The following is a 243,793-nucleotide window of genomic DNA, read 5'->3' on the forward strand; positions in this document are numbered from 1 at the left end:
TGGGTTGTGGTTTTTGTGTTGAGTTTTTCTGGGTATTATTCCAGAGTTGCAGAAGATGATGTGAGGTGTTTACAGGGGATCAGGCAATCGTTGGTAGACCCTCAGGGGAAGCTATCTTCATGGGATTTTAAGAACACATCTGTGGGAGTTATGTGCAAGTTCATCGGAGTTACATGCTGGAATGATCGGGAGAATCGTGTGTTGAATCTTGAACTTAGGGATATGAAGCTTTCTGGTAAGATACCTCAAGCGTTGGAGTACTGTGGTAGCCTTCAGAAGCTGGATCTAGGTGGAAATGAATTCTCTGGTACGATTCCTTCACAGATCTGTGATTGGGTTCCTTTCATTACTACTTTAGATCTGTCTGGTAATGCTTTTTCGGGGTCTATCCCACCTGAGTTGGGAAAGTGTTCTTACCTTAATGAGCTTGTTCTTTCGGATAATCGACTTTCTGGTACTATACCTTATGAAATTGCTACTTTGGGTAGGCTTAAGAAGTTTTCTGTGGCCAATAATCAACTCACGGGTACTATTCCTACGTCTCTTAATCATTTTTTTGAGGAGGATTTTAGTGGGAATAGTGGGCTTTGTGGTGAGCCTTTAGGGAAGTGTGGTGGGTTGAGTAAGAAGAGTCTTGCTATAATCATAGCTGCTGGGGTTTTTGGTGCTGCAGCTTCTTTGTTGTTGGCTTTTGGGGTTTGGTGGTGGTATCATTTGAGATTGAGTAAGAGGAGGAAACATGGTCATGGTATTGGAAGAGATGATGATTGGGCTGAGAGGTTAAGGGCTCATAGGCTTACTCAAGTTTCTTTGTTTCAAAAACCACTTGTTAAGGTTAAGTTGGCTGATTTAATGGCTGCTACAAACAATTTCAGTCAAGATAATGTGATTATTTCGACTAGAACAGGTACAACTTTTAAGGCTGTACTTCCTGATGGGTCAGCTTTGGCTGTCAAGAGGCTTAATACTTGTAAACTTGGTGAGAAGCAGTTTAGGTTGGAGATGAATCGATTAGGACAGATAAGGCATCCAAACTTGACACCCCTTTTGGGGTTTTGTGTGGTTGAGGAAGAAAAGCTTCTGGTTTATAAGCACTTGTCAAATGGTACACTTCATTCTTTGTTGCATGGATATGGGAGTTCATTGGATTGGCCAACTAGATTTAGGATTGCCTTGGGAGCTGCTAGGGGTCTTGCTTGGCTTCACCATGGTTGCCACCCTCCAATCATCCACCAGAACATATGCTCTAATGTGATTTTAATTGATGAGGATTTTGATTCTAGGATAATGGATTTTGGATTGGCAAGGCTAATGACTTCTGATGCTCATGAAAGTAGTTTTGTTAATGGAGACTTGGGTGAGCTTGGTTATGTGGCTCCAGAATACCCAAGTACTATGGTTGCTTCATTGAAAGGAGATGCTTATGGTTTTGGGGTTGTACTTCTACAACTGGTTACAGGGCAAAAACCTCTTGAGGTTAACACTGGTGATGAAAGTTTTAAGGGTAAACTAGTGGATTGGGTAAACCAGCTGACTAGTTCTGGTAGATCAAAGGATGTCATTGATAAGACTCTCCTTGGAAAAGGGTATGAAGAGGAAATCATGCAGTTTTTGAAGATTGCTTGTAATTCTGTTGTTGCCCGGCCCAAAGAAAGGTGGTCTATGTACCAGGTTTACCAATCATTGAAGAATATGAATAAAGAACGCTGTCTCTCCGAACATGATGATGAATTTCCACTTATTTTTGGGAAGCAAGAGAATGATTAATAGGGGGTGAGAGAGAATATGGGAGAAGCATGCAAATGGTTAGAGACTTTTCATCTTGAGGTAAGTTCTCAAGGCCCTGTGTATGTAAATGGTCTGGTCTCCATTTTAGCTGATTTTCATTTAGTCTTAGCTGTAAAATACAATAAACAATCTGAAGGGTGGGGTCCTGAGGTAAAGCAATTAATCTTGTTTGCTATTATTATAAATACAGTGCCTAATGAGGCTTTGGTAATGTTTGTAACTTTGTAATGTGCATTCCTTTTTTGTTTAGCTTTAGAAATTCAACATTAGAGATTGCAAATGTGAATTTAGTGAAGAAATACAATGTTGGTAGGTGACTATCTAAAACAATGTGTTTTGTATCACATCACCTCTGGACCTCTATAACTGAAATGATTTCAAGTTTTTTTTTTTAGTTTTCTTATACATCATTGTTGAATTTTGAATAACTCATCTCATCCTACTAAAGGGGTGATGAATTTTGAGCCTGACTAGCAAGTGTTGAAATAGAGTAGTGCTCATGCTATTTAATTTATCAGTATAGAATTGGACAGGACGATTCACATGGCACTATGCAAAGTGGTTGGAAGGTTGCAAAAGGCTGTTGAGCAGCAACCTTTTTTGTAAGTCTTCAAACACTCATGTGGTAGTGCCACGTGGCTCAGGCTGCCCAATTCTACGGGTACCTAAGTCAATTTTGGTTTAAATAATCTGGTTTCTTACTAAGCTGGTCACCTGAATAAACCAACTTGTCAATGATTCTCGTTAGTCCATCATTACTATGTAATCAAGAAACAGATCAGTGACTTCAACGAGTATTACAATTAAGAAAAAGTAAATCTTGATATATTATCTTTCGGTCTTCAACCATGGTTGCTGCTCTTTCATCATTTTTTTTTAGTATATGCACTCTCTTAAATCTGATTATTCTACTACTTTTTGTTCAATGTAGTCTACACTCAATTCTCCCAATCGAGATATTTATTTATTTAAATCTCTATTTCTATTGGTTCTTTTGTTAATATTGTTATTTTATGAGTAATGAAATCACGACGTAACCCGCTTCTAGCTTCTATTGGATATTCACCTACGACCCATCATAGACTACTTTAAGTTAAGCATATTTAACTTTGGAGTTCTTAAGTGATAGACTACCGAAAAGAACATGTATCTTGTTGACTTAGGTAGTGTTATACTTGCACGGTTTTAAAATCGTTACACTTGACCTTTTCCAAGTAATGTGCACTTTACTCGATCTTTTTCCTACAAACACCCAAATCATACATTGTAGTTACATATATTGGCATTGTGATAATTAAATTCAATAATATAATTGAAAAATGATGTAATTTCCTCTCAAAAATATTTTATATTCTGTCAAGGGGTGGTATTGGATGGCTAATTTTATGTTAAGATATTTATGATGCCTGTAGTGGTTTTCATGCTTTTTATTCTCTAGCTAAATATACTTTTGAAAGCTTTTGCAAGTAGTGTTTGGTGATTTGATTTTCTTGATTGAATTTGATCACAACATTTTGAGAAATGCTAATTATGAATGAATTTTTCAGGCCTTGCCTCCTGAGCAATTCACTCTGAAGGTGGTTTTCCCAGTACATTGATGTAATTATGTTATTTAAGAATGAAGATTAAGTTGTCTGAGGATTTGGGAAAAACAATATCTAATGTATGAAAAAATTTTAAGAAGCTAGGTGGCGATTTGCACACACTATATGGGATCTACTATTGGAATTTGCAAGTAAAATTATGATGAAAGAAATTATTTTTTTGCAACACCAATTAGAATAATTTGGATCATGTTCTTCTGATTGTTGTGATTGCGATGAATATTATGTATTGGATCCTCTTGTATTTTAATATCTTGGAAGAGAGTCTTCATTTTCTAGTGTCATTTGCTAAAGACATTTGTCCAACAGTTGAAAAATGTTGAATGATAAAATAAATATTATAAAGTAATATTAAAATAACTTAAATCACTTTAAACAAATATTTACCTATTAACTTGTTTAGGAATAATGCAGCAAATGTTGAGCAAGAAAGGATTGTCCCATAATATCCATCTAGTGTTGTAATATGACTATGAAATAATATTAAATATTTAAATTCTAATAATTATAATTTTTTATATATGACTATGACTTGTGTATAACTGTTGAAAAATTATATTAAAGTAATTAAAATTAAAATAAATATAATTTAATAATTAACTTATTGTATAAAAATGTGAAAATATAGAGAATGAATTCAAGCACCAAAATGGTTCATCTCAAGTAAAGTACCATACGAAAATATCTCGCTGTGAGTCATGTTAGGTTTACCTTATAAAAATTTTTTACAAGACAGTTTTTTTTTTCATGATTTGGCATGACATTAACTGTATTTGTACAAAATTTTCAAAATATGGATCAAATTAAACGAGTGACACATAAATACAGGTAGAAGTCTTATAGCAAACTAAACCCATAAAAAAAATAATAATCTTTTTTGTTTTTTGAACAAATTATGAAATTTTATTAATAGCAATTAGATAAAATAATAGCTTGCAATCTAATCGTGACATCTCTTTCGTTGGAGACACGATTAGGATTATAATTAGAAAAATAAACTAAATAATCAAGCTGCCTAATTTTCAAATCGTTTGAAAAAAAATTAAAATAAAATCAGATGAAAAAAATTGCAGCATCACAGTTAATCCTAAGAACATCTATATTCTATTTTATTTACCATTTAGAAAACACAACAATATAAATTGTTGCAGCAGGTTCAACTTCATAGCTTGAACACTTAATTATAATCTTACTAAAAGAAACTAAAAACTTTCTTAGTTATTTTTTTAATTAAGAATGAGAAAAAAAAATAGTTTTGATTTCTTTTTGATTAATCTTTTTTAAGAAGGTATAGGATTGTTAACTTAATTACTTTAATTCATTTTTTTAAAAAAAAAAAAAATTTTAAATGATTTTAGAAAAAATTCTTGGATTTTAAATTAATTCTTTTCAAGTAGAAATTATTCATCCTTGGTGACTAAGCAAAACCAGGCCCAAGCCCAAGCTGTTAAATTTCTTGAGGTGCCGTCTGCACCGTCTTCTTCACCCAAAACCCTCCAAGTTCCACCATTGACGATCACAGATAAAGCCATTGAATTGAAGAACCTCATCCCCCAAAACAAGAGTTCAGATATTAAGGAAGGACAAGCTTTCTTCTCTGGTATGTTCTTAAAGTCCCATGCTTTCTCAGATTCCTTTTTATTTTGCTTTAGTTAATTTCACCTTGTTGGGTTCTTTCTCTGTACTAATTCTCTGCTCACAATTAACTCATTCACTATATACTGCTTATGATTAATCCACTGTTCCCTCTCAAATGCTTATGAACATAGTTGTCACAACATTCATTAGGTCAAAAGAAACTCAAAACCCAAAATCAACCTTGTGATTTTCTATATGCAGTTGCTTGAAAATTGTAATATTTGTGGATCATCTTGTTCTATTCTAATATTCTTTGAAGTGGGTTTTTCATAGTTTATTCTGAAGCCTATTTTACCAAGGGAAAGACTTAGTTATGAGCTCAAACCCAAGTTTTCCTGTCACCAACAAGAACATCTCTTTGGAAATTAAGGTGCTTTATTGATAACTTATTGCCTCAATTATGTATAATTGCCTAAATTATACTATTGTCTTGGTGTGAAATTCTCAATGGATACATTGTTCTTGACAGGGTAACAAAACAGATGTAGTCATTTGCAGCTATGATGATCATTTCTTTGTAAGTATCAGATCCCAATTGTTTTTTCACTAAGGCCTTGAATGTGTTAGATATCAATATTGATCTTATTTATCGTTTGGGTTGCTCTCTCAGGTTATTGCAACTCAAATAGGAACTATGGGAACAATACTTAAAGCTAGGTATGTAACATTACTCTCCTTTTGTAATAACAACAACAGCTCTTTCACTAAGTTCCCTTATGTTATTGGATTTTACATTTAAGGTGAATATTTTTCTCTTTCAGAAAAGATGAAGGGATGTTGACCCAACCAACTTTCGATGTGTCTGTTATTGTTGGCAAAAGAGATGAGGTAAGCTAGTTTCCCTTGCTGTGTTTTATATGTATAGTTTTGATGGCTCTCTTGATGTTTTTCTTAACCTGTTGCCTTTTGGTGCCAGCCAATGCTAGTAGTATGCGCTCGTCAGCTAATAGAACAGATCAGGTAAATATAACTGAAGTTTTATGTTAACATGATTGAATCAGAGATTCTCTTCTTCATAATATGCATCATTGAATGGTATTTGTATTTAATCTTTTGCAGTCTTTCCGGTTCCACCAAGTCGTTGATCCTCGCTCTTGGCCTGAAAGATCATTCCGTGGTATTCAAGATCAACTATTTGGGAATTAATTAGACTAGTTAGATAATTTTGATAACTCATTGTTCGTGATCTTTATCAATGTTATGCAGGAGACAGTGAAGGGTATTGTTGCTGCCGTGGTTGAAAATCGTCTCTGGTGACTTAGTGTTGAGAATTGTAGGTTTTCTTAATCTAGTATCTAATCGTCTATGGTGGTTATTGTTGGTTAGATTCATTCAAGCACTAACTATTGCTGATTTTAGAATTAAAAACCAGAAGGCCTTTTTAGTGATGAGAACAAAAACAACAGTATCTCAATGAAGAAAGAAGAAAATGATACATGCTCTTTTGCCATGAAAATGTTATATCTCATTTCTCTTTTTATAAACAAAAAACAAAGAAAAGGTGTCAAAAGCCATACATGTTATAATTAGAGTAAGCCACTGAGCTCTTACCGTTAATATCGGTTCATTACTAAGTATTTTTGATCATTTGTTCTAATCGAGTTGATGGGGTTTTAGCATATGGATATACTGTGATCTTTTTATTTATTGTATGAATATTTGTAATAGTTAGAAGAATATCAAAATTGTCCATAAAAGGTTAGAATTTTGTTGCTGTTTTTGAGGGTAACTTCATTGTCAAAAAAAAAAAAATCTCAAAAACTAAAATACCTGACAATGAAAGGCCCAAGAGAGCATGAGCTAAAACAACAATTAAGAGTTATATTCAAAACAAAATTTACATACTATGATATGATTAACAGAATAACATCATTTTACTTGTGTTGTATGTTTTTCTTTTTCTTCCTTTTTGGGATGAGTAAGATAAGTTATTGTACTTGTTTTGAATCACGAAACTGCACGTTTGGGAATCTGTCACTCCCATGGAACCAAAAGGAGTATAGTTTTGAATCTCTCATTACTTTGGTTTGGACCAAGTATGAGTCTTTCCTTCTCGAACTATTCAAAATCAAACCAAGAAAAAAAGAGAAAAAGAAAAATCTTTAAATGAAAAATAAAAGAAAAAGAAAAAGCAACGGTCAGGGAATAGAGAGGAGCCTCCTTTACTTTGTTTTTTTGCTTCGATTTGGACTCATCTTACCTTCAATTGATATGTTTATAACTCCAAATTTATAAGAGAAATTGTAAAAGGTATTATTGGTGCTGAGTACCTTTTACGTGTTAATATTGCTATTAATTTAAGTATCGAGTTGCATATAATTTAATGAAAGAGTTTTTAAAGAGTATTATTAGTTAATTGCAAGGCAACATATTTAGAATGTAATAGATAATATTGGTGTCTAATAACAATACTCAATTAATAAATATGAGAAATTTATGTAGCTCACTCCTCTTATAGAATGAAATATTTTGGTAGATTTTTTATTTGTGGTTGACGCCCTGGAAATTTTTTTAATTTATTTTTTATTTTTTTTGGTTATTATTTAAAATCATAATTAAATTTTTAGAAAATTCTAACTAATAATAATAAAAAAAAAGCCTGCAACTAAAAATATTTAAACATTATTTATTCTAACCAACTCCAAAAGTTAATATTTAAAGGTATAGTTGTTTGGTGTTATATTCTCAAATAGATAATGAGAACTGTTAAATAATACTTGTGATATTTGGTAATAAATGCCATATTATTATTGTTGGAATTCAATATTAAATCTTATGTATATTAAAAAAATACTAACTACTTGTAAAATATTGGTGAATTTTTTTAGAAAAAACCTGTTTTTATATTTTATTTACAATTTCGCAGCTTAAAATTTTTAATTACAAAAATATACTTGAAAAATTTTAAAATTACAAAAATATACTTTGCTTAGTTAAAAATAAAAAAAAAACAAGAAATCAACTTCACGACAACTATAAATCAACCATAAAAATAATTTCACGACAACTATAATTTAACTATAAAACAATAAAAAAACGGTTTATTATTTTTCATTGAAGATGTATATTTGTAAATAAAAAAATTCAAAGAGTAATAAAAATGAAAAAGAATTCGTGTTGATGTAATTTTATAATTTTTTTCAAATTTTTTGTCAATTATATAACTTTTTCTAGAATTATTACATTTCTCATGATATAGAGCACACCTAGTACCTACCAAATACCAATACTTATTAGTTATTTACAAAAGCCAAGATTCATGCAAAATGAGAGAAAAACACCTTAATTGTTCTCTATTTATGTTTTGTTTTGGTTTGTTTAATTATTTATTGCTTAACTTAAACTAGAAAGTGAAGTAAATTGGGTAAGCTTTGGTATTAATATTAAACAAGGGGGCAAACACCAATCAAGGCAATCTGGTTTCAGTAAAAGAGTAACTTTAATTGATGGTAAGTTACTTTAGTTGGGAGCACGATCCATTATTCCACACAATAAAAAAAGCCAATTCAATTTAAAGAAATAAAAAAGGATACCCAAAATTTGAAAGCTCAACAAAATGATTCATATACATACACACCACCATTACCTTAATCCATTTATGGAAAATTCAGTCAAATGGCCTTTTCTTTGGTAGTGATTCAATTCAATGTATTTAATTCCCTTTTTTTTTTACTTTCCCCATACAAAAGTAAAAAAAAAAAAAATCCAAATAATTATCTTTTTTTCATATCTTAAGGTTCTTTAAATGTGTGTGTTTTATTATTTTGTCTCAGAGAATCAAAGACACTTGGCCCCTTTACAATAAGCTTTAATAATTTTCATTTAAGTAATCACTCCACAAATCCTAAAACTAACACAATAAGATTATACTTAATTACTATAACTATAATTGCATATAAGTAATGAAATATATTTTCACTCAGAACCCAAATGAGAACTCAAAAAGTAGAGACTAAAGACTAGAGAAGATCTCAGCTTCAATTCTTCTTGATTGTTTGTCACACAAATTTTGATGCTTCAAGATGTAATTAAATACCTGATAATATATATTTTAGGCTCGACCTGGTGGTTGTCTAGTCGTTACTACTCTCCTGGAATAACAATATATATAATTATATTATTATCACAGATTAAGTTATGCATAATTTATCAATACACAAATGATTTGAATTAACCAATGAAAGTATGAACTATAACATAAACGTTCCTTTGTTAAAGTTGTACAATTCTCTCTCCCAAGATCTTTTGTGTGTGTGTGTTTTTATCAAAATAAGAGAAAGTTAGATAATATAAAGACACTTTTATAAAGAGTTCATTATGTTTTCTCACTTATTATGAAACACCACTCCAAGCTAAATAGTTTTTCACCTTTTTTTTTTCTTTTGTTTTTCTTTCTAATTAATCTATTTAATTTATTATATTAGTTGAATTATGAACGTAGGAAGAATACATGAGTAATTGTCTTTGACCCCCAAAAAAACTGTAGAGCTAATTAATTGGAATTAGAAGAATGAAATTCAGTGTCACAAACTGATTAACCATTGATAATGAGTAAACTAATAACAGAAACTAACAAAATTACTTTTTGTCCCCTATTAATAAAATATAGAAAACCCTATTAATAAAATATAGAAAAATTCTATCATGCACTTCTTTAAAAAAGGTCTACGGATATATTTCTATGTGTTTTGGCATTTAAGAAAAAAAATTTAATCTAATTTTTTGGGATATTTAGTAACATTTAAAAAAATTTAACATTTCGAAAATAGAGTTCAAACAATCTATTTCACACACTTATAAAATAAAATAATCTCACATGCAACAAAAAATTTGAACCATATTTTCGGCGCGTCAAATTTTATAAAATATCTTAAATAATTACAATGTAGATAACCATAAAAAAAAATTAGAGTAAACTTTTTTCTTAAATACTAAAACAGACAAGGAGTGTATTGTAGAAATATTCTAAAATATGCCTAGAACAAAACATATTTGACTATAACAGGCAATATTAATAATATTGTAATTGGAGAGAAAGTAAATAGAAATGATAAGTGAAGTGTACCTGTTGTGAATGGGATCAGGACCATTTGGTACTCTTCTCTTGCTGACGTAAATGAGATTAGAGTCCCAACGAAGTGATGAGCCTCTTCCATTCCATTTCCAATGCTTTAACATTTCATCAGTTGATGATGATGATGATGTAACACTTCCAATACTCACCGTTTTGATGGCATGAACATGAACATGATGATGATGATTTGATATAATTCCAACTAACAAAAACCAAAACGTAACAAGTAGAAAAATAGCACCAACAAAAACCCTCAAAACAACCTTGCCTTTTCCACCACCACTCCCCATTGCAAACAGCTCTTTCCTCTCCTTATTTTGAGGCCATTCAGAAACAGATCTAGATGAGTAGAAAGAAGGAAGGCAGAGATTTTGTTTTGTTTTGTTTTGTTTTTAATAAGTTGGCGGGTAAAGTGAGATTGATTGATTCTATGTTATATATATAAAGGGCTGTTGCTACAAGACAGAATTAGAACAGAGGATATCCTTATAGAGATATAGAGAGCCAAGGAATGAATGAAGGAAGGAAGACTAAATAAATAAATAGAGAAAGAAAGTTGGGTGTTCTACTTCTACTACTAATTATGTAGCTTTTTAACACTAGAATTGGGTCCACATGCTTCTCTTTCTTGTCTTGTGTTGCTTTTGATTAATGTTTTTTTTGTGGATTTTCATGCATCTATTGTTACAATAGGGACCTCACCTCTCTATTATTTGTCACTATTCACAACTCTATAAGTATTAACACTTGAAATTCAATAACCCAATAATGTGTTTTGGATTACACATAGAGCCCGGAGCCCATTTATACGTATAGTATAAAATTTGTATTCTTCTTAATCTTCTCCACTCCTCCCCTGTTTTCATGCCCACTTTCTTGCCCCTTTTTTCTTAAATGACCATTAACCATAACATTGTTGTTGGTTCAATTTAATATTAGATCCTACTTATATTATTTTAATAAATATCATAAAAAATTACTAATAAATTATAAGACATAATTTATTGTGATATTAAACACCATAAATACCTTATAGCTATTCTCTAGTGCTTAGCATCATTAGGAAGTTAGTTATTAAATAAGTGTATGCAATATATACTTAATTACACTACTAACAATATAACAAATTTTGTGTGATAATACCTATCAATATAAATAAAAAATATATTTTTTTTTTCACTTATTTACTTTTGTTAAAAAAAAAACAATTAATTGAAATGATTGAATATATTTTGATGATAATTTTAGTAGAGCATAAAGCTTTAAAAAATATCTGAAATTAACGAAGAAGAAAAAGTGAAAACAAAAATAATGTTACTTTGCTTTGGTGTTAAAATAAAGAGAAAAAAAAAAAAAAAAGCAGAAGAGACTAAGATTTGGCACATGTATGAATATAACTATGATGAGAACAACATTTTAATTTGTTCAACTCGAACTGGTCCTAGCAATTTAATTATTGTTCAAAACAAAAGAATATATTACAATACTATATATTGAATATTCCAACCAAAAAAGAAAAGATAAAGCTTGAAGATAAATCTACCTACTAACAGTAACTTATCATTTTCATATAATAATCATTTCTTTATTAAAGAATAATAGTCTGTGTTGTCCCCATTCACTTGTACAAGTACAACACACTAATAACGCATGGAGTATATAGACAATTGATAAAAAGCATTGTTGATTTTCTTAATATTCTTTTCGTTGTCATATTATTATGAGTATAATTAAGTATTAAGTCTTATTTAATTTTAAAAAATAATTTTTAAAAAATATTGTTAACTTACTCGACACTAATGATTATAACAATAACATTTATTATTTATATAAAAGAAAAGACAAAAGTAATCAAAATTTGAATTTGTTCCTTCCAACCAGAAATGAATATGCAAAGATGTTAAAAAGGGAATGCAGAGAGAATTTTCAAACAAGCAAATCAATATTATAAAGTTTAGAAATAAAATTCTTTAATAATCATAGTGCAGAAAAAAAAAATTATATGTATATATATTCTTTAGCTTATCCTGTAAATCATATGTATTTTTATATATACAAATTGGTACTTAAATATATATGTAAAAACTAAAAAGTGAGTAGATGAATGAATAATGAATATCTTGGGAAAACAATATTTATAGCAAAAAATATATTATATTAAGAAAAAAAAAAGTGTTAGAAGTGAGAGTTTTCCCGACAAATTCAGTCATTAAAAGAAAACAAAACACACTGAGATTGAGAGTGACAGTTACTTAGAGAAAGATGCCTTTGAGGGCCTACTTATTAGTTTTCACTATCTTAATTAATTAATTACTACAATTTTATTAATGTAATTGAAAAATATAATACATATACGTAAGCTTAACTTAAATTTGAAGTCAGTAACTCAGTAACTGAACAAAAGCTCTGCTTATTGCAGTGAATAATAATATATATATATATATTTAAGAGATGCTAATCTTATTTTGGATTAATTTTTATATCATTAATATCAATCAGTCTTGTAGTAAGTACCATCATTATCAGATAATGTTACCTGCTGTCACAAACAGTCAGTTTCTGTTTAAGATTTGCTAGACCAAATTTCCACATATCAGAGAGTCTCACTGTAAAAGAAACCCCTTCAATAAATAAATCATGTTTTTTTAACTAACTTTTATCTTATCTTATATATTATGGAATTTTACAAAATTTATTAATTAGACTTTCTATTTTGTTAAATGAAAATGAATCTCGTATTTTTGAAAATTATATAAATAAAATTCTGAACTGATTTTTTTATCAAAATAAAACTTAATAATAATATAATCTAAAGATGTTATGACAAAAATGATTATATTTACTGTATCAATTCGTGTTAAAAATTATCTTAAAGTTTGTTATGTTAAAAAATAAAATTATTGAAAATTGAGCTCAAAGTCTTATTTTAACAATTTTAAAAAATATAGAGTATTTTATTATTTAACAAAATAGAAAGTAACTTTTATTAAACACAAGTTATAAAATAGTATTTACCCATATATAAATATAAATGATGTGAAAGAAAAAGAAAAAATAATAATAAATATATTTAGTTAAGAGGTAAACCTTAGCTAAATGTGGAGATGTAGTATTTATTTATGAGCTAAAATTTTAAGATATTATAACTCATTTTTTGGAAGGGTGATTTTAAGAGTATTGAGGTATAATTTAGTTTTGTAGCTATTATACTTTATTTATTGGGAGTACTCACAATAACTAATGTAAAATAGCTAGAAAGGTTAAAAAATAGCTAAAAGTTTTTAAAAAATGTCAAAAATGTGCATCTAATAAATGAGCTAAAATAATTTAAAAATTTACCTTATGAATAGTGCTTAACTAAATATAACTAAAAGTTATCTTGGTTTTAGTACTTAGTTATAGTTTTTTTATTATTATAATGTATTTTTTTTAATTATAAGTGTAAAAATAAATAAATATTATGTGATATACAATACTTTATTATTTGTGTGTATTATAAATATAGTATTTAAATGATTTATAGAAAATTATATAGAAGTTCTATAATATAAATGTGTGAAGTAAAATAAAATAAAAATTAAATAATAGAATAAAAAAGCTGTTAGGAGTTTTGAGCAAAAAAAAAAAAAAATTTAATAAAATAGCATTTTTTTTATTTATACACTAATATCTCCTTCAAATCGTCTTTGTCATAATAAAAGTTATTTGTGACCACTTAAAATTCTTCTTCTTTATTTTTTTTTTTTTGCTATATTGTTCATTAAAATATAAAGTAAAATTTATTTGAAAAAGTAAGATTATTCAATGCCACTTTGCTTGAATTGCTTCATGTCTCATTCTTTTATTCAATGGAAAGAAAAAGAAATTGTATTTATATATTTCTTAAAGTGGAAAGATATAATATAATATGGTGAGAATCTATAGAATATTTATTAACAAACTAAAAGATATAGTATTCTTCTAGCTATTTCAATCTTTCTCTCTTGTGAATTAAGAAAGCCCAAGTTTAAAATAGTTAGCCCAACAAAGTAGTACAATGCCCAAAAGCTTCAATATTCTTTTCTCCCTTTACTTGTTTTTATTTTTCCCTAAAAAATTTGTACTAAGAAAAGTTGGAGATATATGAGAGAATAAAATATGTATATAAGTGTAGTAAGATATGGAGTGAAGCAGACTTAAGTGCAGCCTATTCGAATGTGTATCTAAAAAAAAAAAAAGATCCAACTTTAGAGCATATACATGTGGATAATAAGAAAAAGGAAAATATTTCAAAACACTTTAGGGTTTGAGAAATTTAATGGCAATGTAACATTGTTTTGTGGTGGTACAAAATTTTACAAGGCCTGTAATTCAAAAAAAAAAAAAAACGAACATTTTGTGAATTATATATTAAAATTTAATAAACACATAAATATAAATATAGTGTTTATACATAAGGCCAGATTTAGTTACAGTTTCATTTTTTAAAAATGGATAAATACTATTTTGGACCCTGTATTTTGCAAAAATTATCAATTAGACTCTCTGTTTTGTTAAATGATAAAATGAACCCTGTATTTTCCAAAATGGTATAAATAGGACCTTGAACAAATTTTTTTATCAAAATAAAATTTAATAATAATCTGATCTAAATGTGTTATGACAAAACTGTTTACATTTTTTATATCTGTTCGTATTAAGAATTATCTTCAAGTTGGTTATATTAAAAAAAATTGTTGAAAATTAAGCTCAGTGTCCTATTTTTACCATTTTGGAATATACAGTATTCATTTTTTCATTTAACAAAATAGAATGTCTAATTTATAACTTTTACAAAACATAGGATCCAAAATAGTATTTACCTTTTAAAAATACATTTCTGAATAACTTATAAACATAGGTGTTTCTTAATAAAAATAAACGTAAATATTTTATTTTTAAACTTATTTATAAATTTTATTGAAATATTGTGATAAAAAAAAGTTATATTAGATTAATAATAGTAATGTAAACATTAATAATAATTAAATATTTAATAAATATTTATATATTTATAAAACATAAATAAAATTAATGAATATGTTTATATGTATATAAATTATTAATTTTATATTAAATTTTAATAAATATATTATTTTAGTAATATATCAAAATATAAATATTAAAAAAATCAATTAAAAATAATTATGAGTTTTTCTTAAGGAAATTAATTAAAAATAATTAACATGTTAAAGTTATAAATATTTATATTTATTTATATTATATAATTGTGACAGTCAGTAGTCCCGTGATCCGTAAGGGGAAATACCGGGTAAGCTGTGCAATCTCACATCGCCTGGGGAATGTCAAGTGGGATGATTCTAAGACTGTGTAGGTATGGAACTGCACAGTTAAAGATAGCTTAAATAGATTGATTGGTACTACCTATGTCAACAAGGTGCATCTTGTTTTTCGGTAGCCCATCACGAAAGAACTCCACAGTTAAGCGTGCTTGACCTAGAGCAATTTTAGGATGGGTGACCTCCTGGAAAGTTTTCCTAGGAAGTGTGCGAGTGAGGACAAAGCACGCTGGAAACACTCGTGTTGGTCTGTAGGGTCAGTCATCAATCCAGGAAGGAGTCAGAGTGGCGTATTCGTGTATAAGAGTCATTCATTCCGTGGGTGTAAGGACCCAATGGAAGCTTGAAGCGAGGACGTTACAATAATGTAAATATGATAAATTATTTATAAAATTGTATAGAATTGTGTAATTATTATTTATTTATTTATTTTACATTTTTTGTAACATCCTTAATTTATTAAAAGTTAAATAATTTCATTAAAAAAAAGTTAAATAATTAACAAAGCCCCGCATAGGGAAGAAAAGAAAACTCAGTGCATAATCATAATATAGCTGTAAATTAATTTGCAAAGAAGATCATGCACTCACTCACCTCAATAACAATGCTTTTGGGGCCAAGCATGAGAAAGAGTGAGAGAGAGAAGAGATCACTATTTTTGTGATGTCATGACAATAAACTGTTTATTATTATTTTCTTCTAATATTATGAAGAAAATAATCATGCAATTGTAGTTATTATAACCCCAAAATTACATGCATTTCTTGCCTTGATATTCATATCCCTTTTCTCTTTCTTTCTAAAGATTCATTCTCTCATTTTTTTTATAATGTACATGCAAGAGCATTGGAGTTTGCATCACCCAATACCATAATCAATCTTTTATAATTTAATTTTTATACCAACTTTCTCTTCTGATCTTCACTACTTACACAAAATGGGTAGACCTCCTTGTTGTGATAAATCAAATGTGAAGAGGGGTCTCTGGACTGCTGAAGAAGATGCTAAACTACTTGCACATGTTTCTAAACTTGGCATTGGAAATTGGACTTTGGTTCCCAAAAAAGCAGGTCTTATTACATATTATATATACTTTACCATATTAATATTTTGATGAATTCTACATTTTTTAATTTTGTATGAATTTTCATACACAACTACAGGTCTTAATAGATGTGGGAAAAGTTGTAGATTGAGATGGACTAATTACCTCAGGCCTGATCTAAAACATGACACTTTCACTCCTCAAGAAGAAGATCTTATTATTAATCTTCACCAAGCTATAGGAAGCAGGTAATTATAATTTTATTTTATTCATTTTATGGATTTTTTTTTTTTTTTTATAAAAGATTAGAATTAAATTGATTTATATTTATATATGTAAAGGTGGTCTCTTATAGCAAAACAGCTTCCTGGAAGAACAGATAATGATGTGAAAAACTATTGGAATACAAAGCTTAGAAAGAAGCTGTACACAATGGGAATTGACCCTGTAACTCACAAACCAATTTCTCAAATTCTTTCTGAATTTGGAAACATCAGTGGTCTTCCTAATAATCATCATATCCCATCCACAAATATGATCAGTAATACTACTACTACTACAACTCCTGCTAGAATTTTCTACAATAATAACACTAACAATATTGGAACAAGCCATCAATTTCAAGTAATGACTAACCAAAACCTCTTTAACAATAATAATAATAATAATGTTCAACCACACTTTTTCAATGAAGTAACTTCCCCTTGTTCTTCATCATCTTCTTCTCATGTCACTGACTTAAGCTCACCACAAGTAGTTCTTTTCGCCCCGCCTCTGCCTCCGCCTCTGCCTCTGCCTCCTTGTAATTCCAATAATTGGAGTGAGTTTTTTCTTGGTGACAACACTGAAGATCAAGCAAAGGAGAATGATTTGGAGGGTTTTTTATTGTCATCATCATCATCATCACATACTAACTCTTCAAAGTTAAGTAATGGAAATGGTAGTGATCAAAATGGTTCAAACATTCAAGAGGGTCAATTTGCTCAGATGATCAACAATGATCATCATCATCATCATCTTCAACCCGAAAATTCGTCATTTGTGGATGCAATTTTGGATCGAGACAGCGAATTGCGAGCCGCCTTCCCCGAGTTCTTGGATGGATCTTTTGAATATTAGTTTCCATACTCGTTGGAATTGACAACAAAATGTTTACAATAATACTTTCTTCTCTTCTTCTACTTTGTGTTTTTTTTTTCCTACAATTTGGTGAGGGAAATATTAATAGGACTTATATCTTGTATTGCATGTCATAAAAAAATTATTGTGGTTGTTTTATGTTTTACAAAACTTTTTATGGCTTTGATAAAAGCTTGTAATTTTAGTTTATTAATAATGCTATTTGTGAGGTACTTTAGCTATTATATAATTGTTTCTTTTTTCTAATGAAACATATTTTTGTGGACAATTAAATAACAAGAAATATGGTTAGCTGTGGGAGGCAGTACATATATGGTTTAACAAAATATGTTTTTTTTTTATTAAACTATGAGTTATCTTGCAAGTTCAAGGAGGTTTTTGCATAGATTGTGAATATTTGTGTCATAAATTCACCAGTAATTTTAATTATGTTAAAAAAATGCAAAAAATATATGGTAATTAAGCTGCTAGTATGGACTAAATTAATAAAGAAAAAAAAAATATGTAACTTACTTCCAACAAATTAATACAGATAATCTAATATTCTAATATATAAGAAGTCCTAATAATAGAAATGAAATCACAAAATGATGAGAAAGAGTAGTTAAGTATTATCTAATGGTTACGTAATTAATTGACGTTAACAATAAAGTTTATATAGTCGAGAGAGAGAATGAATTAATTATGTATCATATATAAAAACTAAATCTACACAATTCTCATCCACTAATAATATATATTGGTTTACAAATTATATATGTGTATATAGTACTATATATACTCTCTCTCTCCTCTTCATCATCATCATATCATCATCATCAACAAACAAACTCTCACAAACTGTGAAAAGAGAGAAAATAATCAAAACAATAAAAACCGTACGTTAGTACGTTCTTGTTAATTTGTTGAAAATAAAGAAGAAAAAAAAAATATTATATATATGAGATTGATATATATATAATTGTTATTGAATAATAATAATAATAATTAATTAATTATAATGACTTCGTTACAAAGATCTGTGGTGTCTTTCAGAAGACAAGGGTCATCGGGTCGTATATGGGATAATCATCTTCAAATTCATGATCAAGGGGCTAATCACCATCATCATCATCATAATATTAATAATAAGGTATCTTGTTCTACCTTGAATCCCAAGAAAACAGAAGGTCCAAATAATAATAATAATAATGTAGAACAGAGATCAAATATTATTAATAATAATAATACATCTCCTCAGAATAATATTGATCAGAGGGAACAAAGATCATGTGCTTTATGTGCCTTGTTGGGACGATGTATGGGATCATGATCATCATCATCAATTAATTAATAATCTTCTACCAGTACTTAATATTAATTCAAAACCTCCTTCCTATGTATATTAATGTCCTTCATCATCTATCTTAATATTACATTTGTATATAGTTTATAGTTTCATCATATTTTTTCAGATTATGTTGTAATTAATTAACATCATTATTATTGTCACCCTTTATTGGTATTTTCACGAATATCATAATTCCCATCCTCTTTCATTGTGTTCATTATTGTTTTTTTTTGCTAGATTACACGAAATTAATTGAGGTTACGTTTTCGTACGAATTCAAGATGTAGATTAAGTAGTTCTTACCTTTTTTGTTATTAATTAATTAATTAATTCCTTTAATTTGCTTAATTTTGAATATGCACTCAAATTAACTTATTAACAGTTTGAATCTTAACGATCCAATAAAAGAATGAAAATAAGTGCAGCTAGAAAACAATAATAATAATTATAGTAATTAATTAAGGTTAATTTGATCAACCATTACTTAATGACCGCATGCAATCATAAAAGTACTCTCTCATGAGGCCCTCTCTTTGAACTTGTGTGTTGTGCTATCGAAAACTCAAAAATCTTCTTCACAATCACAAGTGCTTGTTATATATATATTTGTAAAACTCTTAATCAGATTGGTTAAATATATGTATAGCGTGTATGTATTTCTATACGTTGATGTAAACAAAATTACATTTTCACATAGTGGAAGAGTACTGAAATTTGAGTTTTCATTGTACGCATCTTTTTTCTTTTTTTGAACAAGTCTTAATTAAAGTGATACATTGATAAGTCCAAACATCCAAAAAATAAAATGGAAACTTTTGGAGTTGATTTTGAATAAGTTGACTAGGTGTGGTACCACATGTTGTCCCATTTAGTCCTGTTGAAAATGTAAGAGATGACATGTTGCATGTTTCTTGTTGCTAAACATGTAGAGGATAATAATGTCATCTTTATATAAAATATAGGAATATATTTTGATATTTTGTTAAATTCCCCTCATAACTCATTTTACAATTCAAAACAGAATATTGCGGAATTAGAATGAAATATCAAACACAGAAGTTTTTAGTAAGGTTCATCACTCTAATTTTTGGGAGCTATCCTCTGAAAGTTTAGCTCTTTCCACTATATCCAAACTTGAATAATTACAAAGGTGTTGAGATTTCATATCATATTCTTTGACAAATAATCTCTATAAACTCTCTCTATTCAAATTGTTTTTCCTCATTCTCTTGCAGAGAACACAAAAAATAACTCTCTTTCTTTCTCTATCTCTCTAACACTCTTGAGCTTCTCTCTCTAACTTGAGCAGAATTCTTGCTCTACTGAAGAGTACTTTTTCTCTTCTTTATGTATTGTTCTTCGTGTTCATGAGGTATATCTAGGTGCTGAAGATGAGATTCTTAAGTCGATAGTTTGTAATTGATTTCAGTTAAGTTTGTTATGCCTTAACAAACTCCTACAATTAAGATCTCCACGTTAGCACTTACAAAGTTACTCTCCGAATGTGGAACACATTCCTGAACTAAGCGAGTCGTGTTATTAATTAGAAGGATGAGAAAATGCTTTCGCGAAGCTTCTATCCGGGGAACAGCTAGCCTTCCAAGACTCTTTCTTGGAGGATGACTAGCTTTCCAAGACTCTCTTTCCTAGAAGATGACTAGCTTCTGTGAAGCTACTATTCGAGAAATAGCTAGCCTTCTAGGATTCCTTTTTCTGGAGAACGACTAGCTTTCCTGAAACATCTATCCAGCTATAGTTAAAAGAAGCTTCCAAGAACTTTAAGTTAAAAAGATTCTAAGTATAATGACTTTATAATGGAGTTCAAACTAACAAAAAATATATATAAAAAATTTGTGTGTTTACTAAAATCAAAGAAAAGATTAATTAAGTTGGAAATATATTACTTAGAGTAGCATGTATTATATGTACATTCAATTGTTGAATAATAAGTCAGTGTTGTTTGGATAACATTGCATTTTCAATAGCTTAATGCCAATATTTCAAAGAAATGTATTATATAATATTCAGGTTTTGTTTCTCAGTTGGTCTCTTCCTCAATGGCTCCATCAATTAATATCCTATACTCATGATTAGCACTGTCTTTGTTAAAAAAAAAGACCATATACTAAATTGTATCATTTAGGTCCATAAATGTTACTTTTATTTTTTTTATTTATTTTTTTTATTTATTTATACTTTGACAGAGTCATGAACTAATTAAGTTTACATAACAGTAGAACAGCATAAAAATTCCCAAGTCTTGGTTGTTTTTTTCCATTTGTTTTTGAACGAAAAGTATTACTATAATAAACTTATTAACATTCCTAAAGATGATGAAAGTCAATAGTCAATAATAATAATACATCGTCATAATGTTGTGAAGTTGAATTTTTAATACAAGTGTAAACACAAGAATATTATTTCATCTTTCTACTTCTAGTGCATTGCTGCCTAAACCATAAGAAGAAATAGTGTTAGTTGTGATAAAGACAAACACAGGTAAGAATATTGATCTAATTATAAGTCTATCCTTTCTCATCTACTTTGGGTTGTTCGACCAGTTAAAAGAAGATTTGATAAGCACAACATAACAAAATAGTCAGTCAACACGGCACCAAATTTGTCAAACATTGCATATTTTTGTATGACATTTTCGTGTATTTTGTACACACTATTAATTAATTCAATATGAAGATCATGTTGTATATCAATGGCCATGAAAAAAGAAAACAAGTGGAGGAATCACATGAATCATCTTATTAAATTTGATGAGAAACACTTTCATGGTTTCTTATTTCACTTCATTTTGTGAAATATAACTATACATTCGGATATTATGTACAAATGAATGTAATATACCTCAAAAAATTGAAGCGAAAGAGGAAGAAAAAATCGCTGCCAAACCACAAGCCTAGGCATAAAATAAGTTAAACTTGGCCTTTTGTTGTTGTTGTTTTTTTTTTTTGTTTATGAAAAATAGTAAAGGAAGAAAAGGCAGGCAAATTTTGAGGCTGATATGCTGATCAATTCAGAAAATGACTGAAAAACCTTTCACATAATTGCACCTACTAGACTATATAGAGCCTCTTGATTCAAAAACCCAGTTGATGATAGTGAGTAGAGTCAATTTCATTCAGTCGAACGCAACACAAGATATGCTCGGGCAAATCTTCGGGCTTAGTTCCCTGTTTCCAAACACAAGCCAGTATCATCAGTTATGGAACTCAAGATGTCATGAAAAAGCTTTAATATACCTTATTTGACAATTAAGTTACCTGAATTGTAAGCCCAATATCCAATATACATAGCTTCAGTCTGTCTTGGAATGCTTCGATACCTTTCCTCGAAATGTAGCTGAATCTATGCATATCTAGATCGATCTCCAAGTAGTTTTCTCCCTGTAAAGAGAGTCAGTCAACAAGTGTTTTGAGTAAGATTATACTTACATCTACCATTCATGGTAATCAACAAATTTCTATATGTAATTATGAAAACTATACCAAATAAAATTCGTGTTGAGGACGCGAAAGAACAGGTTTTTCATTGTAAGCATTCATAAGCTTCTTCTCAGCTGTGCTCAAATGAAGATCCTCTACATTTGCAACTCTTCCCAAAATTTTCAATCTTTCCCTAAAGGGTGCAATTGTATCAACAGGAAAACCTCTTACTCTTTCAACTTCATCATTGATCATTTTCTAAAAAAGGAAGACAAAACATGGCTAGTCAATAAATGTGAGCAGAAGCCTAAAACAGAAAACTAGCAAAATTAGGAAACAAAATGCTATCTTACAGTGATATTATCTCGAAAGTGAGATGGGAGCTCCTTCGAATAACCTTCGGAAAGCTTAAAGTACATAACAAAGGACATTCCTTCTCCATCATTCTCGCCTTGAAATATCGAAACTGGATATAATGGCACCTGCAAAATGTCAAATAATGTACTTTTAACATAAATAAACTTGTTAACAGTTCGAATATACTATACTAATAGATAAAGTTAACAATGTACCTGAACATTTACAATAAGAGTTGAAGGAACATCACCAGAGGCATTCTGAGCAGGAAGTTCCACAAACCGAGCAATGTGATCGATCTTCCTCGGACATAAGAAAACATCAACAGCGAAAGGCTCAAACGCAGCGCAATTTGGAGCAAATTCCTTCTTTTTATCCCTGCAACCAAATCAGGATTTAATATGCAACAAAAAAAGCAATCGAACTGCATCATTCCAACAAGTTTTTCTCTAATTTGTACTCACCTTAAATAGTTTTTCCCTCTAACTTTAAAAGTGCTTGGATCAATCCGCGACCAACAATCGGGCATTCTCTTCTCAATCGGGCAATTAGGAACTGTTGAACCTGCTATTGGCCTTTGTCGAAGAACCTTTGGCGAAACTAAACAAGAAAACACAAAATATCAACATTACAATCACTAACTTATTATCAAACTAAGCTCAATTATTTCCCATTTTGAATGAAATACTCACTTAATGAGAGATCAGAATGCTGCCCTTCTCTCCATTTAAAGGAAAGTTTTGAAGGCATTTTTTTCTTTAAAGTTGAAGGACCAGCCATCTTTTTGTTGTCAAGACAAGGCAAACAATTATTTGGAAGAAGACCACAATTATCCAATGGTGGTGTTGTCCCTTCTTCTTCATCACTTTCAACGGTAGAAACCCCATCAATATTTTCACTGTGCTCCTTTCGATTCAAAAACCCTCTAGGCGATGAAACACTCAATCTCGACCCATTTTCGGACACAAAATCTGCACATAAATCAAGATCAGATTTTGCATAATTATCTTTCTTTATAAGAACACCGCAAAATCACATACCTTCACGGACGCTATAGAAATCTTCATCCAATTCAGATTCATTAACCGAAGTACAATCAACCCATGAAAGATCTGTACTTGCTCTGGCTGTTCCTTCATTCATTCAAAAAAAAAAAAATCAAAATCCACATTCATTCATTCAATTCCCGAAATCAATACAAAACCAAAACCCTCTCTTTCTTCAGCTCAAACCCAAATAACAGAACTAATCAAACAACCCAGAAATCACAATTTCATTTAATATAAAAATCAAACCTTGAAATGCAGGATTAGAGCAAGATCGATCCGAAGACGAAACCCGTCTCTGAACAGTTCTTCTTCGCCGGAATTTTTTCTTTTTTGACAAATCTAAACTCTTTCCAACACACCCTTTTGGTCTAGAAACACAAGTACCCATCTTCCCTGTGAAATTCTCTCCTTAATTTCTCTGTGAAATCTTTATATGCTTATATATATTATATATATAATAATAAATATAAGATTCCACTTTAGTCCACAAAAAACTGCCTCCTTTTCTTCTTCTTCTTCTTCGTCACACTTCTTTGAATAAGTACTCAATAAGTATAAGAGAAAAAGAAGAAGAAAATGTATATATATTGATATTTTCAATAATGAATATTAATTTTATACATTTTCATATAATTATTGGGAGACATGATATGATGAGATTGAGAAAAAAAGGTGAGTTGGAGTAATTAGATGCGTTTATGGGCTTCGAAACTCGCCAATGTCTACGTTTTTTTTTTTATTATTAAAGTCAAAAATATGATAACGCAGTTAAAGCGGATATTTTTTTTTTTTACAGAACCACTCGTACGTGGGCCCACGCGCTGTCCAATTAAAATAGGGAAATTTGATTTTCTATACTTAAAAGTTTTCAAAATTTTTTTTTTGAACCAATACATTTTATACTATGAAAAATATGCCTACTTTATCTAAATCCCAAAATTACCCCTCTCAAAATCCCACACCCATCAGCCCTCTCTCTCTTTCGCCTCTCTTTCTTTCTTTCTCTCTTTCTCTCGGTGCCGCACCCACAGACCCACGGCAGACCAGACACCCACACACCCACGGCAGATCAGCCCTCTCTCTTTCGCCTCTCTTTCTCTCTTTACGAGTTGAGTATACGCCCCTCTCACTCTCTTCGTCTCTCTCTCTCGAACGGGAAAAAAAAAAAAAAAAAAAAAAAAAAAAACATATGGTCGATGGTCGGACCACATGGTCCGATGGGGTCCGACCAATCGGACCCATCGGACCATGTGGTCCGACCATCGGACCATATATATATATATATTTTTTTTTTTTTAAGGAAAACGAAGAGAGATGGACATGGTGGTCGGACCACATGGTCCGATGGGTCCGATTGGTCGGACCCCATCGGACCATGTGGTCCGACCATCGAACCATATGTTTTTTTTTTTTTTTTTTCCCTGTTCGAGAGAGAGAGAGACGAAGAGAGTGAGAGGGGGCGGTACAGTCAACTCAGAAAGAGAGAAAGAGAGGCGAAAGAGAGAGGGCTGATCTGCCGTGGGTGTGTGGGTGTCTGGTCTGCCGTGGGTCTGTGGGTGCGGCACCGAGAGAAAGAGAGAAAGAAAGAAAGAGAGGCGAAAGAGAGAGAGGGCTGATGGGTGTGGGATTTTGAGAGGGGTAATTTTGGGATTTAGGTAAAGTAGGCATATTTTTCATAGTATAAAATGTATTGGTTCAAAAAAAAAATTTTGAAAACTTTTAAGTATAGAAAATCAAATTTCCCTTAAAATAAATTAGATTTGGCCACTTTTTCTAGAAGCCAAGGAGTGATATTCTCATCCTTCTTATTAGAATTTTTTTTAGTTAGTTTTTGTGCTTAAAAATACTTACTAAAATATTTTTGTTAAGTTGTTTTCATTATAGTTACAATATTATTTCTGTAAATTTTTTAAATAATTTATTGTGTCAAAAATAAATTTAAAGTTTTTTAAACATAATAAATTGAAATATTAAGAATTATATTTTCAGTATGATAAACTAATTGGAATATTTTAAAATTTTATATTGTAACTGTTAATTTCATTTTTGGTATATTTAATTGACAAAAATATTTTATTATTTATTATTATTTTCGGCTGGTATACTTTAATATAGTTTCTTATTTTGTGTATTCAAACTTGGAAGGAAAGTTGTCTAACTTTGCTATTTTTGGAAAAAAGGTAAAAATAGTAAGTTTGGTTACCCATTTCTTTTTTATCTAACCAGCTGTATAATCTGATCCTTTGTTGAGTTTCCCATTTTCTCAGATCAGATTTCTTGAAGAGAAAATCGGAGCTAAACTTTCATTTTCTATAAAAGGAAAGTTGTGGTTACTGCCCACGATTCTGTAGGTACAGAAACGGAAATTCCTGGACTGATTGAAGAATTATTTTAGGGAAGTTTCTAGTGGGTTGAGGTCTTTGTTCAGACCGAATGTAAGCTGTCTATGAGATGTATATTCATTATAATTACATCTTATAACAGCTAGGTTTTGTATATCTTTTCATACACTTAGAATTGTATTCATATCTTAAGAAAAGAGTGTCTTTGTTAATCTCTTTCAATCACTTTCAAATCTTAAGGAAAGAGTGTCTTTGTTATGTAGAGAAGATTGTTCTACTCTTACTCTGTTTATTTGTTGTTTGTATTGTATTGAGTCTGTATTCAAGTCTACAACGAAGAAGAACATCAGTGCACCTTCGGGAGAAGGGTATTTACAAGCTTTCGGGAGATTGCTTTTGAATTCTTACATCGGGAGGATACAAGCACACCTTCGGGAGAAGGGTTTTACAAGCTTTCGGGAGATTGCTTTTGAAGTCTTGCATCGGGATGATACAAGCACACAACCTTCGGGAGATGGTTGTATAGGCTTTCGGGAGATAGCCTTTAAGCCTTGAATCGGGAGGATTCAAGCACTCTTCAAGGTGATCGAAGGGAGTTTGAGCTCTTGGAGTTTTATCAAGATTCGGTTAGTAGGTGGAATACATCAAGCTTGCGGCATACAATAAGAGGGAGTCTATTTATGCATAAGTCAATTACTTTGTATTTTTGATACCGATCTAATGAATCTTATCTCTGGGCGTGGCCCCGTGGACTAGTAACAATCTGAAAGGATTGTTGAAACCACGTACAAAAATCTTGTGTGTTTTTACTTTTATGCACTGTTTGTTTTTCTGGGTTTCTCTAGAGTTACAGAGTTGTATTCTGTAACTACGGAAAAACTGTTTTCAGTACCAGTTTCATTATTCCGTATTTAATTAATCACTTAATTAAATAATTAAACTGGGAATATTAAAATACGAAATTTCAGTAACTATAACAAGTATTTAGAGATGCACATTTCTCCATGAAGATGGGCCTTGCAAGAACCTGCCCTAATGAGTCAGGAATTTTCAATTTAAATAAGGAACGAAGGGGGGACGGGGTCATTTTTTATCTTCGAATGTTAAACGAGGCTAGGACGGGATCATTTTTTATCCCTAAAATCCCAAATGTTAAACGGGGCAGGAATGGGGATGACACTCCCCGCTGTAACCCGGTTAATTTATTAATTTTTTTTATTATATTTTATATTTTATCATATGTGTTTGTATATGTTTAGTATATTAATGTTCTTTTTATAATTTTTTTAGTTATATAATAATTAGTATATTGTGTAATAAATAATATGTAATATTTTAATTTTAAGTAATTTAATAATTATATATTTAAAATTTTAAAATAAACTTCGTTTTTATATTTAGGAATTTCCACCCATCTCTAAGTATGAAAGTTAAGTAAAAGGTTATTATAATAGGAGGTTGAAATTCCATATTAATAAAATTTTGCTTTCTTTTTTTATAAAAAAGGAAAAAGAAACGAAAAAACTTTACTGGTAAAAATTTTTCTTTTAAATTTTCTTTTATTTCAAAAATTCTTCTTCAATTATAGAAAATAGTTCAGTTTATTTATTTTTTAAATAATTTATTGATCTATAATTTTTATATAAATATGGTTATTTAATAGTTAGTTTATACTTTTTTTTTAAATTAAAATTAACAGCAAGAGTTAACTCTCACATTAACTTTCAAAAATATAAATCAAACAAAACAAAACCATGAATAAATAACTCTTATACACGAGTACGCTACTCTGAAAAAACTTCCCAGGAGGTCACCCATCCTGAAATTGCTCCAGGCCAAGCACGCTTAACTGTGAATTTCTTTCGAGAAGGGCTACCGAAAAACAAGATGCACCTTTTTGATATAGGTAGTACCAATCAATCTATTTAAGCCCTCTTTAACTGTGTAGTCCAATACCTACACAGTCTCAGAATCATCCCACTTGACCTTCCCCAGGCGATGTGGGATTGCACAACTTACCCGATATTTCTCCTTACGGACACGGGACTATTGACTGTCACAAATTTTAGAGTATAAACACTCAATTTTAATTTTAGTTACAAATAAATATCTAAATTTAATAAGTTATATTTTTATAATTCCGTGACTATTAAATATCAAGTCATTATCTACCATGTCATTTTTTATTAGTATATTTAAACTATTTTTTTAAAAGAAAAATAAAAATTTAATGATTTAGGCCAATGTGAAAATTTACTTAGTCCTTAACAGTCAGGTACAAGCTTTAAAATTATAATTTAAATATTATTACTACAAAAAATTTAAATATTTATGACGCAAATTATTAAATCATTTAATGTTATAATGCTATTAGTATAATTAAGTATTGAATCCTATATAACTTAATATAATAAAGATAAATGCTAAAGGGCACTAGTGGTGCCTAGCACCTTCTTATGTGTTATTATCGCTATTGGTCCAGGTCTCATATAATTTAATATAATAACTTTTAGAAAGTATTGTTAATTAATCACAACGCGACATATCGCAAAAGTACTAAGTACGACTGATACTTAATAGCAATGCTTGATAATAAAATATGACGGAGATGCATGGTGCCAATATCAATGCTTTGAAAAAATGACAGCTTGAAAAAACTTGCCACGTGGAGAAGAAGTTAAAAAAAGGAGCGCGTGGGGTTGAATAGTTAAAAAGTTTTTGTATTTGTGATTGTGAGGATAGATTTGCGTCGACGACGTTGTTTTTATAAATTTAAGTGTGTCAGTACTGAGTACGTGTCCGAGATCTTAGCCGGTGGAACCACGTGTTTCATTTAATATCCTCACTATTTTCAATATTGATTATTATATTTTCTCACTTAAAATCATTATACACCATCACATTTATTTTTTTATTTTTATTTTTATGAAAGAGATTGGGCATTCTTTTCTTTTCTTTCTTTCTTCTACTCTCTTCTTATATCTTCTTTTTATTTTTTATTATGTTTTGTGTGATTAAAAGTAAGTGGGATTTTTGTTTGATTAGACTATAGACTATAGAGTATAGAGGATGAGGCCTAGTATAGTATATGCTAAGCTTTATAATTGGATTGGAAGATAAATATCTTGATATCTTCGATTGGAATGGATATTGACAACATAACATCCATTTTTTTTCTTTTTCTTTCCCTTTTAGGGGTTAAGGCCATTTTTTGCCTTATTCGTTTACTATTTTCAATTTTTTAGGATATTAATGGTTTTTTTTTTAATATTTACAATTTTAATTAAAAAATAATAATTTTTTATAAAATTTTTATATTAGAAGTTTTTTTACCGCTTTTTATAAAAAAAATTCAAAAATAACAAAAAAAAAAAATAACCTAAAAGTAACAAAAAAAAATATCATCTAAATAACAATAAAAAAAATCAAAAATAAATTAATAAGTGTACAACATAAAAATACATCAAACAACTATATTTTTAGTAAATAAAATAATTTAAAAAATAAAAATATTTAAAATTCTATGTAATTATATTTTTTTTTAATTTTTTTTTTGTTGTTTTTATGTATTTGTGAAATAACTCCATAAAAAACATAATAAAAATATTTTATTTTATAATTTTATTTCTGTACCTCTAATGCCAACTAAAGTGTTAAATGACAAGATAAAAATAATAATAAGTAACATATTATTGAATACTATTATTTATCTTATTTTTAATTAAAAAAAAATATACAAATTTAAATACAAAAAATAATATAATTTTTAATTAAATAAATAAAAAATATTTTTTTAAAATATAATTTTTTTATTTAATGAGCAATTTAATAATATATTATCATTTCTTTTTGAATTAGTAATTAATAATTGCCATACAATTATAAGATAAAATTTTACTGTTATTTTATTTATTAGAGAAATATGTGCAACAATTATCAATATTACTTTCACAAATATTTATTTAGTAATTTTATGTGTTTGTTATTAATTTGTAAGTAATAATTTTTCCAATTTTGTTTTTTGGGAATCATGATTTTGTGAAAGGGTGAAAGCTTTTAGTTGCTCCACCAACCATATTGGTAGTTGTCTTGTCACCTTTTTCTGATAGCATATAATGAACGGACCCAACAACCATAGAAAATAAATCAAAATATTTTCTTTATTTTTCCAACTTGACAAAATATTTTTTTTTTAATGAATGAATACTACTATAGTCTAGTACTGTACGTACGATTTTTTTAGCACTTACGTGATTAATGTTAAAATATATTTATACAGAAAACAATAATGGAATTTTCATCAACTATTTTAGCACTATGTCATTAAAAAAAATCTTTATATTACCACTATTAAATTATACCATAAATAAATGTGTAATTTATTTCACTTCTTAAAGTGTTATTTTGTAGTGGTATTCCTGAATTAATTATTATAAAATTTGTGCCTTCTAATTAATATTACAACTACTTTTTTTTTTTTGGCTTTGAAACTTATCACAACTACTTTAAACACATACATCTAAATATTTAGGTAGATAGAAGCCGTAATTAGAGTAGTTTGAGAGTATTTAACAACGCAAAACATAGAACACAATCTGAAAGTAGTATATTTTGGAAGAAAAAATTATATTTATTCTCTTTAAATATACATTTACACTTCCTTGTATATATTTCATTTATTGTTATACAATAATAATGACAATCCAATCTAGAGTTATTACCATTGTGTTATATTTGGTAAAAAAAATAATTTTGTGATATTTTAAAATTAATTTTTATTATTGTGTTCCATTCCATAATTATAAATTTTAATGTCAAATTTAATATGTCATTTAATAATTTATTAAAAAATATAAAATAATAATAATAATAATAATACAAAAGTAAATAGAAAAGTTAACAATAATAGTACAAGTAAAGCTGAACATCGAGTGAATTTATCGAGTTTGGGGTTTAAAAAATTATACCTAGACCCTGTGAAATGGTTGGGTTGGCCGGGTTCGTGGGTCGCAGGTTTAAAAGTGTTTCAAACTACAAGATCAAATTAATATTACTTCTTAAAACCAAAAAAAAAAAACAAGTAATGGTTGTGAGGTTGTTAAAGATTAAAAAAAAAAACAAAAAAAGTTTGGTGGAATCTAAGTAGCGAAAACCCTATTAATCAAGAAATAATGAAAACCCTATTAAATTGTCATTTTAAAAAGTTTGATTTACATAAGTAAGACCATTTCCTCTAAGTATTCAAGAGGACTAAACTTTATCTCTAATTTAATTTAAAACTATCATTATTATATCACCAAAATATTGTGGGGACTCTAAACTATTATCCAAAGTTGTCCTAATTGGAGTGCAAACATTGTTTTAGAGAAGGAAGATTTGTGGAGCTTGACCAAATTAACCTTAAGCAAGATTATAGACAAAGAAGCCGGTCATGATGAACAAAGTAAATTGGGGATATAGAAAGGACTTTCTTAGAAAATTTTGATGTCCTTCAAACAATGCTTGTTTTCCTTCACAAAAATGATCAAATAGCAAGAACAAAATAGGGGGATAAATGTTCACCATGTCTTATGCCTCTTAAAGGGGTCCCAAAACTAAAAAAAAAAAAAAAACACTTTATGTGCAAATCGAATTAGAAAACTTTAAAATTATTTTCTTAAAAAAAAAAAACAGATAATATTTATTGATATAGAAAAAGTTTCAATTGTAAATAAACGTCCACTTAATTACTTTATCAGCATCAAAATTACAAAATTTAAAAATATTAGCAAAACAAAATACAAAAGATAAATATAACTATCAAAACTCTATGAATAGCAACTCCCCTAGAATTAAGAATATCAATATTAGGATATTAAACATAAAATAAAGTGTCATTCAACTCTATCAAAAACTTTATCCTTATTGAACTTAATGGCCATCCAACCAACTTTCCCAACCCTACCATTTTTCTCAAATGTATATATCTAGGTTATAAAAATGTTGTTAGTGATTACCCTACTAGAAAGGCAGGAAGTACATCATTGATTTTGATTTGGAAAATAATACGGCTGAGGACCACTTCAGCTTATTAACTAGGTGCTTCAAAATGATCTAGTGAAAAGTGGAGCACAAGCTAATCAACTGATGAAATCTTTCATGGTTTTAAGATTTTGAATTTGGAAAATGAGATAAGAATTATATTTGAAATTGAAATCTACATCAATGAAAGTTCTTGATAAATATAATCTAAATTATAGATTATATCACATTTAACTTATTAACAAAAAACACTAAAATTGACCTTGTATTTGATAAGGAGAAGAGATAGGTGGAGGGAGAGAGTAGAAGGGGAGGTAGAATTCATTATTTCTTTAGATGAGAGAAAAGAGTAGAGAGGGGTTGGACCTCAAAATCCTAAATTTCAATTCCTCTATTTTTTGGAAGAATTTTTCAAAAAAAAAAAAAAAATTAATATATCAAATACTAAAATTATTCTTTGAAAAAAATTATAAATAATGTTAATAAAAAAATGATCCTATAATAATTTTAACAATAAAGTTATTTTCTATGTTATAATTTTATTCCAAATACCAAAAATATAAAAATGATAATTACATCCTCTCCATCTATAATAAACGTTTTTTTTAGTTGTTTTATAATTATTATGAATTTTTTTTAGTTGTTTTATAGTTTATTTATAATTATCGAAAATTTAATTTCTTGTTATTTTTTAGTTATTATTTTTACTTTTTGTTAAATAAAGTGTATTTTTATAATTTTAAAGTTTTATAAATGTATTTTTGTAAATAAAAATTTTAGCTGTAAATTCTAAATAAAACATTAAAGAGGAGTATTTTTAAAAATTCTAACTTTTTTTGGTTATTTTTGTGTATTTCTGAAATAATCTGAAATCTTTTTGGAATTATTTCAAAAATATACAAAAATAACAAAAAAATAAAATAAAATAAAATACAATTGTACAGAGTTTTAAATAAACACAAATAACAAAAAAATTACAAAGATTGGGCCAGTCAATGGGCTTACGAAGGAAACAAGTGGGCCTCATGAAGTCTGGTTCATCCATCCAGTTCCAGTAGAGGCTGTGACTAAACTCACTCTACTTCATTGCTTTGAGCTCCCAACTCTCTCCAATGGCAGTTTCATTGCTTCCATCTCTTTACTCCCTCAGATTACATACTGAAACAAACCTTGGCTCACACTCCTCTACTCTTCTTCTCTTCAATCTCCATGCCAGACCCAACAGGACTCGAACGCAATCAACCATTATCGTATTCTCTTCAAGTAAATTTTTGAAATTAATGGTTTTGACTTTTGTTCTTAAGAAAAGAAAAACACTTCATTATTTAATTCTGAAATTAATTTAATTTATTGGGTTAATGGTAGAAACATCTGGGAATGTATCAGTAAGTGAAGAGGCCAAGAAAGAATTACTTGAGAAATATGGTCTCAATCCTGATGAGTTCTTATCCGAACCTTCTCTTAAGGTTATTACTTTTCATTTTTGATGTTGTAATTCAATTAAATTTTGAAAATTTTCAATTGGGTATTTGAATTTTAATATAATTTTGGTGATTTTGAATGTGGAAATTTAGACTAGAAGGAGAAAGGGTCAAAAAAGTAGAGGAAAAGATAAGGAACTCCCACAAGAGGAACCAAAGCCAACTCGAACCACTCATAAACTTCTTCAGGTTTGCATTATTTTCTGATATTTATTGAGATATGTATGATATGTATGTGTGTAATTACTTGTTTGGTGGATGAAATTTTACAGCAGCCAATAAATCTGCCATTGTTTTTAGGTGCTTGGTGGAAAAGCTCGGAGAATGAAATTGTTATCACCAAAGGGTATGGATGTAAGGCCAATGATGGAGGTTGTGAAAGGTGCAGCCTTTGATATATTGCAGGTAATGATTGAGTCCCAATCTAAGTATGCTTAAATTTTAAAGTTTTTTGCTTGTTCATGATTTTATTTTGCTATCTCAATAGCTAGATGTTTTGTTTATTTTATTTCTTTAACCCTACAATATTTGGGCACCAGAAACTATAACAATTGCTATGTAGGTACTTAAGAGAGACTCAAATCTCAGACCTTGTGGGAGCACACTGATGAAATACTGTAATTTGAATTGAGTCCTAATTAATTCATGAGAACGAACAATAAAGCATACCAGAATCTATAGAATCGATTTTAGAATAATATGATCTTCTAAATTTGCAGTGAAACCCTTCTCAAGAACTTTAGTCTCTTGAAGACCATTATCTGTTATTAATAGCTGACAAAATAGTTACTAATCTTTATTTACTATTTTTAATTTTGCCGCTCATCAAGATGTTTTGTTAGTGCACTATTCGCCCGATTGAATAGTTAGTGTGAATTTTTTTTAGGCTGCTGGTGGTTGTCCTGCAGCTTTAAGGCCTGGCCGGTGGCTGGACTTGTACAGTGGAACTGGCTCTGTTGGGATTGAAGCTATTAGCCGCGGATGTTCTGAGGTATACCTATTGAAGTTCATGTGTCAAATCTATACCATTGTTCTCTTTATGTTCTATGATTTATCTACACTGCCCTTAAAATCTTACTTCTTTCTATTGCTTAACTTCTAGGTGCATTTTGTTGAGATGGACCCGTGGGTTGTTACGAATGTATTGCGTCCGAACTTGGAATGGACAGGGTTTCTGGATGCCTCAGTTATTCATACCGTTCGAGTTGAAAAGTTCTTAGAACGTTCAGACAAATTTGTTGGTATGTGCTTCTTTAATGTTTTAACTCTCTCATTTTAATGATTTGAACTCTTCTGCTGCCTACTTCAAGTAATGAAAAATACTTAGAACATAATTTCGAGTTGGGTCGTGTTAGGCTTTTCGAAAACTCTCACTAATATGACTTCTTGTTTAGGTGAAAATGCACCATTTGACTATATTAGTATTACCCCTCCTTATACACAAGTTGACTATGGGGTACTCATGGACCAAATTTCAAATTCAGCCTTAATTGGAGAAGATACATTTGTTGTAGTTGAATATGCACTAAGAACAGACATGTTGGATTCATGTGGCAACCTGGTTAAGGTAAGTTAAAGCACTGTGATTTCTTTTCTTCATTTTCTTAAGGCATTCAAGTTTTATTAAATTATCTCAACATGTAAGTGCAGATAACCGATAGACGATTCGGCCGAACTCACTTGGCTATTTATGGTCCTCAATGGGCACAAAAGAAGAAGAAGTCTGAAAAGTGAACACTAAACTTGGGAACATGGTTGTATAGCTTTCAATAGGAATCTCTACTAATATTGGAATGTTGGAAATTGTAATGGCACATTTTCTAGGGTGGAATTGGAATTGGGGTTTGAATGAGAGATGGAAATTCAGGATAGGTTTTGTTAATTGGAGAGCTCTTTAGAAGGAATCTTAGAAATAGAAATTCGTTATAATCACATTTGATCCTCCCTTGTATGTAATCAAACAATCCCACGTTCAATGATCATATTCCAAATTATAACCGATCATAGTTTCAGAACCGAATTCCTTTCTAGTTCCACATTATTTCTTTGAAGCAAGGTGTCATATCTGTAAATTAGAATTTTTGTTTCTTGAACTTTAACATGTACCAAATCATGTTCTTTAAATTTGTTTTTGTCGTGAAATTTTCTTTTTTTGAACTGTTGAGATTATAAGATTTAAGAACTTTTGTCCAATTTCATTTAATTTTACTAATTCCATAATTGTCCGTCTACTATGCTTTACAGACTTTGATATTTATCAAATTATGCTTCTCAAATTTAAACATGTACCAAATTATGTTTCCTGAACTTTTATAGGTATTAGACTTTTTTTATTAAAATTAAATAAAAGTTTTTAACTCTAACAATTTCAATAGTTCAAGAGAAATTTTTAACAGTCTTAAAAATTTAAGAAACATGACTTGATATATGTCAAAATTGGGGGATAAAAATTCTAATTAGCCTATTTAGAATAAAGTCCCAATTAGCTTAGTTTTACAAAATTGTTTTGAGTCTTAAGTTCCAAAAGCATATTTTTTTTCTCGTTGAGTTACCAGTAAATGTTAACTTTTGGCTCTAAAAAGAAAATACAACTTTAGTAGAATTTTTCAGGAAAATGCTTTATAAAAAACTAAAAATGTACTCAAACAGGGCCTAAGAGTGATCATTTTTGTTCATGTCTATTTTCTTATATTACAAAGAAATGTTTAACTCGAAGAGTCAAAATCAAAATTAAAATGAGTTGATCCCGTGTATGGTTATAACATGTTTATAACTGAAAAATGATTTCTTACCAAACAAGTTGACATATTAACTATAATAAATAAGTATAATATAAATAGGTTACTGTCATTTTCAGATTTAAGAAATCAATCTGAAAACAACACACAAACTTATGTAGGTTTAAAATGGTGTTGTCATGTTTAACCAATTTTACCCTCTTTCAATTATTGGCCAATCACCAATGACATTTGAGCCTAAAACAAATTTCGCAACAATAACACTTCTATGAAATAGATGATCCTTTATAAAAAAGAGAGTAATAACTTAACCATCCGAGACATAACTGTTCAAAAATAACACTAAACAGTTCAAAAATGTGGATGTAACCCAAGAGGGTAAGTTAGACAGCTACAACATCACAGGGCTCAATGGTACATTATATTATATACAATATCTTGGACTCTAAAGAACCAACACCTCCTCAGGGTAATTATGAGGTTATATGGAAAAGTAAATTAGACTCCCTAGGAAGAACAAACGTTGCAACTCTTCCTGCAAAAACCAGGAGCTTCCTCAGAACCCACCATATATATAGGGTTCTTTTCACATTCACCTGTCTTGGCCCATAGAGGGCAGCTAGCATTTTCATCCGTACAACCATCGCTACTTAATCGCTTCATTGGCTTGTCAAAGGACCTAACATGAATCCACTTGGTGGCTGACCACTTCTCACCCTCGATGACAGGGCAGCTTCCGTGCAAGCTACTTGCATCGGTGGTTGAATCTGGATGAAGGCTGAAGAACAGCAAGGCATCACCTTTGTATGGTTTCACTGCAAGAAGACGAAATTTTTTCTCAGATTCAATGCCAAGAAGAATATATGGTTTGTAATGACTGAACAAATATGAGTGAAACCCAACTAAAGGACGACAAAATGTTTAAACATATATCCACACCAAAATTAGGATTCAATGGGAATTTGCAAGACACTCAATCCAAATCTAATAGAATCTCCCAAGAAAAGGGGCAACAAAAATGGCAAATCTTACCCCACGAAGTGGCCCCCAAAAGAAAATCAAACAATGTGGACAAATGACAACTTGTATCGAAATCAATTGATACACAGCATACAATCTTTTCTCACTTCATGCTTAGATTCTAAACTCTTTAAAGGATTATAGAATTTGCTATAAGATAACATAATTGATATATTTCCGAAACAAACATAAGATTAATAGTAAATGAGCAATGAAGGAAATTAATTGTAAAGATCATAAAACTACCTGCATAGCCATTTTTAGCACAGTCAGACAAACTATCATCTTTATGTTGCGTTAATTTCGCCTGTTGGCACAACAAAATGAAACTGCCTTTTAAATATACAAGAATAAATCAGGAAGCATAAACAAGAATGCATTTTCAGTGTTGTAAGAAAATGATCACCTCTGAATTGGGAAATATAGTTTCCCCACCCTTTTCAATGTTAGACAAATACATCAACACAGTGGCAACCCGGTGACCACCCAATTCTTGATTCGCCTTATCATGAAAATAATCAAAATGTGGTTCATACTTCTCACCATTCTCATAATGCAATATCTGCATCGACTCCCCATTTTCTGATAATCATAATAAACCCATATTTAATCAAAGATCAAACATCTTAAAAGATTGGAAAAAGAAATTAATTTATGGGGTTACCTTGTGGAAGGAAAGTCCATGCTGCAATTCTGGCCTCAATGTTAGCAACTATTTTATCCTACAATTGAAAAATAGATAAATAAATAAATAAATAACCTAAGCTTATTCAAGATCAAACATCTTAAGATCATTCAATGCAATTTAAAATGGTGAAACTATATTTCATACCTGAGACTTTTGAAGAAACATTCCAGAGCTCGTTCTAACTTCACTCATAATACTCTTACCCGATTCATTATCAGCCACCATAGATTTTTCAAGCTTATCCTTAGCCTAATTAATCAAAACCCAGGTCAATACCCAATGGATTATCAAGTCAAACAATTAAAAAAACTAAACTTACCAAATGGATTAGGTGATCACACTCTTCCTCAGATAGAAATCCTTTGTACAAAAAAGCTCTGATTTTATACAGAAAAAGCAAATTGGTTATAATATAAAATGTAGAAAGCAACAAATAACATAAATTACAAAAATGCTAATTAAGATATAGAATTAAAAACCTAGGGTTCCAAGAGAGCTGAGTAACCCGAGTTGGATCAAACGAAACAGAAGAAGCCCCCGTTTTCATCCGTATCACTGATTCATCTCTATTAAAAAAAATGCAGACAATCAATTCAATCAAATACAAAAAGATTAGAAATAAAAAGAAAATGAAAAAGAAGAAGACAACAGTCCGTACCCTTTATTTTCAACAAGCCATTTTGGAACTCGAACAGCAGAAAGGGAGAGATGAGGAAAGAAGCATACAAGGGCGAGAAGAAGAAGAAGAAGAAATCGAAAATCCATCGTAAAAACTTGATCTTGGACAATGAATTTGGGTGAAGTTTGTTTCTTTAATTCTGGGAAAATATTTATGTAACAATATATTTACAGTGTTTGCTAAAAACAAAACAATGGATGAGAGAACAAGATTCACTCTTTTTTTTATTAATTTATTAATATTATTATTTTTTGAGAGGAAGGGAAAGAAAGAGCTATATTAGAATACAAATTATTGGATGGTTCTCTTCTCTTCAATTTTTTTTTTTAAATAATTAAAAAAGGAAAAAGGAAAAGGAAATTTCTATGGGCGCCTGTTGGCCCTATGCTACCAGTTTTGTTGGTTTGTTAAAGATGTTCTCGAAGGTTCTGACATATAACCAATCAATGTTTATAAAATGTTTAGGCATGAGTACTCAAAGTTTTAAATTTGTAAGCGGCATAAACTTAATGTTTATTTTTAGCGGCATAAGTACTTAATGTTTGTAAAACTGTAATTTTTCTTCAGTTTTATCAGTCTTCGTTTTATATTTATTAAAGGAACATTTAGAAGTAAATGATACTACATATTTCTATCTAGACCTAATGATTAAGAATTTAGACCTTATATGTGGCCTGTTTAAAAAAATAACAGGATTTGTACGGACGAAATTAGAGAATAATTACAGTTTTACAAACATTAGGTACTTATGTCGTTAAAAATAAACATTGGGATTATGCCACTTACAAACTTAAAATTTTGGGTATTTATACCGCTATTTACAAACCCAATGTTATAGAATTTGAGTTTTACATGTATTTTGTTTAACATAATAATTGAGTATATACGGACAAAATTGGAAAATAATTACGGTTATAAACATTAGATATTTATCTCGCTAAAAAAATCATTTAAATTTATGGCGCTTATAAATTCAAAACTTTAAATACTTATGTTATTATTTACCTCTCAATTATTATTTCACTTGCACTTAACTTTCTAAGTTTAAATTTAGTGTGATCCGATTAATGATCACTATGCTTATGTATACACTCTACACGTGACATGTTTATATTTGTAGACCTAATATTTTTTTCATAAATCATTTTAAAATTAAATAAAATTATAAAAGAATAAAAAATTAAATATTTAAAAAATAAAAAATATTATAAAATTTTTTATAATAATATTAAATTTACCAATATAATTTCACTTTTATCAAAAAAAAACCTTAGCTAAACTGCTATAATGGGCCAAATTTTAACTTCTATGTAGCTTTATTAACTTGACCTATACGGTATACATTCAGCAAGCAAAGGCGTCATTTCAATTAGAACTTTTGGCATGAAAAAACTAACCATTAATAAGGGCAAAAGGAAAGGCTAAAACCATTGCTTCAAGATCATCCATCAATCCTCAACAACATTGGAATTTCAACTTTATCATCCTAAAGAAAATTAAAACAAAGATCCTAACTTCATAATGCATGTAGTTACAATTTTGAAATAAGATACTAATCTAAAAGCGATCGAAAGACGATGGTCTTCCCCCCCTACTTGTGCGGTCATAAGGACCCGCCCTACTTCGATAACTTCTACCCTCATTACGTGCTGCTCCACCACTTCCATATTTGTCACTACCTCGTGGACCACCATCTCCGTCGAAGTTCCTATCTTTATCGTAACCATTTTGTGGGTACCTATCACCACCGGTGTACCTGTCATTTGGGAACCGGTCAGCTGGTTGGTACCTGCAATAAATGAAAACCCAAGTGAGACCGTAGCAGATGACAGCTCCGCCCTGAAAATAGAAATAATCACTATTACTCATACCTATCACTAGTATGTCGATCACGGCTTCCATATTTGTTGTCCCTGCTGTCAAAGCGATCCCTCTCTCCATAGCGGCCTGCATCATAACGGTCATCTACATATCGATCACGGTCTCCTCCAAAACGATCCCCACGCCCACCACCGCCTCCAAACCTAGAATGCGATGAGAATGAACCTCCACCTCGACCACCACCTGCAGAAGGGCAATCTCGGGCCCAATGTCCTGGGCGCCCACATTTAAAGCAATCATCTTGTCCTACAGACCTATCCCCTCCACCGTAGCTTCTCCTGCCACCAGCTGAGTAGCCTCCCCGAAAACCACTGTCCAAATCATCATCGCCACCCATTTTTGGTTGGGCCTTGTTCACAGAGATGACTCGATCACCAAGCTCCCGTCCATGCATTTCCCTAATTGCATCTTCCATTCCCCGGCGGTCTGAGAATGTTATAAACCCAAATCCACGTGGACGGCCAGTATCTCTTTCCAGCATGATCTACATAAATTCCACAGTACTGCAACTCATGCCAGCAATAATATAGAAGCTACCAACTTACTACGACCAATATACACGGAAAGAGATAACAAGCAAAAGAAAATGGATAAGACAGAAACAAATTCAAAATAAACCTTACAGGAAGAATGGAAACATGATTTCGATATTAAAAGAAACTTCATGCAAACTTATGTTTAAAGCTGTAATAGAAAACAATGTTCTAACAAACTGATCAACATTAAAAAAAACTAGACACAAATAGTCTAACTAAATGAAATTTATAAAAGCTTTCAAGGAGCAGCAAAATAAAGTTTTTCTTTTTAAAAAAAATAATTAAATAACATAAATTTAGTTGTGTTGGCACTCGCAGGTGAAGATTTAAAAGAAAAAAAAAACATAAGAACTAAATCATGCTTCTATATTCATACTCAATTACTAACAACACAAAACAACTTCAATAGACTAAACAACAGTGTAGAAAAGACCATGTTATGTAATATGTTCCTGTGTGCACATGACATAGGTAGCATCATCCAACTCGAAACTTAGAAAAGGATAAAACCAATGAGATCAATTCTGATCTCTTTCCATCGTATGATAAAACCAAAAAGTCACACAAAACCAATATGAATAGCTTATTTATTGTAACAATCCAATAAATTACATTTTATTTGTTCTAACTTCTAAGTTAAGACAGATCATGATAACAGGGAAAGATTACTAAAAGAAGCAATTTTGCTAGAGTATTACATCCCAGCTGCAACTTTGATCCCCACAGAAACTGATATCTATGGCGGCTTTTAACCTTGTACAATTTTCAAAACAGCAATTAATGCTAAATTTCTATGGACCAGTACAATAAAGACATTCATATGGAGTAATTGCTAAATTACAAAGACTATACATGACCCAAGGCATTACTTAAAACTTCTCTAGCTCGAAAAATTATGGGTCAAAGTCTTATGTTGATTCTGCCGCTTTCCCAGGAGAATCGATAGAACAAGCAAGCAAAGTGACTGAAAATTTTCATAAAGAACAGTCAAGAATTGACTATAACTTGTGAGTTCTTCAAAATTCTGCCTTGGTACAACTCTAACCTCTCGAGCGCATATCCTAAGCTCACAGAACTGAAGAGTCTACAACTCTGAAACTGTTAGCCCTTTTTAAAATCACTCTTTACGCTGTGCCTGTCAGTAAACTGTCAAACAACTGAAAAGAGGCGTGGTAAAACTGACTGACCCAAACCAACCCAAGAGCAGATATTTTAGCACTTGAAGCAAACGACCAATTCAATTCAGTGGAGCACGAAGGTAAGGCATGCTTCTGGTTCATTTGGTAAGTTCATGCTCAAATACAAAGCAAAGCAGAGAGGATTTAGGAAGCAAGTGAACGGAAATATTTTCCAGAGAATATAAAATCAAGAGAGTGAAACCAAACACTAATATCAAGCTGAATTTGCTTCAAAATACTAATCTTGTAAGGCAGCCCAAACACCAATACGCTGTTGTTAATAACCCTGACCCCTTTTAGCTGTTTGAGACTCAAGCAATTATACATCTAAGTCTTTCCATCAATTGAACATACTGCAGAACCACTTGTGTTGGCCAATGCTTGCTTGACTACAGAATGTCAAATATCTATCACGAATGGCACATGCACATCTATGATAGAAAGCATACCATATTATTTAGTATTGCAATAAAGTTGCACTCTCCCATGAGAAATAACAACTCGGGAATGAATCTTTCTAAAAGAACATAATGCTAACTCCTGACGAGAGGCATGTGATCTGAAGGAGCAGTATACTATAGCTCAATTACTAAGTTCCCAATAGTAAAAATGTAATTTGAGGGAAACGAAGGAAATGACTCTAGTCCCCTGACATTACATAAGATAACTGTAACCAGCTCAAAAATTGAGGCACACAAGTCATCGACAAAATCCTATCTACACTGAATCCGAACAAATTAGCCACTAAACAAGCAGGGCTGGGTCTTTGTTTGTTATAAGAGATCATTAAGTTTGTTCCAGCACTCCAAGAATAACTTCTTTTCTAAAAGGTAGGTCAAGCAAAATTCAAATAACATCGAGCCTCCACAAAAGCAAATGAGAAGCAGTTCATTGCTTTCTGGTAGCAGATAAGAACAATCCTCTTAGGCTAACTGAGTCATGAAAAACATATCTACCTTGATAAAGAACTGACTGACAATTATACATGCACCTTCCTCAAGCTTCATAAGCAAAACCACATCCAACTTGATCCAGAAACTATGAGAATGCATACAATGTGACCAATTTGAACCCAAGCCCCTATCCCTAAATTGCCAAGCATCAAGTATTTGACACGTCCGAAGATAATGTGCAAAATCAACTAAGCTTCAAACTGTAGCAGGCTCTAAATTACAATAACTAATGATGACAAGGCACTATATCAATAGTGAGGATGCTCCAAAAAGCATAACAAAATGACACCAAATAGACCATTAATGAACAAACAGCCTCAAGCTACTGAATCTTCACACCACAGCTCCTATCGTGAATTAAGTACTAATTCTGCCAAATCAATATGAAACAGAATAACAGATTAAGGTGATTAACTTTTATTGCCTTCCCAGAATCTTATTCCACGATTCCAAATACCATAACTGTATGTCAATAACTCTTGCCTTCACAACTTAAGAAAATCATCTGCTATATTCCTAACCATTTATGCTTCAACAACTTACTGCAGCCATTTCCATACAAGTTTATCTTAATAAAAAAGGCCATCTACAGCATCTCAGAAGATCATAACCAAGATTCCAGAAAATCAAGAAACAAATAAGAAGTATTAATATCAGAAATAGATGGAAAAAACAAAAAGGATATGAAACTTAAAATTTGACAAGAAAGGGACTAATGATAAAAAGGAAAGAAAAGAAAAGCTCATTTCTTTGAACACTCTTAGCAGGATACAAACTTTGCTTAGAGGAGTTTACATATGTTCAAATTCTTTAAAACTAGTGTTTTAGTTTGATAAATTATATGTTTTTCCTCAGGGTGGAGACCTCACCCTTATATCTTATATGTTCATTTGTTTAATTAAATAAAAGTTTTTTTTCTTATCAAAATTTTGTTAGAGATAAATGAGCTCCAAATTATTACAACCACACCAATATTTAAAATCAATTACACCCTTATTTCTGCAATAACAGGTTTGAGAAGGGAACTGACTTTTAAGACCTGATGTTTTCAAAAGAGAAACAACAATAGGAAGAAGAAGACAGAGCAGTGTAGACAAAAAAAGTGCAGCCAAGATAATAGAACCCTGCAAGGGAAACTAAAGCAAAAGCACAAGTATTCGAAATGAGAGGACAGACGGGGCATTACTTTCACCCAACACAGCACAATTGCATGAACTTATGCATAGATTTCAGACTGGAACACAATACCTTATAACCTTAAGCAGTGAACTAAAATTCATTTTAAGAAAAAAAAATTAAAAAGCCAGTACTTTATACCGATATTGCACACAAGTTTTAGCAGAGAAACGATCAATAATACACCATAATAGCTATGTAAACTACTAAAATCTCCCATTTACTATGAACAACGACTTACATTATACAAAAATTGGTTCTTTCTTTTGTAAAGGAAAGCAGTAATCGTTCCACTTCACATTTTCCTTCAAATCATCAAGAACAACTTATATATTTCATAAGAGAAGAAGAAGAAGAAGAAAGTACCTGAGCTTCCAGAACTTTGCCAAAACGATCGAAGGCATCCTCAAGCTGACGCTCTGTAACATTCCACGATAAACCTCCCACGAATATTCTGTAATCCTCCTTCGCAGCCATTATTAACACTTCCGCTCACTCTAAATTTCCTTGTGTAACAAAAACCCGCATTATGAATTAGTGAAAACCACCATAGAAAAAAACAGAAGAAATTTCAAGAAACGCAAAATAAATATAGATACGGCTAGCCCCAAAAGCTTGGTTCACAGTACCACTAAACAAAAAACAAACTCAATCCAAAAAAAAAAAAAATTACCAGTTTCTGTGGAAGGACAGGTTCTAGGGTTTTCAATACCAAACTGGTCAGGGATAAACCTGAGGTTCAATCTGAGGGTAAATTATATAATAATATATATATGTTTTTTTTAAAAAAATATTTTTAGTTTAGGTTTGTATTGCAACTGGATTTTTTTTTTTTTTTTGTTAAATGATAATTAACATCATATATTCTTTAAAATAGTATAAAATAAATTATGGATTTAATTTTTATTAAATGAAAATTTAATAATAACTTTACCCATAAATATTATTAGTAAACTGGTTATGTTTTTTATATTTGTTGATGTTGAACACTCCAATTGGTTATATTAAGAAAATAAATTACTTAAAATTGAGTGTAAGGACCATTCAAAATAAATCTAAATTGTCATATATCAATTAATAACTTTTGCAATATATTAAATTTAAAATGATATTTGACCTTTTTTATTTATTACAAGTGCTAATTTTTTTTTTCATTCTTTATTATTATTAGTATTACTATTAACATTAAAATAATTTGTGGCATAAAACTCTAAGGTTAAGTGTTAAGTAAATTATCATGTGTCAATCTCTAATTAGTCTGAGTCCTTAAATTTTTATTTTTATAAAAAAAATTATTTAAATATATCAATAAACAATGACACGTAAATAATGACTTGGGATTTAATGACTAAGTACTTACGGAGTTTTAAAAATATAACTTAGGTATTATTATTGCCAAAAATTAAACTTAAGTATTTATTTGTAACTAAAAGTTAAATTTAAATATTTATACCGCAAATTATATATTGAATTATTTATATATATAAAAAAAAAAAAACAATACCAACAGCGCCAAATTAATCCATTTAATTTAGATACTACATTTTAGATAATTACATTTTTTAGACGAACAAATAATTATATACCCATTATAATTTAGTTAAATTAAAGTATTCATATTACTTTTTTTTAACTTAGGATAAGAGTCCCTGCCTGAGTAGTAGTGAAGAGGTACGATGAATTAGCTTCCCGAACACAAAAGCTATGTTGTCTCTTGGACTTGGAGTGGTCCAAATGTGGAAGCCTACCCAATTGATACCCAGATGAGTACTCGAAGGGCCTATGCGGATACATACCGCCTGAGAGTATCATAGACATTTACTTTTTGTGCAATCCAGATCACCAAGTGTGTGACAGTCAGTAGTCCCGTGATCCGTAAGGGGAAATACCGGGTAAGCTGTGCAATCCCACATCGCCTGGGGAAGGTCAAGTGGGATGATTCTGAGACTGTGTAGGTATGGGACTACACAGTTGAATAGAGCTTAAATGGATTGATTGGTACTACCTATATCAACAAGGTGCATCTTGTTTTTCGGTAGCCCATCACGAAAGAACTCCACAGTTAAGCGTGCTTGACTTGGGAGCAATTTCAGGATGGGTGACCTCTGGGAAGTTTTCTCGGGAAGCGTGCGAGTGAGGACAAAGCACGGCGGAAACACTCGTGTTGGTACGTAGGGCCGATCATCGATCCGTAGACGGCCCAGGAGTGACGTACTCGTGTATAAGAGCCATTATTCTGTGGGTGTAAGGGCCCAATGGAGGCTTGAAGCGGGGATGTTACAAATGGTATCAGAGCCTTGACCCAGCCGGAAGTGTGGTCGACGAGGACGTCGAACCCTGTAAGGGGGGGGTGATTGTGACAGTCAGTAGTCCCGTGATCCGTAAGGGGAAATACCGGGTAAGCTGTGCAATCCCACATCGCCTGGGGAAGGTCAAGTGGGATGATTCTGAGACTGTGTAGGTATGGGACTACACAGTTGAATAGAGCTTAAATGGATTGATTGGTACTACCTATATCAACAAGGTGCATCTTGTTTTTCGGTAGCCCATCACGAAAGAACTCCACAGTTAAGCGTGCTTGACTTGGGAGCAATTTCAGGATGGGTGACCTCCTGGGAAGTTTTCTCAGGAAGCGTGCGAGTGAGGACAAAGCACGCTGGAAACACTCGTGTTGGTCTGTAGGGCCAGTCATCAGTCCATGAAGCAGCCAGAGTGACGTACTCGTGTATAAGAGCCATTATTCTGTGGGTGTAAGGGCCCAATGGAGGCTTGAAGCGGGGATGTTACAAAGTGACGGTTACGCTTTTTCAGACATAGGATCAGATCTTGTCCCCCGTGTCCAGGCAGGTAGTGCGCGCACCTTGTCCACCTTTTTACAAGACGGTTATATCAGACCTCTACTTTTAAAGGAGAAATCTTTGAGCGACACATGCCCTCTACTTTTAAAGGTTAAACCTATAGAGACACGTGTCCACAACATACAAATGGCCCCCAATTATCCAGCTGCAGCACGCACAGGCACAATTATTTCTAAGGGATACAATAGTTAGCTCTCATTTTGTATGTAATTTACCCTATTAGTGATCACCTTTGAGCAGAAATCCAAGGCGAGTCATGGGCATGTCCATACCCGCTCCTACTCTATAAATACCGTTCTATTTCCATAAGAAGGGAGGATTACAACCTAAGTAGTCGAAGCTCTGCCAATATCACTCTTTATCTTCTTCTTCAAGAGAAACTAAGAGTACAAAGTAAAGTTTCTTGCAAAACATTGTAAACACATCATATACGTCTTTAGAGGCTAATAGACTGACTCGTGGACTAAGGTTAATTAACACTCTAATCACGTAAAAAATCTTCATCTCTTTATTTTCTGCATTTTATTATTTTTTTAGTTCTCAAATATTTAGTTTCTGCAAATCTCGGTAAATGGAATTAAATTTAAAATTAATAAAAAAATGTTAATTTTTTTCATCTTACATTGGAATAGTCATTCCTTTCATTTTAAAATGGAATAATCATTCTACCAAAAAAGTAGATTAGACATTTTATTGGAACAACATTCTAATACTTTAATCTACAACCAAACAAAAAAAATGAAATAAAAAAAATGACATAAAGCACTTGCTCTATCAACTAGATAAATTATGGTCAATGATATAGAGCACTCTTATCAATTTCTTTACTTTACCTTAACTTTTTATATTACTCAATCAATTTTACTTTTTTATATTACGGTATAAGTTTGTAAATAATTTACTTTGAGAAATAGGAAATGTTGTCTTAGAATCTACTTATTTTACTTATATTTTTTGAGAAATAGGAAAATCACTTTTTTATTTGAAATTTTGTGGGCAATTGTGTAAAATTATTTTCCCACATTATGTATTTATTACATCATCAATGCATGAAAACGAAAACAGTAGTACATACTTCATTTAATAATAAGCAATAAAATTTGTAGGAGGGTCTTGACACTAACCTTAAACATCAAAATATTGACCCCAATTAATTATTCTTTTTGTTTTCAACAACACCATCGTTCCCAGCAAGCGCCATATACTTGTCTTTCCTAGTTAAATTTGTGCACTTGAACGACAATGTCGATGCAATCAACCTCTGTACATAATTAGCCACCTCAACACTCGTCTTCCCACCTCGCCGAGTCAACTCATAAGGCAACTTATCAAGAAAATTCAACTCGTAACACGGACTCGGATTCATCATGAAGTAAAATGGGTCCATCCATTTCGAACCTCTCGCAGTGGTACCATAAAACATGCCCATTTTAACAGATATAGCCACGGGAACCAACTCATTAGATAAATCCGCAAACAAAGCTGAAAACCTAAGCAAAAAAGGCTCACGACAAGTTGTACCTTCAGGGCAAATGATCAAGTCACCTTCCTCTAGAGTCTTTTTAATCAGAGCAGCATCTTTGACTCGGTCTCTGCTTAGTGGTGTGGTTTTTATTGGTGAAATGATCTCTGATAATCGTGAAATGGAATAAGAGACGGTTGTGATCCGACGGTGAAGAACCCCAGCAACGAAAGTTGCATCGAGGACCGTTCGATGAGAGCAAACGAAGAGAAGCCCAGATTGGCCTTTAGTAAAAGGAAATAAGTTTCCTTTTACTTTGATACGAACCCCCAAAATCCATATCACGTAAGTGAGAATGGACCAAGGAATTGTTATTGAAGCTAGGATTCGCAAACATGCTAAGATTAACCCAATTGGGGTCCAAATAATAACAAGTAAAGCCATGAAAGGTGTTAGTTTTTGAACAATTCTACCATCATGAAATATCACTACTTTAGGTAGCTTTTCGCAACTGAGTGGTTCAACTTTGGTTTTGGCATCAACCTTGTAACTTTCTTTACAAATCTTCATAAATAGGTAATCATTTTCACTATCACCCACACCTATATTAGGTGTTGGGTTAGGAAACTCGTGGCGAAGCGCTTCAGCTTTGTTCTTCCCACTAAGAACCCCGGGCTTCTTAACAAAGCCCGTGGCGAAACCTTTAATGGAAGATATTTCTGTACCAATAACTAAATTAGCTCCTAAATATTCTTTCAAGAAAGGTTCCACCATGATTCTTGGGGTTGTTGTCAAAACGCACCGTTTGTCACATGACGAGAAGACTCGCCATGTGTCGGGGTGCACATCGGCAGAGTAAAATTTGGGAAGAACAGCTTTGGCTACCCATTTAATATCAGAAATTTTCATACCTACAAAGGTGGAAAAAATAATGACTCGAATACCAGCTGATTCTGAGACGAAGTGATAGAAAAATTTGGCAAGTGGGTAAGTCAATAGCAAGAAGAGAAGCCTTAAAATTCCACCAATTTCATATGCCACTAGTGCAAAGTAGGGGAAAGGGCTTTGTTGGGTAAGCAAAGTACCGTTCATATCGACTGCGATAATGTTGTTTTCACGATCGGTTGATTGGCATTTGTCGATGGTTTTGAGAGAAGAGAAGCTATCTTCTTTGGCCATTATAACACAATGTTACGTACTAATTAAACTTTGTTATTACGTAAGTATAGCCAATTTGAGATTTAGAGGATTTAGATTGAAGTGGAAGTACTGGGTGGTCGTGTGTGTTCACATATTATAATGTAAGAAAGACTTTGGAAGTATCACCATTAGAATATAGATCGAATCGAGTACAGACTATATACGTACTGATTACTGATGATCATTATCATCTATGTCAACTATTATTTTAATTGGACGTAGTTAGTACTGATGAAAGTCTTATGTTAAAATTAAATGTTAAGATGTGAAACACGACAACATGTGGCATAACGTTAGGGGCAGAGTTAAATTTAGATAGATGATGCAATAGTAATTGTTCGTTAAATCAAGTAATAATATATAATAATAAAATAGGGAATCGTTCTTATGAAAATTAATTACTAATTACTAATTACCAATTAATTAATTAACTTTTTATTTTTATTTGATCAATTAAAATATTGAAGACAATTAGATAAAATAAAATAAACAATTAAAATTTAGTGAAATAACAATGAAAAAAATAAGAATTATTCTGATCCCTAATTAGTATTTTTTTTTTTACTTCTTAATGCAACACAATTTCTTTTTCTTTTTATATTCCTATGATAAAGTTTAATAAACTCATACAAATAATATTTAGATACTTTCGTCCTAAATCAATTTGTATCTGTAACAATTAAAGTATATTCAAATTTCGATTTTTAAAATTTTGATTTGAATTTATAAATAACAATTATAGATGCTCAATTAATAATTGTACAATTAAATCAGATTGCATGAAATTGAAATAAGAGAATAAGAAGGAATTGAATAACTATATATATCAATCCATAAAAAAATTTAAGTGGTTCACATAATAATACTAAAAAATAAATTAGCTCATAAAGGTTAAAGATAAATGAGAAAGCTTAATTGGATCCTCCAATGGTGTCTTCCACTTCCAGCCATCTTCCTATTTTCAAAATTAATTCCCAAAAATTGCAAATGATGCCCCATAGGGTGCAATGCCATGACCTTTTCTTTTGTTTCCCAAAATTAATTTTTCCCACTAAATAGTGAATGCTGGGACATTGACTTTAATGTTGCAACTTTCACTTTCCAAAACAATTGTAGTTTTAAAATTTTGTTGTGATAACTTATGGTATTTTGGTCATAATTCTCTAAATATATCTCGAAATTGAAAGATTCAAGATGTGATGGAAATCTGAAAGAAACATCTAGCACTTTTATTCACAACATTTTTCTTAGGAATGAACAAATTTTAGTTAAAAAATAGCTTGAAGCTTAAGACTTTATTTTCATTCACAAATAAAGCGTGTTGAACATCTAAAACTTAAAAAAATTCACCCAGTGTCTCTTATAACTCCAAAATTTATTCTAAATCCGTAAAATTCTTCTTATCTAGCATATTTTCTCACATTTCAACTTATATGATGTATTTGATTATTAAAACTTGAAAGCAGAATAAAACAAGCGTAAGCCTAAACAATAACAAATTAAAAATAACCTATAAAAATAGACTCTGGAACTCATAAAAGCAAACCTAACAACAACAAACACGTACGATGACAAGGCTTCATATGTAGTAATTTTGACAACTGACGTTCTTTTTTAAATGGTGTCGACTATTAATAGGTCATCTAATATGACTCTTAATTAATTTAAAATTTTATAAATATTTTTATGAGATAAAATAAAATATATATGAATCAAATAGTCCAATAATTAATAAGAGTAATTAATTCACAACCTCTATTCACTACAAAATATCTTATATTTTAATGTCTAATTAAATAAATAGTTCCAAACAATGCACATCAAAGATGATAAATTGATAGTAGTGAATATTCAAAGATAATCAATAGATCATTATTATAAAATTATTAATGTGTAATGACTGAAAAATGTAGGAAAAAAGTATATATATATATGTGTGTGTGAACTCACTAATAATGAGATACACCTAACTCATACATGTAACTTTGCATATATAAATATGCCCTCATTTATATTAATATTTACTTTGAATATATAGCATTTTTATTTTAAAAATTAATTATAGATATTAACATTGATTCATTTACTTTCTTTTTCTATTTTAGGGTTTCTATCTCTTTTTCTAGCGGCAAGTTTCTTCTTTGATTTTCTTACCAGGGCTTTGCTAACCCTCCTTAGACTTTGGTGTGGTTCTGGTCGGGTGTGAGTGTTTGTGTTTGTACGCACAAGAGCCTTTTGGTCACTTCTCAAGCTTCCTTGTATTCTCTCTCTCTCTCTCTCTCTCTCTCTCTCTCTCTCTCTCTCTCTCTCTCTCTCTCTCTCTCTCTCTCTCTCTCTCTCTCTCTCTCTCTCTCTCTCTCTCTCTCTCTCTCTCTCTCGTTTCAAATATTTGTGGGCTCTCTTCAACAAGTTGTGTGACTCCATCAAAAATTCGATGGTCACTCTGAGGTTATGTGGTTCCAATTGGGGGTGGCAGTGTCAGATTCTTGCAAGGTCAATGATAGTGTAGCTTTGTTTGGATCCAGAGTAGGCTCTTATATTAGGTCTTCTCGGGTTGGAGCTATGTTGTGGGGGTTCACAAAGAAGTTGCACATCAATACGATAGTGTTTCAAGAATGAAGAGGGTGACCACTATTTGAGATTTAGGTTATGGATCTGCTGTGTTTTTATTTTTTTATTTTTATTTTTATTTTGTTGTTTTTTAAAACGGTGTTCTTACATCAAATAATTTATTTCTTCAATAAAAAATATAATTGTAGCAACTTGTAGTAACATAATAGAAACATGTTACTGCAAAATATGAACTTGTAGTAACGAGAAACAAATATAAATAAGTTGTGCAGAATTTAAGTTAACACAAGATAATTATATAATATTCTTCTTATTAGGCTGAATCTTAGGTGGCGTTTGGTTGGAGATAATGAAATGGAATGGAATGGAAAGGAAACAATTTTTATTCCATTCATTTGTTTGGTTGCATTTTAAAGTATTAGAATGGCATTCCAATGGAATGTTCTTTCCACTATTTTGGTGGAATGACTATTCCATTTTAAAAAGGAAGGAATGACCATTCCAATGTAACAAGAAAAAAAAAATTATTTATTTTTTTATCAATTTTTTTATGCATTTTAAATTTTATTCTATTCCCATTCCCATTCCTATTCCTATATTTTCATTCCTCCCAACCAAACACCTCCTTAATCTCATTTGAGTGAAAATAGTGTGACTCTTTGGTTGGTAGACTTGGCTATTGGGCTCTTGTTGTTGGGCCTGTGTTTCAAATAACAATATTGTGAGTTTTAAAGAGGAAATTAGATTATATATCTTTTTTATATTGTCCTCTTCTATTTTTACCTTTTTTTTTAAAGCCTAACATTTTTATCTCTTTTTTTAAACACTTTACCGATTTTACTCCTGTCACCTCAATATACTCTCCATGTGACTCGCTTATGTCAGGGTATTTTGAGTACAATACATATAAAAAGAGGTATATGTCAATTAAATATAAAATTAGAGGTAAATTTAGTTAATTGATAAATAAAAGAGGTATTTTTCAATATACCCCAATTTTAAACATATATAACACCTTTCTATTGTGGATGCATAATAGAAAAAAAGTTTAGAAAATTACTATTTTTGCATTTGTATTAATTGTGTATTTAAGTTGTGTTTCAATTAAGAAAAAGAAGAAGAAAAGAAAAAGAAAAAGAAAAAGAAAAAGAAAGATTTTAATTTATTTTTTAAATATTTTAATTTTTATATTTTTAAATATATTTTTATATTAGGTGGCTCAATAAAATTTTGCTACGAGTACATATGTGTATACAGTGACATGTCTATTTGGCATTTAATAACAAAAAATTAACAGAAGGAGCGCTGACCAAAACGATTGTAAAAATTGGAAACTTAGCCATAATTTTTCTAATATGGGTTATTAGATCATACTAAACTTAAAAGTTTAAAGAGTTTTATTGTAAATTACCCTTGATAATATTATAAATAGTATTAATATGAAATTAATTAGACAGTTACCAATTATGGAAATTAACATGACTAATTAAGTTCGCATAGCAAAATTGAAAGCTGTTGACTTTAGGCTGTAGGTGTAGGTTAGTGTGGATCAATCAATTATTTGTAAGTAATTGTTAGGAATTATTATGGAAATTTATAGAGAAATGTTAGGTGTCAATTACTAAGACGTTGCATATTAGTATTAGTGTAATTTAATATTAGATTTTATACTGTTTATTTAATAATAAATAATATAAAAAACTAATAACCACTCACAATATATCATATCAGTATGGTTTTGAATACTTTAATATGCTTCATAGACATATACAAGCCTCTCAAAGATTAGATAGTGGGTTAATTTTAAGACAAACTATTTTTGATTTGTAAAGCCTTTAAGAATTTTGCTAGCTTTAAGTTTGAACAATATTAAATCGTGATTTTAATAGTGTAGATAGGTGTTTTTTAAAAAAGATTAGATAGTCTTTGGTGATACTGGTCTTGAGCGTCTTTGTATCAGGTTTTGATGTTTTATGCTTTACGTTGTATTTTTTTATTTTCTTTTAGTTTCGTCCTTAGTTTGGGTTTCGTTGTACTATGTTGAGTTTTTGTTTTTAGTTTTATTTAGCATACGAGTGTGTATACTTATATCTTGTTACTGTGGTATTTTATAGTTTTGTTTGTTTTCAGGTAGTATTTTAGTATTACAAGCTGAGACTTTAACACTTTTGGTTGGACTCAGTTAGGCTCTCTCGTGCGAAATCCTAATTAAAGGGATTTGTTCATATTCATTGTCTCTTGTTACAGCTATCAATAAAGGAAAATTGTTCTTTATAATGAGTTATATGTGTGTTATTTGAAGATGTTATAACTTTATTGTCTAAATTTTTGGGGATAGTTTTGTCTTATGTGGCTCAAAATAAGAATTTTGCAGCGCAAAGCATGCCTTTCGGTTAGACGATAAACTATTCTTGTTCGAGAACCGCCGCCAATTGTGAATTATTGTTTTTTTTATTAGACGATAAACTATCTTAGTTCGAGAAAGTACTACCACTGCTTGTAAATTGTTGTTTTGTTAATTTTGTGTGATTTTGATACGGCGTCAAAAAAAAAAATTTACAAGACGAAAGAAGCTTTAGGTAGATAATATAGGGCTAGGATATAATAATGATCCCCCACCCTCTAGAGCTCTAATTATTAAATAAGTATATTATATACACTCATTTAATTATTGTCAATTCCAAAGTGGGCTATTACGTCTAAGATAATGAGATAATTTATATAAATATCAAACATAAGATTTGTGTATATACACATGTATGTATGAATCAACCCTCGTCTATGGCCAAAGAAGAGTACAACTTCTACTCTCTTCCAACCATTGACAAATGCCAATTCACAAATCGCGAAAACGATACCATCGTGGCTGACATGGATGGTACTTTGTTTACCCAACAAAGCTCCTTCCCTTACTTTGCCCTAGTAGCCTACGAGGTTGGTGGAATTTTTAGGCTTCTCTTCTTGCTATTGGCTTCTCCACTTGCTGGAATTCTCTATCATTTCGTCTCTGAATCCGCAGGTATTCGGGTCCTTATTTTTTCCACATTTGTCGGTATGAAAGTTGCTGATATAAAATGGGTGGCCACTGCCGTTCTTCCCAAGTTCTACTCCTTAGACTTGCATCCTCACACGTGGCAAGTTTTTACGTCATGCAAAAAACGATGCATATTGACAGCAAGTCCAAAAATCATGGTGGAACCTTTCTTGAAAGGTTTTGCCACGGGCTTCGTTCGAAGCCCGGGGGTAATAGTTGGGGAAAACAAGGTCGACGCCCTTAGGCGCGAGTTTCCTGACCTAAAAACTTCGACTCCGAACATAGGTTTGGGTGACAAGGAAAGTGATTACCCATTTATGAAGCTTTGTAAAGAAAGCTACAGAGTTGATCCGAAGATCAAAGTTAAACCACTCAGTCGCGAAAAGCTGCCTAAAGCTGTGATTTTCCACGACGGTAGGCTTGTTCAAAAACCGACGCCTTTGATGGCTTTACTTATCATTCTTTGGACACCAATTGGGATACTCCTTTCATGTTTGCGAATCACAATTCTTTCATTAACTCCTTTGTCAAATCAACACAATATGCTTCGTGTTATGGGGGTTCAAATCAAAGTAAAAGGAAACCCACCTCCTAAGGGTAACACTGGTCGATCTGGGCTTCTCTTCGTTTGTTCTCATCGAACAGTCCTCGATGCAGTTTTCGTTGCAGGGGCTCTCCACCGTCAGATCACAACTGTCTCTTATTCCATTGCGCGATTATCGGAGATCATATCACCAATAAAGACCACACCACTAAGCAGAGACCGAATCAAAGATGCTGCTCTAATAAAGAAGACTCTAGAGGAAGGTGACTTGATCATCTGCCCTGAAGGTACAACTTGTCGTGAGCCTTTTTTGCTTAGGTTTTCAGCTTTGTTTGCGGATTTATCTGATGAGTTGGTCCCCGTGGCTATATCTGTTAAAATGGGCATGTTTCATGGTACCACTGCGAGAGGTTCGAAATGGATGGACCCATTTTACTTCATGATGAATCCGAGTCCGTGTTACGAGTTGAATTTTCTTGATAAGTTGCCTTATGAGTTGACTCGGCGAGGTGGGAAGACGAGTGTTGAGGTGGCTAATTATGTACAGAGGTTGATTGCATCGACATTGTCGTTCAAGTGCACAAACTTAACTAGGAAAGACAAGTATATGGCGCTTGCTGGGAATGACGGTAGTGTGGCTACCAAAACTAGTTGATGCCATCACTTTAAGGCTCCTATAAATGATTAAACTATTACTCTTTTGAAAAATAACACACTAGCTATTAATTTGCCTGCAAAACTCGAAATAAAAGGTGCTAATAATAATTTTTATGGAGTTTTATTTTATTATTTGCACCCAAAGAAATAATAAAAGTATCCCATTTTGTAAAGAAATTATTTAGTATCCCATTTTATTATAAAGTATATATAAATATTTTAATTTATACTATATGTCTATTCTTATTTATTTTTTCTTTTGTCTTAAAATTGAAAGAAATATTAAAATAAATTATGAAAAATATAAAAAAAAAAAACATGATAAAAACTATTGAAATTAATAAAAAAAAAATATTAAAAGTAACTTTTCAATATATATTTTTTTTAATATTGGAATGGATATATAAATTTTTGAGGTGTAATTAAATATAATACTTTTCTTTAATAGTACAGTACAAGCTATCAAGTATTGTTGCCCCTAATTTTGCTCAATATACGTGGACCAACCGGACAGTGACACATGGATGAAAAGGGTTTAGCGTTTGAATTAAATAGCTAAGTATTTATAAAGCAAAGCATTATTTTGGATATGCCTCCCGGAAAAGGCATGCAAGGTCTCGTATGCTCCCGGAGAGCAAGATGGCATCAAAGCATCTTCGGGTGGTGTAAGGCTTCCTCTGAGCAGTCATCTCGCATTTAATGCCGCGTGGGAGGAAGCGTATTGGAACTGCCACACGCAATAAAGCCTTACGGAACGACCCCCGATCTGTACCTACTAGGCTATGACCAATAAAGTCTAGTGACGGCTACTCTGTGAATAATCACATCAGTCAAGAGGGATTAGGGACTGCCCTCATAAAATCCCTACATCACCTAAGGATTAGACCATGCATAACCCATGATATATTTATTGGGAATGTACAACTTTACTGATAATTACAGAAATGCATGTACCTTAATTCTGGGGATCACCCCACAAAAACACTATAAATACCCCCCAAAGCTCATTAAAGAGAGGTCGAGAATTCTTGGTTGCACAAGTGCTAGAATAGTAAAAACTCACCAAGAACATTCTCTGTATTAAATACTATCATATTAACGCCTCAACCATGTAAAAAATCTCCTTCTTAATTTCTTACAGCTCTCTAAATTATTCTTATTTTATTGGTTGCCGAAAACCTCGGTCAACAAGCATATTTGCTCGTTTGGTACACCCCGGATCATATTTTATTATATTGTATTGTATTATGTTGGATTAAATTGTATTATATTAGTATTATTTAATATAATACTATGTTTGGTATGGACTTGTATTAATAGGTTGTGTAAAATTATAATATATTTTTAATAAACTCGACCCCAACACTGACTATGTGCCGAGTCCCGAGTTTAGGTCCGGGTCCAAGTTGGGGTTCTAGGACCCGGTTTAGATCCAGTTCCTGGATCCGAGATTAGGGTTCGGAGTCCGAGGCCCAAGTCCCAATCTGGGGTTTGGGGCCTAGATCATGTCCGGGTCCTGTTCTAGGTCAGGTTTTGAGTCCAAGTTTGGGTCCCGAGTTCGTATTCTGTCCAGGTCCCGGGTTTGGGTCTGGTTCTGGTCTCGGGTCCCGAGTTCGATCCCAAGTCCAGTTTCGGGTCCAGGTCTGGGTCCCAAGCTCAGTTTAGGTTTAGATCCCAGGTTTGGTTCGGGTTCGGGTCCTTAAATCCGGATTGGAGATTGGGGTTAACCTCAAATCTTTTGTAAATATTATAATATATGTTAATACGGACTAGTTGTTATTAAATAATACAACTTACATTGTATTAAAAATTTTGGTCGTAAAAATTAATATAATATATTGTTTTATCTAAACATAATATTGTTTATTATTTAATAGAATACGACTCTTATACAACCTACTAAACGAATCCAAAATGATTAAGGTATTATTTTAAAATTAAATATTTTTTTTAAATTTCAATCACAATACTATAAATTACACAAAAATATATATATTTTATTATCTTTATATAAAAATATAAATAATAAATACATAAAAAAATTTAACTATTACTTAATTATTAGAAACTAAAAAAAAAACAATTTTTGTGTTGTCATGTCTCACTAATAATAGTGAGAGATACTTATATAGGATAATTTTTAGTGTTTGGTTGGATTAATTTTAATGAAAAATAACACTAAATTTGAGTTTTTAGTGTTTCATTGGAGATAGTCTAATAATTTATTTATTTATTTATTTAATAAAAGATGGAATCATTCATTATCAACATAATTAGCTATTACAATGTTCTTTAAATCAGTTAGAGCATTCAGTTCATTGAACGTACAACTTGACATAAAACAAGACCCTCTAGCCACACCGTGAACAGTCTTATTAGCAGATCGTTTAACAAAAGAAATTAAAACATTCTTGAAAATTGATAAAATAAATTAATAATCCTCTACCAACAAACTAAATTGAGAGGGCATATGAACTGAACTATTAATTGTTTGAACCACAACTAAGGCGTCTGATTCAACAACCATATTATCCCAACCGTTACCTTTTATCCAGATCAAAGCCTTCTTAATTCTTTATTACTTCAGCTATTTTGGGGTGGACAATACCACATCTACTCTCTGAAATAGCTTCCAATAATCTCTCATTCGCATCACGAGCTATACACCCAAACTCAAACCTTTGATGAGCTTCAAAAATAGTGTCATCGACATTCACCTTGACTTTAAAATTTACTGGAAGGAGACTATTAAATCGAGTGGATTTTATTAAGTATACTTTGACCAAATGTTTTTGTTTTAATTAAGATACTAGTGACTCAAACCTCGAAATATATATTATGGAAAAACAAAAGTTCCCTTGAACTAAAAAGAATTTGGTAGACTTTATAGGCTAATAGTTTGATAATTAATGATTATTCACACTAAGCATGCAACTGAAAAAGGAGAGCTGCCATTTTACAATATTCGTTAAGGTGTCACGCACCACACTCCAGTCCAGTGTGTGGAGTGTCTTTAACTTTAAAGTTCTATTGGAGACTTAAGCAAAGGAAAAGAGTGTTATGATTAAAGTGTTTCATGTGTAAGAAAAGAAAAGAAAAGAAAAAGAAAAGACTTGTTCGTTGAAGAGAAGGAATATAAAGGACCACTTTTGGAATAAACCCGAGAATTACTTGCTTTGTAAATACTTAAATTTAGCTTTCGCTTACAGATAAATTCTTAAGTTTAAGCTTCGACATTAATAATATTTAAGTTATATTTCTAAAATTTTCGTAAATACTTATGCCTTAAGTCAATATCCACATGTAATTTTTTTATTAGTATTTTTAAATGTATTTTTTTTTAAAAAAAAATTAATTATCTAAACCAATCAAGAATTGACACTGTATAACTTATGTATTATTACTCTGTAACCGAGAATTGAACTTAAATATTTACACCACAAATTACTTTAAACCCAATAATATAACATATCATCTCTTCTCTCTCACCGTAGCTCTTGCTAAAAAACAACATTAGTCCCCATCAAAGTCACAACTTTACAGTGTCTTGTCTTGTTCTCATGCACACCTCTCATTTTCCAAAAGTTCATTTCTAGATAAAGTTATTAAAAACAAGTAACTCCAAATCCAAATTCAGCTAGCACCCTAAAGAAAGCTACTTTCTTTTTCTTTTAGTTTTTTGTAATTTTCCTTGTTCCTTCTTTTAACTATAAGAATATATAACTGCATCTCTTGGTTCAAATGTCTTATTCATGCTAGTAAAAGAGAAATTAATTCACCATAGCTAGAATTTTTTGATCAGGAAAAAGAAGAATAAGATTCACTTGAGAAGTGAATACATGGGAATAATGTTAACTAACAAACAAATATTACCATTCAATATTCATCAGAAGAATTCAAACTCCAAGTATAGACCTGATGATGACCTATCTAAGTAAGGTGTTTCCTTGTTATTTGGTGGCATTGGTGACTTGGATGTTGTGTTGTTGTTTAAGAACTCTAGATCAACTGGTTTAGGAATCTCTGGAGGTTGAGTGCCTCGAATGAGTGCCCAATTAACACTTTCAAAGAATGGATGTTGCTTGATTTCAGTAGCACCTCTCTTAGATCCTAATCTCTTTTGAGGGTCTTTTACTAGCAGACCACGGATGAGATCCTTAGCAGCAAAACTAACATTAGATCCGCTAGGAAACTTCAGGGGTTGACCAACAACATTGAATAGTGTCTCCCGATTTCCATTGCCTTTGAAGGGTGTCTTCCCATGAAGCAACTCATACAAGAAAATACCAAATGTCCACCAATCAACAGCACTTCCATGGCCATCTCCTCTTATGATCTCAGGAGCTAAGTATTCATGAGTACCGACAAAGGACATAGAGCGAGCATTAGTTGGTTCTGCAATAAGGACAGGGAGCGAATCTGAATTCAACATACTCGTTCTTGTTCTTTCGCTTCTTGTCTTGTTTGTTTTTGAACTTAAAAATCGAGGCTTGAAACAAGAAGGTTGTAAGCAAGAAGGTTGTACACAAACCGGTAATTTGCAGGTTGGATCGATGATGCAGGATGGCTCAATGCAGTAAGAAGAGATTCTACAAGATGGTTCTGTAGTACTAGACTGAACAAGAGTTGGGTTCACATTGCATCTTAATGATAAATCAAAATCAGACAGCATTATATGACCATCTTCCCTAACAAGTACATTTTCAGGTTTAAGATCTCTATACACCACTCCCAACATGTGAAGATACTCCATAGCAAGAAGAACTTCCGAAGCATAAAACCTGTAAATAAGAAATACACAGCATGGTTATACAATTTACTAATATAACAGCAAAACATCAAAAAGGGTAAATAGGGGCTTAAATATCAAGTTTTGATATTGTAAGTGACATAAATCTGAGTTTTTTTACAACGGAATTAGAGAAAAATTATAATTTTACAAACATTGAGTACTTGTGCCTCGCTGAAAAAATCATTGAGTTTATACCGCTTACAAACTCAAAACTTTTGTTAATTATGCCGCTATTTACCGAATTGCATTATTTAAGATTCACATCATAAAAATTGCATTTTTATTTTTGTTATATGCAATCTGAACTATTCCAACCCCAGAAAAGGTTCTTGTTTTAGACATTTCGATTTCAATTTAAGAAACTCATAGATAGGTGAATAAATTATAAGGAACAAACCTAGCAGCTTGTTCTGTAAAATGCTTGCCCGGTTGGCGTTGACGAAGTGTATGAAGATCACCACCACTGCAAAACTCCATTAACAAGCAAGAAAACTTCTCAGTCTTGAAATGTGAATAAAGAGTCGGAAGAAATGGATGATCCAACAGACCCAATATGTCTTTCTCAGTTTGAGCTCTCACCAACTTCTTCCTCCCAGCAAGCATGCCCTTATCCATAACCTTAATCGCAAAAAGGCAACCCATATTCCTCAACTCAGCCAAATACACACTCCCAATGTCTCCACAACCAAGCTTTTTCAAAAGCCTAAAATGTCCCAAACCCAAGTCACCATCTTTACTCTTCACGAACTGAATGGCGTCCCATCGAATATCATTTCCCTTGTGAGGCTTCGATGGGCAAAAGCTCCTAAAACTAATGTCATTCCCTTCAAAACTATTGGAAATACTAGCAAAACTCGAACTGCTCTTCTCACTTTCTTCTTCTTCTTCTTCTTTACAGAACAACTCAAGAGTTTCAACATTCACACTGTTATTATCAGACCCAGAAATAGTACCGCTACATAAGCCAATACTCACACTGCTACTAATAACTGAGGGGCTATCATCATTGCTTTCACTGCTCTGTGTCTGGTTTGGTTTGTCCATTGTTTTAGAGAGATTTGTTAGTGCATAGTAAGTGTTTGATAAAAGTAGTCAGAAAAATTAGTGGGAAAAAAGAAGGGAAATGCAATGGTGGTCAAGGTTGGGTTTTGGGGTTTTGGGTTTGGGGTTTGGGGAGTGACCGAGGTGGTCAAAGGGAGGGCGAGACAGACGGGGGTGGTAGTAAGGAGAGAGGTGAACATGGGAAGAAGAAGCCAAAAGGAGGGTAGTGGTGGAGAAAACGGTATTCAAATTTGAAATCTGATGAGTGTGATAATAACGGGGTGAGAGACCCAATGCCATTGCCCGGCTTGGGTAATTTGGACTCCATCTCTCTCTCTCTCTCTCTCTCTTCTTTCTCTCTCTCTCAGAACATATAACACATACAGATACAGCTTAGAGACAACAAAACGCAGAGAAGAGAGAGAGAGAGATTCCCTGTTTACGAGGACGACAAAAGCCATTTAGATTTTCTAAACAAATATATATTTATTCAAACCTTTGCACAAAAAAATATATATATGTTTGTTTAAACACTAATAACTGTTATTGTTCTACTTTGATTATTTTTTTCATGGCATATCCTACTTTGATTATATTAATATTATAATTATTATTATTATTAGATTCTTCTTCTTATTATTATTATTATTATTATTATTATTATTATTATTATTAGAGCATTGTTATTATTATGAGAGTATCTCTGATTGAATACAACATTAATTTTAAGTTAAGTGGTGTCTTATGATTAGTTAGTAATATTCTCTTAAATTATTTTTTTATATTACAAGATTCAATATTTAATTATCACAATAACATTATAACAATTCTCTATTAAATATTTCATAAAAATTATTACATAATTCAATATTTAATTATCTTGAAGGATGCTAACTTGCTAAGCACAATCTTAATCTAAAGATTTACATGTGATGATAAATAACTTTACGATTGTAAAAACAAAAAATGAAAAGTCCTCATATATGCTAAAACAGATAAATGTCTACCAATCCTTTTCGGGGTTGTACCATTAAATACTTAGGTGATGTTTGCTTTGATGTAATGTAATGTAATGTACTGAAAATAGTAATTGTAATATGAATGGTAATGTAATGGAATAAGAATTGTAATAAGAATGATATTATGATGTTTGGTTTAACTCTGTAATGAACATTGTAATCAAATAAGTAAGTTGTATAACAACAAAAATACCCTTAGTTTTATTATTTTTAATATTTAAAATTTAAAAAAAAATAATAAAAAATGGTAAAAGAGATATTTTCTAACAATGTAATCATCATTACATTGGTTATATGATGTAATGGGGATTACAATACATAGTGTAATAGCCATTACAATGTAAAGCCATTACAAAGGTTAAAAATGAAAGCAAACAATGTAATAGTAAAAATGATTCTATTACAATTCTCATTACACTAAACCAAACATGCCATTAGTTTTTTAGAGCTCTAAAATCACTTGGATAATTGATGAATTCAACTTTTAACTTTAAGAAATAATTATTTTAAAAAAATCAAATAAATAATAGACGAAGAATTTAAAAAGGATACAAGAAGCAAGAAGAATGGATAAAATAGTTATTCTCTTTTGTGTTATTTAGTATTAAGAATACACCTAAAAATGGATAGAGGAAAAAATAAATATTAAAATTATTAAATAAAGTTAAATCTCAAATAAAGTTATTAAAAAATATCTATTACATTTTTTTAACTTAAATCTCAAATAAAGTTTTTTTTTTGAATAATGATTAATTTTTATTAAATCAAATCATCCACAACTAAGGATGCAATTACACTAGGTAAAGAATCCATACTAAAATGGTAGTCAGCCTCAAAAAAAGAAGTTTGTGCTAAAGCATAAGCAACCTTATTAGCAGACCGCTTAACAAACTTAAAAGAAATATTATCAAAATCAGAAATCAAAGTCCTACAATCATAAAGAATATGGTCATAAGGAGAGACCATATATTTTGGCTTTTGTAAATCACTAATGATTTTTAAACAATCAGACTCAACTATAACACTTGTCCATCCATTCGCCTTACTCCAGGACAAAGCCTCTTTGATACCAATGGCTTTGACTATATGAGGTTACAAATCGCCCCCTTTGCACAAAGTTCTTGCCGCCATCACTATACCAACAGCAGTTCTAGCAACCAATCCCACTCCATACCTCCCATGATTAGAAAACAACGCTCCATCCACGTTCACTTTAACCAATGGAAAGTCTGGTGCCGTCCATTTTAGCATCTAAACAATAATATGGGATTTTTATAATTCTTGTATTTTGTTTTTTTGTTTTTTATGCGAGAATTTGTGTTAATTATAGATTAATTATAGGTCTATTAAGTAATGAATAAATATTTATATAAATTATGCTGTCTAACAATTATGTATTGTTTCTATCTCTAATTTTATATAATATGTTCTTAAATTTTAAAGTGGAATTAAGCCCTCCTTAGACTCTATGTAAGTCCGCCTCTACCAGGCCCGGCCTTGGGCATAGGCGGGCTAGGCCTGTGCCTAGGGCCCACCTATCCCAGGGGCCCAAAAAAAAATATTTACCTTTTAAAGTTATACCATTTTTTTTACTGATTTTGAAAAATACCATATTTTTTTTTAAATAAGGGCCCAAAATAATTTTTTTTTCTATGGCCCACTAAAAGTCAGGGCCGGCCCTGGCCTCTACGTACGTTTAAAGATTTTTTATATATATTTTTACGGTGTTCATAAAAATAGTACAAAAACAACAACAAAAAAAAAACTATATAAAAATAATATCCAAACAACATTAAAATAGTATAAAAAATAATACACAAATAATAAAAATTAACAATAAGATAACAAAAGTACAACATCAGAACATATTTTATATAAATAAAATTTTAAAAATAGTAAAATTATTTAAAATTTCGTACAATCTTATTTTTGTTGTTATTGTGTTTTTCTAAAATAATTACATTAAATAATGTAATTCAACTTATAGTAATGTAACTAAATATTTTAATGCATTATTAAACACAATTACAAATATTTTATGCTTAGTGTTACAATTATTCAAATTATTCTTAACTAATCATACCATTACCAAACAACTTATAATTAAGCAACCAACACTGCATAGTGATCATCTTTTTTTTTTTTTTCATTTACTATTATTATTTGTGGTAAAATTATGGACAATAATGTTTAATTTGGTGGTATATTTTTTCTACACTATTGGATATTCGCAGCACCTAAAATGTGAGCCATATAAAAAATAATAAAAATAACTTAAATTTGAAAGTCCACTACTCTTAACTTATGGCTATTATTTTATTTCTGACATTTTGTCACAACCTGGCTGATAAATGGAAATGTTGAACTTTGACCAGTTGCCTTGCCTATGCTATAATGCTACAACAAGTTATAAATTCTCATTTATTTACAGCAATGACTTTATTACAAAGAAGAAAACTTAATTAAATAAATAAACCCTATTGTGCTTAAATAATTGCACAAGAAAATAAAACTAGACTAGGCATAATGGGAATCCGAAGATTTAAGCATTGGTAGTTACATTACTACTAAGATTTGAATGAGAAAAGAAAACTATTTACTACAATTAATGCATTCCTATCCTAAGGGAGGACCAATATTTCAAATGGGAGTAGGGTTTTAATTTATTTGAAGAAAAATTATCCACACAATAATTGATAATATGATTGAAATTTACATTCAATAATGGAACAGTAATAACTATTTATTTTTTTAATAAATAAATAAATAAAAGAAGAAGACTTGGTTGTTTCGAACCAAATATATAAAATGAATATGTTTCAACCAAAATAGAAAACATTTTGTAATGAAATTTTATGTAGTTATACAAAATCAACACTATGACACACATGTATAGTTAGTGATAGGCCAACTTATATCTATTCATTCATGTCTTAATAACTTGTAATGGTCATTTTCCTCCAATGATGAAGTAATGTGAAAGTTTACAATCCTCTCATTACTCATATCCATTAGTAATTTTTGCTTATTGAAATAGTCACATATATTTATAAAATATAAGCAAGGCGTACCCACGTTTGTTTTCTTGTCTCCAAAGATCATTTAAATCCAAACTTCAAGTACAATCAAAGAATAAACTCACAACCACATTAATATATATTTTCACATGTTATCATTTCCCACAAAAAGTAAATTAATCTAATTCATACAAATGAAGTTACCAAATTTCTTTGTTGCTTTTCTCCTATGCTTCGGATCTCAATTCCTCCTATTTGGTATAGTATTTCTTCCATTTTTTCTTCCTTAACATTAAATTACAATTACGTATATACAAACTTATACAAATGATTTATTAATTAACGCAGGAAATACAAAAGCTCATACGGTGTCGTTTTACGTCCACAACAAATGCTCGTTTCCCATATGGCCAGCAATAGCACCCAACAATGGGTTTCCAGTCCTAGCAAACGGTGGCTTCTACCTCCCATCGGGCCTGGCCCATCGAGTCATTGCCCCATGGAAATGGACCGGTCGATTATGGGCCCGAACAGGTTGCAACTTCGCCACTAACTGGAGCCCAGCTTGTGAAACAGGAGACTGCGATGGAAGACTCGAGTGTAATGGGCTTATAGGTACTCCACCAGTGACGTTGGTCCAAATTTCGGTCCAATCAGACCAAACAAAGCCCAATTACTACGACGTGAGCTTAGTGGACGGGTACAATCTTCCCGTGTCGGTTTCGGCCCGGCCCATTTCGGCAAAATGCACAATTGGTGGGTGTGTGGAGAATCTGAATAGCTTGTGTCCAGATGAGTTGAAGGTGTTAAACGACGTCGGAGAAGTTGTGGCATGTAAGAGTGGTTGTTTGAGGTTTGATTTGGATTCGTTTTGTTGTCGAAAAGAGTACGGAAGCCCAAATAAATGTAAGCCCAATGTGTATTCGAAGATTTTTAAGGAGGCATGTCCTTCTTACTATAGTTACGCTTACGATTCGCCACCTCCCTTGGCCAGCTGTACTGCCAAGGATTACGTGGTCACATTTTGTCCATCCACGTGGGGGGCCAGCAATTCTTCTTCGGCCATAAGTAGTGACGTGGCACGTTAAGATGACAGTTTTTGTGTGTAGATAATAAAGAGGTATCATTAATTATCTTTGTAATTTCATATTAAATGTTGTTTTAATAAGCTGTCTTGTTTGTTACACACTACTAGTGGCATTTTATGATCTCGTGTTATTATATTCATATATGAAAATTGGTTTATGGAGAGTGGTGTGGATTGAAATTTTGGTAACTTAATTAAGAATTGGCAAGTTTTCCTTTTCTTTGTAGATTTTTAGGTAACAAGTAACAACAGCTCGTAACCTAAAAAAATAAGAAAAGTAACCTTTTTTCTTTGTCTATTTTCTACTCCATTGTTAAACGATTATACAATGAACATTGGGGACATACACTCCAGGGTCATCCTCCTCTTGCTCACCCAAGCATGACCTCTTGTCTCTTTGAGATTGAGTGAGCTTTAGGAAAGAAAAAGTTATGTACTTTTTATTTGAAATATATATAGTATTTTTGAAAATTATTAAAATATATATATTTTAAAATGGAAAATGTTTTTTTTAGGTCCCTGAAATTAGGTGGGCTATAAACTTTACGTTTTGTCAAACGGTTAGTTAATTAAATTGTTCATTTTATGACTAAAGCAACTTATTTACATACTTTACTAATATTATTGAGGCGGAATTGATTAAGTTGAATGAAGTTTAAAGTTAAAAAAAATAAATCAAATATAATGCTGTCTCTTGGCAAAACAAATCACATGTACAAATGAGTATAATATTGATCCCTAAAGTAAAGATCCACTATTAGATAAATGTGGCCTTTGAAAATTTTGAATTTGAAAATTCTTTTGACTCAATATATAGCTTACATTATGGATGATTGACACTTGGTTTAGAATTATTTTCACATTATGGATGCAAATTAAATTTTAATTAATTCTTCTTCGGTTTGGTGAATCTCAAGCTCGTTCTGGTGAAAGTGGTAGTAAGTTGGTTTACTTATTAGAGAAATTTATCTATTTCAAATTCATATGCATTATTCTACCAAAAAAAGAAAAAAATCATATGCATCGGCTGTTGTTGGGAAGCTCGGTTTTGTGTAATTTTTGCCTCAAAAATCTTCATTTGAGGTGAGTTTCTAAGATTAATTATGGGTTATTGTTAATAGTTATATTTAATGGTATTTTTGTTTAGTATTGTTTAAGATTAATGGGTTGTTAGTGAGTTTTAAGTGGGATTATGAGGAATTTTTGTTTAAAGTATTGTTTTACTATTTAATCCAAAAATTATGTAAATTTTTCTATTTTTATTTTTATTTTTTGAATGAATTGGGTGATATTTTTAAAGAGACTCACATTTGTTTGGAAAACATTGCATAGTTCACTGAAAAAATTAAAAAATATAATAAAAATATATAAAGTTGAAAAAAATGGGCATATTTTATAGAGTTTTCATTCATAAAAGAATTGGTCGGATATTTGGGCTAGGGTTCAGAAAATTATTGTTTACGTTGATAGAGGGTCATGCCTTTCATGGGCTTATTGAGGCCCATTTAAATCCCCATCGCCAATTTAGGGTTTCATCTCATTTGCTATAAAAAGGCGCTTTCATAAACAATGAGAGGCAAGCTCTCTCTATCTCACAGTATCATCACCAGATCTTAGGGTTTGGCTACTCGGTTCGTTCCTCCTATTTACTCTTTCTGGTTTTCCTTTACTTTTTTTAGTTGTGATTGGCAATCAACTGATGAGAATATAACTGCAACAATATGATGGATTCTTTCCATGATTCTTAGTACTTAAGTCTCTGATGATTCTTTTATTTCAGTTTTGAATTTTTCTTGAAAAATTATTTTTCATATATCAAAATTATCTTTGTAGATATGATGAGTAACCTTTGGTCCGTGTTTCTGATTTTAACGTGACCGACAACCCTTAACCATCTCTGATCGTTTTCTCCATTGTTTGTTTTGGTTCAATTTGTCATTTAGATTTGTTTTCAATTATTTTTGATGAAATTATTGTGTTGGATGTGATGATTAACAATTGGTCCGTGTTACTGATTTTACCGTGACCGACAACCTTTAACCACTTCTGATCTATCACTTTAATTGCTTATCCTCACATAATTTTTGTTTTGGTTATTGAATAAAATTCTTTGTTAAGTTTATGGCTCTGTGATTACGTGCCTAATCGGCAATATACGCTATTCTGATTCATTATGAGTAGAAAATTTATATTTCAATGAGAGCTACAAATATTAATTCTCTTTTGTTGCTCTTTCATTAAACAATCTGCAGTGAGGAATTTTGAATTAATTAACACATGTCAGACTTCGGAGATTTTCGAAAGAAAATCAATGAGATAGACAATTCATTTTCCCTGAGCAGAATTTTGTATTAATCATTCGACGTGAGATTTCTGCGAGGAAGTCTCCTGCTTTATATATGGGAGCGAACTATTTTAATGTTTGTATAATCCCCAGTAAGCGTCGTATAAAAAATCTCGATAACGTTGACGGTTCTCCCATTTTTGGGAGTTCCTCCGTTTCGGGTGGTCTCATATTCCATTGTCTTGGGTAGTGGCTTCGCTGCATTTACCTATTCGGCCGGCCATGAGACAAACACTTTGTTTTTTTTAATGATTTTTCTTTGTGAGTTTTTAATGGGGCTTGAGTTTGACTCTTTAGCTGTTGAATTACAGTGCTTTAGAGATGAATGAAGTTCCCTAGATTATATATTTCATCCTTTCACTAATGTTCGCTATTGTTTTTTTATTTTTAGTGGATGCATAATGAGGCTGATACATTTGGTTTTTCAATTTTCCAGTATTATAAATGTTTTTAGTTTTGAGTGGTTATTCAGGCAACACTTCTGTGATTTTTTATGACGGATGATGTGTTATACTGCTCATAAAAAAAATTCTATGGCTCTTCAGATTTGCTGAGGTAACGGTGAAGCTGGTCTAGTAAGCTTTAGTACATTTTTTATAATTTAAAGCATGTTTCGTTTAGTAATGCCATGTTATTATTCTTTTCTAGCAATGTGATCTTTTTGATGGTGATGTTGAGTGCTATTTTTTTTTTATGTCCCATGAGATACAGGGCTCTTATATCAAGATGGTTAGCTTGAGGGTTATTGATGTCCGAGTATCGTAACCATTTTCAAGCATATTTTCACCAAAATTAATGTTACGCAATTAAGATTTTTGCCTCTCAAAACTGTACATCGTTGTGCCTCTATACTTTTTAGCCCTTTTCTAATGTCTTTATTATTTAATATATTGTTAATTTATCAACGTCATCCAAGATTTGAGAGACCATTTAGGGGTCGTTTGGTACGCTGTATTGTAATGTATTGAGTTGTATTGTATTAGATTGGATTTTATAATTTTAATACAATATTGTGTTTGGCATTGAATTGTGTTAGTGTTGTGTTAAATTATACAATGTTTGGCTCACATTGTATTGTATTGTATTAATTAAAAATTTGCAAAAATTCAAAAAAAAATTAAAAAAATCAATTTACAGGAGTCTTTCTCTCGAGTGTAAAATTTTCGCTTCTTGATTGGACCTACAGTCACTCTAATTTTTCTCTTCTTCAATTTACAGTTTAACCGTATTTACTTCACTCTAGTTTCTTCAGTATTCATTCGAGTATGAATAATTCCTTCAGTTTTTGAGTTTTTTTTTTCTTTTACAGATGCAACTTGAATGAGACCCATATTTGGTCTAAGAACTAATTTGGTTCTTAATATTCACTGTTTTTCAAACTCAAAACTTCAACGGATATTTATTTCCTCAAGCTCTCCAAAACAACCCATAAATGATGTTACATTTCTCATTGCTTCTGATGAGTTGCAGAGATGTACTAGCCTAACCACTCTTAGGAAACTCCATGCCAAGATATTCTCCTATGGGCTTTACCACACCAGTTTATGGACTAAAATTGCTGCTTTGTATGTTTCGTTTGAAAGGGTTGATGCTGCAAAGTTTGCTTTTGAATTTTTGAGTAACCCAAGTAGTTACTTATGGAATATTTTGATAAGGGGTTATGCCACTCATGGTTTCTTTGGCCAAAGTTTGGGACTTTATAGGGAAATGATGCAAAAGGGTCTAAAGCCTAACAAGTTTACTTTCCCTTTTGCTCTTAAATGTTGTGCTGGATTGTCTGATTTGAATGTGGGTAGGTTGGTTCATCAGCATTTGGTGTGCTGTGGATGCAGCCATGATGTGTTCGTTACTGCTGCTTTGCTTGATATGTACGCTAAATGTGGCCACACTGAAGCTGCACGGTTGGTGTTTGATAAAATGTCTGTGAGAGATGTGGTCTGTTGGACATCAATGATTTCTGGGTATGCCCACAATGGTTGTAACAGCGAGACAATGGTGTTCTTCGATTTGATGCGAGCTTCAGGTGTTCAATCCAACCGGGTAAGTATTTTGAGTGTTCTTTTAGCTTGTGGCAATTTAGGAGCTTTGAGAAAAGGTGAATGGCTTCATAGTTATGTTATCCAAACTGGATTTGAGTATGATATTCTTGTTGCAACTGCTGTTATGGATATGTATACCAAGTGTGGGAGTTTAGAATTGGCTCGCAGGTTGTTTGATGACACACCAGGTAAAGATGTTGTTTGTTGGAGTGCTATGATTGCTAGTTATGGAATTCACGGGCAAGGAAGAAAGTCACTTGATGTTTTCAATGACATGTTAAGAGCAAAAGTGAAACCAAATCATGTGACCTTCACCTGTATTCTCTCATCTTGCAGCCACTCAGGATTACTAGAACAAGGCAAGAAATGTTTCGAGTCAATGGCAAAGGATTTCGGGATTTCACCACAGCTCAACAATTACGCGTGCATGGTTGATCTTCTCAGCCGTTCAGGGCAACTATCCGAAGGAGAGGAGCTGATACAGAACATGCCAGTAGAAGCTGATGCTAGCATTTGGGGTTCTTTGCTTGGTGCTTGCAGAATCTATGGTAATCTAGATTTAGCAGAACGAATAGCAGACCGCATATTTGAACTCGACCCCTTTCATGCCGGTTATCATGTTCTGCTGTCCAACATCTACGCAGCGAAATCAAGATGGAAAGAGGTTGAAAGAGTAAGAAGGATGATGGTTCGAAGAGGAACCAACAAAGTTCAAGGCTTGAGTTTAATTGAGTTTAACAATGTTGTTCATAAGTTTGGGGTGAGAGACAGGTCTCATCCTCAGTCAGATAAAATCTATGATCTTCTCGACGAACTAGTTGGTCCAATGAAACGGTTGGGGTATGTACCATTGACAGACTTTGTTCTTCATGACATTGAAGAGGAAGCAAAAGAGGAAGCTCTTCTTTACCATAGTGAAAAACTAGCCATTGCTTTTGGCCTCATCAACACTCCTCCAGGTACCCCAATTCGTGTGACTAAAAATTTGAGGATATGTGGGGATTGCCATAATGCCATTAAGATCATCTCAAGAATTGTTAATAGGATTATCATTGTAAGAGACATGCATAGGTTTCACCATTTTGAGGATGGTCATTGCTCTTGTGGTGATTACTGGTAAGAAACCAAATATTTGTTTAACATTGCATTATTATTATTATTATTATTATTATTATTATTATTATTATTATTATTATTATTATTATTATTATTATTATTTGCAAGAAAATTGTTGTGAATAATTAACTTCCAAGTGTATACAATCGTCAAATAAGTAATAAATGAGTATCATCTACATAGGGATTAATTATGTAAAAATCAATACTACATAATTTGGGCAAAACAAATAAAAAGTGATGATTTGAACTATATTAAAAACTAAACAAGAATGTAAATAAAATGAGAAATAAAAATGAGCAAAGTGATGAACAAGAATCATTAAATTTCTCTAAAATGCAAATTCAATATAATGTATAGAGGAATGTATAAGCAATTAGTTTGGATACAGAGAGAAAACAGAGGAAAGAAAATAGACAACAGTAATTTGAAAGAAAACAGACGACTCTTCTCAGCTGGAATTTGAAAGAAAATAGACAACAGTAATTTGAAAGAAAACAGACGACTCTTCTCAGCCAAACACAGTATTGTATTAAAATTATACAATCCAATCCAATACAATACAACCCAATACATTACAATACAATACAATACGGCATACCAAACGACCCCATGATGTTATTTTAACAATTAATTCCCACCCAACAAGGTATCAACCAAAACAAAATTACATTACTTAAATGGGAAAAAAGAAAAAAAAAACATCTGTTTCTTCAATCTTAAGTTTCTCTTCTATTTTTTTTTACGACAAAATGTGGCAGTAGTAGTAGTAAATGATATTAATAATCATGTGTGCTGTAAATAACTAGTCCTAAAGGTAAGATGAAAGGGAGAGATTAATTGTCATAAGAGATTAACTAAAGGGTGTTGAAGACAATCTCTCCCCTTTACAGGTAACAACAGCTCTTCTCTGTTTTTTCATTGTTATTTTATTTTAAGTTAGAAACAGTCACAATTGAATACATTTCAAAATGGGCAATTTACACTTAGCTCTGGGCTGATCTAATTATCACAATAATGGCATATGGTAATGGTAGGTACTTGAAATCATAATGTTGATTTTTATGCAGAAATTAGAGTGTTGTCAAATGAGGGATAGAGATGAGGCTCTTAGTCGTTTAGAAGAAAGTAGAATGGTTTTAATAGTCTTAGTGAATTGATATCAAGGAAAGACATCACCAGATGTGTTGAGAGAATTGAATACATGTTTCGGCAATGCTGTTATTCAAAACTTAATAAGAAATGGTGAAAAGGAGGAGGGGGAGCCTAACATTTTGCAAAACAAAAGGTGGATATGGCCAAAAGCTTTAGGAAATATTGTTCTCAAACTTCTAATCTTCTCAGCAACCGCAAGCATATCATATAAGGTCACTAGTTGTAATCGAAATCAAACCAAGCATTCCAAATATATTTTTATTATGTTGTAACCAAACTGAATCAAATAAAATAAAATAAAGATAAAAACCTAAACATTCAACTATACAAGGATTTGTGAACCAGATCGAATCCTTACTCAAGCCCAAAACATTTAAACACAATATAGAAATAGATAGATCTGATCCAAAAAATACTTAAACACAGGGAAATTAAACACAAAAATAAGAACAAAATCGATCAGATACCATTATATGATACTTATGTAGAGAGAGATACATACCAGACGAATACAAATAGGGATAGATCTGAAGCACTTGCGCCAAATCGGAGAAGATGACTGAAATTCCGGCCAAATCGGCCGGAGAAGATGACTGGAACCAGTGAGACTATGGCAGTGGTGAGAGAGAGAGAGAGAGTTTGGGTTAATAATACAATACAGCCTTATATATCACTTTTATTCCGTATATAATAATACAGAATAGGTTTTATTAAAAATTAAGGATGTAATATTTATTACAATTCAAGGTCCCACCCAAACATTGTAGTATTATAATTTAATACAATACATGGCCCTTATACAGGGCTCCAAACGAGGCCTTACAGAACTATAAAATGAAAGGCAATTAGAAAGAGCAAACCTTGAAATAATCAATTTCCCTTGGCATATTGAAATGATTGATTTTAAAGAATCAACTACTCTTGTGATATTCCCTTTTCAGATGGTCAGCCAAATCAAAAATTGAAGTAGGGTTTGGTGGAATGAAAATTAAAAAAAAAAATAGAATAAAATTTAAAATTCATAAGATCATTCAGAAGTTGTCTAGTATTTTTTTAAAAAAAAAAAGGCGTATTAAAATGACAACTATATCTCATGATATTTACAAAAGAAATTTTTCCATTCAATTACATTGGTTGTGGGTATAGGTACATATGGGTTATAAAAGGGAAATTTGAAATTCTATACATAATAAACCTTAATATTATTTTTCTAAACCTAAATGTTATACCATAAGCCATATATGACTATATTTTTTATATTTCCATAATACCCCTCACATTTGAACCAAACAATTCCAAAACTTCTCTCTTTCTCTCTCGCCCAAACGACCACCCACAACCTCCACGGCTCAACCAAAGAGCACGGCTCCGACACCTCCGACGACCTCCGGTAACCTCCACGACCTCCGAGGACCACCCAGCCCCTTCTCTCTTCCTCTCTCTCTCAACCCGTGCAACTTACTGAAAACCAAAAAAAAAAAAAAGAAAAAATAATGGGTCTGATGGTCGGACTGTCATGGGGTCCGATGGTCCTATGACAGTCCGACCATCGGACCCCATGACAGTCCGACCATCGGACCCATTGTTTTTTCTTCATTCCAGTCCGACCAGTGAAATATAGCCCCTGTCCAACTTCATTCCTTCAACCACCTCTAATTCATTTTCCAAAGTATTCCCATCCTACAAGAGATAAACACGGTAAGGTTTCAGAGAATCAAACACAATTTCTAGAACCCAAATATATATATAAACAGGGAAGAAGATAAAAAACTAAACTAAAAAACATGTACAACAAATAAGATCATAACCCTATGCACAAGAAGAAAAAAAATTTGGAATGTGTGTCTAGCAAAGGAGGGAACACCATAAAGGCCAAGCAAAAGTTTTATTACAGTAGTTTATAAATAGAAAATTAGAACTCCGTTTCAGTTATGGGGAAAGAATTTAGAATTGAGAGAGATCTAGCCATCTTCAAAGGTTAGAATACAAGAGAACCACCGAAAACCAAAAAAAAAGAAAAAACAATGGGTCCGATGGACCGATGGTCAGACTGTCATGGGGTCCGATGGTCGGACTGTCATAGGACCATCAGACCCCATGACAGTCCGACCATCGGACTCATTATTTTTCTTTTTTTTTTTTTGGTTTTCGGTAGGTTGCACGGGTTGAGAGAGAGAGGAAGAGAGAAGGGGCTGGGTGGTCCTCGGAGATCGTGGAGGTCGTCGGAGGTCGTGGAGGTGTCGGAGCCAGGCTCTTTGGTTGAGCCGTGGAGGTTGTGGGTGGTCGTTTGGGCGAGAGAGAAAGAGAGAAGCTTTGGAATTGTTTGGTTCAAATGTGAGGGGTATTATGGGAATATAGAAAATGTAGTCATATATGACCTATGGTATAACATTTAGGTTTAGAAAAATAATATTAGGGTTTATTATGTATAGAATTTCAAATTTCCTTTATAAAATTATAAGATCCTATAATATTAGAAAAATTATCCTAATAAAAGTGTAGAAAGGATTTTACAAAATTTAGAGTAGTTAACGATCTCCCGCCTAGATTCAATACTTTTAAGTGAGTTGATCACTCTTCTAGAATCACTTTTTACAATAACAAAATTCATCTTTTGTCTGCTTCATGGGCCAAACAACAAGCTGCTATTTGTCCACGAAGAGTGTTAGAAAATTGTAGGTTAGCTGTAGTCACACAAATCACACTAACAAGAAGATCTCGAGCAACATCTGCTAGGCAAGAGCTCTACAAACTAACTTTTACATTACAGTTTAGCTTAATCAGCTTAATAAAAAGTAGTAGAGTTAATTAATTTTACAACGTTGTGGACTTTTTTATTCTTTGCTTTTTAAATTGCAACTACAGCAGTTGATGGATAAAGGAAAACCTCATTTGAATTGATCCCTTTACGATTTAGGCTCCAGATAAACTTGACCCAATCCCACACTCGTGTACTTGAGTCAGAAACAGGAAAAATACCCCAAGGGGAGGAACTTCAAAGATGGAAAGCCAAATTGCACCTGAGAAAAATGGTGTTCCATCGATTCATCCTCAACCTCGCAAAAAGGACAGCTTTTATCCTCAACTGAGAATTTTTTATTTAGGATAGATTGAGTAAGGAGAGCATTCGAAACGATGCACCACCAAAAGATCTTGTGATGCTCCAACGTTTTACTATTTTAAATTTGTTCCATAGGGCAGGGGCAACATCACGTAATGGAGCACAAGCCAAAGCCTGGATTAGATAGGCAAATTTGGTGGAGAACTGGCCATTACTCTCCTTTGTCCAAATCTAATAGTCATTTCCTTGCTCTAAGGGCTTGCCTCCTTTTAAGACAGCAGAGATAGATTCTTTATCAAATAGGCATCTCAATTTTCGAGTATCCAGTCACTGTTTTTTAAAAGGAGGTCGGCCACTTTAGTAATATTAGGTGGCAGCCTACCAACAGCTTTAGATATGAAGTCTTTCCCTTGGGCAAATCAAGGCTCTTCCTAAATATTAGTATCCTTACCATTTGTAATCACTTTACAGGCCAAGAAAGTAGTTTTAGCTTTGACCACATTTGTACAAAACTAGAAATCTGACTCTTTATACTGGCAATTAAGAAAATTCTTCCCTTTGAGGTATTTGGCCTCCAAAATCTGGCAGTATAGTGATTGAATTTGATCAGTAAATTCCATCCCCATTTAGCCAGGTTGGCTTGATTCATTTCTCTTGTTTTTCTGAAGCCCAGCGCTCCTCGAGCTTTGATAAGGCACAATTTGACTTAGGACTTGAGGTGGATCCCGTGGTTACTTTTGTTGGATCCCCACCAGAAATCATAAATTATTGCATCAATTCTAGTCGCAAGCTGGTTCAAGAGTTTGGTAGTTTGCATGGAGTACACGGCATAGTCATCCCCACCGATTTGATAAGGCAGCTCGCCCAGCTTTAGAGAGAGTTGTCGCTTTCCACCCTTGCAACTTGTTGGAAAGCTTTTCCAGGGTGAAATTAAAATCAACATCTTTCTGTTTAGTATAGAATATAGGAAGACCGATGTACCTCACATTACTTTCTGGAACACTGATTCCAATGGCCTCTCTAATTCCCCTTTTTACCCCATAAGTCTATTGGAATTTTATGCTCTAAATAAAACTCATTACAATCTAATTTGATTTGTTATCAATAGAAGATTAGAAATCATTTTTGTTTACATGTAGTTTTCATGTTTATGGTTTAATGTGTACAAAATCTGTTAAGTCCAAAACATATAATTATTCACAATTACAGTAATGTCAAAACAGTGGATATGATTATATGCTTCAAAAGATAATGTCCCTGATTCATCAGTGCACTGGATTTACACTGATATGATAATCAGCGATAAAGTATACTTACACCTTATATAAGTGTTATGTTCTTTCCAGAACATTGGCAAAGTATGCTAGTTTCGGATGTATGGAGTATACATTGGACTGGAACCGATATTGATCTTGGTAAAGATATTATAATCTTACCGTTGTATCTTTCTAAGTCAATATCACTAGTTGATCTTAGATCAAAAGATCTTAATCTTGACATGCTTAGGTTCAATCTCAGGAGTGCTATTCATGCTCTTTGATTTGTTTGTTAAGCCTACTTATTGGTCAGGGTGATACGTGCATTTTGGGAACATGATAGTACAATTGAGTGGGAGCGCTAAACATAGATATGGAATCTATATCTTCTATCTGGACATAAAAGTGAAATGATGATTTCCTTCGAGCTTGGCTTAATAGAGATAAATGGAAGAGCTCTTGTGTTCAGTGGTTATATTAGCTCACTGAAATACCATTTATAGGAGGCTAAGTGTTTTAAGGATAAAATACATTGAGAGGTGAAACGATAAATTTGTCCCTACTCGGTGTAAATCATCTATGGAGGATCTTTGATTATTAGGATTAGAACGATGATTAAATGTTTATAACGTATCTATATCATGGAACATATAGAGCATTCTATATGACTGAGAGTGCAATTTCAAGTTCTATGGTGGAAGCAATAATGAATTAATGAGTTAGGGAATTTTCTTAGTAAATTCTAGTTCTGTTTATTGGAAGCTCGGTTGTATAGGCCCATGGTCCCCGTACTAGTTGAGACCATACCACTCGTAAGACTCAGTTAATTGATTTTAATTAATCAATTATATTTCTAAAATTAAACTATGTCTAGTTTATGAATTTTCACTAAGCTAGGGCTTAATGGTGAATAAAAGAGATTCTATGGCTTATTTGTTAATTAAGAGACTTTATTAAGTCTAATTAATAAATATATTAAATGGCAATTTTATTTGATGATTAATTTTAATTATCAAATAAATAGTTTTGACATTTAAGTGGTTGAATTGGAAAAATGACGTTTTGAGAAAATAAAGAAAAATTGAAAAAATAGTAAAATTGCAAAGTGGGGGCCCACATATCCATGGCCAGCCACTTAACCCTATTTTACCATTTATTTATTTTTTCAATATTTTAATGCTAAATAATTATAACCTAAACCTAGGTGGTTGCCTATAAATAAATAGTGATGGCCTCAAATCAAAAGATGATGAACACTTGCTTTCAGTCAAATTTTTGAGTCATCTCTTCTACCTATTTCGAATCACTTCTCTCTCTTCCTCTCTTCATATTTTCAAACCTTATAGTGATAGAGTAAATGCCCACACACATCAAGTGGTACTCAATCATAGTGTGTAAGGATGTGAAGAATCCAGATTCAATAGAAGGAGATTCGGGCTCAGATCTTGGTGATACTTTGCTACAAACAGGATACAAGAGTTAGAGTTCTGAGTGGAAGGAACCATTATAATTTCACTGCACCCACTGTAAGGTTTCTGAAACTTTATATGTGTTTATTTACATTGTTTTAGCGATTCATATTTAGGATGTTAAATAACATACATGGTAGTAAATCTAGATCCTGGTAAAACATATTCCAACACAGTCGTGTTCTTACTGGAAAAAATAGAGGTTTTGACCTTGTTAACTTGTTGACTTGACAAAGAACAGAACTTTTCCAAACAGAGTTAGAAGGCTTTGGCTTCCTCAATGTTGGCTCTCCCCACAAGAATGAGATCATCAGCGAAGAAAATGTGGGAAAGAACTGGTCCGCCCCGACTCAGATTTATCCCTTTTATCCTACCCTTCTTCAAGGCCTCCTCATAGAGTGTTGATAATATTTCCGTAGCTCAGATAAAGAGGTAAGGGGAAAACGGGTCTCCTTGACGAATACCACAAGACAAGACTATCTTACCAACTTGGCCACTGTTCAAGTAGACATTCAGAGTAGTGGTCATGCTGAAAATACTCGCATTGGTCTGTATGGTCAGTCATCATTCCATGAAGCAACCAAAGTGACGTACAACACATTAAAATAAATAAAATAACAAATAACAAATTCAAAGAAAGAAAAAAATTGTATGTATAAAAAAATGTTTAATTTTATTTTAAATTGTATGTAGAAAAAAAATTATATATGAAAATAGAATATACATTTGATCTATTAAGTTTTGTAATATGATTGAATTATATGTATTAAACTTTTAATTTTTTTTTATAAATATGTAGGGATTGGATTGGATCAGTTACTTTTACGTGTCAATTAACATCCAATCGACACAAGTGCGGATTTTAAATTTTCCAATCTAATCCGATCCAATCTGCACTTTGTGGATTGGATCGACTATTTTATGAACACCCCTAGTCTTGGTGGTTCTTGGACCGTTCTTGGTTGTTCTTGAATTTGAACTGCTTTTGTCTTCAAGTTTCTTTGGCATTGTATCTTCAGCTCGTCGCACCAAATTGGTAGACTTTTCTAATATATCCGACAATAATATATGTATACATATAAATACACAATAAATATAAAATATTTTTGTCAATTAAATATAGCAAAAATTAAATTAACAATTATTAAATGTTAGATTTTTATGTTGTATGTCCTGAAACAATTTTGAAGTTTAAAACTAAAGCCTAAATTTTGAAATTTAATGCCCCATGAGATTTTGTTTAGCAAGTTGGTGAGCTTGAGGGTTATTATGTTGATTGTCCCATGATTGTTTAACATTGCTGTGACATGTTGGGCTCTCTGGAAAACTAGAGATGAATTGGTTTGGTCTGATAAGCAATCAACAACAGTGAGTGTCTCTTTTCTAGCTCAAACAACCCTCGCAAATTGGTCTCAAGCTCAGGATATGATATTGGTTCCCACCCCAACTTTTTTAACAGAGGCTGATTGTAAAGCCCGCTTAGTTAATTTGGAAATTACCAGTTGATTGTGATTAATTATGAAATTATTTATAGCTATTTAAATAATTTATTACTGTTATTTATGTTATTCAGTAGCTTGCATATTTTGTATTTCCGGTGTCCGATATTTTGGAACTCGGCGTTTGGCTCAGTAGAAATCACAACTTAGTATGTTAGTAGTTTGGGGACGGGTTTTAGACATTGGGAATGTCGGGAATGGCCGGGAATTTAGAATTTCCCAAAAATACCCCTTTAGTATGATTTATGTGGTTTTAAGGTGGAGGGGCAAAATGGTCTTTTTGCCCCATTAGTATTTTGTCTTTTGTGAATTTATGAAATGGAAAATAAATGTTATTTGTTTATTTTAGTGGCTGAAATAAAATAGTTTAAGTGACTTTATTCTTTTATTTTCTCTCATTTCACACTTAGTAAAAATTTAGAAAAACTTTGAAAAAGAGAATTTTCTCTCATTCTCTCTCTATTTTCGGCTGGTGCATGGGATTCAAAGGGCTGGGTTTTTCCATCAATTTCTAGCTAAATTCATCATCACTTTGGAACTCTTGTTTGTGGTAGGTGTTTCTTAATTTTCCTCTTTTGTTTTCTTGAGAAAAATGGTGAAAAGATGAGTAAAATGCATGCTTTTGTGGCTGTTATTATTGCTGTGTTTGGTTATTGATTTCTGAGGCTTAAAGCATGTTTAATTGATGTTATTTAAGTTGTTTGAAGCATGCTAGTTGTGTTGTTCAAAGCTTTGAGTTTTCTATGCAAAAATGTGATTTTTGGTGAAATTATTGTGAATCTGTTCTGTGATGTTGCTGTTGTTCTTAATTGTTTTTCAGAGGCTTAGATAAGCTTGATTAAGTTGAATTAAGCTAGTGAAATGCATGTTTAGGTGTTTTTGCTCAAGTTTGAGTTTAGAACTCAAAGCTTGAGCTCCAATGGCATTTTTCATGTTTGAGGTTTCTGGGTGGTTTTGATGCCTTGGATATGTTCTAGGGATAGTTTAGAACAGGTCTGGAAAGTTTGGAACCAATTGGGGTTGAATTGGTCGAGTTATAAAAAATTTGGTTTGCTGCCTGCGAGGAACCGGAATTCCGGTTGTGCATCCGGAATTCCGGATGAGGGTTCTGAATTTTCCAGAACCGGAATTCCGGTTGGGCAACCGGTCTACCGGTTGGGGAAAATTCAGGGACCCTAGTTTTCCTCGTTTTTATGTTTTTAGGGGTATTGCCATGCTTTTTATCGATAGGGAAACTTTTAGTTCCAAGTTTTAGTCCCCGGGAAGTGATTTAGCGTGTCACTTATAGCCTGCTAGATTACATTAGTTATGTATATAGGCTTCGAACCATCCAACCCTGTCACGTCGGTACAGGCTGGAGTATGACCAGCAGCCGGAGTATGACCGGTTTGACCGATCAGGCTGACATTTGGTTGGTGGTTCAGTGCTATTGACCTATCCGTCGGCAGCCGGAGTATGACCAAGAATGAGTATGACCGGTTCGACCGATCAGGAGGATACTTGTCAATAGTACCGTCCCTATGAACGTTCAAAACTCAGTACCATGTTGGACATGGCAGTAGTGGCTCAGTACCATGTTGGACATGGCAGTAGCGGGACTCAGTATCGTGTTGGACACGGCAGTTAGAATTATGTATGATATTATTATGCTTTTCTTACTGAGTCTGTCGACTCACAGTTTATGTTCATGTGTAGGTAAAGGCAAGGCTATAGCTGATGGACCGTGAGCGAGCTTATGAGATTGTACATGTCGGGGCGGTTAGGCCTGGAGCGTACGATCTCGGGACGAAGGTCGAATTTTGTAACTGGTCGTTAGACGGCTTTTATTTTATGTAACAGTTAAATAGTTGAAACTTTTTGTAAATGATTTTATAATCGGGATCCCGAGTCTTTTGTAATATGGTTTATAAATTTAATTAAAAAGCAAAATTTTAATTAATTACGTTTTTCCATAAACCTCGTTGATTAGCAACGAGCTGCACAGTACGTTTGAAAATCACGTAATACGCCTAAGTTAGTTAGGGTGTTACACTGATGGCCTAGATAGGTGGCAAAAGCCGCTGCTACCAAGGTAAAAATAAACATAGATGCTGCAATTTTTGACAACAAAGGAACTTTTAGTGTGCGTGGCAAGAGATGCAACAGGGGAGTTGGTGGAGGCAATTACCTGCTGTCGAGCTGGGACTGTGCAACCCGAATTGGCTGAAGCTATGGGAGTTAGAGAGGCTCTTAGCTAGGTAAAAAAGAAAGCATGGCGTGGAACAATTATTGAAACTGATTGTCTTTCCGTTGTTCAAGCAATTCAGAGTAGTCTTCCTTTATTATCTTATTTTGGGAGCATTATTTCTGATTGTAAAATGTTATTAGAACAAATGTGTGATGTTTTTCTATTAATTTTATTAGACGGTCAGCTAATAGTGTTGCTCACTCGTTCACTCGAGCTTCTTATTTTTTTGTTGATCGTACTCTTAGGAGCAATGATGTTTCTACTGAGTTGCTTCATGTAATTATAAATGATTGCAATCAATAGAGTTGATGACTTTCCTTTAAAAAAAAAAAATAATATTTTGATGGTTAGATTTTTTAGATTTAGCTGAAAATAATAAAAATATAAAAATAAAAATGAGAATGTAAATATTTTGAATCGAATTTAAAATGAATAAACAAAATTAATTAATTAAATTATAAAGTTTTTTCTTATTAAAAATAGTTTCATTGTATATTATGTCACACACAACCAAACTAATAATCTATTGATATTTATTATTTATAATCCATTTTATTTTATTTAAATAAAAATCTAATAATACATTTATTTTTTATTTTGAATCCCAAAATAATATAGGCCTAAATACACCGATACGTAAAGCGACTCTGACAACCAAATAAAATAATAGAATAAAAATTAAATCTATTCAACTATGTTTTATTTTATTACCTCTAAGCAAACCATACCTTAAATTATTAGTTGTTAATTTTGTACGGCCAATGTGGTTAGTTTTGGTTTTGTAAGGCCAATATGGCTATTTTAGTTTTGTAAGACTAGTATGGCTAGTTTTTGGTTTTGTAAGGCCAGTATGGCTAGTTTTAATTTTGTAAGGTCAGTATGACTATTTTTAGCTTTGTAAGGCTAACATGACTAGTTTTGGTTTTGTAAAGTTATTATATGGCTAGTTTAATTTTGTAAGGTCAGTTTGGTCTAATAATAACACATCAAATGTAGTGTAATCACCGTCAGGAATGGAGATGAAAATAGATAAGTATCTACGTCAGAGAATTCTATGTGACTATTTATATAAAATTTCATATTTTATTTTATTTTATTTATAAGGGAAATTTCATTTTTTTATTAAATATTTATTATGTATTAATTAATTTCTCTTTATTTTGCAGGTGTTTTACTAGTGGTTCGGAAGTGACAACTCTCAGTTTTGAGGTTTTCTTTTCTGATATTATAGTTTTATTGTCTAGCTCTCCTAGGGTATCTCTGCATGCTCTTAGGATAGACAATGAACTATTATAGATGGAAGAAAATCCTCCTCTGGTTGCGTAACTTTGTTACCTTTGTTATTTTAACCTGTATCGGTTACCCTACAAAAAAAAAATGATTCCTAATATCATCTCCAACCATATATCAAAGAGATTTTATAAAAATACTCAATTTTGGATAAAAATTTATTATTTACTGTTACACAGAATTTTTTATAAAAATATTCTTTTTATAAAATAACCACAAAATAACAAAACAAAACAGTCAAAACAATTAAAATAACAGTGTAACCACTAAAAACTAACTGTGAAATGAAAACACAATATAAAATTTAAACAGTAAAAAAATTAAAAAAATTCAGTGTAAAAACTCCTAGTCTGAATCACAGGGACACCAAATTTGAGGCTCATTCTATTTCTAATCCAGATCGCTAATTTAGGGTTTCATCTCACGAGCAATATCTACAGCTTTAAAAAGAGGCTTCATCGACAATCATAGTCACGCTCTCAACTCTCAACTCTCAGCTCTCATCATCCACATCTTAGTATTTTCTCAACTCGGTTAGTCCCTCCTCCAGTTCATCCTCATTCTCCAATTTCTCTCTTTTGTTTTTCTTATTTTTTTTTCGTATTCTTTTGTGATTAGCAATCAACTGATGAGAATATAACTGCAACAATATGATGGATTTATTCCATGATTCTTAGTACTTAAGTCTCTGATGATTCTTCTATTCTGTTCACTTTTTTTTTGATGAAATTATTGTGTTAGATGTGATGATTAACAATTGGTCCGTGTTTCTGATTTTACCGTGACCGACAACCCTTAACCACTTCTGATCTATCACTTTAATTGTTCTATCATTATATAATTTTTGTTTTGGCTATGGAAAATAAATTCGTTGTTAAGTTTTTATGGCTCTATGATTACGTGCCTAGTGGGCCATATACGCTATTCTGATTCATTATATGAGTAGAAAATTTACATTTACAATGAGAGCTACAAAAATCAATTTGCTTTTGTTGCTCTTTCATTATCAATATGCAGTGAGGAATTTTGAATAAATTAACACATGTCAGACTTCGGAGATTTTCGAAAGAAAGTCAATGAGATAGACAATTCATTTTACCTGAGCAGAATTTTGTATAACATCAGTTTGATTTTCTTAACTTAATTTTGTTTTAATCATTCGACGTGAGATTTTTACGAGGAAGTCTCCTGCTTTATCTATGGGAGCAAGCTGTTTCAATGTTTGTAAACTCCCAAGTAAGCGTCGTATAAAAAATCTCGACAACGTTGACGGTCCTCCCATTTTTGGGAGTTCCTCCATTTCCGGTGGTCTCATATTCCATTGTCTTGGGTAGCGGCTTCGCTGCATTTACCTATTCGGCCGGCCATGAGACGAACATTTGTTATTTTTAATTATTTTTCTTTATAAATTTTATTATAGGGCTTGAGTTTGACTCTCTTAGCTATTGAATTACTGTGCTTTATAGATGAATGAAGCTCCCTAGATTAAACATTTCATCCTTTCACTAATGTTCGCTATTGTTTTTATTATTAGTGGATGCATAATGAGGCTGATACATTTGGTTTTTCGATTTTTCAATAGGATAAATGTTTTTGGTTTTGCCTGGTTATTCAAGCAACACTTCTGTAATTTTTTATGATGGATGATGTGTTATACTGCTCATAAATTTTTTTTTATTGCTCTTCAGATTTGTTGAGGTAACATTGAAGCTGGTCTAGTAAGCTTTAGTACCTTTCTTTTAATTTAAACTTGAGATGTTTTAGAAGGATCCTTAACTGATGCCTTAGTTATTATTTTATATCCCATGTGATTATTGCTTTTTTTAGCAAGGTGATCAGTCAAAAAGAATTTTTACTTAAGGAGAGAGTACAAAAAAAAAAAAAAGAAATTGATGACTAAACTATTATTTTATGTCCAGTATTGCTATTTAGCACTGGTTGTGCCTAGTATCACCTAGTGGTTGTCTATTGCGATTAGTTATCGATATTATATAAAAGTTGTTATATTAAATTTTATGGGACCTAATACTTAATTGCAGCAATAGTATTATGATCAATGTTTTGCTCTTTTAGAAAGACTTTTAGGTTGGGTCTCAACAATGATGCTTAAATTACTATTTTTTGTCCCTTGATATTTGTTTTTTTTTTTAATACAGTCAGCTTTAGGCTTATTTTGTTGAATGTGGGCCATTTTATGGTGTATGTGCTGTGATTGGAAACAATTTTGAGGTTACTAATTCCTTATGGGTTGTTTGGTTACTCAGGATTGGGAATGTGAAGCCCAACCCATGTTTGGTATTAGATTTTAATTTTTTTAGCTTAGCTGGGGATTCATTTTACTATGGGCTCAAATATCCACCTCTTCCTAACACAACACAACAGTTTCATTTCTCAGCAAAGAAAGCTCACCGGACAGCAAGAACAACCAAGCCTAGCCTAGCCTAGCCTAGCCGCCTCTGCTCTTCATCTCCTTCCTTCCATCAACCAATTCTTGCTAAATCAGGTATCTCTCTCTCTCTCTCTCTCTCTCTCTCTCTCTCTCTCTCTCTCTCTCTCTGGTTGGGGACGAGGGTTTTGGGAAGTGAAAGATTCTAGATGAGATGCGTTTGTTGATTGTTTCATTGAATTGTGATGGTATAATTGTTTATTAAATTGAATCTGAGATTTGTTTTGTGGAATATATTTGTGTGTGTGTGAATTTCATGAATTGAATTGTTATGCTTAGATTTAACGATCATTTTGTAGATGGTGATCTATAAACCCTTCAATCTCAGTTATTTAAAAATCTACTTTTATTTTATTTAAGTTTACAATTAAACATATAAAGCTCAGATTATGTTCATTCTGCTCTGTTTCTCTAAAATGAAAAAAAGCTTTTGCTCTCTTTTATGTTCTTTGTTTGTTTGGTTTGTATTTGGATTCAGTTCTTGCTCGAGTTGAAATTACAGCCTAACCTTCAAGCAGAGCAGGGGTTGGGGGCAATGATATGTTTCATTGACATTTATGGTGATTACACTTTGAGATTACGACCTTGCCTTCTTCTTCTTCTTCACCCCTCTGCCACCTGAAGTTGCTCAGACAGACCTCAACTCCTCCTTTGGCTGAAATGGCTTTGGTTGTAATATGTGGCCAACCCTATAGTGTAAAATCCACAGCTGCTCTTTCTCTCTCCGAGGCTCTCAAACAATCAGAGTCAGATTCCAATCTTACGGTAAAGGTAATCTCTGAGACTTCCTTTCATCTTGATCGAAATCAAAGTTATGCAAACATGCCTAATGAGAAGAATTTGAGGGGTGTTCTTAGGTCTGAAGTAGATAGGTCTTTGACCAAAGACAATATTGTTATAGTAGATTCATTGAATAGTATCAAGGGTTATAGGTATGAGCTCTGGTGCTTGGCCAGAGCCGCCGGGATTAGATATTGTGTTCTGTTCTGTGATGTTGAGAAAACCCTTTGTAGAAAATGGAACGAAGAGTGCAGAGAAAAGGGTCAACCTTCTTATGACGATAAGATATTCGATGATTTGTCTTCTAGGTTTGAAACACTTGATAGAAGGAACCGTTGGGACTCTCCTTTGTTTGAGCTATGTCCTCACAAAGATGGTGTTGACAAGTCTTCAACTGCCATAATTGAGGCTGTTTTGCACTTGACCAAAAAGATTGATTCCAAAACAAGGGATGTTAAGGTTCTGCAGCCCACCATTGCTACTCAGACTGGGAAGTTTTCCGAGGCCAATTCCCTGTATGAGTTGGATAGAGCAACGCAGGAGGTGACCAGTGCCTTGGTGGAGGCTCAATCTCAAGCTCTTGGAGGGCCTTTGAATGGAGTTTCTCTCGGTCAAGGTTTGCCTGTTGTCAACATATCAAGGCCTGTTGGCTTGCTTGAGTTTCGCAGGCTCAGGCGAACTTTTATTAAGTTGACGAGGCAAACGAGTTTGAGTGGGCCACCACCGCCTTCTGATGCAGACAGTGCCAAAAGAATGTTTGTAGATTACTTGAACAGGGAACTAGGAAGCAATCGAAGGGAGCAAGAGAAATATAAGCTGAAGAACGATGATGTGCTGTAGGCTTATTTCTTCATTTTCCCATTCAACTAGTTTGAGAATTTAATAGGAATTTTGTATTTTTACTCAAGTGATTCTATTTATATGAGTGATGCCTTTTGAAAGAGGCCAAAGAGCACCCTCAAGTTAGTAGGTAGAAACCATAGCCATAAGCTTTGAAATGCTAATGCCCTTTTTCTTCTCAATTTTGCTTTAATACTCATTCCTAAATGGGAAATTTGATTTTCTATACTTAAAAAATTCAATTTTTTTTTTTTAAACCAATACATTTTACACTACAAAAAAGGGTCTTCTCCTATACAAAAAAAAGCGGAGTGGTTGGGGAAGTTCTCGACCCGGTCGAAGTTCATAATCCTTTTTTTTTTTTTTAGAGAGAGTGGTTCGATGGTCGGACCATGGGGTCCGATTGGTCAGACCCCATGGTCCGACCATCGGACTGAGCTTTTTTTTTCATTCGTTTTCAGAGAGAGGAAGAGAGAGAGTGGTCCGATGGTCGGACCATGGGTCCGATGGTCCGACCATCGGACTGAGCCTTTTTTTTTTTTTTTTGTTTTCATTCATTCTCAAAGAGAGGAAGAGAGAGAGTGTTTGAGTTATGAGGGGGTATTTTTGGGGTTTTGAAAAAAGTGTCATATTTTTTGTAGTGTAAAATGTATTGGTTTAAAATTTTTTTTTTTGAGTTTTTTAAGTATAGAAAATCAAATTTCCCTTCTTAAATTTTGAACTTAAATGTCCCCTGAGATTATGCTACTTTGGCAAATTGGTCAGCATGAGGCTTATTATGTTGATTGTTCAGTGATTGTAAACAATTTTATTATTGCTTTAATTTCTTTATTTTGATGTGTGCTATGTTGTATATCCTGTTTTGGTCATCATTTTTTATGCTAAAATCCGATGCCTAAATTATAATCATATATTGTGATGCCTATATTTTCAACTTAAAATGTCCCATGCAATTGCTTCTCTAGCAACTTAGTCTGCTAAAGATTTTTTAACGCGATCATAAATTGAGTTCTATAGCTCGTCATATTTTCTTAATAATTTTTCTATAAAAAAGCATAAATATTTTACTATTATTTTAATTTTCTATAAAAAATATAAAATATTTTTAAAAAAGTTTGAAAATAAAAAATAAATTCAAAAAAAAATATTAAAACTTAAATCAAATATAATAAATCGTAAATTTTGTTTATATGCATACATAAAATATTGATCAATATATAAATCTATATCTATATATTTATATGTATAGTAGAGACATAAAACGGTGACATGACACTTTAAAATTTTTTAAAGCTATTTTTTTTTCTCATAATTCAAATATCATATTTTTTATATATATTTTTTTTAATTAAGATATTTAAAAAATAATAATCACTTTTTCAAAACATATTAATTAATAATAAAAGAATAAACTAAGTGAATTTTCTCTAATATCTTAAAAATGTTTAAAATTCGAGATAAAATCTAAGATGAAAATACAGATTTAGAAAATACAATAGTGACGACTACAAGTGAACTACGGTAATGACAACTTGACAAGGGATGCCATACAATGATAACAACATGTGAGATACGGTGATGAAAATAAGTGAGATACAATGAGACAATAAGTGAGACACAATAATAACAATAGTTTTAAATGATCGAGATATGAAAATAATGCATTATGGAAAATACAATAATTTTTTTCTATACTATGTTATTTATTTATTTATACAAAAATAATTTCTTTTAACAAAACAATTTAAAATACTACATATAATAAATTTTAAATTTCTTAATAAATAATTTTAAATAATAATTAATAAAATTGTGCATTTAGTTTTTAATAAATAAATTATTTACAATAATATGAAATAAAATAATATATTTATAATTTTACTATACATTAGAATTATATTTTTAAGTAACTATTTATTATAATACTAAAAAAAATTACATTAGCCGCACGAAGAGCGCCTATATTGCATAGTCTATATATATGTGTGAAGTTTTTATTTACTTTGCAGAATATAGAAATAGTATTTTTTTTATAGAAAAAATTTATTATAAATTAAAAAAAAAAACAAGTGTGAGATTATGCAGAAGAAGAAATAGGTGTGAGATTATGAATCAAATTTTTTCATAATCCATTATTTTTATATTTTAATCATATAACGTTGATATTATCATTGTAATTCCTATTGATATCCTCAAATTTCTAAACTTAACACTCAATTGATGAGGCTGATACATTTGGTTTTTCGATTTTTCAATAGGATAAATGTTTTTGGTTTTGAGTGGTTATTCAGGCAACACTTCTGTGATTTTTTATGACGGATGATGTGTTATATTGCTCATAAAAAAATTCGATGCTTAGAACTTTTGACAAAATGAATATTTTATGTCCCTTGATATTTGCTTTTTTTTTTTTATTTTTTTTTTTTTTTTTTATGAATACAGTCAGCTTTAGGCTTATTTTGTTGAATGTGGGCCATTTTATGGTGTATGTGCTGTGATTGGAAACAATTTTGAGGTTTAATACTAATTCCTTATGGGCTGTTTGGTATACATGTTTGCTTACTCAAAGCCCAACCCATGTTTGGTATTACATTTTAATTTTTTTAGCTTAGCTGGCGATTCATTTTACTATGGGCTCAACATTGAGGTAATATCCATCCACCTCTTCCTAACACAACATGATAACACAACAGTTTCATTTCTCAGAACAACCAAGCCTAGCCTAGCCTAGCCTAGCCGCCTCTGCTCTTCATCTCCTTCCTTCCATCAACCAATTCTTGTTAAATCAGGTCTCTCTCTCTCTCTCTCTCTCTCTCTCTCTCTCTCTCTCTCTCTCTCTCTCATTTTCTGGTTTATGTTTAATTTTTATGGGAAAACTAAGTCTAGCCTATGTTTGGTATGTATTTTTAATTTTTTTGAGTGGGGTTTTGAGTTTGCCTGGGTTACCCTTACCTTTACACAGCAGCAAAATTAACATCTCTGAAAATGACGTGTTTTATTTAGCTTGGAAAATCAACATCTCTCCAAAACTTAGCTTGGTAAAGCCCTAGCCTAATCAATCTAAGCCTAAGCAAGGCGCCGCCTGGGGCTGGGCACTTCTCTTCGCTCTGTCTACACTTTTGACACCGTCGAAGAATTTTGATGGTACTTACAATAGCTTAACCCTTTTTTTCAATTTCCTTTTCTTGATCTTCCCTGATTGTTAATGTAGGGTTTTGCATCTGATATGTTTGTCAGATTTGTGAATATTGTTGGGTTTTATCTTTTTTGTGTTTTGTTTTTGAATTTCTCATTGTTTCGATGCTCAGAAATTGAAAACTATCTGTACATAGTTAAAATTAGATCGTTAGGAAAACCCAGGTTTTGAGTTGTGCAGTTTGTATGACCAGATATTCAAGCCTAGCAAGTTGACATGTCATGCAGATTTCCATTTGTTCATGTTTAATCCAAAAATATAAATATTATATATACACACTATGCTTTGATTATGAATTCGTGTGGGTATTTGATTCTACTATCATTAATATTATATTAAATTCTACTTTCGAGCTAATTCAAGATCAAATTTTGTTTTGTTAATTTAGTGTTGTGATTTTTTTTTATCCATTTCAGGTGTGAAATAGGGTCTTTGAGAAATTGTTTCTTGTGGAATTGAAATGGGAACTGTGGAGACAAGATCAAATACCCTAGTTCCTTCGTCTGCTACTGTTACGCCTGAACCAGCTAAACCTCAAGCCCCAAAAGAGAAATCCCTCAAAGATGCTCTTGAGAGTTGTTCAACGCATAATCTCGCGGGTCCGAAGTCCATGGTAGAAGGTTGCGTTGAGGTCAGTAATGAAGATTTGAGTGTTGATTTGGGTCGAGGGGCTGTGGATACCGATATTTCGGGTCAAATGGGTTCTTCGGATGTTGAGAAAGGTGGTCTTGCTGATTCTACGCACGGTGTTCGGTGTGGGTCTGTTGAAAAGTTTGAAGATGGGGATAAAGCAAGTAATTACGTTTCTTTGGATGAAAATGGATGTGAAAATGGTGAGCTGAGGTCGATGGAGGTACCCATTGAGGATCTTAGTGAAGGCAACGATGGGGAAGTAGAAGGGCACAAGTTTTTGGTGGGTGATTTTGTTTGGGGTAAAGTTAGGAGCCATCCATGGTGGCCTGGGCAGATTTATGATCCGTCTTATGCGTCGGAGTTTGCTGCGAAGAAGAAAGTCAAGGATCGATATCTCGTGGCTTACTTTGGTGATGGAACATTCGCTTGGTGCCCTCCATCTCAATTGAAGCCTTTTGAGGAGAACTTTGATGAGATGTCGAAGCAAAGTAATATGAAGACTTTCGTCAGTGCTGTACAACAGGCTATCGATGAGATTGGTAGACTTTTGGAGTTGAAGATGATTTGCTCTTGTGTACCGAAAGAGAATAGAACTGGGCTTCGTCCAATGTTGGCAGAGAATGCTGGTGTTAAAGAGGGAGTTCTTGTTCCTCACAGTGAAACTAGGAAGCTTTCAGATGTCTTTGCTGAGCCGCCTGAGCTTCTTGCTGAACTTAAACGTGTTGCTCATGATGTTTATTTGACAAATGCTCTTGAGCTTAGAGTGTTAAGGAGTCGACTGTTTGCTCTTTATCGGACTAAAGGGGGTTATGATTTGCCTGAATACCATGATCCCAAGCCAGTTTTGGGTCTTGACGATGGCGTGAAATCTGTCGAAGCCCCAACCCAAGGGCCATTTGAGGAGTGGCTTCCCACGCCAATGATTGTTGATACCATCCAAGCTAATGAAGCTATGTTGCAAATCTCTCTTGTTGTTTCAGAAGGCAAGAAAACTCATAGAAGGAAGCAGAGAAGTATGGCTGATCTAATTGGCGGTAGCAAAGAAGCTCGGACTAAAACTACGGGAGGGAGGTTGGATACAGAGGAAAACAGCTCAGAGAAACCAGCAACTCACTTTGGGATGAAGAATGGGAAAGACACTAAGGACGAGGATAAAATGGCGACAGGCGGATCTAACTCGGAGAAACCATTACCAGTCCCTCGTTCAGGGGCAAAGAAGAGGAAAGATAAAGAGGAATCTGACAGTCAAGATGACAGTTTGATTTCCCTAAAAGGGAAGAGAAGAAATGCCGGGTTGTTGGGATCTCTTGTAAGCGCTAGTAGCAACATTGATAGCAGTGTTAACAAAGATAGAGATTTGGATAAAGAAAAAACTAAAGGAGGCCCTGTTTCGAAGGGAAGGGCGAAGAAAGAAGGCACCAACATCAAGCACGATGATAGTGATGCCAAAACTAGATCTGGGATTGGTTCGGGTTCCCGAAATTTGAACTTGGACATTGGTACTGTAAAAAGTGATGATAGTGCGGTCAAGGAACAATTGGAGATTGGTTCTTCACCTAGGGAAAGAAAAAAGAGCAAGTACTTGTCCCCTCCCTTCACAATGTTGGATAGTAGCAAAAGGAGAAGAGAAATGGAGGCAGAGTTATTAAGATACGCCACCGAGGTGAGTATGGAAGGGAAAAACAGAGTGGAAGTGATGCAGAACCATGTCTCTACAGAGCCTGGTCCTGGTAATGCAACTGGCAAGTCTCTTGACTCAAGTCCTATTCCCAAGACACCAACCGAAAATCCGAACAAGATTATGGATGGAACAAAAGCTAATGTACCAACAAATGAATTACTAGCTGAAGTTCTTTATGTGGCTGTTAATCCATTTACTCCAAGGGGAAAGAAGTCTCAGCAGATGGTTGGGGACTTTATATCTCTGTACAGAAGCTTGGTATACCGGAATGGTCCCAACTACAGACTATACAACAAGCTTCAATCTCGTAAAAAGAGAAAGAATTCAGATTCTGAATCTGGGTCCCAGAAGGAAGATCAAAAGCAGACAGCTCGAAAGATTACTGAACAAGAGTCTGGGCGAAAGAAAGTCAAAAACCAAAAGATGGGAGTGGACGAGCCTAAAGAGAAGGGGGCGATTCAAACTCCTGATGTGATGTCGGATAGGCGAAAACCAATGAAAGGTGCTGGATCTCCAGAGGCAAAGAAAGTAGATAACGAGAGTGTGGAAGGAAAGTCTGCTCTTTTCGTTACATTTGGCCCAGGATCCTCACTGCCCTCTAAAGCTAGTCTCATTGAAATGTATGGTAAATACGGGGAGTTGGATGAAACTGAGACAGAAATGTTCTACAACAATTTTTGTGCCCGTGTTTCTTTCAATAAAATCTCTAATGCTGAATCAGCCTTTAATGATTCACAAACTTCTAGCCCTTTTGGCTCTGCTAGTGTTAGTTTCCGGCTTCAGTATCACTCCGGCGCATTCAAGACTCGGGAGCTCAGTGAAATATCCAGGCGGCAGAGAAATGCTTCTCCACTTAAGAACAATGTCACCACCCCAAAGAAGCGGAGGTCACAGCCGAGAGGAAGTTCTGAGGCAGACCTCAATTTCGTAAAAGAGAAACTTGAGAAGATCTCTTCAATGCTGGAAGATAAAACTTCCAAAGTCTCGCCAAGGACGAAATCGAAACTACAGGCAGAGATAAATGAACTGTTGGAGAAGGTAGGCACAATGGTTGGAGGATCGTCATCTTAATTAAGTAGATTTAATCTTTAAATACCTGTTTACACAGTTTCTTTTAGTTTTATTAGCCAGTTGTCTATGCATCTCTGCTTTTTGTATAGGTTGTAGGAATTCACTTCATACAGATGAGTGTCTTGTGGTGGTCTTTTGTAACTAGTTGCTCAAGCTTTATAATGTAGAGGTCCATTTTCACAGACAATTTCACCCTATATGAATATAGATACACACACACATATTATCTATATATGATAGAGGGCTAAGCGATAATCGTTCTAGCTTTGTTTTTTTCTTTTCTTCTTTTGCTTTAAAGGAGATGACAACGGTCCAAATATGTCCTCTGGAATTTGTAAGTCTTTCCTTCTTGAACTGTTTTTAACTTTTCCTTGGTCATTATTTTCCCCTTGATTTACTTCCAAATTTTAAATTCAACGACAGAATTTAACAACGATTTTATTTTTCTTCCAGAGTCTATTATAATTCCCTTCCTGGACTTCACCGTACATTAAATCCTCGAACAAAATCTTTTCGAAATTTCTTCAATTGCTAATTCCAATAACAAAATCTTTTTCTTTATGCCCTTTTCTTGTGTTTCTTCCTTCATACAAGGATTACTGCTACATGTGCAATCTATTTCAGACAATGCTGTGTTAGGGGGCGTTTTCTTTTAGTGATATTGCTTTAACTTTTGAACTGGTTTTAATGTTTTTTCTTTTACCAAAAGCTGAGAAACAAAAGTAACCTAGCTGTAGGGGAGCAAAAATTTAGTGTAAGTGTTTGAATGTACATTGTTGAAAAGGTGAAACTATTCAAGCAGAAGATGATGTTCTGTTGGTGAATTAGTATGATCAGATGAGCCAGAGAACATCCTATCCCACTGAGGGAAGTAGATGAAAGTGATAGGAAGAGTAAAAACAATCATCATAGCTCCCATCAAAGAAATGCTTGTCTGCTTAGATAGTTTACAAGAGTCCGAGAACAGTAACAGCTGTACTATCACTGCCCCAACAGGTCCTCCACCCCCTGTCATACCTGATATCACTCCAAGTGCCCTGCAACGAAAAAACAAAAATTTATAAACCCAACACTATTAGATTCCTTAATATCCTTAACTATGATTCATTACTAGGATTTACTCAACATTTTCTCTTGTCATCAAGTTGTCTTCGATTTCTGAGCTTACTAAGTGAGCCATGCTGTTTGACGTGGCTTATCTGCAGTAAACGGTCCACTCCACTTTACAAGGTATTTTCTTAAAGTTTACAAACCATTTGAAACAAATAGGTTCCTGATAGAAAGAAGCCATCTCACATATCTTCTGTTGCCTTGGCAGATTTTCAGAGCAATGTACTTCATCGTTCAATGAATTTGGTTATTGGTGGAAGAAGATAAAGATAGAAGAATAGTAACTATTATCACTTTTCTTTTCAACTTTTTATTGTGTGAATTCCATTAAAAAATTATTAAGATTATCATGAATAAATGGATTAGTTGCCAAAACAAGTTTCGTTTATTATTATTATTTTTTTTTTAAAAAAATCACTATTAGTCTTTTTTTTTCCCTTTTCAAAAAACTAATTCTTTACTAAATATTTTGTGGAATGTGACTCATGAGGTAGTTTTTTTTTTCTTTCTTTCTGAAATTACCTCTTGGAAACGAAAGGCACCACGCCAAACGTGAGCGCTCCAGCTGCTTGAACTGACACAGAGAATCCACACAAGACAACAATGGAGCCCCATAGCGAGTTACCTAGGCCGAGTAACACGCAGAGCAACCCGGCCACTGTCTGCACTGCCCAGGAACCCCAAAGTCTCCCTCTCAATTTTTCTTTCTATAACTTCTTTGCATTTTTATTTGTTAATTTTATATTTTGATAGCAGAAGTTTATTTACATGTTCATATATATGTTCATATATGTATGTATGTATGAATATATTTCTCTCTCTATATATATACGCAGTGTATAATACCAAATGGGAACCTTTAAAGAGATTGATGAAGAGCTTTGAACCTGTACTGCGTAGCCGTATCTCGGGATTTCAGTATATATTGAATACCCAAAGAAAATATTTCCAGAATTTCTGTTTACCAGGTACATTTTTTGAATATTATTTGGTTATAATGATAATGGTGTTTAGTCAGTTGATTTTGTGAATTTGTCTTGGAAGGGAGAGTATTAGGGGAATGAATATTATTTGGATTACAATATGACTTTATTGATCAATCAATAGTTAAAGGATTAGAACTGCATTATAAGCTTGATAATGATATTATTAGGTTCTTAGGTTACTGATTTAAATGAAAATCCCTTTTAAGTTTGTTTATTGGATTTAATCATAACAAAGATTAGAACTACATTACAAGCTTGATCTCAGTTGCATTGCCCTGTGAATTTATTTTTTTATGGGGAAAAAGAAGCAGTTGTTTGATAATGTTCATCGCTGGTTTGCTGAGTAAAAAATATTGTTGTCCTGTGGGGCTGTTTGGTATACAGTTTTTCTTACTTGGGAATGGGAAAACTAAGTCTAGCCTATGTTTTGGTATGTATTTTTAATTTTTTTGAGTGGGGTTTTGAGTTTACCGTGGATTACCCTTACCTTTACACAGCAGGAAAATTAACATCTCATCTCTGAAAATGATGTGTTTTATTTAGCTTGGAAAATCAACATCTCTCCAAAACTTAGCTTGGTAAAGCCCTAGCCGTTCTCCACTTCAGTTGCTCCCTTCCTCTTCACTTCACTGAACCAGGTATCTCTCTCTCATTTTCTGGTTGTGTGAGTTAACTGGGGACGAAGATTTTGGGAAGGGATTGGAGGTTTGCGGCAGGTAGTGTTGGCTTTGAGGAGGTGTTTGTGGAATCAGAGATTGGAGTTTCAGACATTACCGGCGGTGGTAGTGCTGTGACCGGCGACAATTGGGGTTCAGATGAGGGGTCTTCTTTCTAATCGATTCTAGCTAATGTATTTGTGACCGGAGATTGGAGTTTATTTCCAATTTTATAAACTCTGCAACTGTTTTATAAACTCTTTTTTTTGTACATTCAACTTCATCAAGTTGTACATTCAAGAAAAGATCATCTCCCATGGCTTTTTTTTCTTCCCCTGATCTTTACCACTTCTTGTTTTTTGCTTTTAGGAACAGTAGTAGTAATTGCTAGAGAGTTTGAGAGATTTGAGCTGTAGAGGTTTTCGTACTATACTCGTATTAATATATATATAGTAGTTAATTAATCTCTTACTATAGTTTAATTAGTACTTATTAGTAAGTTTGTGCTAGAAAAATTATTGTATTATCAAGAGTTTCTCATGATGAAAGCCATCTTAATTTCTGTGTTTTTCTATGTTTTTTTTTCTCTTCCCCAGTAACATATTCACAAGAGTATGTATGTATATGCTATATATATAATATTTGAATTTATTTATGTATAAATATTTATGTAATGTGTTAAAATTAAAATCCATGCAGTAAGATCAATATTGACTTTATTTTGAATTTGTATGAACTATAGCTCATCAGTTGCAAATGGCATATCTTTTTAGTTCAAATTTTCTTTGATATAAACTCTTTTTTCTTCTTTTGAGTTTATTTCTAATTTTAGTGTTGAAATTGTTTTTACAGTGATATTATCTCAATTGGGTTGTCCAAGCTTATCAGGTACAATAGTCTTCCACTTCTAATTTTACTTGTTTGACTTTGAATTCAATGATAAGTTTATGTGTATGTACTGTTATTGTTTGCCTTCAGTTCCTCTTCTAATTTTTTTATGTCATGTTTTTACTTTATTGTTTGCTTTTAGTTCCTGAATAGTTTCTGCTTGTGTGAGTCCAGTCTAGCTTTTGATCACTGTCAGTCTTTATATGTCATAGATAGTTTGTTTTCACATGGTTGCTTTGCCAGACACTAACTGCAGCTTTATTTTTCTCTCATAAGACCTTGAGGATCATAATTATTAATTTTGTATTTCAACAATACTAATTAACATCACATACAGGGTATGTCAAGAAATATATCCTATTTACTTCTTCTCCCTTAGCTACCTTTTCTCTTCTCTTTAGAGCCAAATACACGTATAAAGGAATCAAACTAAGGTGACCCTTTGTCTTAATTATTATGAGAAGAACAAATCAAAACTAGTTTTCAGCTTCTATACAGTTAATTACAAGTTTCATGTAAGAGACTGGTAAATTTGTTAGTAGCAACTCAGTATCTGTTTTCATGTAGTTTGATTTCTTTAGTAAAATATTTTTTGTTTCAATCAGATTTTTTCTTCTTTTCATGTCATTCATTCTAGAACCTTTATCATAGGACTTTATCCTTGCACATGCAGAACACAGCAGTAATTCTATGGGAATCAAATACTTTGTTCTCTTTTCCAGTGATGCGTTAGATAAGCTAGTGATATAGATATTTTTAGTAACAGAATCAGTTGCATATATTTTTTCCTGAATAAGCTGCATGTATTTGTTTTCTTTATAAACAGGTGTTAAATAAACACTAGCTCTAGGTAAAAAAAAAAACATTGATCAGCAACAAGAAAATGACTTTGGCTTCACCTGAGAAAGTTGTTCTTGGCCCAATTGCTTTTGGGCACTTTTGGATTCTAGGAGTGTTTCCTGCAGTTCCATTTCTGCCAATTGGAAGAACAGCAGGCTCTCTGCTCGGCGACATGTTGATGATCATCTTCAGAGTCATAACACCATCACAAGCATATGCAGCCATTGATCTCTCAGTTATTGGCCTTCTTTTTGGGACTATGGTGGTGAGTATCTACGTAGAAAGAGCCAATGCTTTCAAGTACTTGGACATACTTTTTTCGTGGAAGTCGCGGGGCCAAAGACTTGTTATGCAGAATTTGCAATTTTCACTGCTGTAACAAGTGCACTCTTCACTAATGACACTTGTGTAATTTATCTTGAAAGTTGCAAGGGAAAACAACATACCAGCTCACCCTTTGTTGCTAGCACTGGCCTCAAGTGCTAATGTTGAATCCTCTGCCACTCCAATTGGCAACCCCCAAAATTTGATTACTGCTAGTCAGAGTGGCATATCTTTTGGGGACTTTATATTGGGACTTTAAACGTGTATTTGGCCGGTTAATATCATCTAAAAGATGAAACTTTTGGCAATATAATAATATGCCATATTCTGATTCATTATATGAGTAGAAAATTTATATTTCAATGAGAGCTACAAATATCAATTCTCTTTTGTTGCTCTTTCATTAAACAATCTGCAGTGAGGATTTTTGAATTAATTAACACATGTCAGACTTCGGAGATTTTTGAAAGAAAATCAATGAGATAGACAATTCACTTTCCCTGAGCAGAATTTTGTATTAATCATTCGACGTGAGATTTCTGCTTTATATATTGGAGCGAACTATTTCAATGTTTGTATAATTCCAAGTAAGCATTGTATAAAAAATCTCGATAACGTTGACGGTTCTCCCATTTTTGGGAGTTCCTCCGTTTCGGGTGGTCTCCGTTTCGGGTGGTCTCATATTCCATTGTCTTGGGTAGTGGCTTCGTTGCATTTACCTATTTGGCCAGCCATGAGACAAACATTTTGTTATTTTTTAATGATTTTTTTTTTGGAACAAAAAACTTGAACAGAGCTTTGAACACGATCGTAAGTACCCTTTGATTTATGGCAACATAATTCTTCCCGACCGACACAAAAGATTAAGCCGCACACGATTAATACTCCGACTTTGCTTTCACCGTCGACCGTGGAAAACACCTGACGGAGTAAAGCGTATCTGCTGAAAACTCTGACGAAGAAGAAAAAGGTAGACTCCATAAACAGAGACACCATTAATAAGGTTCTCGTCCTCCGATTCGGCCGAACTTTTGAGTTTGATAGTTTTAGATTTTTTGTGAAAGCCATATTTAGAGTGTTTGATACACGAAATTTTCTCTAAATTAACCAACTAACAGTAATCTAAATTACATCTAATATTCAGTTTTTTTTTTTTAAAGAGAAAATTTTCTTTTTTTTTTTTTTTTTACAAAAATACACCACAATTTGAGAGTTTATGAGTATGTGTGTCAAAAAGATTAAAGAGTAGCTTCAGTTAATCTTTTTACAAATGCATTTTATATATATACATATATAACATTTATATAAATATTTAATTTATTAAAGATGAAAAAGTAAAAATTATCACTTTGGTTATGAATACGTTTATTGCTTTTTTTTTTTTTTTTTTTTTTTAACAATTAAGTTTTCATTTTAATAGAAGGTTTATGTTTTGTAAAACTATATCTCATTTTGTTCTAAGTCTTCTCCACTCTTTATTAGTTGTAATTTTGCTTTTATAAGTAGAACCTGTAATTTTACCGCTCATAATGTGGCTAGATGGGCGTTTGCTCATCAGGTATTTGGGTCTATCTCGGTTTCGATTGTACCTAACAATATTTTGTGTAACGACCGAGAGGTCTAACTTATTTGAATCTATGATATAAACGCTTTTTTTCACAAAAAAAAAAAAAAAAAAAAACCTAATTTTCACAAAATACAATTTCATTTCACGCTTCTCTATCCCTGGCCATTTTGAAACCCTAGCAGAGCTCTCCCCTCCCATTTCGAAACCCAGCAGAGCCGCCCCAGCCACAATTTCGAAAGACTATCGACCGCCCACCGTCCACCGCCCCTCTTTCTCTTTTGTGTCGTCCACTACCGTTGGCGGCCCACCGTTCACCACCCTTCTCTTTCTCACGGTATGTAGCTCTTTCTTTCTCATCTGAAACTCTCTCTCTCTCTCTTTCGTCAAAAATTTCATCTCGTCTGAACAAGGCTCTCTCTCATTTTTTAGCATAAAGAATAGGTAAGAAATTTCATCTTGTTGTGTTGGTTGCCAACGACAAGTAGTTCAAATACACAAGTGTCATTTGGTTCCTCTTATGCTTTTTGACAAGTGTTGAAGCTGGTTTCTTTGTTTTATGTTGATTAGTGAGTGTAGTTAAACCTAATGTGAGTGATATTTTTGGTAGAGATTATAATTATCATTAAGTAAAGGGTCATCACTAGTTGAGGCCTTTGATGTACTTTAAGGATCAACCAGTGATAATATATACAAGTTTTTCTTCATTTATTTTTTACTGTTTAATTTATGGGTTGGTTTGGGTATAAATAAATACAGCATTCTCTATAATTGAAGTTTGAAAACAACTTTTATATTGTGTTATGCTAGTTTCACTTCTGTCATAATATATTCTCATATCTCCAACTTCATACTGTGTATTTATTTGTATTAAATCTTGTTGCAGCATTGCTCGCTTATGTGATCACCATGAAATCTTTTACCTATTTATAATATAGGGTCATCATTCACTTCACTAAATGTTTATAGAGTGGGTAACCTTTTGTGAGCTGAATCAGAATAATAGGCCTCATGAGCTACAATAGAGTTTGAAGTTTTGAATATGAGGACACGAATCTTTCATTTAATTGAATGAAATACTAACTAATAATGACTTTTTTTGTGTCATAGACTCATAATGTGCTATTGCTATTAAATATATTTTTTATTTTGTATTTCTCTGATCTTCAACTACTCAGCATTTTTCTACTTGTGCTAGTCTGATAGGCCTCTTTTTACATTTATTTCTCCCCTGTGGTAGTTTTCTGAAGCATTTGGTAAGCTCTATGGACAACCCAAGCACAATATAAATAATGGCGGAGTTGAACAGTCACGATCACGTGGTGGTAGCATTCACGAGAACTGCATAAAGTAAACTTTTATTTCTTACTATCTATTTTAAGCTTCCTTTGTTGTAATCTGATACCAGTTTGTTTGACATCTCTTTACATGTTCCTTAATGTGTGGTTCCTGTTCTGCAATACATTGTTTATTTATCATAATACGCTGAAGTTGTTGCTGCAATGTCCTCTTTTTGCGAATATCTAGCTCCGTAAGATTATGTTTTCTTTCATTTACTCTACTTTTTAACTTGCCTTTTAGAAATGCTTATTCTTTTTTTTAAGCAGTACACTTAATCTGAGTGTACCATTCTCATATGATTGACATGGTTTAGTTACACTTACACATTTGAACCAAACAGGAATGGTTCATTTCTTTCTGTATCTAGCAATTGCTAGCCCCTTATCCTAAGAATAAGGAAGGCATGATTGGCTGATCACAACTTTCAATGAGTGTCTGTTGTTAAAATAAATATGAGGGGATAATATGATTCAAACTAGAGATTGTTATAAGAATGTTTAAACAGCTAGCTTGTCTTGAACTCAGCAATTAGATAAGGCAAAAATTGATCAGGAGTAGCAGTATTGATACTTATCTTTTGGTTGAGTTTAACTTTTGAATGTAATCATTGACACTTCTGATATTGTCTTCTCAGGCTCCTGCATTTATCAAAGCCGGATATTGTATCGCAAAAAGAGAAGATTGATTTTATTTTAATGTTGGTTTGGTGATTTGATGCACATGCACTTATCATTTGATAGCCATCTTTATATATCAAGGAGTGCTCATAAGCTACAAAATTTACTTACAATATGAGCTTATATTTCCTATGCATATATGAACTTTAGATACCCTCAGTATAACCTTTATTATTTTCCATTCTTAGTTTTATTAATACACTTCATAGTTAGATCTGCATTTTTATTTTTTGGTGTTTAAATAAATGTTTATATTGTTTATCTGATATTGTATTATTTTTCATGAAAGGATTGATTTGATATTGTATTTATTTTTTGGTCGGAATTGTTTGGTTTCAGATTTTTTTTTTTTTTTTAAAAAATACTTTTGCTTCAGTTTATAACCGAAGCAAAAAACAATTAGCGTTACTGCATAGGTTTTTGCTTCGGTTATGAACTGAAGCAGAAACCTTTTTGTTTTAGCTTCTGTTATGAACCGAAGCAAAAAACCAATTAGCGTCAACTGAAGCAAAAAAATCAGTATTTGCGTTTATGGTTATAACGTCGGTTACACCAACTGAAGCAAATACTTTATATGTCACTTAAAAACTGAAGCAAAATGTCCTTTTTGTAGTAGTGTTAGCTGGGGATTCATTTTACTATGGGCTCAACAGTGAGGTAATATCCACCTCTTGCTAACACAACAGTTTCATTTCTCAGGAAAGCTCACCCGACAGGAAGAACAACCAAGCCTAGCCGCCTCTGCTCTTCATCTCCTTCCTTCCATCAACCAATTCTTGCTAAATCAGGTATTTCTCTCTCTCTCTCTCTCTCTCTCTCTCTCTCATTTTCTGGTTGGGGACGAGCCAAGACTATGTTTAATTTTTATGGGAAAACTAAGTCTAGCCTATGTTTGGTATGTATTTTTAATTTTTTTGAGTGGGGTTTTGAGTTTACCGTGAATTACCCTTACCTTTATACAGCAGGAAAATTAACATCTCTGAAAATGACGTGTTTTATTTAGCTTGGACAATCAACATCTCTCCAAAACTTAGCTTGGTAAAGCCCTAGCCTAAGCAATCTAAGCCTAAGCAAGGCGCCGCCTGGGGCACTTCTCTTCGCTCTGTCTACACTTTTGACATCGTCGAAGCATTTTGGTGGTACTTATCAATAGCTTAACCCTTTTTTTCAATTTCCTTTTCTTGATCTTCCCTGATTGTTAATATAGGGTTTTGCATCTGATATGTTTGTTAGATTTGTGAATATTGTTGGGTTTTATCTTTTTTGTGTTTTGTTTTTGAATTTCTCATTGTTTGGATGCTCAGAAATTGAAAACTATATGTACATAGTTAAAATTAGATCGTTTGGAAAACCCAGGTTTTGAGTTTTAGCCTTTTGGGATCTACTCTAGTTTGATTAGTTTGGAATTGTGGTCATAATTGCTTTCTTTAGACATGGTTATGTAAAATTCAACTTAAAAATGAAAGGTCCTTTTTCACAAGGAAAGTGCTTTTAAACTGTAAAAGTTGAATCTGCTTTAATGTCGAATTGTCAATGGACTGTGCAGTTTGTATGACCAGATATTCAAGCCTAGTAAGTTGACATCACATGTAGATTTCCATTTGTTCATGTTTAATCCAAAAATATAAATATTATATATACACACTTTATGCTTTGATTATGAATTCGTGTGGGTATTTGATTCTACTATCATCAATATTATATTAAATTCTATTTTCGAGCTAATTCAAGATCAAATTTTGTTTTGTTAATATTATATTAACATTTCATCCTTTCACTAATGTTCGCTATTGTTTTTATTATTAGTGGATGCATAATGAGGCTGATACATTTGGTTTTTTGATTTTTCAATAGGATAAATGTTTTTGGTTTTGAGTGGTTATTCAAGCAACACTTGTGTGATTTTTTATGACAGATGATGTGTTATACTGCTCATAAATTTTTTTATTGCTCTTTAGATTTGCTGAGGTAACATTGAAGCTGGTCTAGTAAGCTTTAGTACATTTCTTTGAATTTAAACTTGAGATGTTTTAGAAGGATCCTTAACTGATGCCTCAGTTATTATTTTATGTCCCATGTGATTATTGCTTTTTTTAGCAAGGTGATCAGTCAAAAAGAATTTTTACTTAAGGAAAGAAAGTACAGAAAAAGAAATTGATGACTAAACTATTATTTTATGTCGAGCATCGCTATTTGGCACTGGTTGTGCCTAGTATCACCTAGAGGTTGTCTATTGCGATTGGTTATCGATATTATATAAAAGTTGTTATATTAGATGTTGTGGGACCTAATACTTAATTGCACCAATAGTATTATGATCAATGTTTTGCTTTTTTAGAAAGACTTTTAGGTTGGGTCTCAAAAATGATGCTTAAATTACTATTTTTCGTCCCTTGATATTTGCTTTTTTTTTTTTTTTATCAATACAGTCAGCTTTAGGCTTATTTTGTTGAATGTGGGCCGTGTGCTGTGATTGGAAACACTTTTGAGGTTTAATACTAATTCCTCAAGGGCAAGATTGTAGAGTAGAGGGCCGCCTCTCGCACACAAAGTGAGTTAATTGCTTCTCTGAAGGTCTCACACTCTGAGATTACGGCCTTGCCTTCTTCTTCTTCTTCTTCGCCCCTCTACCACCTGAAGCTGCTCAGACAGACCTCAACTCCTCCTTTGGCTGAAATGGCTTTGGTTGTAATATGTGGCCAACCCTGTAGTGGAAAATCCACAGCTGCTCTTTCTCTCTCCGAGGCTCTCAAACAATCAGAATCAGATTCCAATCTTACGGTAAAGGTAATCTCTGAGACTTCCTTTCATCTCGATCGAAATCAAAGTTATGCAAACATGCCTAATGAGAAGAATTTGAGGGGTGTTCTTAGGTCTGAAGTAGATAGGTCTTTGACCAAAGACAATATTGTTATAGTAGATTCATTGAATAGTATCAAGGGTTATAGGTATGAGCTCTGGTGCTTGGCCAGAGCCGCCGGGATTAGATATTGTGTTCTGTTCTGTGATGTTGAGAAAACCCTTTGTAGAAAATGGAACGAAGAGCGCAGAGAAAAGGGTCAACCTTCTTATGACGATAAGATATTCGATGATTTGTCTTCTAGGTTTGAAACACCTGATAGAAGGAACCGTTGGGACTCTCCTTTGTTTGAGCTATGTCCTCACAAAGATGGTGTTGACAAGTCTTCAACTGCCATAATTGAGGCTGTTTTGCACTTGACCAAAAAGATTGATTCCAAAACAAGGGATGTTAAGGTTCTGCAGCCCACCATTGCTACTCAGACTGGGAAGTTTTCCGAGGCCAATTCTCTGTATGAGTTGGATAGAGCAACGCAGGAGGTGACCAGTGCCTTGGTGGAGGCTCAGTCTCAGGCTCTTGGAGGGCCTTTGAATGGAGTTTCTCTCGGTCAAGGTTTGCCTGTTGTCAACATATCAAGGCCTGTTGGCTTGCCTGAGCTTCGCAGGCTCAGGCGAACTTTTATTAAGTTGACGGGGCAAACGAGTTTGAGTGGGCCACCACCGCCTTCTGATGCAGACAGTGCCAAAAGAATGTTTGTAGATTACTTGAACAGGGAACTAGGAAGCAATTGAAGGGAGCAAGAGAAATAAATATAAGCTGAAGAACGATGATGTGCTGTAGGCTTATTTCTTCATTTTCCCATTCAACTAGTTTGAGAATTTAATAGGAATTTTGTATTTTTACTCAAGTGATTCTATTTATATGAGTGATGCCTTTTGAATGAGGTTTATTATGTTGATTGTCCAGTGATTGTAAACAATTTTATTATTGCTTTAATTTCTTTATTTTGATGTGTGCTATGTTGTATACCCTGTTTTGGTCATCATTTTTTATGCTAAAATTTGATGCCTAAATTATAATCATATATCGTGATGCCTATATTTTCAACTTAAAATGTCCCATGCAATTGCTTCTTTAGCAACTTGGTCTGCTAAAGATTTTTTAACGCTATCATAAATTGAGTTCTATAGCTCTTTATATTTTCTTAGTAATTTTTCTATAAAAAAACATAAATCTAGAAATTGATATTTTACTATTATTTTAATTTTCTATAAAAAATATAAAATATTTAAAAAAAAGTTAGAAAATAAAAAATAAATTCAAAAAAAAAATATTAAAACTTAAATTAAATATAATTAATTGTAAATTTTATTTATATGCATACATAAAATATTAATCAATATATAAATCTATATCTATATATATAGTAGAGATAAAGCGGTGACATGGTACTTTAAAATATTTTAAAGCTATTTTTTTTTCTCATAATTAAAATATCATGTTTTCTATATATATATATATTTTAATTAAGATATTTAAAAAATAATAATCACTTTTTCAAAACATATTAATTAATAATAAAAGAATAAACTAATGAATTTTTTCTAATATCTTAAAAATATTTAAAATTCGAGATAAAATATAAGATGAAAATATAGATTTAGAAAATACGATAATGATGACTACAAGTGAACTATGGTAATGACAAGGGATGCAATACAGTGATGACAACGGATGAGATACGGTGATGAAAATAAATGAGATATAATGAGACAATAAGTGAGACAATAATAACAATAGTTTTAAATGATAGAGATATGAAAATAATGCATTATGGAAAATGCAGTAATTTTTTTCTGTACTATCTTATTTATTTATAGAAAAATAATTTCTTTTAACAAAACAATGTAAAATACTACATATAATAAATTTTAAATTTTTTAATAAATAATTTTAAATAATAATTAATAAAATTGTGCATTTAGTTTTTAATAAATAAATTATTTATAATAATATGAAATAAAATAATATATTTATAATTTTACTATACATTAGAATTATATTTTTAAGTAACTATTTATTATAATACTAAAAAAATTACATTAGCCGCACGAAGAGCGCCCATATTGCATAGTTTATATATATGTGTGAAGTTTTTATTTACTTTGGAGAATATAGAAAAAGTATTTTTTTATTAAAAAAATTTATTATAAATTGAACGAAAAAAAAAAAAAACAAGTGTGAGATTATGCAGAAGAAGAAATATGTGTGAGATTATGAATCAAATTTTTTCATAATCCATTATTTTTATATTTTAATCATATAAAGTTGATGTCATCATTGTAATTCCTATTGATATCCTCAAATTTCTAAACTTAACACTCAATTTATCGTTCTGCTAGTTTATCAATAAAGTGCCACACGTAAATATAGTATTGGCCAAACTAATAATTCTTTTAGAAAAAATAATTTTAAAAAACAAAAAATAATTAAAATAAATTCATATAATTAAATGATATAAAAATTAATTTTTCCATCTTCTTCCAGCTATATAATCTTTACAGATTAACAATAAACTTTTTTATTTGTAAGGAGATTAACAATAAACTTTAATTCTCGATTCAAATGCTATTTTTAATTCTATTTTTATATATTCAAAATTCTCATTCCATAAACTTTCTACCAATATTTTTCAATTAATGAAATGAAAAATCAAACTTTAATTCCTCTATGAAAAATTCAACTTTGAATCCCCATAATCAATAGAAATAACATCAAATTTCAAGTTCTCACAATATATAAAACTAAATAAATAAATAAATGTTGCTCAAAAAAAATAAATAAATGAATAAATAAATAAAAACAGATCTTATAAACACAATTCAAACATTAGAACTCTAGTAAAATACTAAAATTTAAATATTAAAAAAAACACACAATAAAATTCGAACCCTGAGAACTTAATATTTTAAGTATTTATGTCACAAATTTTTTAATAGTAAAATTAAAATTTCAATATTATTTTATTAAGTAATTATTATTAATTAAAATATCAATAGAACAACTAAAAAATAACATTAGAACAAGTGAAAAATTATTCCACCTCACAATAATAAAATAATAAAGTAAAAAAGTTGAAAATTGTAGCAATAATAAAAACTGTAACCTAATATATATCTATCGAGAACACCAAAGGGCATTTTACAAAAATACTGTATTTGGGGTAATACTTTTCAATTTTACGGCCACACGGTAGAAATTATATTTATACTGTCCTCCCCTCTTTTTTTTTTTTCCTTTTATACTGTAAATACCAAAAAAAAAAGTATGAGGCCTCCATTTTGCACAACCACAAACAGAACCACCACAACAACACCAGGACAGCCAAAAAACAACCATTAATTTCGACAAGATTGAGCAAAAGCAGTGAAATCAACGTCAAATAAATAATCATGACAAAACAACTGTAAAACAACACTAAAATAATCAAACAAAACAAAAGAAAAAAATGATTAAAAAAAAACAAACAATTTGCTGCACAGCCTCAACATCAAATGCAAAATCAACTATATTTGCAAGTCTATTCCTAGAAAATCATAATTAAAAAAATTACTAAAACAACACTGAAACAATACAAAAATAAATGAAGCAAATATAACCACTTAGAAAAATATAAAAGAACCACACACTTCAAAACTCTCTTATCAGTGAGCTTGTCAAATATATTTATAGGAGAACCAGAATATAAAAAACCACAAAAATAGCTAAAGAGAACGAAAAAGAAATGTATTTATAGCCTTCATCTTCTACACCCACAGACAGAACTACCACAACAACACGAGAACATCTAGAAAATAACTATTAATTCCAGGAGATAGAGGAAGAGCAGTGAAATCAGCATCAAATAAATAAATCATGAAAAACAACAATAAAACAAGACTAAAACAAATAAAAAATAAAAGAAAAAATGATTAAAAAATTAACTATCTTGTGCACATCCTCAATACTAGAAGTACTAACGAAAAAACATCACACTAACTCTTATATTTTCTAAAAACGTAACTGAGGTAGTTTTTTTTCCTTTCTTTCTGAAATTACCTCTTGGAAACGAAAGGCACCACGCCAAACGTGAGCGCTCCAGCTGCTTGAACTGACACAGAGAATCCACACAAGACAACAATGGAGCCCCATAGCGAGTTACCTAGGCCGAGTAACACGCAGAGCAACCCGGCCACTGTCTGCACTGCCCACGAACCCCAAAGTCTCCCTCTCAATTTTTCTTTCTATAACTTCTTTGCATTTTTATTTGTTAATTTTATATTTTGATAGCAGTAGTTTATTTACATGTTCATATATGTATGTATGTATGAATATATTTCTCTCTCTCTATATATATACGCAGTGTATACCAAATGGGAACCTTTAAAGAGATTGATGAAGAGCTTTGAACCTGTACTGCGTAGCCGTATCTCGGGATTTCAGTATATATTGAATACCCAAAGAAAATATTTCCAGAATTTCTGTTTACCAGGTACATTTTTTGAATATTATTTGGTTATAATGATAATGGTGTTTATGTCTTGGAAGGGAGAGTATTAGGGGAATGAATATTGTTTGGATTACAATATGACTTTATTGATCAATCAATAGTTAAAGGATTAGATCTGCATTATAAGCTTGATAACGATTTTATTAGGTTACTGATTTAAATGAAAATCCCTTTTAAGTTTGTTTATTGGATTTAATCATAACAAAGATTAGAACTACATTACAAGCTTGATCTCAGTTGCATTGCCCTGTGAATTTATTAAAGATTAGGACATGAATTATTTTATTAGTATATATAGAAGTGGGTTTTGCAATTTCTCATGCATTGCAATGTGAAAGAGCTAGATTGAGTGTGGAAGAGCTGGCATCATGTTTAAAAGGGCCTTTTAATATAGTAGCTAGCTAGTGCTTGTACCTAAACGTAGCATAAATTATGTTTGACTTGTACCTAAGCTAAGCGTGACCAAATCAAACAAAGATCTTCATGTTGCATATGTATACAAATATGAGAAATGCTAAAAGGCAAGTATTATATATTTTTTTTTTTAATATGATTAAGCATCAGATCTCATGTAATTTAATTTAATAATTATTATATAATATCGTTAATTATTTTTCAAGGCACCACCTTTAAATAGTATTAGACACAATCTATATATCTATTTTAGAGTTGGACCATCTTCAATAAATGATATAAAATTTGTGCTAAATTTAATCCAAAAATTAAGTTCAAAATTTCTCTAATAAAGTGTTACACATATATATATATATATATGTTTCCTCAAAAAATCCAAAGAGATGGGTATAATTTTTTTTTCTAAATATTAAAAAGGTCATCGAGAATATTGGTTATCGTAGTTAGAGTCGTGAGGACACGTGATGACCATGACCAATAACCTCTAGAGTTAGAGTCATGAGGACATGTGACTAATATATAACCTTCAGAGCTATAGTCGTGGGGCCACGTGAGGACACGTGACTAACGACCATTAGAGCTAGAGTTGTGAGAACACGTGACCAACGACCTTCAGTGCTCCACATTGGTTTGACACTCAGTGCTCCATACATGGTCTACCTTTGAAGTCCAAATGACTCATACGAACTTGAGTCTACGTAAAGAGGCACTTTCGTGTTAGCACGTGCCATCAAAGCTAGTCCAAGAATATCTACAACAACTATCATTTTCGGAGATATTTTTTTTTTAAATGTTATTTTATATTTTAAACTTAACTTAACTATAATTAGGAAAAAAGATATGTTAGGTTAAGAAAATCCTAAGCCCTAGGTGTAAACCTATATAAAGGCTACAAAGTCAATTGTAAAAGGATTGACTCTCACTCTCTTAAAGTTACACTATTTTTACTCTAAAAAACTCACTTGATTGAGGATTGAATTCTTGGAGAACATAACTCTGGGAAACTTTTCTCAAGCATTGAGATCAATAACACTCTAATTGGCCAAGCCTATTACCGTTGAAAGAGGGTGAACCACTATAAAAATTCGTTGTTCATCACTGTCAAATTTCATTGTATAAATCAGTTTACTTTTGATCGACATTGACTTGTGTTCATCTTGTTTGTTTACAATCTTTTTAGATCCATTGACGAAAGACCGCGTCAATGACATATAAATTAGGGGTGTACGTCGGTCGGTTTGGTCAGTTTACGTTATAATTTATTCAACTCAACGTAAAGATCAGGTTACAAAAATCTAAGTGCAACCCACCCGATAAAGAAAAAAAAATGTAACTCACCCAATAAAAATTGGTCACTTTGGTTGGGTTAACCCGTCCAAACCGAGCACTCATATTTATTTTTTTCACATTCAATAGTTATATTTTAGTTAATTGTGATAATGAAACAAATATATAAATTGAGTTTAAAGTTCAAATCAACCATCATAAAAAAAATATAGTAATTTAAACTTTCTATTTTTTTTTTAAAATATGTATATAAATTAGATAATATAGAGATTATATATGATAAAAATATGTATATATATAAACTCTCTTAATCGGATTGGTTGGGTTAGTTCGGGTCGATTAGGCGGGTTGATATTATTTTTAATCCGCCCAACATAAAGATTAAGTATGTTATATTTTTGTCGGGTTTTTCGGTTGTATTTTTTATCGGGTTATCTTGGTTTGGTTTGAGCAGATTGTTCAGGTTAGACGATTTACAAAAATTTATTTATAGCCAATGAATGTTAGATTATATATATATCTATATATATTTTGCTGAAACATTATTTAGCACATTTTTATAAAGTTGTAATAGTATATGATATATCGGTTAAATTTAATATAAAATATACTATATATCATATAAAATGTACAACACAATAAATATCAGTTTTTTATTTACTCTTATGCACCCACTTAATATGCACTAGAGTTTAATTATAAAATTTAAGCTAAATATAAAAATAAATAATCTTTTGAATTAATTAATTTAATTTAACACAAATTTTATACCATATAAATTAATTTTACGTTAAAAACTCCTTAAATGGTAATGAAAAAGTTGATATGTTGAAGTTTTTGCTTATTGAATTTGCTATTTTGTAATAAATTATTTAATTTATCAATTTTATTTATCTAAAAACTTTATACACATTTTATTAAGCACATTATTTAAATGAGTTAAATAAACATATACTCAAAATTATAAATAAATATGTAACCAGTTATGTCGATCAATATATAGTGTATATTAACATAACATGTCAGACATACGAGCACAATAAATTAGGTTAATAATGACTAAGAAGTGGTTTGGTATGTCATGTTATATTGTGTTATATGTATTTTATTTGATTGTATTGTATTAATATTATTTTATATAATACTATGTGTTGATATTAATTTATATTAATATTTTGTGTAAAATTATATTATTTTTACCATAAATTGGACCCCAACTTCGATCTCTAGTTGGGTTTGGAGTCTGGGGTTTCGGGCTGGGTCGAGGTCGAGGTCGGGATCGAGTCGGGTCCAGGTTCGGGGGTCCAGTGTTCGGGGTTTGTGCTAGAGTTTGGGGCTGAGTCGGACACCAAATCTAAGTCAAGGTTAAGATCGGAGTCCGAGTCCGAGATTGAGTCGGGGTTCGGGTTCAATATTGGGACCGGAGTCTCCAACCTAAGACCATGTGTAAGTATCATAAATAAGCTTATATAGATCATTTGTTAATGGTGCGTTTGGAAAGCCACAATGTAATTGGATTTGTGTGTAATTGGAGGTAATTACACAATTTGGCGTGTTTGTCTGACCATGTAATTACACTGTAGCTGTGTAATTGGAAGTAATTGAGGAGTTCCAATTACACTCTCCAATTCTCATAGCCCCCTATGAGAATTGGATGTAATTACTAAAAACTTTCCATATTAAACATTAGCTACTAAAAAATATTATTTTCCATGTAATTACTAACTATTTTGCCAAACAAGATATTTAGAATTCATATGTAATTACCACCTCATATCCAAACACTCACATTTTAAAATATAGTGTAATTACTAAACTGTGTAGTTACCACCCTAGTAATTATCCTACCTAGTAATTACACAATTACTTCCAAACACAACCTAAGTATTAAATAATACAATTCACTTGTATGTAATACAATACTAGCATTAAGTATCAACCTGGCAATTCAGATGAACATCTACAATTATACATTTAGTAATTCAAATGATGTTCAATTTAAATGTTAAATTACTATGAACCACCCTGGATCATTTTCAACATAAGTATAACTTTCATAATCATATTTTCTAATTTTTTGAGTACAGCTATATATTCCTTTTTACTTTAAATAAATTATTGTTATTTATACCATGCTGCAATTGCATTTAGTTTCTTAAATGAGAAAGATTGGGTGATGCACACTCATTAGACGTATGTCATTGGTGGAAAGGCATTTTTAATTAACAGCTGTGTCGCATGCATTATTCATATTCATTCACTTTTTGGAAACATTAACTAATTAAACAACACTTAATTAGGAAATCGTATGCAATCAGGAGTCTTGGAAATTTCTATATGTGGTAGACCCCTATTTTATTTTCTTCTGAGAGATAATAGACCCCTATTTGATTTGACATAACAATAAATGTAATAAAATATTTAAATTTTATTTTTAGCAATAGGCTAATTAGTAATTTTTTCCCACATGTACTAACTCGTGGCCCTTAAATTTTTTTGACCGTTAAAAATTATTCCTAAACTATTGAGATTGTTAAATTTAAGGACTTTTGTCTAATTTTAGTAAAAAAGTTCTAACATGGATGAAAGTTAGTTCAAGGGGTATAATTTAGTACATATCAAAGTTTGAGGGGCATGATTTGGTAGATATCAAAGTCTAAGGAGCATGGTTTAGTACATAAACAATCACTGAAACAATAAAATTGAATGAAATTAGACAAAAGTCCTTAAATTTAACAATCTCAATAGTTCGAGGAGAATTTTTAACGGCCAAAAAAATTCAGGAAGCACGATTTAATACATGTTAAAGTTCAGAGAAAAAATTTACTAATTAGCCTTAGGAATATAATATAAATTACTCAAAATTTGTTAAAAATTCTAAATAACATGAAAAAAGAGGAGTATGCATTAAGACTTAGCCTCTCTCTAGTCTTATTTTACTATATATAATATATGATGTCTCTTCTCTACTGTGTCTCTTAATTTTAGAATAATTTAATTTATTATAATTAATGTCTGTTTTCGCAGCTTCCTCAGCCGCCTCTATATATTCATTCTTCCTTAATTAATAAATATATCAAACATCACATAAGTGTCTTCTTATGATATGGACATAAATATAAATATAAATATGTATATATGCACCTCCAAAAAATAGGTCAAATTTAATCAGTGTTGTTTATGTTACCTATATAATTCACTATTTAAAGTGATGGTGAGGCAATTTTTTTTTTTTCAAATTATATTCTGAATTTGAGCCTTTTACTTCTATATTATATAGGCTAATTAGTAATTTTTCCCCTCAAACTTTGACAAATACCAAATCATGCCTTCTGAATTATTTTGGTCGTTAAAAATTCCCTCTGAACTATTGAGATTGTTAGATTTAAGGACTTTTATCTAATTTCATTCAATTTTACTGTTTCAGTGATTGTTTATGTACTAAACTATGCTTCTCAAACTTTGATATCTACCAAATTATACCCCTCAAACTTTAATATGTACTAAATCATGCCCTGGGAACTTTCATCCATATTAGAATTTTTTTTTTACTAAAATTAGACAAAAATCCTTAAATCTAACAATCTTAATAGTTCAAGGAAAATTTTTAACGGCAAAAAAAGTTCATGGGACATGATTTAGTACATGTCAATGTTCGGAGAGAAAAATTACTATAATTTAACTTAATTATTATTCTAAACTTAATATTATGTCGAGGTATTATTTTTTATTATAAATATATATCATAACTATTTAATATGTATATCCATTTTTTTGTTTTTTCTTAAGAGGGTGATTGTCCCGTCTCGCTTCTATATGAGTTCGTTCCTATGTAGATGGAAAAAAGTTTGGAAGGAAGGAGGGAGTATTGGCAAGGTAGGCCCTAAAATTTAGTCGTCTATAAAAAAATATGTTATTTTTAAAAATAATAAAAAATTGTGTAATTTTAAAAGGAGATAATTTTTTTTTACCCCTAGACTAGGTGGGCCCTAGACATAGGTCTAGCCTGCTTATGCCCAATGTAGAACTGAATATTAGAGGGAGAAAGAGAAGGAGGAGAGTTAATTTCACTTGTTTGGCAAAGAAAAAAGTATATGAAGAAGAAAATAGGTTGATGGATTTGGTCTCTCTTAATCCTCCATTTTGAATCTCTCCAAAAATTGGAGGGTTGGCTGTTAAGTATCAAGTAAATTATAAATAAATACATAAATTTAACTCACAATTGTAAATAAATACATAAATTTAATTTTTAGCGGTAACAATACCTAAGTTATAATTTTAAAACTTCTGTAGGTACTTGGCTGTTAAGTATCAAGTAAATTATCACGTGGCAATCTTTGATTGGTCCACATCATTAAATTGTTATTTTTTATTTAAAAATTAATTTAAATTTACCAATAAAAAATAACACGTGGATAATGATTTGATATTTAATGGCTAAGTACCTACGGAAGTTTCAAAAATATAACTTAAATATTATTACCGTTAAAAATTAAATTTAAATATTTATTTACAATCGAGAATTAAACTTAAAATTGACGCAACAAATTACTCTATATAATAATAAAAAACATTATTGTATATCTTCATTACCAAATCTTTTCTTTGATCCAATCTATTAGTGTGCCGTCTATAGAAACGTGTTAGAAAATACATACAAATTAGTCCCCTCATCACCCACAAATAAAATAATATGATATCAAGGCAAAGAACAAGTCCAATCTTATCCTTCTATACCAAGAAACCAAAAATCCCTTTTCCTCTATAAATAGATGATTCTAAATGCTTTGCTAAGTACCACTTTATTGCTTCAATTTGTAATTGTACCCTAGAAAAGAACAATGTTGTCCTTGATGCTAGAAACATTTGGTAAATCAAGTGCAATGTTGACTAGTTTGTTCTTAGTTTATACAACATTTACACGATTCGTTCCCCATGAAATTCAACTCTATGTTCACACTTTTACCAACAAAATGATGAGCCTAATCTTTCCTTATGTGAAAATTAGTTTCCACGAGTACAGTGGTGACAGTTTCATGCGAAGCCAACTCTATGAAAATATCCAAACTTACTTAAGTGTCAACTCCACAACCCTAGCTCAAAAACTCAAGGCTTCTGATGTTAAAGATAGTAAATCTATGGTTCTAAGCCTAGATGACAACTCCCAAGTCCCTGATCAATTCAAAGGTGTTAAGCTCAAGTGGATTTCTCACAAAATAGACCCCACTGCATCCTCACTAAGGTACAATAAAATCTCTCACTTGTTAAATTAGTATGTGTTAATAATAATAAAAAAAAAATATATAAATGTATTTTAGTTAGTTATAATATGAATTTATAATTAAATGTGATTTCGTTAGTTTGATTTTACAGTTCATGAATACCATTTACAACTAACCAAAGCCCCAAGCAAAGAGTTGAGCTAAAAAGAACTCAATAACCAATTCTTATCAAATCTACTTGTCTCTTTTTGAAATAAGAAAACCTATTACAAACATTATTTTTAAGTCTATAATATTTCTGGTATATACTTTTTTGTTTGCCCCGTTTGTTGGACCGCTATCTCACTTTGATTCCTGCATACAATATTATCTGTTTTGGACCTAAACTCTCACGACAAATTTTATCTATTCTCTCGATATGGAACTTTGATACCCCAAACATTTCTAGCTTCTCATTCTCATATAGAATAATACACCAAAAAGGTTCAAACAATTTGAAATCCCTAATAATAAAACTTATATTTAGTTACATTTTTACTTTAAATCATCTTTAATACTATCAAAATACAATTTTGCATTTAACCCATTTTTTAAGCATATTATACTATAAAGAAAACAAAAGGATTCCTTCAAAAAAAAAAATAAAAAAATACACAACTTAAATTCTGAATCCGCCACTGTTGATAATATTTGCGTTTCGATAGGTGGGGTTATCCAAATTCGGACGACAAAAGGTACTTCACACTCTCCTTCCATAGACGCCACCGCGAACTCATCACCACCGCTTATCTCCGCCACGTCTTGGAGGAGGGAAAACGAATAGCCCTCAAGAATCGCAAGAGAAAGCTTTACACCAATGGCTCTACTGACATTTATCGAAGTGGTAAATCAAGTAAGTGGATCAGTGTGGATTTCGAGCACCCTGCAAGTTTCGAAACACTTGCCTTGGACCCCAAGTTAAAGAAAGACATTATGAAAGACCTCCTTAAGTTCAAAAACGGAAAGGATTACTATACCAAAGTTGGTAAGCCTTGGAAAAGAGGGTATCTTCTTTATGGTCCTCCAGGGACAGGAAAATCAACCATGATCTCTGCTATGGCTAATTTTCTTGATTATGATGTTTATGATTTGGAACTCACTTCTGTTAAGGACAACACTGAACTGAGGAAACTGTTGATTGACAGTTCGAGTAAGTCCATAATTGTGATTGAAGATATTGACTGTTCTCTTGATCTAACTGGTCAACGAAAGAAGAAGAATAAGAAAAAGAAAGATGGAGTACAGAGTAGTAATAGTAGTGACCCTGTTAATGAAGATTCAATAGATGATTATAGTAAGGTGACTCTTTCTGGGCTTTTGAATTTCGTTGATGGGATTTGGTCAGCTTGTGGTGGTGAGAGGCTTATTGTGTTTACTACTAATTATTTTGACAAACTTGATCCTGCTCTTATTAGGAGAGGAAGAATGGACAAGCACATAGAGCTTTCCTATTGTGGTTTTGGGGCTTTTAAGGTTCTTGCCAAGAACTACTTAGATGTTGAGTCACATGATTTGTTTTCTAAGATTGAGTGTTTGTTGGGTGAAACTGAAATGACTCCTGCTGATGTGGCTGAGAATTTGATGGTGAATTCTGAAGAGGAAGACTTAGATGAGTGTATGAAGAATTTGGTTGAAGCACTTGAGAAGGCTAAAAAGATTAAGGCTAAGGAGGAAGAAGAGAAATTATTGGAGAAAGAAAAAGAAGGAATTTTGGGTACTAAAGATGCTGTGAAATGTAATGGATTGATCAATTCAATTGAGGAGGAAGGAGGTTAGAGGAAGAACAAGGTTGGTCATGTGTGTTGTAATTGGAATTAACTAGGTTCTTTAGATATTTATATAAAAAAATTTAAAAAGGAAAAAAGGAAAAGTAAAAAAAAATTGCAAATCTTTGTTTCTAGGACGTGTTGGTAAATATGGTGGTGTGGTGTGGAGTGTGGACATAGCTTAATTAAGTGTCTAGTGTTGTATGTTGTTGGATTTGATTTCATTTGGTACATAATGGTTCAAAATGTTATGTTTGCTTTCCTTTAATTTAGCACAATATGAAATGGTTCCATATTAATTGGGTTTAGGTATCAACAAGTTAATAATAATACGTGTTATTTTAAAATATATATTTTTTTTTTTGGACTCAATTGGGTGAGTGGACTCTAAGTCTGGTCTAGTCCGCCTTAACCAACCTTAACCTTGTGTCAATATGCATATTTACATTCTTTGTAATTAATAAGCTCAAACACAACTCAAAATAAACAATTAGAAAATAACATCGAGAATCTTATCACAATATTTATTTTTTTCGAAAAATTTATCATAATATTTTTAATTATGAAAATTAAAAAATTAAAATAAAAGTATACTTCAAAATATTTGCATATCAATTCAATATTAACTAAAGAATAACAAAAAATCAACAACATATATGTTTATTTTAATATGACTCAATAAGAAAATTAATAAATCACTTATTCAGCTTAATGCAAAAAAAAAAAAACCTTAATATCAACTAAAAAAATATCATATTTTATAATTAGTTAAACTAAAATCCCTCATTTTAATATGTGAATTAATACATTGCATCAATCTAAAAGAAACTTAAAAACAATAACAAATCATCTCCTACAAAATAATTGTTGGATAAATTCCCATACTATTGTCCCATAAATAAAGTTACAAGGAAAATAATTTAGACCTCTTTATAAAGCCTCAACAGACCATTATAACTCATAGAGTTGTCGGTTCTGTTTTCCTAGGCTTAAGTCTTTTATTTCTTAACAATAAAAGGAAGCAAATAAATATCTCAAGACTCTAACAACTTTCAGCTATTCAAGGGAAAATATCTCAACAGATTACAACAAACTTTCTCAGATCAGAAACAAACACAACAACAACAACAACATTATAAATAAGTGGTTCAACCTTCCACTTTGAGCAAGAGACCATTTCGGCCAGCAGAGGAAAAATACAAGGCAGCCCTTGTTTGTTTTGTAACCAACCTCAGAAACAAGAGAGAAAAATATAGAGAGTTAGTGAGAGATATTGTAAGAAAAACCAAGAGAAATAAAGAGAAAGAATAGAGATTACCTACTGAACTTTGTGGCTAGGAATCTCTCATCCTTGTAATCGGTTTGGACTTTGATAGTGAAGAATCAAGCGTCTTTGAGGGAAGCTTGACGGAGATGTACTCTTGATTTCAAGGGGAACTCCGAAATCAAATTTTGTTGTGTTCTTCATTTATTTTTCTGTGGTGTTTCGGTTTATATCTCTTGTAACCAACAAAGATCATTTTTGATCTTTGTTGTTACTGTTTCGGGTTGTGTTTTTTGTATGTGTGTTGCAGGTTTTGAAAGGGAACAAGGGGCTGCCATGAAAGCTACAGCAGTAGCTTGAAGAAAGGAGAAAGGAAGAAGAAGAAAAATAACGCAGCAACATTTTTCTTACCATTGTTGTGTTGCTGCGTTTTTCAGCAAAGAGAGAAGGAAGGAAGAAGAAGAGCTTCGGCTGGGCTGTGTTGAGTTGCAGAAAGAAAAGCAAAGAAAGAGAAGAGGGTGGTTCGGCTGCCATGCTTTGAAGAGAGAAAATGTGTGCTAGGGTTTTCTAGGAAAAGAAAAGAAAGCATTTATATGAAAATAAATGCAATAGGTTTTTGAATTAAATCTGACCTTGAAAAGAGGAGGCATATTCGGATAACAAGAGAGAATATTCTCTTTGGATCCGCACAAAGAGAAAAAGACGAAATTGCCCTTGCTTTATGAACGTTGGGGTGTTGGTGTAGGGGTAGTTTAGGCATCTCGGGAATGACAGCTATTTCCTACAGTGGTATCAGAGCTCGGGGAAGCAAGAAGATTTAACAACACCTGGAAACAACATCAAGAAACAAGCAAGATCATCAAAACATTGAAGAAGCAAAATCTGAAATTATCAAGAAAAGGAAAACTCTAACCTAAACTTTGTCTTGTTACATTCTTACTTTTATTATCTTGTTATAACAATTAAACATGAGTAATATTAGAGTAGATGTTGACAAGTTTGATGGATCGGGGGACTATAGGATTTGGAGGAAGAAGATTAGAGCTCTTCTTGCTCATAACAAATTACTTAGGGTTCTTAGTGAACCTATAGAATGGCCAGAAAATACTTCTAAATCTACACAAGAAGAACTTCTTGAAACTGCTACTGGTTTAATCATTTTTAATTTGTCTGATGCTATTATCAGGTTAGTTGATAAAGAAGATACACCAGCAAAAATATGGAAAAAGCTTGAAGATCAGTTTCAAAAGAAATCTTTAATCAACAAGATCTTTCTTAAAGAAAGGATCTTTGGTTTCAAGATGAGCACTAGCAAGACTCTTGATGAAAACCTAGATGAATTTCTAAGGTTACATATTGAATTGGCTAATTCTGGTGAAAATGAGGCTTTAAGTGATGAGAACCAAGCCATCATCATCTTAAACTCATTACCCGAATCCTACAAAGAAGTGAAGAATGCCATTAAATATGGTAGGACAGAAATTACTTTAGAAGAAGTAATTTCAGCCTTGAAGTCAAAAGACTTGGAGATCAAGAATGAGAAGCATGGAGGTTCTAATGGAGAAGTAAACTTCAGTAGAGGGAGACCCAATCAAAGAAAACATGGACACTACAAAAGTAAAAGTCACAGCAGAGATCACCACAAAGGAAAGAGTCACAACAAGGGAAGATCAAACTCAAAAGAACCAACTGATCCTACGGGATGCTACAACTGTGGCAAGCCAGGGCATTTCAAGAGAGATTGTTATTTTCTAAACAAAGGCAAACCAAATAAATATAAAGGACAGGGAGAAAATTCTAACTCTAAACCTAATTTTCATAAAAATAACCAAGCTAATTATGGTGATGGTTATGAGAGTGTTGATAGTGGTGAAGTATACATTGTTGCATCATCTTTTAAAGATGAATGGATTTTAGATTCAGGTTGTACTTTTCATATGACTAATGACAAGAGTTATATGTTTGATTATAGGGAATCTAAAGGAGGAAAAGTAATCCTTGGAAACAATCAGACTTGTGAGATTAAAGGCTCGGGATCTATCAGATTTAAAATGTATGATGGGATAGTAAGAACCCTAACAGCAGTGAGGTATGTGCCTAATCTTTCTAGAAATTTAATTTCTATTAGTGTGCTTGATGATTTGGGTGTTGTGAGTAAGGTAGAGGCAGGTCATATGAAGCTTAGTAGAGGAGCATTAACAATCATGAAAGGAATCAAAAATGGTGGACTTTACTACCTACAAGGCTCTCCTATTTCAAGCTGTAACATTACAACTCACAACGACAAAGAAGAAGAGATAGCTACTCTATGGCACAGAAGATTAGGGCATATAAGTGAGCGAGGCTTGCAACTCATGAGTGAGCAACAACTGTTGGGTAAGGATAAAGTGAGTAAACTAGACTTTTGTGAACATTGCATACTTGGAAAGCATCACAGATTAAAGTTCACAGCAGGTACTCACAACTCTAAAAGAATACTTGAGTATGTACATTCTGATTTATGGGGTCCAGAAAAAATCAGCACTCATGGTGGTTGTTCTTATTTTTTATCTATAGTAGATGATTATTCTAGGAAAGTATGGATATATCTACTTAAGAATAAAAATGATGCTTTTACAAAATTCAAACATTGGAAATTATTGGTTGAGAACTTAACTAATGAAAAGCTGAAAACTTTAAGAACTGATAATGGTTTGGAATTTTGTAACAATGAATTTGACCTCTATTGTAAAGAAAATGGTTTGCAGCGACATAGAACAGTGAGGATTACACCTCAGCAAAACGGGGTGGCTGAAAGAATGAACCGCACCATACTAAACAAAGTAAGGTGTATGCTACTTCAGTCAGGATTATCTCAAGGGTTTTGGGGAGAAGCTGCCTTGACAGCAGTTCACCTAATAAATAGAAGCCCATCAAGAGCAATTGAAGGTAAAACTCCCGAGGAGAAATGGTCAGGTAAACCTCCAAACCTTTCTCATTTGAAAGTTTTTGGATGTGCAGCTTATGCACATCAAAGCATAGGAAAACTTGAACCTAGGGCTTTAAAGTGTGTTTTCTTAGGGTACCCCGAAGGGGTAAAAGGGTATAGACTTTGGGTAAAGGAAAAAGGGGGATTTAAAACTATGAATAGTAGAGATGTTATATTCCAAGAAAATATTTTTCCTTGTTTACCTAATGAAAAGTCTAGTGCAGGAATGGAAGATACTAACCCTGCAGGTACAAACCTAGAAGTTAAAACCGGTTCTAATCAGGTGGAACAAAATGAAGACACACCGGGAATGGTTCAGGTGGAACCTAACCAAATCCAGCAGCCCATTAACAATGGTCAAGGGGGAGGAACTGATGCTCAACAAGAGATCAGGGATGAAGACACCGAAGAAGACCTTACAAACTATCAGTTGACAAGGGACAGATCTAAGAGGACTCCGAAGCCTAATCAGAAATTCAGCTACAACATTTGGAGTGAAGAATTGGCTTATGCTCTTCTAACAGATTTGGAAATGGATGATATGGAACCCAAGACTTATAGTGAGGCAGTAAATGGAAAGAATTCTAAAGAGTGGAATAAGGCCATGGATGATGAGATGGGATCTCTCAAGAAGAATAAGACTTGGGTTGTGGTACCAAAACCCGAGGGTAAAAGCATTGTGTCTTGTAAGTGGTTGTTCAAGCACAAGGAAGGAAGATCTAAAGGTGAGCCTATAAGGTTCAAGGCTAGGCTAGTGGCTAAAGGTTTCACACAAAAGGAAGGTATTGACTTCAATGAGATTTTCTCTCCGGTGGTGAAGTATAAAACGATTAGAGTGGTCCTAAGCTTAGCTACTCAGTTTGACATGGAGATAGATCAGATGGATGTTACCACTGCCTTTCTCCATGGGGAATTGGAAGAAGAAATATACATGACCCAACCAGAAGGGTATGTAGAGAAGGGAAAACCTAACCATGTTTGTAAACTGGTTAAGTCCTTGTATGGACTCAAGCAATCCCCTAGGCAGTGGAATAAAAGGTTTGACACCTTTATGATGAAACAAGGTTTCTCAAGGAGTTACTATGATGCATGTTTCTATCACAAAGGAACTGACATCAACACAGTCATCTACTTGTTACTTTATGTAGATGACATGCTTATCATAAGCAAGGAAAGATCTCAAGTGGATGAGATGAAGAAGCAACTCAAGGCTGAGTTTGAGATGAAAGACTTGGGGATAGCATCTAAGATACTGGGTATCACTATAAAGAGGGACAGAAAGTTGGGCAAGTTATTCTTGACACAAGAGGACTACATTCAAAAGATTATAGAGAAGTTTTCAATGAAAGATTCAAAGAAAACTTCTCAGCCAATAACTAGCCAGTACACTTTGACAAAGGAACAATGTCCTAAGACCGAAGCAGTAAAGTGCCTTACTCAAGTGCAGTTGGGACTATTATGTACTTAATGGTTTGTACAAGGCCAGATCTGGCCTTTGCCATAAGTACCTTGAGCAAATACATGGCAAACCCAGGAAAGATTCATTGGCTTGCAATGAAATGGGTTTTCAGGTACCTAGTAGGGACACCTAAGGTTGGACTCATCTACAAGCAACAGAAGTTCAGCACCAACATAGAAGGATACAGCGATGCCGACTATGCCGGGGACAGAGACAGCAGAAAGTCTACTTCATCTTACATGTTCCTACTTGGAGGAAACTGTGTGAGTTGGAAAGCCCAACTCCAACCTGTGGTTGCACTTTCAACAACAGAATCGGAGTACATATCAACCACAGAAGCTATTAAAGAAGCCATATGGATGAAAGGACTTTTGACAGAGATTAAGTTACTTAAAGAGGTTCCTAGAGTGTACTCAGACAGTCAAAGCTGTGTACACTTATGTAGGAACCCTGTGTTCCATGACCGAACTAAACATATAGAGATTAAATACCACTTTATAAGGGACAAGGTGACTCAAGGTGAAATACAAGTGGAAAAAGTTCCTACTGAGGAGAACCCAGCAGATATGGGAACTAAGGTGGTCACTCTCAACAAGTTCAAACATTGTATGAACCTGTTGGGAGTTGACACAGGATGGTAAATGGACACATATTCAAGCAATGACCCTCAAAGACAGCAACAAGTAAATAAAGCAAAGGCAGAAACTGTTTGGACTGCTAGTATGGAAATTTAGGTGGAATTTGTTGGATAAATTCCCATACTATTGTCCCATAAATAAAGTTACAAGGAAAATAATTTAGACCTCTTTATAAAGCCTCAACAGACCATTATAACTCATAGAGTTGTCGGTTCTGTTTTCCTAGGCTTAAGTCTTTTATTTCTTAACAATAAAAGGAAGCAAATAAATATCTCAAGACTCTAACAACTTTCAGCTATTCAAGGGAAAATATCTCAACAGATTACAACAAACTTTCTCAGATCAGAAACAAACACAACAACAACAACAACATTATAAATAAGTGGTTCAACCTTCCACTTTGAGCAAGAGACCATTTCGGCCAGCAGAGGAAAAATACAAGGCAGCCCTTGTTTGTTTTGTAATCAACCTCAGAAACAAGAGAGAAAAATATAGAGAGTTAGTGAGAGATATTGTAAGAAAAACCAAGAGAAATAAAGAGAAAGAATAGAGATTACCTACTGAACTTTGTGGCTAGGAATCTCTCATCCTTGTAATCGGTTTGGACTTTGATAGTGAAGAATCAAGCGTCTTTGAGGGAAGCTTGACGGAGATGTACTCTTGATTTCAAGGGGAACTCCGAAATCAAATTTTGTTGTGTTCTTCATTTATTTTTCTGTGGTGTTTCGGTTTATATCTCTTGTAACCAACAAAGATCATTTTTGATCTTTGTTGTTACTGTTTCGGGTTGTGTTTTTTGTATGTGTGTTGCAGGTTTTGAAAGGGAACAAGGGGCTGCCATGAAAGCTACAGCAGTAGCTTGAAGAAAGGAGAAAGGAAGAAGAAGAAAAATAACGCAGCAACATTTTTCTTACCATTGTTGTGTTGCTGCGTTTTTCAGCAAAGAGAGAAGGAAGGAAGAAGAAGAGCTTCGGCTGGGCTGTGTTGAGTTGCAGAAAGAAAAGCAAAGAAAGAGAAGAGGGTGGTTCGGCTGCCATGCTTTGAAGAGAGAAAATGTGTGCTAGGGTTTTCTAGGAAAAGAAAAGAAAGCATTTATATGAAAATAAATGCAATAGGTTTTTGAATTAAATCTGACCTTGAAAAGAGGAGGCATATTCGGATAACAAGAGAGAATATTCTCTTTGGATCCGCACAAAGAGAAAAAGACGAAATTGCCCTTGCTTTATGAACGTTGGGGTGTTGGTGTAGGGGTAGTTTAGGCATCTCGGGAATGACAGCTATTTCCTACAATAATAATAAAAAAAAAAACTTCAAAATAAGTACAAATCACATATATATATATTAATTTATTGTATTAACTAAAACAATAATTAATTAGAAATCAACCTGTTGTAATAGGATACCTAAGAAAATAACTAACTAAAAATAAATTAGATCAACCCTAAATAAACTAAACATATACCCTGAAATTAAGTAAATAGCAAAAAAACAACTAAAAGCTACAAAATTTGATGCCGAAATCTGATGAAGATGATGCATACATGTGTTTGAAGAATTTGGTTGATGTTATTGAGAATGCTAAGGAAGAAGCTGTGAAAAAACAGGCTGAGGATGAAGAAGCTAAGTTAAAGGATAAAGAGGATGAGAAGGTGAAGACTGAGAAAGAAAAGTTAGAAAAAGAGAGTGAGCCAAAAACTGATAATAAGGAAGTGAAAGAGAATGGATCAGTGTCCACTTAGAGTAAGTTTTTTGGTTTTGATTATGCAATGCTGTGTGGCTGGTTTGTCCAATTTTTTATTCCATTTATTTACCCTATAAAATATAAAGTAGATTAAAGCTCTGAATTAATCAGTTTTTGATTGAGCCTTAATTTTATAAAGTTGTTAATATCACTGCATGAAGTATTGTGTATTGATTTGACATTTTAAATTGTTTTGAGCTGTTTGTACTTTTGGGTACAAATATAAATGGTTATTATTCATGATGATGTAATTAAATAAATCAAATGTGTACTTCTCATCAAAACCAAATTAACAAACTACAAATACTTTTTATAAAAAAAAAATACCTGACTAAATGATTATTATTATTTCAAACTTCCAAACAAACTCAAATCCTCTTATTTAACATTCTTCATAATATTATTAAATCTATATTTAACTTCTCTTTTCATAATCTGTACAATTAAATTCTTCATTGCTTGCTGATTTCAAAAAGCTTCATTAGGATTTTGCTAAAAAGCATAAACCAAACTCAATAGTGTTGCAAACACACTTGTCTTCGAAACTTGCTCATTTTTGTTGAGAATCATGCGGTTCTATCTCAAAACCAATTGGCAATGAGTAGAGTAGTACATGTTCTGATATATGACTCAATACTTTTACATTTAATCCATGTGAGACAATGTTCTCCAATAATTTGTTTATGTAGATGAGAATATGAGATTGTATAATATCTACAGAACCAATTACAGGACAAAAGACAGAGATAAGATTTTGAAATTGATGGTTCCAAGAAGAGAACATGTAAGAAGGGTGGTCTGTAGTTGTGACATTTCAACAATTAATCAAGTTTGGTGATAATGCATGACACAAAAACTCGTTTCACTTTTCAGAGATGAATGAAGGCTAAACAACAAGCGTGAGAACAATTACGTTTTTTGTTTTTGTTTTTGTTTTTTATTCTGTTTTTTAAGAGAAAGATGCCAATCCCATTACTATATTAAGTGTCTTTGGTTCTTTTGTTAGAAATATGAAAATGCAAGCCCCAAATAAAATTCACACGATCACAGCTTCAGATTCCCCTGAACCCTAGGTCGAGAATAATAATTAGGCTCATTAGTTGAGAATTATGATAACCTTAAAAGGGGATTTTTCTAAATAAGACTTGTATTTATCGTATGAATTAGACAAATATTACTGATAATATCTGGGATATTGATATCGATATTTTCTGTAACATCTTTTTTGTTTCTTAAATAATGGATGCTGCTAAAAAAAGGAATGCTCCTATCAGCGCATTGAGATATATAGTCAACGATGGTGAGCTCAACATTTTAATATAGGGCATCTTCATGGTCATGCCCTTAATTAATTTATTATATAAACAAAAGGGGCACACATTAAACATTTATTTTTGGTGGGGCGTCCTTTTGGTAAATTGGGAAACTTAAAGGAAATTGCGTACATCTTGATCATCAAGTAATAACAAGTCTATAAATAAGATCTATTATATGAAGTCTCTACATGTTTTTGAGTAGATAATATAACACAAAACAAAATAATGTTGTTCATGGGAGAAATGATGACCCAATTTGGGTCAGTAATTGCTAGCATAATGTTTGGTTATGCAATGTTTCAACAATATTTCCCATATGATCTTAGGCGTTATCTAACAAAATACACAGACAAAATCGTTGGATTGGTGTACCCTTATATCCATATTACTTTCAATGAATACTCTGGCGACCGTTTCAAGCGAAGTGAAGTTTACTTAGCCATCCAAAACTACCTAAGTACCAATTCCACTGCTCGAGCCAAACGACTCAAGGCTGATGATGTCAAAGACACCAAATCATTGGTTTTGACATTGGCTGACAATGAAGAAGTCACTGACGATTTCCAAGGCGTGAAACTGTGGTGGACTTCTTACAAAAGCACCCCCAAAAACTCAACCTTTTCGTGGTATCCTAACTCAGATGAGAAGAGGTATTACAGGCTCACTTTCCATAGACGACATAGAGAACTAATCACCACTACTTATCTGAGTCATTTGGTCCAAGAAGGAAAAACCATAGCCATTAAAAATAGGCAACGAAAGCTTTACACTAATGGATCAGGTGAGAGGTATTATGGTGGGAAACAGACCAAGTGGAGCCATGTCCTGTTTGAGCATCCGGCTAGTTTCGATACTTTGGCTATGGAACCCGAAAAGAAGCAGGAGATTATAAAGGACCTTCTTAAGTTCAAGAAGGGGAAAGAGTATTATGCTAAAATTGGGAAAGCTTGGAAAAGAGGGTATCTTCTTTATGGTCCTCCTGGGACTGGAAAATCAACTATGATCTCTGCTATGGCTAATTTTCTTGATTATGATGTTTATGATTTGGAACTCACTGCTGTTAAGGACAACACTGAGCTTAAGAAGCTGTTGATTGACACTTCGAATAAGTCTATTATTGTGATTGAGGATATTGATTGTTCACTTGATCTTACTGGTCAACGGAAGAATGAGAAGGAGAAAGGTGAAGATGAGGAAAAGAGTAAAGACCCTATGAAGAAAGCTAAAGAGGAAGATAACAATAAGAGTAAGGTGACTCTTTCTGGGCTTTTGAATTTCATTGATGGGATTTGGTCAGCTTGTGGTGGTGAGAGGCTTATTGTGTTTACAACTAATTATGTTGACAAACTTGATCCTGCTCTTATTCGGAGAGGAAGAATGGACAAGCACATAGAGCTTTCTTATTGTGGTTTTGAAGCATTTAAGGTTCTTGCCAAGAACTACTTAGATGTTGAGTCACATGATTTGTTCTCTACAATTGAGCGTTTGTTGGGTGAAACTGATATGAGCCCAGCTGATGTGGCTGAGAATTTGATGCCAAAATCTGATGAGGATGATGCAGATAAGTGTTTGAAGAATTTGGTTGATGCTATTGAGATTGCTAAGGAAGAAGCTGTGAAAAAGAAGGCTGAGGAGGAAGAAGCTAAGTTGAAAGCTAAAGAAGAAGAAAAGGTAAAGACTGAGAAAGAAAAGTTAGAAAAAGAGAGTGAAACAAAAACTGATGAAGTAAAAGTGAAATGTAAATGTGGTAATGGAACATTAGATAAGGAAGTAAAAGAGGAAAATGGATCATAGAGTGAGTTTTTCTTTTGGTAAGAAATAAGTTACATTAGTGTTTTGATTAAGTTTTGATATGTATTGTATGGTCTCATTTATCCATGTTTATTGCTTTTCTATTTTAGCTATAAAGATTGTTTTGAGACTCTGGTTTGTCCTGTTGTACTTGTAGTATCATGCTTTTGCTTTTTTTTTTGTTTTTGTAAAATTCAGATAAATTGGCCTTTTCAATCAGTAATGGCCATCTTATAATGACCTTTTTTGAATTGGTTTGACCGTTTTGTCATTTTGTGTTAAAATAAAATGGCCAGCAAGAAACCCAACGTACTTTTCTTTTTATTAATATGCGATCACACTCACACCCACACAATCACACCACATTACATAATACACCCAATAATTTATTAGTTTAAAATATATTAGTCCCTTTCTAAGTCTAACCTAAATAAATCATTATAGTAAGTAAAGCTTTTATTTGAAGATAGGCCAATTGCATTGTCCATGCCACTTGGATATAACAAAACAATTACATTGATAAGTTCAAATGGAGATAAAAAGACACAATTGAAGACAAAACACCGAAGGAGGTGTGAAAAGACAATTTTGAAATGATTTATTTATGGTTTTTAAATAATTATGTTAATTGTATTAATATATGTGTGCTACTCATATAAGAGGTGTACACATAATTAATTTATTGACATTTAATGTAGATAAATAAATAATATTTTAAATTCGGAAAGTTTTGCCCTTAAAATTTGAGTGTAGAATGTTAAATGTAAGTAAAATTATAGTTAAAATGGTTTAACCGGTAAAAATTCGATAATTTATGATAGATCTTGGATGTGGATGTTTTCCTTTTAGATCATCTTCAATAAAGTGCTATGATCCATGTTTATTAAATTATATTTTAATAGTAGTATATAATATAGTTTAAATTTGATACATAAAAAATGATGTTAAATTTTTTACAAAAATATGATATGAGCTAAAATTTACATAACAATACATATTACTTTTTTATTAACTTTTTTTATATTAGTACCTTTAATGATTTTTTTTATATTTTTTTATATATTTAACTAGATTTTTATACTTTTAATTAAAATTTAATGTATTTGTTGATTCTTTTACACATTTTTATTGGAAATAATATTAATTTATCACTAATTGAAGTAAAATTGTAAATTTAGGCTAAATATAATATTAACTCAATTTTTGAGCTATATTTAACCGAGAATTTACATACTCAATTGAAGATGGTATAAGACCATCTTTAATTTAAGATATAAAATTTGTGCTAAATTTGACACAAAAATTAAATTTATATTACATTTAGCCCACTATTTATAATTGTGCTCTAATGTAAAGATATAAAAAAATATAATTATTATTGATCATCGTTTAATATTTTATTAAAAATATACTAACATCATTATTTATTTATTTATTTTATTGTTTAAATAAGGGTAATATAGTAAATAAAGAAGATAAAATAATATAAAAGTCAATAAATCATAAAAATTAGTAACACTATAGTAAATAAAAAAAATGTATAATTTATTGTGGATTAAATTTGACACAATATATTAAATTTTACACAATGTTATATATTGTGTCAAATTTAATATAATTTTTAATATATGTCGAATTTAACACATTTTTTAAAACATCATTAGAGTAATATTTTTTTTAATCGTGCTAAAATATAATAATATACTATTTTTGTTAGTACTTTAAAATCTCTATAACTAACACGTAATGCCCACCTTAAAATTACCATAAAATAAAAAAAGTGAGGATGAGATGTGCACATCCATATTTCTATTGTTGAAAAAAAAAGAAAAAAAAATTAATGCCCATACACTGTTACACAATACACATTGGAGAGTAGCTAGAAACCAAACCACTCTTCAAATTGCCAGTAACACATTACCTCATAATAATAATAATAATTCATAAAATCAGGTTTTCCATGCTGACGGTAGCCATAATACGTCAGCTGACTATCATGTGAAATGATACACATGACGTTCACAGTATTTTATTAACTCATTATTTTCTAAATACTGGTCCCAATTTAGACAGTAATAAATATTATATTTAAAATTACTTCCAGATTCCACTACCAAAATTAAGATTTTTTTTTTGGATAATGAACAAAATTAAGTTTAGATATACTATTTTGATATATATTTTATATTTTACAAAATGCAGGGTTACAAATATCTTAGCAAATGATGAAAATCTATAGAAATTTTTTATTATTATTATTTTTTTTACAACATTACATGTTACAATGGAACATTATGCAAGACAAATTAGAAATCTGGTATAAATATTTACAAGAAATTAAGTATGAGTTTGTTTTGAAACTCAAGTATACAAAGGGGTAAAAATTACTTATTACTAATGATAGTATTATTAACATTGGTCTTACACTGACATTACTGTGAAAAATAAACGTTATTATTAAGAAGTTAATAGGTAATGTGAGAGTTAGCTATATATGATTACCGAAAATTTATCTATATAAATCGATCACTATTAATCCATTCAAACCAACCAGTGATTAAAAATGCCCTATTTTAGTTGAATACAACTTTAATAGGACAGGATCAACTGATATTTTTTTTTTTGATCAAGAAGAAGAAACTTCATTAATCTACTCAACAAATACAAACAAATTCACTTCTACAAGAGAAGCAACCACCACCACTTCACCTAATTACAAATCAATCTATGAATCAAGTCTTTCTCCTTCCTAGAGCATTTTCTATCTTTAATCAATAAAAGTCTATACTTCACTTCACTTTTAATTTTATTTACAATGCAATTTACAGAATTAGAAAAAGAATAGACTAAACAAGTGTTTCGATTCCACCACAGATGGTAGATCACAGCCGCAATCAAGAGGACCAAAATTCTGTCCACCATAGTCGGCTTAGGGCAGCCCAACCAAACTCTCCAACTATCATAGTCCTCAGACCAACCAACCATGCCCAGCCATTGAAAAATCCTGTACAAAACCAGCAAAGACAGTCTGCACTTGAAGAACAAGTGGTTATGACTCTCAATATCAATATCACAAACCACACAATTCAGATTAGACATAGGAATGTTCAACTTGCTAAGATGATCCCTTGTTAACAACTTGTCTTGGGTTGCTTGCCAAAGTTGGAAGGTGTGTTTAGGCATGCTCAAACCATGCCAAATAGCCCCATTGCAGAAATAACGTACGATTCGGCAAATAAGCTGCAATAAAATCTACTGGTTTTGAACTTATCTCCACCCGCTGCCACAACCTCATCTTTGTTGAAGGTTGTTCGTAACCTGCAGAGTTTTCTCCAATACCAACTAGTATCCATGCTCATTCTATAGGACCAGAAATCACTCCCCTTAAGATAAATTGAGTTAATCCACTTAACCCACAATAAATCTTTTTTGCTCATCAAATCCCAAATGAATCTAGCTAAGGAAGCTTTATTCCATTTAGAACCATCCTTGAACCCAAGACCACCATAAGCTTTAGGAAGGCACACCTTTTCCCAACTTATCAAGTGAACTCTAGGGCGATTGTCTTTTAAACCCCAAAGGAAACCGCGGCAAAGTTTCTCAATCTCCTTAATCACACTTTGAGGTAACATGAACACTCTCATCCAATAGTTTCTTAATCCTATCAAAGTAGAATGGATTAATTGAACACGACCAGCATAGGAAAGATGTTTGTTGGCCCACGAATGAAGCTTATTTTTCATCTTTTTCAAGATCGGCCCACAATCCTCAAGTTTCCATTTGGTAGGTCTAAGAGGGATTCCAAGATACTTGAGAGGAAACTCTCCTATAGAAAGATTTATTTTCTGAGCAAGAGGAATTGGATGATCAACTCCACCAAAATAAACCTGAGATTTAGCAAAATTTATAGAAAGTCCTGAAGTCTTGCTAAACTCATCAAGCAGAGTTTGAATGACATTGAGAGAACCCTCATTCCCTTTACAAAAAATTACTAAATCATCCGCAAAACAAAGATTAGTAAGTTTCAGTTTTTTGCATAAGGGATGATACCTGAACTCCTTATCTCTGGCCGCTTTTTGGATGCTTCGAGACAGATATTCCATGACTAGAACAAAAAGGAGGGGGGAAATTGGATCTCCTTGCCTTAGCCCTTGTTCGCCTTTGAAAGAACCCTGAATTCTTCCATTCAAGAGTAACGAATACGACGTATTTCTCACACAGTTCATTATCCACTTAACAAACTTTTCAGGAAAGCAATAGGCCACCAAAAGTTTCTCAAGAAAATCCCAATTGACCGTGTCATAAGCTTTACTTATGTCAATTTTTATAGTGCATCTTGGGGAGCAATTCTTCCTTCTATAATTCTTCAAGATGTCTTGAAGAATAAGGATATTGTACGCAATGGAGCGCCCTTTAACAAACGCTCCCTGATTCTGACTCACTAAAGTAGGCAGAACATTGGCAAGCCGAGTACAAATCAGTTTAGAAACACATTTGTACAATGTTGTGCAACAAGCTATAGGCCGATAGTCAATTGCTTTAGAAGGGCTCTCAGTCTTAGGAATAAGAGAGAGAGTTGTGCTATGAAGCTCAGCCGGGAACTGGTTGGTTTCAAAAAAATGAGCAATAGCAGCATGTATATCTTTCCCCATCTCAGGCCAAACCGATCGAAAAAACCCTGAACCATAACCATCAGGCCCAGGAGACTTAGTGATAGGAATGCTAAACATTGCAGCTCTGACTTCTTTGAGAGAAAAAGGCTTTAGAAGATGAACCTGTTGGTCAAGGTTAAGTTTAGGCCCCATCGCAATGCAATCAGGTTGGATCTCCATACTAGTAGGCTTGGCTTTCCCCATTATGCTTTGGAAGTGACTAAGAAAGTGATGAACAACATCAGGGAAATGATCGTTTAAAACCCCTTGCTCAGTCACAAACGAGACAATCCTGTTGTCTTCCTTCCTTTTTTTCAAGAAAGCATGAAAATAAGCAGTATTGCTATCCCCTTTCTGAACCCAATTGATTTTGCTTCTTTGGTACAAGAAGCTTTGATACATTTTTTCCTGTGTGTGAAACTGCTTAGCCGCCTCAATCTCCAAACTAAGAAGATTATTGTCATTAGGATTAGCTTGGCATTGATATTGAGCCTCAATGTAAGCATCTTTGGCCTTCTCATACGCCTCACCAATGTGCCCTATTGCATTCCTGTTGAAGGCCTTCAGCTTGTGCTTAAGCCGCATCGTTCTGAGATAGATCCCCTTCAAACCACTACACCTCAAAGGCTTCCCCCAACTATCCATTACTATCTTTTTATAATCTGGGTGATCGGTCCAGAAATTAAAAAACCGAAATGGCTTACTACCAATAAGCTCAGTGGCATTCGAATGAATCACACAAAGGCAATGATCTGAGCAAGTTTCCCAAGAGAAGTGAGCTGATGTGTTCGGGAAATCATCAACCCAATCCTCATTATGGAAAACATGATCTATTCGGGAGAAGATCCTACTATTCTGTTTATTAGTCCAAGTGAAATTCGATCCAGTCCGTTTCATCGGCCCTACAGAAGAGTTAACCACCCAATCATTAGAATCCTCAAGCTCTGAAGCACTGACCGCATTCCCCCCTTGTCTATCATCATGGTTGAACACCGCATTGAAATCTCCAAGAATAATCCAAGCTTTAGTTACATTGATCTTTGAAAGAGCAGACCAAAGATCTTTCCTTCCTTCTACAGTATTAGCTCCATAAACAAAGGAAGCAAAAAAATCCTTTTTCTGCCCTATCATTTTGATGAGACAATGAACATGTTGCTTAGAGTCTTCTATAACTTCTACATTCACAAACTTCTTTCTCCAAAGCAAAAGAATCCTTCCTTCCATTTTATTACTAGAATAAAAATCCCAATGAGCAAAGCAATTCACCATCATTGCTTGAAGCCTCTCCCCTTTAACCTTAGTTTCAACCAAAGCCCCAACTCCTATTTTATTTCTTCTCAACACTTCCGCAACTTTCTCTTGTTTCTCTTTTTTATTCATACCCCTAACATTCCAACTACTTATATTACACAAATCCATTAAACACTAACTGTCAAGACTTACTCCCCCTATTTCTTCAATTTGTTCCCCCGTTAGGATCGCAAAAGAATTCCTAAGAACCTTCTCGTTAGAGTCCAAAACTTTTCTTGTTGAGCCCGAGCCCTTGGTATTTCTGCTTTTTGTAGCTTTCCAACCCCCAACAATTTCCTTCTCTGTACGGTCTGCCGCCCCTTTAAGATGTCCTTCAGATAAACCTTTGTTGCTTTGATCTTCATTACAGACTTCCTGAACAATGGCTGCTGCCAAATTTTCTTCAGCGACGGAGTTTAACTACTGTTAAAGCTTCAGTAGTCGCACCTTCTGCTTGTTGCTGAGAAACATTCTCTTTGAGAGCTTCTTTTGGCTTTTCTACCTTCTTACATTCAGCCATTATGTGCCCAAAACCACCACAATGTTTGCACTTCACCGGCAACCATTCATACTCTATTTCCTGCTCAACCAACTGCCCATACTCATTAACAAACCAAAAAGTTCGATCAGGATTATCAGTAATTTCCATTTCCACAAGGACTCGAGCGAATTGAACTCGGGTTCGATCCTTAGTGTGTTTATCAATCATTATCGGATTCCCCACAGTACTTACAAGAGCACTCAATGTTTTCTTTCCCCAATATTGGAGCCCAAGATTAGGCAGCCTAATCCAAAGTGGAACCGATTTCACCATCCTAACCATATTCAAATCCGCCGACCACGGTCGAACAATGACCGGTTTCCTATCAAATTGAATCATTCCATTCTCAAGAACCTCATCTCGTGTTGCTTCATCATTAAATTTCACCATTGTAAGCCCCTTTGTCATTCTAGCAACTTGGACTATGCCTAAATGCCCCCAAATTCTTCGAATAAAACCCTCAAATACCATAGCTGGAACATTAGCACCTAGCACCATACATATAACAGAAGACTTCCAACTTTCCTCTTCCAATTTCACCTCCTCCAAGTCTATGTGGGCTATTTTTCTACCTTCCCTAATCACTGGTTCAGTATAAGAGAGTTTAGCATCAGAGAATAAAGCCTTACCTCCGGTGAATTGCTGCCAGTGGTGTTGCGAGGCTGACTGCAAATTTTCGACCTCCTCTGCCCAGCTTCTCCTTGCAGACTGAAGAGATTCAAGCTCTTCCCTACTGTTCAGATCTGAAACTGGTTGAACCCCACCCTGTTGCTTCTGCACTGCGATCGTACCGGCGTCACTCCCCCTCTCCTGGTCGACACACTGTTCCGACCCTGCTGCTTCAATCGGCGCCTTCAATCCCGGCCTTCGACCTAGTTTTTTCCGTTTCGCCATGGAACGAGAGAAACCGTGGTCAGGAGGCGTTATTATGAGCCTCAAATTTGTGAATTATCAACTGATATTTTCTATGCTAATAAGTGTATATTTTCAATAAGCTCCAATTCTTGTAACTTAATCATGACACTTGATTATGATAATTAAATTACTAGATCTGAACTAGAGCTATGAAATTCGGAAGGCAATTTGTAAGAGTTGCAGATATATATATAAAAATAAATATTACTCTCTTTTCAATTAGAAATTTCTCTCCTATAAGAAGCCAATTATGAAAACAGTTTATGAAGAATTTAAAGAAAGAAAAAGAAACAAAAATTATTTTTAAATAATTTATTTATTTTTATTTTTTAAAATTAATAATTTGAACCAATAAAATTTTAACACGCGGCGATTAACAAAAAAAGTAAATAACTCAGTTAAAATTAAAACTAACGGACAAATAAAAAGTATGACTTGAATATTATTACCGTTATTTTTTAAGGTTAGGAACTTATATCAAATTGAACTTTTTGACGACTTTACTACAAATTTTTCTCTTATTTTTATAATTAGATTGGATTGGATCGGTCGGGGTTATTTGATGGGGTAAGTTGAAAAATGCCTCTTTTATTCATTAATTAATCAAATTTACCTCTAATTTTATATTTATTTGAAACATACCTCTTTTTATATGTATTGTACCCAAAACACCCTTACATAAGAGAATCACATGGAGAGTATCTTGAAGTGACAGGGGCAAAATTGGTACAATGTTTAAAAAAATAGGTAAAAATGATAGATTTTAAAAAAGAAGGTAAAAATAAAAGAAGACAATATAAAAAAGGTATAGAGTGTAATTTCCTCTTATTTGATTGCATTAGATCGGTCCAATTTAATTGGATTAAATACTAAGTAGTTACTACTCAATATTCTTACCCAACATATGGTGAGGACACTATTAGACTATAGATGAGTGCTAATCACAATATTTTATTATAACTTTTAGTCAATTTTTACGTCCAAAATTATATATTAGGATATAATTTTTTTTTAATTTTTTATGGTGTTATTTATTATAGTTATAATATTATTCTTGTAAATTTTTAACAAAATCTGAATAATTTACCGTATCGAAAACTGAATTCTTAATATTCCACTTTATTACGTATGTTTAACAAACTTTAAATTTATTTTTGACATTATAAATTATTTTAATTTTTTTAAAATTTTTTAAGAAAATAGTAAGTTGACCAAGAGATTGAGATTGTAATAAGAAATTATGTTTGACTAACAAGCAGCCTTAACTTCTTGCTTAAGTTTGAGATTGTAAAACTGACACGAACTCTGTGGTCCTCACAATCATAAATTGTTGTAAATGTTAGCAATAGAGAAATAGGAGAGGAACTCGATATCCAATATACGAGACTAAAAATATAATCTTTCTTACCAAGAAAACAAAAAAAAAAAAACAAAAAAAAGATCTTCTTTAGTGAAAAAGAAGAAAAGAAAAAAATGGTGTTCATGGGAGAAATATGGTCACAAGTGGGCTCAGTAATGGCAAGCATAATGTTTGTTTATGCAATAATTCAACAATACTTTCCGTACAATCTTCGTCGTCATCTTGAGAAGCATACCAACAAAATCGTGGGTTTCGTTTACCCATATATCCAAATCACTTTCCATGAATACACTGGTGACCGTTTCAAACGCAGTGAGGTCTACACAGCTATCCAAAACTATCTCAGTGCTAATTCATCTTCTCGAGCTAAACGATTAAGGGCTAACGATATCAAAGATAACAAATCCTTGGTTCTAAGCTTGGACGACAATGAAGAAGTAACTGAAGAATTTCAAGGTGTTAAACTATGGTGGACTTCTTCCAAGAAAATCCCACAAGGTTCTTCTAATCCATTCTATCCTAATTCTGATGAGAAGAGGTATTTCAAGCTAACTTTTCACAGAACCCATAGACAACTCATCACTGAATCTTTTCTTGCTCACGTACTCGAAGAAGGTAAAGGAATCGCCTTTAAGAATCGGCAACGAAAGCTTTACACAAATGGGTCTGGTGAGAGCTTTTATGGTGGGAATCGGACTAAGTGGAGTCATGTCCTTTTTGAGCATCCGGCTAGTTTTGATACTCTGGCTATGGAACCCAAGAAAAAGCAGGAGATTATAAATGATCTTCTTAAGTTCAAGAATGGGAAAGAGTATTATGCTAAAATTGGGAAAGCTTGGAAAAGAGGGTATCTTCTTTATGGTCCTCCTGGGACTGGAAAATCAACTATGATCTCTGCTATGGCTAATTTTCTTGATTATGATGTTTATGATTTGGAACTCACTGCTGTTAAGGATAATACTGAGCTGAGGAAGCTTTTGATTGAGACTTCAAATAAGTCTATTATTGTGATTGAGGATATTGATTGTTCACTTGATCTTACTGGTCAGAGAAAAGAGAAGAAGAAAGATGAAGATAGTGAACAGAGTAAAGACCCTGTTAGTGTTCAGAAAAGGGCTGAAGAAGAAGGTAAGAATAGTCAGAGTAAGGTTACTCTTTCTGGGCTTTTGAATTTCATTGATGGGATTTGGTCAGCTTGTGGTGGTGAGAGGCTTATTGTGTTTACTACTAACTATGTTGACAAACTTGATCCTGCTCTTATTCGGAGAGGAAGAATGGACAAGCACATAGAGCTTTCCTATTGTGGTTTTGAAGCATTTAAGGTTCTTGCCAAGAACTACTTAGATGTTGAGTCACATGATTTGTTTTCGAAAATTGAACGTTTGTTGGGTGAAATTGATACTACTCCTGCTGATGTTGCTGAGAATTTGATGCCGAAATCCGATGAGGAAGATGCTGATAAGTGCTTGAAGAATTTGATTGAAGCTCTTGAGAATGCTAAGGAGGAAGCTATAAGAAAAAAGGCTGAGGATGAAGCAAAGTTACAAGCTGCAGAGGAAGAAAAGTTGGAAGAAGAAAGTGATCCCAAATCTGGTAAAGAAGATGTGAAATGTAAATGTGGTAATGGAGCATTGGATAAGGAAGTGAAGGAGAATGGATCAGTTAACAAATAAATTGTATGTCTTTTGATGATGATCAATTATCTGTGTCTGGATTGTTGGTTATTTATTCCATTATGTATGTTCTTTGCTTCCTCATTAAAATTCATGATATTGAAGCTCTTAATGTACTAAAGTTATATGCTATTTAGTTTGGATGTGTAGTGAGTAAGCTATACATTAAAGAACTTGTGCAATACTAGCCAATTTTCGGATCAAGTTTCAGTACACAGTGCAAGAAACAATATACATCAATACAATACAACAATGGTAACTGAAGCAAGATTAGTGAGTTAGCTGGCTAAGCAAGTTGGGTTAATCTTAGTTAAGTGGTTGCTAATCTAATTAGTAATGAGTCTTTTACTCTCTAACTGTTAGTGTAAGTTTAGGCTCAGTATAAATTAGTGTTGTAATCTCTTGCTATTCAACACATCCAAGTTAATCAATAAAAGTTCAGTTCATATTCTCTTGTTTCTCTTCTTCTTTGGATCACGGGTTGAGTGTCCTTGCACAGAAAATTGATTGTATTTGTATTGTACTGGTTCGTTACAACTTGATCAATACCCGTCAGTACAAGTATAATAAATGTGAGCATTACTATTTAACACTTTAAGAGCTAGTTTGGTACATTGTATTGTATTGTATTGTATTGCATTGTGTTATAATATATTAGTATTATTTATACAATACTATATTTGGTATTGATACAAAATGTTATGTAAAGTTATAATATATTTTCAATGAACTCGACTCCAACACCGACTCCACCCTGGGTTTGGATCTGGTCTGGGTTCGGGATCCAAGTTCGGGTTTGGGGTCCAGGTCTAGATTCGAGTCTGGGTTCGGGTCCAGGTCTGGGTCCAGGTCCCAGTTCGAGTCTAAGTCTGTCTTCGGGGTTCGCGTCCGAGTTCGAGCCCTGAGGTCCGACCCAGGTCTTGGCCGTCTGGGTCTATGTCCTAAGTTTGGGTTCGGGTCAGAGGTTGAGGTTGACCTTGGATCAGTAAGCATTAATTATGTTGCGTCTCGTTCTTCCACCATGTTGGATTGTCACCTCACCTTAACACTCATATTAGTATGATATTGTCTATTTTAGCCTAAGCCTTCAAAATTTTGTTTTTGGACACCTTACCAAAAAAATTCATACTAATGAGTAGGTGGAACACTAATTATATGTCGGATTTGTGTTGATACCTAATAATCCTCCTCTCAGATCAAAGACTACATATTAGTACGTGGCATCTCCTCCAGCGAAACAACATACTGTACGCTTTAGGCTCAATTTCTTAGTTTTGTTTTTGAGCACTTTATTAAAATACTTTATAATAATAGAGTAAGTAAAACACTTATAAAACTCAATATTTTCAAAAAAAAAAAAGAAAAGAAATAAAACCAGAAATATTAAACTCTAAGGATGACTTGTACAATCAAATCAATTTTGATAATATAATGTCTTCGCCAGCATGTGTATCGCAACTCCACGTGATTTAACCCCCAAAATAAGGTTCTTTGTCACTCTATCACATGTATGTGAGTGATATTTTAGACCTGAATTACTTCAAATTCCGAACTAGTCATTAAAATAATCTTTATCCAAATCTCTTTCAAATGAATTAAAACTAACATTTTTGGTTTCGAGTGTGTGACCACTTGATCATGTATAATATTTTGAGTATTGCTAGAGGCTTACTATAAGAGAATATTGGCACAATTGTACGTGTCCCTATAATTAACAATATTTTAAAGAGAATCTTCTTTAATAAAAGAAAAAACAAATGAGACCCGTTAACTATATTATTTATGGGCATTTTACAATTTTGTATACATTATTTTAATTAATTACAAAATATGTGCAAAAAAACTTATTATCATTTTCTCATACATTTTTATATATAATTAAAAACTTTTTTTCAATTTCTTTTATACTATATATATGGTAACAATTATTGATTATTATATATATGGTAACATTGGTTATGTTTATTTTTATGTTTAAAATTATAATAAAAAATATACTAATAATATAAAACATTTTATATATGTGTTTACTTTTTTTTCTATTAATTAAATATACTAATTTAATAAACAAAATAGTAATATTCACATAAGTTTATTATATCATTCTATGTGTGTTATGTTTATTTTTTAGTAATTTTTTAGAAAATAAATAATATATATATATATATAAAAAAATTGTTTATTTTTATCTTTTTTTTTTTTGTTTATTGTGTCATGTTTATTTTTTCTAATTAAATAATTTTTGGAGTTTATAAAGTTATGTTTGTTTATTTATTTTTTGATGTAAGAATTATACTTTAATAGAAAATTCGTTCACTAATTCATTAGAAAATAATCAATATATAGAAACAATAGAAAAAGAATATACTTATTTTAGTATAGTATAAATTGTCTATGTCTATTTTTATGTACAATTATAATAAACATACTAATAATATAAAATACTTTGTATATATATGTTTATTTTGTTTTCTATTTATTAAACATACTAATTTAATAAACAAAATAATAATATTCATATATGTTTATTATATCACTCTATGTGTTATGTTTATTTTTAGTAATTTTAAGTATTGATTTGTATTTATATACAATAATGTTTATAATTTTGATATCGTATTTTATTAAAAAAAAATTTATTAAATTATAATAATTCATACTAAAATAGATAATAAACATTTATTTTTTAATAAAAAAAATAACTTGTTTATTTTTATAAAATTGTTTAATTAATTTTACGAAATTGTTTATTTTGAGTTTTAATAAACATAGTTTATTATTTAATGATTAAAATGTATGGTTTCATGTAATAAGTTTTCAAAATATACAAGTTCTTAAAATAATTTTTTTTTGCACATTTTTTGTAATTATGTTGTTTTTGTTGTACATTTATGAAAAAAGCCCATTATTTATTTGTTTTGGGTAGAATTAGATTTAGAATATACCGACAAAACAAAAGTTGACGTTTATGGTCAATGCATGCATATACTCATCAAATAATTTAAGTTACAGAACAGATCACGATCTCTCTCTCTCTCAAAAAAAAAAAAAAAATATATTTAAAGGGGTTGTGAGTATCCATGCTAATTGAAGATATAATATATGTATGATCATCTGAATAAAAAACACCCTTAGTACTGTGTGGAGTGGAGAGAAAACAATGGCCAGCGATAGTTTAATAGTGAGCAATGTTATCTCTAAGCATCTAATCTAATTATACATATTTAGAATATATATTATATATAAAGAGATACGTGGACGAATTAAAATTATGAATGGAGATTTTATGGATACCCTAAATCCAAATGCAATGTTGTCTATTTCAATCAATTCTTTTGAGGTATAATTTTGAAGTTGTGTCTTAATTTGTGTTTTACAAAAATTATTAATTAGCCTCTTAAATGACAAAATAAATTCTATATGTTTCAAAAGAGAATTGTTAAAAGATATTATTAGTGTCTAGCATTTTTTTTGATGTCATACTACTATTTTTGTAGTTAAGTAATGAGTCTTATATAATTTATAAGAAAATATATAACTCCTAAAAAATATCACTAATCAATCGTAATGTAAAACATATGGAAGATGCTGGACACCACCGTGCCCAATAACAATGCTCTTTCGAAAATATATAGTATAAATAAGATTATGTGCTCAATTTTTGAAATTATTTTTTTTATAATATAGCCAACTTGAAGATAATTCTTAGCACAAACACACACAGTAAACGTAATTACTTTTGTCATAACATTTCTAGATCGAGTTATTATTAAGTTTTATTTTGACAATAAATTAATTCAGGGTACATTTTAGTACTATTTTTTTAAAAAAAATACAAGGGTCAATTTATCATTAATCAAAATAAATAATCTAATCAGTAACTTTTGCAAGACACATGGTCCAAAATAATATTAATTTTTTTTTTCTTTTAATGTACTCAAAAATACTAATTCACCTGTTTTCTAAAGAGATAGAGATAAGTTGACACTGAGGATCAAGAATTGAGTACATTATTGGGAGTTTAATTTTTATTTATTTATTATTTTTTTTTTGACAAAAGAAGAAAATTTTCATTAAACAATCAAATCGTTCATCATTATAGAAATGAACTCCGAGTCGCTCGCTCAAATAATATGACAGAAATAAAACGAGTAAATCTCGCTAGAAAGTGAGCTACATTATTAGCAGATCGTTTAGTAAATTTTAAGGAAATATGTCTATCATTTAGTTCAACTAATAACCTCTTACAAACATCAATAATTATGCTAAAATAGCATAACATGATAGTTGAACTCCTGATAGCTTGAACGACTATAAAATAATTTGTTTCTAGATCAACTTTTCTCCACTGTTGGTTCTTAATCCAACTTAATACTTCACAAATACCAATGGCATCTACAATTTTAGGATGTGCAAGAGTTTAATTTTTAATAAAGGAGATATGAGAAAGAAAGATCAATTGACACAAAAGAAGAAGAATTTGCACTCATTAATGAACAATGTGAAAATTGGCTTATATTCTCTTTTTATCAAGTTTTGCACCACTTATGTGAGATGAGTTTGACCTTTCCTATATTAACTTATATAGTTAAAGTAAAAACAAAAAAGCTTCATATACGTACGTATCATTATTATTATACTATATATAAGTAAGCTTATACATCAAAATATTAATTCATAAAGTCTACTACTTTCGGCTTTGCATAATAATTAATTAAACTGACTTTCCAAGAGATTTAATTTATACAAAGTGGATAGTATTACTTTGTCACTAAATAAATCTATATTCAATAATGGAAGAGAATTGTTCCTTTTTATACATAAAGGGGAGAAAAAAGAGCATTGTTATTGGGCATTAGTGGTACCTAGCACCTTTAAGACGTATCGCCTTGCGATTGACTAACGATACTTCCTAAAAGTTATTATATTAGACTATATGGGACCCGATACTATATGTAATTAATGGTATTTATTTTTCTATAACAACCTTATTGTTTAGTAATAAAGTAATATTACATATTAGGTCATGAAAAGGCAACCTTTTTCATAGTGGTTTTCATATGCAGAGACCTGAAAGTGTGATATATATGTATATATTTTTTTCTTTTTTCATGCCAATAACAAAAAGGATGTAGTCATGAAGCAGCCTATGAATTTCAAAGCACACATACATAGCAATGACAATTCACCCACTGAAATTGAAAGTAATCTAGCTGAAAGATATGTTTTTTTTTTCTTTTCGGCCAAAGAAGACTTTATACATACATATATATATTTATATAAGTGAAAAGACTAAAGGGTGATTTGTAAAGTTCTTTTTTTCATGATTAAAAAACTCAAGATGATGACTACAGGAGTCGTGATTCCCAAATATATAGGCCTTTTTTTCCTGGAAATTCCTCAAAGGAAAATCAATATGTGTGCATTGACACATGACCTCACCGTTGTGAATTAGTGATGTGACTTATTTTGTAGATGAGTATCATAATATTTTTTAGAGTATTATTATTTGGCATTACATATTAGATATTTCATTTTGTAAGCGACAATCTCTAAAAATTATTATATTAAATTATATAACACCTGATATTTAATTCGCATATTGACATATAAGAAAGTAATAAGCACTGTTAATACCTTTTAACAATTCTCTATTACTTAAAGGAAAGTCTATTGTACTTTGTACACCTCTTTAATTGAGTGTTTCGGTAGATCTTATCTAATTCAGTATTCAAGAAATTTTTTAGTGTACTTTTTAATTATTATTTAAGATTATCTGTAAAATTTCAGAAAAATTCCAATAATTTATAATGCTGTTCAAATATTGATTATTTTTTTTTATTAATAATATTTGAATTTTATTTTTAACATAGTAAATTATTTAAAAAAAAAATGAAAGTAATACTAAATGTTAGACTGCCAACATAAGCATGATATAGCTTGGCGATTTTATTTTGGACACCTTCCTAAAAAATTTTCATATTAATAGATGAGTATCCATTCTTATATTCTCATGATTCTATCTTTCTATTTTTAATTAATGGATTTTGATTACATATTTTTCCAATTATTTAGTATGTGACTATACTTAAATAAAAAAGGAAGAAGAAGAGAAAAGGAATATTGTGATCGTGTGCTGTGCACGTATATAAAATATATAAGAAGAAAGAAAAAGTAAAATAGAAAAAGGCATGATGAGTTTGCTTAACCCCTGACATGAATTGAAAAACCATAGGCTGACCAGTTACCGACCCTTTAAGATAGGGACAAAACATAGTTGTCAATTTATCAACAAATTTTCTCCATCTCTATTCAAAATGGGGCCACACCCAATGCAATTCCAAAGACTAGCCAGCTAAGTGTAAACTTCCTTTATAAAAGGTACATAAAAACACATATGAAAAGAATGTACTCTAATTCTATTAATAATAACAACCCTCAAAATATTTTGTCATAGAAAAAAAAAATGTTGATGGAGTCTAAGGAGTCTCTTGCTCAATTGGGATCTTATCTTGGTGGGTTAATGTTCCTTTGGGCAATATTTCAACAATTTTTCCCTAATCAACTTCGAAATTACCTTGAGAAATACTCACAAAGATTGGCTAGTCATCTTTACCCTTATATACAAATCAGATTCAATGAGCTGACTGGGGAACGTCTTATGAGAAGTGAGGCTTACTCTGCCATTGAAAATTACTTAAGCACAAACTCATCACTCCATGCAAAGAGGCTGAAGGCTGATGTAGTGAAGAGCAACAACCAATCACTTGTTCTAAGCATGGATGATCATGAAGAAGTTGTTGATGAATTTAAAGGAGTAAAGCTTTGGTGGGCTTCAGGTAAAAACAATTCTAAAACTCAAACAGTTTCTTTCTACCAAGTTTCTGATGAGAGAAGATACTACATTCTCACTTTCCATAAAAGGCATAGAGAACTTATTGTTGGGGCTTACCTTAATCATGTTCTTAAAGAAGGTAAAGCTATTAAAGTGAGGAATAGGCAAAGAAAGCTTTATACAAATCATGGTTCTTATTGGAGTCATGTTGTGTTTCAACACCCTGCAACTTTTCAAACACTTGCTTTAGAGCAAGAAAAGAAGCAAGATATCATTGATGATTTGATTGCTTTTAGTCAAGCAGAGGAGTTTTATGCAAGAATTGGTAGAGCTTGGAAAAGGGGTTATTTGCTATATGGTCCTCCAGGAACTGGGAAATCAACCATGATTTCTGCTATGGCTAATTTGTTAAACTATGACATCTATGACCTTGAGTTGACTGCTGTTAGAGACAACACTGACCTTAGAAGGCTTCTGATTGAGACATCAAGTAAGTCTATTATTGTGATTGAAGACATTGATTGTTCACTAGAGTTAACTGGACAGAGAAAGAAGAAGAAGAAGGAGAAAAAGGAAGATGATCAAGATGGAAAAGAACACAAGGAGAAGAAAGAAGAGAAAGAAGATAAAAACAGCCAGGTGACTCTTTCTGGTCTTTTGAATTTCATTGATGGGATTTGGTCAGCTTGTGGTGGTGAAAGGATCATAGTTTTTACTACTAATTATGTAGAAAAACTTGACCCTGCTCTAATCAGAAAGGGAAGAATGGACAAGCATATTGAATTGTCTTACTGTGGTTTTGAAGCTTTTAAAGTTTTGGCTAAAAACTATCTTTGTATTGAAGACCACCCTTTGTTTTCAACAATTGGTAAATTGTTGGGTGAAGCCAAAATAACACCTGCTGAGGTTGCTGAGCATTTGATGCCTAAGAAAATTGTTTCTGGGCAAGCTGAAATCTCTCTCAAGAGTCTGATTCAAGGTCTTGAAAAAGCCAAACAGGATGAGAAACTCAAAGCTGAGGAAGAAGAAGCCAAAAAGAAGGCTTTGGATGACAAAAATGAAGATAAGCATCAAGAATCAAAATGTGACTTAAAGAGTAATGGTTACTAGTAAAGGAGTCATTCTCAATTTGGATTATTATTATTATTATTATGTACAATTCACTAATTCAGTTTAGTTGGTATTACCCAACTAAACTTGTTTTACAATTAGAAGTATTAATAAAAATTTCTCTTTTCTTTAGTTTTTTCTTTTCTTTTCTTTTCTTTTTTTTTTTTTTTGAAATTTTTAGATATGGACTAAAAATTTGAAAAACGTTACAAAAATATTAGTAAAAACAATAAACTATTTTTTCATTTAGAGTAATGTATACAAAAGTACAATACAAGAGGCAAATAATACTAGCTCAACAACTTGGGAAGTGGAGCAATGTGTGTGGTAGCCCTAGCACTGTGTGTGGTAGCCCTAGCTCGTGCTTAGAGACCATTCTGTGGATTGGTTCCAAGAGATAGAGTTTTTTGATGCGCTGATTGGAGAAGCTGAAGCTTGTTAGTTGGCTCTTCAGACAGTTTCTTTGAAGGAGCACCATTTTGTTTTAGTTGAGAGTGACTCGGAAGTTATTATCAATGTATTGCAAAAAAAAGAATATAAGTAGCGGCTTGATAACTATGTTGTGAATTGTAATAGATTGTAGTTTTTGGAGTTGTAATTTTCTTATTATTATGAGAACATATAACTTTACTGTTTATAATGTTGCTAAATGGGTGTTTACTAAAAACTTAACAAGAATGGTTGGGGTTACTGTGCCTTCAAACGTAATGACCGTAAAATTTAATTTTTTTTATTATTTAATGAAATGCTTTTTGTTCCTAAAAAAAATAGTAGCTTAGCAGCTTAATTAATTAAACGACACATCTCAATTCAAAACGACATATAGTCCGTTCCAATACAATAATATCTGTTTTGAAAACAAGTTGAAATTAATTATTATTATTATAAAAGACAAAACCATGTTAAACTTTATCAATAGGATAAGCAAACAAAACTCATTGATCAAGTGTTTGAAAAGGCCAGTTTGGTACTATGCTCTGAGAATTAAAAAAAAATCTAAAAAATAAATGGGATAGATCTAAAATAACTAAAGACGATCCAAGAAGAAGAAGAAGAAAAACCGTCCCTTACGATTTCCATATTTTTTTTACTAACATTACTATATTTTATTGTATTTTTAGGCTTCTAAAAAATTAAAACTAACTTACTTTTGTCATATTTTTGTAAATTCCTCTACAAACTTTTTATTTTGGGTGGAAATGGCCTCACAAAGGAGGGCCTCTTGAAACATTTTACAACAATATCGACAGGCCCAAACTTGGCCCAGAGTAGAATGTAGATGAAGCCCAATGTAGATCATCCAATTTATCTTTTCGAAAAATTGCAATTGACTAAGATTTTTGAGGAAATTATATGAGAGTATGACTCTTTTCTAATTCTTTTCATAAATATGGACTTTTATTGATTTTGCATATGGCTTTTTCTATAATAAGCTAATTATAGGGATTTTTACAAAAATATTAAATTTTGGTCAAAAATTTATAATTTTCCTGTCACACGGATTTTTTTTACAAAAATACTGTCTTTTTATAAAACAATCATAAAACAACAAAACAGAACAATTGAAACAACAGTAGAACAACTGAGAAAATAATTGTGGAACAACCGTGAAAACTTAATACAGTACACAGTAATTTTAAAAAACATTCCACCCTACAGTAAAAAAGTTAAAAAATTGAAAATTTCAGTAGGTGGTATAAAAATCTTTACTTATATGGTTGTTTAAATTATAATGTTATATTTTAATTATTACTTCGTTTTTTGTGCATTTTTGTCATTTCAACTAATTAATTTTAACATATAATTGTTTAAGTAGAGTTTCATTTCTACTCTACAAAATGATAAATACATCTTAATATTTTTAAAACATATATAGATAAGTTTAATAATTTTTAAAAAAATACTTTTTATATTTTTTAAGAATTTTTTCTCACATTATTTTGTATTTATTTCAATACTTATGTCAGTTTTATTTTTATAATTTTTTTAAAGGGAAATTTACATAGTATATTAATTTTTGCTTTTTTTTTACAAAAATACTGCCAGCGGTATTTTTTACTTTTTTACTGTGTTTTTTTATAAGTTTTATACTGCAACATACTGTGTTAAGTTTTCACTGGTATTCTACTGATGTTTTTTAGTTGTTCTACTGTTGTTTTGAGTTGTTCTACTTTGTGTTTTCCAGGTATTTTATAAAAATACAGTATTTTTGAAAACTTTTCCGTGTGACAGTATTTTAATAAAAGTTAACCCAAATTCATGTATTTTTGTAAGTTTCCTTTTTTAAATCATTTATAACTTAGCAACCGGGGCGGCAGCAAGGCCAAAGCCCACCACAAACCAATAAGAGCATGTTTAATGGGGTAGTTTGAGTGAGTCTTTGAGAGAAAGTTTGTGAGAGTGTCTATGTAGTCTCAGCTATTTTTTCTTTTATTTTTTGGTTTAAAATATTAAATGGGTCCACCATAATGTGCGCGTAACTTCATGGTAACTCAGCAGAAACTTCTTGTTAGTTACATGAGACACACATATACAAATTAATTATAGTCATAGAGTACTATATACAGAGAGCTATATATATATATATAAACATGAGAGCTATATGTACACAGAGAGAGAGATGGGTAATTTAGAAGAAAATCATATGGTCTAATTCAAGAAGTATGAGAGTGTTGTCGTAGGAAAGATGGCACTATATATATAGCTCTAACAATAATAATTAATATTCTAATTAACCACCTGATTGATTCAATAAAGATCGATCAGATGAAGTTAAGCTATAAATATATATATAGGTAGTGCCATCTTCTTACGACAACATTCACATTCTCTTCTTTTTATTAATAATATTTATAATTTCCTCATCTATTCCATCCTTTGCTTTTGCCTCTATATATATTTAGAAAAAAGAAAAAACTACAGTAATTTCTTTTTGTCTCTATATATATATATATATATATATACTAGGTGATTGTTACGTTAGTAAGTAAAACATAGTTGTGTTATAATAATGTATGTTATTAATAGTAAAATGTACATTAATCTTCTAATTGAAAAAAGTTCTATTATCTCATTTCATATTTAATAATAGCTACACAACTATATATTTATAGACTTTCACATTCTTTGCAAATTACTAATAAGCACTAATAATATTTTCATATTCTAATATTTTTCAACCTTCTCATCTTGGTGGTAAAATTAAAAATAAAACTAAAAATAAGCACAATCATATAAGGTAAATACTAATTACAGCCCATTTTTTTATTATTTTTTTAAGTCCAAGCCCAAAAATCTCTAAGCCAACACAATCAATCTTCTTTTATATTATCTTTTCTAGATATTTTATCTATATTTTTCTTTTTTAAAAAATAAATAAAAAAATTATTAATATTCTCCCAAGATAGGTTTGTTAGAGAGATATGTGGCTAAGATGATTTTTTTAATTTAAAAAGAGATTATTAATATTTAAAAGATTGTTTATTTAAAAGATTGTTTAATTTTTTGGTTTAATTATTGGGTTTATTTTTTAACGGGAAATCAAACCTAATCGTTAAATTTAACAGAATATTCTTTTATTTTTAAGTATATTCTGTTAAACCAAAAAATGCCGTTAGATAGACACTTTTAATATATAAAGATATATCTACATTTATGAATAATTACTGAGTTATATTATTGGCCCTCCTAGATAGAGATAGAGGCTAGTTCCCCCACTGGTTAGTTAGGTAGTTTGAGTTAGTTAAATTCTTAAAATTTTATAATAATTATTAAAATAAAATATATTAATTGTACAAAAAAAATAGTAAGATACTTACTTAGCTAGTGACTGCTGAGAAAACTAATACATTTTAGCATTTTCAAATTATTATATATTCGACTTCAATTTTATTGTTGGCCTGTGCATGGAATAGCCATGGCTAGCTAATTACTATTATAATTTGCATGAGTTTTTCAAAGACAAATATTATAAATATAAAACAATAATAAATTAAATAAATTAAAATGTAAACTAATATTTTCGGTAGTGACAAATGTTAGGAGTGGTTGATATGAAGTCTACATTTTGTACTATTACGTCCATAAAAGATATTTTAGGTTTTTTAGTTGTTCGACTGGTTACAATTATCCATTTCGAGTTTCATTGCAGGTTCTTGCAAGAAATTCCACAGAAGGTAGTTCAAGGTTTCATTGCAAGGTCTAAAGTCAAGTCATGATAGCTAAAGGGATTTCAGTTGAGACTTGGCACCATAGATTTGAACTTTTATTGAAGGGAGATTTCAACAAACTAAAGCAAGTGGATCTTCAATTAATTGATAACTAAGGGATTTGGTTATTTGGGGTAAAAATTTACTTCTGTGAAGATTGATTTGTTTTCTGGTTGTAATCTAGATTGGTCTGTACAAACATTATTTAATATAATGAAAGTAGCTACTCTGGTTCGGAGAACTCAAACACTAGTCGGTTGGAATAAATTTCCAGTATAAATGAAGCTTGTAAATTTTTGACGTTGAATCTTTGATTTTATCTTTAATATTCAAACATAAATCAAAATAAAATAAGCTTTAACAGCAAAATCTAGGTTACTAACGTTTAATTAGGGTTTACAAAATGTACACTTATAAAATAGAGCAATAAAATTACCATATATACCACAAATCATCTCACCCTACAAAATATTATTTGTATAAGTCATTGTCTTATTGAGTGTTGATCAAAGAGACTCATGACCTGTTGTCTCTCATACTTTGTGGGAAGCTAGGAAGGAAATTATACAAAGTAACGATGGTGGGCCCAAATCATATATAGTCATCAAAATCGAATATTATTTCTATACTAAGTCTCCCATATTAATTTATATATTAAAATATATATATATTTTTATATATTTGATATTTATTTGACAAATATTATATTATTAATTTTTAAACAAGAGTGTAACCCATATTACAATCACTAATTCTCATATGCATGAATATAAAAGGATTTCAAAGTCTAAACATTATTAATGATTTATATGCTATGCCTATAGTTTTCTTTACATAAGTTAAAAAGGGAAAATGTCATATTGACAGAGAGCAACAAAATTGCCATAACATCAAAGAAAATCAGCATAAAGAAACAAAATAACAAACGAACAACACAATACTAATAATAATTTTTTTTTTGTATGAGCAACTTGTTTAGGTTAGATATTCAAAGAAATATCATAGGTGGATAGGTTTCTTAGGGAGATCGACGAGAGGAGGAGTAGGTGGAGATTGATGGACAAGGAAGACGAGAAGAAAAGAGATCGAGAGGGGGAGGAAGATGGCGAGAGATGATCGGGCGATGGTGCGGAGGCATGGGGTTTTGGAGAGTTAAAATTTTTATTTTAGGGTGTGGAAAATGGAGAAAAAATAAGTAAGAAGAATTAGGTGGGCATGTGGGAAATAAAAAAGAAGTAAGTGGGCACGTAGAAAATATGGCGAGATGTAGGTGACGATTTTTTAATAGGCCCTTATACCCGACGGTTTAAAACCGTCGCCTATATTATAGGCGACGGTTTTAAACTGTTGGGTATAAGGGCCTAATAAATTCACGAATTCCAATTCAAATCGTCGCCTATTCCTGTAATTACTGTTATAAACCTCGGGAACACTAATTTTTCCCGACGGTTTTAAACAGTTACTTAACTTTTTCAGGACGGTTCCCCAAAAAAATTATTTTTAGGACCGTCGCGAATTCTGACTTTTGTAGTATAGTGTTGATTTTTGTTCTTGATTTGTTTGTTTCGATTTAACTTTTGTTCGTTTAAATGTAATCTTGAATTTGGAATTACAAATTTTAATTTTTATGTATCAAAATTAAATTTCCTACAAATCAAAGCTAAATTTTTCTTACTATAAATGTGAACTAGAGAAAAACAAGAGTCACTATTCATCTAAACCTTATGGTTTTGTGAAGGAATAATTTGTTTTTTATGAAAATAAAGTCTTAAAGCATTAAGTTGTCATAAAAAGAAAACAAAGTCGTGTGATTGGATATGTGTCTTATATAGGGGTAATTGCCGAACTATTTGAACAAATAATAGGCGTTCATATGTAAATTAATAATAAGCAATAATTAATTAAGTTTTGGGTATACTATAAATATACATAAACACTATAGAATTTTCGTGATCAAATTAAACATTTAGAGAATGTAATGAGTCTCTGTCGCGGGAGAGATGGTGCCACTGCCACCCATATATAACTAATATATATAGGATCCAGCCAGCCACATCACTCCCCGACCGATACTCTTTATATATTAATCTCTACAATTATGTATACATAGCAGTCAATTTAGTGATAAAAGGTATTGATTTATAGTGTGGTTAGTAAACATTTTTATGTATACAATTGTTATAGATGAGATACTAATAATATAGCTTATTATTATTATTAACTTCTAGATCTATCTCTGATAATATAAAATTTATATATATATATATAGTCATATGCATGCTGCCTAACCTAATTCCTTTCTATGTAGCTTTTTGTGTGGGAAGAGGGGGTATTATTAATAATTCGTATTTTAGAAGAATGGCATGCAGATTCAAGATTTTTACTTTTTGTCTCAAAGTTGTAATGCCCTTATTTTTTTTGGGAGGAGGTGCATACTCATTTTCTTACTCGAAACAATTTGGACCAAAGACGCACTTTTCTTGTATCTTGACAAGGAAAGTTACTCTCATCTCCTTTATTTCGAGTGCCCTTTCTTCTTTAGATTGTTAGAGGCAATTTTGGGTTGGCTTAATTAGTAGTGACTTGTGGCTGAGTGATTATTAGGTGTGGCCAAGCCATCTCTTGGATAGGATTCCTCAGAAATGGCAAAGAAACTTCATCTCGGATTTATTGTTCGAGCTGCAGGTGTGGTCTATAATATTTGCCTTAATAGAAATCTTTCTATTTTTGAACTGAAATAGTATGAAATTGTAATTGGCAGTTGTACTGTTTCATTTGTAATTTGATTAGTTTTATTTTTGATAAAATATAATATGGGCTGACTGACTCGATCGGCATGATTTAATTTTTTTTTTTTTTTGTATAAAAGGGTATTTTATTAATTAAAACAGAACAAATATCATGCAAACTTACTTACATGTTATAAATAAAATTAAATATTTATTTATCAGTTTTAGAGATTTTTCTCCCGTTAATAATTAATAATCTCGTTTCTGCTTTTAGTGCTACTCTAATTATTAAATTACTCACCAAAATACGTACTTTTGTGAGTTTTTAAAATATGGGTGGCCCACCCGAGAGCCGGCCAGCATTAATCATGAAGCCTAATCATGACATATAACAACTCTTAAGATCGATACAAATCATTTTTTAATTAATTGAAGCAAAAAAGGATTTTCTAAGGACCCATACAAATAAATTATTATATTATATATAATAATAACGAGATTATTAATATATATAACAATTGGCCTGTCACGAAAAAGAATTTAGTAGGGGTCTTCGCGGTGCGGGTGGTGCGGTTTTTTATCATTTTTTTCAAACCAACCCGCACATGTAGTGTTTCTAATTTTCCAAACCGCACCCGCACACGAAACTAAAAAACCGCAAAAACCGCACCGCAAAAAATGGTGCGGTACGGTGCGGTTTTTGCGGTTTATGCAGTTTGGACTATCACCAATAAATTAACTATCACAAATACAACAAAATTAAGCAACACTTGTCAAAAATACCATAAAACTTGAAAATAAATATAAAAAAAAAAATTAAGTTTCAATAATACAATAATTAGTGGGATTTGGATTGGACATTCACATATTGGACCTAAATAAACATATAAAAATTGGTATTTTTATAATGTGCGATGCGGTGCGGTTTGAACCGCATATTAATAATTCAAAACCGCAAATCGCACCGCACCGCGCGGTTTAGGAAAAATTCAAACCGCGACCGCACCGCAAAGAATTTCAAACCGTATTTTTTTGCGGTGCGGGCAGTTTGAGCGGTTTGATAAACACCCCTAGAATTTAGTATTTACGTGTTTGTTTTGAGAAGTCTCAAATAGTATTTTAGGGTTACAAGTTTTAACTTTTTCAGTGTACCATTTGATTATCTTATGATTTTATTGTTTAAATTTTGAGAGGTAGTTTTGTTCTATGTGGCTAGCTTGCTTATTTCAGCAATTCATGACTCGACAAAGCATAAACGATGAGTTATCTTGATTTAAAAAGGTTTCTATACTGGCCGATTGCAAATATCTGCATCGTATATTGATGATTCTTATAAAAAAAATGGTACTTACCTTTTTATTAACTGAACATTACTTTTTTAGGTGATACAAATAATTAGTAGTATACTCATTTCCATTAATCTCTATACTACAATAAAATTAGTTAATTAATCTTAGGTCATACATTGAAATTAAGAAAAAGGTCACCATAAAATCCTAGGGCAGTTAATTAGTATATATGGAAATTGTTTGGAAATGACTAAACTTGTATAAAAGTACTATTGCGTAATCTTAGTTTTCATTCAAAAAAGCTTATAAATTTTTGGTGTGCTGTCGATGTAATTGTACACACTAGGCCAACATCTCAACCTAGCTAATAAGTTAAATTACTAGTGACTTACATGACATTTTCGGAGTAATTTCAATGTGGAAATTAATTAAAATATCGTATATATAAATAAAAAAAAATTCTTTACCTTTTTTGTAAAAGGAGATGATAGAAGTTTCTTCTAATAACTAAGAATAGTTGTAATTGTCAAAAAAAAATATATAAATGTGATTAGATTGGGATTTTGTATTGTTCGATAATTGTTGGCTTTTCTCTCCATTCTAGAAAGTGATTCGACAGTAATTATGCTGGATTAATAATCTTAATTCCAATAATGTTTGCTAGTCAATTATTTCTAATGTTATTTCTTTGTTAATAGTTGTTGGTAATAATTCTTATAAAATTATTTTACTCTTTATTAGGAATAGTATTATGCACTAATTAACTACTTTTGTTACTAGTTTCTTTTAAAAGACTATAATTGAATGAATGCTTGTCCAGGTTTTATTAATTTTCATAATATAATGAAATCCAAAAAAAAAGAAAAGACAGAAAAAAAAAAAGCATATGATATGCATGCGATTGTGTGAAAATGATATTATTGGGGGTGCATAAATTAGTGTGGGATTTTTTATTATACATTTTAAAGTATTTTTTTTTTTTTATTTTGCCTTTTTATAAAATATACGGAACAATCTAAATTTTAATCCAATTCAAATTACAATTCATATATATTGCAATCCATGTAGTAAACTAATTAACAGAATAATTGAAATTGTAAACATATAATATAAGTCCTATATATGTTTTCTTAATTGATAACATAACCATTCAACGTGAGATTATTTGGTCATATCGTCAAAGTTTGAATATTTCTTTAGTTTCCTAATTAGTCAATCAGTCAAATTTGAAAACATCAAATTAATACATAAAAAGAGTTCAACATCAAACTTGAAAATTAATTACGCCATTAATTTTGAATCATCACTTTTTCTTTTTTAAGCAAAAACAAAAATAGAAAAAAAAAATATTTGGTCACGTTATTAATAATTGGAACTCTCAGCTATATTAATTATATCTGTTTGTTTGATGGTGTTCCTGCTCAATCAATAAAGAAGATTTGGTAGTATTCTTGAAGTAGACTCATAAATCACATTGATCTATTGAATTTGAATCAGTACATATCTTGGTATTAACTTTTTTATTTTCTACATTTATTGTTTAATTATGATTTTTCGTACTCTGTTTTTTTTTTATTTGAATGTTAAAGTTTCATTGATTTAATCATGCACTAATAGTCGTAATTTTCTCACGAAAACATTAATAATGATTTGACACTTAATAATTAGAATATTTAGGCCACAAATTATTCCATATACTTTTCAAGCTAAGCCAAATATGGAGGAGGCCTACTAATCAACATATCTTAATTGGCCATACAGAGCCACACATTATGCTAATCTTTTATTTATTTATTTATTTTAGGGCAGAACACAACCCATATAAATATGTAATATTAATGAATATATTTTATTTAATACAGCTGTACCAGACCCTTATATATATGTATAATGAAGTTGAGAGAGATTTTATGATATATGCATACAATACAATTAATCCTTAATTTTAATAATTAAGATATGAGAGGAATAATGAATAGAGAATTAAAGGGACTACTGTCGCAAGAGAGATGGCGCCTAATTAATTATAATTAATTAATATATTTACTAATTAATAGGCTTCATCTCCCTGCGACTGATGCCCCTTCTACCTTTCTTAATTAATTATTCACCATTATATATATATATTTTCCACCTACATATTATGTACAGGTACGTACTACTGTCTCTTTATATTATATACATGAATCTTTCTTTAGCTCCATTATTATGATAATACTAATATATATCCTTATAATGCATATGTATATATATATTCTGCCATATATTTTAATTAATTATTTTTCAGCTGTATTATTGTATTATTCTTCATAAGAAAAGGATCCATTCAAGGGATGAAGTACTTTGTTTTATGATCATCATCATACGTTTCCAGATCAGAACTTCAAGAGTTGAAAGGCATGATCAGATGAGTTTTTTCTTAAGTACATCCCCCTAATATATATAATATATAGTTAAAGCCATTCCATTTCGACAAAAGACCCACGCCCAAATTCCATAGCTTTGGGTCCGCAATCCCGATCATGAATATTTTCCTACCCCAAAAGGAAAGGGTCCTTCCCTTTTTGGCCAGTTGTGGGCGAGGAGGGATTCGAACCCCCGACACCGTGGTTCATAGCCACGTGCTCTAATTCTGTGAGCTACAGGCCCCATCCCGTCTCTACTGGATTTGTTTGAATCCTATATATTTTAATTATATAAATAATACAGAAATAATGGCTAATATTAGCATGGTGTTTGCCACCTTAGAACATTTCTAATAGTAGTATTTTTTAAAAATGCTAAAAAAAATTTACATCACCTAAAAATATATTATATTTTATTTTATCTCTAGCTCTTTCATGCATTTATCATCATAAATTTTTGATTGTATTTTCTTTTATTTCATTGATTTAGTTTCTCATTATTCTAGTCATATTTTTGTATAAATAGGGATTCACCCAATTGGAATAAATTATTGAGAAATTCTAATACAATTTTTCTTTATCTATTCATCATCATATCTATTTTATATTATTTATAATAATTTTATAACAATTTCAATAAATAACATATTACAAATATTGGTTCTGATTATTTTTCATTTATTGCGTTACATTATTCTATTAATTTATTCTGATTCTAAATACAGTATAGCGTACATTATTTACTCTCAAATATTGTAGCACTCTTATATTTTGTCAATTAAATTTTAAAAATTACTTTTTAAAATTTAACCATTGAAGATGATCTTACGGTGAAACAAATAATATGAAATTATCATTGCTAAGACAGAAAAAATTTGTGTTAATATATATGTTAAAAGGTATTAGAAAATACTAAATACCACTAGTGTCTAATAGTAATACTCGTCAATAAAATGGTGATAACAGACTAATTGTTCACATGTTTCACGACACACGTTTTTTCAATTTTCAGTTATACTTTTTCCATTTAAGTTAGTGGGAATTATATCATCATTAAATTCCTTGTAACAAAGATTTCTTTATTTATTTGAGGAATCAATTTAATCATTGTTTTCAATTTTGAAAGTAGTGACAACATTAATAATTATTAGATATTATGAATATGGACAACACAACAATATTAATTGAGATTATGATGAGAGAGTGAACATACATAGAATCTTGATTTTGATGAGCTAGATAGAGTATCATTTTTCAAACTAATTAACACTAAAACCCAGCTACCTTTCTAATCCTTTTTCCCTTAGCTTCTGAGGCATCTCTTCTTTCTTTCTTCTCCTTCTCGGCTGAGACACCTGTGCCGCTCTTGGTTGGGCTTCGTTTTGGGCTTTGCGTGCTGCTGGCATGAGTTGGGCCAGATGGTGGGTGTCTCATAAGTCTAGATTTGGGCCTTTGAGATTATTGGGCTCAGATCTAAGAGCTGAGAAGTGGACGAGAAGTTGAAGAATATTTTTTATATATATATTAACTAAATTTACCTTTAAATAAAATTTAATTTAAATATTCTTTTTTTTTTTTTGAGTATTATACTTAAATTATCCTCACACCCTCACATAATCAAGACACAATTTCAAATACAATAGATTGTGTTCTCTAGAGATAGATGTGTAAGTTTGTAAGAAAATTAGAACAAAATATTAATTAGAGAAAAATAGAGACTATCGTGAAATAGTAGAAGTAAAATTGGTAGATTGATTTTAAAGAGAGGTAAACATAATAAATTATAAAAGAATGGTAAAAATCAAAGGCATCAATTTAAAAGAAATACGTAGTGTAACTATCTCAAAGTTGGGTTTCTCCGATGGGATTGTCGATGGGTTTGGCTTAGTAAATATTTAAACAAAAGAAAATAATAATATTTAACCTTGAATTAATAGTAAAGAAAAAGAATTTTCATTTCTCTTTATGGTTTCTTTTGGCCAAAGTTTTAAAAAAATATGGTTCTTTTTTTAAAAAAAATTATCTTATAAGAAAAGTCAAAAACAAATAAATGAATAAATAATATGGGAAAAATAATTTAGCATAACCAGTTACCCAGATAAGGTAACTAGATAGGAGATATTAATAATGAAGATACTGAAATAGAATTGATGCGCAAGAGTCAACTCAGTCAAATTGCAAGCAGTTCTGCCACATTAACCGAAAAATCACCTAACACACCATATGACCAAACTAGCCAAACCACACTCGCAACATCCTGTATCACTCCACCCAGCCTGACAAAGCCCCTCCCAAAAAGAAACATGGTCAAAAACTAACTTTGAAATCTCTTCTAATCTCATTAGTTTCATAAAGCATAGTAATTGTTTCTCAAACGTCCATGGTCCACCTCCATAAACACGTTGTCGATCCTATTTACTTCCAAAAAAGAATTGAAAGACATTTATTGCACTCAATTCCTTTACCTGAAAACGATGGTTAATCTTCCACTTACTCTTCATAGTATTCTCAATTTCTTCTCTATTAGCTGGCTTAAGACAAATGACCTTCCCCACCAAGCTAACCTCCAATCTCTTTCTACCTTTTTCGAGGCTATTTTTATTCAATTTGACAATGGGACCATCTGTTTCATCTAGTTTCAGAACCTCTGTCAACTTAGTCACCAATTCCAAATCCATACTTGCCTAATTCCACTTACCACACTCCCAACCAACCAACCATTCTCACCCCAAAACGCCAAAAAACCAACACCACAATAAGAACGAACCAACCCCTGTTCGGTTCCAAACCCCAAATCCAACAGCACCAGAAACATACACTCGACTCCACACACCAATGGCACCAACAACCACAACCCTTACCACTCCAAAACCCACACTTCAACCCACACCACCACAACCAAAATCCAACCAAAGCTCAACAACGAGAATCCCAATCAAACCAGAACAAACAACGCCAAACACCAGTGTCGATCAACACAGAATCAACACACCACTAACATCGAATCAAATCGTAACTAAGCCAAAACACTCTGGAACAAATCAAACAAACCACAAAGGACCACTTTGTAAGCAAACAAAATCGCAACAGAACCACTCTGAAAAAATCAAGAACCACTTAGAATCAAACCAAGCAAACCAAAAAGCTATCGCCCACAAAGTGACCGAAATTTCAACTAGAAACCAAAGCAGGCCCAAACCAGAACGAAATGGAAACTGCAATCACACAAAACTACTTACCATAAGCTATCGCACTTCCAATCTCACTGCCAAAACTGGAACCTAGCCTTCGTACACCTACTCGAAACAGAGCAGGCTTTGTGAAACTAAAATTATGATAGGTTATACATGTTGAAACCAATTTGAACTTATTTATTTGAGTCAAATAGGTATTAAATGGATCAAAAATGTTAATGAGTCGTGTAATATTAATATGACCTCAACATATAACATGTTTAAAGATCGTACCCATTTGTAACCATGTTATGATCATGTTTTCATTTTATGACACATCATTTAATTGTATCGTATTCATTATGAGCAATTATAATCATATAGTGCTAAAATCATATTAACTCAAAATACGGTACAAATACACGAATTGTCAGCCTTAGATCGTATACAATCAACAAACTACACCCTCAATTTGTAGAAACCCAATTGGAAAGAATATCATAAATAATAAATCTCGAGCAAAATCACTTTTTCTAAAGGAAAATACATAAGTCATGTAGAAAGAATTTCCCAAATCTTTCTCTTTCAAGAGATCACCCTCAATTTGCTCAAATACACAGCATAAAAGAACACCATTTAACTAATTAAAATAGTGAGTGAATATCACACTTCACACAAAATAGCATCCATTTCAAAGTATAAGAAAAAATATCTTAAAAGAAAATACAAGAATCGTGGAAGGAATTTCATACAATGATCAAACTATGTACTTGCTCATATAGTTAGGAACAATTGTTACATACTTCAACTTGAGGGGGAAAGAAGAAAAAAAACATCAAATCGAAAAACGTTGTCGTTTTATTGAATGAGTATAAAGGCAACCATAGTACAATTTGGGTGAGCAATGAAAAGTTTGAAAATTTTACAAGTGAGGGGAAAAGAGAACTGTAATACACCAACATTGAAACATAAATAGAGAAAGAGTGACACACCATAAAAGAATTTCTCCAATAATAAAACTGTTACAAAGGGGTTTTATGGGAAAAGTGGGTTTTCCATTTCAACTAGAAATAGGTGAATGGACTCTGTGTTTCTTTGAATGTAGAAGAGGCATGACTAGTAATAGTTGATAATTCATGGAAAAACTAGGGGAAAGAAAGAATTTACAGAATAGGGTAACAACTAAAATAATGAGAAAGCAATTTATAGAAAGTGGGTCTTCATTTCTTATGTTCTACTTTCAAGCAATTGAGAAAACAACATTCCAACAAGAAGGGTAAGAAGGCATAATCACACAACTAAGATGCGATTTAGCAGATTATACACACCAATCAACACAACATGAGACATGCAAATCATTAGTTGTAGATTTAGATGCACTGCATAAGACCAACAAATATTAAACAATAACAATCGACCAGGTTACAAAGTGTCAAAACAGCTGTAAGATAGATCACAAAAGAAATCAAAAGTGCAAGAGAAGAAATCTGCTCCTCATCTGTTCCAGCATAGAATCATCAATCTATTTATAAGGGGTAACGTTAGAACTGATCCCATGACAGAAAAGATAGTAATTTTTATTCAAAAAGTTTCACTCGTGTAATCAAATTAAAAGCTTTTCTATTGGAAGCAACAAAATAGATAGAATGAAGTAAAGGGTTTTCTTTAATATTCCTCTTTCGAAGTTATCTTTCGATACATTTTACACCCATGGTCAAGTCCAACATTTATGTTTTCCCATTGCAGTGGAAACAACTGGACCAGAAAATACAGTTCTAGAATTGTACAAAAAATAGAAAAAGGGGAACAGTGCACTATGCTAGTGTATCAGTTTAATTGGCGCATACCAGGGCCAGGGCCATCGCAACAGGAAGTGTATGCCGAGCTCAATGATTGATTAACTTCGCCAAATCCAAAGTTTCCTTGCCATTCCATAAGCCAGAGATATGAGTATGCTTTCCCCCATTTCCTTTCTGCCAAGAGTGGCACCTTCTTCCATATTTAAGTAAGAAACTAAATCAATTTGCACAAGAAACATTTCCTAAAAAGAATATTGGGGCTGTGTTATTTGCACTGTCTTGGTCGAAATTTTTCATTTGACAACAGAGAGCTCGTTAAGATTTCAAGTCTTTTAGCACCAGGGCCGGGCCTGAGGACTGTGGTATCACCTATAGAAGAGCACGGATCAGTTCCATTCTCCTTAACTCCTATGCACCAGCCACCAGGAACAAGCATGCCTGGACCTCGAGACAAGAGCTCAGAATCAACTTTGTCAAGTACCGGATCATCTTGACGGAATTTCCTTGCAAAAGGAGCGTTACTCTTAACCATCTTTTGCATGTCAGCAAGAGTGAGGTGGTGAGGATGTTGCTTAGGAGGGTTGTCCCATGCTATGTAATGCAGGTCAGTATTGACAGTTGTGTTGCGGAACTCTTGAGCATTACAAATAACAGTATGGAAGTATCCTTCTGGTGATGAAATAAAATTTGCATAATACATAAGAACAGTTCGAGGGAGGTTGTCCCATCCCCATATGCAGTAATCAATGAAAGGCCTTGAAAGTGCCATCCAAGCCGAACCTACACGAGAAGGAATATATATTTAATAATTAATTACCAATACCATAACTACTGTAGCAACAAAATCTTCCACTGGTCATATCTCTTTTCAAACTGAATCACTAACCAGTTAAAAGTTATCACCGTGTTTGAACAAAACCGTGCAACAATAAGAAAATAATAATTAAAAGTAAAGAACTCAAGGTAAAGCTAAATCTTCGGAAAGCAAACCACCTACAAAATGCTACATATTTCAAAGTGTAAAGCAAGGGCTAAGTATAATCTACCACAAGTTCAGGTGTTTTAAAGAAGGTTCTATCATACTAGTAATTTGTGTATCAGGTAACATATGTAAGGTAAAACATGTTGGTCTTTGATCATCACGGGAGCCTACCTTTCCAATCTCCTAGAAATCATAGGTCAGCAGAGGACCAGTATAAAAATAAATAATTAAAAGGTGCATCATTTTATCGACTCCCAACCCCCAAACCAATCGTTGGCATTAAATACCTCTAGTTCTTTTGAAATATAATCAAACATATTACATAACCTGATAAAAAAGAATAAAAAATAATAGAGATGCTCAGCAGTAGGTTGAGAGCTGTGAGTGAATGTTTCGAAAGCCAAACTATTCTAGATGATTCAGAAGAGCAGTTTACCAAGAACCTTGAGGAAAATATCAGACAACTTGAAATCTTCCACTACTCGTTCGTTTAGAGAAATCATATGTGAGACTTTGTAAAGTCTTGTTATTCAAGTCATATGAAAATTATGTTTTCTATGTCACTTTTGTGGGAACACAACATTAAAAAAAAAAAAAAACAAAAAAAGATTTTCAGAAGATTTCCACTTCTATGACAAAAAGCTATATTCGGTCTTTTTCACCTTGGAGAAAAACCAAGCCATGAGAAAATATGTAACCTCTCCATCATTTGTTTGATAGATCAGAGAGAACTTCTCTCATTCCTTCAATTATTTGTTCTTTTATGAGTCCTAAACCTATATTCTTCACCTAATTAACATGTAATACGCTAGTGAAACCCAAATCAACATACAGAAAACTTGTAACCTTAATTTTTATTATCATGTATATATCTGATTAAATAATGGAGCAAACCAAGCATTCTAATGCTCAACTGCAACATTATTTTCTTCTCTTTATAAAAATTGGCGCTATTATCAATCAGCATCTAAATTATAAATGCAGAACAAAGCATCATTCTGCTATGATGAAATAATAGTCAACTGCAATCCTAAGGTTTTAATCAACAGAAAATCCAATTCAATCAGTAAGAGCAATGATACCAAATTAACCCAACATGCTCTCCCCAAAAAAAGTTTGGAAAATTGATATAAACCCTTAACTGGAAGGAGTAAAATATGGACATACTGAATACCTAAAATAGAAATTTAACATAAAGCAAATACAATAAGCAACACTGGCTATCATGTAAACTGAAACGGAAATAACACTAAGAAGCCAAAGGAAATAACAAGCATATATTTTTATATAAATATATATACAAATAAATTAACCTGTAAAAAGTTTGAAAGCAGTTGGAACACTCCTCCTTTGTGTAACCCAAAAAACATCCTCTTTCTTTGTCATATACAACCCAGGATCCACAATTATTGGTTTCGCTCGTTGGTACCTGAAAAAATAACATTATAAAATCAAACAAAACAAATTTACCCAAAAAAATAATTGAAAAGAACAGATCTTTTTTTCCACATACTCTTTCCACCCAATGTTGCTGGTATGATCAATGAAATTAAGATCGCGGGGCAAGTAAGAAAACGTGTGTAACAGATCTGATAAAGCCAAAGAAACCAAATTAATCAACCAATCAAAATTCAAAAAGTCAAAATAAAAAAAACCCAAATTCAAAAAATCAATACCCACCGTCCTGAGTAACGAGCGGGTAATCAGAAGCACTAAGATTAATAAACCAATCCCAATCGCCACCTTCCTTCAACAAAATCGCAGCAGCATGAAGAGTATTAGCAACCATAGTAGGTCCCCGATAGGTCACGAGATTCGCCTTAGTAATCATCCTCACATTCCCAAATTTCTTAAAAGTCGGATGGTCGTTAACATAATTCTGCAGATCCAATCTCTCCTGAGGCGGAGACTCAAGGTCAAGATGCACAACATAACTATTCCGAGGGTGGTATAGGGCTTCAAGTGTCCGTTTAAGCATTTTCCCATCTCCATTAGAACCAGAAACGAGATAAGCAAAGCGCGGCGGTGGAGGAAGATTAGATACCGGAACAGGTTTAAGCTTTGATTCAACGAATACAGAACTGTAAGCCGTAAACGATCGATAAAAGGGAAGCAAAGGCGTACCGTCCGATGAAGTTAAAGTGGTAAGGAATAGAAGGAAGAGAGAGACAATTGAACCTATCGCTAATGGAAAGATCCATTTTCGTTCAATGCTTTGTGGTTGCCTCAGATGCATGTAATAGCTCTTCAGCTTCTTCATCTTCTCTCTCTTTCTCTCTCTCTAAATCTCTTCCACTATAGACTGAACTCTTCTTTCCTTATCATAAGCTTGTAGAACTCTCTCTGGTTTGGGTTGTTTGTTTCTCGAGAAAATGGAAAAGAAAGAAAATCAAAATGATTTGATTTAATTACTTATTTATATAAATAATAATTATAATAATTCGTAATCAGTATTTTCATTCTTCACCTGAGATTTTGAGAATTTTTGAGTTAGGTGTAGATGGTTATTCATCTGGCCTTGGCTTATAAATACTTCAAATTTATTTATTTATTTTTTTATTATGGAAAGATTATTTTATTTTTTATTTTTATTAATTTGATGATGATTTTGTAAGTTTTGAAAACCTTTTTTTGGGAAATGGAAAGTATATTTAGTCTCGCCGTGACAATAGGGGTAGGAATTGTAATGTAATGAATAAGTTAGCTCAACCAAAATTTAGTTTTGTATTAAGAAAAATTAATGAAGCTACCAATTAAAGAGCAATAAATATTTGAGTGTGCTTATCATGCCTAAGAACAAGAAAAAAGAAAAGTTGACCTAATACTTGATATTGAACATTTTCTAATCAAGAAATGCTAAAAGTATTGTTAGGCGGCATTAAGGTGTCTAGTATTTTTGTAAAGTGATACTTTATAATTAGTTAGCGATTCTTTATAAGCTTTATTATTAAAGTAAAATATATAGAAGCGGATATTGAATTGCACCAGTAATAATATTATACTGGTATTAGGTAGATATATCATATAGAACATTTTATTAGATGTTAGAGATGACGTTTTATAATTAGTTAGCAATAATCTATAAAAATTATTATATTAAATTATATATAGGACATGATATTTAATTACATCAATAACAATATGATACTTAGAGTATTAGACACTATTTTTATCTTTTAGTATTATATCATTATTAGTCTATATCAAATATTTTATAACCTAATTTAATAACTATTATACATAATACCACTAACCATTTATAAAAACTAGTGCCTAATATTAATAACCTTTTTAACTTTATCTTGTATATGGATCAAGATTCAAGAGTTAGCCAAAAAAAAAAATTAGAATCTTTATTAGGATTCATTTGTGTGGGATTATGAGAAGAAAAAACTAGGATATGTTCATTATATATTTTTTTTTTAAAAAAAAAAAATACGATATGAAAATTGTTTCTTTTAAAAAAAAAATTAAATAAAAAATCGTAAAAGGTTTTTACTTTTTTTTTAAAAAAAAAAAAAAACTTGTTACTTGATAATTCAAATATGTGACATTTAAAAAGAAAAACAAAAGAAAATGTCATTTTAATAAATTAGCGTAACTAAAAAGAAGGCATAATCCACGCAATTGAAAGGCATGAGATTTTACACCATGCAAGAAGAGTAGGTCTCACGATCTTTATTTAAGACTTTGTTGAACAACTGTTAAGATCATCTTATTTTCAAGTCATTGAATCTTTAATATAAAATTAAATCTCTTTTTTAATTTTTTGAGTTCTTTTTAAGGATATATATATATATGTATATATTTTAATATATGATTATGAATTTATTAGAAAGAGGGGGCAAGTTGATGTTGATTTTAATTAAGTTAATCTCTGATCTCTTAATACCTAGCTAGCTAGCTAATTAGTACAAATTATTATCATAATATGACTTATAATTAACTACAAAGAAGATAGTGATGAATACTTAAAGAAGAAAACAAAGCTTATTATTATTATTATTATTATAGATAAAGCAATGAATCAAAAATCAAAAGAAAAATACAAGTCAATTCATATTGCTACCAAAACTTAAGGAGAAAACAAAGCTTATTATTGTAAATTAAAAGAAAAAAAAAAGGTTAGGACGTGGAATAGCTTACCTCCTTCTAAATAGTCAACCTAACCTAACTTAGTAAACAATCACAAAAATCTCAACCATTCATTACCTTACAATATGTTACAACGAACTTATAACTAGTGTATTTAGTATGCATGTGATGACAAGATTTAACTTTAAAATCACTAAAAAAAAATGAAATGGGTCTTTATTTATGTAATTTGTAGGGGTATTTATCAAACCGCACAAACTGCCTGTACCGTACCCTACTGCATAAAAATGTTGTTTAAAATCTTTTGTAGTGTTGTTGCGGTTTGTATTTTTACCAAACCGCACAGTACGGTGCGGTTTACAGTTTTGAATTTAATAATAATTGTAGTTCAAACTGCACCGCATTGTATATTACAAAGTCACTGGTTTTTATAATATGATATTTATTCTTTTTTTTAGAACAAATATATATAATATGTGTGTATATTATTTTATTTTTTAAAGACAATTTAATATAATGACTTGATAATAATTATACATGTTATAATATTAAAACTTTAATAAGGCTTTTTTTTGTTTTGTATTATTAAAGCTTTATTAGTTTAATTTTTAAATTTTTATTATAATATTTGATAATAATAATAATAGTGTAAACCGCTCAAATCGTACCGCACTACACCGCATTTTCATGGTGTAGTTTTTGCAGTTTTAAGATCTCGCGATGCGGCTGCAGTTTGAGAAATTATAAAACCGTATATGTAGTTTAGTTTTAAAAAATAGTTACAACTCGCACCAGCTACACCGCGAACATGTAACGTCCCCGCTTCAAGCCTCCATTGGGCCCTTACACCCACGGACTAATGGCTCTTATACACGAGTACGCCACTCTGGCTGCTTCCTGGATTGATGACTGACCCTACAGACCAACACGAGTGTTTTCAGCGTGCTTTGTCCTCACTCACACGCATCCTGGGAAAACTTCCCAGGAGGTCACCCATCCTTGAAATTGCTCCAGGCCAAGCACGCTTAACTGTGGAGTTCTTTCGAGATGGGCTACCGAAAAACAAGATGCACCTTGTTGACATAGGTAGTACCAATCAATCCATTTAAGCTCTCTTCAACTGTGTAATCCCATACCTACACAGTCTCAGAATCATCCCACTTGACCTTCCCGGGCGGTGTGGGATCGCACAACTTACCGGTGTTTCCCCTTACGGATCACGGGACTGCGGTTGTCACGAATCACCCCCGCTGTGGTCCGACGTCCTCGTCGACCACACTTCCGCCGGGTCGAGGCTCGATACCATTTGTAACGTCCCCGCTTCAAGCCTCCATTGGGCCCTTACACCCACGGACTAATGGCTCTTATACACGAGTACGCCACTCCTACCGCTTCTGGATTGATGACCGACCCTACGTACCAACACGAGTGTTTTCGGCGTGCTTTGTCCTCACTCACACGCATCCCGGGAAAACTTCCCGGAGGTCACCCATCCTTGAAATTGCTCCGTGCCAAGCACGCTTAACTGTGGAGTTCTTTCGAGATGGGCTACCGAAAAACAAGATGCACCTTGTTGACATAGGTAGTACCAATCAATCCATTTAAGCTCTCTTCAACTGTGTAATCCCATACCTACACAGTCTCAGAATCATCCCACTTGACCTTCCCCAGGCGGTGTGGGATTGCACAACTTACCCGGTGTTTCCCCTTACGGATCACGGGACTACTGATTGTCACAGAACACCCCTAATAGTTTGTAAATTGTCTTTTGCATCAACACTTAATATGGAATACATATAGGTGTAATTGTTATTGTGTTTGTAAGTAATTGTGTAATTACTAGTGTAATTATTAGAGTAGTAATTACACTATATTTTAAAATATAATAATTTCATAGTTAGTAATCATACAAAAAAAAATTTAGTATTTAATATTTGAAATAAAAAGTTTTGAGAATTGAAGAGTATAATTGAAACTTCTTAGGCCCAGTTTGGCACATCTGTCTTATGGGAAAAATAATTGTAATTGTGCTGTGAAAAAAAATAAGTGTATAGCAGAACTGTGAAAAAAAAAAAAAGTTGAGTTAGTATTTTAATCAAAACAACTTTTTCTTAAAGTTGGGTTGTATCAACTTTAATTTGTAATTGTAACTTCTTCTCCAATAAATTATTTTTAAATTGTTACATTTTTATCACAACTTTGTTAAAAGTAGCTTTTAACTTTTTTAAAAATCTTGCCAAACAGGCTCTTAATTCTATACTTATGCAGTTACAATGTAATTACATAGTCAGATAAATACGTAAAACTGTATAATTACTTCAATTACACTCAATTTCAATTCTCTTGTGGTATAATTTCTCTAAATGAAAAGGTCTCCAATATCATCTCTAGAAAGTTATTCCTAAAAAAAGTGTCTTCCGGATGTTATTCCCGGACAGCTAACTTGCCCATCTCAGAAGGAGTCTTGTGGAATGATAGTTGAGTCCGGAAGGGAGTTCCCGGATGACTATCATGTCCACTCAGGGTCCAGTCTTCAAGAAAGCTAGTCTCTCTCCGGTATGGAGTTCTAGTTGGCTAGTTGTCCTTCTTGGAATGGTAGTTCTGGATAGTTGACTTCAATAGGCTCTATCCTACCCAAAAGCGTCATCCGCAAGTACCCTTGGTCAGTGAGTCTGGAAGCTCATATATGTTTTTGGAGGCTCTGATACTTAAGTTGATGTGGAGACTTTGCTCAAAGAGAAGTAGGTTAAGTTAGTTATATTTCTAACTAACTTAACAACCTCGTTTCTTGCAGCCACTAGCTTTAGAATCTTGATCGTAAGCCTATAAATACCACCTTGACTTGTTATTTCAAGACACGAGATTCAAAACTTAGTTCAGATGAGATTGAGAGTTTGAGAGATAAAAGATTGAAAGGTAAATAGATATGGAAAGAAAAGAAAGATATTGAGTTTGAGTTTTGTAAGAAAAATCTTCTATAGATAAAGAAGATTCTGGGGCATAAGTGTGAGAGTTGAAATACTTAGTGAATACTTAACAGAGAATCTCGTCTCGACTGTATTGTACTTATTGTTGTTCAATCAATAAAAAAGAATTTTGGTGTTGTTCAAGAACTAAAGTAAAGCCATAAATTACATCAATATATCGGATTTGAACCAGTATATATTTTGGTGTTGATTTTTTTATTTTTTACATTTATTGCTTCTCGCTCTATGTACTGTGTTCGCCCTTATTTTTATTTGATTATTGTTCTTAATTTGTTAATTTTATCATTACTAAATATTTAATTGTTTAAAATTTAGTTATTTTAATTCTACACTGTTAATTATAATTTTTCCACATCTCTCTTGACTTTCCAAAGCATTAATTTGTTTTCAAAAGTCCAGAATGTGCATATGCTATAAATTACAATATCTCTTTATAATATATGAAGTTATATATATATATATATATATATATTAATATAAGTTGGCAGCAGTCCATGAAAATGACAACTCAAAATAAGGGTGTATAGTACAGAGGTGTGAAACTACGACAATTTAAAATCAAAGTCTAGTAGTGATGGTACATGCATCACCATTTATGACACCCACTTATAATAAATGCAACAAACGAAACTTAAATCCATGGTTTCTTTGCATCTTTGGACATAGATTGATACATATTATGTGGTATGTTTGGAAGTTAAATTTTGATGAGAAAAAAAAAATTAAAAATAAATGTTGATAATAATAATAATAATAATAATAATTTCTCATGATTCAACAAAAAATTTCATGGTGAACACGAAAAACTGATTTTTTTTTACAATTTTTTTCTCTACATTTTTTGTTATTCACTAATATTCAACTTCTAAACATAACACTATGTTTGGAAGGAATGATTTTGAGTGTAAGGAGAGAGATGGAGGGAAAGAGTTGAAAGAAGAGAATATAAATTATGTGTTTGGTAGGGTGGAAAGATAAAATGATAAATTTTCTCTCCAAATAGACAAAATCTAGTACTTCCAAAAGTAAAGAAAAAGGAGGAAAAGACAAAATAAATATATTAAATATCTTAAATACTTTTCATAAAAAAAATTATATATAATGAGGATAATATAATAATTTTAATAAATAACTTTATTTCCATCATTTTAATTCATCTTCCAATATTTCATTCAAAAAAAAAATTCTAAGTCCAATATCAAACAACATGAAAGAAACTTGTTATCCTCTCTTTCTATGGTACTCTCCATCTTTCTTAAACTCTCTCTCCTTCCTAATTTCTTTCCCTATCACCAAACATCATCTTAATTATAATTAGTTAATGCAGGTCTAGCCATGGGTACAGTTAGGCTAGACTTCAGGGGCTTAAAAAAATTTATCTTTTTTTTAAAATTACATATTTTTTGATTGATTTTAAAAAATACTATAATTTTTTTTAACTAAGAGTTCAAAATTTTGAGGCAGGATAGTGTGTTAGTATTACAATTGATATAAAATTGTACTAATATTAGCATATCATAACATGTGTCTCTTAGACTTTTACCAATTCTCAAGTACTAATGTACTGACCAACTAATTAAGAACTATTTTTTCTTACATATATAAGACAATAATAGGGGTATCTTTTTTTTACCAATTCATCTGCAAAAAATGAAATAGAAATTGGGATATATGATTTAATTTAAATGTTAAGGAATATTAATTATTGGAGAGTCCGAACACCAAAGCAAGGAATAAGTTTTTTAGTGCCTTGCTTTTCTTTTCTTCTTTTTCTTTTTTTTTTTTTTACATAAAAAAAAATATTAGTGCCTTGGCTTTACTTTGACTGCCCATCAATCTATAAGCTATAAAAAGAAGCTTATTAGTCAAGTAACTATAGTCAAATTATATAATATATTTTCCCTTTAATATTTATTGTTCATCAATACTCTTTGGTCATATTCAAAATTTAGGATAATTATTTTGTTATCCTTTCAAAAGAAATAAAGAATTAATTTGTTATAAAATTATGAAAGATATTAAAATTTTATTAATCATGCAATCTAATAAGAAGAACATCTAATTAAATGGAGTAATTTATACCTCTTTTTAAAACTCTTTTAACATTCATACAATAAATGACCTCTTTTTTATTTACATTTGCAATTACTAAATATTTTTCATATCTTATTTACTAATTGATATTAATTAGAGACTATTTTAATTTTTAAGGAAAATTTTTAATTATTTAATTTTTTGCTTATTAAAAGTTAAAATTAATATATAGAAAAATTATATTATGTTATAAATATTATATTCAATAAATATATTTTTTGTAAGGATATTTTTCAATAAATACTAAGCAAACATAAATGATATTTTTTCTTATAAAAGATAAACAAAATATTCTCATTTAATTTTTTTTTTTTTTTTTTTTTTTTTTTTTTTTGCTAATTTGCATATATTCTATGCATTAATGTATAATTATAAATATTGTGTGACTTTTTTTTTACTAAATTTGACACTATTTTTATTGGAGTTTATCTAATTAATTTATTTGAAATATATATGAGATGATCTTAAATAGAATTGTAAAATATAGTTTTATCTTATCAATATGTATATCTTCATGTCTTACCTAATATATAAAAAGGTTATAATTTTGTATCAAATTTATTTCTCATTTATAGTCGAGAAATTATCAACTTATTTATTCTCTCCTATATTTTTTAATTTATCTAATCTCATTTTGCTTTCCAAATTAATATAGAGTATAACCTTTATAGGTTTAGTTTGGCAAAATATTAGAAACTAAAGGCAATTAATCAATTAATATGTTAAGACAATGTAATAATATATAATAGAAAGAAATATTTAAATGAAGTAGTATTATTATTTTATAATTTTAAGTTGATATATATTATCTTATATTTAAAATATATTATTAAAATTCTATTTTTCTTTATTTTACTGCATATATCGTACATTAATTTCTTTAAAATACATCACTAAATTTTTTTTTTTTAATTTTATTATATTTTACTCATTTCAAATATATAATTTCATTTTAAATATATAATCTTTATATATTAAAAGTGATTATCTAACAACAATTCTTGATTTAATAATTTTTTTTTATTGAAAAATAGACTGAAGGCTAACGTTTCACATTAACCCTCCTTCTCCAACCTTCTTTCCTCACCATTATTTTGGCCCTAACCACAATCTCAACCCCCACTCCCAAGCGACCCAAATTAACTGATATATAGATACTCTCTCAGTCTCTCTCTTTAATTCATAGACATTTTTTTGTCTCAATCCTCCAATTGTTTGTGTAAATTTTTCTTTGTATATAAATTTTTCTCTGTCCTCGATTTTTGGCGGCATGCTTCTTGGTGCGACGACTAATAATATTTTGGTCATAACTCTTTTAATATTGATCAGAATTAGACGATTCAAGATATTTTGGAAAGCTAAAAGAGAAATCTAAAACTTTTATTCATAACATTTTTCCTTAAAATGAACGCTTCATAGTCGAAAATTCGCTTGAAGCTTCAGATTTAATTTTCGATCACAAACGGAGCGTGTTGAGCATTCAAAACTTAAAAATTTTCACCACTTATACCAAAACTTCGAATTCCATGATAATTCATCATATTCATCTAACTCTTCAATCTTTTCATACAACACCGAGCAAAACGAAATCGTTCTTTAGGTTTCTTCCTCTTGTTAGTTACTCTTTGAAAATCATTCACTACATCCACTCTATATTATAACAGGTAGGAATTTAAATTGCTCCAAAGAAATTAAAATTTATTTTCTCGTTTTGGACTCACAACTTTAACTCTCCCTTTTGCACACTAATTAAAGCTCGCCATGTGACTAAGAATGGTCTTTCCAAAATGATGGAAATATTTGCATATTCTTTCATGTCAAGAATAATGAAATCAGCGAAAAAAATAAATTTTTCTACCTTCACCAAGACATCCTTTATCACTCTACGAGGATACATAATGGAGCGATCCACCATTTATAAGAAAATTGTTATAAGGCGAGTTTCTCCCAATTTTAGACCTAGGAAAATAGATAGAGGCATTAGATTCACATTTACCCCTAAATCATATAAGACTTTTGTTTCAAGTGAATCTCCTATAAAACATGAAATATTGAAACTACCCGAATTTTTAAGCTTAGCTGGTAGTTTCTTTTGTAAGATTATACTGCACTCCTTAGTAAGTGTCACTTGTCTTATATTCTTCTAACTTTCTTTTCTTTACCAAAATATCCTTCAAGAATTTCAAGTAAGTTGACAGTTTTTCAAGCGCCTCCGAAAAGAGAATATTAATGTGTAGCTTCTTAAATATTAAATATTTTTTTTTTTTGACAAATTAATTCATCCTTATTTTAGTACGAAGAAGCTACTTTTATCGTATTATCAATTTTAGTGCTTTTACATTAACACATAATCAACTTCAAATCCAAGCTTACATCACCATCACTCGGTCCCAGTAGTTCTATCCACTTAATTTTCTTATGAGATATAACCTTTGAAAACAAAGATTAAATTATTGTTGTAAAGAATTAGGAAATATATAACAAGGGCACATACGTACACATGAACATGGTGGGATATTATTTACAGATTGAATAACAAAATGATGCAAACATTTGCATTAATTTCTTAAAGTATTCTTGAATTCAAAAGGCCTTTGTCATTCATCCTGTTCATGATCCGGGATGCATCATTAAGTCTATTTGCTCGTTCATAGATGCCAGCAACCACAAGATGCAACTCCTTTTTGTTAATGTTAAGATCAGATTCTAGCCTCTCAAACAGTGTTTCAACCATATCGAAATCGTTTCTGGCACCATAAAGACTGAGCATCTGGAAATGAACTTCATCAGGGAAAACACACCCCTCATCCTGCATTTCTCTATATACAGCATCTGCTCTATCAAATTCCCGCAACTTTCCATAAGCATTGAGTACTAATGAAATCACATTGGAATCGGGAAAGTATCCGGCCCCTCTCATCTTCTCGAATACCTCAATGAGATTTGTATACTTCTTGTTTCTTGAGTAAAGATTTATCATACAACTATAAACAGATATGTCCTTTATCTCCCCATCAATGCAGGCCTGACGAAAAACCCAGGTAGCCTCTTCTAGTCTACCAGCTCCTGCAAGGATGGAGATCGCAGTGTCCCTAGGAATGTTGTCGGGGCGCTTGAGCTCATGAAGTAAACGCTTAGCATGAGCAACCAGCCCTGCTCTCTCATAGGCCACAATCATTGTCTGATAAAGAACCAGATCAATCTCAACACCTGAACTCCTCAACTTCTGAAATAACATTGCTGCCCTGTCCAACTTCCCAGCCTTACCCCATATTGATATTATAGTAGAGTATGTTATAGCATTTGGTTCAATGCCTCTCTTCTGCATTTCTTGCACAAGGTTAGTAGCTTTTTCATGCTCAAGGGATTTACCATAAGTTTTAATCATAGTGTTATATGTTACAACATTCTGCTCAATATCCTTTCTCTGCATCAACCGAAAAAGATGTATGGCTTCGCCAAAAAGCTCAGCTTCACCATAAACTCTCAAAAGGGTATTATAGCTAACAACATTTGGTTCAATTCCCATCTTCCTCATACTCCAAAACAAAAGATCAGCTTCCTTGGCCATATCCAGCTGTCCATAAACATCAATCATTATGTTACATGTGGTGAGATCAAGAGAACATCTGACCTCTTTCATCTCAGAATAAACAGATAAAGCCTCAACAAACTTTTGGTTCTCAACATACATAGTTAAGAGAGTAGAATAGCTAACTGTATCAGGCAAAACACCAGCAACCTTCATCTCTTTCAATAGAAGACGAGCCTCACGAAAGAGCTTAGCTTTCCCAAACACATTAATCATTGAATTATAAGCAACAAGATCAGGAGTAATACCTGACCTTTTCAATCTTGAGAAAATAGAAATAGCCTTGGAATAATCACATAACTTACGAGAAAGCTCAATCAAATTACTATACAAAACAAGATCACCAGAAACACGATCCTGCTCCATTTGCTGAAGCCATGAAAGAGCAGAATCAAACATACCCTCTTTCCCAAAATAAGTAATAAGCGTAGAATAAGTATATCTATCAGGAGCCAAAGCTCTTTGACGCATTTCATCAAACAGACCATGAGCAATATCCCACTGCTTAGCACGAAGCACATTACGTAAAACAACATTGTAAGCAAACACAGAAGGAGTGTACATAGCTACTTCATTAATCCAATCTAATATAGCGAGTGACCGTTGCCAGTCTGGCTCACGAGAAAGCAACAAAACCATAAACCTAATCGAAAGCTGTCTACCTTTATAGGTGGAAAGAACGGCGAAAAGTTCATCCTCATTCTGGGTCTCCCAAATTGACCTCAAGAGTTCATCCATGTCCACGCTATGATCCAAATAATGGGTATTTCTTCCTTTTCTCGGGTGGCGGTCGTGGTCGTGGGAGGTTTTCCTCCATACATCTTTGTTACTGGATTTTGAATAGGATGAGATAATGGAATGGTTTGGCTTAGTCTTGCCTTCGAAGATGAAGGGTATGGTGATGGAATTAGTGGACTTGATTTGGGGCAATAATGGTAAGGAGAAGGAAGAAGATGAAGATGGAGCAGAGAGGGATAAAGTACACATTTTTGTACGACAACACAAAGTCTGCGACTCACTCTTTTATGACAAACAAAAGCTTCGGATAAGGCAAAATTTTATCATCCCTGTGCTTCAATTTGATGTAAAACGACATCGCTTAGCCTATGTTTATTAGCAAGGATGGAAAATAAGATGGACGAAGAGTTTCGAAAGAGTTTGTAGTGCTTAAATTTTCTCAATTATTATTTTATTTGTACTGATTTTTAACTTGCTAATTTTAAATTTTGGTAGTGAAATTTTTCTAAATTAGTGAACTGTTAGTAAATTTAAAATGTTTAAGTACCAACATCAATGATTTATATGTAAACGTTTGTAGAGGTATTACGTTTATATTGATAGAATTTTATTACCTTCCAACTTCAATTTGATGTAAAATGACATCTATTAAACTAGGTTTTGTAGTTGGAGAGAAAGTAGAATAAATGGAGAATTTAGAAATGAGGTGAATAAAATAAATATAAAATTATTATTGGATAAATACTATTTTGGACCTTGTGTTTTGCAAAAATTACTAATTGGACCATGTGTTTTGTTAAATGACAAAATAGACCCTGTATTTTCTAAAATAGTACAAATAGAACCCTGAATTGATTGTGAAAGATTAATTATAATTCGATCTAAAAGTGCTATGACAAAACTGTTTACATTTTTTGTATCTGTTCGTATTAGGAATTATCTTCAAGTTGGTTGTATTAAAAAAAAAAATTGTCTAAAATTAAGCCCAGGGTCCTATTTTTACTATTTTAGAAAATATAAGATCTATTTTGTCATTTAACAAAACATAGGGTCCAATCTGTAACTTTTGCAAAACACAGGGTCCAAAATGGTATTTACCCATTATTATTTTATCATTTTTAATACAATTATATTTTAAGAAGAGAAAAGACATATCATATGATTTTTTGTCTTTTTCTTAGATTCTTCTAATTTTGGAGGGACCGAAAAGAGTATTATTATTAGACATTAGTGGTGTCTAGCACTATTTCAAAGTGACGACTTGTAATTGGTTAGTGATATTTTATAATATTATTACATTAAATTATATGAGACTCCATACTTAATTTTCAAATATTATGAATGCCTTTTAGCATTTCTCTCCCTCTTGCCAAATAAAAAATATTATCAATCCATCTATCCCTCTTTCTCCACCCCTTCTAGTTCTCACATTTTCTCTCCTTTACCAAACATAGTGTTAGTCAAATTAATATTTGCGTTATAACCCCCAATCTTTAGGTTCCGTTACACATAACCCTCCAATTAAAAAATTTGGTGGTCAAACCATCCAAACCACGTACTCTTAACAATTTTAAGGTTTCGTTCATTTTGTACCATTTAATACTATTTTGTACCGTTTTTTACTGTTTTGTGTAACTAGCTAAGAAAAATTCAATAATCTGCCTTAGCGGCCAACCCAACAGTGTTAAAATGAGTTGAGAAATACTTGCATCCCAGACTTTACCTGAATTAACTAAGAAGTAATTTGGCAATGCTTAAAAAAATGTTGGTCATATTGATTATTAACTTTCATTATTATGTTTCATTTTTGGACTTTGGTTATGGATAGTTTAAATCTCCAAATGTTAAATTTTGGTTGCCGAGGTTATCATTATTTATTTATTAATTTACTTTATCATAATCCAGATTTGCTAGAAAAGAAAAAGTGAGAATTTCTGAAAGTGAACTCATAAGTTGACCTCCTACAACTGAATCCACTTGCCCTTGTTTAACACTTTTCAATGTAAAGTTTTTACCTTAAAATATTGCAACTCGTTTCTTGCCCCTCCATTCCAATCCCACATAGTCAAATTTTAGATTTCTAGGAAAGTCAACCATGATTGATCCACAAAGAATATTTTGTACCCCTTTCTCTTCATATAAAATAATCATATGCATAATTGCTTTGCAGCCAATTATTTATCTTTTTTTAAGCACGAAAAAGAAACAAATGTCAACTTTTTCTTGTAATAAAAGACACAAAACAACAAAATTCCACCAAAAAAATTCTTGGCAGATATTTGATCATTAAAAGAAAGAAAAACCAATTAAGGCTGTTTCTTCATTTTGTTTTTGGTTCATTGTTGGTGTTAATTTTGAGTTTTATGAGATATGAGAAGTCTCTTAATTGTTATTTTCTCTATGTTATGTCACTTTCTGCTGATTTTTGATTACTCTTCTTCGTATCCTCTTTGTACTAATAAGAGTAAGTTCTATCTTTTAGTATAGTTTCTTTACATGTTCTTACTTGGATTTGTTCAATTTCCACTTGTCTGATTGATTTTGTGCTTGTTTAATTGGAACAGAGTCACCCTTCATCACAAACACCACACTTAGTTTCTGTCAATACAAAGGGAGTACTTGTTGCAATTCCAGTGATGATATGCAGATAAGGAATGAGTTTAAAGCCATGAAAATCTCTGATTCTCGCTGTGCTTCACTTCTGAAATCAGTACTTTGCGCGGTAAGAACTTCATCCTTGTTTCTTGTTTGATTTGATTGAGATTATTTCTGTCATGAATTACTTCCATTCAATTTGGTTTAACATCAAGATTTATAATAACTTTATTATGCTTTGGTAGAAATGTGATCCATTTTCAGCAGAGCTATACAGAGTTGAATCAGTACTAACTCGAAAAGTTCCTGTTCTATGCAACTCAACAAGGCAAAACTCAACTGACTTTTGTTCAAATGTTTGGAACAAATGCCAAAATTCATCTTTAGTGAATTCTCTCTTTGGATCTCAAGTTGAATCACCACTTAACTCTACTTCCAAATTTTCTGATATGTGGAAATCGAAAAGCACATTCTGCAATACATTTGGAGGTTCTTCTGAGGCTGGAGGAGTGTGTTTTGATGGTGAGCATGTCTCACTAAACAACACTGAAGTTTCAAGTCCCCCAAGTGGTATGTGCCTTGAGAAAATTAACAATGGATCTTATCTCAACATGGTAGCTCATCCCGATGGATCGAATCGAATATTCTTGTCCGATCAACCAGGCAAAATCTGGTTGGCAACTGTCCCAGAAGAGGGATCAGGAGAAGTATTGGTAGTTGATGAATTAGATCCTTTCCTTGACTTAACTGATGAAGTGTTTTCTGATACTGAGTTTGGGATGATGGGATTAGCTTTTCATCCAAATTTTCGAGACAATGGGCGTTTCTTCGCCTCATTCAATTGTGATAAGGTGAAATGGCCACAATGTTCAGGAAGATGTTCATGTAACTCAGATGTGGGATGTGATCCAGCTAAGTTGAGCTCTGATAATGGAGCAGAACCATGCAGATATCACAGTGTCATAGCAGAGTTTAGTGCTAATGGTAAGACATTTCTTGTTGACTTTTTATCTTTTTCATTGAACTATATTAACAATGCTTTGGCTTGTAATTTAAGGTAGTGATGCCAAACCACAAGAAGTTAGGAGAATATTCACTATGGGACTTCCATTTACTTCACATCATGGTGGTCAGATTCTATTTGGACCACAAGATGGTTACTTATACTTCATGATGGGAGATGGTGGAGGTATAGGTGACCCTTACAACTTCTCTCAGAACAAGAAATCTTTGCTTGGAAAGATTATGAGGCTTGACATAGATAGAATACCAAGTGAGTAATTTCACTTAAAAATTCTGTTTCACACAAAATAAACACCCCTAGCCAAAGTACATTACCACATTGATAAGACATGTTACAATTATTAGAGTGAGACAGAATTTCAGCCATGCTCTTGAACCAAGGTGTTAAGGGCCTATTAGCAATTTATTAGAATATATTTATGTAATTGTGTAGTGATTAATGTGTAAGGGAGATTGGCACTGTTGTCTCGAAAAGTGCATATTTGAGTTTGACATTGACTCGAAGAGTGCGTCCTGATACTTGTATCACAATCATTTGCAGGTGCATCTAAAATTGCTGAATTGGACCTATGGGGAAATTACTCTATTCCTGAAGACAATCCATATTCTGATGACAATGAGTTACAACCTGAAATTTGGGCTTTGGGATTTAGAAATCCATGGAGATGTAGTTTTGATCTAGAAAGGCCTTCTTACTTCATTTGTGGTGATGTTGGTCAGGTTGGGATTCTGTTGATGCTAGCTCAAGCATTTGGTACCATATTTGGCTATGTAATCCTATCTTAAGTATCTTGACTAACCCTTTTAAGTCTTGATCTCATAGGAAGAATTTGAAGAGGTTGATATAGTGAGCAAGGGAGGAAACTATGGATGGCGTGTTTATGAGGGTCCATTCCTATACAATCCACCAAAATCTCCAGGTGGAAATACAACTTCTAGTGCCATTAAACCAATTTTCCCTATAATGGGATACAACCACTCTGAGATCAACAAGGCTGAAGGATCAGCTTCCATAACAGGTGGTTACTTTTACCGTTCCAAGACCGATCCATGCATGTATGGAAGGTAACAAAACCTTATATTATTCTCTTCTCTCCTCTTTCATATATATATATATATATAAAAGATGTTAGATAATCCCAGATAGTGTTAAAACATAATAACATTACTACATTAATACTAATGCTTAGCACTAGAAGTAGCGTCTTGCGATTGGTTAGTGTCAAGAAACAGTTTCGTCTCAAAATCAATTAGTGATGAGTGGAGTAGCTAGTTATTCTGATACCATGGGTTCCATCTCAAAACTAAAGAAACAAATAGCGGGAGATATCCAAGTGTCTTGAAAAGCTTAGAAAATTTGTAATCTTTTCTTTGATATGAATAAAAGACTTGATGTGCTATTCTCAAAACACATAGTGAAGTGATGAAAATGACTTGGTTCTTCTTGCAGATACCTTTATGCAGATTTATATGGTTCTGGTATGTGGGCAGGAACAGAAAATCCAAAAGATAGTGGGAACTTTACAAGTACTAAAATTCAAGTCAATTGTGCTATGGACTCTCCTATTCCATGTAGTGATGAATTTGGAAGCTCAGTCTCTGGACTTGGTTTCATATTCTCTTTTGGTGAAGATAACAGGAAAGACATCTTTATATTGTCAAGCAATGGTTTGTATAGGGTTGTAAGGCCTAGTAGATGTAACTATGTTTGTTCAACTGAGAATTCTACTAGTCCTGTTAGCCCAAGATCACCTCCTCAACCATCTTCTTCGCCCTCTACCGGTACCCGGTTGAGAAATTATTCTATGTTAGAGCTGTTGTTCTTCTCCTTTACCTCATTTTTCTCTGTTTGTTTCTTCTTAGTTATCTAATGTGTCATCTCCTTTTGAAACTTTTTTGCTTAAACTGTATCATATTGGAAGGTCATGGACACTAATTAAACATGTATTATTTAATAGAGAGAAGAATTAGAGATTGAATATATTAAATTATGAAGTTGCAGTCATTTTAATTGTGGGAAAACACATGATTAAGTTTATAAAAAAGTTGGAAAGTTTTGAATTTGATAACCAATGAAAATTATTTTTGAACTAAAATAAGAAGTAAATAATTTAGTAAGTATAAATATATTAATATTAATTTTGAACTATATTAATTTAGTATTAATTTTGAGCTATAAATAATTTAATATTTTTTTAAGTAATTTTATATTTAAACTATATTTGACACAAAAAGTAATTTTGTGATATTTTTATATCAACTTTTATTATTATGCTCTATTGCATAATTGTAAATCTTGATGAAAAATTTAATATGCCATTTAATATTTTTAATAATTTATTAAAAGAAATATAAAATAATAATAATAATATAAATATAAAATTTAATAATAATAATAATATAAGTCATTGTAAAAAAAGATGTTAAATAAAATATTAAAAATAACATAATGATAAATATAAAAGTATAACATAATACAAAATTTACATCATATTACTTTTCACAAAGTAAATTATATTTTACACTTAAATCACTAACATAAATTTAATTTCACGAGAAAGTAACAATGTAGGACAAAAACAAAGACACTAAGTTTGAGTTTTATTTTTATAACAACTTAGCAAACCCGAACATTACTATTAAGTATTAATGGTACCCATCATCTTTTATAAACAATATTTTACTATTGATTAGCGATATTTACTAAAAATTATTTCTTAAAGAGAATTATTAAAAAGCACTATTGTTACTTTACACTCTTTTTATTGTCATACTACTATTAGTGTAATTAAGTATCGGATCCATATAATTTAAGAAAAATAGCTTTTATGTAATATTGCTAACTAATTGTAGAGCGTTGGGCACTACTAGTGTCTAATAACAATACTCTTTCTTAAATTATATAAAACTCAATACTTAATTACACTAATAACAGTATGAGACCGTACTAGTCGGGTTTGAAGTAATCCCTTTTAACAATGCTCTTAGCAAACACTATGGAGAAATGGTAAAGGGCACCCATTTGGCGGGTTTGAAGGCGGCATAGATGAGCTGCGTCTGGTCGATGAGGGTTGAGTAAAACCCTCTGAATCCCACAATGAAACTACCATCGGGGATCGGAAAATAGTGTTCCACTCCTCCATGGCCACCAACCAGAAGCCCTCTATCATCTCTGATATATAGGCCAAGCTTATCAAGTTCAACACCTGATCTTACATAAATTTTCTTGATAAACTCACCATCTTCCAACACCAGCTTTTTACTCAACCGTCCTTCGGCTTTGCCATAACTCTCCGTCCGTCTTCCTAAGGTCGATTCGAAATCGACGATGATACTGTTCACATTACTGCGACAATTATTGGTGTGCATCTGAATCCCGGTAATCCTTGTTTTACTCTGGATGTAGGCATCGACCCCCGTGAACAAGCCATATGGGTACATGGGTTGGGCGGCGCCAGTACCATCTCCAAACTCTGGTGAGAAATGGATCGAGTATTGGATCTCCGGCATACCTTTCGAAAGGGACTGTTGGAAATATTGTGAATATTTTAACAAAATATATATGTGTCTTAGTGTGTGTGAGTTGGAAAGAGTCCCACATGGGATATGAACCCTCATTGACAAGGGTATAAAGAGTGCAACTTTGGCATTTGGGTTTGGGCCCCAAGGGGTACCCAGTTTTGTGCGAATGGGTGAGGACACACACACTTGACCCACCACACGCGCGCGCGCGCCGTCCGTCCGAGCCGGGTTGGTGTGGTGTGATATTATTTTTTACAGAAAAATTATTTAATAAAATAACTATTCACCCCACTTCAGAAAACGTTATTCTTCCCGTTATGTTTATATAATGCGATTGAACTGATGGGAAGAAAACATCTCTTTTTCGTATCAGAAAAATACAGTTTTTCATAAAATTAAAATTCCATCTGCGATATCAAATTTTTGGGTGTATTCGACGGTGCTCTGCAGTGCAGTGGGGTTCCGATACAGTACAACGACTGGGCTGTTTTATCCTGGGGACGACCGGCAATTTCCGACTGCTTGCACACTCCTGGGCAGTGCCGCGAACGTCTTAAAGAGAGCGACTTAGTCCGCGACTCAACCCAAAATTCTTCATTCGGTAATATCGTTCCTCTTTTATTTTGCTAGCAGTTTACTCAACAGGGACGGCAGCTGCGGTATGATCACATTCGGGATTGGATTGCTTTGATAATCTGAAAATGTTTTTTCCAGTGATTCAATGTCTTTTTTCGCTTGGACGCCGACGTTGCTTAGGTTAGGGTCACTGAATCCACCATAAAAACTGTAGATGGATTGTATTAAGTCGATTCTATCGATCATTTGGGATAACTTGGCGTGCTTCCCTGCCAGACCCAGATCTCTAAATCCAGTGCCAACTAATATATTCCGATTTAATGCGACAGGGTTAAAACCGTTGGGAACGCCGACAACGTGTTCATATCCGGTCGTTTCAAATGCAAGAACCTTGGGCGCAGTAAGTTTCTGGCTCGGAAACCTGCGCGCAAAATCGACCATGTCTTCTCTTTTGGGTAACTCACTGTTCAGACCCAACATGATCTGCTTGAATGAAACTTGTGTCCGAGCTCCCTCAACGGCTCGATCCAGTTTCCCTTGAAAATTGGCATCGAGCGTTCCAAACTTGAATATTCCATGGGCTTTAAGCTCCGCTTCCAAGTTGATATGATCACTTTCGGTTTCTGTGTGAAATGAGTACACTCCAATATATTCTCCGCCGGTGGTGATCGACGAAACATACGAGTCACCGTAATGGAGAAAGAACTCGCGCATATCGCTGATCGGAGCAACGATATCAGCTGATGCCAATCGAGCGCTAGTCTGAAACTTCTTTCCTTCAACTTGTCTAGCGTGTACAACAATTATCAAACACTTGTCCGTGATTTTCAGCATCTTGAAAAAATTCATCTTCTCATCAATTGATCCCAAAATGTTCATCTTCATGCCCAGCGATTGCTTTATGTCGATCGTTTCCATCAGTGACTTCTGACCTTTACAAATTGTGTACGTAACTTCGCTTTGGACGCCGTCGGTCTTGCTTTCTCCCGTTACTGCGGTCGAGTAACCAGCGCCGGTTATGCTCGAATAGCCTTGAAAAAGTATTACCGGCGTCATTTGTATGGCCAAATCAATTATCAGGTCAGTTAATATTACAGAGTTGATGATCTACATATATATATATATATATAAATTATGGCTTATGCTCAAACCAGTAATAGAAGGAGTCAACTGAGTGAGACACCTTAATTAAACCCAGTCATGGAGTCAACCAATACCAATGGTGAAGAAGCAATAGGAAATGAAATGACAAGAAGGTTTATTTTTAATTTCAGAATTTTGATAATTAATGAAGTTAAGTGGATTAATGTGAGTGATTATTCTATGTTAGAGCTGCTGTTCTTCTTCTCCTTTGCCTCATTTTTTTTTTCTATTTGTTTTTTCTTAGATATCTAATGTGTCATCTCCTTTTGAAACTTTTTGGTTTGAACTGTATCATATTGCAAGGTCATGGACACTAATTAAACATGTATTTAATAGAGAGAAGAACTAGAGATTGAATCAATTTAATTGTGGGCAAACACACAAGATTAAGTTTATTCAAAAGTTGGAAACTTTTCAATTTGATAACTAAGGATGTTCATCGAACTGCCCACACCGTACAAACCACTCGTACTGTACCACACTGCATTAAAAATATGGTTTGAAATCTTTTGTGCGGGTGCAATTTGCATTTTTTTCTCAACTGTGCGGTGCGGTACAGTTTGCAATTTTAAATTTAATAATTGCAGTTCAAACTGCACCACACTATATATTACAAAGTTACTAATTTTTACAATATAATTTTTATTCTTTTTTCATATAAGAACAAATATATGTAATATATGTATATATTACATTATTTTTTTATTTTTAAAACTTCAATAAAAATTTTTTGTTGTATTGTTAAAATTTTATAGATTGATTTTTAAATTTTTATTATAATAATAATACATTATAAACCGTTCAAACTGTACCACACCACTTTTTTGTAGTTTTAAGATCTCGATGGTGCGGTTGCAGTTCTGTTACGAGAATCTATACTTTTTTGTGTTGTTCCAAGCTTGAGTTCATATTTTTTCATGTAGTGTCATGCTTTGTGGCAATTTTGTGTAGTGCTAATTAAAAAGTTCGTTCCAAATAATATACTCTAGATAGTATTCTAACAATAAAATTTATAATTATAAAGCAATATACTTTGTTATAGTTAACTTAAGTTAATTAAATAGACTCGTAATTATACATGTATCATAGTTACATTAATTAATAAATTGTCTCGAAAAATAAATGACATGCAAACCCAATGAAAAATTTACAATTATTTTCCATAATTAATTTGAAGGAACTTTATAAAAAAAAAACAATTTAAGGTGGCAAAATCCTACAAATATCATACTTCAGTGTTAAATTTTTTTATTTAATATTGTTGAGAATCATAGGGTCCATCTCAAAACCAATTTGCAATGAGTGGAGTAACATGTTCTCAATTCTCTACCATTTATTTCATGTGGGACAATGTCCACAATAATTATTAATTCAAAAAAAAATTATTTATTATAATACCATTGTCAATATTATTTAATTAAGCTAGATATTTCTTTCTCTTTTACGTTTCGAAAACTTACTCTTTTTTTTTGAAATGACTTACATTTTTTTTTTGAATAGGACTTACATTTTTTTTTGAAATGGTGAAAAAAATTACACTTGAAATTGAACAAATTATTAATTCAAATTACAATAAACTTCAAAAGAATATTACTGTTACATTTTTTCTAAATGTAATTGAAATAAAGATTCTACTATTTATATAACTATATTACTGTTACATTTCTCTACGTGACGGTTAATTTGAAATGACACCACGTCATTTCCTTCCTAAAAATATAAAAAGGCCAAGTCAAAAATAATTTTAATTTGATATAATATTATGAAATAAATAATGGAAAATATATATTTGTAATGACAAATGTAATAATCTTTATTTAATTTGATTTTTAAAAGGATGTCAACAGAAGCATCTAACCACTTGTCTCACGTCATAACTAATTATTGTTGATAACATTATTTATAACTAATCCAATATAAGTTAGGTATATAAAAAGTACCTGTGTTCCAATCATATTCTTTTATTAAAAACAACTCATAATTTTAAATTGAAATTTATCAACCAAAATTACAAACTTAAAAAATTAAATTTTGAAAGTAAATTAGTGCTATTCTTTTCATGCATTCACAAGTCTCATCCTCTTGAAGAAACAAGAAAAAAAGAACATTAATTATGAAGAAATAGATGTAACAAAAACCTCAAGTCTAATATAAACACATATATTAAAGCTAACTCAAGTAAAAAGAAAATCAAACAATGAGAGAAGTTTATGATTTATTAGATTTTCTATGTATTTCTTTTATTATAACTTAAAAAAAAATCATGTATTAACATAACGATCAATAACTTATTACTTTTTTGAAAGAAATTAATTGACAAATAAAGAATTTGAATCAATTAGAAGTCCTTTCCAATAATAATAATAATAAGTAATTACTACAAAATCAAACAACTTGTAATCTTCATAACCATTCATAACCATATATAGGATATCTACAATTAACTATGTGACATTTCTTCCATATACATAATAATAAATCATTCTCTAAGCTAAACTTGACCATATACACTATGAAAATTGTGAGTAATTTGCTAAATTAATAATGAAATACTAAAATTTACAAAATAACTTTATTTAATTTACTTTATGTGACTACAATAATCAAAATTTATGATAATTTTACGATCGATTATAATGATCGTTTATAGCTTTACAATATAATTTATAGTTTTTTTTTTTCAACTATATAAAATTATTTTGTTAATAAATTTTTTTTATAAAATTATTTTACTGATAATTAAAGAATTTCATAAAAATGTGGGCAATATTTAAATATATTAATAATAATGTCATCTCATCTCTTAGTGTTAAGTTTGACACCTTAGTATTTTTCCATATGAAAATATGAATAATATATACTAACGTTCAATCATGCATAACATCTCAGTTTAATTGGCATTAATTAGATTTGAGCAAATATACTAAAACTTACGTAAAATATATATTCAGAGAGCAAGAGTAATTTGTTTTATAAATATTTACATTTAGGTGGCGTTTGGTTGGAGGTAATAAAATGGAATGGAATGTAAAGGAAACAATTTTCGTTCCATTCCTTTGTTTGGTTGCATTTTAAAGTATTGGAATGGCATTCCAATGGAATGCTCTTTCCACCATTTTGGTGGAATAGCTATTCCATTTTAAAAAGAAAGGAATGACCATTCCAATGTAACAAGAAAAAAAAATTAATGATTTTTTTATCAATTTTTTTTATACATTTTAAATTTTATTCCATTCCATTCCTATTCATATTCCCATTCCCATTCCTATTTCTATATTTTCATTCCTCCCAACCAAACGCCTCCTAATTTTTAATTAAAGATAAATATTTAAATTTAATAAAGTATATTATAGCTTAGAGATTATTACGTTAAAAATTCAACTTAATATTTATCAACAACTCAAAGTTAAAATTAAAGTATTTACAGTGTAACACTCAACAACATGATATATTGATACAAATAATTTCGTCGCAAGTTTCATATATGATCTCAATTTAAATTGATTTGTTATAAATTTGTTTGACACCAATAATTCTCTTCAGCATTTCTTCAGAACAACAACAACAACATATATACGCTAGGGCTATTTTATGTGTATTATTATTCAAGCAAAGCAGAAAAAAAAAAGGAAAACAACCTAAACAATACGAAAAAATCAAAGATGTCCCAGAAATCAAAAACAAAACAAAATTGTCTCCCTATAACTAATTATTACAGTCGATCAAACCCCACCAAAAAAAACATACATACATACATATATACTCTCATCATGACTGACATAGCTAACAAAATTTCCAAAAAGAGAGTACATCATATATATATATGTATATGTATATGTGAAAGTCGACTGTAATTATGGAATTATAACGTACGTAGGCTAAAAGTTGAGGAAGATCACTAGACCAAAACCAATAAAAATATGGTCTTTTTTTCATTACAAATTACTCAGTACGGATGCTCGTTTTTCATATTATTATTCTGTGTCCCATGCTTCATTGATGACTCCGCACTACAAATTTAACAAAATTTACGTCTAATTAAAAATTAATTTTATATATTAATGAAAAAAGCAGAGAGATTTATGATTATATTTACCTTGACTCACAAGGGTCCTTTGATTCGATAAAAGATTGACGATCATCAACAATGGTATCAAACGCCGCAGTACACTGATCCTCATAACAAAGATCCACCACTTCTTGATAATCACCATGATTATGATGTTGATGTTGTTGTTGTTGTTGTTGATGATGATGATCTTGTGGAGAAAAAAACAGAGTCTGTCTGAGTTGCTGAGGATGAGGAGCTATTTCATTCATATCAATCAAATTAGCATGATCTTCTTGATTATGTATCTTCATAATTATTTCCTTATTATTATGACCAAGATCTTGATGATGATCAAGATTTGCACCATCATCATCATTTCCCTCAGCAAGAAAATCATAATTAGAAAAATAAGCACCATGAGGCATTACTGTATCATTATTATGATCGATTTGAACGCGTTGGAATTGATCAAGAACAGCATTATGATCATTAGAATCAGCAGCAACAGCAGTAGCTATGATCTGTTGTTGTTGTTGGTGTTGCTGTTGTTGTCTGAGGAAGAAGAGTTTGGAATGAATTTCATGAATCTCTTCTTGGCTCTGTTCAATCTGAGATTGAAGAAGATTGATTATACCAACACAACCATGAACAGGGAACTTCTTTCTCATATCAGATTCATAAATGATTGAAGTCATTGCATCTTGTCTCTGAAAAGGGGTGACGAGTTTCAAGATGTTGAGTATGTTTCGAACCCCAAATAATCGATGAGCGTGTTGGAATCTTTGTGGCTGATCTGATGGGAAGTAAGGAGCCAAGGGACATTCTCTTGAACACTTTCTTCTTTGGTATTTGCATGCAGCACATGCTTGTGTTGTTCCTCCTTTTATTGTCATAATAAGTAATTAGTGATATGATTTGGTGATGATGATGATGATGATGATGATGATAATAATGAGAGTTTATTAGATGATGATTATGGTGGTGAATGGGGTTGTTTTGGTGTGAGTGTGAGTGAGGTTCTTTGATCAAGAATAATCAATAAGGCATAAGTGAGGTGGAACAAGAAATGACCAAGTAAATTAGTATTATATATATAGTACCCTGGTCTATAGGAGATTAGAAGTTTCGAACTTCTTTCACTCTTTGCCAAGTCGTATGTATCCCTATACTTATTTTTGTTTGTTATTATGTAAATAAAAATATTGATACAAATTACAGATGGCATCTTTATTGTTAGGGTTCTTTTTTTTTGTTTTGTTTCGTTATTTCTCTAATTAAGTGATTTTAATAATGTGTTAAGTAATTTTTTCATTGGAAGGATTTATTTTTTTATTTTTTAAATTAAATATAAGGGGATTTGGAATATTGTGTAGATATTAATTTTAGTTTTTATGAAAGATTTGAGATACTTGTTTTGAAAAGTTTAGAATTGTAAGTTAAGGTGTAAACAAAAGTGTGATGTAAATTTACTTAGTTTTATTTTAATTATTTTTTATATATTGTTAGTTTTTTTTTTTTGAACAATTATATAATGTTAGTTGGAACTTATTGGAACGATGTAAATTTATGTATAATGATAGATTTTTTTTTTTTTTTAAAAAAAATTAACTCTACTACAAAAGTCTCCTTTAGCTTCGGTTATTTGGGTGGTACGTTTAGATTTGGTTTTAAGAGAGTTCGATATCGTAAGCATTTCAAGCAAATTGGAAAGGGTCGAAGAAAATCAAAGGCAAAAGAACTCCTTATGGCTTTGATTATTTGCTAATATAGTCGAGGCCATAAGGGCTCGCAGGGCCGGCTCTAGGCATAGGCGGGTTAGGCCCGCTTTAAGACAAACTGGGTCCAAATAAAAAAAATATATATATTTTAAAAAATATACATATTTTTTAATAATTTTTAAAAATACCATTTATCTTTATCCCAATTTTTTTAGGGTTAATTTCACAAATGCACAAAAACAACAAAAAAACAACAAAAATACAGTTTCACGGAATTTTAAACATTTTTACGATTTTTTTTATTTTATTTACATAAAATACGATCTTTTTATGTTGAAATTTTGTTCATTTGTTGTTAATTTTTTGTTATATGTATGTTATTTTTTGTTGTTTTTTTGTTGTTATTTTGATGTTATTTTGATGTTACTTTTATGTTGTTTTCTTGTTGATTTTATGTTGTTTTCATGTTATTTTTTAGAAAACCGTAAAAATGTAAAAAAAACATTCTTTGAACGTAAAAATGTAAATATTTTACAAAAAATGGTGCCTTATGTAATTATTCCATTTTTTTTCGTATGGCCAGAAGGCCCGTATAAGGTAAACCAAATCCTCTTCGGCTTCCGATATTAGCAAATAACCAAATCCTCTTCGGCTTCAGATTTATGGGCCTAAGCTAAATTTGATTTTGGGATCCTCCAAAATATATAATCTTTTTTTTTAAAAAAAAAAAAAAAATACGACTATATTGAGTTATTTTTAAGTAGATATAGATCTATAGATAGATAAATTTTTTAATTTTTAATTTTTTTTAAAACTTAGTTGTTAGACATTTATAAAGTTTTTTAAAGAAATTTACTCTGTTTTTTATTTAAAAAATTAGAAAAATAAAAAATATATAATTAAAAAAATAAAAATAAATAAATAAATAGGTTTTAAATAATTAGAAAAAAATTGAAAAATAGATAAATAGATTTTAAATAATAAGAAAAAAATTAAAAAATAGATAAATAAATTTTAAGGTATTTTAGAGCGCTACTTCATCATTTTATACTTCTTTTTTATATATATATAAAATATAAAATATACATATATAGATTATATAGAACTCGAGTAATCATCTTATAATGCTTGACCTTTAAAATTTTTCTAATTTCATGCACTAAAAATGTGTTATTATTTACCACCACAAATCTAAATGACACATGTACACATTTTAAAATAGTTTTATACCATTTCTCTTAAATATATTCCTCTTCTTTAAAAAAAAATAGTATATATATATTCCTCTTAAAAGTAAAATAATAGTTTCAAATCAAATTGTATAGTCTTTGTCATTTTTTAATTTTTTAATTATTATAGTCATATTAGTTGTCCTAATTTCATTACCAATTTTGGTATCACTCTTACTCTCCTGCCTCTTTCTGCCGTACATAGTTGATAATTAAAGTCACTCGCAGCCAATTGTTATTTTAAAATATATTTTATTTACTTTTAATTATTAAAAAAATTAAAATAAATCCTCACATGTGAATTGGAATCATCCGCACACCTTCCTAATTTCTTACTTTTTTATTTTAGTCAACTCATTTTTCCAGTCATACCAATCGAACGGCTCATGAAATTTCTACTATAAATACCAAATTAAAGAAATCACATCTTCAAAAAACCCAAAACCCACTGCCCTAAATCTCCCATCAATGGAGTTTTTCAACAAAGCTAAAGCCGTTAGACTCAAAAGCCACTTAGGAAAGTACCTAATCGCCGACAAAGACGAAGAAACAGTCCGTCAAACCCACAACAATGGCTCCTCCAGACGAGCTTGGTGGACGGTTGAGCTCGTCGAGGGTAAGAGCCACGTCATCCGTCTCAAAAGCTTTAACGGCAAGTACCTCACGGCCTCAGACGACGCTTTTCTATTGGGTATGACTGGAAAAAAGGTACTACTCAGAGAAGCGAGTTCTTCTAATACGGCGTCGTTTGAATGGGAACCCAGAACGGAGGGGTTCCAACAGATCAAGCTTAAAAGTGGAAAAGGGAGGAAATACTTGCGAGCCAATGGGGGAACGCCACCTTGGAGGAATACAGTAACTTACGATGTACCTTACCGTACGGCAACACAGAGTTGGATTCTTTGGAATGTGGAGGCGGTTGGTTTGGATAATAATTATGATGACGTGGAAGTGGAGGAGCATTTGAGTATGGAAGAGGAAGAGGATATCGAGTCTGTGAGTTGTCGTAATTTGTCAACGACGTCGTTTTGTGATTGGCCTAAGAATAGTAATAATAATAGATCGGTTTCAATGGGACCTATGATTGGAATATAGCAAGTGAAGTATTTGATGAAATTGTCAAACTTAGAAAAGTCTTGAAATAGGTCGATATTTTTTTATTTGTTTATTACTTTATAATATGTATATATGTTTTTTTTAAATATAAATATGCAATTCTACGGTTCCACTTAAAAATATGTGTGATTAAAATATAACAATTGTTATTATTATATGTAGTCTTTTGTTGAAAGTATAATAACAAAAACTTTATTGAAAATTATTGAAAAATAATGTTTTCGATCGAGTTAACACTTTTGGAATCTCGAGGTTCAAGTTGAACAGACAAGTTGGATTTTTATAACTAAAGGTGATAGTGGGCAATTTTTTCTTTCCCAACTATCTATAATATAGCTAAAGGTATATAGCTAACCTTATAGAGTTATTAGAGGTGTGTGTGGGTCGAATCTTAACTTATATAACTAAAAAAAATGTATATATATAAGACGTTCAATAAAAAAAAAAAATCTAATTTAGGTGCTCTAATAGAGAGCTTTAACGTAAATATTTTTATGTATATATATAATAATATAATATATTTAGAAAAAAAAAACAGTGAAAAATATATAATTTTTCCAATGGTAAATATTATTTTTGAACTCTATGTTTTGAAAAAAAAACCGATTGCAACTTTAATTTTATTAAATGACAAAATAGATTCTGTATTTTCTAAAATGATACAAATAAAACTTTAAACTAATTTTTTTATCAAAATAAAACTTAATAATAATTCGATCTAAAAGTATTATGATAAAAAAATGGTTATATTTTTTTACAAAAATAATAATAATAGTCCGATGTAAAAATATTATAATAAAACTATTTATATTTCTTTGCACCTGTTTGTGTTAAGAATTGTTTTTTAATTGCTTACATTAAAAAAAATATTATCAAAAAATGAATTCAAAATTTTATTTTTATAATTTTAGAAAATATTTTAATAAAACAGAGAGTCTAATCGCTAATTTTTACAAAATATATGGTAATTTTGATATTTACTCTTAATTCTATGCAAACGAATATGTTTAATTGAAGGTGAGATAGAAAACGAAAAAGGACTATATAAACGTCTCTCGTTTTTTATATTTTTTCAAAATTATTATACAGATAATATCATAATATTTCAGTTAATTCGATCAAATAAATTATAGATTAATAATAATTAATTAACCAAAATAGCTTCCATATAACGTTTTATCTAACTTAATTTGTTATCAAAACCTCTTCGTGTTACTCCTACCACCAGCATATTTTTAAGATAAATATTAATGATAAATGTAGAGAAAAAATTTACCATAATTAATAAACACCTTCTCTTTATTTCCATTCATTTCGTATCACAAATTATATTTAAATGTACTAATTAAGGTTTGTTTGTTTCTGATATTGTCCTGTTCTATACATGCATGCATGCAAATCATTAATATCATCAAATCAAAGCTTAAGTATTAATCATTATAATGGAACTTTTCAAAAAAGCTAGGATGGTACGGCTGAGGAGCCACCACGACAAGTACCTATTAGCCGATGAAGATGAAGAATCTGTCGTACAAGATCGTAATGGTTTGGTAAGGAATGCCACGTGGAGCGTCGAGCTATTGGAAGAGGCCAATGTTTTACGCCTAAAGAGCTGTTATGGTAAATACTTAATGGCCTCAAACATGCCTTTCCTTCTTGGAATGACTGGTAAGAAAGTTATTCAAAATCTTCCCAAAAGGTTGGATTCATCCCTTGAATGGGAACCCATAAGAGAAGGATTTCAAGTTCGTCTCAAGACCCGATACGGCCAATTCCTCCGCGCAAACACTGGTTTGCCGCCGTGGCGCAACTCCATCACTCATGACATTCCTCATAGAACCTCAACGCAGGATTGGATTTTGTGGGATGTGGATGTTATTGAGATTCGAGTCCCGTCTCCTTTTCGTCCTCGTCCAAGGTCGGCCCCGGTTGAAGCTCTTCATTCTCCCCCAACAATTGAAATCGCTTCTCCTAGGAGGAATAAGAAGGTAATAATACTAAACTTGTTGAAGAGATGAAACGTAACCAAGATATATCTTTTTGATCAGAGGTTGAATCGTTACCATTTTTTCCTTTAACATATTTACTTGAGAATCATATAGATAGTTTTAACTGTTTAACATATTTAAATGTATGTATATATTTACATCTTTGGTTCATATGCCCTATGCAGTCGTCTTCTTTTGATTTTGATAGTGGATTGGTGATGAAAGGGGAAGGTAGAATGATTTACTATCGTGTGTCAAACAAAAAAGAAGAGATTGATGATGGAGAAGAAGAGCTTTCATTTATGTTTAAGGGTAGTGGTGTAGAAGAGTTGAAGCAGAGGTTGAAGAATGATACTGGACTAAACGACGTCGTTATATGTTCTCATAATCCATTGAATGGACAGCTTTATCCTCTTCGCTTGCATCTACCTCCCAACAATATTGATATGCATGTTGTTGTGGTTCCTTCTTCTTCCTTATCTGAAGGTTAGTCTTCTCTTCAAGATATATATACATTATATATTATTGGTTCTATCCCTTTATTTCTTTTTACCTTATTTTCTTTTTATGCAGTTTTGAAGTAGAAAAGTGATCCGGCGGATTCAATCCGAGTTGAGGCGTGATCAACAACATCAAATACCTTTATGTACTCTGTTCTGTAGTTCTGTATAGTACTCAACTTCTTAATATACTACTCTAATTTCCAATAACCAGAAAGAAATTTGTAGGATGAGTATTTTCCATTAATGGGATTTTCAACAGCTATAAAAAATTCTGAGTGTTGTTATGGGAATTGATGGAAATGTTATACTTCAATTTCTCAGACCTTCAATGGGAATAAAATTTACTTATTTTTCACACAATTTCTGGTGTACAATATGTATATTTGTATTTGAAAAAAAGAGCAAGTAAACTCATCTTTGGCCATCATTGTACTCTCTACAAAGGGTCCTTAACCATATGAGAAGATAGTAAATCCAGCATCATACATATCTCGAATCGACATGAATGCATAACATCTCCTGAAACAAACTCATTCATCTTTCCTTCAACTTCTATCATACTCCAACCTGGTGTCTTCCTTATTCCCCGATCGCCAATCATCTTTCGTATCCTAACTGCATCTTCACTTCTTCGTGCAGCCAAATAAATGTTTGACAATTGAACATAGACTCCATCTTCCCCTGTCTTATCCCCATTTTCAAGCTGTAGAAGCTCTTTGACAGCAAGCTCAGCAAGATCAACATTGTTATGAATTCGGCAACCACATAGTAAAGCACCCCAAACAGAAGCAAGTGGCTTCATGGGCATATTTCTTATGAGCTCATGTGCTTCCCTTATTTTTCCTGCCCTGCATAGCAAGTCCACCAAACAACTATAGTGCTCATGTTTAGGCGAAATCCCATACTGACTTCTCATGTTGTGTAACAAAAGCTGGCCTTCCTTTTGAAACCCTGCATGAGTACAAGCCACAAGCACTCCAAGAAGGACAACCCCATCAGGCTTGATTCCATCCTCCATTTGCATCCTTTCCAAGCAATGAATTGCTTTCCTAGCATGCCCATGTAATGCAAGTCCTCCTATTATGGCTGCCCAAGAGAACACATTCCTTTTTGGCATGTTTTCAAAGACTTCCACAGCCATGTCTAGACAACCACACTTGGCATACATATCAACAAGAGCCGTCCCAACGAAGATATCCGATTCAAATCCTTTTCTTTCCTTAGTGTACTCATGAACCCACTTCCCCTGCCAAAGAGCACCCAAATGATTACAAGCCATGAGTGCAGTAACCACACAAAACTCATCAGGCTCAAACCCAATTGCCAACATATCTTGGAAAGCTTTTAAAGCCTCAGAAGCGAAACTGCATAGAATATACCCATTCATAAGAACATTCCACTGAAATTGATCTCTTTGAGGAATTTCATCGAACACCTTTCTAGCATCACCCATAACCTTACACTCTGCATACAACCTAATAAGCGCGGTCTGCACATGACCATCCAACAAACTCAGCCCATTTTTCACAACCCAGTTATGAATTTGCTTTCCTTCAATTAACCAAACGCCATTAACGCAGGCAAGAAGGACAAAATGAAAAGTACAGTGATCACAAATAACTAATTCGTCGCATGTTCTTAACATGAGCTTGAAGTAACACAGAGCCAAATGAGGCTTAGAACTGCGCGAATAGGCTCTGATAAGGGTGTTGTAAATATACGAATTGGGTTTCTCGATATGATTAAAGAGACGAGACGCATATGAGAGGTCGCCGGAGTCGGAGAGTGCAGAAAAGGTAACGAGTTTGCTAATGGCGTAGTTGTCGAGGTGCAGACCGTGGGTGATAAAGATGGAGTGAATGGGCTTTAGTTGGCTCATATTGGCGCAGCGTTGAGCAAGAGACATGCAACGCTTCCATGCTTGGAGCTGCAGCTGCGTCATGGATGACCATGCTGCCGCTGTGGTGGTCTAATTGACTGTTCATCAAATCTAACCATATCATTCTCTCAAAAAAAAAAAAAAAAAAAAAAAAAAAAAAAAATCTAACCATATCATATTTTGAAAGAAAAAAAAGTTAATTACGCTTTTTTCTCTTACATTTACCACTGAATTTTTTAGATGGTTAAAACTTAATTATTTAATTTAAAGATTTTATTTAATTTTATATAATTTTATTAACGTGATTATAGTTTTTTTTATTAAATTGGGTTTCTAAATTTTAACATATTAAATTACATTTTTAAACTTTGATATATATTAAAGAATTTTCATTCTCATTCAACTTCCGTCTTTTAATTTATTATTCATTAATATAAAATAGGTAAAAGATATTTAATTTGTATTATTTATCAATTACATAAAATTAAATAAAATATAGTAAAATAATTAAGTTACTATAAAAGTTATATTTTGAGATTATTATCAAATAATATACTATATATAATAAGGGTAAAATTTGATAATATAAAAATATTAATGACAAAAATATTAATTATTCTTTAAAATATTAAATTTAAGGACTTATTTTTTTAATTTTACACGATTGTCTTTCTACCAAAATGTACTAGTCTCAACTTATCAATATATTAAATTGTGTCTTGTATTTTTAATTTGTTATAAATTATGTTTTTTAAACTTTGTTAAATTTCTATTAATAAAAATAGAACTATAATTTCAATAATACATTAAAATTTTTAACCACACGAAAAATTGAAGATTTATCCTAGAATTCAGAAAACAAAAATCCTACTAGCCAAACACCCTTGAGTTTTTACTGGGCACACATGAGCTACACTTCGACTCGCTTCATCCGCCATTTCCGTCTCTCCTCAGCCTTTGGATGCTCCACTCGAGACATTGGCTGCCTCCGTATAACCCCTGCGAAGAAGAAATTTTGTACGGCTGCCATTTCCGTAGTCCAAAAGGTAACACCTTGTTCTTAATCAAATTGCAATGTTCCTGTGCATATCATGATAAGCTTTAATATGTTGTGTTATTTTTTTTCCTTCTAATAATTTGTTGTTTTTGATTATTTTTCTATGGTGGACAGGGAAGTGAAGAGTTATTGGTTGTAGTTGGGGGTGGAGCAGCTGGCTTTTATGGGGCTGTTAGAGCTAAGACTGTAGCACCTAAGCTTAATGTGGTGGTTATTGAGAAAGGACAACCTCTTTCTAAGGTTTGTTTTCCTTACAATTTTCATGTTCTTATTAGCTCTTTCTTTTTTGGATTTATTTTAAACTCCTGAAAATTGATATTTGTTGTATTGGCAGGTTAAAATTTCTGGGGGTGGCCGATGCAATGTGACTAATGGGCACTGTGTTGAAAAAAAGGTGAGCTTTGTTTTAAGCTATTATTATTACTTAGTAACGGGAATCAGTTTTAGTTAAGAAAATTGAGAAAAAGAACTGTATAGTTTGCTTATTGTGGCTTTTAGAACAAGTCTATGCTGTTGCTTGTGCTCTATTAAATAAATGTAAGGAGGCAGAATTGATTATTTGAGCATGTTACTTTGCCTTCATGTGAGTTGGACAAGTTCTACAATTTGTTTTTTTTTTCTTTACTGTAATTTGAGCCAATTTTATATGCATGATTTGTTTAAAATGATAAATTGTTCATAGATTTTGGCAGAAAATTACCCAAGGGGTCATAAAGAGTTCAAAGGATCTTTCTTTGACATGCATGGGCCAGATGATACCATGTCCTGGTTTTCTGATCATGGAGTTGACTTGAAGGTTTTTCCTATAAACTGGTGTGACACTTGTTTCTTATTTTGATTTTCTTTATGTGAGCTATATATGGAAAAGTTCTTATAGGTTGAGGAGGATGGAAGGGTATTTCCTGTCAGCAACAGCTCTTCTACAATAATCGATTGTCTCATGTCTGAAGCAAACCGAACAGGAGGTAGTCTATGAATTGAGCTATGGTATTACTCAGTTTCCTCATAGTAGGGAAGAGGGTGGAGTGGAATCTCTCAAATTGCATTATGCTATAAAATCATTGTTACTGTTTTTATTTTTTGCTGACAGCCTAAGATGCATATTCATTGTCAGTTGTTTTGCAGACTGGAAAAACTGTGAGAACGGCATCTGCTAATGGTGGAAAATTCCTTCTTGGAATTGGGAAGCAAACAACCAGTCCTGTTGAATATGTTGAAGCAGATTATCTATTGATTGCTAGTGGAAATAGTAGTCAGGTAAAGACGGACAAATGCAGTTTTGAATTCCCATTTCTATGAAATAAATCATTGTGTTAATGAAATATGCTGGTTCTTATTACAGGGTTTTAGTCTTGCATCACAACTTGGTCATTCAATTATAGACCCAGTGCCAAGTTTGTTTACTTTCAAGACTGTGGATCCACAGTTAGCAGAGTTGTCAGGAGTAATGTTTCTAATTTTTCTTGTTAGTGGTTAACCATATCATGTGTATAGGTGACTGTTGTATTTGGACCCTAAATTCATAAGGAATCCATAACCGGCCGAAACCCGTAATTATAAAATGGTGGTATCCAAGTATATAGTGCACTTAGACTTAAAAAGTGTAAAATAATTTTCAAGTAGATTTATGTGCAGGGTTGATGGTTTTCGTTTTCTAATTCCAATCGCATAACATCTCTATTTATTTAATTTTATTTCTTCCAACTTTCATTTTAAGGATATGATTTCTTTTTGCTTAGAATTGTTATAACCATTTCAAGTAGATTCTTGTGTGGGGCTGATGGTTTTCCTTTTCTAATTCCAATAGCATAACATCTCTATTAATTTTATTTTATTTCTTCCAACCTTCATTTTAAGGATATGAATTCTTTTTGCTTAGAATTGTTATAATCATTAATATCCTTCCAATCCTTTAATGTCCAAACTCATGATATTATTTAACTATGCACGATACGATATATTGATTGTTAATTGTTAAGTTTTGGATAAAATAAATTCAATTTTCAAATGTTATTTTTTTTCTTCATGATATACAGGTTACATTTTCAAAAGTTAAGGCAAAACTGATATTAGAAAGTGTTAAAAGGAATATACAACAATTTACACAGGTATGCTTTGCTCGTTGGGTACATTATTGATTTGAATGTCACTTACCACAAACCACATACCCAAGACCTGTGAAATTGTAGGTTGGCCCCATGCTTGTGACTCATTGGGGACTTAGTGGGCCTGTAATCCTTCGGTTATCTGCTTGGGGTGCTCGTGATTTATTCTCATCTTGTTACAAAGGTAAAAAAATTTCCCAAGTTTCCCTACTTGTTAGATTTGGTCATGTACTTGACATCTCTTAACTTTATTGCATTGGATGCAGGAACTGTCACTGTGGATTTTATACCTGATTTACACATAGAAGCTGTCAAGTCAATGCTTAGTCGACACAAGCTTCAGTTCTTGGTATATTGACATCTTATTGTTTATTTTATGAAATTTTATTATAAAATTATATGCAAATTCATTTGTTAATATCTGTCTGGTATGTCAAACATGAAGGATCTCACTAATTTTAAGTTGAATAAAACCCAGATAACATGAGAACCAATTTAACACTTCCTATAAACAGAATTATTACAAGCTGGTAAGTGTATTTCACCTTAAAATTATAGAACTGCAATTAGGGTGCCAAGATCTGTATCTGGTGGATAAAATTATAGACATGAAGGTGGATAAAATATTGAGTTGGCTTTAAACTGCATAACATTGCAGCCCATGCAGCCTGCTGTAGACTTAATTTTCAGGCTTACTTATGCCACCTTAACATTGTAACGCAGTAATTAGGCCATTTTTAACATGGTATGTTTCTCAACAGATAAGACAATAACTTTGCTTAAGTAGTTTGGTAAGATGTTAATCTCAATATTGGGCTTGACTTCAGTGCACATGCAAGATAATTTGGTGATGACTTCATTTGTAATCATAACTCTTTGTGTATGAAATGTCAATTGCTTTTCTTTTCTGGCTATGCAGAAGCAGAAAGTGTCCAACTCATATCCACCAGAATTTGGTCTTGTGAAGAGATTCTGGAAATATATATTAGATCGCCAGGTTTTCACGCCTTCTCTTAAGCTTCATATGTAGTTTACTTGAATAGAACATCATCATATATTATACTTACATTTGCAGGGTTTCTCTGGAGATGACTTGTGGTCTTCTATTCCAAATAATACTTTGGCTTCTGTTGCTTCTCTATTGAAGAATTGTGACTTCAGAATTACAGGGAAGGTGAAACTCTGAACTTAAAGTGATTTTTCTATAATTATAATTTCTTGTCTTTCTTTTGATTGTCGAAATCAGTTTGTTATTTATACTGGGAATAAGAAATATTTTTCATGTTGTTTAGGGTCAATTTAAGGATGAATTTGTCAAGGCTGGGGGTGTTCTGCTATCTGAGGTCTCTCTCTCTCTCTCTCTCTCTCTCTCTCTCTCTCTCTCTCTCTCTCTATGTGTATACTATATATCTGTGTGGGCGTGTATCTATTGCTGAGGTACATTTGAATTTTCTGTGTACAAATGTTAATGAATTTATGTTCATCCTCTGAAGATTTCGTTGAATACAATGGAAAGCAAGATTCATTCAAATTTATTCTTGGCTGGGGAGGTAAATATCCATACAAGACTTTGTGGGTCTAATTCTATGAGAAAATTTGATCAACATTTACAAACTAATATCAATGTTCATAAACCCATGACCATAGTGTATCCATTTATTGACACAAAGTGAAATATGTTTCAGGTACTGAATGTTGATGGGGTAACTGGTGGTTTCAATTTTCAGGTAAATAAAAACAGCATGGTCCCTTCAAAATACATGTGTATAACTTGGTAATATTTTACATACATAGTGAACAACACTTTTGCTTCAGAATTCACACCCTTGTAATCAATTTCTAGACTTAATCTCAGTATAGCAGTACAAACTTGCTGCCATGAAACCTTTTCATTGGTGTGATTTAATTAAACTTTTATATGATCACATATTATTAGATGCCCAAGTTGTAGGTGTAAGATTTTGTCCATTCCTTTTTGTATTGCAAGTGATTTGTCCATCACTAGCAAACTCTAGCTAATCCACTACTTCATTTCTTTATGCAGAATGCTTGGTCAGGTGGATACATAGCTGGAAGTACTATCGGCACACGAGTAAGTGATGCTCATCTCAAGGGTTTGGATTTAGCATAAACTTTGTTAACATTAGAAGATTTGCTTATTGTGTCAAATCTTATATTCCCTTTATTTTAAGAAAAGTTCATTTATACAAGTTTTCAATTTGACACCCATTTCGTGATAGTGCCTAAGTGATGATTAGCTTGAGCAATATGTATAGAAGGTCATCTCTTGAATCATGGCTTTGCTTGATCTTTGAGTACAAGGAAAGCCATACTTATAAGAGAGAACTTTTTAATTGGATGGTTGTGTTTTATATTGTGTATGGTCCTGGTCCACCTCTTTTGGGTAGTTTATTTTTATGTTGCTTTCTTTTCTGTTGCCTTTTTTGATAGATAAGGATGTTGTAATGACATACCTGTTCCACCTTTTGTGTGTGTGTGAGGTAATTTTGGTATAATAACGACATTATGTACATACCAATTTCTTATGAAGACTAACAAATATACTCTCTTCTTGAGTAGAGAATATGCTTGCATAACTGAAATATCAAAAAATGAGAACAAAACAAAAACAATCTGAGATGTCACATTTCACCATGGTAGTCAATCATGAATGACATTGTCAATAAACAATAGTGAAACTGCCCAACTGCCCAATTGTATTGTACTACTTATTTGTCTTTTTTAAAATCGTTTTTTTTTTTCAATATTTTTCTTGGAATCACAGGTAAAATAGTTGAAAAGTGACATATGATTATTTGGAAATGGGTGATATAATACCAAAACTAAATCATTAAACAAAATGAGAAAAAGTGACACATAACAAATTGATACGGTTTATCTGATAAAGATTGAATTAATCAAAGTCCAATCAGTAGTTAAATTCATCTAAAACTTCATCTACAACTTCATTCTAAAAATAAAAATTCATCTACAATTTCATGAGTCAACGGTCAATCAGACTGTTCCCACGTGTCTCAAAAGGCATTTTAGACCATTTGACCCGGCATTAAATTTTGGCATACAAATAAATAAAAAGAAATAGATGTATTGTCCCACAATTTAAATGAATAAGATTAATAAAACAAATTAAACGAAATCCATCATGTGGGAGTTTATATTTATTAATTTATCTCCTAATTGATTCAATTTCAAGGTAGTGGTAGCATATTGTACACTACTAGTGTATAATAAATATACTCAAAATATATTTTTATGGAATTAAAAAAGTACTTGTAAGATTCGCATTTGTTTACAAGAATGAAATTAATTGGAAAAAAAAAAAACCATTCGAAATAATTAAAAAAATATATAGGAGATAGATAGGACCACCATAGTGTCTGTCGTCAGATAAATAGATCCCAAAGCAAGACTTCCAAACCAAATAAAATCATTTATTTAGTCCAAATAAATAATTTAAACTAGTACCAAACAAAATCCACCACCACCCATTTTTATTTATTAATTAATTTTCTCCATAGTTTTCAATTCACAGAGGTGAGAAAATAATAATAGCCTAAGAAAATTAAATGGACCACAACCAATATTCGGAGTTGAGGTAAACTGACACAGATGGTTACTATACATTCATTACTAAGAGAATCCAAATCTCTCTCTCTATATAGCCTTTCCACGTCGTTTTCCAAAGCCACACCTCAATTTTGGTTGTGTGTATATTCTAGAATCTAACTAATATGATTGGGTTTATCTCCACAAAACACAACCCTTACATATATATTAATCTTCTTTTCATTCAGATATTTTCATTTTCATTTTTATCAACCGTGACTCATTTCATTACTTTCCTCTCTACTCGGCTAACCGAGTTTCCTGAGATTTGCTCTTACTTTTCTGGTACGCGCTTGCTTTTTCCTCTCATTTTCGCTAATAATGAATCTCTGTATTATGTATGTTGTGTTTGTGTGCGTTTTGTAGAGCTTTGTCTGGTTAACAATGGCGGTGATTTGTTGTTTCTTTGTTTTTTTTTGGTGTTAGCACTTGGATTTGAGTTGTGAAAGTAGTAGGAAGTGACGATTGAGGATGCAATTGGATTCGGATTGTGTTGTTTTTGAGAGAACGATGGAAGATGATGGAGATTTTTTGGGAAAGAAAGTCACCGTTGGAGTATGTGTAATGGAAAAGAAGGTGAAGAGTAGTCCCGAGGTCTTTGTTTTTTGTATTGTGTCTTGACATTTTTGCTCATGATCCAAATCATAACACATTTTTTTTTTATTTCTTTCTTTCTTTCTATAATTCGCATACACTACACTCGCACACATGAAGTGTATGGATTACGTGTATCTGACTTGTTCATTGAATGTAGATGTTCTCTGCACCAATGAAACAGATTCTTGATAGATTACAGGCATTCGGAGAATTTGAGGTAGATATTTGTTTTCACTGTTAAATCTAAATCATTTAGGATTTGTTATGATTTAAGTTTGTTTGTGTGCATATTGTTAGATTATTCATTTTGGAGACAAGGTCATTCTTGAAGAGCCAGTTGAAAGGTACATTTTCAAATGATTATTCAAAACATGGATACGTTAGCGTGTGTACTTTTAGTGGATCATAAAGTTTTGTGACAATCTATTCAATTCAATGGAAATGTGATCTACCAAGTATGCCTCTCATGGTGTGAAATCTTTACGTGAACATGTACGAGTACGACAATGTAGAGATATTGATGATATCCTGGTTCAGTAACTTGTGACTTTATTCATGTTGTTTCAGTATTTTCTTTGTTTCAGATGGCCCATATGTGATTGCTTGATTGCCTTCCACTCCAATGGCTATCCTCTTGAGAAGGCTGAGGCATATGCGGCCTTAAGGAAGTAAGAATTTATTTTCATGATGTCTCCGTGTAGTGAAAACCCTCAATTCTGTGTATATGTTTTGTTTGTTTAAATTTATTATTGTCACTAATATTCAAGATGAAGACTATGTCTTAAGAATGCATTTCTGTTGTTAAAAGATTCATAGACATCCTCTTTAAGTTTAATTAACTTGTGGAAGATTAATATTGAATATTTGGTTGAATTGAAATAATTCTTGAACTTGTAGCTCTTATATAGCGTTATGAGAATTATTGCTGAATAAGGAGATTGACTATCAGCTTGTCTCTTGGGATGTTATTATTATTATTTGTTTCTGGTTTATTATTCATTATTTTTCAAAATTTCCTTTGTGCCTGATCCTCATGAAGTTGGATTTTTATATTTTTACTTGCATATATGTATGTGTGCATGTGTATAATATATATTAAAAGCTGCTATGTCTCTGATATAGGCCTTTTCTTGTTAATGAACTGGAGCCACAACACCTTCTTCATGACAGAAGGAAGGTATACGAGGTATGTGAACTTTTTTCCCCCTCTATTTGGTGTTTTCAAAAATGGTAGCTGTTTTCAGATGTATAATTTCAACCAATAAAAATACAAAAAGTAAGATGAATAAATCTCTTCCCACAAATTCTTTCATCTCCTTGGCATTTTTGCTTGTGTACACCCTTGCTTAAGGCATAAAAGTGAACTCATAAAGAATTATGGATCCACAGAGGAAATTTAGAAGTAACAGTAAATACACACCTGTTCTAAATGTTCAAACTTTATGATCCAAGTAAAATTTTAAAATTTTAGAAGTGACTGGGAGATTGGTTCTTGTAATTATAACTGTTATGGTTTTTGTTTCTGATGTGAGTGAGGTTAAGGTTTAGCTCTCCATGTCAATAATAATTGTTATTTCAAAAGCAATTATTCCTAATAAGAATATTTTGTTATTTTGTAACATGTTCTTTTCAATATTTATGGTTTGTTAATGTTGAACAACATATCCTAACACCTTAATCTTTTGGGGTCAAGCGCCTTGAAATGTATGGAATTCCCGTTCCAAGATATGCCCTTGTAAATAGAGAAAAGCCTTATCAAGACCTAGACTATTTTGTTGAGGAAGAAGATTTTGTTGAGGTTCACAATGAGCGATTTTGGAAACCATTTGTGGAGAAGCCTGTTGATGGTAAGCTTGCCCCAATACTTTATCTTTTAAGATATTATATTAGTATGTAATATTGTTTTTTCTGTATGTTGTAACAATGTTATTAATGATTGTCAGTCTTTTCTTTTGTGAAGGAGATAATCATAGTATAATGATATATTACCCCAGCTCAGCAGGAGGAGGAATGAAGGAATTATTTAGAAAGGTGAGCTATTGCTAAAGTTCTATTTATTTTCTGATGTTATTGATTAGATCTAAATTCTAAAGGTTTGTGGTTGTTTGAGATTATTAGCTGGTACATTGTAACAGTGTTCAAGTCCATGGGAATTTATCTTTAAGGGTTGGGAGGAGGTTCGGTAGATATTTTTACTCATCTTTTTTATTATGACAATCAAACATGTTTCTATTCGGGAAAGAAAGAAAAAGCATTTAAACATAATGATCGTTATATTAATTGAAGTGTAAAGCTATGAACAGTTCATCCATGAATAGGTGTCAGTTATTATTGCTATATACTTATACAAATATTTTTCACTTCAGGTTGGCAATCGATCCAGTGATTTTCATCCTGAGGTTAGAAGAGTGAGACGTGAGGGCTCTTACATTTATGAGGAATTTATGCCAACTGGAGGGACAGATGTCAAGGTTGTATAGTTTGGTATCTCTTACCTGCATAGTAAATTTGTTTTGTATCTCAAATTATGCTAGTGGAAAAAGGCATAGTGAATAGCATGTTCAAGTCGGTTTTGAAATGATTGAATATCTGGAGTAGCACCTTATGTCTTTATAATTGATGAGTCTACTGTACTGTAGTGGAATATATTTTTGCTTTTGTGTTTACAGTTGAAGTACACCATTAGCTCATCTTTTATGATTGCTACAGGTATACACAGTTGGTCCAGAATATGCGCATGCTGAGGCAAGGAAGTCTCCTGTTGTTGATGGTGTCGTCATGAGAAATCCTGATGGCAAAGAAGTAAGTACATGTAGTTTGTTCTAGTCCAAAATGTTTAATATTCTTCCAATCTGTAGCTTTATTAGTCATTTTGTTTTATCTAGTAGCTGTGTGACTTATGCACCATTTCCCACATCTGAGAGTATCATACACATCCAGAAAATATTTTTCGCCAAACTCAATAAGTCAATAGGAATATTGATATTTGAATTTGTTTCTTGAAAGCTATTATGTTCAATGTCTGGTGTGACTAGACACAATGGTCAAGCTAGACTATCTGTATGAACTAAAATTGTGATTTGTGAAATATTTTGTTATTTTTATTTGACAGGTGCGATATCCTGTCTTATTGACACCTATGGAAAAACAAATGGCGAGAGAAGTCTGCATTGCATTCAGACAATCGGTATGTTATATCTCTTTGACAAAACACGGTCATGTTATAATCACTTGCTATTTTTATTGTAGACTCCTGGAATATTGTTTTATGTGGTGTTTTTTAGTCATTGAGTATCAATTTTTCAGAAACACTAATATTGTTGAGTACTGTTGAACCATTCTATTTTTACAGTTTCCTTGGACGTAAAAGGTCCTATGCATGACTATGCATATGTTTAGATATGCTGATGATTTTCTAATGAAATGGAATATACTTTGGTCCATTGTTAAAGTCGTACTTATTTTATAATTCTCATATGCTTTTATGATACTTCTAGGTACTTGGATGTTTTTCTTATAAATACTTCTGGGCCAATTATGAATTCCTTTTGTTGTGTGCAGGTCTGTGGATTTGATCTTTTGCGTTGTGAGGGGCGCTCCTATGTTTGTGATGTGAACGGGTGGAGCTTTGTGAAAAACTCCTACAAGTAAGGCTTTTATGACGAACAACTAAATTTTATGATATTGTTGTTGTAGTGGCTTTATCTGTGTCAATTGTCGTCAGTCACTTTTATGTTACATTTTCATTTATCAGTTCAGCTTCAAAACTTGTGTATCTTAAATGTTCAGAAGAATTGTCTTTCACCTTGTTGTTAATGACTGTATGTGGACAAACAGATTTTATTTTTCATTTTAAAAACTCCTATCATTTTCATCAATTAGTGACAATGAGTTCTCTTAATCCTTCCTAGTTAATGATATAATTATCTCAAACATGTTGCATTCAGTATTTAAAACTTACTGACTGGCAGATCTTATTTTTATTTATCATTAAGTTTAATGATGTCAGGCACTTCTCTATCTTTCTTGACAAATGTAAGTGTTTCTTTTTCCTCGATGCAGGTATTACGATGATGCTGCTTGTGTTCTTAGGAAGATGTTTTTAGATGCCAAAGCTCCTCATCTTTCTTCAGTAATTCCACCAACTTTACCATGGAAAAGTAATGAACCAAGCCAGGCTTCTGAGGGTTTAACTCGTCAAGGGAGTGGAATCATTGGCACATTTGGGCAGTCTGAGGAGTTACGATGTGTGATTGCTATCATTCGTCAGTATGTTATATTTTTCCTTCTTCTCTCTTGATTTTATGTAGGAATTTTTTTTTGTCCCTTCCCTTCTAAGCCTCGCTATGTTTTTGAGCAGTGGTGATAGAACTCCCAAACAAAAGGTGAAGCTGAAAGTGACTGAGGAAAAGCTTCTAAACTTGATGTTAAAGTACAATGGAGGACGCCCTAGATCTGAAGTTAATATTTGCTCTTTTACTTTTACTATTTTACGTTTTCACTTTTGCTTGCTCGAGATATTGTGTAGTCTAACCACTAGTTGCTGGTTCATTTTGTGTAGACAAAACTGAAAAGTGCTATCCAGTTGCAAGATCTGCTAGATGCCACTCGAATGCTTGTACCTCGTATCAGGTAGTCTCCAGATAACTCCATGAACTGCATCTCTAGCTTGCCAGTTGTTATGTTTATCATAATTTACATCATTTTACACCTTTCTTCCTTTCTCAAATTTGTATTTGAAGTCCTTGTGGCTAACATAAAACAGTTTGATATTTGATTTTTATATGAAAAAGCAGAAATGTTCTTCAATCCTTATTTTTTTAAAAAAAATAAACATTTAAGTGTTGAACGTACCATTCAAGATACATGCATACCCAACAGCATAAGTATTCTCAATTTTTAAGTGTTCTCAATTTTAATTATTTATTTTTTGCATTGTTTAGGCCTGGTCGAGAGAGTGACAGTGAAGCAGAAGATTTTGAGCATGCTGAAAAACTTCGCCAAGTTAAAGCTGTCCTTGAAGAGGTTCCATAGTAGTTTGAGATTTGGCATTTTTCTTTATTTACTTAGCTAGTTCTAATGTGATCCAATGGCATAGATTATCTGTGTGTGTGTGTGTGTTGAGTCCTAAATTCATTACAATATACCATTGAACTGCTTCTAATCATTTGCGAATTCTAATTTTTAGGGTGGACATTTCTCTGGAATTTATAGAAAGGTTCAATTAAAGCCACTAAAGTGGGTTAAAGTAGCAAAAGCTAATGGTGAAGGCGAGGAGGAGCGGCCAGTTGAGGCTTTAATGGTTCTTAAATATGGAGGTGTCCTGACACATGCAGGCAGGAAGCAGGTGCTGTTGTATTACTTTTATGCCTTGCTTGTTTGTTATGTTGTAGTTATTTTTACTTATCTTACTTTTCATTTATTTTCAGGCTGAAGAACTTGGTAGATATTTCCGAAACAACATGTATCCAGGTTACTTTCATACTTACTGGAATTTATGCAAAAAAATTTCTTGAACATATTTTCCTTGGCAACATGTGTCCTAGGTCCATGAAAACTCATCTTAAATTGGTCACCCTTGACCCAAGAGTAGGTGGTTTTCTCTCATAAGGTTTAAGGTTTGAGTCTATCGTGAGTTGTGAGTATCTATGTAGCAATTACTATTGTGTCATGTTCCTCAATACGGTAGGGTATGACAGGAATCCTAGTTTCAGTGAGATAAAGAGAGGAACAGCTATTCTTGCAATATATCTAGATACCTGATGATTTTGATTTAGGCAAGAACTTCAGAGGAAGTCAGCATTGTGTGTCATGGAGGCATACACATTTTTATGTTTTCAAGGTCAATTACAGTAGCATTTGATTACTAATTTTTTTCTTAAGGTACTTTTTCATAATGGGTCTTTTATACAATTGCAGGTGAAGGAACTGGTCTGCTTCGCCTTCATAGTACGTATCGTCATGATCTAAAAATCTACAGTTCTGATGAGGGTCGTGTGCAGGTACACCGTACATCTGCACGAGCAGTTTCACATCCTTGTTCAGCTTTTCAAATTTTTAAATCAATTTTTTGTTGCTCGTATTGATGATTGTAAACTTGGCAACTTCAATGAGTAACCCGATTTTTAATCCAATTATAAACAGATGTCTGCAGCTGCATTCGCAAAAGGTCTGCTTGATTTAGAGGGTCAATTAACACCAATCCTGGTTGGCTTTTATCTTAATGCTGTATTTACTTTCGGTCATTGAGGATTTAGAACTGAGTCTGACTGTATCATATTTTTAAAGGTCTCCCTCGTAAGCAAGGACTCATCTATGTTGGACGGACTTGACAATGCCAGTGTTGAGATAAAAGAGGCCAAGGTTGCTATGCTTATTCTCATTACTATTATCACTGTGTTTCAGAGCTTAGCAAAAGTGAAAAAGAAAAAAGAAAAACATATACATATGTGTGCTGTTAAATATTACGTAATGAAGTTATTTGAATTTAATTGTTATTTTATAATTCTTGGATTTGATCAGTGTATTGTTCAGTTAGCTTCAACCTGCATAGAAGGCAGCGCTTTTCAGCAATCCAGAGTAGATTTACAAAGCAAATCCGATTAGTTTATTATTTGAGTGATCAGATTCTTTGTGTTACAACATATTTTAGTGCTAAAAGTTGTATTGAATATCAAAAATTGTTCTTCTCTTCCTTTATTTTCAACATTGGTCCAGAAGTACATAATCAATCTTCCTAAATGTTTTTGTGATATGCTCTTTCCCATTTAGTAATTCTTTCTCTTTTGCATTATATGTTTGCAGGCAAGGTTAAACGAGATCATCACTTCTAATGTTAAGACAGCAACAGCTCACAGCAATGGATCACCTTCATGGATGGCTGATGGAGCTGGACTGCCATTCAATGCTTTTGAACTTCTACCAAAATTGGTACTTACCTTTATGATGCTAGGAAGATTCTTGTTAAACATTTATTTCACGGCTAATAATATATCTAAATTATTTTGAATTGATTCATAGGTAGAATTGACTAAGATGGTTACAGAACAAGTAAGGTTGCTAGCTAAGGATGAAGATGAAGAACTTACTGAGTCTAGTGCTTATGATGTGATTCCCCCTTACGACCAAGCAAAGGCCCTTGGAAAGACAAATATTGATATTGACCGCATTGCTGCTGGATTACCATGTGGTAGCGAAGGATTTCTTTTGATGTATGCTCGCTGGAGAAAGCTTGAAAGAGACTTGTACAACGAACGTAAAGTGTGAGTCTTTATTATTTCTACTTTATCTTTTTCGTCTCACTCTTGGATGTGGTTTTGCAAATTCTTGTCTGTTTCCTAATACTGTTTTTTTGGATTTTAAGTGGAATTAAATGAATTCCAGAAGATTTCATTTTCTCATGTTTGCATTTTTTTTTATTCCTTAAATGTAGTATCATGTTATAAGAAGGAAGTCTCTTACAAGATTTAAGGAAATTATTTTATTTACTACTCTCTACTCTTTTTCCTCCTAAAAGTTTTCCAAGGATTAAGATCCAAATAAGGCCTTTATATGGGGCCCAATACAAAGACGCATATTCTTTTGGAACATTTTACTTTTCAAATTTGTAATTTTTTAAGACAATAGGGTTTAATCTAAATAAGCCTTCACTTTTGTTGAAATAAATTTTGATTTCTGAAGCCAAGATTATTATTCTTAAATCTGATGCATATGCTGAATCACCAGTCTTTGATATTATGGATTTAAATGCAGGCGGTTTGATATTACACAAATTCCTGATGTCTATGATTCCTGCAAGTAAGTTACCTGTCATCATTCTGCTTTGGATGCTTGGTGTTGGTGCTTTTACATTTTTGGGGTGTTAAAGACAAAGTTGTCCACATATTTTTCTGTCATTCTATTCACATGGGCATATACAATTTATGATGTCAGCCTGATATTGTTTAACGTTTTAAAATGCATTCGCTACGATTATTATACATCTAGATACCATCTTCTTTAGGTCTTTAAATTCTATTATATATCTTTAGCCTGTACAATCTTTACTGCTCTTTTGTACGAAGTGAAGAAAAGAAGCAGTTTAGATCAGATCTTTCCTATGCTGTTGCTAAAAATTATTTGGGCCTCTTTCTTTCATTTTTTTTTTTTTTTCTTTTCTTATCAATTAAATTATTTGTTGTTTTGAATGGTCACTTGGCAGATATGATCTTCTGCACAATGCTCATCTTAATCTAGACGGGTTGGATGAGCTCTTCAAAGTTGCTCAGGTATGGAAACAAAGCTAACAGCCTTCATCATTCTTCTCTCTCAGAGGAAAAATTCACTTCACAGCAAAAAAAAAAAAAAAAGAACAGAAAAAACTCGCAAGTTGCAACATTGTATATGTAATATGTGCATATCAACTATTAGATGTGGGAAGTCAAAAAAAAAAAAAAACTATTGTTTGTGCACAGTATATAGAAGTTTGTCTGAGCGCTCTTCATTGCATTTCAATGCAGCAACTCGCGGACGGTGTAATTCCAAATGAATATGGAATCAATCCAAAGCAGAAGCTGAAGATTGGCTCAAAGGTACCTTCTTGCTGTCTTTTACTTTATTCTTATTAGCCTGCCAACAGGATGTTGGGTTTAATAGATATGCTTTTGACATGGACTTGTACTCTATGGTTGAAGAATTTTTTTAAGAGTAACTTGAATAATGTTTGAAATTTGTAATCCTGAAATATTATTTATTGATGTTGTATATATAACAATTTAAATGTTTCTTACTTATCTTGATGTTTTGGTAAAGTAAGTGTGTAATTTGTTTTCATGGGAGTTTGTTCTGTAGAAACATGTTTTGACATTGAAAATAAAAATTTCTGAAATTTCCCTTATAGATACTTAAAATCTAGGCCAAGTTGATGTCTATTTTTACAAATGTGTTTCAAAAATCTTAGTCATAAGCATCTTGGTTGAGTCTTTATATTGGTTTCTTTCCACAAAAGTGAGGAGATGACATAACTGATTGCACCTGTAGAACCAGAAATATTTGTTTGTTTACAGGCAAAACATCATTTTATGTTCTAACAGAATTGTATGTTCTGCATATCAGATTGCTCGCCGTCTGCTGGGTAAAATGTTGATTGATCTGAGGAATACTCGTGAAGAAGCAATAAGTGTTGCTGAGTTGAAGTGTAGCCAGGAACAAGATTCAAGACTTGATACTGAGAAGGAAGATGCAGAATACCAATCCATGTTCAATATTAAGAATGATGACATGAAAAAATTAAGCACCAATAGCGAAATGCTAAAGGTTAAAATTAAGAATGATGACATGAGACGAACTAGCACTACTACAAGTGAAATATCACTGGATCAGGATGAAGATGATGATAAGGAACCCAAATACCGTTTGGATCCAAAGTAAATATATGAGTCTTTTAAATGCAATTTTGCTGCGTCTCCAAAATATGATTGTTTGTTTCATGTTTTTCTTCTCTATATTCTTTCAGGTATGCAAATGTCAAGACACCTGAACGGCATGTGCGCACACGCCTATATTTTACATCAGTGAGTAGAGCAATTCTCTCTATCATTCTTCTATGTTTCGTATGGAAAAAGCAATAATCATTGGCTCAAGTCTTTTCCTCATAACGTATACGGTGCTCTGTAAATATCTATAGTGTTGATATCCAATTAGAATTCTATCTGACTTATCCGTATACCTAAATTAGTTGCTTTACATATTAATTAGCTCTGAGTTGTGCAATTAATTATCTGTGGTAATTCCAATTAAGATTGTTATTTGACTTTTCTCTATAGCTAAATAATCTGCCTTACACATTAGTTAGCTTTAAGTACATGAAAGGCAATCCTCTCCTCTAACCCGTAACTTGGATCTGATTTTTTCTTGTCTTTAGATTCAATGCCAAGTCACTTGTAGAAACCAAATTTTACTTTAATTTCCACATTCTGTTTATCCTCTTAATCTTTGTTATTATTCGATGACAGGAATCACATATCCATTCTCTGATGAATGTTCTCCGTTACTGCAATTTGGATGAATCTCTTCTAGAAGAGGAAAGCCTTGTTTGTCACAATGCTTTGGAGCGCTTACATAATACTAAGGAGCTTGACTACATGAGTTACATCGTACTGAGGATGTTTGAGAACACAGAGGTATGTAATTTTGAGGTTTATATAATCATTGTTAACAAATGCCTATTATATCTTTCTTATAAGATACATCCACAGAAGCTTGAAACTGAACTGTTATTAACTAGCTTATTATTTTATTATACTGAACAAATAAGATCTGTATTTAGATCAATATGACGAATTATGTTAACAAAAATTTACATATTTAATAAGCTTGATCATTAAAGTCGAAGTTAGATGATACAGTGTGATAGTAGTAGATTTTAAAACTAAACAAAACATGACATGTAAATTTTTCACAACTCTGAATTTTTGAACTTAAAAGTGATAATCATATTTTTGTCTCTTGGTGAGATATTGTTGCCATTAAGCTGAGTGCAATTATGTGTTTGTGAAATTGAAACGGCAGGTAGCTTTAGAAGACCCGAAAAGGTACCGTATTGAGATGACCTTTAGTCGAGGCGCAGATTTATCCCCCTTGGAGGTAGTCAGTTTTAACTGAGCAACCAACCTTGTCCTACTTTTTTAATTTATCATTATCAGCTTAATGAATGCGTTTGTCTTGTTCTGTTCCGATTAATTTAGAAAAACGACAGTGAAGCAGCTTCATTGCATCAAGAACACACACTACCAATAATGGGTCCAGAGAGGCTGCAAGAGGTGGGATCTTATCTGACATTAGAGACATTGGAGAAAATGGTTCGTCCATTTGCAATGCCAGCTGAAGACTTTCCACCACCATCAACCCCAGCTGGCTTCTCTGGCTACTTTTCAAAGAGTGCAGCAGTCCTGGAGAGACTGGTAAATCTCTGGCCTTTCCATAAGAATGTTAATACCAGTGGAAAGTAACAAGGCTTCTTCTCCCTTTTCAATTTTCAAAGACCAACTTATCTTCATCTTTTCATTCTCGTAATTTGAAATATTCCGATTCTTTAAACAATTCGAAGTTGGTAATTTTGAGTCTCTTCTGAGAAAATTACCTGAAGAGACTCTTACTAATATCACTGGCAGAACGAACATCGTGGGAAGTTACCATGGTGATCGGAACTGAGTTAGTTTTGTGGTTTGGAATTTCTTCATTATATTGTCGTGAATATATCAATTTTTGTCAGTTGTTGACTTCACAACTCGCCGCGTAATTGCTGGTGGTTCGAACCAAAAAATCTGTTCGGGACGTTCAAGATTCTTTAGTTTTAACTTACAGGTATTAAATTGTGAGGTCAAGCAGTAAGTCTGGTCTCTTGACCTGCGTTCTCTCTGTCTAGTCAGCAGTAAAGTGTGTCTTGTTTTGTTTTTTCTTGTTACATTCTGGTACGTGAGCCATGGCAGATCAGGATTTAATGGATTTGGAGAAGGAGTGTGATCATATCACTCTAACGGGAGGAGACGATGACGATGGGGGGCTGTTATATGATACGAATGAAAAAGAATTGTCCGAGTTTGATGATCGATGGTGCCTAGTGGGAAGGTTTCTTACTGAACGAACACTGGATTTCATGGCGATGCAACACAAGATGGCTTCTTTGTGGCGACCAGGGAGAGGCTTATTTGTGAAGGAATTGGAGGAAAACTTATACTTGTTTCAGTTTTATCATCCGATTGATATCGACAGGGTGGTGGAGGGTAGTCCCTGGACCTTTGATAGAGTACCATTGGTTTTTTCAAGGCTTAAGGAAGGTGAGATCCCACGATCGGTGATGCCGAACAAACTGGATTTCTGGATTCAATTACACGGTATGTCAACCGGTTTTATGTCTGCAAAAGTGGTCAAGGATATTGGGAATTATGTGGGTACCTTTGTAGAGGCAGATAAGAATAACTTCATGGGAATATGGCGTGATTACCTTAGAGTTCGTGTTGCGGTTCGGGTGGATTTACCGTTAAAACGCAGAATGAAGTTAGAGAAGAAGGGAGGCGAAATGTGTTATGCTATTTTTAAGTATGAAGATCTTCCAACGTTCTGCTTTATTTGCGGAATCCTTGGACACTCTGAAAAATTCTGTCCAAAGTTATTTGATACTCCGCCTCATCTGATTAAGAAACCTTATAGTTTGGAGTTGAAAGCCATGCCGAGGAGGAGGCAACACACTATCGGTTCGAGGTGGCTAAGACAAGGTTTAATGGCGAGAGTGGAAGATTCCGGCGACTGTGGTGGTGAAGCTTCAGGGGCGAAAGGAACAACATCAGGAGGCGTAATTGGTGGCTTCAATCAAGGGATTAATATGGCAATTCCACGATCTGGGGGATTGGAAGGTGGTCATAATGGTGTTGATATGAGTTTCAATGCTGGCAAATCACCAATCAATGACCCAGGAAAACTTGCTAATTATATTCCTAGGGAGATTGGTATGGACGAGGCTATTAATGAGGATATGGATGGGGATTTAATTGTTATTGATTCTAAAAGGAAAAGGTTAGCTAATACCTTACTGGATGGGCCGATTGAAGCTAATGAGGAGAGTACACTTGTAAGTAGTTCATTGGAGACAAAAAACTTAGTTGGGGCGGGCTCTGTATCACAGGCCCGCCAAGAATTATGAATGTTCTGAGCTGGAATTGCCGTGGGCTTGGGAACCAACGGACTTTTCAATTCCTTAAAGAGATTGTTACTCAAAAGAAACCCAACTTTATTTTCTTGTGTGAAACAAAGTGTAATAAAGCTAGAGTTGAGTATGTGGGCCGACTTTTGGGCTTTGAAGGGATCTTTTCTGTAGAAGCCCAAGGAAGGAGTGGGGGACTAGCTCTATTTTGGAAAAATAACATTGATGGTAGAATTGTTGGCTTTTCTCAAAATCATATTGATTTTTCTGTGGAAATCAATGGCGAACAAAACTGGAGACTGACTGGGATCTATGGAGAACCGCAGAGAACACAACGGGAGGATACTTGGAATTTAATCAAGTCCCTGGTGAGCCCTTCGAATGACCCTTGGTGTATTATTGGCGACCTCAACAACGTCCTAAGTCAAAGCGACAAGAAGGGAGGCCTTCCCTACCCGAACTGGTTAATAACGGGTTTTGAACAGACTCTCAGCGATTGCGATTTGGTGGATATGGAACTTGTTGGGTACCCTTTTACTTGGGAAAAAGGGCGGGGAACTTCAAGATGGATCGAAGTCCGACTGGACCGTGCACTAGTTTCTTCAGGTTGGTATCAATATTTTTCTCATTCTCGGTTATTGAATATTGAAACCTCTCCTTCAGATCATAATCCCATTCTCCTTGAGTTTGTTCTTCCTGAAAAAGTCATTCCTAACCGTCGTTTTCGTTTCGAGAATGCTTGGCTCAAAGAGCCTATGTGTTTAGAGATAGTAAAGGACTGCTGGAATGATACTGGCCGAATATCTGTGGCTGGAAAAATTGCTCTTTGTGCTGAAAAACTATCCAAGTGGGGGTCGAATATCACAGGAAATTTCAAATTGAGAATTAGTAAGTGCAGAACCGAATTGAAGAGGTTGAAGAATCTTCGTGATGATCTCTCTGTCCAACGATACTGTGAGATTAAAAAGGAACTTTTCTTAGTGTTAGATCAAAAAGAAGCTTTTTGGAAACAACGGGCAAAGCAATTCTGGTTGAAAGAGGGTGATCAAAATAGCAAGTATTTCCATAGGGCTGCTAGTAATCGGCGTAGCTTCAATCAAATCTCAAAACTTAAAGATGCTAGTGGCCATTGGAAGGATTGGGATACCGGTCTTGCGGATGTAGTGGTGGACTACTTTTCCTCTTTGTTCAGTGCTTCAAACCTGAGTAGTGAGTTGGTGATTCAGTGTATTCAACAAAAGGTTACATCTCAGATTAATGAAGAGCTTCAACAACCGGTTCTAACTGAGGAAGTGAAACGAGCGGTTTTCAGTATGCATCCTGATAAGAGTCCAGGCCCAGATGGTATGACGCCTGCGTTCTACCAAAAATGTTGGGAGATTGTTCATTCAGATGTTACAGCCGTGGTTCAACATTTCTTTAACACTGGTGAGTTTGATCAAGGGTGTGGCGATGCTAATGTGGTTTTGATTCCTAAGAAGAAAACTCCTGAAAGTATGGTTGATTTGAGGCCTATTGCCCTGTGTAATGTCTTGTACAAAATCATTACAAAGGTGATGGCAAACCGTATGAAACCTTACATGGATCAAATTGTTTCTGAATCTCAGAGTGCTTTTATCCCTGGGAGACTCATAACTGATAATATCTTAGTCTCCTTTGAAGTACTTCATTATCTGAAGAGGAAGCGGAAGGGCAAGGAGGGATTCATGGCTCTGAAACTGGACCTCAGTAAAGCTTATGACCGTATAGAATGGAAGTTCCTAGACTCTGTGTTAAGGAAAATCGGTTTTTCTGAATTGTGGATTTCTTTGGTGCTAAAATGTGTCAATTCGGCCAAGTACAATGTGGTTCATGGTGGTAGAACGATGGGACCGATTACCCCCTCTCGTGGTATTCGTCAAGGTGACCCTTTATCTCCATATATTTTTATCCTGTGTGCTGAAGGTCTATCTGCTTTGATTAAAAGATATGAGGATATGGGACTTCTCCATGGTTGTAAGGTGGCGAATGGTGCTCCGAAAGTGTCTCACATGTTATTTGCAGACGACAGTTACTTGTATTGCAAAGCTACTCTTCAAGAAGCTACTCGGGTTAGAGAACTTCTCCACCAATTCGAATGTGCTTCGGGACAGAAGGTTAATCTGGGGAAGTCATCTATTTTCTATAGCACTAACACAGTGACCCAGGTTCGGGAAGACATCAATATGTTGTTACAAATGCCACAAGCTGATGATAGAAGCATGTACTTGGGTCTCCCTAGTACTATGGGTCGTAATAAGTCGGCTGTTTTGGGCTTTCTGAAGGATAGAGTCAGGAAAAAGCTTCAAGGTTGGGATGCTAAAGTCTTGTCACGTGCTGGTAAGGAAGTATTAATCAAATCTGTAGCGCAAGCTCTCCCTAGTTACGCTATGAATGTGTTCTTACTCCCTCTAGAAATTAGTAGAGATATCGAAAGCACCATGGCAAGGTTTTGGTGGAAGAGTTCCTCTAAGGAAAACAAAGGAATTCCTTGGATGTCTTGGGAGCGGATGTGCCATAACAAGGAAAACGGAGGTCTTGGCTTCCGTAATCTTCACGATTTTAACTTAGCTCTTTTGGGGAAGCAAGGTTGGCGCTTCATGACGAGACCCGAGTCTCTTGTGTCTCGTATTTTCAAGGCTCGATATTATCCAAATGGGAATTACCTATCGGCTACCCTTGGCAATAACCCAAGTTTTGTGTGGCGTAGTGTTTGGGAAGCTCAATCTCTCATCCGTGCGGGGGCTCGTTGGAAGGTTGGTAACGGCACATTAATCAACATTCTGAATGAGCCGTGGTTGCCTGACCAAAACCAACCATTTGTAACTTCTTCTCACCCGGCTCTACACACTGCTAAGGTTTGCAACCTGTTGAAGGTGAATGAATTAACTTGGGATGAAGAAATTTTGCAAGACCTCTTCGATGATAGAGATCAGCTGTTGATTAAACGGATCCCTCTTATTCCAAATCAAATCTTGGATTTTCTTTACTGGTGCAAAGAGGCGGCTGGCAACTATACAGTGAAGAGTGCATATCAACTTATTCAATCTTTGAAAGGTGTTTGCAATGGGAATGATGCCTCTGTGTTTTGGAAGTCCTTGTGGTCTTTGAAGCTTCCCCCAAAAATTAAAAACTTAATGTGGAGGGCCGGTTCTAATTGCCTCCCTACATTATCTCAGTTAGCTTCAAAATTTGTTCCTGTCAACACAAAATGCCCTTTATGCGATGAGGTTGAAGAAACAATTTCTCACATCTTGCTTACTTGTAGAATTATTAAACAAGTGTGGGAAAGGGTAGGCATTGGCACATTGGGGGTCTCGGCTGGTAGCAATTTTCTGGACTGGTGTGTAGCAGATTTTTCTTTTTTGACAGCAGAAAAACAACACCTTGCTGCTGCATTATGCTGGGCTATATGGGGAGCAAGGAACGATGTAGTTTGGCAAAAGAAATCGATAAATGTCTCGGCAATAGTAGTGTCTGCTAAAAGCTATCTTGATCAATGGCAACATGCTCAAAAAACTCAAATTGAGACATCTTGGACTGCTCTTCAGTCTTATGATGGGTCGGAGCATTGGCTTAAACCTCAGTTTAATAGTATCAAGATCAATGTGGATGCGGCTATTTTTGAAGGTCAAAGTCGATTTGGAAGTGCTTTTGTTGTTCGGGATCACAATGGTTTGCTTATTGAAGGGCATACAAAGCTTTACATGGGCAACATGGTACCGGCTGTCGTGGAAGCATTGAGCTTTCGTGAGGCTCTGAGTTGGATTAAAGATCATTCACATGGGCCGGTTTGGGTGGAGACCGACTGCCTCTTGGTTGTTCAGGCCTTAAGAAGTTCAACTCTTTTGTCTTCTTACTTTGGTTGTGTGATTCAAGAATGTAAAGCCATGTTGGCTAATCTAAGTAATGTTTATTTTTGCTTTATTAAACGGTCAGCAAATAAAGTCGCTCATGAGTTTGCACGAGCGTCTCTATTTTATCCTGATTGTTCTTTCAGTATGGAAAATGTTCCAACTGATTTGTTACCTATTTTGGTGACAGAGTTTGAAGGTTAATAAAACTTGATTTTCCTTTCAAAAAAAAAAAAAACTTACAGGTATTATCGTTGCAGTATCATTTGTTTCAATGTTTCCAATTTTAATTTATAAATTAGAAATGTAATCTTTTTTTATTACTATATCTATATATTTACATTATTTAGTTTTTGTTTACTTACAATAGTTGTGTACATATTATAACAAGAATGTCTCATATAAAAGATTACCACGTTATTTACCTAACTATTGATTATATATTATTTGCTGTAATATGTATGTTGAAAAATGGTTAACTATCTAACTATTATTTACCAAGTTGTATGATCTTAGTTCCTTTTTTAAAATTGATCTAGGGATTGTGCATGAATGTAAAGAACGCCTGATTTTGCTCGACTACTTGGGAGTTGGGACAGTCTAGAGAAAAGATTTACTAACCAAATCAAGAGTTTTTACACAAAGTTTTGCACAATTTCCATAAGAGAATAATTGGACTCCCTGCTGTTACCGGAAGATAAAGCTTTCTTTATCTTCAAAAATCACAAACTGCCATGGATGAATGAACTTGTTCAACCAAAAGCTTGAAACATACAAAAGATTAGAGAAACAGAGGAAACAAAATATCGACTATCAAAGTTAGTTAATCAAAATGAACTTACTAAGTATTTATACTCAATCAGCATAATTGAAAAATCAACGATAAAATCACGTTCAATTAAAACTAATCAAAATAGAACTAGTAACCAGACAAAACTAGAGAAACAACAGATTGATCACAACATAACATTTGCCAAATAAACCAATTTGGTATTTGCAACTATCATTATGTTTGATATTTTTGTAACACAATTATAATTATTATGTAATGAAATTGTTTACGAAATGAGACAGTTTCAGCTTAACATTTTGGACCAAAGCAACGTATGTTATACCATAAGTAACCCAACATATATTAAATAGTAAATACTCTTTAACTGAAAAATAAATCACAAACAGTATGGCCTTTTTATTTTCAGAAGAGATATCTTAAATCTAACATAAAGTTTCAGCCAATAAAAAGAAATCTAACATAAAGCGACACTTAAAAGTCAAAACAGCAATTTAAATACCAATAAGAAGTAGAAGAAGAAAACGACACCAACTTGAAGTTTGAAAAAACAGAAAAAGAGAAAAGACACGTTTAGAGTGGCATGTTTTTCCAATTTGTTTCGTTTAACTTGTGTGTTTGTGAAGTCAATTAAGATAAATAGCACTTTTTATTTTGCTAGTAAAAAATTAGCACTTGAGTATTATGATAACATTTATTTTAACAGCGTATTACTTGTAGCCACGATTTGATGGTGGGTGGAGGGGAACACATTACAATACACAATACACTTTCCCATTGTTCAACCTAATCCAGTCTCACTAAATATGTACCTAAAACTCACTTCATTTTCATGTGACCCGCCTATCATTACCTCCACCGGTATGTTCCAACAATCTTGTCATATTTCTATAATGACAGCAAATCTGGTTTTATGTCCCACCTCCTATTTGATATGCAAGATTTAGTGGGCCTAACCTCAAAGAAATTGTAATGGCCATTATCATTTTTTTTAGGACTAATCACCGTTTTTACTTCCTGGACCATGACAATAATAGTAAATCACAACTCTGGAGGATCATTAAAATTTTTACCAAACTGTTGAGATGGTCAAATTCAATGACGTTTGTCTAATTTTAATAATAGAATTTTGACGTACTTAAAAGTTGAAATGACACAATTTAAAACATGTCAAACTTCAAGAGTATAATTTAGTAGATGTCAAAATTTAGGGGTATAATTTATAAATAGATAATTATTACGTTAGTAAAATTGAACGGAATTTGACAGAAGTTCTTGAATCTAATAATCTCAATAGTTTGGAAAGAATTTTTGTTTTTTTGTTTTAAAATTGAAAAATAAAAACAACACATTTTTGTTTTTCAAAGATAAAAATTTTAATTTTATTTTTGTGATAAAAAATTTAAAAACAAAAGTAATACCAAACGCCACCTTAATTAGATTTTTTTTTCTTAAGCATCTCATCTTTTTCACACTTTCCTCTTACATTCCTCAAAAACAGCTAACCTGCTCTAACCTTGAAGCTTCATTTTGATACCTTTCACCAAATCATAATCAAAACCTTTTTAATATCATTATATGTTATGTTCAATAATGGGTTGAACTTAGCTAATGATATGATTTTCAAGCTTTGTTGATTCATTTTTTTTATGTGATATCAATCATTAACGACATTTGTCATACATCTATAGTAGGTAATCTACTTTCTTTTTCCTCCCTTATCTCATTTCAGAGCTTTCATGAAAGAGATTTGTAATTTTGTAGTATTAAAATTGTGAATAAAGCTCTTAGAAAAATGTTGGGGATTAGTCACAAATCTTATTTTAAAGTAAGAATCTTGTAATGGGAAAAGCTTTATTGGTTCTATCTTCTAATCAACTTTTTCTTACTTTGGAATCGGGTAGCTTTTGTTGGCCATGTTCTATATATTGATTTGATTACTCATACTGAAAATACAGAACCCATATCCAAATAATTTGCACTCAAAATGCAACTCTAACTTTTACTTGATACTTTCTCCATATTCTCCATATTCATATTGGCTAATTAGCGTAGTTTTTGTAAGTGTGAAAACTCAAATTTCAACGTGTTTCACAATATTTATTTTGTTAATTTTGAAGTAAGATACATTATGTTTTAGATTTTATATTTTATAAAAATTACCAATCAAATTTTTTGTTTTACTAAATGAAAATTTAGATATTTTTTTAAATAATACAAAATAATATTATGAGCTCAATTTTTATTAATTTTTTTAATATAATTAATATGAAATCAATTTTTAGTAAAAATAGATGCAAAAAAAAAAAAAATATAGGTCATATTATTATGAAAATTGAATTTATGATATTATTTTATACTATTTTAAAAAATATAAATTATAAATTATCATTTAACAAAATAGAAAATCTAATCAGTAATTTTATAAAATATACAAACCAAAATATTATTTAATATGTAAGTATTCAATTCAAAGTTTATTTGTTAAAAGGATGATTTAACATTTGGAGATAGAGGTGTAGAAAAATCAAACCCTCCATTTTAAGTTCATCTAGTAAATTATTGTTTCAATTTCAAGTATATATATTATGCCTCTTGTATTAGTGTCTCCTATGTTATTGTAGTTTAATAGTTCCCACATAGTGCTAATTCCATGTTACTTGATTTGTACTATATCTAATCATGAATATTATTAATACTTGTACCATCATGTACATATTTGTTTAAGTTAGAATTTATGGTTCGATTTAACCTCAAATAAGACAAATATATAAATGGATTAGCCAACTAATGGAATAGAAAGAGAACATTAATTGCCGAAAAGAAAAGCATCCCCTTATAGTTAGTTTGTTTCCCTTTCTTTTTATATCAATGGAGAAAATTTCAATTTTCGTTCACAACTAAAATTTAATAATGATCTTTTTATAAATGAATCTTTACATATCTCTACTATACATACATATATTTATTAGAATCAGTCATACACTATTAATGTATAGAAATAAAATGATATAGATAAAATTTATGAACTTTATTTTCTTTTTATCGATTTATTTTAAGTTAGAATTACACGCACCTTAATCAAATACTTTTAAATACTAATATGACATTAGCAGATTTTGTTTGAGAAATTTGAGTTTTTATGCATTTTTTATACCCAAATTAATTATCTAAACTAATACTTATAACTCTTGAAAAAATAGGACTATTTTTACCTAAACCCCAAAATACCCCCTCATTATTCTCAACCATTTCTCTCTCTTCCTCCTTTCTCTCTCAAATCAAACCCACCAAAACACACTGCTGATCCACCCAAAACCAACCATCGCACGAGCTGAACGGCGAACGCCACCTCCGACCGAGACGCCGACAGAGAGCCAACCGAACCCACACCTCCACCACCTCCGACCCTCTTTGAAATCTGAAAAAAAAAAAAAAACCCACAGTCCGATGGTCGGACCTTGGGGTCCGATGGGGTCCGACCAATCGGACCCATAGTCCGACCATCGGACCTCTCTCTCTTCCTCTCTCTCTGAAATCTGAAAAAAAAAAAAAAATCCGTAGAAGAAGGAAAAGAACACATGCAGATCTAGAATCCAAAGCAAAAGAACAGTTGTAACACATATATCATTTTATTTGGTTGAAATAAAATAACGATCCACACCTGCAGAAGAGAAGAAGGAATGGTCGCATTCCAAGAAGGTTTCTGATGAGGATTAACATTGAAACCAGAAGAAGGTCACATATATCATTTTTTTTTTTCAGATTTCAGAGAGAGAGGAAGAGAGAGGTCCGATGGTCGGACCATGGGTCCGATGGGTCCAATGGGTCGGACCCCATCGGATCCCAAGGTCCGACCATCGGACTGTGGGTTTTTTTTTTTCTTCTTCTTTAGATTTCAGAGAGGGTCGGAGGTGGTGGAGGTGTGGGTTCAGTTGGCTCTCCGTCGGCGTCTCGGTTGGAGGTGGCGTTCGCCGTTCAGCTCGTGCGATGGTTGGTTTTGGGTGGATCGGCAGTGTGTTTTGGTGGGTTTGATTTGAGAGAGAAAGGAGGAAGAGAGAGAAATAGTTGAGAATAATGAGGGGGGTATTTTGGGGTTTAGGTAAAAATAGTCCTATTTTTTCAAGAGTTATAAGTATTAGTTTAAATAATTAATTTGGGTATAGAAAATGCATAGAAACTCAAATTTCCCTTTTGTTTTTATGGTAAACACAATATTAGCACTTAGAAAAATTATAATTAAATTCTTCTTATATAATTATTTACGTTGTAATAATAGTACAAAAATTCTAATTCCCCAAAATAATTTTTGAAAATGTCAAAAACATAAATATGCCTACGAGTAGAGACATAATATACATATAAATACACTCCAAAACTCATTATTTGGCACTTGGGAAAATATGATGCTATGCTTCGAATGATTTTATTGGTTCAAAAGGTTTTCTTTTTTTTTTTTTTGTTTTTGACAAATGGTTCAAAACAAATTTGTACAAAACACAAACAATATATTTTATATGATTATTATTGATTACCACACTTGAATATACAATATTTAAAAAAGAAAATCAGATTTTGAGCTTAAAATCCCTTAGTGGGGGATGTTAGATTTGTTTTATAATGAAATTAAGTATTTAATTTTTCTTTTTTAAGAAAAAAGCAACAAAACATATTAAGAAAAAATTATATACATGTATTGTCCTTTAATTTATATTTTTAATTAATCACCAGTTTCATGATTTAAATATAATGATTTTTTTTTGTACTTATATCTTGGTTTTGGTTGAGTTTGAGTATAATATTCTTTGGTTCTTGAGTTAATAAAACTGTTGTAATGAATGCAAAGTCAAAGAATATAGTTTATCAATCAAACGAAGATGTCATTTGAAGTTTAAAACGTGCACATAAGTTAATTAATTATCGAAGTTATTATTATTAGTTGATGAATAAATTGCTCACCAATCTTTGATTTTTTTGCATACATGCATGTATTTTAAGAATGATATCAAGACGTATTGTGACGCTATAATTAAAGGAAAAACTTAATTTTTATTTGTTCACTTTATTAATAACTATTATATTTGATTTTATTTTAATAAAAAAAATAATGAAAAATTATTCTATATATTATTTTTTTAATTTTTTTTTTTTAAATTTACGATTTGGATTTCTAAAGTGGTTGCAGCGCTAGTTGCAATAGTAGTTTCTATACGATTTTTTGTTGCAATTTAAGTTGCAGCGCTAATTGCAATTGGGATTTCTATGTCGAATTTTGTTAAAATACAAAAAAAAAAAATTATTTTAAAGTGTAAAAATAAAAAAGACCCAAAAATAATTTCCATTTTTTTTATTGCGTGTAGCCAGTAAAAATACATTAATAAGAATAATATAAATTTGTTATTAAAATATTATTTTTACAATTATAGTATAAAAATAATAAAAATAAAATAAATAATTTATTCGTTATTAAATAAGAATTTATTTGTTATTAAAACAAAACAAAAACTTTCGTCCAAGAATTTAATAAAAATCTTATTTATTTATTTTTCAAAATACATAAGAATTTATTTGTTAAAAAAAAGGATTAAATATATTATTTTCTTTAATAAGAATTTATTCAAGTACCCATCCAAGTTTTTTTGAGAGCATAAGAAATAAATAACGATTAGTTGTAAAGTCTATTCCTAAAGACAAGAGGGGCCAATTTTAAGATTAATGAAAATTAGATGCTCCCCAAAATAATTAAAGTGGAAAATGTGCTTAATTAATTAAATTTAAATTGACTGTTAGGAGTGGTAGTTGGGATTTGGAATGGAAAGACAGACAGAATACACGTGTCACAGTGACATATTTCAAAGGATAAATACAACAAAAATGACTCAAATGTTTTTCTTTTACTTTTGCAGTCCCAAAAGGTTTTTAAGTCAATATGGTTATATTATTATTATCTTAATCCTCATCATCAATTACGATTTCCATCACTTAAAAGAAAAAAAATGACCTATTTCCATTCTCAATATTTTTTGGAATTTTTACTTGAATTTTCATATAGTTATTTTTCACTAAAAAAAACTACATTTTTGTTGGTATTATAATTACTTATAATTTTTTTTTTTTACTTTTATTCAATTTTTATTGTAAATAAAAATAATATTTTTGGTAGTGTATATTACAAAACTGTGTAAATAGTTGAGGAATATAATTTTTAGAGCAATTTGCGGCGAAACCCCCTTATGTTTTGATTTTTATACACTTAACCCCCTTATCTTTATTTTTGGTGGCAAAACTCCCTTATGTTTTAATTTTTATACACTTAACCCCCTTATCTTTTTTTTTTGTGGCAAAACCCCCTTATGTTTTAATTTTTATACACTTAACCCCCTTATCTTTTTTTTTGGTGGCAAAACCCCCTTATGTTTATTTTTCTTTGCAAATTTGACACGCCAGTTAAATATTACCGTTAAATATCAACTGGATGACCACTGTATACACTTTTGTATAAGTAACGGTAAAACCTCGAAGTCGATACAGTAGTAATCCGGTTAGTATTTAACGGTAATATTTAACTAAAACTTTAAATTTGCAAAGAAAAGTAAACTGAAGGGTTTTACCACCAAAACAAAAGATAGAGGGGTTAAGTGTATAAAATTAAAACATAAGGGAGTTTTGCCACAAAAAAAAAAGATAAGGGGGTTAAGTGTATAAAAATTAAAACATAAGGGGGTTTTGCCACCAAAAATAAAGATAAGGGGTTAAGTGTATAAAAATCAAAACATAAGGGGGTTTCGCCGCAAATTGCTCTAATTTTTAACGATATAAATATAAATTCAAGAGAGAATATAAGCATAGTTCGGTGGCAAAGTTGTTAAATAGAAATAAATTATATTAGTTTTCTTTCTTTTGAGAAAATATTAGTTTTCTTTCTAAAGCAAATTAAATAGGCTTTGAACTATTTCAACAACCTTAAAAAGAAAAAGAAAAAGAAAAATAATAAGTATTTTAAGGTGGCAGATGGATAATATTATATTTATATCCAAACATAGGACTGACTGACAAGATCCCATGTAACAGTCCCTAGACCAAACAAGCCCTTTATGTATTAAATCTATAAATATACATTTTAAAAATTAAATAAATAAGAAGAAGAAGAAGGAAATGAAAGGGCAGAATTAAAACACAAGATAGTGTTACATAATTGGTATATTTTAATAGGCATGGGTTCTATATATTTTTATATATTTGAATAAATTATGGGATATTTCTCTCATAAGAACTAAATGCTAAGTCGCTTAATTCTTAGATCATTTGATATAAAATTAAAATATAATTAAATGAAGAAGATTGTAGCATCACAATTAATTTTAAGAGCACTTATATTTTGTTTCATTTATCGTTTAGAAGACACAGTTGTAAAAACTGTTGCAGTAGGTTCAATCTCGTAGCTCGAGCACAAAAAATTTATTATTCTCAACCACTAACAACGATGTATTGACGAGTCATTGAAGAACAAAGAAAAACCAACAACGAAACAAAATAAAACAAAACAAAACAAAATCATATAACATAGTCAATACTAAAATACTCAAAACTATGTCACACAAACAAGATTAAAACACTCAAAATCATATCATAGAAGCAAGACTAAAACACTCAAAATTATGTCACCGAAACAAGACTAATTACAATTGCAAAAATTGAATGACAATAACAAAACACAACCCTAATCAAGCCGCACTTAAGCCTAAAAAAAGCCAACGGCCTGGCCAAAGGAAAAAAATTACCTTCAATAGCTATTTAGGAACAAAAAAAAATCCTTTTTCCCTCTTTAGTATGAATGTCAAGTTTTAATCAAATAAATATGTATGATTTTTATATAGTAATAACATATAAATTTTAATAAATAATATAAGAATAATTATAAAATATCACAATTTTTTTTTTTTTTTTTTTTTTTTATGAAAAGCGTATTTAATTAAACAATGAGTTAGACCTCGAGGTCATTACATAACATATTTTAAGGGATGGTGGATAGCGGAATATCACTAAATAATTTGTGGGTAAACGCCCTTAGTCACATTATGGGCGACAAAATTACAAGTCCTGCTAAATTTAGAGAAAATACATCTAGAAAAACAAGAAGAGTGACTTACAAAAGGAGACATAGTTACTAATTAGTTACTAATGACCCAACGGGACTCCTTCCCATTAAGCGCTTTGATAATTATTCTCGAATCGCTCTCCGCTATGACAAACTAGGCTTTCACTTTCAGCACTACAAAAATAACCAAACAGCAAGCCGCCGCTTTCTCACAAAACGCGTCAACGAAATCCATTCTAGACGTGTGAACCCGAACAACCTCACCCAAATGGTTCCTGACAATAGCTGCTAAACAATTAGTATTAGACATTTTAAAATGTTAAATAACAATGCTCAATTTATTTATTTAATATCATTTTTGTAGTACTTTTTCTATTATTAATATTATTATAAATAAATAATAATAGTAATAATAATAATAAAAAGTTTTTATTTTTATATTTCACAATAATTTTTTTTTTTTTATTTTTACAAAAAATTTATATAACAATCAATAGAGAAACTAAATCATAGGTAAAATTTACATAACAACAATCAATAGAGAAACAAAATCATATAGAAATTACTAAAGTAATATTGAAGTAATCCAAACCATATATTTAAAAATATATATAAAATAATTTTCCTTACTCATAATAATAATAATAAGAAATTGTTGTTAAAGGAAATGAGAGTGTACATAAGCAAGAAGTACAGTTGACGATCTTCCCAGAACTGTTTATCCGTCTGCACCAAGTGATAATCGTGTCCCAATAACCAAAAAGGAAAGGAAAGTTCTCTTCTTTTTATTTCTTATATTAAAAACTCAATTTATATATATATATATATACATATACACACACAGCCACAAAGCCACAACCTCTCTCTCTCTGTTTTTCTTTCGCTTTCAGCTTTGCCTCTGTTTCATACATAATAATATCTACCTTTGTTTTCCCTTTCTTTTGGAACAACACAACACACCTTAACAATCACAACTCACAAGCCCTTTAATCTTCTTTCGCAAAATGGCTGAAAAGACTCAAACTTTAGAAGCCGTAGTCAAAGAATCTGTCGATTTGGTAACCACAAACAAACAACAGAGCATTCCATTTCCATGGCTATGTTAACAGTTTCCTCAGTTTTTTTTTCTTTAAACTTTGATTTTCAGGAGAACGTGCCACTTGAAGAGGTTTTTCAGGCTTTGGTATGTAATAAACATGGCCTTACCACAGAGGCTGCACAGCAAAGATTGGCCATTTTTGGGTACAACAAGCTTGAGGAGAAGAAGGTTTATAATTCTCTACAATTTTTTCAGATGAATTTGCTTCCCATATTCATGGAGCCTTCAACTTATTTATAAACTAAAAGAACTACAATCTTTCTGTTCTTTCTTCTTCTTCTTTTAAAGAAAAAAAAAAATGATTTTTTTCTCTTTTGTCTTTTCAGGAAAGTAAGTTTTTGAAGTTCTTAGGGTTTATGTGGAACCCTCTATCATGGGTTATGGAAGCAGCAGCTATTATGGCCATTGCACTAGCTAATGGAGGAGTCAGTTCTTCTTTTCCTTATCTGTTTTAGTTCTTACGCAAATTTAGTTAAAAAAAAAACAAAAAAAAAGGTCGAAATTTTGTCATTTTGTGATAAAAGTGAACACTCACCAATGATTAAAGATTTTTCCTTTTTAGTTACTATTATAATCTTTGCTCTGTTTTAGGGAAAACCACCTGACTGGCAAGATTTTGTTGGGATTATTATTCTCCTTCTTATCAATTCAACTATAAGCTTTATTGAAGAGAATAACGCTGGTAATGCTGCAGCTGCACTCATGGCACGTCTTGCACCCAAAGCCAAGGTATCTCATATCTGAAATGTCCTGCTCAAATGAAAAAAAAAGTTTGCTTTTTGATCATTTTCCAAATGAAAATTCCCACTGTTGATAGGTTTTTAGAGATGGGAAATGGCTTGAGGAAGAGGCTTCCATTCTTGTTCCTGGTGACATAGTCAGCATTAAGCTAGGTGACATTATTCCTGCTGATGCTCGTTTACTTGATGGGGATCCCTTGAAAATTGATCAGGTCAAAATCAATGACAAGAATTCTTGTTTTTTTGTTGTTTGTTTGGATAAATTATTTGACTTTCTATTTGGGGTTTTTGCAGTCTGCTCTTACTGGTGAATCACTTCCTGTGACAAAGGGTCCAGGTGACAGTGTCTATTCTGGTTCAACATGCAAGCAGGGAGAGATTGAAGCAGTGGTTATTGCTACTGGTGTTCATACCTTTTTCGGCAAGGCTGCTCATCTTGTAGATAGTACAAACCAACAAGGACACTTTCAAAAGGTAACAAGTAACAAAATTAATTTCAATAGTTCTTGTTCTTGAGTTGAATGTGACTAAATTATTTGGCACTGCTATACAGGTTTTGACTGCTATTGGGAACTTTTGTATTTGTTCTATCGCGATAGGGATGATCATTGAGATTATTGTCATGTACCCAGTTCAACACCGCGAATATCGGCCTGGGATTGATAATCTGTTGGTTTTGCTTATTGGAGGAATTCCCATTGCTATGCCTACTGTTTTGTCTGTGACAATGGCAATTGGTTCTCATCGTTTGTCTCAACAGGTTGGTTATAACTTATAGTGAGTGTTTTGTGTGGTCTTTGTTATTTCGGGTTTGATAATTGGTCATTTTTATAGGGAGCTATCACTAAAAGAATGACAGCCATAGAAGAAATGGCGGGAATGGATGTTCTTTGCAGTGACAAAACAGGAACTTTAACACTAAACAAACTCTCAGTTGACAAAAATCTTATAGAGGTTTGTTTGTTTCTTACTTGCCTTTCTATAAGTCTTAATGCTTATTTTGATGTTGTTTCAATTGTTTGTGCAGGTGTTTGATAAACGAGTAGATGCAGATACCATAGTACTAATGGCAGCTCGAGCTTCGCGTTTGGAAAATCAAGATGCAATAGATGCTGCCATTGTGGGGATGTTGGCTGATCCAAAGGAGGTATGTAATTCAACTCTATCATCTTTCCTATTCGGGTATAATTTGCGTTTGTCTATGGCTTTTTCTCCTTACTTTTTGCTACAAAATAGGCGCGAAGTGGTATTGAAGAAGTGCATTTCCTTCCTTTCAATCCCACCGATAAGCGAACAGCTTTGACATATATTGACAGTAAAGGTAAAATGCATCGTGTAAGCAAAGGTGCACCTGAGCAGGTATGTATATTGGCTAATCCAGTTTTTTTCTTTTCTAAAGGTTTGATTTTTATTCAAAGTAACTAACTTTCTGATTTCATTTGTTAGATTTTGAATCTTGCTCACAATAAGTCTGATATAGAAAAGAGGGTTCATGCTGTGATTGATAAGTTTGCAGAAAGAGGCTTAAGATCCCTTGCAGTAGCTTACCAGGTTATAATATTGTTCTTATTTGGGTTAAGTGCAGACATGTATGTGTTGTTGTTGACATGGTGAGCATTATTCTCTACAGGAAGTTTCAGATGGAAGAAAGGAAAGCCCAGGAGGACCATGGAAATTTGCTGGCCTCATGCCTCTATTTGATCCACCTAGACATGATAGTGCAGAAACAATTCGAAAGGCATTATATCTCGGGGTCAATGTTAAAATGATCACAGGTGTGTTCCTTTACCAATATCACAGCTCTTTGGCTATGAATTTATGAATGAGTTATGTTTTCTTTGCAAACTTTTCACTTGTTTTTTCATTATTTTCAATCTCTATTAGGTGATCAACTAGCAATAGCAAAGGAGACTGGACGCCGTTTAGGAATGGGTACAAACATGTATCCATCCTCTGCCTTATTAGGACAAGAGAAGGATGAGTCAATTGCTGCTTTGCCAGTTGATGATCTGATCGAAAAAGCTGATGGATTTGCAGGAGTTTTTCCTGGTATTATAATACTCGATTACTTAGCTCTATGTCATCCTTTTGATCACCTAGTACTGGTCTTATAACTGATCTTTCGGGCATGTTGGTTGATGTAGAGCACAAATACGAAATTGTTAGACGTTTGCAAGCCAGAAAACATATATGTGGAATGACTGGCGATGGAGTCAACGATGCTCCTGCTCTTAAAAAGGCTGATATTGGCATAGCTGTCGCCGATGCAACTGATGCAGCTCGTAGTGCTTCAGATATTGTCTTGACACAACCTGGTTTGAGTGTAATCATAAGCGCTGTACTTACTAGTCGCTCTATATTCCAGAGAATGAAAAATTACACAGTGAGTTTCTTTTACCTTTTCCATATTCAAAATGGTTATAATTTTGTATTGTCTATTCATGTTAATGTTCTCATTCTTGTTGCAGATTTATGCTGTTTCCATTACAATTCGTATTGTGGTAAGCTATTCTGGTTCGCTCTTCTTTGCATGATTGAAAATGATCTGTTGAAAGTCATCTGGTTTTGACCCTCTTGTTCATTTTATTTCATATGCAACAGCTTGGTTTCATGCTACTTGCCCTCATATGGAAGTTTGATTTCCCACCTTTCATGGTTCTGATTATTGCTATCCTTAACGACGGTTCGTACCTTCTTGTCCATCCAAACCACAACTTACTTCTAGTTTTAAACCAATAACATGACATGAAATAATATGGCATTATCAGGTACCATCATGACAATATCAAAGGATAGGGTGAAACCTTCTCCTCTTCCGGATAGTTGGAAGCTAGCCGAGATCTTTACTACTGGAATCATACTTGGTGGTTACTTGGCTATGATGACAGTCATTTTCTTCTGGGCAGCATACAAGACAGACTTCTTTCCTGTGAGTAATCTGTCCATTGTACCTTCATTTGTTTCGAATTTTCTTTGCCAAGCTTTCATTACTATAACTCATACCTTTTGTTTTTTAAGCATATGTTTGGGGTATCTAGCCTACAACAAAATAATGAAAAGGACTTCAGAAAACTAGCCTCTGCCATATACCTGCAAGTGAGCACCATCAGTCAAGCTCTCATATTTGTGACACGATCTCGGAGTTGGTCTTTCCTTGAGCGCCCTGGTCTCTTACTTGTTGCTGCTTTCGCTGTTGCTCAACTGGTGAGCAGACTGCAACTGTTTTTATTTCTATTCTCAGTTTCCAAACACATTCATTAATTATGTTTTGTGTTTGGTATGTAAGATTGCCACATTGATTGCTGTCTATGCAAACTGGAGTTTTGCTGCAATTTCGGGGATTGGATGGGGATGGGCTGGCGTTGTTTGGCTTTACAACATCATCTTCTATTTCCCACTTGATTTAATCAAGTTCTTCATCAGATATGCTTTGAGTGGAAGAGCTTGGGATCTTGTAATTGAACAAAGGGTATGTATGAATGAATTGACACTGAACTCTATACTTTCTCCATTTACTGCCTTTTTTAAGGACTCCAACATTTTTGCAGATTGCCTTTACAAGAAAGAAAGATTTTGGCAAAGAAGAACGCGAGCTTAAATGGGCACATGCGCAGAGGACCCTTCATGGGCTACACCCTCCTGAAGGTATGATGTTTGCAGATCGATCAACTACTGAACTCAATCAGATGGCAGAAGATGCAAAACGACGAGCTGAGATTGCCAGGTAAAATTCCATGTCTTTGGCTAGTTTCAACCACTGGTACATGTTTTCTGGTTTGAATATAACTTATGCAGTTTGATGATTTGTGCAGATTGAGAGAGCTGCATACATTAAAAGGACATGTGGAGTCAGTAGTGAGACTCAAAGGTCTTGACATAAACACAATTCAGCAAGCCTACACAGTTTGAGGATTTCATATTTTGATTGTCCATATCTTTGTATCAGTATGTTGAATCTAATGTGAGAAATTTGTAGTCTCACTACACAAGTATATATGTATATATAAATATATTAAACACATCAACATAGTAACCAACCATATATATATAAACGCATTTGTAATTAGGCGGCTTTATATATGTTTCATATGATAGACAATGACACTGTGTCTCCAATTTATCCAAATGCCATATTTTATCTCAAATGAAGTGTAAATAAGAAAAAAAGAGTGATGCTGATTTTAAGATCCTTCCATGAACTTCACAGCAGGGAAATTGGTGATATGGATTTAAAGTCAGTCAACGCAAAAGGTTTCCATTGGGTCAAGTAAGTAATAATGGTAAGGATTGGTCCAAACTCTATGAAAAGTGGCCAAATCAACAAATGTATCTTTGAATACTGAAAATTAAGCAGTCTAACCTGACCCTGAACTCACGTTACCCTCAAAAAAGCTTAAAAGGAAAAACTTAAGAATTAGGTAGTTGGAGTCATTGAAGAGTAAGAGTGAGACCCTGCCCCTGCCCCTGCCTTGTCATCTTTTGGCATTTGCTATTGATTTTCACAATCCTTAAATATCAGGCTAGTTGAGCATATTTGCCAAAAGCCAGAAAGCTAATAACAAATCTTAGCAACATGACATTCCACATTTCCAATATCTTTGCTAGTTCATCATCACTATCACTAGTATGGGCAACCATTTTCTTCTTCATCATTCCACCCAAGTTGGATAACACCATTTTCTTATTAGTAAAAGCTTCTCAATATGAATCATCATCACCATCACAGGCACCAGCACTAGCACCAGCGCCAGCGCCAAACAGTGTCACTGCTAATCTCAAAGAACCACAACTGGATTCTCTGTTTCAAACCAGTTGGTGTAAGGACAAACAGTTGTTTAACAAAAGCATGCACTATTATTGCAACCAGCGAGGTATCACTTGTGACCATGCTGGCCACATTACTGAAATTCGTCACTACATGTTTGATGATGATGAATATTCAGAGAGAAAAGGAATGCTCCAGAACTTCAAGGCGTCTTGCTTTCAACACTTAGTTCATCTGGATCTTTCGTGTGCAAGACTCAAGGGCGTTATCCCACCGGAAATAGGTGCTCTTACAAAGCTCACCTACCTTGACCTTTCCAACAATGCTCTTACAGGTCAGTTACCTCTTTCACTAACCAACCTTTCCAAGTTAGAGAAACTTTATCTCATGCATAATCAACTCAACGGTTCCATTCCTCAAAAACTTGGCAACTTGAAGAATTTGGTTGGGTTAAACTTGGGCAATAACAAGTTAAATGGTGCAATCCCTTCATCTATTGGTATGCTGATCAACCTTACTGAGTTAGTATTGAGAGAAAATCAAATTAGTGGCTCCATTCCTACCAGTATAGGAAACTTAAAGAATCTACTACAACTTGATCTATCTTATAACAGCCTCAGTGGTTCACTCCCCTCCAATCTTTTTCAATTAACCAAATTAACCCATCTTGATATTTCATTTAACCAACTCAGTGGTGATATCCCTAAAGCTTTGGGTAATTTAACTAATTTAACCTCCCTATCTCTTTCCTCAAACAAGTTATATGGTGCAACTGCAATCCCTTGGTCTATTGGTCATTTGATCAAACTTGCTTATTTATATTTGGACGGAAATCAAATTAGCTCCATTTCTATCAGTATAGAACAACTGGAGAATTTACTATATCTTAACTAGATACTCTAATTGTTTAACATAACAAACTCAATGGTTCTATCCCTGATGTTTTGTTTGAATTAACCCATTTGTCATTTCTATCTCTTTCCTCAAACCAATTAACTGGTTCCATCCCTTTAGAATTTAAATTTTTGAGGAATTTGAATGATTTGAATCTAAGTTTTAATCAGCTCAAAGGTCCAATTTCTCCATCTTTAAGTGCTTTAGCAAGCATATCTCGTCTTGACTTAAGCTCAAACAGAATTAGTGGTTCCATAGATGCAGATATTGTAGGTCTTTCAAATTTGAGGTTTCTAGATCTATCAGATAACTGTATATCAGGAATTTTACCTTATCAACTCGATAACATGAGCACTTTATTGAAATTTGATGTTTCACACAACTCTTTACAAGGGCAAATAAGTAATGAGCTTCTTCGTAAATATTCATATGAATCTTTTACTGGAAATAAGGATTTATGTAGTGATACCAACCATTTCTTCCCTCCTTGCCGCACTAAGAAGAGCTTCATCGACACAATTAAAATTGTTGTTACCATCTCAATTTTCTTTGCCATTTCTGGGTTTTGTGTGGTCTTTGAAATTTGGCTAAAGAGAAGAAAAGTCCAGCCTCCAAGTGATCAAACAGCGATGAAGAACGGAGACATGTTTTCAATATGGAATTACGATGGAAAAATTGCATTCGAAGATATCATACGAGCAACTGAAGACTTTGACATTAGATATTGCATCGGAACTGGTGGTTACGGTAGTGTGTATAGAGCACAACTACCTAATGGCAAAGTAATTGCCTTGAAAAAGCTTCACAGTTTCGAGGCTGAACACTCAACTCTGAGACACAGCTTTTCTAATGAGGTTCAAACATTGACTGAAATACGTCATAAAAACATTATTCGACTCCATGGATTTTGTTTGCACAAGAGGAGCATGTTTTTGATTTATGAGTACATGGAAAGAGGGAGCTTGTTCTGTGTGTTGAGTAATGATACAGAGGCTGTGGATTTGAGTTGGAGCAAAAGGATTGATGTCATCAAAGGCATAGCTTATGCATTATCTTACATGCATCATGATTGCATTCCTTCAATTGTTCATCGTGATGTAACTACCACCAACATCTTTTTAAACTCACAACTAGAGGCTTTTCTCTCCGATTTCGGTACAGCTAAGCTACTAAGATCCTGATTCTTCCAATCGGACCATGATTGCTGGTACTTATGGATATATTGCTCCTGGTAATTTATATGTATAGTTGTTGCTTGTTCAATATCCTATTGTATAAATTTTAATTGTTTATTAAGTATATATTCCATTTGTTGTCATTGCAGAACTTGCTTACACTACGGCTATAACTGAAAAATGTGACGTTTATAGCTTTGGAGTTGTGGTACTTGAAACTTTAATGGGTAGAAATCGTCAAGAAATGTTATCATTGTCATTATCTTCATCATCAAGTACTCAAAAGATGTTGCTAATAGATATATTAGACAAACGCTTGCCTAGACCAACAAGTGGGGTTGTAGCACGAGATGTTGTTCTTGTTGCCGCAATTGCATTTGCATGTCTAAATGTCAAACCACAGTGTCGACCAACAATGAAGCATGTGTCTCAGCAATTTCTTGCTCGCAAAGGATTATTAGCCAAGCCTTTTGCTGATTTATCGCTCGGGCAGCTTATTGTCCCAAATAAGGTCTTTGTCGATGTTAGAATGGATCAAAATGGTGAAAGTTAATTTCAATTAATATTTTATCCATCTATCTATTTATGTATATAAATGTATTTATATAATGTTATTTTGATGTGTGTAGATTGAGAAAGTGGTCTAAAATATTGACAGGACATCTTATGGAGTCAGGACATCTCAAGGCACACGATCCCACATGTTTATTTATATTTTAAAACTGAAATTGTTTCAAGTGAAATCTTATTTCAGTGATAAATATTTACTTTTCTAGACATACTAACACTTATTTTGTTGTAATCAATCTAATTGAAAAAATTCTATGCAGTGCATGAATCTTAATTTTAATTATAGAGAGAACAGCACCACAAAAATAATATTTAGAATAAAACCCAAAATCATGTGAAGCTATATCATCATACTTGCCAGAACTGACTCTACCAATAAGAAGCAACTAAAATTGTTAGCTTACGATTATTTCCATT

At 32.2% G+C, this 243,793-nt stretch overlaps 31 protein-coding genes, 1 long non-coding RNA gene and 11 other non-coding genes across 61 annotated transcripts in view; 32 read left to right on the top strand and 11 right to left on the bottom strand.

The window, feature by feature from the left end:
• The window catches only part of LOC115699592 (inactive LRR receptor-like serine/threonine-protein kinase BIR2), a 4,138-nt gene extending 453 nt beyond the window's left edge, over positions 1-3,685 (top strand). The window contains exons 1-2 of the mRNA XM_030627080.2: positions 1-1,827; positions 3,336-3,685. The exon at positions 1-1,827 is cut by the window's left edge and continues 453 nt beyond it. Of these exons, the coding sequence (XP_030482940.2) occupies positions 1-1,767 (1,767 nt within the window). The 3' untranslated portion in view covers positions 1,768-1,827; positions 3,336-3,685. The remainder of the gene's footprint in view (positions 1,828-3,335) is intronic.
• Positions 3,686-4,806: 1,121 nt separating this feature from the next.
• LOC115699608 (uncharacterized) lies at positions 4,807-6,739 on the top strand. 3 transcript variants are annotated; one of them, XM_061103048.1, is made up of 8 exons: positions 4,807-4,992; positions 5,232-5,400; positions 5,500-5,547; positions 5,641-5,687; positions 5,792-5,858; positions 5,947-5,990; positions 6,090-6,147; positions 6,237-6,739. In XM_061103048.1, the coding sequence occupies exons 2-8, from the start codon at positions 5,344-5,346 to the stop codon at positions 6,285-6,287; spliced, it is 372 nt and encodes a 123-aa protein (XP_060959031.1). In that variant the 5' UTR covers positions 4,807-4,992; positions 5,232-5,343; the 3' UTR covers positions 6,288-6,739. The 3 variants fall into 3 exon arrangements, with proteins under 3 accessions (XP_060959031.1, XP_060959030.1, XP_030482959.2); XM_061103047.1 differs by having other exon boundaries at positions 5,290-5,400; XM_030627099.2 differs by having other exon boundaries at positions 4,809-4,992; positions 5,304-5,400.
• Positions 6,740-8,770: 2,031 nt separating this feature from the next.
• On the bottom strand, positions 8,771-11,084 carry LOC115699609 (CLAVATA3/ESR (CLE)-related protein 25). The gene is made up of 2 exons (XM_030627100.2): positions 10,096-11,084; positions 8,771-9,121 (listed from the first exon to the last, which is right to left on the bottom strand). Exons 1-2 carry the CDS (start codon positions 10,392-10,394, stop codon positions 9,082-9,084), a joined length of 339 nt encoding a protein of 112 aa, XP_030482960.2. The 5' UTR covers positions 10,395-11,084; the 3' UTR covers positions 8,771-9,081.
• A 4,862-nt stretch (positions 11,085-15,946) lies between these two features.
• On the top strand, positions 15,947-17,831 carry LOC115700367 (transcription factor MYB35). Its single transcript, XM_061103045.1, has 3 exons — positions 15,947-16,492; positions 16,586-16,715; positions 16,809-17,831. The coding sequence occupies exons 1-3, from the start codon at positions 16,360-16,362 to the stop codon at positions 17,584-17,586; spliced, it is 1,041 nt and encodes a 346-aa protein (XP_060959028.1). The 5' UTR covers positions 15,947-16,359; the 3' UTR covers positions 17,587-17,831.
• A 3,840-nt stretch (positions 17,832-21,671) lies between these two features.
• LOC115699598 (uncharacterized) lies at positions 21,672-24,501 on the bottom strand. 2 transcript variants are annotated; one of them, XM_030627087.2, is made up of 9 exons: positions 24,027-24,501; positions 23,772-23,858; positions 23,424-23,702; positions 23,196-23,331; positions 22,947-23,109; positions 22,728-22,856; positions 22,438-22,632; positions 22,213-22,335; positions 21,672-22,122 (listed from the first exon to the last, which is right to left on the bottom strand). In XM_030627087.2, exons 1-9 carry the CDS (start codon positions 24,166-24,168, stop codon positions 22,030-22,032), a joined length of 1,347 nt encoding a protein of 448 aa, XP_030482947.1. In that variant the 5' UTR covers positions 24,169-24,501; the 3' UTR covers positions 21,672-22,029. The 2 variants fall into 2 exon arrangements, with proteins under 2 accessions (XP_030482947.1, XP_030482945.1); XM_030627085.2 differs by having other exon boundaries at positions 23,772-23,864.
• An 8,607-nt stretch (positions 24,502-33,108) lies between these two features.
• Positions 33,109-35,623, top strand: LOC115699601 (uncharacterized). The gene is made up of 8 exons (XM_030627090.2): positions 33,109-33,406; positions 33,509-33,609; positions 33,718-33,813; positions 33,925-34,029; positions 34,511-34,615; positions 34,727-34,865; positions 35,019-35,191; positions 35,275-35,623. Exons 1-8 carry the CDS (start codon positions 33,256-33,258, stop codon positions 35,356-35,358), a joined length of 954 nt encoding a protein of 317 aa, XP_030482950.2. The 5' UTR covers positions 33,109-33,255; the 3' UTR covers positions 35,359-35,623.
• Positions 35,624-36,626: 1,003 nt separating this feature from the next.
• On the bottom strand, positions 36,627-39,150 carry LOC115699600 (probable prolyl 4-hydroxylase 7). Its single transcript, XM_030627089.2, has 8 exons — positions 38,729-39,150; positions 38,550-38,636; positions 38,390-38,447; positions 38,215-38,319; positions 38,047-38,104; positions 37,789-37,964; positions 37,629-37,689; positions 36,627-37,177 (listed from the first exon to the last, which is right to left on the bottom strand). The coding sequence occupies exons 1-8, from the start codon at positions 38,833-38,835 to the stop codon at positions 36,870-36,872; spliced, it is 960 nt and encodes a 319-aa protein (XP_030482949.2). The 5' UTR covers positions 38,836-39,150; the 3' UTR covers positions 36,627-36,869.
• Positions 39,151-40,125: 975 nt separating this feature from the next.
• Positions 40,126-45,283, bottom strand: LOC115699603 (glycine-rich RNA-binding protein RZ1C). Its single transcript, XM_030627092.2, has 4 exons — positions 45,147-45,283; positions 44,840-44,979; positions 40,621-41,114; positions 40,126-40,538 (listed from the first exon to the last, which is right to left on the bottom strand). Exons 2-4 carry the CDS (start codon positions 44,948-44,950, stop codon positions 40,307-40,309), a joined length of 837 nt encoding a protein of 278 aa, XP_030482952.2. The 5' UTR covers positions 44,951-44,979; positions 45,147-45,283; the 3' UTR covers positions 40,126-40,306.
• A 2,998-nt stretch (positions 45,284-48,281) lies between these two features.
• Positions 48,282-50,056, bottom strand: LOC115699596 (glycerol-3-phosphate acyltransferase RAM2). Its single transcript, XM_030627082.2, has one exon. The coding sequence runs from the start codon at positions 49,970-49,972 to the stop codon at positions 48,482-48,484; it is 1,491 nt and encodes a 496-aa protein (XP_030482942.2). The 5' UTR covers positions 49,973-50,056; the 3' UTR covers positions 48,282-48,481.
• A 5,167-nt stretch (positions 50,057-55,223) lies between these two features.
• On the top strand, positions 55,224-57,033 carry LOC115699594 (glycerol-3-phosphate acyltransferase RAM2-like). The gene has a single exon (XM_061102198.1). The coding sequence runs from the start codon at positions 55,328-55,330 to the stop codon at positions 56,795-56,797; it is 1,470 nt and encodes a 489-aa protein (XP_060958181.1). The 5' UTR covers positions 55,224-55,327; the 3' UTR covers positions 56,798-57,033.
• Positions 57,034-60,084: 3,051 nt separating this feature from the next.
• Positions 60,085-63,197, bottom strand: LOC115699593 (serine/threonine-protein kinase D6PK). Its single transcript, XM_030627081.2, has 2 exons — positions 61,989-63,197; positions 60,085-61,580 (listed from the first exon to the last, which is right to left on the bottom strand). Exons 1-2 carry the CDS (start codon positions 62,633-62,635, stop codon positions 60,686-60,688), a joined length of 1,542 nt encoding a protein of 513 aa, XP_030482941.2. The 5' UTR covers positions 62,636-63,197; the 3' UTR covers positions 60,085-60,685.
• A 3,402-nt stretch (positions 63,198-66,599) lies between these two features.
• On the top strand, positions 66,600-67,917 carry LOC115699605 (thaumatin-like protein). Its single transcript, XM_030627094.2, has 2 exons — positions 66,600-66,926; positions 67,017-67,917. The coding sequence occupies exons 1-2, from the start codon at positions 66,863-66,865 to the stop codon at positions 67,754-67,756; spliced, it is 804 nt and encodes a 267-aa protein (XP_030482954.2). The 5' UTR covers positions 66,600-66,862; the 3' UTR covers positions 67,757-67,917.
• A 1,233-nt stretch (positions 67,918-69,150) lies between these two features.
• LOC115699610 (pentatricopeptide repeat-containing protein At4g21065-like) lies at positions 69,151-73,308 on the top strand. 2 transcript variants are annotated; one of them, XM_061102197.1, is made up of 3 exons: positions 69,151-69,386; positions 70,572-70,654; positions 71,409-73,308. In XM_061102197.1, exon 3 carries the CDS (start codon positions 71,420-71,422, stop codon positions 73,256-73,258), a length of 1,839 nt encoding a protein of 612 aa, XP_060958180.1. In that variant the 5' UTR covers positions 69,151-69,386; positions 70,572-70,654; positions 71,409-71,419; the 3' UTR covers positions 73,259-73,308. The 2 variants fall into 2 exon arrangements, with proteins under 2 accessions (XP_060958180.1, XP_060958179.1); XM_061102196.1 differs by lacking the exon at positions 70,572-70,654 and having other exon boundaries at positions 69,155-69,386.
• Positions 69,446-69,523, top strand: LOC115701681 (small nucleolar RNA Z199). The gene has a single exon (XR_004008670.1). It is a non-coding gene; the product is annotated as a small nucleolar RNA Z199 (small nucleolar RNA).
• Positions 69,879-69,960, top strand: LOC115701689 (small nucleolar RNA U54). Its single transcript, XR_004008678.1, has one exon. It is a non-coding gene; the product is annotated as a small nucleolar RNA U54 (small nucleolar RNA).
• LOC115701696 (small nucleolar RNA R64/Z200 family) lies at positions 69,999-70,100 on the top strand. Its single transcript, XR_004008684.1, has one exon. It is a non-coding gene; the product is annotated as a small nucleolar RNA R64/Z200 family (small nucleolar RNA).
• Positions 70,570-70,691, top strand: LOC115701742 (small nucleolar RNA snoR77). Its single transcript, XR_004008728.2, has one exon. It is a non-coding gene; the product is annotated as a small nucleolar RNA snoR77 (small nucleolar RNA).
• A 12,522-nt stretch (positions 73,309-85,830) lies between the features above and the next one.
• LOC115701679 (small nucleolar RNA Z199) lies at positions 85,831-85,908 on the top strand. The gene has a single exon (XR_004008668.1). It is a non-coding gene; the product is annotated as a small nucleolar RNA Z199 (small nucleolar RNA).
• Positions 85,909-85,949: 41 nt separating this feature from the next.
• Positions 85,950-86,024, top strand: LOC115701771 (small nucleolar RNA SNORD18). Its single transcript, XR_004008752.1, has one exon. It is a non-coding gene; the product is annotated as a small nucleolar RNA SNORD18 (small nucleolar RNA).
• Positions 86,025-86,097: 73 nt separating this feature from the next.
• On the top strand, positions 86,098-86,182 carry LOC115701692 (small nucleolar RNA U54). Its single transcript, XR_004008681.1, has one exon. It is a non-coding gene; the product is annotated as a small nucleolar RNA U54 (small nucleolar RNA).
• Positions 86,183-86,219: 37 nt separating this feature from the next.
• LOC115701700 (small nucleolar RNA R64/Z200 family) lies at positions 86,220-86,321 on the top strand. The gene has a single exon (XR_004008688.1). It is a non-coding gene; the product is annotated as a small nucleolar RNA R64/Z200 family (small nucleolar RNA).
• Positions 86,322-86,625: 304 nt separating this feature from the next.
• Positions 86,626-90,116, top strand: LOC115700379 (protein KTI12 homolog). Its single transcript, XM_061102200.1, has 2 exons — positions 86,626-87,714; positions 88,136-90,116. The coding sequence occupies exon 2, from the start codon at positions 88,318-88,320 to the stop codon at positions 89,275-89,277; it is 960 nt and encodes a 319-aa protein (XP_060958183.1). The 5' UTR covers positions 86,626-87,714; positions 88,136-88,317; the 3' UTR covers positions 89,278-90,116.
• On the top strand, positions 86,825-86,946 carry LOC115701746 (small nucleolar RNA snoR77). Its single transcript, XR_004008732.2, has one exon. It is a non-coding gene; the product is annotated as a small nucleolar RNA snoR77 (small nucleolar RNA).
• Positions 90,117-91,909: 1,793 nt separating the features above from the next.
• LOC115698526 (protein KTI12 homolog) lies at positions 91,910-108,058 on the top strand. 9 transcript variants are annotated; one of them, XM_061102202.1, is made up of 6 exons: positions 102,328-102,563; positions 103,467-103,576; positions 103,718-103,757; positions 104,202-105,032; positions 105,248-105,383; positions 106,674-108,058. In XM_061102202.1, exon 6 carries the CDS (start codon positions 106,921-106,923, stop codon positions 107,833-107,835), a length of 915 nt encoding a protein of 304 aa, XP_060958185.1. In that variant the 5' UTR covers positions 102,328-102,563; positions 103,467-103,576; positions 103,718-103,757; positions 104,202-105,032; positions 105,248-105,383; positions 106,674-106,920; the 3' UTR covers positions 107,836-108,058. The 9 variants fall into 9 exon arrangements, with proteins under 9 accessions (XP_060958193.1, XP_060958185.1, XP_060958191.1 ...); XM_061102208.1 differs by having other exon boundaries at positions 104,944-105,032; positions 105,207-105,383; XM_061102209.1 differs by having other exon boundaries at positions 104,944-105,032; positions 105,210-105,383.
• On the top strand, positions 92,934-96,045 carry LOC115700371 (PWWP domain-containing protein 3-like). Its single transcript, XM_061102199.1, has one exon. It carries the CDS (start codon positions 92,934-92,936, stop codon positions 95,856-95,858), a length of 2,925 nt encoding a protein of 974 aa, XP_060958182.1. The 3' UTR covers positions 95,859-96,045.
• LOC115701695 (small nucleolar RNA R64/Z200 family) lies at positions 101,072-101,173 on the top strand. Its single transcript, XR_004008683.2, has one exon. It is a non-coding gene; the product is annotated as a small nucleolar RNA R64/Z200 family (small nucleolar RNA).
• LOC115701745 (small nucleolar RNA snoR77) lies at positions 106,130-106,249 on the top strand. Its single transcript, XR_004008731.2, has one exon. It is a non-coding gene; the product is annotated as a small nucleolar RNA snoR77 (small nucleolar RNA).
• Positions 108,059-118,027: 9,969 nt separating the features above from the next.
• Positions 118,028-120,584, top strand: LOC115698510 (AAA-ATPase At3g28510). The gene is made up of 2 exons (XM_030625588.2): positions 118,028-118,536; positions 119,221-120,584. Exons 1-2 carry the CDS (start codon positions 118,136-118,138, stop codon positions 120,329-120,331), a joined length of 1,512 nt encoding a protein of 503 aa, XP_030481448.2. The 5' UTR covers positions 118,028-118,135; the 3' UTR covers positions 120,332-120,584.
• A 641-nt stretch (positions 120,585-121,225) lies between these two features.
• LOC133030355 (uncharacterized) lies at positions 121,226-128,206 on the bottom strand. Its single transcript, XR_009684196.1, has 3 exons — positions 127,208-128,206; positions 127,043-127,119; positions 121,226-122,412 (listed from the first exon to the last, which is right to left on the bottom strand). It is a non-coding gene; the product is annotated as an uncharacterized LOC133030355 (long non-coding RNA).
• A 1,619-nt stretch (positions 128,207-129,825) lies between these two features.
• LOC115698506 (AAA-ATPase ASD, mitochondrial) lies at positions 129,826-131,628 on the top strand. The gene has a single exon (XM_030625584.2). The coding sequence runs from the start codon at positions 129,933-129,935 to the stop codon at positions 131,499-131,501; it is 1,569 nt and encodes a 522-aa protein (XP_030481444.2). The 5' UTR covers positions 129,826-129,932; the 3' UTR covers positions 131,502-131,628.
• An 8,568-nt stretch (positions 131,629-140,196) lies between these two features.
• Positions 140,197-142,387, top strand: LOC115698508 (AAA-ATPase ASD, mitochondrial). The gene has a single exon (XM_030625586.2). The coding sequence runs from the start codon at positions 140,370-140,372 to the stop codon at positions 141,927-141,929; it is 1,560 nt and encodes a 519-aa protein (XP_030481446.1). The 5' UTR covers positions 140,197-140,369; the 3' UTR covers positions 141,930-142,387.
• A 5,749-nt stretch (positions 142,388-148,136) lies between these two features.
• Positions 148,137-150,006, top strand: LOC115698512 (AAA-ATPase ASD, mitochondrial). Its single transcript, XM_030625591.2, has one exon. It carries the CDS (start codon positions 148,396-148,398, stop codon positions 149,872-149,874), a length of 1,479 nt encoding a protein of 492 aa, XP_030481451.1. The 5' UTR covers positions 148,137-148,395; the 3' UTR covers positions 149,875-150,006.
• A 15,319-nt stretch (positions 150,007-165,325) lies between these two features.
• LOC115698522 (beta-glucuronosyltransferase GlcAT14B) lies at positions 165,326-169,113 on the bottom strand. The gene is made up of 4 exons (XM_030625604.2): positions 168,140-169,113; positions 167,973-168,048; positions 167,773-167,888; positions 165,326-166,257 (listed from the first exon to the last, which is right to left on the bottom strand). Exons 1-4 carry the CDS (start codon positions 168,717-168,719, stop codon positions 165,743-165,745), a joined length of 1,287 nt encoding a protein of 428 aa, XP_030481464.1. The 5' UTR covers positions 168,720-169,113; the 3' UTR covers positions 165,326-165,742.
• An 8,953-nt stretch (positions 169,114-178,066) lies between these two features.
• LOC115698504 (pentatricopeptide repeat-containing protein At5g39980, chloroplastic) lies at positions 178,067-180,381 on the bottom strand. 2 transcript variants are annotated; one of them, XM_061102212.1, is made up of 2 exons: positions 179,890-180,352; positions 178,067-179,728 (listed from the first exon to the last, which is right to left on the bottom strand). In XM_061102212.1, the coding sequence occupies exons 1-2, from the start codon at positions 179,926-179,928 to the stop codon at positions 178,202-178,204; spliced, it is 1,566 nt and encodes a 521-aa protein (XP_060958195.1). In that variant the 5' UTR covers positions 179,929-180,352; the 3' UTR covers positions 178,067-178,201. The 2 variants fall into 2 exon arrangements, with proteins under 2 accessions (XP_060958195.1, XP_030481442.2); XM_030625582.2 differs by having other exon boundaries at positions 178,067-180,381.
• A 1,185-nt stretch (positions 180,382-181,566) lies between these two features.
• LOC115700374 (HIPL1 protein) lies at positions 181,567-185,919 on the top strand. Its single transcript, XM_030627936.2, has 7 exons — positions 181,567-182,429; positions 182,530-182,687; positions 182,806-183,544; positions 183,618-183,833; positions 184,125-184,303; positions 184,407-184,648; positions 185,034-185,919. The coding sequence occupies exons 1-7, from the start codon at positions 182,336-182,338 to the stop codon at positions 185,452-185,454; spliced, it is 2,049 nt and encodes a 682-aa protein (XP_030483796.2). The 5' UTR covers positions 181,567-182,335; the 3' UTR covers positions 185,455-185,919.
• A 6,479-nt stretch (positions 185,920-192,398) lies between these two features.
• On the bottom strand, positions 192,399-194,208 carry LOC115698527 (protein ASYMMETRIC LEAVES 2-like). The gene is made up of 2 exons (XM_030625611.2): positions 192,921-194,208; positions 192,399-192,834 (listed from the first exon to the last, which is right to left on the bottom strand). Exons 1-2 carry the CDS (start codon positions 193,766-193,768, stop codon positions 192,771-192,773), a joined length of 912 nt encoding a protein of 303 aa, XP_030481471.2. The 5' UTR covers positions 193,769-194,208; the 3' UTR covers positions 192,399-192,770.
• Positions 194,209-196,120: 1,912 nt separating this feature from the next.
• LOC115698534 (uncharacterized) lies at positions 196,121-197,058 on the top strand. Its single transcript, XM_030625619.2, has one exon. It carries the CDS (start codon positions 196,291-196,293, stop codon positions 196,915-196,917), a length of 627 nt encoding a protein of 208 aa, XP_030481479.2. The 5' UTR covers positions 196,121-196,290; the 3' UTR covers positions 196,918-197,058.
• An 872-nt stretch (positions 197,059-197,930) lies between these two features.
• On the top strand, positions 197,931-201,390 carry LOC115698530 (uncharacterized). The gene is made up of 3 exons (XM_061103049.1): positions 197,931-198,926; positions 199,112-199,412; positions 199,500-201,390. Exons 1-3 carry the CDS (start codon positions 198,381-198,383, stop codon positions 199,508-199,510), a joined length of 858 nt encoding a protein of 285 aa, XP_060959032.1. The 5' UTR covers positions 197,931-198,380; the 3' UTR covers positions 199,511-201,390.
• On the bottom strand, positions 199,648-201,465 carry LOC115698511 (pentatricopeptide repeat-containing protein At3g28660). Its single transcript, XM_030625590.2, has one exon. It carries the CDS (start codon positions 201,369-201,371, stop codon positions 199,866-199,868), a length of 1,506 nt encoding a protein of 501 aa, XP_030481450.2. The 5' UTR covers positions 201,372-201,465; the 3' UTR covers positions 199,648-199,865.
• A 651-nt stretch (positions 201,466-202,116) lies between these two features.
• Positions 202,117-208,662, top strand: LOC115698517 (uncharacterized). 3 transcript variants are annotated; one of them, XM_030625599.2, is made up of 18 exons: positions 202,117-202,354; positions 202,480-202,605; positions 202,700-202,759; positions 203,048-203,161; positions 203,243-203,330; positions 203,480-203,622; positions 203,708-203,809; positions 204,402-204,473; positions 204,555-204,654; positions 204,737-204,819; positions 205,390-205,467; positions 205,546-205,644; positions 205,763-205,813; positions 205,964-206,020; positions 206,156-206,197; positions 206,515-206,562; positions 208,286-208,382; positions 208,524-208,662. In XM_030625599.2, the coding sequence occupies exons 1-18, from the start codon at positions 202,214-202,216 to the stop codon at positions 208,541-208,543; spliced, it is 1,521 nt and encodes a 506-aa protein (XP_030481459.2). In that variant the 5' UTR covers positions 202,117-202,213; the 3' UTR covers positions 208,544-208,662. The 3 variants fall into 3 exon arrangements, with proteins under 3 accessions (XP_030481459.2, XP_060958196.1, XP_030481460.2); XM_061102213.1 differs by lacking the exons at positions 205,964-206,020; positions 208,286-208,382; positions 208,524-208,662 and having other exon boundaries at positions 206,515-207,003; XM_030625600.2 differs by lacking the exons at positions 203,708-203,809; positions 208,286-208,382; positions 208,524-208,662 and having other exon boundaries at positions 206,515-207,003.
• On the top strand, positions 208,550-225,674 carry LOC115698500 (inositol hexakisphosphate and diphosphoinositol-pentakisphosphate kinase VIP1). Of its 4 annotated transcripts, XR_009683929.1 has the most exons (32): positions 208,550-208,691; positions 208,852-208,911; positions 208,992-209,038; positions 209,279-209,362; positions 209,817-209,880; positions 210,388-210,541; positions 210,655-210,725; positions 211,061-211,165; positions 211,404-211,496; positions 211,807-211,881; positions 212,256-212,341; positions 212,757-212,963; positions 213,055-213,154; positions 213,256-213,326; positions 213,638-213,719; positions 213,883-214,041; positions 214,124-214,166; positions 214,614-214,696; positions 214,839-214,901; positions 214,983-215,057; positions 215,499-215,624; positions 215,715-215,956; positions 216,447-216,491; positions 216,895-216,961; positions 217,193-217,264; positions 217,788-218,098; positions 218,188-218,245; positions 218,687-218,854; positions 219,243-219,317; positions 219,419-219,634; positions 219,946-220,037; positions 225,491-225,674. XR_009683929.1 is itself a non-coding variant. In XM_030625577.2 (31 exons), the coding sequence occupies exons 1-31, from the start codon at positions 208,569-208,571 to the stop codon at positions 219,970-219,972; spliced, it is 3,252 nt and encodes a 1,083-aa protein (XP_030481437.2). In that variant the 5' UTR covers positions 208,550-208,568; the 3' UTR covers positions 219,973-220,060. The 4 variants fall into 4 exon arrangements, 3 of the variants coding, with proteins under 3 accessions (XP_030481437.2, XP_030481435.2, XP_030481436.2); XM_030625577.2 differs by lacking the exon at positions 225,491-225,674 and having other exon boundaries at positions 219,946-220,060; XM_030625575.2 differs by lacking the exon at positions 225,491-225,674 and having other exon boundaries at positions 219,419-219,960.
• Positions 225,675-234,825: 9,151 nt separating this feature from the next.
• LOC115698502 (plasma membrane ATPase 1) lies at positions 234,826-240,071 on the top strand. The gene is made up of 21 exons (XM_030625578.2): positions 234,826-235,191; positions 235,281-235,400; positions 235,559-235,657; positions 235,824-235,961; positions 236,050-236,184; positions 236,267-236,446; positions 236,526-236,732; positions 236,807-236,926; positions 237,000-237,119; positions 237,209-237,331; positions 237,419-237,523; positions 237,603-237,747; positions 237,857-238,021; positions 238,117-238,355; positions 238,441-238,473; positions 238,574-238,655; positions 238,741-238,901; positions 238,991-239,176; positions 239,259-239,441; positions 239,521-239,696; positions 239,785-240,071. The coding sequence occupies exons 1-21, from the start codon at positions 235,138-235,140 to the stop codon at positions 239,879-239,881; spliced, it is 2,868 nt and encodes a 955-aa protein (XP_030481438.2). The 5' UTR covers positions 234,826-235,137; the 3' UTR covers positions 239,882-240,071.
• A 139-nt stretch (positions 240,072-240,210) lies between these two features.
• Positions 240,211-243,372, top strand: LOC115698521 (MDIS1-interacting receptor like kinase 2). The gene is given in 4 exon segments (XM_061102217.1): positions 240,211-241,637; positions 241,640-242,809; positions 242,811-242,862; positions 242,956-243,372. Coding segments are annotated over 4 exon segments (2,718 nt in total). The 5' UTR covers positions 240,211-240,545; the 3' UTR covers positions 243,360-243,372.
• The last annotated feature ends 421 nt before the right edge of the window (positions 243,373-243,793 follow it).

Source organism: Cannabis sativa, chromosome 8 (assembly GCF_029168945.1).
Source record: "Cannabis sativa cultivar Pink pepper isolate KNU-18-1 chromosome 8, ASM2916894v1, whole genome shotgun sequence".
Classification (NCBI taxonomy): Eukaryota; Viridiplantae; Streptophyta; class Magnoliopsida; order Rosales; family Cannabaceae; genus Cannabis; species Cannabis sativa.

Bases quoted from the DNA above. Each gene is read 5' to 3' on its own strand.
- LOC115699594 (XM_061102198.1), top strand. From the start codon at position 55,328: ATGAATCAACCCTCGTCTATGGCCAAAGAAGAGTACAACTTCTACTCT.
- LOC115698527 (XM_030625611.2), bottom strand. From the start codon at position 193,768: ATGACAATAAAAGGAGGAACAACACAAGCATGTGCTGCATGCAAATAC. The intron at 192,835-192,920 runs GTAAATATAATC...TTAAATTTGTAG, and splicing joins AAGGACCCTTGTGAGTCAAG to TGCGGAGTCATCAATGAAGC.
- LOC115698510 (XM_030625588.2), top strand. From the start codon at position 118,136: ATGTTGTCCTTGATGCTAGAAACATTTGGTAAATCAAGTGCAATGTTG. The intron at 118,537-119,220 runs GTACAATAAAAT...GCGTTTCGATAG, and splicing joins CCCACTGCATCCTCACTAAG to GTGGGGTTATCCAAATTCGG.
- LOC115698508 (XM_030625586.2), top strand. From the start codon at position 140,370: ATGGTGTTCATGGGAGAAATATGGTCACAAGTGGGCTCAGTAATGGCA.
- LOC115699608 (XM_061103048.1), top strand. From the start codon at position 5,344: ATGAGCTCAAACCCAAGTTTTCCTGTCACCAACAAGAACATCTCTTTG. The intron at 5,401-5,499 runs GTGCTTTATTGA...TGTTCTTGACAG, and splicing joins ACATCTCTTTGGAAATTAAG to GGTAACAAAACAGATGTAGT. The intron at 5,859-5,946 runs GTAAGCTAGTTT...TTTTGGTGCCAG, and splicing joins TTGTTGGCAAAAGAGATGAG to CCAATGCTAGTAGTATGCGC.
- LOC115698526 (XM_061102210.1), top strand. From the start codon at position 106,921: ATGGCTTTGGTTGTAATATGTGGCCAACCCTGTAGTGGAAAATCCACA.
- LOC115698502 (XM_030625578.2), top strand. From the start codon at position 235,138: ATGGCTGAAAAGACTCAAACTTTAGAAGCCGTAGTCAAAGAATCTGTC. The intron at 236,447-236,525 runs GTAACAAGTAAC...ACTGCTATACAG, and splicing joins AACAAGGACACTTTCAAAAG to GTTTTGACTGCTATTGGGAA. The intron at 238,656-238,740 runs GTTCGTACCTTC...TGGCATTATCAG, and splicing joins TATTGCTATCCTTAACGACG to GTACCATCATGACAATATCA.
- LOC115699605 (XM_030627094.2), top strand. From the start codon at position 66,863: ATGAAGTTACCAAATTTCTTTGTTGCTTTTCTCCTATGCTTCGGATCT. The intron at 66,927-67,016 runs GTATAGTATTTC...TAATTAACGCAG, and splicing joins ATCTCAATTCCTCCTATTTG to GAAATACAAAAGCTCATACG.
- LOC115698522 (XM_030625604.2), bottom strand. From the start codon at position 168,719: ATGAAGAAGCTGAAGAGCTATTACATGCATCTGAGGCAACCACAAAGC. The intron at 168,049-168,139 runs GTGGGTATTGAT...TGGCTTTATCAG, and splicing joins CCCGCTCGTTACTCAGGACG to ATCTGTTACACACGTTTTCT. The intron at 167,889-167,972 runs GTATGTGGAAAA...TTATTTTTTCAG, and splicing joins AGCAACATTGGGTGGAAAGA to GTACCAACGAGCGAAACCAA.
- LOC115698512 (XM_030625591.2), top strand. From the start codon at position 148,396: ATGTTGATGGAGTCTAAGGAGTCTCTTGCTCAATTGGGATCTTATCTT.
- LOC115699601 (XM_030627090.2), top strand. From the start codon at position 33,256: ATGGCAGTTTCATTGCTTCCATCTCTTTACTCCCTCAGATTACATACT. The intron at 33,407-33,508 runs GTAAATTTTTGA...GGTTAATGGTAG, and splicing joins CATTATCGTATTCTCTTCAA to AAACATCTGGGAATGTATCA. The intron at 33,814-33,924 runs GTTTGCATTATT...CATTGTTTTTAG, and splicing joins CCACTCATAAACTTCTTCAG to GTGCTTGGTGGAAAAGCTCG.
- LOC115700371 (XM_061102199.1), top strand. From the start codon at position 92,934: ATGGGAACTGTGGAGACAAGATCAAATACCCTAGTTCCTTCGTCTGCT.
- LOC115699593 (XM_030627081.2), bottom strand. From the start codon at position 62,635: ATGGACAAACCAAACCAGACACAGAGCAGTGAAAGCAATGATGATAGC. The intron at 61,581-61,988 runs GTTTGTTCCTTA...TCTTATTTACAG, and splicing joins TTTACAGAACAAGCTGCTAG to GTTTTATGCTTCGGAAGTTC.
- LOC115699596 (XM_030627082.2), bottom strand. From the start codon at position 49,972: ATGGCCAAAGAAGATAGCTTCTCTTCTCTCAAAACCATCGACAAATGC.
- LOC115699598 (XM_030627085.2), bottom strand. From the start codon at position 24,168: ATGGGTACTTGTGTTTCTAGACCAAAAGGGTGTGTTGGAAAGAGTTTA. The intron at 23,865-24,026 runs GTTTGATTTTTA...GAATGAATGAAG, and splicing joins CTCTAATCCTGCATTTCAAG to GAACAGCCAGAGCAAGTACA. The intron at 23,703-23,771 runs GTATGTGATTTT...ATTTATGTGCAG, and splicing joins TTTCTATAGCGTCCGTGAAG to ATTTTGTGTCCGAAAATGGG.
- LOC115698530 (XM_061103049.1), top strand. From the start codon at position 198,381: ATGGAACTTTTCAAAAAAGCTAGGATGGTACGGCTGAGGAGCCACCAC. The intron at 198,927-199,111 runs GTAATAATACTA...TGCCCTATGCAG, and splicing joins CTCCTAGGAGGAATAAGAAG to TCGTCTTCTTTTGATTTTGA.
- LOC115700374 (XM_030627936.2), top strand. From the start codon at position 182,336: ATGAGAAGTCTCTTAATTGTTATTTTCTCTATGTTATGTCACTTTCTG. The intron at 183,545-183,617 runs GTAAGACATTTC...TTGTAATTTAAG, and splicing joins AGCAGAGTTTAGTGCTAATG to GTAGTGATGCCAAACCACAA. The intron at 184,649-185,033 runs GTAACAAAACCT...TTCTTCTTGCAG, and splicing joins GATCCATGCATGTATGGAAG to ATACCTTTATGCAGATTTAT.
- LOC115700379 (XM_061102200.1), top strand. From the start codon at position 88,318: ATGGCTTTGGTTGTAATATGTGGCCAACCCTATAGTGTAAAATCCACA.
- LOC115698534 (XM_030625619.2), top strand. From the start codon at position 196,291: ATGGAGTTTTTCAACAAAGCTAAAGCCGTTAGACTCAAAAGCCACTTA.
- LOC115698511 (XM_030625590.2), bottom strand. From the start codon at position 201,371: ATGACGCAGCTGCAGCTCCAAGCATGGAAGCGTTGCATGTCTCTTGCT.
- LOC115699610 (XM_061102197.1), top strand. From the start codon at position 71,420: ATGAGACCCATATTTGGTCTAAGAACTAATTTGGTTCTTAATATTCAC.
- LOC115698500 (XM_030625575.2), top strand. From the start codon at position 208,569: ATGCAATTGGATTCGGATTGTGTTGTTTTTGAGAGAACGATGGAAGAT. The intron at 209,039-209,278 runs GTACATTTTCAA...TCTTTGTTTCAG, and splicing joins CTTGAAGAGCCAGTTGAAAG to ATGGCCCATATGTGATTGCT. The intron at 211,882-212,255 runs GTATGTTATATC...TGTTGTGTGCAG, and splicing joins GCATTGCATTCAGACAATCG to GTCTGTGGATTTGATCTTTT.
- LOC115698504 (XM_030625582.2), bottom strand. From the start codon at position 180,214: ATGTGTACTTTATCCCTCTCTGCTCCATCTTCATCTTCTTCCTTCTCC.
- LOC115698517 (XM_030625599.2), top strand. From the start codon at position 202,214: ATGAGCTACACTTCGACTCGCTTCATCCGCCATTTCCGTCTCTCCTCA. The intron at 202,606-202,699 runs GTTTGTTTTCCT...TTGTATTGGCAG, and splicing joins AAGGACAACCTCTTTCTAAG to GTTAAAATTTCTGGGGGTGG. The intron at 202,760-203,047 runs GTGAGCTTTGTT...AATTGTTCATAG, and splicing joins GGCACTGTGTTGAAAAAAAG to ATTTTGGCAGAAAATTACCC.
- LOC115700367 (XM_061103045.1), top strand. From the start codon at position 16,360: ATGGGTAGACCTCCTTGTTGTGATAAATCAAATGTGAAGAGGGGTCTC. The intron at 16,493-16,585 runs GTCTTATTACAT...ACACAACTACAG, and splicing joins TTTGGTTCCCAAAAAAGCAG to GTCTTAATAGATGTGGGAAA. The intron at 16,716-16,808 runs GTAATTATAATT...ATATATGTAAAG, and splicing joins CACCAAGCTATAGGAAGCAG to GTGGTCTCTTATAGCAAAAC.
- LOC115699609 (XM_030627100.2), bottom strand. From the start codon at position 10,394: ATGGGGAGTGGTGGTGGAAAAGGCAAGGTTGTTTTGAGGGTTTTTGTT. The intron at 9,122-10,095 runs GTACACTTCACT...TTGTTATTCCAG, and splicing joins CCTGATCCCATTCACAACAG to GAGAGTAGTAACGACTAGAC.
- LOC115699603 (XM_030627092.2), bottom strand. From the start codon at position 44,950: ATGGCTGCGAAGGAGGATTACAGAATATTCGTGGGAGGTTTATCGTGG. The intron at 41,115-44,839 runs GTACTTTCTTCT...GAATTTATGTAG, and splicing joins GCAAAGTTCTGGAAGCTCAG to ATCATGCTGGAAAGAGATAC. The intron at 40,539-40,620 runs GTATGAGTAATA...CATTTATTGCAG, and splicing joins GATCGACATACTAGTGATAG to GTACCAACCAGCTGACCGGT.
- LOC115698506 (XM_030625584.2), top strand. From the start codon at position 129,933: ATGTTGTTCATGGGAGAAATGATGACCCAATTTGGGTCAGTAATTGCT.
- LOC115699600 (XM_030627089.2), bottom strand. From the start codon at position 38,835: ATGGATTTTCGATTTCTTCTTCTTCTTCTTCTCGCCCTTGTATGCTTC. The intron at 38,637-38,728 runs GTACGGACTGTT...TTTTTTTAATAG, and splicing joins TGGCTTGTTGAAAATAAAGG to AGATGAATCAGTGATACGGA. The intron at 37,178-37,628 runs GTAGTTTTATGA...GTCTTCTTGCAG, and splicing joins TGCTAAAAATGGCTATGCAG to TGAAACCATACAAAGGTGAT.